Here is a 288,358-nt window from a genome sequence, read left to right as displayed (position 1 = left end):
AAATTTCAGCCTACTTCGATTATACCAAGTTGTTTCATATCCCGACATTCTTTTATTTTTAAGTGAGTATTTTAAAAAATTAACCCCACTGAAAATAAAAACAGTAAATCGGTCATGAAGTAACCTGAAAATGAACTTCACTTAAGCTGCATGCATGTGATAATTAGAATTATTTGAATTATTGTACGAACTAGGAATCCCCGAAATTACGCAAACCGAGTCAGATAGAACTAGGTGAGCACAAACGAACGTATTGTATTCGAAATTCAAGATCAGGTACACATCAAGTACAAAAAAAATCGTTAGTTCATACAAACACCACAATCCATCCTAACAAATAAATGATGGCTGAATAATTTCTGATTTTATCATACCTGGGAAGAAGCCGTAGTGTCATCACAAAATCTGAGTTTTTGTCGTAGAACAGAGCTGAGTTGCACTGAAAGTCAGAAGCCCTGAATTCAAGAATACTCATATGACGAATTTAGTGACACATTCCTCACAGTTGTATTGAAAGATCTCCTTGCCAATTTCAAATATAAGTGATGATTTTGGATTTTCGTTTGATAAAACAATCCAGAACAACATCAAGTCTATATCAAAATCAGCTTATGAGTTTATGCGCAGGATGGCCTTCAGATTTAGCAAACCCGAATGCCATCATCAAGTAATAGTTGTCCATGCTATTGTCTTGTTTAATACTCTGATGGACAACTCTTGGTTATGTGTATGCTACTTATATTGACATCTGTAAGTAGAACGTGCCACTAATCGGAAGTGGAATACCTGTCAGCAGGAGATTTCAGTGTAGAGAACAGGAAGAAAATCTGAGGACAGTCGAAATGACAACAGAATGAGAGGAATAATGGAATATGCAAATGACAATGCAAAGAAGATGTGCAAATGATACAATTAATGTTTGACCTTCATATTTTACTAGGCCACTGTGTGATTTTGCGTTAAACAATAAACTGGTTTTCCCCACTTGAGTTTTACTTCACTACATTAGCGCTTAGAAAACTACCGCATAATCATACACCGATGCCGAGACGAAAACAGACGAATTATTATGAAGAATTCAAATTTAATGTTAGCAAGCACGAGTATTAGCTACTCGTTCGAATAACAAGTGTATTCTGAAGACAGTTTGAGGAAAATTTTATGTAACAATGAGAATGACGATGTGTCGTCAATTGTAATTGATATGTTCGCATCGTCTTACATTTCAACCGTTAATAAGCCGATAGTAGAAAACAAGGTTCAATTTGATACGCTTGATCCAGAGAGGTTCTAAATTGAGTTGTTGACATTTTTGGTGATAATTCATGTTGTCCGAATACCCTAAAACAGCTTTAGTGAATCTTCTTTGAACACCTTCAATTTTGATCAGATCTGTAATTACTGTAAAGTAAAATACCATATTCAAGAATGAGTAAGATACATTTTTTGTACAGTAATAACAATCTCGATTCGGTATTATTGAAGTTTATTATTATGAATCCAATGAGCTTTCTAGTTTTGGATACTTGAGACACAATATGCATGGAAAAGTTCAAACCGTTGCTATTTCTTAAACTCAAGTTGCGAACAGTGTTGAGATGTTTCAGTGTATGTTTGTGTATAACCAGATTTAGGTTAAGGCAGCGGCAAATGTGAATGAATCCAGTTTTATCAACATTAAGTGGCAGATTCTACAACACAGTTCATTCGTACAACTTGTTTATTTCTTCATGGATTATCGCTGAGACATAGCTTTCTTTAGTGAGAGAAGAGAATGAATAAACCACTTTTTGGTCATCGGCATAAAGGAAAGGTTTCCCGTATTGAAAGAGGGAACACGACTCATCGACGAAAAGGGGGAAAAGTAATGGGTCAATCAATTCCTTTTATGACCCCACTGGTTACATTCACAGGCTTAGAGTAGCAAGATCCAAAGCGGACGATTGGGCTGCGTTCTTCCAGAAAAGATTTGACCCAAGAGAAAAGGGGGTTCCGTATGCCGAGTGAAGAGAGTTGTTGAAGAAGTTTGTGGGAGATACTGTCAAAAGCCCTACTAAAATCGAGTTATAGAATTATCACTGACTGACCAACATCTCTTCTCTGGGGAATTTGATTAAAAAATTCCAGGTGTGATATGAAGCATGTATGGAATGGGCTAGCCGAAAGTAAAAAAGATAACTATTTGTGGATGATTTTTTCCATGGTTCTTGATGGCACATATGTCAAATTAATTGGCCTATAGTTAGCAATATCACTACGTGATCCAGTTTTGAAACTAGGGGTGATGAGAGATGTTTTCCTTACAGACGGATAGGTTCCATAGTCCGTAGATAGGTTGAAAAGTTCTGAGAAAATATTATGACTATTTTTCCCGTTAGCCTTTGCACAGTTACTGTAATTGAGTGTTGCACTGACAGGAATTCGAACTGTATTATCCGATTCCCTATCGGCACAACTGCTTAATATTAGATATAAATCCGCATTTTTAGGTGGGTGGATACCACCCACATTAGGGTCATTTTCTTCTACGTTCTGAGGTTTAAGAGATTCAGGGGAGTTTATCAGCTGTGAGAAATTTGAAAACTCACTAGTGTCTACAGATGAGTTGAATTTGGACAGGATCGGTGAGTAAATACCAGGATGACTTCTTGTGATATTTACGAGTATTTGAACTATAGTATAAACTAGTAATCTCAGAAACAACACTATGTGATCAAGAAGTATTAAATGAACACGAACGAATCTATTGTATTTGGAATTCGAAATCAAGCAGTCATCAATACAAAGGCACTATTAGTTCTTATAAACACTACATCCGCCACAGATTAGATTGAAATCTAAGTGTCTGTTATCGATCGTAAGTCTTCTTAAGTTCATCCCATGTCTGTCAGACAGTGCATTGGATAAAGACTCCGCATTATCTAGAAGGTACTCTTTAGTATTAGAATTAACAACCGAAATCGGAACATACTCACCTGGGTCCTGGAATCGTATATAGTCACCATGTCGGTTGTGTAGTAAAACCACTGATATCTAGAATTTGAATCATAGACTTTCCAACACCATCTTTCCCTCACAAATTAATGTGAGGTCTTTACGTCGCAGTGTTATAACAAATTCGACGCTCCCAATCTGCATCATTTTCTTATATCTGACGATCCGATCATTATATGTGAGTACTTGCGGATAAACACTGACACGTAATTTGAGGCATTCCATCATGTGTTTTTTACTTGCATAAAAATATGACACATATCCCTTCTGGTTTTCGCATTGAAATACACAGATGAATATGCATTGATATGTGCAATTGACACATGTGATTCATCTAGGCTTGATTCACCTGCGAAACAATCAAATGGAAAACTGTGATGTTTAAATAAATCAATGACTTCTTCGTATTGATGACTGTTGTAATTTTGAATTCCAAATACAATACATTCGTTCGGGCTTATCTAATACTTCTTGATTACATTGCGTTATTCCTGGGATTACTAGTTTATACTACAATTCAAATACTTCTGATTATCATATTGGCGTCGCGATTGAGCCTGTGATCGAACGGTTGGATATAAATTCAGGTTTTAATGCTTTTGAGGAGTACATGGAGAGGTTCAAAATCTGGGCTATGACCAAAGAAGGTGATGAAGATTTTAATATTGTGGCCCATTTTCTTACATTCATCGGAAAAGAAGCATACAGCCTTATAAAGACTTTGGCACTTCCAGACAAACCGATTTCACTCCCCTATGAAACTCAAGCAACTACTGTTGGATCATGTAAAGTATACAAATTCTGAGTGCGGTAAAAGAGAAAAATCCGATAAAATGACTCTCCAGAACTTCAGGAATTCCACTACTTTATTAAGTCGTCGCAGTTCGATGCGTAATCAAAGTTATTCAGATAATACTTCATTGAGCTGTGAAACAGTCCATGATGATGAGCACGAGTTTAGTAAATGCTTGTTCTGCGGCAAGTTTCACCCATGTAATTCATGTATATTTCGTAATTCTAAATGCTTTAAATGTGGTATAACTGGACACATTCAGTCAGTTTGTAATACCATGGTTCATTTCGCTGAAACTAATGCTAGGATGGATGCTTCTAATGATCAGTTATCTTTATCTAGAAGTGGTATAACGTCACATAACAGTTCAGAGTTGAATGAAACCCAGAATCATTGTGCGACAAAAATTTTTAGTCAACAAACTTATCAAATTTCTCATGTCATTGTACCAGATATGGTTTGTCGTAATAATTCACATACTTCTGATGGAATTTCTTACAACTCTGAGAATAGAATGCTGAATGAGTCAAATCATGATCAAAAACCAAATTCAGTTTTGGTAGATGCTGAATTCCCTGATGATCCATTATTCTCTAATGAAACTCTTAATCAATTTGAGGAAAATATTTCAGAAGAATCGAATTCTGATATCATGTCAAGTGTCAGTGGTCCTCACAATCAATTTATCTCTAAAGATATTCCTAATGAATGTGAAAAATATGTTCGGAATGAGTCGAATTGTAGTCATATTTCTGATGTTATTGTATCAGATATTGGATACTCTCACGAACAATGTATGTTGAATAGAATCCCTAGTCAGGGGTATAATGAATCAGAGGGGATAGCAAAATTTACCGAAATAATCAGAGAACCAGCTTGCCCAGAAGTGAAGTTTGCACAGACAGAGAATCCAAATCAAGTCCAAGATTATCCTAATGAATATGAGGCAGATGCATGTTTTCCATTCGATTGTTTCGCAGGTAAATCAAGCCTAGTTGAATCACATGTGTTAATTACATATATCAATGCATATCCATCTGTGTATTCTAATATGAATAACAAAAAGAATATGTATCATGATTTTTATTCAAGTCAAAGTCACATGATGGAATACCATGAATTATATATCAGTGTTTATTCCCAAATACTCACATACAGTAGTCGATGCGTGAGATTTGAGAAGATACTGCAAATTGGGAATGTCATATTGGCTAAAACATTGCTACGTAAGGACCCAACATTATTTCGTGGGGGAGGATATTGTTGGAAAGTATATGATGCAAATTCTAAATATCAATGGTTTCACTACACAACCGACATGCTGATTGTATACAATTCCAGAACCCAGGTGAGTCTGTTCCAATTTCGGTTGTTAATTCTAATACTAATGAGTGCATTCTAGATAATACAGAGTCTACATCCAATACACCGTCGGACAGATGTAAGATGAACTTAAGAAGAAGACGAGCAATCGATTACAGACACTTACACTCCAATTCGAGCTGTGGCGGATGTGATGTTTAAATAAATCAATGACTTCTTCGTATTGATGACTGTTGTAATTTTGAATTCCAAATACAATACATTCGTTCGGGCTCATCTAATACTTTTTGATTACATTGCGTTATTCCTGGGATTACTAGTTTATACTACAATTCAAATACTTCTGATTATCATAAAAACATGCATCTGCCTCATACTCATTAGGATAATATTGGACATGATTTTGATTTTCTGCCTGTGCAAAGTTCATATCTGGGTTCCCTAATCGCTTCGGGGAAACTTGCTATTCCCTCTGATTCACCATACTATTGGCTAGGTGTTCTACTCGGCACACACTCGTTTGGAGAATATCCAACATCTGATACAATAACATCAGAAATGTGACTAGAATTCAACACATTCAGAATATATTTGTCACATTCATTAGGAATATCTCTAGAGATAAATCCATTGTGACGACGAATAGCATTTGATAGGACATCAGAATTTGATTTTCCTGAAGTATTTCTCTGAGATTTATTAAGAATTTTATTAGAGAATAATGGAACGTTAGAAAACTGGCATCGGGTTTTTGATGATGATGTGACTCATTCAACAATGATGATGCCACAGGTATTGTAGTTCGACAACATTTTACGAGCAACATCTATAACTGAATCGTCCCCACCCAGTGAAATCAAAATTCAGAAGCGGGAAAGCTTGAAGATATATTTGATAGATTATCAATATATCGAGAAGTGACTGATCTAAACTCGCTAGTGACCTCAGGAGAAGCTGAGCATGGCGTTCCCACTCGTGATCTGGTGCAGGTGCATGACTGAGCGCCTTCAGCTAGGTGAATCTATTAAATCCAATGTCGAACACTTACAGAGCTATTGATTTTGGAGATTTATTTACCACTACAACATATTATTCTCATAGTCGTAAGATATTTCATCAAAAATATGTGAATCATTTTGATAAACCATATCTGGTACAATAATACGAGAAATCTGATAACAAGTCGGTTGATCGGAAACTTTTGTCTCACCATGATTTTGGGTTTCACTCAACTCTGGACTGTTATGTGACGTTATGCCGCTTCTCGAAGCTTTGGATAAAGATAGGTGATCATTAGAAACATCCAACTTAGTAGAATCACAAACACAAATTTTAGCATTAGTTTCAGCGAAATGAACCATGGTGTTACGAATTGACTGAATGTGTCCAGTTTTACAACAATTAAAGCATTTAGAATTGCGAAATGCTCACGAATTACATGGGTGAAACTTGCCATAGAACAAGTTATAATAATAATAATAATTTGTCCTCAAATAACAGTTTGTTACATGAGGCATGCCAGTTTACAAGCAAAATCAAATTGGTACAAAAATTACAATTCCCACCCTAGTAAAATACTCAGCTGGGTGATATTTTATATGAGTGTAGATGGTTTTAGTAAGGAACGTATTGTCAATAGAACAATGGGCGCGTCTTATGAAGGTGACGTTGCGACATGCAACTGATGATCGAGAATAGATCCATGCGAAGTTGGGGGCTTCTAGAAACTTCAGTCTTATATCCCTCTGGAGTATCTGAGGCTTTAATAATGGTGCAGGACGAAGTCACTCGTTCCATATCTGTTTTCGGTGGTGCATCTTAAGGGGGCTGAAAAAGGGTGTTAGAAAAAGAAAGGACAAGAAGCAGAGCACACAATATTCATGGAGGAATAGTTAAGGTATAACCGCTTAGTCTATTTCTCTGTTATTAAGGTACTTATTAAGCAAGGGCATTCTAATATGTTGAAGAAAATAAGTGTAAACAAGGTATGAAAGGATAAGGAACTATATAAATGAAGGTGGTTTGAAAAGAAGCTGAAAACATTATTCTGATACACAAATGGCTGTCGCCCCTCTTTGTCGAAGCTATTTGAACCCTATTTTGCTCTTAGGTTTTATAGGGTATTGAGCAGGCTTCTTTTCTTGGCGAATAGTCTAATTTGCTTGTAATGAATTACTCGGTATGAAGTGAAACCAATTCAGAGTTTTAAACACGATTTAGAAAGATATTTTGCATAAATAAATCAGCATCAATACCGTTTGTTTGTGGCATCCCACTTGACATAACGAGCTGTAATTTAACAAGTTCTGCCCTACAGACACGGGTGGATTGAAGTTATCCCCCACCATCATGTTTGCTGGTCAATAACGCCATCCTCCCTCCTTTTGTGATGTTAGACTCTCTTATGTTTGTGGTCAGTATGAATATCGTTTCAATCAAAGCACACAGTTGGAACACACTGTCTCTACTAGTTCCATGTCACAAGCAAATCAGATGGCTAAAGCACTTTTATTATGAGTTAGACATCCATTTATATATTATATATAATACTGCTATGAAGATAACTAATGGTATAGGCTGTAAGAGACAGGTCAGATTATATGTAGTTAAGAAATGGTAAGAACTAACAGGAAATCAAAGGATATGAAATAGTAGATGGTTGTTGAATTTTCAGGGTCAGAAACGTAAGACATTTAGCAACTCACAATAATTTGGGACATTTTAAGTTTCTTTTGATCGGCCTTAGTTGATCAGCATCCGTATGATTAGTGAGTTATCTGTCTACTTGTAATAGAAAAAAAAAGATATGACACTTAGGAAGAATAATGTATCTTTAACCATTAGAGAGATTCAGAATCTGGAAGTGAGGGTTAAGAGCAGAAGGCCATGGTTAGTAATCAACAAATAGTGGGAGGGGATAAAGCATGTGTTCTGTAATTTCGTTATATCCATACTGATAACAATGGGGTTCGTTATATTCTCGTTCTGTCTAGATATTAAACGGTTCATAATAAAGTGCCTCATTGGTGGGCAGGAGTTCAAAGAATAGTTGATGAAGCTCTTTCGAGTCTACTAACAAGGTTATTAGCCTGCTAAATTTGGTAGAAGTGTCACAGTTACAGATAGGTATTGGCAACCTGTTCCACAATAAACTATACCGCACTGTAACAAACTTACAACGCATTTGCTTTTGGTGTTTTACGGTAAATAGTGTATATGCGTTGTTTCTCAGTCTATAGGCTGGGTCACGGATCATAGTTGGGCAGGATGTTAGGAATAAGAGTCTTTTTATTGCTTTGTAGAGAAATATCATATTGTTCCTTAGCCTACGGTGCCATAAAGATTTTAAAGAGAGGCGCTTACATCTACCTGTGTATTCGAGAGTGGAGTCGCTTCCTAGTAGTTGGCGTGTGAATTATCCGCCAAACTTGTGCCCATCTTCGTGAACTTTTTAACAGCTCAATGAATCGTTATCTGAATAACCTTAATTACATATTGGACTGCGACGACGCAATAAAGTAGTGGAATTCCTGATGTTCTGGCGAGTCATTTCATTGAACGTTTCTCCTTTACTGCATTCGAAATTCGTATACTGTACATGGTCCAGCAGTAGTTGCTTGAGAGTTGCATAAGGGAGTGAAGTCGGCTTGTCTGAAAATGCCGAAGTCTTTATTAAGCTGTATGCTGTAAGCTGTATGAACGAAAGGAAATGAGACACAATATTATCACCCTCAATATCTTCCTTGGTCATAGCCCAGATTTCGAACCTTTCCGTGTAATCTCCAAAAGCATCAACATCTGAACGTAAGTTCAACCGTTCCATAACGGGCTCCATCGTGACGCCAATTTGATGTTTAAGAGTATTTGGACTATAGTATAAACTAGTAATCTCAGAAACAACACGATGTGATCAAGAAGTATTAAATGAACACGGACGAATCTATTGTATTTGGAATTCAAAATCAAGCAGTCATCAATACAAAGGCACTATTGGTTCTTATACACACTGCACTTCTTTCTAATCTTGTGCACAAAAATGATATGTGTGTCATAGTTCTGGCTTTAGGCAGATTAGACTTGACATTTTTAAGGGCATATGTGTCTGGTATACTAAACACAATTGTATTGCTAGATCGTTTTATTCTTTCAAACACCTCTGAAGCAACATGATATCGAAAATTATTAGTGTCATTTATCTAATCTGGAGTCTCTGAAATGTTGGGATTGATGAGTTACTTAAGGGGATGGAGAATATTTTTTTCAACTTGCAACTTTTTTATATCATCCATATGGTTACAGTGGTCGTTGTCATCATTGTTTATCAATAGAGTCTTCCATATGTCTGGAATGGCGTTAACTGGCGTAAGCTTGTCTGCTAATGGATTAACTGGACTCGTAAAAAACGGCCGGAAGTCGTATCGGTAGTGGTTTAAGATCGTGTGGTTTTCCTGCGTTTGTCTGGACACCTGAAAACAGAAGCTTTGAATTCTTTTGGAGGCATAATTGAGAAGTGAAAAGTTGCAGATTGATTGAACAAAGTGTTATAGATAGAAACGGGTGCAAAAATCAAGGATGAGGTCTCAAGATAGTTTACAGATAAGAACCATTGTTTGAAACAAGTGTGAATGAATCGTGATAATTAGTGATGACATATACGTGAGAAGAAAGTGTCAGGAAGATCGTAGTAGAGATGTAGTATGTACTTCAGTACATGTTTGGGGGCAAAATAAAACAAAATTATGCACATTGGGTAAATTTTCACATGTAGATTACACGGAATGATAGCCTTATGTAACCTAAAACTGTCGGTAATCAGTATCAAATAGTCCAAGTTATTACAGCATGTAGTACATATGTAAACCGAAAGCCTGCATTAGTTAAAATTGCGCGGTGCAAATATAAAAAGTTTTGAATGTTATTGCTATCCAGAATAATTATGATGCTTTATGACCAAGGTGTGTGAAACAGCTCTTCATTTAAAAATACTGGTCAAAAGTTATGAGAGACTCACTGAGTTTAAATGGTAATTTCAGAAATTAAATGAGTTACGGCACCAAAATAGTTGAGAAGATAGGGTATAAAATACTGTGTGTAGTGAGTACAGTCCCTCCGAATACATGATTGTATATTTTTAATGTTGGATAAAAGTCTAAGAAGATCATGTCAATACATTACGTACATGAGTTATAGCATCCAAACAGGATTTAAAGAATAGTATGCAAATCCGGAATGCAATTCCTTGTCAAATATGATTATATGTTGTTTAAAAGTGATAGAATGTGGTTCTGCTGGACAGTCAAAACGAATATGTAGTTGTATGATCTGAATTGTTATATGAATATGAACATACATACTGGAACGCTAGATTCGATTCCTATGCTCTTTTATTAGCCACAGGCTAGATCTACACAGCAACTCGGACAGAAGAAAAAGGGTGCGAATTACGTCAGAAACACGTTGCTCCAAAGATTCGTTTATGAGCAGAGAATCTAGGGTTTTTATACCATTTTGGCTGACCTTGAGTTTCCGGTAAATTCTGAAACCCTTCTTAACATGGCAGCAGTATAGGTAATCATGCAATCAGAAACTGGACATGCGACTTTTCACTTTCTGTATATTTCTGGCAAAAGTTCTGGTGAATGCTGACTGGACAAGATGTTTCTCAAAGATTTCGGGTAATTTTTTTCTTTTTTCGAGGAGTTTCCTGGATCTCCCCAACACATACCATGAATATGTCAATCTGAAATCTTATCATACAGTATAAAATTTACAGTTCATATGTGAGCAATTCAGAATGGATTTGTATTTCGTAATTGCAGGAGAAAATAATCCGTCCCGCTCTGCGAGAATCCTGGTAACGTCCAATCCATAGAGGACATATATTCAGTACATCTCTGGAAAACTTGATCCTCGTGTGTTAACCACAAAGACTGTTGCGGTCTACGTTAACTCAATAACAGCTTATTGACTCCATCAATAGTCAAGGCAGTACATGACCTCACATAAAGGGATGTTTAAAATTCGTTAGGAAAATAATTCATTTGCTATAATCCCCGAAATAGAGGTTAGACCACTGTTTGATGGATATCAATTTGCAACATTCTGGTTAGGGTCTGTTAATCAAGAGCAATAGATACGGCTGAGCTGATATACTGCGGTTTGCACAAGACATAACTAGTAACATGGATTCACAGAATTCCGTTACATATAATGGAGGATTGTGAAATTATATGTTCAGGGTTAAATGTTGATATTTGAGAACCTATGGTGTCCAGTATAAATATGTTAAATCCATGCGACTGCATGCTTACTTCCGTACATAATATTATACTGGACAACTGTCAAAAACATTATTATAACTTTATTTGTTAATTCCAGTGGAGTTCAACTGGAGGCGACTCTAAATGTCAAAGTCAACCTAGCCAAATTAAAAATAGATGTGATTATGATATTAGTCAAATACCACCTTTATCTCATCCATTTATATCCACTCCGAGATATTATACTTTGTTTGTTTATTACTACCGTAAGTGCCAGTCAATTTGAGTATTTACATGTACATTCAAGAACACTAATGTTCTAGTTCTTACTCAAGTCATTTATTCACAGTCATCCTGTATATAAATAACAAAAATAGTAACTTTGTTTCAGAAATAGCCCTCTCTTCTTTGGAGTGGCTATTACCATGTAGCTTGCATAACCGTCCTGCGCGAAATTGAATAAACAATACTGAGGAAACTATGTAATATGAACACATAATTGCAGTTTAATCATGTTATCTTGCCAAAGCTTGTATTGACAAACACTATATATGTCAGCACTGACAGTGCCTCAGTGCCTATTTTTAAGATTTTAACAAACATCATGATAGCACGTTAAAATCCACTGAAACAACTTGAGCCAGCTTTTATGCCTTGTGGGTTTGAGAAATGTGTCGCATTTGGATTACGGTCAGACATATTTGGATTGGATACGTTAGCCCTGAAGTCTCCACATTGCTGACCTACATTCGTCAAGAGTAGACCGAACAGACCAGTTTGACAGGACATTTGTGTATATATTCAGATTGTGTTCGCGTGTAAAGGGAGCCAGTAGGACTCAAAGAACCAAATAGGATTTTTCTATCAGTTAACTGAAGAAAAAAGCCACATGACACACTTATGAAACAAGAATTACAAACCATGATCTAACGGTTTCAAAGTGACGATATTTTCTGTTACCTGATTCTTCCGGACAGCAGCTTGCTGGTGGTTGTTACATATAACAATAACCCACCTTTAAATATAGTTATTTTTTGTGAGGCTGGAGCACCATGTTCGGATTCAAAAACCATTTTAGGGTGGACCCGACTCAAATGAGTTAATATTCATTCTGTAGGTTTTTATCACATTGCTGTATCTCGTAGAGCATTATTATTTTATCAACTTTTTGAATTTACCGCAGTACTGTGCGTTAAAAGTACTTAAAAGAATAATACTCGACGTAAATAAAAGTTACTATACATCAAACAACTTAATAATAAGCCTTTGCAAAATCGCCTGAATATTATTGGATATACTGTTTCCAACACAGGATCATTGTTTTATATCGATACTGTTGACTACTTTCGAAGTTTGGTCGGAATAAACCTCATTCACCTAGCAGCCAAAACGTTGTGGCTGTTGGCCCGAATCGTTGAACTACAGAGCACGTAGTGATGCGATGGGGAGTATTATCTTCTTTATTAGTACAATAAAATCCACAAACGTTGTTTATTCAAAAATTCCACCACTCACTTTGGTGTACTGTATCGTTATATTTGGACAGTTAATAATACAGTTGTTTTAACGGTTATTCCTAATCGTGCTCACTTTCTTGACGACTGTGAAGGCCTACTACTTCCAGAGTTCAAATGGCCCTCCTTCAACCACGAGAAGACGTAACGGTTGTTCCTTACAAAGGTTTTTAATGACACTAGAATCTTGTGTGAAATACTTAGCAGTTCGGATCTAAAATGATTTCCTTCAACGACTTTTACCTGTGGAGTTCTTTCTTGGAGAAACCATATTGACGTTTAGTTTCGTGCTATAGTCACCAAGGGTATTATTATAAGTTTAGTGTCTACAACGGCTGCGGGTAAAATTGAGCCTTGATTATTCCCAAAAATGTATGGTAGTGATATGTAGTATACTTTTTAAGACTTTCGGTTATTTGACAATAAAGGCACTTCAACAGGTGAAATATCAATTACGTTCCACTTCAGTTTAAATATGATGACAAGGGGACTACTCGTCTATGAATATTATTGTAGCGACTTTACGAATCAGGGAAAAGTTGATAAAAATAGACAGTCTGGAATATTTGTAGGCTCTAGTTCTCAGTCAAAAAGTGGTCCGTAAAACCTGTTGTATTTAATCGGTGACCTTGATGTTTCTGGTCATCCAACATGATCTCATGATTTTTTATGTCCAAACGATTTGGAAAGACACTCCATAATACAGTACACATGAAACTGTACGCTTTATATTCGTGATATCTCAAACTCTGTTTCAAGAATCAGCGTCAACATATCTACATGAATACACTTAACTGGAGGCAACGATGATGTGTAGACGAACTGAGATTTAGTTATTTTTATAACAACTTTCGCGCAACTTTTGAGTGATGCTGTTGGCGCTGAAGACAAACTAGGCGTTTCCTATGGAACAGAGTGTCTTTAAAGATGCGAAATTCTTCATCATTTCCTGTAATCACAAAGAGGTATGTGTTTGCCTTGCTTTCTACCTGCTTTTGCGTCTTTTTGGCCCCATTTTGTTGCCGTATAATGACTGATGAAATTTGCTTTCTGATGTCTTCGACTGAACTTTTTAAAGCTGTTGTATTTGGATAAGCATAGTATTACGCCATACTTTGGGTTAATTGCTTGTTAAAACACATTTTTTGATGTCTTAGTATTTCATGGTTTTACAGCAGCTTTTGAAAGTTGGGTTGTATACGCAGGTCTCATTGGCGGTGAATGTAAACTAAAAGACTTCCTCTTTACTGGTCCTCTTGTTTAGTAGTGACAGATTTCTAAATTTTTCAGACAGAGATCATGTAACAAAGGAGATAGGGCTTGACTAGTGACTGTCTGAGGTTGCACCAGAAGCACACACACACACACTTTAGAACCAACCACCTTTTTACCAATATGCTACAGACTCGTAAAGTGCTTCAAAATTTGTTTTTGTAGGAGAATCTATGTAGGATTTTGTTTATTCTCCATCACTAGGTGTGTCGTTAAAGGTCACTCAAATCTAAAGGCTAAGTTATTTCAGTTGTACCAGTCTGAGATAAGGCGAAATACTGATTTCGTTCGGAGCTACTGGTGACCCATTTTAATTCAAATTTTTCAAGAGTAACTCAATTATGGAGTAACAAAACTTACAATCTAAAGAGAGGTGATTGGCGATTCCATCCGCAATCGTGCTAATTCACATTTTGACGTAGCCTTTGTTTTATATAAATGACTGACTACAGTTGATTTCTACGCACTGTTAACTCGTGTTTGCAGTCAGAGATTACTGTTGCTTCACGTGTCACATCGTTGCCTTGGGAAACACAATTATTTTATTAACTACTATCATGTCTGTTTGTTCACTCATTTATAAGCAGGCGTAGTCATTCGTGCTGGGGGTGGGTGAGTTTGGGTCAGTCAGTCAGTCACAACGTAAAACTTCGTACGTACGTACATCAGTTCGAGTTGCCATACCACATTAGCACAGAGATGCAGTTGTCGATTAAAATCCCATAATGGTAGAAGTAGTAGGAGTATAATCAGAAATCCAAAAGATTAGGGTTTGAAGAAATTATTGAAGGAGTATAGTACAGTGAAATAAATTTGGAAAGAGAAAAAGATAAAGACATGAGGAATTCAGAAGATTAGAATTTGGTAGAACACAAAGAGTGGATGCACCTTCGCCATTGCAAGCGATTTTGAGCCATGTCATTCAAGGTCTCTAACCATAGGTTGCTGTCATCTCGCGAATCCCAACCAGGTAGTCTACACCTACCAACATGGCCCAGTCCACTTGTCAGTGACTTCATAGATTTGTGCCACGTTTTGGTCTGGCCACCCCTAGCTTTCTTCCAACCTACTCCTACACCATGAAACATTGCACGTCGGGGCAGTCGGTGGTCGGGCATACGTAACACATGTCCCAGCCATCTCAACTGATGAAGTTTCACTACTTCATTAATCGATTTGCCATCCCTACCTAGTACTCGTTTCCTAACAACTGCATTACTTACTCGGTGGTCCCAGAATATACGAGCAATGCTTCGAAGACACCTATGATCGAACACTAGTAGCCTACGAATATCCTCTACTCTTATTGGCCATGTTCCACTGCCATAAAGTAGGACGGAGCGAACTGCTGCACAGTAAACACGTCCTTTGGTTGCTAGACGGATATCTCGCCTACGCCATAAATGACGCAAGTTGGCGAAAGCTAGACGAGCCTTCTGTATCCGTGCTGAGATTTCGTCACATACCAGACCACAAGGGCTGATGAGACTCCCAAGATAAGTGAAGTGGTCTACACGCTCAACTACTTCACTCCCTATCATTAGTTCAGGTGTCGCTGCAACCCAATCCTGAAGTAACATTTTGCACTTCGAGGGAGAGAATCGCATTCCGAACATGCCTGCATAGTTGCTTATAGTGGTCAGAAGACTCTGCATGTTGTCAGCGTCTTCACCGAGTAAAACTATGTCGTCGGCGTATTCTAAGTCAACAAGTGAGCCTCCCGGTAAAAGTTCAACTCCTGGAGGTTTAGCTGATGAAAGTGCTATCTCTAAAAGTATGTCAATGACAAAGTTAAACAAGAATGGGGAGAGTGGACAGCCCTGACGAACGCCACTTGAGGTAATCAGTTCTGATGACAGTTCGCCATAGGCTCTAACTCGACCAGTTGTGTTCGAGTAGAGAGCCTTTATGAGGTTAATGTACTTCTTTGGTACTCCTTTCAGTGACAAACACTGCCATAGAACCTCACGATCAACTGAGTCAAATGCCGCCTTAAGGTCAAGAAATACTACTATTGTGGGACGTCTGAATGTATGTCTATGTTCTAGGACCTGACGTAGGGTGAATATCTGGTCTATACAACCACGTCCAGGTCGAAAACCAGCCTGGTTTTCTCTAGTCTGCTCTTCACGAGCTTTGGTTAGGCGACCTAGTATTATTGAAGCTAATATTTTAGACACTATATTAGTCAAACTGATCCCTCTGTGATTGTCACAGGAGGACTTTTGTCCTTTCTTATAGACTGGCACAATCAGTGATTGGGACCAGTCAGATGGAATTACGTCCAGTTCCCAGATTCTACCTAAGACCTCAGTCAATCTCACTGCTAGTACTGGACCACCATCCTTAAAAATCTCAGGGGTCAACCTGTCAGGGCCTGCTGCTCTCCCTCGCTTCAGATTTCCTATAGCTTTTTCAACCTCGCAGAGGGTTGGAGGACTTACATCAATTTGCCATTCAGGACGACTGGGGATCGTGGGTAATTGAAGTGTGGCTGAAGGCCAGTTGAACTGATCCCTAAAGTGTTCTGCCCATCGATCCAATCTCCTGGATTGAGAATGAATAATATGCCCATCTTTATCTGAGATGGTTTCACTGATATTCGGGTTCCTAATACCGGTTTCTTTAACGAGTCTGAATAGCTGCCTACTGTTACCTATTGCCGCTGCCTTTTCCATCTCTCTTGCTTTCGCTACCCACCACTGTTCACGATCATTACGTAGGCTTCTTATAAGCCTGCGCTTAAGTTGACTCCGCTCTTCGTTATGTTCAGAGCCAGGTGGGATGAGTTTACGAGCATCTATCAGTGCGGTAGATGCTGCCGAGATCCATTGTTTCTCCCTAACGTTATGGTTTACCTTACTAGCGGATATCACTGCTGTTTCCACAGCTTTTCGGATGTCATTCCACGCTGCTTCGGGGTGGACACAACTTACATGGCTGCCTAACTGTTTTTCTAGTTGTTCCTGAAATATATTCTTAGCTTGCCGATCATTAAGTAGAACCCTTAGAGGCTTCCCTGCAGTGTCTTTCCTACGACCAGTAAGACGCAGACAGATACGTGCTCGCACTAGAGCATGATCTGAATCTAAACATGTGCCCCAGAATGAGCGACAGTCTTCTATCGAGCTCCTCCATCGGTGGCTGATAGCGATGTGATCTAATTGGGTCCAACGTTGGGACGAATTCGGGGGTCGCCATGTCAAAAGATGTTTTTCCTTATGCTTAAAGTTAGTATTTGCAAGAAATAGGCGGTTATCTGAGCACAGCTGCAACAGACGGTCGCCATTATCTGTTCTTTTCGCCACGACATCATAAGATCCACCCAGGTGTCTTTCCCTTTCACTTAGTTTACCTACTTGAGCATTAAAGTCACCTGCTACTATTACTACATCAGAACGCCTAGCTTTTCGGAGAAGGTCAGAAAGTTTCCTGTAGAACTCATCTTTTATATCGTCTGAGCTGCAGTCAGTGGGAGAGTAGGCAGAGACGACGAAGAGGCAACGACGAGTTTCCCTATCTTTCCGGGTCCTTACGGAACCGTTTAGTCGGACAGCGCATAGACGACTGTCTACTGGGATCCAGTCTAAAAGAGCTAGTTCTTCTCTACGACTTAATGCTATACCTACTCCAGCGAGGCCACGGGAAGCAGCATCAGGGCTTCCAGATATACGAAGCGTGTATCGAGATGAATCTTTATTTTGATTAGGTGCGGTCAAATGAATGACACTACTCGGATCTTGTATGCGCGTTTCGGAGACGCAGCATACATCGATGGTGTAAGATTCTAGAGTCCTAGCTAAGGAAGCCTGTTGTCCTATTTGGCACAATGTTCGGACATTAAAAGTTCCTACATGTAGTTTAGAGCGTGGTTTCAGGAGACCAGGAATAACGTTCTGTGTACTCGAATCGTTTGCCCTAGCGGTGCGAGGTGATAAAAGGACGTGGGAAGGGTTAGTCGTGGAGATAAGAGAGTTATTAGGAGGTGTAGAAAGGATTTGAAAGTGACCAACTTGGTCTCGTGTGCAGTTACGGGTATGAGGGCTAGTATCACTTCCCGGCTGCCCACACCGTGGAAGGGGGGTGAGTTTGGGTGGTAGATATTCTATTCACCTCAATTGATAGAATCCCACAGTTTCATCAACCTGTTTACTACTTTCATGTAATGCACGACGTCTAACATATTCGATCAAATACTTGCAACTTACTCATGCTTCTTATTATACGTAAATTTTCACAAGTAACGTAATGATAAATGCTGTGCAGAATTTATGAATTTCTATCATGCTCTAAGGCTAGTGCATACATTTTGAATCCTAATGGATACAAAAGTTGCAATAGAAGGATTCACTCAATCTAGTCTCTAAGTTAGAAGTAATACGAATGTATCTAAGAACTAGCTAACTGTTTAGAACATCTTGAGGAAACAAAAAAACCGAATGACAGGTTAACGATTCGTTTAGATTATCCTCAACCTTTAGTTGTAAAATATCGTATGTTCAGTGTCTATATAAACACCATTATCTCCCTGACAGCTGCGTCTTAATCTCCACAACATATAGTTATTATACAAGCCTACGGGATCCTAACTTTTGTTTAAAGCAACATATCCTGTAGATCTTGTTGAAAACCTGTACTAGTTTTAGCCTTTGGAGGCTTGTTTACGGACTTAAACGTGCTCTTTGACAGTTTCTGGAATTTAGATGTACTTAAAAATGTAACTACACTGATATAAAGATGGTGTCTTAACCAAGAGGTCTTACGGGGATCTCATTGAAAGGCATACCAAACGGTATATCGAACCACTGATGACTTCAGTACAAAGAATTATATCTGTTAGGATTTCCGAATTTCCTCATACTACTTATATTTGTTTCACTTTCTGCGTTGGTTATGCTTATCTTTCTGAAGAATGCCACAAAAATTGTCACATCTAAGAATAACTATTCATGCAAATTTAGGGATCATTCTTAACTTCAATGGTGAGATGCGAATTCCCCCCTGAATTCTAAAAAAATCCGAAAAACATTTGAGATGTACTTCAAATTAATTGTATCTAAAGTGTTAAGCCAGAGCCTATTAATAGTGACAGTCAAACTGTAAACAGTTAACTAATTGAGTGCGTTGATTATTTCGTACATTGCCTTAATGATCACTAAATACATAGTATATGTTCTGAAAATTTGTCATTCTGAGTGTTTGGCCTGAGAAATTTGTATTTAAGACTTAGCTTCCTTCATATACTCGGGGACATCACCAATAACCAATGAAATAACCATTTTTCAGCGAAACGGGTATTTTAAATACTAGACCTGAACCATGAATACCATAAACAGTCATCGTAATTGCTCAAGTTTCACCCAGGTACAGAAAATATCGATGTGAAAGGGTTTACTAAGGGTTTTATTAAAAATATATGAAAAATAACTTATCCTGTCTTCATAGTTACTCATTTGCTTGTTTCTGTCTGTTCTTTATTCACTCCGAATTTAGGTAGTAGATCTTCTCAAGTCTTTGGGTGCTGTGAGCCATCCCTTCCTATCAGAAAGTGTACGTTTTGCTATCAGTGATGACCCATCTCTTGCGGAGGTTGGAGAGGCGGAAGAATTGTATGCTGTCCCAGTTGTTACTGTAATGCATTATTTCCCTTTCCGCTAACTTGATTTAGAGCCATTGGGTAAAACTCTCTGTTGAAGCACAAAAATTCTTGCCGTAAGCTTTTATAGTTTTTCTATTTCAAAAATCTTACAGATTTCGTCCTTTTCATCCTGACTTTAAACATATATTCGCAGGGACAGTAATTACATGCAGTGGAGTATGTAAAAATTTTTGTTTTGATGCCATTTATACTTTTAATAATTTTAGTTGAGTGTCGCCGATCAGCTTTCAATATGGGCTCATGTTACCATACATGGAGGTCAAATGTGTCATTACTTGGATAAGTCTGTTACGCATGTGGTTGTTGCCAAGGCGGCGGGAGTAAGTATATCATGTGTATTCCTGCCTTTTTACCTATTTTTTAATATGGCTAAGTGCGGAAGTTTAATGTCCGAGTTTTGTTTAAGATCCTTGAATGGAAATATTGTTGAGTGTTTACTATTTCCCGATATTAGAGGCTATAATTTGTCTGCATTTTTAAACATTGTGAGTTTGCATGCTAGGCGGAGTATAGCTGTTTTGACGTATAAACGGTGTTAGTACGTCGGTACAAGAAAGTAGCTTTAACACATAAAGTCTAAGTTTTTACCCATTAGTTTATGCTATCTTCATGATTTCAGGGAGGTTATTTACACTACCCAGCGACTTTTTTGTATGGTCTTTTTTTAGTACATTCTTAGTAAATATCCTTTGTATCTCATTTTTTTCCGAAATGTTTATACAGCTCTTTTTATCACTAGTAATTTTCATATCTTCTGGTATTTATATAGAATTTCTACAAATATTGTACTAATAAATTGGCGAATGACAATGATGCTTGTGATGAGAATAATTCGAAACCATTTATAGTCACACCTGATTGGATTGTTGATTGTTTATCACAGAATAATTTATTACCATGTACATCATATCATCCTGATTTGTTGGTTTGTACAACATCATTATCATCCCCGTCCAAACAAACGTGTTTAAAGAAGCCACAACAACAACTAAATGAACCTAAAGAACTAGACTTATGTCATGCTAATAGTTCTATAAATGACTCCATAAAAGAAGAAAATAATTTAATTAACAATTCTGCATTAACTAATGACTCAATAATACATGGTAATAACAACAATATTGTCGTCGAAGTAATTGGTACCACTACTTTGACTTCTAATGCAAATATCACTGCCACTACAAACAGTAATATAGTGAATCGTACAAATACATCACAACTACCGCCACCAATACCACCCCCACAACAACAGCAGTCACAAATTCATACAAGTAAACAATACTTGGTACAAACTAATCAACTTACGCATCATACATTACAGTCCACGCACCAGTTATCGACAGTATTATCGGGCGGAACAAATGTACAAGCAGCCACTGGAATAAGCGTTCAGCAAATTGTAAGTCACAAACTTTTTTCACAGTTATTTCTGTACAAGGTAAGGGTATGTAAAGGGGAAAACGGTTTTATTTTGATAATTTATTAAGTTGAAGTATACATTTGAAATAAAGAAAAGGCTTATGGTAGCTTACTGCGGTCATTCAGGGATTATGAAAAACTAGATTGTTGAGCAATGAAGTTCTACCGGTCAAAATCTAAGCCTTTATGTCTATTTATAGCTATCACATAATTTCCATAGATACTAGAGATAAAAATTGGAAAGGTGTGTTTCGAAAAAGTCCAAGACATTCTGGCGCTAACCTCTCGTCTATTAAAGATAATTTGATGCTACATCACCGGTCCACACTGTTATCTAGTTTAAGAATAGATAACCTCTGGATCACTGGTTATTTCCAGGGTTTCATAAACTTAAAAACAGTTATCTCCTAGCAAATCTTAGCATGAATTAAGAAGTATCGTTTAGCACTTATCGACTCACACCACCTATGTCATACTGGCGAGTTACCTTATTGTCTATGAAAGGACAAAAATAGTGCACAATAATTCTCTGTATAGTATTATAAGGTTATGAAACATGGTCGTTAGATTTGGTAAATGTAGAAAAAACACCGTCATTCAATCACGGCGTTTTTTGAAGCATTCATCTTATGTGAGATTATCGAATGAACAATGCTGAAAGTAAATAAAGATAAGAGTTTTTTAATGGCATGAGTACGATTTGTATTAGGACTGAATAACACTAGACAGGAAACAAATAGCTTTTGATGGAGGTACATTTCTAATTAAATCACTATTTTATTTAACGAGTTGGTGTTCATAATTCAATTAATAAACTCATTTGTGTACCATAGAGAGTTCCAAAGGTTTTTACTTTCCAGTTCAGGTATTTTCACAAAAAATATTGCAATGAATTTAAGCAAGAAGTTAATTATATAAAGTATTATTCATCTCTATAGTAGCGTATAACTTTTTTTACATCTAAATGTACCTTGAAGAAGTCACAGAAAGTTAAAGTATTAGTGGACTGAAAGTTTGACGTCCTGGTGATACGTACTATAGGACTGATCCCCTAAATGCCCTGGTACGGCCGAGAGTGGGGAGAGTCCGCTCTCCTTCTCGAAATGCTTTCATATGGCCGCGCGTATATAGCCTCTGCCAGGGAAGTCCTACTCACTGCCTTCACGTGGCGGGGGTGTTGTTTACGAAATTGAGAGGAAGAAAAGCGAATGCTCGGCGCTTTAACCGGGTTGGTGGACACGGAAAGTTCACCTAGGGGAGTCGGATAACCCTGATTCCAAACCAATGGTGCACATGGGCTCCAGTATCCTGAAGGAACGAATGGCGTATGAATAAATCGTTGGTTGGTCACCGGCTCCCATGGGACTGCATCTCCTCACGATGCTCCACTGCCTTGTGGATCAGACCGTTAGGTCAAAGGCTCGGGGTGTGGCCCCCTAAGAAAACCACCTCTTTCAGTTTGGGCACCTGAGCAGTATCACAGCCCTCACACAAATCTCAAATGATTTGTGCGGCGCATATGTATCTGGTACCCGTTTGTACCAATATTTATGTGTTCAAATAAATAAATAATAAATAAGTGGACTGAAAAAAGTCTTGAAGATTAACTCCAGTAATTGATCTATCTCTAATTCTCTGCAATATACCAGACACAGTTCACGAAACTGCCCACAGTTATTAAATTTGATTATTTATTGCTTTATTGCCAGTGTAGCAGATTAACTTACGTTATCACAGTCTTCATTATGTAGTCACATCATTTCGATACAGTGAAGAAACTTCGAATAACTTGTCTCAGTCAATTATCAGTGTACAAAACAATTCAAATGTCCATTATCGGTTGTACTTCAAATTAACAAATAAACGAAATAGAAGCAGAAGAGTGAAAATAATAACCATGATAGGCAAAATTAAACAGATTTATTAGAATTTTATGTTTCATAAGAATAGTTCATTTCTTAAAGATAGTTTACATATGAACTGAATCTTTGCTAGAAATAACTTTTAAAAACTAGGGAGTGTGAAAAGGGAAAATGTAACCAAGGAATGAATTGTATAGAACACATTTCAATGTAGAACTGTCGTTTTTCATTTAGGCTACTCGTAAGTAGAAAATTTGATGGATCTTCAAAGTTTCAGTGAATAAATCCATCTTGTTAAAATCTTGTTTGCTAGTTTATTGGCTAGTTGTTGTGTTCACGTTAATATTGGTTGATCATATAATGCTGTCAATCGATTGGAGTTAGACATATAAAAAATCGGGTTCCTGCTTAGCAGTCGCCGTGGGTTCTGAAAGTGCTGAGTTTGACCATGATGAGGTCGTGGATGCTCACTGCTGAGTAGCCCCATAGTAGGACAGAATAACTGTCCAGTGCTTCCTGGTTTTCAGTGGTTGCTTAACTAAAGTCAGTCCAGTGATTTCCATAACCTTATGCTTGATCACATTTGAGCATAACACATCACTGTTTAATCAATTATCACATAAATAATTACTAGTACTCTCATTGATTTTTGTAGAATTTTACAATTTCACATGAGTTATTTAGTTAGTCGTCGGTATCTAAAGTCTTTTATTTAGTAAACATTACTGAAATTTTTTGAACTGATAGCTTATATTATTTGGTATCATGTATAAATCAAGATATGACCATAAGTGTTGTCCATAGTCAAGTGGAATATTAATCAAGTCAATTATGAAAACTCGTTCAGGGGTAAAAAAATAAAGACAACAAGAATACTTATAATTAACTGCATGAAAAATATAATTGTACAAATGAGCACCGAAACAAACATATACCGCACATATAAGAATATGTGATTGTAAAGAGATAGAGGAAGGAGACAGAGAGGGAGAGTGTAATCAAAATAAGTAATGAAAAAAACCGAACAAGGATAGTTTGTAGTAGGAAAGACAGTTTAGTTAGAAATACAAGCAAGAAAACTACAATCGGGTTACCATTTGTTCCTATTTTGTTCCATATCTGATAACGTCTCAAGCCCTTGAGTTCTACCATCTCTATGACTCCAAGCAGGAAATCGTGATAAACTGACAGATTCCAGTCGCATACAACTTTCGTACCGAATCATGTCACAAAAATTACTACCTCTTCACTTTTTTTCATCCTATTCCTGCTGTTTATTTAACTGCAGCAGTAATGCCAGTGGTTAAAACAAGTAAAATTTAGCTTTTAGATATCAATTTTAAACTCGATTTTACATAACGCTTCGGTTTGAGTATCAATATTATATCCCTAGTTCTTACTTTCAAAAAATGTAACACGAAGGTGACTGAAAATCTTTATTATGGAGTTGTATTAAGTAAAGGTAAATTAATATCCAATAATATTTACCGATTACATTCGCTTATATGATGATTTCTAGATTCATGCCTCGAAAATTACTAATTACATGTAGTGTTAAAACTTATAATCATGTAAAATTATTTGTTTTTCAGAGTTATTAATTTTATGAATTACTTCCCCATGTTATCTTGTTTTTTTTCGATAAGTTATTCTTCGAATTATAATTGTTTTTAGTATGGTCCTTCAATAATATAAGTAGTATTAATGTTAATTAAAACACCAATGTCCTTTCATATCTGTATCAAATTTCTCCCCTATGTTTATTGTTTAACTAATTAGCGTTGAATTCGTAAGACAGCAAGGCTAAATGGTTTACATCAATCTGAAAGTACTGACCTTTCAGCTGATTTTATTCTTACTCAATACACGATTTTACCCACTTTTGGTGTATTATCGGTTAGTATTGTTCTTTTAATTTTGTTGATACTTGTTGCTAGAGCTTGTTTAGTGGATTCAGATAACTAGTCGTTGAAGAAAAATTAAGATATGTCGAGCATTTCACGTACAGGCAAAGTAGAGCTGTGTTTGAGACATAGGGGAAACATTCATTAAACATGTACTTATAATTTATTTGTCCATGTTTTGTTCTATGGCGTCTATACAACATTAGCACGTGTTTTCCGTTGATTTATTTATAGTTGTCAAGTTAACTGCTTTTCACACTCTATCAGTACACTGCAATTGAAATATACTATATTCTATCAGGCGGGGGTAGGTAAATGACTGTTTTAGCCGTGTAAATGATGTATACACCTCGAAATATTTCATCAGTACTGTTCTAATTGTTTTTCTGCAATACATTCTTCTCTTGTTTTTGTAGAATATGAAAAATGTTGATCAAAAGTCACAATTTGGTAGTGGTTTATCACCTATACCTCCGAATAAACCTGGTCGTGGTGGACATTCACGTGGTGGTAGTGGCAGCGGTTCAGGTCGTGGTTCGTCTAAAAAAGCCTCTCAAGATCAGTTTCGAAGTGGTAGTCAGCAACAACAACAACAACGGCGTTTTTCATTGTCACCACCTGTACCAAATCGTTATCCAGTTGCTCCAAATGTGGGGGCTGTTAGCGGAGGGGGTGGCATTAGTTCTCATCGATTCGCACTGAATCGCCCACAGAGTGCTGTTGCACAGGTTAGTTAAAAGCATACTTTTTTATCTAAGGTGTTTGAATCTTGTTTTTAGAGATTTATTTAAACTAATTATAATATATGATTTCTTGTCATCTTTAAGACAGATTAAACCTGACAAAATCACCCTTAGATTTGTTTACGACTATACACTTAGGTGATGATAAAAAATTAATTCAAGAAAAATTCGTTTTTCTTCTCGAATTATTGTGTCTGTACCCAATGTTAAGATAGTGGAAAAAACTTATAGCTCAGGTGGATTTGGGTGGAGTTTCATTCTCTTTCATCAAAGTTCAGATACTTGTCCTGATGATGTTGTTCAAAAAAAAACAACAAAATCTCCGCAATTCAACCTTACAGGTCAGAGAACGAAACTCCACCAAAATGCCCAATATTTTTTGTTGCCACTGATACTGCTACTGTGGTGTGTGTTACTGATGTCAATAGATATAACTAGTATGCATCATAAATCAAAAATGGAATACCTGGCAGCAGAAGGTTGGGAAAATCGAGGAAAAGTGAACGAGAACAGTGAATGATCGCTATGGAAATGAAGGGACAGTGAAGTCTGAGACGATCGGTTGACAATTTGCAAAAAGAAAAACAGTTAGGTTCGAGACAGTTGGTTGAAACTTTGCAAATTAAGTATTTATTGTATAGTTCTCAGATTTTACTAAGATGTTCTGTAATTTTGTACTTCAATACATTCGATTGTCCCCACTTGTGTTCTTGTTCACTACACTACTATTACTTCTGCTCTGTCAGATGATTTTAAAACATTGCTTTGTGTTGATACAGTGTGGCAACTTGGACTAACACATGTATGTACTGGATTCTACTTAATGCCTGATGATAGCTTGGATATTATAAGTAATATGCTTAAAATTTGTCTCAATATACCCAGCTGTATTCATTTCCTCATATCTCTTTCCAAACTTTCCGTAATATTTCATATTCTTTACTTCGTTTAATTATGTCGAACAAAATTTCTTCATAATACAACAAATATATTTGTAAATAAAATCCTGCTTAGTTTTTTAAAATCACCTTATTTACTTTTGAAACGCTTAGGGTACGTGAACTCAATAACCTTGAAGATCGTTGTTTTCTGTTATAGTATGCTTTTAGCGATTTCACACTGATGTTAATTTGGAATGAAAATTGCCCGTTGGAATAAGAAATACTTGTTATGAGAAACAGATTAGTGCCTATTTAATTTATAAGATTTTAATCTGAAAACTACTATTCACTTCCAATTGATTTTTATCTTTATAGTTTTGCTAAGTACTAGATATATGTATATAATACGTAAATATTTCATTTCAGCGTTATCCATCCACTTCATCAATTTATACTGATCCTGCAGTTCAACAAGGACTAATGCAACAAACTGGAGGGTCTGGTAAGTAAATAACTGTCCGCATTTATATTATACAGTACATGGTCGTATTAACTGTGCTGACTAATTTAATTTTACTCACCCAATAGACAATGTAGCCCATGTACTGTACTTCATACAAATATTTTTGTACTTGTTGAATTTCTACTATGTCTATTGCACTGATGGATTCTCGTAAACCCATCCCATCAGGCTCTGAACACGACTTTAACATTGAGACCTCCCATCAGGATGGTGAGGTCCTTTCTTGGGCACTTCTCTATGATTGATTGCAGCCTCGAGTAGAACTGATCTTTATCGTCGTCGTTGCTATCATTGGTGGGTGCATAACATTGGATAACATTCATTGTGATTCCCTCCGTCTTTGTTTTGAATGATGCTTTGATAATTCTGGATCTATAAGATTCCCATCCTACAAGTGCATTTCGTGCTTCTCTGGACAGCATTAGAGAAACTCCTTGAGTGTGTGGAGCATCTTCCTCTTCGTAACCGGAGTTAAGCAGCATCTCTCCTGTATCAAGACTTTGCTATCCAGCTTGTGTCTAATAGGTTTCGCTGATTCCAAGTACTGCCAATTTGTATCTCCTCATTTCCATTGCTATTTGACTGGTCATTCAGGCCTCCCACATTGTCCGGACGTTCCATGCACCTATAAAAATTGTTGCTCTGGTTGTTAGAATCGGCATTGGCCTCGTGACTCCACCATAAGGCGTCATATTTCTTCCTTAAACTCAGAGGGTAGAGTTTTAATGGTTTAACTTGTTTAATCTAGTTGGTGTTTTTTAGCAATATTTTTTTCTATGGAATGGGGTTGCCGACCCCATGCCCAACCCTCCTCCTTTACTCGTGCGTAGGACTGGTAGTAACTCTTGAAGAGCTACAGGCGGAGTTTTGATTTCAATAAGGTTGTGATAATAAACATGAACTAAATATGAAGTGATGATGAAAGAAAGCATTCACTAATTGAATCCAGTTTGAAGTCCCGACCTTTGAACAATACTCTAGTTTGTGTTTACAGAGAGGGAGAGAGAGACAAACAGTGTTTATCTTTTTTGATACAAATTTATGAAATAAGAATTGAAAATTTTAAAAAAGTCAACATTATAACTACAGCTTCATGAATTAAGGTTGTAATATTGTTTCATTTATATTATTCAGTTGCCTATCTTGTTATTCCAGTATTTAAAATGTACACAATACTCAAAATCTATACATAGAACAGAACATATAGAAAGATTAATTATTCGACAAACTAGATTGTAAAGTTAAAGTATAAACTAAATGGTCTCTTTATATATTTTTCTCTCCTATTCAAAAATAGTCGAAAATCTTGTATTTAGCTTCTATTCTAATAATTTATTATTAATTTACACTTATCTACACCTATCCATGTATAAACATATATATATATATATATATGTATATTGTATTTAGATGCTCATGGAAATCCTATTTCATTAGGAACTAATTATTCCACTTCCAGTGTATCAACAAATCATACTAATGTAATTTTGACTAATAGTCTATTGCCGACCACAACTTCTACAACAACACTTGGTGGACATTCAGTAATTGGTAGTAATAGTGGGGGTGGTGGTAGTAATACTATCACATTGACAACATCATTAACTGCAACTACAGGTGTTAATGCCATAAATAATATTACTGGGAATAGTGGAGGAGGATGTAGCAACAGCGGCGGTGGTGCTAGTAGTGTTAGTACTACTACTACCACCAGTACCACGACTACTGGACATCATGGAAAGACAAGTAAATCAAAGTCTAGCAAGCACATGCAGGAGCAAAATTTGAATGAAGAAGAAAAAGATGCTATTGTTATGCAAAATGTGAAAAATATTCTCAGCTTACAGCATACATGGAATCGGGTAAGTGTTGTTAACAGATATATGAAATGGAAGATAAAAGCAACAAAAACAACAGGTAACAATAATTACAAGTGATTCCGTTAATAACCTTTCCATTATCATATAGTTGCTTTTATCCTCCATTCTTTTTACATTATGGACTGTTTGATTGATTATATTCATTCTGTCTTATGGAATCTTTGAGACTATTTTAGTGTTTTAGTGGACTCTTTTTCGTATAATGATGACGATGATGCTTCTTCCTGTATCGTTTTCCTCCAAAATGAACTATTCACTATTATGAATTGTATAAGAGTAACTTCACTATCATTCAACTGATGTGCGTTTAATATAGCGTAGATATCGAAGGAAATAACAATTTGATCTAGCCTAATTATCTTCCTTTTCATAGCCCTTCATTATTACTGGCATTAGTGATCAAAGAAAATTGACACTTAAAAAAGGTTGTATATTGGGGATTATTTTATATGAGAGTCATAGGTAGGTATATTTTATGAACGCAAAGTGAATGCTGATCGCCTTTTTTAGGAGAAAAGAACCTAAGAGTAGCATGCTTCCGTTTTGACATGGTTTTTGTCGTATTGTTCTCCTTTATTGTAATCACAACTGGATATTTCTTAGCTTTAAATTGTTGAAATGATGTTTGGTGTTTCTTAGATAAATCTAACACATAACGTGTTGTATGAAGTTCTATTATTTTGTTCAACTTCGTAGGAATCATCTCATGGTCGAGGCTCTTCTTCAGCATCATCTTCTGAAGCCCATTCATCCAATAGTAATACAGGACATAATCAAAATGGACCAAATTCATTTTCTGGACCTCAAGGAGGAAATCCATCTAATTTAAGCAATCTTATTAATTCTAGCTATGGTAGTTCATCCAATTTGACCAATTCACAAATTTCTGGAAGTCATCGAAAACCGAAATCACCAAAATCACCTTGTCGTGCTGTTGGAAGTAATCTCGGTCATAAAGTTTCACCAAAATCACCAAAAAATGCTAAAGTTACCGGAGTCACTAAAACTTTAGCATCATCTCATCAACAGCATATTCAACAACAACAACAGCCATCTATTGTGATGGCCGGTTGTGCTGGTTCCGCACTTCCCTCAGTTTTACTAACTGGCAGTTTACAACAAATGCAATATCGACCGGCTAATAGTAATTCACTACAACCTACACCCTCTCAACTTCAGCGATCTACAAGTATGCAACATTATTTAACTACCACAGCTACAATTGCATCACACCAACCACAGTCGTCAGTACAAGGTGGAACATCAGCTTATATTGTACAAAGACATCCATGTGGTCAACTTGTAGCTAGTGTACCACAACAAACAACACATGGACAATTGCACACACAGTCATTTCCTGTTCAAAGTAGTTAATAGTTTTTCAGATGAATTTTATTTTTATGTGTACAAATATTTTTGTTCATATGGGTATTTATGGAGATTGTAGTATTTTAACAGTTGAATTCACAAGTCGATCTAAGCTACACCATCATTGAAAACCTAGAAGCATTGGACGGCTTTTTGTTTCTAGTATAGGACTCCTTAATAGCGCCCATTTATTGGAGTTCAAATCGTGTCGGGCGTGAGACAGCTATCCACCTCAGACAGTGGATGAAGGGTTGCTCAAGATCATGGATCGATTTAAGTTAGACATTAACACCATTTGATGCCAGCTCAGTGGTCTAGAGTCTAAGCATTCGTGCGCGAGACCAAAGGTCCTGGGTTCTAGTCCCATGTTCAGATTGTGGATGCACAGTGTTGAGGAGTCCCATACCAGGACGAAAGGCTGTCTAGTGCTTCCAAGTTTTGAATGATCGTCCACCTTCGGTCGACTCGTAAATTTAACTGTTAAAATATTTTTGATTAATGATAATGATGTTATTTCGTTAGAATAATCTATTGTCGCTATAATTATTTCGTATATATAAATGATAGATGGTTCAAGGTAGTCGGCAGGAAACCTTGTGTCTAGATTTTGTGTTAGTCGCCACTTTTCAACACGGTGTATCTGTAATCTTAAGCAAACTGTTGTGTTCATGAGATTCAAACTCATATCTCACTTTCACAGTATCAGATGTTACTATTATGATCTATTTAAGACACGAGTGACCTCTTATAGAACTGAGATATTTACTATTATAAATTCAAGTTATATAATTATTGCGCTGATTAAAGATAGCTTTCATCTGTTTTTTATTTTATTTAAACACATAAATATTGGTACAAGGAAGCACCAGATACATATGCGCCGCACAAATCTCATTTGATTTGTGTGAGGGCTGTGATACTGCTCAGGTGCCCAAACCAAAGCAGGTGGTTTTCTTAGGGGGCCACACCCGGAGCCTTTGACCTAACGGTCTGATCCACAAGGCAGTGGAGCATCGTGAGGAGATGCAGTCCCATGGGAGCCGGTGATCAACGATTGATTCGTACGCCATTTGTTCCTTCAGGATACTGGAGCCCATGTGCACCATTAGTTTGGAATCAGGGTTTTCCAACTCCCCTAGGTGGACTCGCCTTGTCCACCAACCCGGTTAAAGCGCCGAGCATTCGCTTTTCTTCCTCTCAATTTCGTAAACAACAGTAATGCCACTGTGAGAAGGCATTGAGTAGGACTTCCCTGGCAGAGGCTATATACGCGTGGCCGAAAAAATGTAAGTCGGAATTTTATTCACTAATCATTAAATGTTTGGATCTGCGTACAGCATCCTTATGTAATGGACCTTGAATATACTTAATGGAAAGCGAGTTTGACACTAACGTTGTGATTCCACCCATATATATATATATATAACTTTTGTTTACCATAGATCCTTATCAACGTGCTGGTAGTATATTGAATGCTGTTAATAATTCAACTTTAGCTCAACAACAACAAACCCAACCTCAGGTAAATGTTCAACATTTTCAACATACCGTACCAGTTCAACAGCCAACTTTATTAGTTCGTACTACTCGTCAACCATATCAACAAGTGAGTCCTTATGAATTATCTATTGAATATGTGTACGTTTATTTTATAGACATATAATGATTTGGCATCATATTGAAGCGGTGATTTATTGAATAAGGCGTTCGACTCTCATCCACTAAGTCCCATATTCAAATTCACTCCATGTACTTCAGTTTGCATAGCCGGATAGTATCATTAACATTCACTGAATTCAATTCATCCATTTGTATTGATTGTTTGAATCTTTCTGTTGATGCAATGAACTGCAATTGATCAATTCCTCTTGACATATGTGACCCGACCGTTGCTGCTACCTTGATGTGGTGGTCGGGCTTGCCTATTGTGATGAAGCGATCGAGCTATGCTGGCTGGAACAATCGTTCTTCAGGGTACTACCATGCCAGACAGGTCGGTTGAAGAGCGGTAAGACTAAAAGCAGCAATCCCAAGGTCCGAAGACGAAGTCGTACTGCTGACTGTACAGAGGTGTGACGGCAGTAAGGTGTTTCCTTCAGACAACCAGCATGACAGCGATGCTGCCTTCCCACAAGGAGGGGTGGTTAGAAAAGGTCGACCCTAAAAATACACACCTCGCCTTATCCCACGGATTTCCGTCTCCGGCGGTAAGGTCCTTTGAAGAACGGAGCTAACACGTCAAAAATCCCCCACAAAAAGGCCGTGCGTGACAGGCCTCAAGCAGTTGTCCGTTGGGCACTGCAGTCACGCTCCCAGTTCGTTAAGACCAACACTAATCCAACTTCTTTTTCAGGTCCCTCAAGAAATACCCTTCCACGGTGTGGGCAGCCGAGAAGTGATATTAGCTCTCATACCCGTAACAGCACATGAGACCAAGTTGGTCACTTTCAAATCCTTCCTACTCCTAATAACTCTCTTATCTCCACGACTAACCCTTCCCACGTCCTTTTATCATCCCGCACCGCTAGGGCAAACGATTCAAGTACACGGAACGTTATTCCTGGTCTCCTGAAACCATGCTCTAAACTACATATAGGGACTTTTAATGTCCGAACATTGTGCCAAATAGGACAACAGGCTTCCTTAGCTAGGACTCTAGAATCTTACACCATCGATGTGTGCTGCGTCTCCGAAACGCGCATACAAGATCCAAGTAGTGTCATTCATTTGACCTCACTATGTCATAATAAAGAACCATCTCGATACACGCTTCGTGTATCTGGAAGCCCTGATGCTGCTTCCCGTGGCCTCGCCGGAGTAGGTATAGCATTAAGTCCTAGGACAGAACTAGCTCTTTTAGACTGGATCCCAGTAGACAGTCGTCTATGCTCTGTCCGACTAAACGGATCAGTAAGGACTCGAAAAGATAGGGAAACTCGTCGATGCCTCTTCGTCGTCTCTGCCTACTCTCCCACTGACTGCAGCTCAGACGATATAAAAGATGAGTTTTACAGGAAACTTTCTGACCTTCTCCGAAAAGCTAGGCGTTCTGATGTAGTAATAGTGGCTGGTGACTTTAACGCTCAAGTAGGTAAACTAAGTGAAAGGGAAAGACACCTTGGAGGATCTTATGTTGTCGTGGCTAAAAGGACAGATAATGGCGTCCGTCTGTTGCAGCTGTGCTCAGATAACCGCCTATTTCTTGCAGATACTAACTTTAAGCATAAGGAAAAACATCTTTTGACATGGCGACCCCCGAATTCGTCCCAACGTTGGACCCAATTAGATCAAATCGTTATCAGTCACCGATGGAGGGGCTCGATAGAAGACTGTCGCTCATTCTGGAGCACATGTTTAGACCCAGATCATGCTCTAGTGCGAGCACGTATCTGTCTGCGTCTTACTGGACGTAGGAAAGACACTGCAGGAAGCCTCTAAGGGTTCTACTTAATGATAGGCAAGCTAAGAATATATTTCAGGAACAACTAGAAAAACAGTTAGACAGACATGTAAGTTGTGCCCACCCCGAAGCAGCGTGGAATGACATCCGAAAAGCTGTGGAAACAGCAGTGATATCCGCTAGTAAGGTAAGCCATAAGGTTAGGGAGAAACAATGGATCTCGGCAGCATCTACCACACTGATAGATGCTCGAAAACTCATCCCACCTGGCTCCGAACATAACGAAGAGCGGAGTCAGCTTAAGCGAAGGCTAATAAGAAGCCTACGCAATGATCGTGAACAGTGGTGGGTAGCGAAAGCAAGAGAGATGGAAAAGGCAGCGGCAATAGGTAACAGCAGACAGCTATTCAGACTTATTAAAGAAACCGGCATTAGGAACCCAACTATTAGCGAAACTATCTCAGACAAAGATGGGCATATCATTCATTCTCAATCCAGGAGATTGGATCGATGGGCAGAACACTTTAGGGATCAGTTCAACTGGCCTTCAGCCACACTTCAGTTACCCACGATCCCCAGTCGTCCTGAATGGCAAATTGAGGTAAGTCCTCCAACTCTCTACGAGGTTGATAAAGCTATAGGAAATCTAAAGCGAGGGAGAGCAGCAGGCCCTGACAGGTTTACTCCTGAGATTTTTAAGGATGGTGGTCCAGTACTAGCAGTGAGATTGACTGAGGTCTTAGGTAGAATCTGGGAACTGGACGTAATTCCATCTGACTGGTCCCAATCACTGATTGTGCCAGTCTATAAGAAAGGACAAAAGTCCTCCTGTGACAATCACAGAGGGATCAGTTTGACTAATATAGTGTCTAAAATATTAGCTTCAATAATACTAGGTCGCCTAACCAAAGCTCGCGAAGAGCAGACTAGAGAAAACCAGGCTGGTTTTCGACCTGGACGTGGTTGCATAGACCAGATATTCACTCTACGTCAGGTCCTAGAACATAGACATACATTCAGACGTCCCACAATAGTAGTATTTCTTGACCTTAAGGCGGCATTTGACTCCGTTGATCGTGAGGTTCTATGGCAGTGTTTGTCAGTGAAAGGAGTACCAAAGAAGTACATTAACCTCATAAAGGCTCTCTACTCGAACACAACTGGTCGAGTTAGAGCCTATGGCGAACTGTCATCAGAATTGGTTACCTCAAGTGGTGTTCGTCAGGGCTGTCCACTCTCCCCATTCTTGTTTAACTTTGTCGTTGACATGCTTTTAGAGATATCGCTTTCATCATCTCAATCTCCTGGAGTTGAACTTTTACCGGGAGGCTCACTTGTTGACTTAGAATACGCCGACGACATAGTTTTACTTGGTGAGGACGCCGGCAACATGCAGAGTCTTCTGACCACTATAAGCAACAATGCAGGCATGTTCGGGATGCGATTCTCTCCCTCGAAGTGCAAAATGTTACTTCAGGATTGGGTTGCATCGACACTTGAACTAATGATAGGGAGTGAAGTAGTTGAGCGTGTTGACAGCTTCACTTATCTTGGGAGTCTCATCAACCCTTGTGGTCTGGCGTGTGACAAAATCTCAGCACGGATACAGAAGGCTCGTCTAGCTTTCGCCAACTTGCGTCATTTATGGCGTAGGCGAGATGTCCCCCTAGCAACAAAAGGACGGGTTTACTGCGCAGCAGTTCGTTCCGTTCTACTTTATGTCTCTGAAACATGGCCAGTAAGAGTAGATGATATTCGTAGGCTACTAGTATTCGATCATAGGTGTCTTCGAAGCATTACTCGTATATCCTGGGACCACCGGGTAAGCAATGCAGTTGTTAGGAAACGGGTACTAGGTAAGGATGGCAAATCGATTGATGAAGTAGTGAAACTTCATCAGTTGAGATGGCTGGGACATGTGTTACGTATGCCCAACCACCGACTGCCCCGACGTGCAATGTTTCATGGTGTAGGAGTAGGTTGGAAGAAAGCTAGGGGCGGCTAGACCAAAACATGACACAAATCCATGAAGTCACTGACAAGTGGACTGAGCCATGTTGGTAGGTGTAGACTACCTGGTTGGGATTCGCGAGATGATAGCAACCGATGGTTAGAGACCTTGAATGACATGGCTCAAAATCGTTTGCAATGGCGAAGGTGCATCCACTCTTTGTGTTCTGCCTAATTCTAATCTTCTGAATTCTTCATATCCGTATCCTTTTTCTCTTTCCAAATTTATTTCATTGGATTATACTCCTTCAATAACATCTTCAAACCCTTATCTTTCACATAATACTTATACTCTTACTACTTCTACCAATATGGGATTCGAATCGACAACTGCATTTCTGTGCTAATGTGGTATGGCAACTCGAACTGATGTACGTACGTACGAAGTTCTACGTTGTAACTGACTAACTGACTGACTGACATATGTGTATCCTTTGCGAAACGCCTCGATATGGCCATTAAGTCACAAGCATTTTACGAAGTTTGCAAGGTTGGTTAGCAGTGAAATCTAGGACAATCGTTTTGCCTTTATTTAGGACTCGTAAGCTGGATGTACCTACATCTCTGAGTGTTTAAACCTGGACTTGAACCAAGTACCCTTCGCTACAAATGCTAAGTGGATAACGTGTTAGGCGTTTGAAGCAAAGGTACTGGACTCTAGTCCCGGTGTAAATATCAACACTGCGGTGCAGTTAAATCTAAGTGACAATCTTGAATAGGAAATCTCGCGCGTGCTGTATTCCTTTACTGCTTAAAATGCTTGTGACTTGATGACAATATTGAGGCAATCTGCACCGGATCTACATATGCCTAAAGAGACTGATAAATTCAATTCATGTTAGAAATGATTTCGAAACTGATGAAAAGTATTTTTATTCAATCACCTGTTTTAATTGTTGAAAATTTCACTTTCTTTTTTTTATTTTGATAGAACGATAACATGGAATCACAATCAGATGTGACTATAATCAGTTCAGAAGGTTGTGGAGATATTTTACTATCTAGTAACCATGTTAATCCACAACATCCACTATCATCTAGTCATCATCAAATTCCAACAAGTCATACCATTCAATCATCAAATCATTTATTTCAATCAAATCATCAACCTGGGCATAATTCAACAAGTATTGAACAAACACCTCATAATAAACAAAGCGTTAATTCACAGTCGTCGTTGTCATCTTCATCATCACCATCAATCACTCAGCAATTATTATTGCAATCTACGGGGGGAAGTAACGTGGGTGTTGGTAATCCTGCTGGTCAACTTATACAAATCAAGTCGACACCGTATAGTTCATCGCCGGTACAACAAGCTTTATTGTCGGAAAGTAACCAACATCATCCTCCTCATCATCATTACCAACAACAACAACAACATCATTTGGCTACCTTAGCGCCTACTACTGTGAATAGTAATTCACAGTTAACACCTACTATGATCATTGATAATCGTACATTACATCATAATCAATCACAACACCAAGTTATTCAACCAAATTGTAGTTTAGCAACAACTTCGTCAACACACCAACAACAACCACACCACCAACAGCAAGCGGTACAACTTCATTTCGCCTTACAATCACCTACTAACAATGTCAGTAATAATAATAATACCTTGGGAAATAGTGGTAGTGTCATTAATGCTAATCAAGTAAAATCACCATCTACATCGAATATTCTGTCTCAACAACATTCAACTATCCTAAGTGGTGGTGGTAAAATGACACAATTACAGCAACAGATACAAACACCCCAATCGCCTACACGTCATTCTGTGAATAACCAATTGAATCGGCATTATGTACAACCACCACATCAATTCTCTGCTGCATTGACGCCTCATCCTACTCATTATCAACAGCAACAGCAGCAACAACAACAGAAAGTTCAACTTTCACCCGCTACCGCTGCTGCTGTTCCTGTTGGTGGTGGCGGCGTTGGTACTCCACCACAGTATCAAACAATCCATGGTTGTTTTACACCACAACCGCAACAACAACATCCACAACAGATCATATTTCAATCACCGACTGGACAGCAAATTATCGCTGCACCACAACATCAGTCAATGTCGAATACAGTAAGCTATATTATCATTTCTTCTACATAAAAATGAATGACTCAATAGTAATGTATATTTTCTTTTTATCTAACTAACTTGAGCGCATAATCCAAAAGTTATATAGCTTTAAAATGAGAGTTTATTTACTAGGAATAAATGTAACTGTAAATCTCAGTGCTTTCTGATTACTTAATGGTTGATATTATACTTGTAGGTCACAGGTCGGAACTAATGTATGCTTATCATTACGGTTCATTTACATAGGTATTATGGTTATTACCTCTATAAACAATGTTGTGATATTCCGTCTATCGGTAGTGCGGATGTGGGTTAGTAGTAAAAACAGTAAGTTACAGGTTCTACACCAGCTATAATTATTTCCGTATCAGTAGCCAAAAGGTGTCACTGGGCTTCGAATAAGATAAGTGTCACTTAAATGCCGAATACGTTAAACATTTACTTCGTAAATCAGCTTACTGTAGACCGATCATTACTTCCACCTAAAATTTCTTTTAAAGTTTGGAAGAAGTTTCACCAACTCAACTCCAAGTGGAGGAATGCTTCTTCGTTCTGTCCTACCATGTTCTAACAATACGAATAATACTCTTGGAAATGGTTTCCATCAAAATCAATCTTCATTAGTCACATTTACTACTAATCAACGTGCTGTCTCACAAATAACTAATCGAGCTCCAGCTAACAAAGTTCTTTTTCAAACTAATCCAACAGCTCAGGTTAATACTAGCAATAATAATAACAATGCTGTGCATTCTTCACAACAACAAGGGGTGCATCAACACCACCATCAGCAACAACAACAGCAACCCATTCACACGCCTCAACAAATTCATCCAAGTATGTTTTGTATTTTTTAATTTGTTCGGTATTATGAAATTTCTAAAATGACAGAATGTTTAAATTAGATAATGAATTTCCATAGTTTTCAAATTGATAAATCTTCTAACTTAACGCTTGAATCGGTTTCCGAAGATCTAATAACCCCAGGCTAACACTACACGATAACCTGGACACGAGAGAAAAGATGCGTAATATGGAAAGAACGCTTTACTCCAAGGTTATTTTATGTACAGAAAATTGAGGATTTCTATAGTATTTCGGATGGCCTTGGACTCCTGGAAAGTTCTGGAACCGTACTAAACATAGTAGCAGGATAGGTAATTATCCAATCAGAAATGTGACAGGTGACTATTCCCTTTCTAGATATTTCTCAGAAACTTCTATTCAGCACAGATTGAATAAGATGTTTTCCAGCATTTTTAGGGCCCTATTGGGCTCTTTTCGAGGAATTTTCTGAGTCTCCCTAACTCAAATTACGAACTGCTCTTAGCCGAACCATCATTGAAAGCCAGGTAGCATCAGGCAGCTGTCCCCCTCAATTATAATCTGAATCTGTCATAATGATGTTTTGAGTTGGTCTCTTTCAATTGATAGAAATTTATTTTTTTGTTTATTTCAAAAGAAGGTAACAATATCTGTTTAGGTGTTGGATGATTTTGGTTGATTGCATTTTCAACTACTTGTGTAGCATTAAATGAGAATAAACGATATACAATGTGTTTATCTTATTAAATATGGAGATCAGCAATGTAAAAGATTTTCATAAGACTTTTCACATCTGATAGTTACTATTCATAGGTCAGTTTAGAAATGTTCACTGATTAGCGTAAAATGGTTTCATTATCTATTCCATAATGGATTTATTATTCCAGACTTAATCCATTTATTTTACTGAACTGTTAATTATTATCCTTTTGATCAATATTTGTATATCTTTTTACTTATTTACTTTTAGATGGGATTATTTCAAGTCAACAGTTAAAAACAAATCATCAAATAGTACATGGACAGTCAGTAGGTCGAGGGAATGCTCAAATGGTTATGGGTGATTCGTCTTCTGTCAATGTGATCAATGCTCAAAATCATCCTCACCAAACTGGCACAGTTCATTCTCCATATCATCATGTAGCAGGACAACATTTAGTACATAATAATAATGTTGATCATTCGTTTAGTCCACGTCCTACACATCATTCTCAAGTTGCGCAAATACCATCAAACAATCATTCTTCATCTACCGTTAATGTTGTCAACGGTCAACCACCTCGACATACATCTCAGATACCTGTTACTACAATTGTACAATCTGTAAATCGACAAATTTCTTGTAATTCAACATCAGTAAATGTTTCACATTCAACACCTACAATTATAACACCTGTAATATCATTAACTCCAACGTATTATGGTCATGACGGTAATCCTTTACCGTCTAAACCGGAAGAATGTTTAATTGGTTGTGTTCTACTAATTTTAGGCTATCGAAATGTACCTGAATCACAAAAAATTGTTTGGCGACGTGTTATGCGTTCACATGGTGCGGAAGTAGTAATGGCTTATGATCCTACTAAAGTTACACATGTGGTTATCGATTGTCAACTAGAAGAACCTGATGTGATTAAACAAGTGTGTTGAACCATTAATTGTAAATGTTAACTATTTTTTGATTCCTATCATTAGCTTACGAAGCAGACTCTTTTAGTAGGTAAATATAGCAAATTGATTGATAAAATTGTACGTTTGTCCAACCACCGCCTACCTCGACATGCATTGTTGGTTGGAGTAAAGATAAGCTGAAAGTTGTGGCCAACCAAAGCAGGAAATAGTATCAGTCTATGAAATTATTTACTACTTATCTGATCGATTTTATTAAGTGCAAATTACCTGTTGAGAATCCTTGGAATAACTGTGTTCGGTGGTTAGAGACTTCAGTTGGCACGGGTGAGAATTTGTCAGGGTGACACCGATACGGTCCATCTTTATATTCCTCTAGATCTCTGGTTCGTGTATTCTTACAGACATATCTTTACATTCTTTCTTCTCAAGGTATATTCGCAGTATTTATTCTTTCTGGTTATTATTCTAAGTACGATCTTTTTGACTTATTTGCTATTGAATTTCCACTGAATTAAATGAAATTTATTATTACTGGGTAGATAGGTTTTCCAGAAAATAGTTGTATCACATGAGGGCCCACTGGCTAGTAATACTGTTAATGTAAACTGATTTCTTCAATAAAATTCATACTACTTCTATGGTTATTTCCATCACCATCATTTTGTTTTCTGTATGTGCTTTTTTATTTTAAGGCTTTACTAGATCAAAAACGTTTGGTTACAATTTATTGGGTTAATGACATACTTGCAAAAGGTAGAATGATCGCACCATTTGAAATTTTACACTTACCATCACCATTTTCCAAAGATATCACTTTTTCATTTATTCGTACACAGGTGAGTGTGACATTTTTGTATGAGGAGAAGGGAAGGGAACAGGTTTATTTTAAAAAATAACTCGTATTTTCTTCGTATATATTTTAATAATTGTGTGTTGTATTTACAATCTATATACTGTAATAATCAGTGTATATTTTGAGAAGTAATAATTAAGAGGTTGTGTAAAGGTAATGAAATCAATAAGTGATTGGGTAATCTCTCAAAATAATCAACAAATAAAGATCACCAATCTTACTTCGTCTTGCAGAGATGATCGTTATCAAACGTTTCCAACCTGATCTATGTACGTAGAAAGAGAGTTTGATTGGCCTTTTCCTCCCATAGCGACTGGACATTTGTCTAATAAACTTTGTTAATTTTAATCTTTTTTTCTACCCTGTCCCCATCCTTTTTACTACTTTTATTATTCTTTCGCCTTCTGATATTCATCTCATATATAATCTGACTGATGTCCAAATATTTGTTTATTTTATCATATTTAGAATATATATCCTTGAATGTTTGTTGATTTTAATGTTTAAACATATTTTCAGATCTATTTACATGGCTGCCTAGTCAAATGTTTGAATCAATCTCTTTTCCTGTCGTATATTTGCTTAAAGTGAATGATTCTGAATACTAACTCTATGTACATACCTCTGTGCTGTAATAAAAAACCCAAGGGATTTTTACAATGGCTAAGTATTGACATGTTTTCCTCTTTGTTCATCCATTCTAACAGTAAGAGATGAATTAGGTTGGAATACATAATTGATATATGGAGAAATAGTTAAAAGAGCTGAATTGATAGAAAACTCGTGATTGTAGATGGATAAAAAATATTCACTATCGTGGAATATTTTTGAAGATTTTTCTCTGGACAATCAAAATCTGAATTCAGGTCTATAGAAAAAGAAAGAAATTTATGACATTGTTGCACAATTGGTGCTGAGAATTCCGTACTTCAGCCAAATCCATGATGTTGAATAAAGCTACTATTATCATCTTAACTACTATTATTATTGTCAGTAGTTCACTTACTGATGAGTAAATTTTACCCCCACCACTATTACCAATGGTAGTGATATAAACTTGATGTATATATATGTATATGATACTGAACTGTGATTTTCGGGATTTATGATATGAAAATTTCGTGTTGTTAGATTGTTAAGTAGAACGTCGATCAAACCGATAATGTACACTGAAACAATAATGTGGTGGTCAACTGAATAACTCCTCGTGGTATCAGATTATTAATGTTGGCCTCTTGTAAAAATAAACTCGTGACAAAAAGAGCAAGACTGATTAGCAAAAAAACCACTTTTCTTTAGCAGTACAATAACAGAATTTTGTGCAAAATAATGAATATAAGCGTTCCACGTTTGTTCACACGTAGGTCCCATTCGCTAACAGGGTTAACTACTAACTGAGAAAATCTCAGTTACTCTGCTACTCTAAAGAAACTTTCTTACTTGTTTTCCCAATTAGATAATTATTTATAAGTTATTTGATATTGGGACGATTGAATCTACTTATAAGCATACTTGGTATACTGTTCAGTATTCACATTCCACTTCTCTTGTTTTGACTTTTTTTAACGTTTTTATGATAGTATTCTTTTATTGCATGTTAGATACTTTTTCAATCATTCAGCTGTCAATTTGTTTATATTATTATTATCACTATTATTATTATTCTAACACGTATGCATCTACTAATTACAATTACATAAATAATTTTTATAAATGTTAGATTATATCACTAACTGGTTTCGAAGGTAAAGATCGTCAAAAAATTGAAATGATCATACGTCAAATCGGTGCTACTTTTACTGATTACCTTGAACCGACCAATACATTGTTAGTTTGTAAACAGTAAGTTATTCCTCTTCTTCTGTTCATCTCATTTATTGTTTCGTGTATTATTATTGTTGTCATTGTCTATAATATGAAGCTGTGAATCTTTATCAATCGATTTTGACTAAATTAGAAGCAGGCTAGAAGAATGCTAGGTGTGACTAGACCGAAACATGGAATTAGTGCATGAAATTGTTGACTATGCAAACTACCTTTTCGAAGTCGTCAAGATAACTTCTTTCATTGATTGGATACGTTGGGTGATATGACTTAGAATTGTTTAGAGTTGCGCAGATGCATTCGGTCTTCATCTTCATTCCCATATGCCTACATACATAACCTTTTCATCTTGTTTTGTTGAGTCATATTCTCAGAATTTAGCCCTTTTTCATTATTACTAGTGATACATTAACTCACTTTCATTGTTTTTTGACATTGTTAATTTGATTTTGTTCTATCAACGATGTGCTGAAAGTTTAACCAATGCACATTTGTGTCAATCTCTTTGTTGTTGAGACACTTTACTTTAAACTGCTGGGTTACACATTCAACTTCTACGTCGTTTAAATAACTCGTTAGTTTCTCACTGGTCGTCACAACGAAAAAATTTCAAAAGCTGAATATGTAAATTTGTCAACTGGACAAATAAACTACATTAATTTATTATTTCATTTATTTATTCAAACACGTGAACATTGATACAAGGAGGCACCAAATATATATGCACCTTCGTCATTCGATTTTTGTGAGGGATGGAATATTTCTCGGACGCCCAAACTAAAGTAGGTGGTTTTCTTATGGGGCCACTTTTCGAGCCTTTAACCAAGGGTTCTAATCTACAAGGCAGTGGAGCAATGTTAGGAGATGCAGTCCCATAGTATCCGGTGATCAACGATTGGTTCATGCGCTATTTTTTCCTGGAGCCCATATGCATCATTAGTTTGTAATTAGTGTTTTCCAACTCCCCTAAGTGGACCCTCCGTATCCACCAACCCGTTTAAAGCGCTAGATATTCACTTTTCGTCCTTTCGATTTCGTAAACAACAGTAATGTTGCGATAAGGCAGTGAGTAGGACCTCCCTGTCAGTAGCTGTATACGTGTAACCATGTGAGCGCATTTCGAGTGGGAGAGCTGACTCTCCCCACCCTCGGCTATACCGGGGCATTTTGGTACAACTATTTCATGTAAAACATCGTAGATTAGATGCATATTTTTAGCTAAATAATTCATAGTGATAAATATTTTTTGTCATAATAATTAAATTAATAAATTGTTCTTAAACTGACAGGGAAAATACAAATATATAGCATGTAAAGATCTCTAACATTTTGTAGTTAATAAAAATATGAATGTGATGTATGGATTTGTAGTTACTTGTGAAAGGCAATTGTTTTCGAGATAAAATGATAACTTGATAACTACACAACCACAGTTCTCTTATCAAAAATAACATGCTCATTGTTCAAAACTAACAACAATCAGTTCATGCATTTCCAAATAATAATTCAATATTTGGTTATTATCATATTAAAAGTCTAATATACTCTAATTGTTGTCGTTCTTTTATGAAATACAGACTCGTGCATTTGACTTTTCGACACATGTTATTCATGAGTGTTAGTGATATTACTAGGTTGTCTAAATCACTGTGGTCAGAACAGGAATAGAACCCTGTAACCATTAGACGGCATCTCTACTTCGGACACATTTTATACAGAGAGTGGATAGGTTGTGGTTAGCAGTAAAGTCCAGAATGCACGTTTTTTCAGTTTGGACTCGTCAACTGAGTGTACCTGCTCACATCTCAGTGTTGATGTTAATATTGGGATTCAAACGACATACCTTTCGCTACAACATTTGTCGATTTTTAATTAACATTCCTAATAGACCATGCATTTTGTTTCAGTTAATGAAAATGACGCTACATTATTTCTTTTCAAGTTTGTTTGTTATATCATTTATATGTTGAATAGTAGAAAAGAAAGGCGTTAGTTACTCAATTTATGCCTTAGTGCTATTATGAATAATAATTATCACAAAATTTGTTCAGCATTAGTCACTGCCATACTTTATTAATTGCTTTAAAGCTCAGTGACGACGTTTGCGACTGTGAAGCTAAATAGCGCGGGTTCACATCCTACAGGAAACATCAGTTTTCTGAATATCTTAGGTAAATCTTGGTGTGGAATATCAATTAACATAAAGGATTTAAACAAGATTTCCTACAGACTGCCTTTAACTACTTAACATTACTCATAACATCACACATCAAGCCTGTCTCTGGTAAATTTCTTGTATGATATATGATCAATTTATAATCGAATTTCTGGTTCAGCTACCAATTCGATGGGCTATAATTCGTTTTATTTTCTTTATTTAATCTCGTGTTTGTTTTTATCATTTCAAGTTTATTGTAATAAATTTTAGACCATCGGGTAAAAAGTATGAAATGGCTCAATTATGGGATATACCATGTATCAATGTACGTTGGTTACAAGATCTTTATTTTGGTGATTTAACAACACTATCTTTACCAATACTTCATAAATATTTATGCTTTGAAACATCAGATGTAACAATTTCACTGGAACGATGTACTCCACGTGTACAAGATTTAATGGGTAAGTTTTGTTCTCATTCTTTGTCTTCCTATCTTTTTTCCTTCATTCTATTTATCTTTATTAAAATCATAATTTGAGAATAATAGTTGATGTGGCCAAATAAACTAATACAAGGGGCTTGAACCAATAGTTATGTTTATCCTGAACTGTAGGTATGTCAAAAAGAAACAGCTTGCGCATTGTTAAGAATTATCTGGAAATACAACTATTGTGGTGTACATTTTTAAATCCACGTAAAAATTGCAATGAACGAGATAGTTGTTTGATTTTTACATTAACTAGAACCGCAAAGGAATGAAACGTCTTATAGGGCTGATTATATTGAGATCATGTAATAGTAATAATAGACAGAAATAGACAAATTTCTGCCTTATTATCAGACGATTAATGATCAGTCTGATGAAATATTATTAAACTAATTCCCATTAATCGATATCATGTTATGATTAATTTAGCATTAACGATTATGAGAGAAGTTTAACATGTTCTGTAGTGTCTCAGTCCCTTCCTCCCACACGGTAATTATATTTAGAATCGGTCTGTAGACAAATATATGATGCGTCATTGATTGACCACTGAGTGATGATGACCAGTGTTTTGTTTGCCCAGTCCTTTTTAGTGTTATTCAAATTCAGTCGATTAAATTGCATTGTGGAAATTAGTCTCAACATCACTTGGATCATGTTGTTATGCTAGGTGGTTGGAGGTAGTCGACAGGATCCGATCAGCACTAAGAATTAGACCAACATGTTACTAGTTACTACTCGAGGAGCATCACTTCCTTCACGAATACGGCTACGTCTTGGTAGCAAGCTCAAACTTAGCACAAACAGCAGTTATAATATTAATTTAATATGGAATACTTAGATGTTTTGATACCAAATATATTACATCGAGAAGTTTAATTCTAAATTGGTTGAGTGATTTTTTTGTGTTCTGACATATTTAGCTGTTAAAAATTAACCAAGTCAGTAGATCCCTCTGGGTGTAACCTTTTTTTTTATTCCCTATTGTGAATCATAAAAAAAATCTACTTGGAAGGAGAGGATTCAACATCAGTTGTTATCATAATCATCTTTGACATTTATGTATTGTATAAAATGTTTTCCTGTGAATTTCATCATCTCATTTCTTTCTGATGGGTGAACCCACTGTCTGATTTAATTTTGTTTTGCTTAATGTTGACCAGTGTACAATATCATTTCAATTCTATCCTCAGATGTTGAATAATGAATGCATACTCAGAGTAAGAAACCAGTTAATTGAACGTTAGGTTTTCTGTATTTGTGATCATTACGTAACAAGTTCATGAACTCGTACAGGCTATATATATCCATAAATTCATTATAAATTACCTTGATTCAATTTAGTTAATTTACTTACCATAATATAATAAACAATATTTGTGTTATCTATCATTCGTTGATTTTATATTCATTCCATTATGCTCCTTGACATTTTATTCAAATTAATCTGCAACACAACATTATCACACTGATGTAATACTGTTTTATTATTTCACTATTATTCGTATTATTAAACTTATTCACTGTTAAATAACCTGTAAATTAGAAAACAATAATAAATATTTTGTTTCTTTTTTGTTTTTCAGTTGGATGGCAAAATCCAATTCGATTAACTCAAGAAATATGGATAGTAAGTTTATTCATTGGTGCTAAGGGCTAATAATAATAATAATAATAATAACAATAATAATCTCGTTAATAAATTAAGTGTTGACTAATTGGAATTACAGACTACTGAAGGTTTTATTCATTGAATTGTATACTATAGCTTAATTCATCTATTTTTCTTGGAAAAACAAAGTTTAAACAACTTTAAAATTCCAAATAAACTAGTATCTACCACTGATTGATCTAACCACACCTGTTACTCATCATGGAGGAGCATAGGCCGCCTACCAGCATTCTGCATCCAAACCTGTCCTGGGCAATCCTTTCCAGTTGTTATTCATCCTTTTCATATCTGCTTCTATTTCCCGGTGTAATGTGTTCTTTGGCCTTACACTTCCCTTCAGGATTTCAAGTTAGCGCTTGCTTCGTGATGCAGTTTGGTGATTTCTTCAATGTATGTTCTATCCACTTCCAATATCTCCTGATTTTCTCTTCAGTTGGAAGCTGGTTTGTTCTCTCCCACAGTAGGCTGTTGCTGATGGTGTCCGGCTAGTGAATGTTGAGTATTTTGCGTAGACAACTGTTTATAAATACTTGTGCCTTGTTGATGATGGTTGCAGTAGTTCTCCCATTATTTTTATGATTTGATTCGTATTCCGTCCATTATTATTTATGATATAACTTACTTACATCTATTACCCCTCATAGAGGATAAGCCGCCGGTCAGCAACCTCTGACCTGCTCTGTTGTGTTGTCTCATTTTTAGTTGTTCCTAAGTCCTTCTCTTTTTTATGTCTACCTCGAATGTTATGATTTAAACACTACAAATATTTCTTGTATCATATATATATATATATATATATATATATATATATATCATTATTATATACACTGTTTGTGTTTACTACTACCAATATTATTATAACTATGTCAAATAATCTGAAGTCTAAATACTAACCAACCAATACTATCAATAATGACTTCATTTCCAGAATAAGTTAATCTCATAATGAAACTGTACTAACTAGTTTCATGTCTTTAATACATTTCAAGTTGCTAAATGTTAATTTTTCCAAATGTCTACTACTCATAATCTAGTTTTATATAAATCCTCTCCTAAGTACTATTCATTTTATGTTATTCCTTCTAATATGCGTTATTAAATATGTTACATTTCCTGTAGCATCTATAATTAAAATTTTAAACTTTAACTCACAATTCTATCAATCTACAATTCATATCCTGCTTCGGTTTGGGCACCCGGGCAGTATCACAGCCCTCACACAAATCAAATGAGATTTGTGTGACGCATATGTATCTGGTGCCCCTTTGTACCAATATTTATGTGTTTGAATAAGTAAATAAATAAAACAATTCATATTGTTTGTTTTTTGTCCACAGATAATTGTTAAAAATTACCATGTTTAATTATGAATAATTAATTTTAACAATCCTACGTTTTTTTCTCTTTGTCTCACTTCTGTTAACTACTAGCGTTCTACTAAATTATCTCATGATTTCGCTAATGAAGAACGTGAACGTAAACGTAAACTTGAATTAGAAACTAACATGAATTATAATGATAATAGTAATAATCATTGTAAAGTTAAAAAATCCAGGTGAGTAAATCACTTTAAATATATCAAATTAATATGTTTTAATATTCAAATAAGAAACTTTGCAATATAAGTCAGTTGTTGATTTCTACTATGCCTTTATAATGAAGTTTTTAGCTATTTAGTCATGAATAACATACAAAACGGCATATATGTGCATCGGTTCAAGTCGTCGCTTTATGTCAACACAAGAAAATGAAGCTATCAAGCTGAATACTAAAATATTAGAAAGAATAGATGTTTCAGTCATCAAATTTAAACAATATGATTTGAGAGCAACGAATGAACAGAAAATATTAAATGATTTAAAAACCCACAATCTAATAGAAGACAAACAGTGAATGCATCTGTACTGCTCTGTTAATTGACCTTATTTAACTACTGATCTCGGTTATCGCGCTGATTCCGAATACATAATCTGCATTTACTAACACAACCTAGTCCAGTAGTCAATGACTTCATGTACTCATGTTGTATCCCAGTTTCGTCATCATATTCCTACTCCAGCCAACATTACATGTCCTAGCACATGTAGCTGATAAAAATTCATGGCCTCATCAGGCGATTTTCCATCTTTGTTTGTTTCACGATACATGAGGAATGCTCCTCAACTTCAAGAAGCCACTTTTCACAGTCATAAGTTTAAATTGACCTAATTATTGTATAGTATACTCGCTCTTTGATTAACAATTCAATATCTTGCCTACGCTCTATTGTAAGGGTTATTTACGTACAAAAGTTGTATGCCAGTTCTCAATATTTATTTCTAAAAAAAATCATTTGTGAAATAACTTAATCACATTATGACCAGAGTTCTCTAATCAGTTGGTAATTAAAGAAAACAACCCAGTTCACTTTCGAACTTGAACTAACAACCGTTCAGTGTCCACCGAAGGAACTAAGAAACTCTGTTGCTTATAGAGTATCATTCTCATCCTATTCACCGAAGGATTATTATTATTATTATCAATGGCTTTATTCAATATTATAATCTGGTACAATATAGAATTCTCAGCACGAGTTATTTCAACGAGCTTTTTACCAAAAAAAACAGAAAAGGAATAAAAAAAGGTTTAAGAAAAACTGAGTTTATACAAATTATCAAATTTGAAACATGCTTAAGAAGACAGGTTATTTACTAGGTCAAAGATAACAGGTCTCAGATTTTGATGCGAAATTTACTCATCCATTTGGCTTTGTAGGGTTTTGGCATTATAGCTGATGTCAGTTCGTGATGAAAATTCTAAATCTAATTCCTATCTTTAACCATCAACTGTAAATCTTAATTATAATTCCTCACACTGGTTTATAACCCTCATTTGGTCCTAGTTATTAGGTGGAAACTCTCAAGTTCAGTTTAACCTCTCTCGAACGTTGTCCATAAATTATAGTTTCACCAAATTTTTACACCTCACCTCATTTGTGTTGTGCGAATGAGAAGTGTGATTTCTAGGATCTACGCATATTCATTCATGGCAGTTGACTGGCCAAGTAACTAAGAGATTTACTTGTAGGAAAGAAGTGGATTGGACTGTCTGTGTGCCTGATAAATAATTTTCAGTAATGATAGTAATATTTTTTCATCAAAATTCATTCTCTTTTCATTCTTTAAAAAATTTTTCTCATAGATGTTTATTAACTTCATTAACCGATGAAGAGATAAAAATTGCAATGTCATGTCGACCAAGATATGAAATTCTCTTGTTAGAAGCCGAACAAAAACGTGAATTACAAGCGACTATGAAAGCAATTGCTGCATCAGCTGCGGCGGCGGCCGCCAAAGATCCTCAGAGTACTCCGGAAAGCGAGACAAATCTCCATATTTCAGCTGCTGCCGCTATTGTTGCGGCAACGACTATCACTGTTTCGCCTGTAACTGCGAATACTACTATTACTACTACCACTACTGCCGATAGCAATAATAATAGCGATATTGCTGATTGCATTAATTCAACCCCAAATATCTCAGTTAGCACAGTCAATGATGATAAAGATAATGTTGACACAATGTCTAGAACTAATTCAGCAATCCTTCATCTTTCCAATAATAATCATAATATTGTTGTTGTTAAAGATCAACCTAATCATCAGTCATGTTCTGTTGATTGCGTTGAAATATCTAGTCTTCTTGTTTGTGAAGAAAATAATTCTCTTATAATAAAAATGGAATGTGACAATCACGTGTCTTCGATTGTGAATGAATCTAACGATAATAATAATATTATTAGCAACGACAATAATAATACAGATTCTGTCACACAACAACAACAAACTACTGAGGAGTCTAACTATTTGAAGCATGAAGAATGCAAGAAAATTAAAGAAGAATCCGAAGTGATGCCACAAAATACTACCCTAACGGACCAGTCGGATTCTGACTATTCTCGATTACTGGACGAAAATAAGTCATTGGAATCGGATCCCCCCAAGGCAGAGAAAATTGTCCGCTGCAGTGAATCTTCAATAGTCACTTCTGAAAGTGTTTCAACGAGTGAAAACATTCCTTCATCTTCTAATCATGATAATAATGTTAGTGGTGTGGCTGCTAATGATGATGGCCCAATTGTCAGTATTGATAGTGACGTTAAAAATGACAACAATATGAAACTCGATTGCAATGTTGTTACGTACAAAATGAATACAAATAAAAACTCGATTCGAATGGTAAGTGTAAGTCCATTTCTTTCACTAGAGTTTACGTTCGCAATACTGACTCCCTTTCCAACGTTAGATATTTAGTTGAAGTGTGGATGTGCTGGAAAAATGTAAAAAATGAACACATCGATTTAGTTTTTGTGCAGAACATTTAGTGATTGAAGTGATTGGGTTTTTTTTTAAAAAAAAATCGGATTTTATGTTTCAATCTCATTCCATTCCCTGCTGTTTAAGTAGTCAGATAGCATCACGACCTCCTTTGGCTCAATGTTAAGTACAGGACCATTTATTCTGTAACTGAGTTCCATTGTCTTGTGAGTAGTAGATGAAGGTTTTCTGACCGAAATAGATTCTTTTTACGATTCAAGGCATATCCCCTCCTAATGAATTCTGTTTTTAAAGTTCTATGTTCCTTTTTATCAGATTTATGCGAACAGCTCAACTTATGAATGTCTATTTGTAACCGTTTGTGCAAAATATACATATTGTTTTAAATTAGACCTTAATCAGTTTCCTATCTAAAAATACTCTTGTTTAAAAATCTCTAGGGGAATATTTAGCACTAAAACGATGGTTTAAACTCTAAACCCATTATTTCGTCCCAAATTCTATCATTGTTCCAAGCAGGGGGAGTAATTCACAATGTTTTTGGATGAGGTTTAACATATAAAGCATTGAACCCCAATTTAGTGGTTACGCATTAGCTGAGGGAAATAAAGGTCCTGAATCCCAATCTCTGGCGTGTTTCCAAGTGCGCACTATTCGAGTCTCATACTAGGACAATACACTTATCCAGTATTCCTTAATAATTGTCTATGGTTCATTCAATTGGTATAAACACTGGCACACAGAATTTCCCGCCTTTTTCTTCTTTTTCTTAAAGTTTCTCTTTACATTTTATGTTATTTTTTAGACATCTGAATCAGATGATATTTGTGATCGTGACGAAATCGAGAGTACTGAGAAGACAAGTAATAATGAAGCTTATAAGGATATCGATAACAGTGGTAATAATGATAGCGACATTTCCGATAAGGTTCCACAAGTAGATGATATTGCAATAGTATCATCATCAACGTCTATTTCTAAGGGTTGTTTATTCGACGAGACTAAAGTTTCTCAGACTTCTGTAGTTAAAGTGAATGCCAATACTATGGAGTCATGTATTTCAGAGAATAGTTCAGTGATAGTTCAAAAAGATACAGATATTGTGATGACTGATGAATTGAATATTGTCTCTTCAGATAATGTTACTACCACTACTACTGATTCAATGATTGTAAAAGATTTACATGACAATATTATTCAGTCTAACAATATAAACAACACAACAGAAAGTTTAACAATTGAAACAACAATATTTACTGGTGATAATGTTTCTTCAGTCATTCAACCAAGTCATTTATGTGATGATGATGCGGTTCGTAAACGCTTAGCCACTAGTCCTATAGATGATATGATGATGGATAGTAAACGACGTGCAATGGAAACAAATTCAGTTGACCCCAGTTCGAAAATAACTAATATCATTGATTACTGCCCAGTCACGTCTTTCTCTTCACAACATACACCTCCCTCTTCTTTATCTTCGTCTTCTCCTTCTACGTGTCAGTATGAAAGTAAAACAACTGAAAAAGTATCTAATTTTGTGTTAAATAGTCATATCAAACTTGATGCTGAAAATTCAGTAATAATGCCTATAATTAAAATTGATGAAAAATTAAATGGAATAGAAGAGGATATTTCTGAATCTTCAAGTCATATGGATGACGATACTATTGATAATATTGTTGTAGAAGAAGTTGTACAAAATATAAATGATAATAACAATGATATTACTGATACTGTTTGTAGTAAAGGTACAATTTCAAAAAATCAATCAACCAATCATCATCATGACACAACGGTACTACCTCCACCTATTTGTACAGAGATCAGAATTACATTCACTGCTATTGATTTAGAATCACGGTTAAGTTTAACTGAATTATGTTTACAATTACCTGATTGTAAAATTGTTGATTCAGCTGAAGAAGCTACTCATTTAGTAGCTAATCGATTAATTCGTACACCAAAAACGTATATGGCTGTTGCATTGGGCTGTTATGTTGTGACACCAAAATGGATACAAGCTTCTGTTATGTGTGGTTATTGGATAGGTAAGTTCCTATTATTTTATTTCTTTTGAATTATATTACTATTCAATAATTAAATTATTAATATGAATTTATTAAAAGTTAATCAGTTAAATATTTCCTCAGATCTCATTGGAGAGCGTTCATAGTTATCCTATTAAACTAATTGTTTTAAATACAACTGTATTGTTACTTATCAAATTACTTAATTTTGTGTGTGAAGTATTAGTTAGTAGTAAAAAACATTTTTCTACAATCAGTTCTTTCATCATAAAAACGGAATGTTCTATTCAATTCATTTGTTGTTTCCTGAGTTGGGTGTTTTAATCGATTGCTTTAATGAAACTTAGCTACAAATATTCTTTACCATTCAAGTACTTCGTACAACCGTCTTCCATTGTTTCCGTTGGGTAACTGCCTCAGTTCCGACACAGTTGAACTCCACTGGTCACAGCTTTCTCACTAGAACTCCGAGAATCACCACTCGAAGCACATGGTTATTGTCAGTATAGGGTTGTGGGGATTGTTGAGTTTTTAATTAAGATCATGAACCGATCAATGTTAGACTACCATTGAAAACCTGGAAGCACTAGACAGTCATCTTGTCTTAATATGTGTAGAAGGAAGCACCAGATACATATGCACCGCACAAATCTCATTTGATTTGTATAAGGGCTGTCATACTGTCCGGGTGTCCAAACTGAAACAGGTGGTTTCCATTGGGGCCACCCGGAGCCTTTGACCTAAAGAATCTGATCCACAAGGCAGTGGAGCATCGTGAGGAGATGCAGTCCCATGGTAGCCGATGACCAACGATTGATTCATACTCCATTTGTTCCCTCAGGATACTGGAGCCCATATGCACCATTGGTTTGGAATCAGGGTTTTCCAACTCCTCTAGATGGACTTTCCGTGTCCACCGATCCGGTTAAAGCGTCGGGAATTCGCTTTTCGTCCTCTCAATTTCGTAAGCAACACCCTGACCACGAGAAGGCAGTGAGTAGGACTCATCAGAAGTGAGCATCCACGATCTTGCGCGCTAACGCTTTACCTCTAGAACACTAAACCGGCACCCAACGGTATTAATATCTCTGCAACCCTATACTGATAATTATCATGTGCTCACTAGTGACTAGCTTCGAGCGGTGATTCTCGGAGTTCTAGGGGGAAGCCTTGACCAGTGCAGTTCAACCGTGGCGGGAACTTCGTACAAATTTATCTAAGATAGCTGTTGACTGTCGAAATGAAAATTTAATTAATAATAGACTTAAACTTGTAAACTGATTGGTTAAAGGTCGTTTGGTCAAACGCTGTGAACTTTCTTAATGTATTTCGTATATGAATATTATATCTTGTTCACTGTCAACACAGTGATAAAGTGAATTTGATCCTGAAAAAATTTCCTTACTTTAAGTCGATACATGTATATATATTTGCATTAGCACTTCATAACAGTAAATATGATTTGAATTCAGGTTTGCAATTTTTTATTTGTTCACTGGATTGCGTTACCTTTTTATGTCACTCAACCAACTATTATATTTCTTTAAACAATAAATGTTTTTCATTTCTATCTTGGATGCGTGCACAATGGTGATCAACCCAATTGGATCTCAACTTATAAACTAGATACTCGAGTCGTATCCCATTTCGTTATTATCAACTGGGCAATATTGAATAAGTCCCAATACTATCTCACATAATGGAAAAAACGCAAAACAATAGATAATTACAAAGAGAACAATAAATACACAATAGCAGTGACACAACGAAATGAATTAATAACAAAGATTTGTCATATTTATATAACTGCTGCAATTTCATGACTAGTAGTTAAATAAAAAGGGTCAGAGTAATAACCATTCTGAGATTAAATGAGTTTTAAGTGGTGGGCATTAAACTTAAATATTATTGGTTGATTCATTCTTATCAATGTATATCAACAATATCGTTAACATCTGTATAAAAATTTTATCTCAAAATCTGAGCGTAGAAAACTGTACTCTAGAAACGTATTACATTCATTATTGATATTTATTGATCACTGAATAGTAATCAACGTCATGTTTGTTTAGTCCTTTAGTGTTGATCAAGGTACAGTATGGCCCCTAGTTTAAGTGAATCAACATTTCCTGGACTATGTTGAAATGTGGGTTTGTTGGAGACAGTCGAAAGGAAGCTCCGTGATAGTGAGGCGTACCTATGATTTTGACGGAATTAATGTTCTTTGTGGGACTCAAACTTGCGTCAGTGTTTCCCACCGACTTATCCCACCACCTAATACCAGGACTATATGCTTCTATATTCAACTATTCACATATATTTTTCTTGTTTTTTACCTTAAAAATTGTCAACTATTTCTGTCTAAAATGATTTCACTGTTGTTATTCTGTATTTCTACCTCAGATGAAACACCGTGGATTTTATCTGATCCAGACTCGGAAACTCAATTAGGTATTGATTTGAAAAAATCAATAAGTATTGCACGTAAGCGTCAAATGATTGGACCAGAAGCTGGTCTATTTGCTGGTTTAGAATTTTGGTTTTCACCAGGTGCATGTCATCGTGAAATGTGTATTGCATTAATTAAGGCTGGCCATGGTATAATACGTCAAAGGCGGCCAACACAAAAAATGGCGTTATTGGTACAACCGAAACAATTAATTATTTGTCATGAAGATGATAGTCATGTGGCTAATTATTTAATGCGTACTAAAACAGGAAATAAAGGTAAGGTTTTTTTATATTTTGTCATATATATCAGTAGAGCCGAATTTGTTACTAATGGTTTGTGGGTTTGAGTCCCGCTTCATTTATTTCGCTTTAGACAGTTAGATTTTATTATTAACCCGTCATATTGTGACGGATGGTTTTTGATGATAAATATTTTAACGGATACATCAATCACAAATTTGCTTCAGATTTTTTTAAAAATTTCATTGATTGTTATAAACCATAAGCTAAGGAATAAAATTGTTAGTTTTCATTGAACTACCTGACTGATTCGTCATCTCTTAATCGTTTTCTCCCTCTAAATTAACCAGAAACCTAAAAACGTTAGAATGCTAAAACTACAATTGGAAGAAAATTAATAAAGGAATATGTGACAATTAATTATCAACTATATAATTATTTGTCTGGTGCTGACAGTCAGTTGGGATCTACGGGAGAGTTTGAATATATGTTTCATGATAGTCGAAAATCATCATCAACAAGGTGTATCTACGATCCCAGTAAGACATTGTTCCCAAAAGTCCTATCCAGTTTCATTCAGCACCAAAGTCAATGACTATCATTATTAAATAGTGGTGAATTGTACGGATGTGCATCTCGATCAAAATTTCAGGTATATTTTTCTCGAAACATTGCTTATATATGCTGGAACCACTGAACGACTAGTGCTGAGGTTAGACACAGTGCACTAGTCAAAAATAACTAGTTGACAAAATGGTGGGTCGTCATTGATTGTGGTGATTGAGACAAGTGTTACGTATCCACAACCATTGCCTACTTCGACCTGTAATGCTGTCTGGAGTAAAGTGGATTTAACGCTTTTTACCTCTAAAAGAACCCTTCCACGGCGTAGGCAACCGGGAAATGATAACTGCCCTCATACTTCTAACAGCACTCAAGATCACTGTATTCATAATCAATCTCCTTCTTCAATTCCGATTATTCCTCCCACCTCGACTTTCAACACTAAACTTCCTCTTTCGGTTTCCTCCTCAAGTGTCACCATGGCCAACGATTCTAGTGCGCGAAACACTGCCCCAGGTGTATACACTCTTTATCCTCCATTAAACATTGAGATTAAAATTGCTTCATATCTGTCTTTCTTCCTGTACTATATCCTTATATACAAGCTTTCTTTTATATATTACCACCACGAAATCAACTACTTCCATGAATTCGGTGTTCATCTTGTTGTGCTAACGAGGTATGGCAACGTGAATCGATTCATATGTATCCTTGGTCCTATGTTGTAGCTGTCTGACTGACTGGCATCTCCTTACGATGCTCCACTGCCTTGTGGATAAGATCTTTAGGTCAAAGGCTCCAAGTGTGGCCCCCTAAGAAAACCACTTGCTTCGGTTTGGGCACCCGGACAGCATCACAACCCTCATACAAATCAAATGAGATTTGTGTGGCGCATATATATTCAGTGCCCCCTTGTACCAATATTTATGTGTTTGAATAAATAAATAAAATAAAATGTTTTTTACTCATTCCTTACTCTTGAATCTTATTCTCTATGTCGAATCTATCTTGCTTACTATCGCTAATATTCTTAATTCTTCTATTGTTTTGTTATCGTGATAATTTCATCTCATTGAGCTGGTATCGTATGATGTCGCAACTTAAATCGATACATATATATGCTCGATTCTACATCGCTCATGACTGACTGATCCACTTTTCTGATAGATATCAGTCAGTATAAAACTTAGGTTTTATAACTATCTGCTAACTAACTTTAACCATCTTACATCAATCAATCAAATTCAATCATTACCACAGACTAGATAACTTATTATCAATAATTATACTATTCCTTAGTGAACTTCTAACTCTCATAATTTATGCTGTAGCCATGTTCTAGCATCTAGTCATTCACTAATGAATTAATGTAAATTTAACCGTACAATGGATTATTATTATTATTGTTATTATGAGCTGATGGACACGCAATTTGAGATCTTTGAATTTTGGCTTGTTTAGTTGGGATTTTTTCTCCAAAGTTTGATTCTTTAATGATGTTTCTGCTTTCAAAGAATGTGAGTACGTGAGTTTTCTATGTTCTTTCCGTCTTTCTGTATAATAGAAGTACTCATCGTGAATAATACTCATAGCTTAAAGTGTTCAACTTGTCACTAGAAAATAATCATTTATATAAATAAAAACCCATTTTGTAATCATTTTGATTTTATAACAAAATTATGTATATTTTTCGTTGTCAAGCGTAAAGTAAAGAATAGTTTTTCAAGAATTATCAGTTGCGTTGTTTTCCGTTTGAATCTTTCAATCTTGGTCATGTGTTGTAAATTCAATATTTTCACTTCATTATCCGTTTACTGATCTCTATTTTTTTTCTGGTCTATTATCATTTTTTTCTTTTTCATTGATTTTATCTTTGTAACCCCCTAGCTGTTCATCATGAAGAGTTTATTCTGAGTGGAACTTTGCGTCAAGAACTTGATTTTGATGCCTATCAAATTCAATATGTAAATACATTACGCAATAGTTTAAAAGCTGCTGTTGCTGCCGCAGCGGCTGCCACTGTATTATCTAATAATAATAATATCAAAAATGGTAATAATAACAATAGTAATGCATCAGTTACTATTCTACCGCCACCTACATCATTAAGATTTGATAATCACAGTAGTAATAATAATACTATGATAGATACTCAAAATATTTTATCATCATTTGGTGGACTAATTCCTCGTTGTCAAACTGATTCGCTAATAAATAATCAACAAATTCACTTATCTTCATCATCAACTATTCAAAATCCCTCAAGTCAACAATCCAATCATCCATCAACAACATCCCATCAGATAGTCGTTAGTTCATCATCTATGACAAAAAATACATCATCTATGTCTAATGATAAATTTATTCAGCCGACTATTACTACTTGTAGTGATGTCGATAATACCCATATTTCAACTCATTCTTATGTTGGATTATCTTCATATAAACCTTCAACAAACATCCAGTCACTTTCAAATAGTCATCTTCAACTTACATGTTCTTCTGATATTTCATGTCAGTCAATAATTAATAATACAACTTGTTTAGTATCAAAAATCACGAAAGCTGATACTAATCTCAGTTATCTTTTATCACGATCAAATACGTTAGATCAAGTCTCAATTAAAAATAATTTAACATGCAGTTTTGAATGTGATATAACAAATACATTGTCTACATCATTTCCATCCTTGTCATCACCATCATCAGGTAGTATGCTATTATCATCAACTATTTCACCGTCAATATCATCTCATCAAGATTTTAGCGATATTCAATTAGATGGAACAATTGGTGCATCTAATAAGTCAATATCTGATTTAATCATATCAGTTTGCAATGTGAATACATGTTCAACAATAGATTCACTCAATACTAATGATAAAAATAATTCTATTATGCTACCACCGAAACCATCTGTTACTGCATATATTGCTAGTTTTGATAATAAACGACTTATTATTGGAAATAATCGATCTACGAATAATAGTTTATTATTGAATTGTACTAATCCAACAGTTTTTGATACATTTTTATCTAATCAAGAAACGAAACCAAATGTTCTACATCGTTCCGTTACACCATTGACTGCAATGATTGTAGCAGCTGAATCAGTTGTTGGCGATTTAATAAATCCATTATCTATATATGATACAAATAACATTCCTGTTTGTTCTATTCAATCAACATTTATAATATCGAAACCAAGTGGTTTTCTTAGTCAGTTTTCTAATGTAACTGGTACTATTACTAGTAATAGTAATGGTAATAATAATAGTAATAGCAGTAATAATAATAATAGCAGTAGTAGTTCCACAGTCAATTTAAATGCACGAATAGCAGCTGCAGATGCAAATGCTGTGGCCAGCGCGACGGCGGCTGCAGCGAGTGCATTAAACAGTAGTAATCATAGTGCTGGTGTTATTGTTGTCAGTGCTAACAGCGGTTGTGGCAATAATAATATTAATGATAGCAGTGCTGAAATAACCAACAAAACTGGTATAGGGCTAACAGTTTCAACACCTGTAATAATTGTTGGCGTTGGTAGTGATAGTGGTCTTGGTATACCTATCCGATCATCATCATCCTCATCACGAGGCAATATATTGACTGCAAATAATGCATTTCCCTCATCTGAATTAATTGATTCATCAAGAAATTTGTTATTTAACGTTCAACAACAGCCTGTATCCTCTTCCTCTGTCGCTTTCACCACATCATCATCACCAACAAAATTATCATTAACAATCGAATCATTGGATGTAGTAAAAAATCTTATTAAAAACCAAACCGATTTTAAAGTGAACAATTCTCTTGTAGACAATATTACTATCAGTATTGATAATACTGGTAACAATAATGCTAATAGTAATGATAATGATAATAATAATGATAATAATAATAATAATAATAATAATAATAGTACTACAACAGATTCATCACTTATTTTTCAATCATCTATGCCACTGCAACAATCTTCGCATAAACTAATATCTTTCATCATTCCAGTCAATACAACATACGATAACTGTGATAATAATGTTGGTGATGCAGTCAGTCTTCCATATTCCTTTTCATTATCATCGGCATTGTCATCTGATTTTGCATTGATTCATCATAATACAGCAATAACAACAACTCATAATATTGTTCTTGAAAATACATCGAATTATTTTGTTGTCCAACCATTGTCGTCACTGACATCAGCAACTACAACATTGTCATCTTCAATACCTGTATCGTACACATCGAATTTAATCCATTGTTTAGATAAAGAACATTCATCCATCTTCACTGACAGTAATAATAATAATCTGTATTCAGAAATACCTAATTCACACATAGAAAATAATAATGATAGTTCATTTATGACTACTAGTAGTACGGCTGCCAATACTACTACTGTTTGTAACATTACTAGTGATAGTAATACAGTTGTGATGACGACTCCTCTAACAGAATTATATTATCCTAATATTATGAATAAAGATAACATCAATTGTAATAACAATGATACTGTGTGTACAATACAATCAACTACCATTAATATACAGACATCTTCGAATTCTACATTCTCCTTTTGTTCATTGCCATGTTCTATACCATCATCAACGTCTACAACGACAACAACAACGTTATGACGATCCGATTAATTAATCCAATGGTAAACACTTTGCAGTTTGTTTTGTTTCTCTCCGCATTATAAAGTTATGAATGTTCGTAAATTCCTAAATAATGAAATTATTCCAACTTAAATGCCTAATATTTTATATGGTACCTTGCTTATATGGTGTGACGGATTGAACCAATGCACAAATATGCCAGGTTTTACGATGCATGTGACTGACTGTCAGTAATAATATGTGTATGTAAGTAAAGAGTACTAGTTATAATCGGGTTTGATCCTCGCTCCATGTATTTTGATTTGGATAGTTGGGTATTACCTCTAACCCTCAAATTTAAAATGTAACTTGAGTCTGTACCTCATAAATGCGTTAGTTCCAATTCGCTTAGATTGAATTCAACCAGGCTTAATCACAAAACATCAGTTTAAATGTCTTCCTCTTTCAAGTGCTATTCCTGTCGCGTAAAAGCTGTGAGTAGAACCACTTTTAAATTATCAATAAGGGCTAGTGACCATTTTTGAGAAAGGGTAATTTTTCCTCATTCTCGACCGTAAAAGAAAATCATATTAAACTTATCTAAATTTATTGAAATGAAATACTATGTAAACTCGTTCATCCGCTACTTGGATGTGAGCCACACTCTCTGTGAGGGCTAATGATACTGTCCTCTTACCCAAATTGAAGTAGCTGGAGTGGGGTTCAAACATAACTAAGTCGAACCCCTTAATAGAAATTAGCCTGGTAGTCTATCTGCATCACTCATTTCTTCAATGTTTCATCTTCAGAAGACGATTCAGCATTATTTTCGCCCTGTGAAACCACAAAAAGAAAAGCTTTCGAATTTTATTGTAAGTGTTCCAGCGACTCGTATTTCCAAGCTCCTCATACCTACAAAAAGTATTGTTGAAGAAGCTCAAAAAAATGTTTCGTTTTGTCGACTAGATTATAACACTAAAGTCTAAAAGAAAAACCTGCCTTACAAAGTGCTCGACCTCTAGTTTTAAACCGTTCAAGGCATATATCAAAACTTCATCATTAGTCAAATAAACTCCTGTGACCAGGTAAATATGGGGCTTCTTCAGATGACTTTGACTTCCGATGATTGTAAGGTAAGGAACAACTGGAAAGTGTATTTCTATAGTAAACACTTTATCGCTGTTTTAGTGCAGTTTCACATTCAAACTTGAGGGTAACTGCTCTTAGTAATTTTGTTTATGTAATTCAGCTGACTTGGTATAACCTGAATAAATAATCATCATGACTGAACCGTATCACGATGTCAGGATAAGAGCCATAGCTTGTAAACAATTAGTGTTCATACTAATTGATTGGTTTTATGCACTGGAGAGATCGGTCAACTGATAAGATCCTCAATCGATTGGTTGGAGCAACCTATTTTTGACTTATACTCTTCTTCCTCTTGTTATGACTAATGTTGTTGATTAGAAACAAAGACTGAAGATGGTCAAAACAAGATAAATAATTAATTCATTAGTCTTGGTCGTTTGATTCTTCCCATCGATTTCCAACACCGTCATTGACCAGTCTTTTTTGACATATCATATTTAAATTCTGTGAGGATCCCCTCGATATTACTATTAAGTCACAAGTATTTAGGCAGAAATGGATAATGGTTAGTCGTGGAATCCAGAGCACGCCTTTCATTCTAATCGGAATTTGTCAGCTGAATGTACCTGAATCCCAGAGTTGTTGTTCACTCCGGAATTAAAATTCACCAAATTACACAAGTCAGTGGCTATCTGGACTCATAATATAAGTGGATTAGGTGTTGGCATCTGAATCGAAAGTGACTGGATTCGAATTCCAGGGTGAACATCAACTTTATGATGCAGATGCATGAAGCTGACAATTCTCATATAGGATGAAACGCATGTTGTAGATTTCATTACTAACCATCATCCTTCTCTGTTTAAGATAAATAAATAGTTCCACAGATTTTGTTACTGTTTAACTGAAGAATATATATGTCATTGTTTTCTATTCCTAGGTTATATCATTTTCTATTATCTTTTGATGGTATTAGCTGTGTCGTCTCAATGGCTTCTTCTTAGATGCTTTGCTCATTGCAATTCATCACGATTATGTATATCATACTGCTTTTACTATTATTATTATTATTGATTTTTGTGTGACATCTACAAAATATCGATTCAAACATTAGTATTTTTTGGAAGCGAAAGCTCAAATCTGTTATTTGTTTGATTTCTTTTGTTCTTGCCGAACGTTCTTACTCTATATCAGCCCTAGTTATTCTTTTTTGTTTGCTAATCCTCCGTTTTTTTGTCAATTGTTGTATTTCTTACTGGGATTATTTCTACTACCATCAATTCTTTCCTTTTTTAAAATTGCATAGTTCATGGTCACCCTTATGGTCTACTTGTAATTGTACACACACACACACGTGTGAAATGCACCTACCATAACATTTATTTCATCTATATATCACCTTTAGGGTTGTCTTTTTAAAAAAATCCTTGTTATATACACAGGGTTTCGCAATGGTACTTATGTAATTCTTGCCAACATTTGCTTCTTTTGGTTGTTACCATTTAATGGGGGATACCTTTGCAACATACTCAATCACGTGAAACTTGTATTCGGTAGTAACTTAATACCTTCACCTATTTATTGGTTTGTATTTCTGTACATACATATATGCCAGACATGTTGGATAATATATACAGTGACGACGTTTATATATATATATATATATATATATATATATATATATATTCACAATGTCTTGTAACCCATATTGTTATGTTTTGTTTATTCGTTTCTTTCATTTGTTTGTTTGTTTACTATTGACTTATATATATTTTGTACATTTTCCAAGTGTTATCCTACGCGTTACTCTTCCTTATTAATCTCTTACTGCTTTCCATTGTTATTATTATTATCATATGTATATCTTTAATTTCTTTTCTCGAAAGTGTAGTTGGACATATTCGACATAAATTTATAATAGATAATACATATATATGTATAATTATACATTTTTTGTCTTATAAAATATACTACTAATTGTAAGCCCTAATTGAGTATTACTTCAAACATTTACATACGTATACACTGATCATCAACAAACCACGCTTCACTTTCCAGTTAAATTAAGGTAATTTAAATATGAGTATTTTTGGCCATTATAATAATGAACTTATTGACAGTTTAATGGGACGGAGACGTTGTTTGGAAATTACATTGTTAACCTCATCTTTTTGTCTTTTCAGTTGACTTCAAACAAATTAATAATGAACTAAGATTTTCCTGAAAGTAAACTGAGTTTTTTTAACAAATTTAAATACTCTAAGAAAATGGTGTCTGCTAAAAGAAAATGAACTGATAAACCTCAGATTAAAACACTTAACTTTCTCTATGAAAAAAAATACGGTATAAAGATATCATGACTTGATGAAATTATTAACAAGAAATCTAAACCAGTCAACTTAATAAATCGTTGAATACTTTTTTTGTGGGAATTATCTGAGCATTCCAATTACTGTTGTTGTCTTCCTGTTATTTTGGACCATGATGAGGATACTTCATTGGTCTAATTCTAAACTGTGATTTCTAAAGCGTACTGTTGATTATAGCTATGTATGAAATGTATATCGTCAAAAAAGTGAAACAACTTGTTTACCAGCTACTTGGGTATGTCTCACCTTAAATGTGAAGTTTATTTATTTATTTATTTAAACATATAAATATTGGTACAAAAAGCACCAGATAAATATGCGCCTCACAAATCTTATTTGATTTATGTGAGGGCTGTGATACTGCCCAGGTGCCCAGACTGAAGCAGGTGGTTTTCTTAGGGGGCAACACCCCGAGCCTTTGACCTAAAGGTCTGATCCACAAGGCAGTGGAGCATCGTGAGGAGATGCAGTCCCATGGTAACCGGTGACCAACGATTGATTCAAACGCCATTCGTTCCATCAGGATGTTGGAGCCCATGTGCACCATTGGTTTGGAATCAGGGTTTCCCAACTCCCCTAGCTGGACCCTCCATGTCCACCAACCCGGTTAAAGTGCCGGACATTCGCTTTTCGTCCTCTCACTTTCGTAAACAACACCCCCGCCACGAGAAGGCAGTGAGTAGGACTTCCCTGTCAGAGGCTATATATTCGCGTGGCCGTGTGAGAGCATTTCGAGAGGGAGAGCAGATTCTCCCCACTCTCGGCCGTACCAGGGCATTTGGGGGCTTAAATGTGAAGGGTAAGGATACTATCCGGTTGCTTAAACCCAAGTGGATGGAGCGGGATCCGAACCTGGTGCCTAAAGGCTGAACTCCCTAGCTATTAAGTCATCACATCAAATGTAGAGCCATGTTAGATGAACAAGACATTCATGATCTGAATTATATAAGGTGGTTCTAAGTTGATGGGCAAAAATTAGCAAAGTAATTAATTTTTTCAACTTAGGATTCAATTTTATTAATCTCTTGGGTCATAAACCAGAACTGTTCAGTGATAACTTTGGTTATGATTGGTGCAAAGTATTTTTAGGTCAAAAAATCAGTGAAACGGTCCCGTAACCACAAACTCAGCGAGTTGACTTTCAAACTGTTTACATAAACGTAAAGGATACTATAAATTCTCCAAAACCTCGGTTTCACATTCTTCTAGGAAGATCTAAAATTGTCTACGTTTTTTCCATAATAAGTTTTAGCTTCAACATTCATGCTAACCATTGATGACTTCATTTTCATAATTGCTGCAATAACTTGAGCTATCCTCTGATTTGTCACTATCTCTTTTAGTTTGTTACTTCACTTTGTTCTCAAATCCATCTTTGTTATTATATAAACAAGTTAGTCGTATTGCAATTTTTGTTTTTCTTGGGAATCATTACGATTTTGAAGCAATTGGATTTAAAGTACTGTTATAATATAGCGCAAGTCATTATTAGACTCGACACTTCACATTTACAGTACGATTTGTCATCAACGGGGAGATTTGAGGAATATCAAACTACTTTTAAAATAACTAACTTTACCAAATTGGACGTTAATAAAAGCTCATCTACCGACTGATACAACTTAATTTCTGTAATCTTGATGTCGAATAATTAAGGTTCATACCTCATATATTGTACAGGTTTTATTCCTAAAGGATTGAATCTATACTCGAAATTTAATATTGATTTCTTTCAAATACGTCTTATTTATAGAACAAATATATTATTAATTTGATCGTTTGCCCATAGTTGAATTTTTTAAATCAAGAAATATTTAATTTTTGTAGTTATTTGTCCTATAGAATATACTTGGATAACTCGAATAGTATCGCTAAACATATTTAAGCAAAGCGTAAAATCCATTTAATTTGAATGGTCTATTATTTTGAAAGACAATACTATATTTTTCTACAGAAATCATAAAAATATGATTGTAATGTACTTGGAAAATTGACTTAATTCTTCTAACTAATTACTTTTAAGTATCGAACTGAATGATCCAATATCTGGGAGAGCATTAGATGTTCATGAATCTATTCCGTCAAAATAAATAGTATCTAACAAAGAATACATTACCTCCTGAGAACACGATTTAGAAAATATTGTTTAAAAGAAATCATTGCGAGTGAAGAAACTGAATGGTAACAATGATAATGACTGTCACATAACCTTAGATTAAAAGAGAAGATGGATTTTTGTAAAAACGTTTTTAAAACTAGAGATTATGTACCATTTGAATATGAACGTCTGCTTAAAAATTATGTACAACATTTTGGGAATATAGAACTGGTTACAAAATAGATTGTATTAAAAATAATTATTCAGTCTAAAGAACCATTAGGAAAAGAGGCTACAGTTAATTAAAGTTCATAGCCATCAGACGTAGTGCTGTTTCGGTATGAATGTTAAACCAATTAAATAACTAAAATTCACAACGAAACTTTTCAATATTATTGTTGTTTGATTATCTGACCAACATTAGTGAAGATGTATTTTAGTCAATAAAATTAGATCAGCCAAAGTGATCGTTACCGAGTTTAGCCGTTAGTAGTAACATTATTAATGGTTTCCAAATTATGTATATATATATATATATATATAAGAAGGATTAATCGAATATTGTAGCAAAGATAAAATAGATACGAAATTATTGGAGGTTAAATCAAAGGATCAAAATAATGTAGAAAATAGGTATCGGAAAATAATTACGCAATTGAAGTTCTTCATATGCTAACATATATTCTGAAAATGATTTGTACCCAGGTAGACCTATTGAAAACACGAATAAATATGCTTAAGGATTCAACAGTGTGGTAAAGATAGAGAAGATAATTTACAAAATAAATTAAAAGAAAAAGAAAAGTACAGTTATCCAAGTAAATAAATCATCGAGGTCGAACAGCATTTGTCTGTACACTTAGCTTTGATTTTTCTATCTGTATAACAAAGGTTTTAGAAATACATGTGTGACGTAACTAAGCTGCTTTTGGTAAGTTTTTTTCATCATGTAGAGGGCTTTGAATAATAAATCTATCTTGATCGGATGATCAGCAATCACAATACATTTTATGTTCTCATGCATAATATCCATTCTATGGCCATTTTGCTCAAAGGTGTCCGGGAATATTACCTTGGTTCGTTGAGGAAGAACAGCAGCCGTTGAATTAGAGTGATTCCCACTATACTATTCTCATCATATCGGACCTCCTGTAGGACTTAGATATTCACACTGATCTGTCCTAGTTAGAACAACCTGATGTAACACCTAACTGTTGTTCATTTTTCAGACAATAACGTTTCATAATGATTATCTGCAACCACTTAGCATCTCGAATTAGTGTACGTGACGTTGAGTCAAATAGACCAGTAGCCACTTTGTAACATGATCGGTAGGATCCAATCCACACTATTGATTAGATAAGGATGACACTAATTACTACTAAGTTTTCAGTTAGTGTAAATGTCTCAGTCTTATGGGATTTCAGTAGCTGCACGAATGGACCAGTGGTAACTTTGATGCTGGGTGACCGGGGCTCTAATCCTAGAGAAATATTTAGCTCATTCAAGATTATAAGTATGTCTTTCTGAAGAGCGTTACCTAGCATTAAACTTGGTTCAGCGTTTCCTACTGACTACCTCAAACCAGCGAATATTTACGACATATCCACATTTTGGATTTTCGTGCCATACAAAACTAAATGTACACTGTAGTGATCTATTTATCATTACTTCTAGTTATTGTAATTTGATTGTGAACTCGCCCAGCACTGTTCAAATTTCTTTCATGTTGTTCACCCGTGGTTGTTTTGGCTAAACTATCATACTGATGATCTTGAGTGACTCTGTGAATGACCCGATCGTTATAACTGCATCGGTCTGCAATTGCATCTACCATATCATGCGTAGATGAACTTTATTTGTATTTGCAAAGAGGACCTCGAGATACCTAATAAGTATATTTCATTCGGCAATTCTGCTTATCAAATACTCCTTTAATAAAGTATTAGCTATCCGTCATCACGTCATGAATTCCTTGCAAAAGTTTATGAACAGTTGTCTTTATTCTGATTGACTTGTCAGTATAGTATTATTTTACGGTATTTCTACAAATCTACTTTTTCGTTTGTTCACATCGTTAGTATGTAGCTTTGAAAAGTTACTAGGAATTACAAAATTAACTAAGGAAAGAAAGTATAACATACTTTTATACTGTAAATCGTAATCGTATAAAAAACAATCATGAAACAGTAGTTTTCGATAAATAACTATCCTGATTATAAATCCTAGACAAATTTCCAATGAAATTCATCTGGTTAATGAGGTGGCCTTAATAATTTACTAGAATACATTCGCCTTAAGAATGAACGCCTTGGTAACCAAAGTGCTCTGATAATCTGATTCAACAAACTTTATCGAAACAATCACTCATATGTGCTTCACTGTAATTCTTCACTCATCCTTCTACTGTTATTTATGAATATAGTCAGGGTAACGTACTAACCAATTATAGGTTAGCATACTCATCTAGCGATGCTACATGGATGCTTAAACTAAATTAGTTTGGACATAGTTTGAATCTGTGTCAGGACCTTTGAATCTCGCGTGCGGAGTCGTGGATGCGCACGGGTGAGGAGTCCCATATTAGGACGAATCGACCTCAGTGCTTCCATGTTTTCAGTGACGGTTTAAGATTGATCATTTCATTATCTCAATTAGAACTCAGCAATCTCCACAACCGTATGCTGATAATTGCTGTTTAGTTTCTTTAATTTATTTAAATCTTTGTTATACTATACTAAAGTTTATTCATAACGAATTTTGACCAAATTCATTTACGTAAGTCTTCTCAACTCATTGCATAATTTTGATTTTTAAAAATTACAGGTTGTAAACACCTCGTGAGAAACTAATGAAGTGAAGTCAACTGATACTATTCTGCTCATATCTTTGTTTTCTCTCTTTTCAAAATAACTAAGGGAACATTATGTATTAAACATTAATTTACTTACTTGTTTGATACTCCTCGCTAGTTAACACCTGAGATGCTTTATGAAAGTCATTTTTACGCTTAAACCGTATTTATAATTTCAAAGTGATGTCATCATTCTTGAACTGTCTTAATTATCCCATTTGTTGATATTTGGCTACACAACATCACATTACGTGCTCTTAAATATCAATTCCTTTTCTTCACTCATTGATACTTGTATGAGCTTTCTTGATTTTACCTTTTACGAAAGTAATGGTGTTGTTTAAACACATATCATACCAACTTTGATTTGAATGTTAATGAATAACGAAATATTATAACAGATTAGTAGAAAACTAGTAATTTTTCTCTTGAGCCCGTTGCAGCGATTTTTTTCCGAAAATCCTTGATAAGCTATATGAGATTTCATGATCGACATCAGGGACTGATCTTAGCTAGACTACTATTCAGAACCAGGAAGGACTGGACGGCCGTTTTTTCCTAGTATGGAGCTCCTAAGCAGTGTGTATCCACGACCACACCACAGGAGATTGCATACAGGACCTTCAGGTCTCGCGCGGATACATTCTTTATAACCAATAAGTCGAGATTCAAGGATGTGCATAGCTATCTTCAATCAACTCACGATATTCCACAACTCATTAATTGTTAGGAGTGCACAAATGCCTTACATCCGACAATCCTTGAGTTTAACATTGTCGGGTATCAGAGAGTTATCCCTTGAGTACAGTTGGATAGGGTTGCTCAATATCGTGAATTGATTGAAAATAAGTGTGTATACTACTTCATCCCGACTTATTAGTGTAAAGGTTAAGTGTCCACACGAGGCCTGAAGGTACTGGATTCGATCCCTTGTGATGTGGTCTTGGATGCTTACTGCTAAGGAGCTTCGTGCTAGGACAAGACAGCCGTTCAGTCTTTCGTGGTTCTGAATGGTGGTCTAGCTAAGATCAGTTCGTATTTTAAATTATTAAAATTCAACTATCTCCACTAACTCCAACTGGTAATTAAAATGATATTTTTTTCACAGTAGAAAATTATAGTTCACTATTGCCTTATTCAGTTAGCGATCCTCATACGAAGTGTTTTTTCATCTAGCTCAGATATATTTCTAAAAGAACTTTTAAGAAGAGATACCAATTGTTGAATCGTCCTACTCATCTTGGTTCAGAAATCTTCATTAGTTTATACACGTGAGTTTTCATAGGACAGAAATTGAGGTTTTTAGGTTTTGTGGAAGTTTTCAGTTTCCTTAAATCTGCTGCTTAATATACGTAACATGGAATTATCAGAAGTTCCAGTGGTTGGATGTAACCATAACCCAACCTTTTCAGAATATGTAATGAAACAAAAATATCGAGACTATTCATTCTGGATATACATTACTGTCCAGCTTCATTCGTTAATATCAGCATAGGAAATATACAAACCCTTACTGACAGTTTTACACCCATTGAATAGTTTAGTGGATACTTGGGCTCAGTAATATGGTGAATAACTCGTCCAGGTGTCAGGGGATAGATGTCCAATCAGTCCTCAGTGTAAACTTCAGATGTGGGATATTGGCACATTTAACTAACGGGTCTCAGATAGCACCAAACGTATATTTTAATTTCCTCTACTAGTGTCAATCCAATTTTGTAAAAACATTTTAAATTTGTTTCCTTAACTACGAAAGGCATCCAGATACATTTTGTTTGATCTATTTGTGTTTTATGTTTTCTTTATTTTTGTAAGAAACAAAACAGATTTCTCCTAAGAATTAACGATTTTATCTTAAGTTCTTTTCTTTCTATAGAAATAATGCAGTGTGAGAGTTTCCAAGGAAATAGTATTTCGGAAAATCCCTAAACTTCTTTCAAATTAATTTCTTTTCTTCATTATGAGTAAGAAAAGATACAGGACATAGATTTTCGAAAGCTGATTCAATAGTCTAAATAACTACCTGTGTCAGTTGCAATAATCAATGATCCTGAACTTAATTCCAGGCAGAGTATTGGATGAACACAACCATGAATTACTTTGAAAATATGTATAGCACGTGAGTTAAACATCGATTTATACTAGAATATTCACAAAAAGAAATCAGAAATCATTTGATTCTTAAATTATTCTACTTAAGGAATACACTAAGGAAATGAAATCGAAGAAACTGACTAATCTCAACAATGTTACATATATAATAGCTGTCTTATATATGGAAAAGTGATTTCCTCGGACTAAAAGTAAATGGCTATTGGGATAATATGCACATAAAAAAGATTTACACAAAGGCGAAAATCTATTCCACTTACTAGTCAGTCAAATCGAATGACGCTGTCATTTATGAACACTGAAAGTAAAGAAACAACCAGTTACTAGATATATTGGTCTGATCAAATGATCAAAACTGCTCGTTTTTTTACCAAAAGCAAAACCTTTTTTGCATCAAATATATCATTGATACAATCACCACTACTCATAGTATTCAAAGTAGTAATCGAAATAGAGCAAGTATGATTAGATATAGTAAGGGTAAGGGCATAACTGTAAAAAAAAGAAACTAAATTAGTCAACACTGTTAGTTTGGTAATAATTTAAACAAACGCAGTTCTTTTTAATGTTTGAAACAAACAGTTACCATCGGTGACAATGTTCAATTTATATCATTAATTAAAGTGAATGATCCAGTTCAAAAATATTAAAACAGAAAATAAATGTATACACTAAGTACTATCAGCAATTATAGTAGTAGTATGTAAAGATCATTGAAAAAAACATTCCATGTAAAGAACAATTATTAGTAGTAACAATAATAATAATAACAATATTAGTCGTAGATAACTATGTATATATGAGTAAACCTTTCTCAGTGTTACTTCAATAGTAGGAAAAAGAAACTGCAATAAGAGGAAAGAGGATTTGAATGGGGTTTATTAAAACTATGAGTTTGTTTTAATTTTTCAAATTTATCCCTGACTTATTCAATCTTCAATGAATGAATGGATAATAACAACAATTCTATTGGTATTCACGATAAGCAATAAACTCATCACTTTTATCATTTTCTTCATCAGTCTGGTTTCTGTGACAACCATCATCTTCTTCTTCTTCCTCATTGTTTTCTTGTTCATTTGTTTCTAAAACTGTATGATTTGTAAATGGTATTCTTTTCTTATTCAATATCATATTTTCACATTGAAACGCAGCTTTAGCCACATTTAATACAGTTTGATATTCTAAATTAATTTTAGTCATATAATGTGGAAGGTTACTATCATTATTGCGTATATTTTGAATTTCTTCATTGTATTCATTATATGTTGACAATGGAAATATTGTATTGGTTTGATTGAATTGAGAACGATCTTTGCTTGTTGACATAGCTAAGTCATTATTAGAATGATTGGATAGATTTGATGAGAAAAATAAATTATTTGGGAACCAATTAGGATTTTGATGAAACTGTTCCAATTTCATATATGTTTCTGTTGTGTTCGGTGTTTCTGAGACTACTGAAGACTCAGAAGTTAACGCTGCTGTTGATGAGAATAGTGGAAATCCTGTAGTTATATCAATTGTTGATGTTAATTGTGAAGATGTTGGTAATGATTGTAAATGTTTTTTCATAACAAAATAATTATCATAAAGGTCAGAATTACAAAAATTCCTTAAAGATTGATTTGGCTGATTTTTGATACTATTCAAAAAGGAAACTGATAAATCTACTTGTGGAGTTACATTGTTCAATGAAGAGTTAGAGTTTAAAATTTTTGTCAAGTCATCATGATTATATGAGTAATTATTGTTATTAACACTGTTATTACAATTCATATCAATTACACCAACATTATTTGTAAATTGACTATTAACATCACCATTTTCAGAGTTATTCTGTTCATGAGTATATTGAAAGTGAGATAATGAAGTATTACGATTACTGAATTTCTGTTCCATATGTATTGATAAAACGCTAGATTCATTTGTCGAATCACAATCTATGTGAAATTGATGCATTCTAGATAATGGTAACAGTGACGGCAAAACTGATCTAGCCTGATCAGCTGGATAGCTTTAATCTGTAACAGTGTTCTCATTGAAATGATGAGGCAATAACTTTGAATCCGAGTAGCTAGATAATGATGAGAACTGACTTGGATATTTAGTAGATCTCTCTTCATTCAAATTAGTTAAAGAACTAGATATTTTATCTGAATTAATCAATGGATTTGAAAATGCTGGCTCCATTGAATAAGAAATGGTGTTTCTACCATTATTTGTAATACCGGCGGCAGTAACGGTAGTTGTAGTGTTGTTACTATATGTTTGAGAAAATATATTTGCCCATTCATATGTATTCATTTCGGGAAAACGTGTACGATTTTGAATTTGATGATAAACATCATCTACCTGATTGACAATATTATATAATGACGAATTTGTTATCGATGTAGCATGGTTGCATAATTCCGTTGACTGTTGCAATAATGGTATAGAATAAGTTTGTAAATGATGATGTAATGCACTAGCTTCTTCCAAATTTTTATCTTGAACTTGTCTTTTTAACTTATACCGGCGATTTTGAAACCAGATTTTCACCTGTGTAATAATAATGATAATGAAAAAAAATTTGTTAGAATGTAAGATTAGTAGAGATATATTATTATAAATTTGATAAAAACAACAAATAGTCGCAGCAAGTACAAATTAAAAATGTTAACCCAAAGGTCTAAAGGTTAAGCGCTCACTGTGATTTCGATCCCTGATTAGTCTATAGATGCATACTGTTGAGAATTCCAACACTAGTATGAAAGAGATACCTACTATTTCCTGTTTTTTTCCATTTATTCTTTAATTAAAGCTAATCCATTATGTAAATTATAATATCTAACAATCTACATAAATCTCGTACACATGTAAACAATCCCATTTGTTATAAATATATAATATATTTGTAATATCCCAATGAGTAGGAAAATTAGATTTTCTGGCTTTTCGTGACTCAGTGTAAGCCACTTCTTCAGAAGAAGTGCTCAATTTATTCAAAATTATCAAATCAAAACTTGATAATGATACCTGCAATCTAATTTGTTATTCAACCAAGAGCTCTATACTAACAGTATCCTTTATCAATATGGAAGTAGATAGTAGATTTTAGTTGTTGTTTTTTTTAGATTAAAGAAGGCAAACAAAGTTTGAATCATTAGAATCAATTTCAAGTTAATCAAACTTCATAAACATAAAATCTAGGCTCATTTTTCCCTGTTGACTGCAATACAATATATGGTCATAAGAAGATTATATACAATACAATTTCATCCTAATCAAGTGGATTTTTTTAATTATTAAAAAACTTTTCACTTATCACTTAACTCTAAATTTCTTGGGTAGATGTTTCTCATTCATTACAATTCATTAACCTACTAAGTTTTATAACAGTATTTAGTTAACTTCGTAATTGTATGAAACTTCAAAATAAATATAAATTAAGCTAAGATGGATAGTGGCTAGCAGTAGAAACCAGGACGCGTGTTTCATCCTATTTCGGGCTAGTCAGCTGGATGTAGTTGCATTTCAGAGTTGATGTTCACTCTGGGACTCAAACCCAGTACCTTTCGCTTCAAACGTCAACGCGTTATCCACTCAGCTACTAAGTCCTGATATCCACTTGCTTGTGTAATGGGACGAAACGCTCGTCAAACTGAATTCCACTGCTAACCATTATCCATCTTTGCTTACCATGCTTTTGAATTAAGACTATATCGAAGCAATACGCACAGTATGCACATATGCCAATTAGAGACTGACCAGTTGCAGTGCTAAACATCAATGGGAAGATTCAAACAAACAATACTAAGTGAATTTAAACACAAGTTATATACCATAAAATGGTTTGTAAGTTTTTTTAAAAAAACTAATAAGGAACAAACTAATCTCTATGGTATACGTCTGTATATTTTTGCTCATAAAATTTCCCACCTTTTTCTATTATTTATAATTTGCGCAATTCCAATATTCATTTAAACAAACATTACTGAATCCAAATGTTTGTTTATCTATTTGATCTTTATTATTGAAAAACAGATTATTGTTGTTTTGATTTATATCCACAATAAATATACAATATCAGATAATGGAAACAGACATGATTATAGAAAATATATTTCTCGGTATCGTAGATACATAATACTAAAATAAAGATGGAATGGTACATGGTCTGTATTGCCATAAAACATATGCTGTCTAATGCGTTTTTTCTTTGTTGTTGTTGTTGTGAAATAATTAACAATGTTCTTATATTTCTACTAATTTTAGTGAAACACCCACTGGAAATGAGAAGATACTAGTTGGGGTGTAATTTCTATGGTATGAAATTACTCAACAGTATCCATTCACGAGTAAACCAAAAATCGAATAAGTAACATTCTAGTTTTGTATCCATTGAAGGAATAAGGGAAGCTAACATTTATGTTCATTGCATTTTATCTCTAATGTCCCTTGCCTTAATGGATTTAAATCATAATTTAAAGAGTTATCATGGTGTTTATAAAATATAGAAATGCATCCCATTTCATTTCAATCAGTTGAAAGAATTGAATTTCCAACTTCTTTAATCTGAGCATGTATAACATAGTATATGCCGTTGGACTGTTTGACATGTAACTGACTGACTACACATTCTTCTTAACATTGAGTATTCAATAACTAGTTATATATATCTTAAATAATTAGAGCTTAATACTATAATGGACTGTAATTACAGTTGATCTTACATGGCTCAAAATAATAGCTAGATTTTATTTATCACGTTTACTAATACACATGAATAAAAGACAACTTTGGTTTCCAATAGAATTGGATCTTGTTATTTCATGGTCAATATTTAAAAAGATGGTTTATTTTAAATATCAAAACGATTAATAAGTACCATTAAATTTTGGAGAATGAATGTCAGCTAATGTATTTTCTATGTTAACATCATAAAAAGAAACATGAAATCACAGGTAAAAGTTGACATTTATAAATTTTGGAGTTTCCATTGCTAAGTAAAATTATAATATTCAGATTTTATGCTTTATTAAATAGATTCGATTTTGCGAAAATTTCGAGTAATCGATGGTTTGAGATAGTCGCTAAGAAACCCGGTACCTAGATTTTGTACTGATTATTACTAGTTTGTAGGGAGAGGTTGTAATCTTGATTGGACTATTACTATTGTGCTATTCGCTCAGTGACTGACCTCCTATAGTGCTATGATGTGACCATCAGTCTTAGTGACTCAGTATTGGAAAGGTTATACTTCTATGTATGTTAGAATTGAAACGGCACTAACAAATATACAAACATACACAATGAATGTAGATTTCACATTACTTAATGGCAATGTTATTCACCACGAAATAATATTAATTCTAGTATTTTTGACAACTAGAATGAATTGAAAGGCTGGGAATCTAACATTATCTGAGTGACTATAAGTTAGTATACTTCTCATGATTTAATTGCCCCCAAATGCCCTGGTACGACCAATAGTAGGGAGAGTCCGCTCTCCCTCTCCAAATGCTCTCACATGGCCACTCTTATATAGCCTCTGTCAGAGAAGTCCTACTCACTGCCTTCTCACAGTGGCATTACTGTTGTTTACGAAATTGAGAGGATGAAAAGCGAATGTCCGGCACTTTAACCGGGTTGGTGGACACGGAAAGTTCACCTAGGGGAGTTGGAAAACCCTGATTCCAAACCAATGGTGCACATGGGCTCCAACATCCTGAGGGAACAAATGGTGCATGAATCAATCGTTGGTCACCGGCTACCATGAGACTGCATCTCCTTACGATGCTCCACTGCCTTGTGGATCAGACCTTAAGGTCAAAGGCTCGGGGTGTTGCCCCCTAAGAAAACCACCTGCTTTGGTTTGGACACCTGTGCAGTATCACAGCTCTCACACAAATCAAATGAGATTTGTGCGGCCCATATGTATTTGGTGCCCCCTTGTACCAATATTTATATGTTTAAATAAATATATAAATCATGATTTAATTGTTTTACTCTTTTTTAGCTAATTACTTTGATCAAATATCTAAAGTTTACTGATAATCTAATTTTCAAATAATCATTTCTTTTTATTTAATTCTAGAATGAGGTCACCGATTGTTTCAAAAAAGACACTGAGACCACTTATACATTTTTTTTGTAATTGATAATACTGAAGTAACTTTAATGCATAAAATTACATCCATAATTTACATAACATTTCACGTCTGAATAAAGAATTCAATCAATGTTATTTCACATATATATGAAGCTAATCTCTGATTTGTAAACAACAAAATCCAGACATGTTTCAGATAGATAAATAAATATACGTATATAATTTGATCATAAAAATAAACAAATGTTTTGATTACCCTAGAATGTATTATCATTATAAATGAAGATTATTTACTATCAATTGAACATTAATCGTTGATGTGTATAAAAGACAATTGTTATGAAACATTAGATTATTTCTGTATTTGTATATAGATGTATATATATATATGTGTATAGGGAGGATGAAAAAGTAAAAGGGAAAGAAGAGAAAGAGAGGGAGAAGGAGGAGGAGGAGGAAGAAAAGGATAGAATGAGTAAACAAAGTTTATCACAAGTGAATTTACTAATGTGTTAATTTAACCGTATAAATTTTACTTTAGGAAAGTTAGAAAAATGAAAAGAATTTATCAAGCGTAATAAATAGTGAAACAAGATTGAAGTCTATAACTAAAACAAAAAATGTAGTTTATCATACAAAAATTAAGAGATAACAATGTTGATGGTTCTTCATTTCGGAGTACGTATAGGGTGGAGGAGTAAGGAACAACTGTGTTAGATAAATATACATTTTGTATTTATTATCTAATGTTGGTAGTTTACCAAATGAATTAATCATCTTTTATTGATAGGTCTTTATTGGTTTGTGTAAATCATTCAGTGTAATTGTAGTACATTGATTAATATAGTGAATTCTTAAGAACAATATTCAATCTCCATATCACGAGATCACAGTTTGGAATATTATTTCTTCGACTTTAGGTTAGTCTAATTGGTAAGATTATATAATTTTCAATATGGGGTTGAGGAAACTGTTGAGTCTTATTACAATTACAAAAAAAGGATCCAAATTAGACAACTAGTGAAAACTTGGAAGCACGGGATGACCATATATTCTTTAAATTTTATGCTACGGAAGTATGAATCAAGAGAAGAGTCTATGAGTTTGTTTTTGTTTACTTTGTTAAGTTAAAGCTAATAAGTAGTAAATTTTAAAACCTTTCATAATGTGTAATATTTTTTCAGACCAAGAATCATCTTCAAAAGAAAATTAGACCTTGGGAGTTGTTACTTCATATGTTGAGTTTTCATTTACATAGACTAATTGATTAAAGGAAAGATGAATCATCATAATCTGAGAAGCTTTAATCATAACTGAGACCTGTTCTATAAAATGTAGTTATAGTTTCTAAACACAAACTTACATAAAATTACTGTCTTAATATTTGAAAACTTCCTAGTTGAACGAACTACAAATTATAAATTATAATTCCTGTTTGAGTTAAAGTCTTGTTATAACGTGATTGCCCAATTTAATAATAAAACTATTATATGACTTCGAGAGGTAAATCCTGGAGCTCTAGTGAGAAGCAGTAACCAGTGGAATTCAAACCACGTCTGTTGTGAGATAGGAACACACTGAAGATAATTGGTGAATGGTTGCTGAACTTCGTGTATTGATTGGAGTAACACATTAACACCATCGGATGCCGGCTCAGTGGTCTATCGGTTAAGTGCTCTGGCTCGAGACTGGTAGGTTCTGGGTTCGGATCTCGCGAGGCGAGATCGTGGATGCGCACTGCTAAGGAGTCCCACAATAGGACGAAACGGCCGTCCAGTGCTTCCAGGTTTTCCACGGTGGTCTAGCTTCAATTTACTCACGCTTTCAACTATAAAAATACTAAATCTCCACAAAACCCCTTCTATTATATGTTAGTAACATAAGTTTAAACTTGTATTAATTCAATTTAGTTCTTTTGTTCCTTTGAAAAAGTGATTTACACTAATCCAAAAAAAACATCAGACATTCAATTTTCTCCTCATTAGGATATTAGAATTATCTACTACTATTTCATTATGAACAATCTACTAGATGCTCATTTTATTAGAAACTGAATGAGAACAAAGAAAAATTCAAGGAATAGAATTTTTTTCAACGACTCCATTTACTTAAGCTGCACAATCATATTAGAAGGTATTAAGTCAAACCTCGGTAATCATACCTACAAATATCCAACTTAGCTTGTTATACTGTATTTTTTAAAATGATTAATTAGTTGCTTTAACGTGTAAGAAATGAATAGTTTAGTGATCAATCTGGGTTTTTTATTTTAATCAGTGAAAATGAATATGGTTAGTTGCTACCTTATAATCCACACTAACAGTTGCAGTTAAAATTGCAGTATAACGTAATGTTTTGCATAATCTCATCTAATAGGCGTGAAGACGTATCATAGAAAAATTGGCTAACATCGGAGATAAAGTTTATCAACTTGATATACAGTAATTGAATGGTATCGTGTATATTTCATATGACATTATGTGGTATAAGAATGTCGAATCACTTTACAGTTGAAAGTGATTTAGTATAGTAGAATAGTAGTATGGTATAGTAGTATAGTAGAATTTCGTTACTATTTATTTAACTAATGTTTCTTATTGTGACTAGGATGGGAAAATTTTAACTTATTTTATCACTTTGTTTTAAGATTAAATTACTAGTACTAATTCGATATTCAGTAGACCTCCGCAAATGATACTACTTAGTTATCAAATAAGTAGTGTGTTTCTATGGCAAAAAGAAAATGAATACCATGATCATGGAAAAAATTTAACATGACAATTCAGATAAGATCATTAGGCATGTGATATAGTTTCCGTAGTTAATACTCACTTTCCACATCACAGGAGAACGATTTCATATGTGTAGAAATTCTTTTTATGTAATACAATTCAATAAACAAACTAGGATCTAGATGATCAACTATGATGATAACTTTCAGTAAGTATAACTGAGCTCGAACCTAATACCTGAAGGCTGGATTTTAAATGTTAAGTTTACGAATTTACTTAAAATATTGGTTTAACATGATTAAAAGACCAATCAATCTGTTATAGTAATGCAAATGATATTACAACTAAAAATCGCTTTAAAATGTGGATGACAGAATCTCCGGAAATTTAGTTGAAAATCCTTTGGTGCTCATGACTGTCCAGCCTGTACTGAACCATGTATCGGTATCATTGTGTCATAATATCTACATCTATCTATCATTACAGAACAATGGTAATATCATTCTACAGTTTAGATAAATTTTACTGACGTACACTTCAAAAAAGAAAAACTGATAATTTATAAAGAATAGATGTTAACACTAAGGCAGATACTGCATATTTGAAGAAGTATTTAATTACATTGTTACAAATTGACTAATAAATTTCAGCTAGCCCCACAGAGTGGACAACATGATATTTGTTAACATTCAGTGTTAAAAATTCTGTGAGTATTTCATTAGTTGCTAAAAGTTTAGCTCAGTTATTATATGATGGTGATCGAAGTTAGTTCAAATTCCAAAAGGAATGACAATTTCTCAAGCAATAAAAACTATAAACTACTTGAAAATACAACTTCACCTCATTGCACAAGCAAGTGGCTATCAGGACTCAGTAGCTAAGTGAACAACGCGATGGCATTTGAAGCGAACGGTTATGGGTTCGAGTCCTAGAGTGAACATAAACTCTGAGATGCAGCTAAATCCAGCTGACGAGTCCCAAATAGGGCGAAACGCGCGTCCTGGACTCCACTGATAGCCACTAATCATACTGAAAAACACATCTTATTAGTTTAGAGCTTCTTCATCAACGTAGTTTTCACCTCAGAGAGAACTGTAGGTCGTGGCTGTCAAGTTTCTAAGGAATAAGGTACTAATCAACCTGTAACTCAGAACTTGGTAAATTGAATTTATTCGACTTGATATGTAAAGCAGATTTCATATAACGTAATCAAAGCCGAAGAAACTATTTCGCCTAAAAAACTAAGATATCTAGATCGCTGTTAGATTTTGGGATAACGAAGTTGAACCAACTACCTCTTGAATGTCGTTGATCAGTTTAGTAGCCAAATGTAAAGTGTAGATACATATTTTGAAACAAACGAGAACAAAACAACTAAAGGTTATAGATGTACACTGCAGAGGGTTATTTACCAGAATGAAGTTACTCAATACTCTCCTATTTCAAATGTGTACCACAATTGATATCAATTCATAACAAAAATCTTTCATAAAAATACAGTGATTTGTCAACAAGTTTGATCTATTTAGCAGATAGGAAACTCTTGGTAAAAATGTATCAACTAAGCTTAATTATGAATCCCGTTTTCTAATGTCCAATTTACCATGTAAATCTTTATAATAGACAATTTAAATTAAAAAGTTGTTATTGATAGATATTCCCGGTTTATAATACAATTACCATTGATCAAATCATAGTTATTTATCAAAATCTTTTGACGTGTAGTTGGTTATAATAGCTGATAATCCAGATGGTTAACAAGAACAAATAACATTCAGTGATGATTTAATGATGATCATTAGTTAATAGTCTTTGTGAAGACTGCTGAACTGTATAGCGTATTTCATAAACTGAACTTACTTAGTCAACTAACCACATTCGGGAATCACCGGACTGTCATTTAATCCTGGAATGGGATTTTATAACAGTGACGATATATAGCTCTATAGAAGCCAATCGCTTCCTGATTTTTATTAATTATTTGACTAAAGTTAGTTTATGATGCACACTATGTAATAGTTGTTTATTTTTAGGCGATATCATGGAAATGTTATATAATTTGAGTAGGATTTTCCATATGAACTGAAGTAACTTGAAAGAGGATTCAACTACCATATTTTAATCGTCGAAAGTGTCATCACTGATGCGAAAAAGGTTTTGAGATAGTAATACAATAACTCATGTATAATATTAATTAAAAATCGCACCGCATTGCAAATTAATCAAACTAAGACTCTGATTATTAGAACCATATTCAAGGATAGAATAGTGTCATGCTAGTCAAGTGGCCTTGACGATGATGGACATAATCGTACTTATATATTATCAGAAGTGTATCTTATTCAGTGTTTCGTTTCTATTCTTTTTTTTAACAGTGATTTCTTTTCTTCCTACAAAAAACTTTGAAGGCACACACTTCTGAGTCGTTTGATCAGGTTAGTTACTATCAGTTCTAATAATGAACAACACATGAAAACAGAGAAATAATAAATTCATATGATGGAAATAAAAAAATTATTTGAGAATACACTAATTGTACTTTGTGCATGGAATAATGAAGACAACAACTACACTGACAACAATAATAACTACTACTATAAAATGAATGTTTATTTATTCAGTCTAAAGTTAACTAGACTACTGATACTACCATTAGAAGGTATATACATTAGTCTGTCTATCTGTATGTATGTTGGTGCCCAATTATATGTTACTATTGTTTTTCAATGATTCTTTTGATCAATATTAATCAATAATCATTAGTATGGTTGGAGTTTAGATAATGATCATATATCAGGTAATAAATAAATAAATGATGATATATTCATAGTTGCATTCATGAGCCGATTAGAGCTAGACCACCATGGAAAATCTGAAAGCATTGGATGACCGTTTCGTCCTAGTTAGTTTTGCACGTATAGTATTTATAAAATTTAACTGATGAGAAACTCTCAATTAATTTATGTGCAATAGTTTGAGTTTTCTATATTTATAAACATATAACTTCATATCTGTTTAATAAGTTAGTGGCTATCTAAACTCAATAGCTAAAAGAATAATACATTAATGTTTATAGAGCAAAGTACTATATATAAGTCTCAGTGTTAACATTAACACTTGTGTTCAAATGTGTCGACCTGTTGAGTTTCAAACACTTTAGAATCAAAGGGAAAAATTGACCATTTTAAATTACATGATCAATCTTTGCAAAAATGGTATAGATTGTTAAAGGATAAGTTTTCATGCTGTTAAAAGTGACAATAATAATGATGCAAGGATGAATAACTGATTGAATTTGAGGTCTGTAACAGTAGATTGCAACTCAACAGTCTAAATGTGAGTAGCTTATTAGAAGCTATTAATGTTTGCTCTGTAACGGTTTGATGGATGTGTAAAGTTAACGAGTCATTTGATAGGACAAAAAAGCTTTTTAATTTTGTTTGACTTCTTCATGGTTTTGTTAAGGAAGATAATTTATCATTCAAAAAGTTTTCAGAACAAACACGATGTATGTTAATGCATTATTTTATACCATTACGTCTTCTGGCACTATTCAGTAGGAAATCTTTGATTTAAGTTTAGTGCAAGTTGGGATTCCCAGTAAGTCTGTGTTCAAGAAACTTTTGTTTCTTGACTAATTCAAACTCAGGCCACCTAGTTTCATTGTATGCGACTTAACTAATGAGCTATTCGGACAGTTTAATTCCCCGTCCACTTTGTATATAAATAAAGATCAGAGTAAGGATAGAAAAGTCAAATTTTGTACATGTTAATCAAATGATAATTTCATCGAGTGATTGGAATTTATAGTCAAAAACCCATTATCTTCTGTTGTGCTTTGATTTCTGTTAAATTTAAGTCTCGTTTTAGAAACTGGTGTGTTAACTCCATTAAATCTGACTAATGGCCTTATAGAGTAAATTTAATTCATTGGATGGATTCATTATACTCACTTATAAAGTACAATCTATCGATTAATTTTAAGTAATATAACTGCTGAGGAGTCCCACAATAGGACGAAACGGCCGTCCAGTGCTTTCAGGTTTTCCATGGTGGTATAACTTCAATTGACTCATGATTTCAACTATATATAAAAAATTACTAAAAATCTCCACAAAAGACCCCCTAATATAACAAAAATCAAGCGAATAATCATGAATGCATTTAGCGATTAGTGTTTAAATTATTCAACTGAAGAGGAAAAAAAATGAACATTCAAATAAAAATATTTATCCAGGAGACCGGTCTCAATCAGAATAGCTCTACATTAATGACTTAAACTATGAAACTACATCACTTTGAAACGAATCCATTAGGGAACATTATTTCCTTTAATCCAGCTAATATCCTTCTTCAGCAAATGTCAACTAGCACAAGACCTAATAGTAGGGTTTCTCACCGATTTCCTTCAACAATTTAACACAATCCAGTGGTATATTTGCATAGTAGTATTCTAATTGACTTTAGTCTCCAAAAAAATTTGTATGCAATCATTCATATGAATATAAAATAACCTTTTTTTTTCAAAGTGAACCATATAAAGTAATGTATTTTAGAAATTTTAACATTCAGTTTGATCAAAGTATGCATGACGGATTTTCATTAGTAAAAAAGGAACTACAGAATAACCACCACAACAACAAAAAGATAGTTGTAGACGTAAATGTTCACATTATGAAACTGATTTTGTGTTTTTTTATTTCTAGCATAGTTTACACTTATTTCTATTTCAAATAGCTTTAGAATAAATCATGATTGAATATCAGTGAAACAATTAGGGTTTTCTAGAAATTTTAATAGTTGAAATCATGAATCAATTGAAGCTGGATCACCATGGAAAACCTGGAAGCACTGGACGGCCGTTTCGTCCTATTGTGGGACTCCTCAGCAGTGCGCATCCACGATCTCACCACGCGAGATTCCAACCCACGATCTATCAGTTTCGCGCGCGTGCGCTTAACCACTAGACCACTGAGCTGGCCGGCATCCAACGGTGTTAATGTCTAACTTCAACCGATCCACGAAATTGAGCGACACATCCACATCTTCAGTGAGCTGATATTTCCCAGCAGACCTGATTGAACTTCACTGGTTATTGCTTCTCACTAGGACTCCAGGAAATACCTCATAGAGCCAGTCACTATTGAGCATATGTTGATTATTATCAGAAGGGGCTTTGTGGATATTATGGTAATTTAAATAGTTGAGATCATGAATCAATTGAAATATCCAATGTAGTGCAACCTGATATACTGGATGAAAGATTTAGATAATATGAAATCGAGGTATTGAAATGAACAGTTTAATGTTAGTCACACTATAATTCATAACATTCACTCTTTATATACAATATACTCAGTGAACATTAAAAATTCTACAGACATAATCAACTTAGTTTATTTATTTATTTATTTAAGCACATAAATATTGATACAAAGAGACACCAGATACATATGCGCCACACGAAAAAATATCATTTCATTCAATTGTGTGAAGGCTATGATACTGCCCGGGTACCCAGACCGAAGCAGGTGGTTTTCCTAGGGGGCCACCCGGAGCCTTTGACCTAAAGGTCTGATCCATAAGGCAGTGGAGCATCGTGAGGAGATGCAGTCCCATGGTAACCGGTGACCGACGATTGATTCATACGCCATTTGTTCCCTCAGGATACTGGAGCCCATGTGCACCATTGGTTTGGAATCAGGGTTTTCCAACTCCCCTAGGTGGAATTTCCGTATCCATCAACCCGGTTAAAGTGCCGGATATTCACTTTTCGTCCTCTCAATTTCGTAAACAACAGTGATGCCACGAGAAGGCAGTGAGTAGGACTTCCGTGGTAGAGGCTGTATAAGAGTGGTCATGTGAGAGCATTTCGAGAGGGGGAGCGGACTCTCCCCACTCTTGGCCGTACCAGGGCATTTGGGGGCAATCAACTTAGTGACAACTTGAAGCACCAAATCAACATTTATTGTTTTCTTATCTTGATTAAAACTGTTGTATTATGTTTATTATAAAATTTAAAGATACAGGGGTTAGATATTATTTTCTATTTAGATATATTCATAGAATACACATCAATGAATCTATAATGATATAAGCTACTATATATAAAGCATTTTGTAGAAAAATGATAAATTGTATACCATTTTAATTTAGTCAATAAATTATCTGCATGAAAACTTCATTGGCACTCATTAAAAAAAAAGAAAAAAAGAATGTTTGGATAGAAGACAAATAATAATTTGTATAAGAACTTCCTTCTAAATTAAAGCGAATAGTTCCACAGTATTTGGGCACCGAGTTGATGTAAGACATTAAAATAGGAAGAATATGCTTGTAAAATCTCAGCGAATGAATTTTAAGATAAATCCAACGTTTCGCCTGGTAATCTGGTCCAAGCTTTTTCCAAGGAAATATAATAAAAATAATTTGATTTTACTAAATGACAAGTTTTCAGTCTTATTAACATGACAAACATTTTATGTATAAAATTAGTTATTACGTCATTGGAACAAGTTTCTTCCTTTTTTAATAGAATAGTAGAATCCTTTCAATGCAGCTGTTGTTAAATCTTTATGACATGATCAACTTGTATTGTACTACTTTACATTATTTTATTCCATAAAAGCACACTTCAACTACGTGTGTGTGTGTGTGTAAGTATGTATGTTTTTATCACATTAATAATAGTGAAAATTGCACAATTGGGGATAGAGAAGTATTGGGTATAATTCGGTTTTACCATTTTATGTCTTTTAATTAATAATAAATGGATGAATTAATAGACCGAAAACAATTTTCTATCATAATTTCAAATAATGAACTGGGTCAAGAAATGAGATCAACAAGAAGAATTGAATAGACATGAAAATAAGTAGGCCTGATTATACAAGCATAGACTGAATGATATAAAAACGGTAATTATAAACCTGTGTCTAGGGTCATTCATTCATATATATCTATATATATGCACACACACACACAACACACAGCATGATCAATCATACTACTTACATTAAGTTTCATTTTTGTTAAGTTAGGTTTGATTATTAGGTCAAGTGTTAAGGGAAAGAAAATATTAAATGTCTTTTTATTTTTCAATGAAAAACTGATCACATACAAAACAACTGTTATTATCATTAATATTATTGTCATTATGCAATTTGAAATATGTAGATCATAAAGTATTCTAATGGGTCTTGACTGATAAATGTCAATAGAGGAATAAATTTATAATCCTTATCTAATATTTACTATATTCAGAAACTGCTTTATTAAGACAATGTTAAACGCAAAAAAAGTTATGATGGTTGATCAACTTCAAGTTGACTTTCATTAATGATTGACATTGACTGGAAAATGATTAAACATCAACTGTTTTGTCCCGACCTAGGACTCTTCAGTTGTGCTTCGCCTGCTAGACTATACGATATTGAACTTGATTTCGATCAAGCCCAAGTTTTAAGATACCTTTGGAAAGTAAATTGAAATTCAGCGGTTCAAATATATAACTTGAGACACTTCAGAACAAAGCACAATGAATGTCTACTACCATATGTGTCATCTATTTCACTTCCATTATGACAAAACTTTACTGTCTAGATGCAATCACAACACAACAAGCAATCTACGTTAGCAGTTAATGTGTGTTGCATTCTAGTCTGTGTGAGAGACGATTAAGAAATACACCACATTGAAATATAAAAATATTCGTATAAATATTGATTGGTCACAGCAATGATCAGTGTCATGTGTGTCCAGTCCTTCTTAGTACTGATCGAACTCTATCGATCGTGTTACAATGTGGCCAATAGTCTAGGTGGCTTGACATCATTTGCATTGTGTTGAGATGTGAGGTGGTGTTTGGAGGTAGTCTACAGAAATCTCAGATTTAAGCTTCATGTTGCTCGGCACTCATCAGCGAGGTGGGCACGTAATCTTGAGGGTACTGATTCTCCCTGGCAGATTCGACCCCGATTAACTCCAACCACCACCTTACATTCATATAACAAGTTCTTTGATACTACAAAACATATATAGATAGGTTTAACAATTAACCATTAAATGTAAAATACTTCTTATGGGTTACATTGAAAAGAAAAACATGACAGATTTATACTTAGTCCATGAGTGATTTAAAGGATACACAGTCATAACTAATTTAACTCGTCTTTACTTCTATAATCCATTATTTGCATGAAAAGAGCATTCGTTTATAATGATCCATGTAGGGCCCGGAATAAACGCTCATCGACTCAAATTGTCATGCTACATACTACATCGTGTGATACCTTATTGTAATGGTGTATAATTTCCCAGGACATATTAAATACATCAGGAGGTTCAAACCTGGAGACTGATATTAAATTATTCAACTCTCAACTGACCATTTCCATCCCACTCCCCATTGGAGATTTAATTATGTCAAAAAGTTATCAATAGTTCATCCTAAATAAAATGCTTCGGGGATATCTGTGATCTAAATGAGAATATGTTTTATTTTCATTTTTACATAAGAAAACAAGACTATTCATTTAGATAAGAAAATGGTTGTTCGAAAAAAGTTCAGTTTGTGGTGAAAACTAAGAAAGATACTACTTAAATGAGTTCTGGGTTCTATTATTAAATGAATGAAAATATGAAGAATAAGTAGAAAATACTAAAAATAAATAAATAAAAGAAATCTTACTTGTTGTGCTGACATTTTCAAATTATTCGCCATTTGTTCACGTTCTTGAGAGGATAAATAACGTTGTTGTTTAAATCGACGTTCTAATTCATAAATTTGTGTTTGTGAAAATAAAATACGCGGTTTACGTCGATTACGTTGACGTATTAAAATAAAATCGGATTTTTTATTTCTTACAATTTGTAATTCTTTTTTATCCAACTCATTATTATTATTATTATTCTGATTATGGAAATAGTAATTACTGTAAGAATGATTTTGTTGATCGGAATTTGAATGCCTTGTGTTAAACTCATTTGTTTTTGACCCTAAATTTTGGTAATTATTGACACATTGAACATGGGGTTGATGATTTATTAATGAAGATTGTCTATAAACTACTTGATCATCATATACAGAATTTATTGTGGTTAATACTGTTATGAAGAAAAAAAGAAAGAAAATGGAAGAGGGGGGTAATTACAATCTAACTAAAAAGTTATATCAACTGAACAATAGATCCTATTAGAAACTGTAAACTATTCTAGAAATCTCTCATACTCTCCAATAAAATGAGTTATTCATTTCATTGTGTTGAAAATAGAACTGATAAGACATAACAACCTTCCATATCTTGAATCCCAGGTCTGTCTAACAAAATTTATTGTAATTTTTTGTTCCGGCATTTTATATTATTTATCTAGTTACAAGTTTAAATGAATAACTTATTAAACTACATATCTGTCCATTAAAGAGATATTAATCTTTATTTTCAGTGAAGTTCTATGAAATGAAAGTTGTATACTGACGTGTTGCAAAATAAGACAAGATTATTCAATGGCTATTAAATGCAGATATTATTAGTATGATAATTATTATTAATGATTCCATCTATCGTACTTAGATAGTTAAATTATCCATACATAAATATCTTAAAATACATGTCAATTTCGGTATTTCATTCACTGTTTTACTTCTGATGGAGTATTGTTCTCTAAGCTGGATGGTTTGGTCGTGGAGCTTTCATCGTCCATTTGAACGACTTTGGGTTTGTGTTGATGATGTCGTTCAGAAGGACGATAAGAGCTCCACGACCAAACCATTCAGCTCAGAGAATAAAACCTCATCAAAATCATTCACCTGAGCTACAAATCGTCTCCATCATCTCACTATTTTACTTCATTAATTAAAATAGGCCTATTTCAGGTTTCTTCTTCTTTTAGTCTGCTTCTTCAGACTAATAAGAAACCTTTAAAATGGAAAGAATAATTCATTTTGTTTAACAAATGTGTGAAATTATCAGTTAATTTGACGGTATATATATATATATATTGTAATATTTAACAGAATCTTCCTCTTTCATAGCCAACATTTAAATGAACTCTAGAAAATTGACTTATAAACATGTTTTTGTGAGTATCTATGACATTTTTTTGTTTGTTTTTTCTTTTAAACCAAGGGAATTGAAGAAATAGTGTATAAATTGAAGTTACCATTGTTAAGGGTGCTAAATCTTCACTGTTTCTTTATATTACCATTTGTATTGTTTCATTCTGTTTGAAGTTAATTTAATGAGTTTCAATGTATTTCATTATAATAATTAATTCATTGTTGTCTTGAACTTAAATGATAACTATTGAGGGTGTTGTTTGTGGAAATTTTTTAGTGATTTTTTTAATACATAGTTGAAATCATGAGTCAATTGAAGCTAGACCACCAGGGAAAACCTGGAAGCACTGGACGGCCGTTTCGTCCTATTGTGGGACTCATCAGCAGTGCGCATCCACGATTGAATTGATAAATTCTGTAAATAATAATCACTGAAATTAATCAGCATATAATTGGATTGAAGTGGATTTTACAGTAAGATTCTTTGGTTTTTTCTAATAAATCTTTCCTAACAAGATTTGTCTTTTAAAGTAGTTACGACTAGAAATGAAGAGAGCTATTGTATACAGTGTAGAGATTATCATTAGATTGATTACTGTTATCATATATTTTTCAATACCATATATCATGTGTATTCGTACGCATTGTAAATGTCTCGATTTCTTCATCGATTCAAATTCACCGAAATACACAAAACCATTCGTTTTATACTGTGACGTTACTTACCGAAATGTCTCTATTGTATTGAGAATAGATATCGATTGACTATCTATAATTTTATATTTCCCAGCTTAAACAATCATAATTTTCAATCATTGCGATATGCCAAATATCGATGTAAACTATACTTAACATTTGAAAATGTATTCAGTTGTAATGCTATCGGGAGTCAGCAGCTAAATGGGCAACGCGATGGCGTCCGAAGTGAACGGTACTGGGTTTAAGTCTCAGAGTGAACATCAATTCCGAGATGCAGCTACATCCAGTTGACGAGTTCTAAACGGGACGAACCGCGCGTCCTGGATTCCACTGCTAGCCATCTTTGCTTGTTAAATGAAATGTTTTTTTATTATCAATAATATTATACATGTTAGAATATCTTTTCCATTGAATATTTAACTCAAATGAATTTTCCAATGTTCATAAAAACAACAAAGTAGAATACTAGGTGTTAATGGCTACTAATTAAACAATAATCATTAATCGCCGTTAAGATTTCATATTACACTGCATAAAATTCGTGGCACTAAATTCAAGAAAGCTTTTCACTTTATTAACAATATTATTGAGTATAAATCTTTGACTAATTCAATTCATAAATATGAGAAGAATCATACATTACTTCATTTAATAAGTTACGATGGATAGCTATTGAATTAAGACAGTTTGGTGCAATCTCTTGATTTCGACATTGTGCTAGCCACTATAGTTATGAGGCTGAGTTAACTTCACTGAAGTAGAATTAAGGAAAAAGTCAAATGGTTCAATGTTTATGTTATCTAATTATGATATGAAATGATATGGATCTCTGAGGAACAATAGTTTCTTGAAGATTACAAATACACCTTACCCCTGGTTGATAAGAGTATCAACCAGAAGGTGATATAGCGTTGCGGTTTTCTTCTGACTGGATTCAACTATATAACGATGTTAATAACTAATATTTAATAGTATACAGAAAAATATTGCTGATGACTTGAAGACAATTACTTAGATTACTATACTAATGTTATTTAAACAAAATTAGCTTCGGTGATATTAGCTCTTATAGCCCAGTAACGGGAGATCAATTACTTAAGCTGATAATGTTAATTCAAAAGCCATAGAAATTAGTTTATTTATCCATTCAGTGAACTCACTTCTAATAATTATAATGTTTTAAATTACAGAAAGATTAAGCATCAAATACTTACCATCATTGGATTGTTTAATTTTTGGATACTCATTCATAGTAGTGGTATTTTGTAACATTTTATATGAAGTAAAACTTCTGTTCCTTTCATCATTTTGTTGAACAAGTTTATTTGAACAATAATCCATTGAACATGGCAAATTATACAATGGATATCTATTACTATTAGTATTAGTATTATTATGAATATTGTTTGAGAATTCACATTTATGAAAAAGTGTTTCATTAATATTACTATTAGAAGATCTATAATCAATGTGTGATGATGATAAAGAAGATGATAATGAAGTGGAATTCAACACTGATTTATCTAATGATGATAAAGCAATAATAGAGGAAGTATCTTCAATTACTGACTGATTCAATTGAAGATCAGAATGATGTTGATGATTTTGATCTAAACTAATTAGTGTTGCGGAAGGTACTATTGGAGTTAAACAATTTCGATTGTCTTTAGAAACATCTACGTTATCAGTTGTTGTTGTATTGGTAATGATGTTTTTATTCAAGTGTTCATGTTCAACAACTTCAATGGATTTGTGTTCAATGTCTAGATGATCATTTAGAAAAGCATTAGTTGATTGATTGATCTGATAATTACTGTTGCCATTAATTATAGAGTTACTATGAGGATTATGATAATAATCATCAGTATATTTAAACAAATTAGATTCACGTGGAATAGTTAACATGTTATCTGATTTTATGAATGAGTTAGGTTTTATTCTTTAATCTTAATCAATCTGAATTATTGTTATTTAAATTCGTTAGATATTAAACTCAGTTTATGAAAAATACCACTTGTTTGTTTTTGATTAGTACATCTTTATGATAATTAACAAAGGTGTATCACCTTGATTCGTACTTTATCCCCTTGGGTGTATTTATAGATGTACATGGTTGTCTGTCAATATATAAGCATCAATATTGTTGAGTTTGTGTTTGTATATACCATATCAAGCTGAAGTAGTGTGTTAATTTATCAATACAACTGATAAGTAAACAAAATGTTCAAATATAGATATATAGTGAATTGTTTGTTTTCTGTAAGAAGAACCGTATAATTTATTTTGATATTCTTACCTTTGTCTATCATCCTGCCTGCCTTCTTTCCTTCCCTATTTTCTTTCCCCTTAGATTTTTCTCTCTTATAGGAATTCTGTAAAGAAATCATAAATGAGTCGATTAACCAATGAATAAAAGTTTTCAGTTTGGTCTTTCTCTAAAACTCTAATTCAGAAAATATTAGGGTTACAAAAATAGAAAACGCACTTGTTTAAAGTAGTGGATGATGATTAGAAGAATAAGGAAAGTTGATAGAACTTTTATCAAAAAGAAAAATAACAAAAATTAACTTCATATGTGATTGGTTCATTTCTAAGAGGAAAGAATAACCATTAAATGGGAAATGTAAGTATTTGATAATAATTTTTATAATTGGATAACATTTATCAGAGATTTTTTGGAAAATTAGTACCCATAAGGTAGTGGTTCCGACGGAATTGTAGACTTCTCAGTAATGTGTAACCACTACCTTGCACGAAATAGAATCCAAATCCTTCGAGTTCATGAGGGGCAAGAAACTAAACCCTCATTGAAATAATATTGAAAGGTTGCGCAGGATCATAGATCGATTGAAGTCAGACATTAACACCATTGGATGCCGACTCAGTGGTTTAGAGGTTAAGTACTCGTGAGCGGTGCTGAAGGTCCTGGATTCGAGCTTCGTATGTTGGATCGCAGATGCGCACTACTGCGGAGTCCCATACTGGGACTATACGGCCGTCTAGTGTCTCCAAGTTTTTCATGGTGGTATAGCTTAGATCGACTCATGAATTCAACGGTTAAAATTACTATAATCTCCAAAAATTCCCATTTTGTTTGAACCTTCAGTTAATTTGGGAAGTATTGCAATCCTAATATGATATTAATAGCATATAGCTTCAAGACTAATTTCCTGAAATTGTTCAGAAGAAACTACGAACTCAACGTTGGAGAAAATTTGTTACCCATCACTGGTATTGATTTAGGGTTGCAGTTTTTTTAAATTTCATGGAGTTACAATTGATGATGTCTAGGTTTGATCAGTTGGTGAATGAACACTATCATACTGGACTTGAGATCTTACGTCCCTTGGTGTGATTCTTTCCCTAGTCGTCAATAAATAGGCAGAAGTTCCAAATTTGAGTTAAATAGAAACACAGTCATCTTAAGTTACCTACAGTTTCTCAGTTCATATAAGTTTTTAGTGAGAGTTACTTTCGAAATATATAAGAACAAAGTGTAAAATTAAATTCTGAAAATGATTGTTTACAATAATAGGAATAATAAACGCAGCATAGATCATAATTATATGGCTGAAGCCAGTCAGTAGGAAACCGTAGACCTAAGTTTCGGGCTAGACGGTACTTATCAATAAGGTGTACCAGATACCTTATGGAAACTGTTACTCCCTGTGAAGTCCAAACTAGCGTCTCCCGGATCCACATTCTGAGATGTTGTCATTAAGCTGCTTGGGCCAAAACTGACCTCTTATAGGAATGAGATATTTATGTTGATTGATTACGAATTGATGACCAAAATCTTGTCTGTCTAATCCTTAGCACTGGTCGTATTCTATCGATGAATGTACAATATATCCAATAGTCGAAGTTGTTGAAAATCATGCCTACTAGGTTTCAGTGTTAGCTGAATAGACTCAGCCAGCATTTGATCAAATGTATGTAACATCAGGTACCACTCTGTGATCAATAAACATGAAGTTACAATTATTTGACCAGATAAGTTGCGTTAATTAATTCATTAAAAATGCCTCTTCACCGAGAACTTACGTAACCTGAAAGACTATGGAATGACCACTGATTATTAGATATAAAATGCGTTTCTTTACCCCAATCGTAGAAAAATGTTGAGATTCGACTTTTATATCCTAACAAAAATTTTAGTCATTTAGTCCCAAAGAAAAAAATTAAATTTGTTGGATACTAGCAATAAATCAAGCATTTTTTGATTTACACTGTTGAATGTTAAGGAAATCTATGATCATTTATGGTAATCAGTCAGTCATAATCAATGTAAAACTGGATAGAAATGCATGTAAGTTCAATTGACCACATCATGCCAGATCAAAGTGATGAAATGAATAAAGTGAAAAACAAAAATAATCACCAACAATCTTTTCATCTGATAATGCAAAAACTACTAAAAATAGCGAATATAATTTTTTGAAAAGTGACGAATTGGTTAAATGAACAATATAAAATAAACTTAAAATTTAGAACAAAATCAGCTGAGCCCATAGAATCAATTTCAAGTCATGTCATCCAAAATGTTTTCAATCATAGACTACGATAATTAAGCAGACTTAAACTGCTATGTACTCACTTCCTTACACAGTTCAAACCATCAATATTAACTTATTAAACTGATACTGCAAATTAATTTGTCGATTCCCAAGATGCTTCAAACAAATTTGATTCTATTCATGTTGATCAGGCTTCTCGAGTTATATGGTAATGGCCAATGCAATGGACGATGATCTTCCTTACATAGGACAAAAATAATCAGGAAAGCTTTTATTATAGATCAATTCAAAAAGTATGATTGATAAAGTTACTTAAGTTAAAGCACATTGACACTTCAACCATCAACGAGATTTTAAACATCTAAGCAGTATCAGAAGGGGTTTTGTGGAGATTTAAGTAAATTTATATGGTTGAATTCATGAGTCAGTTGAAGCTAGACCACCATGAATAACCTGGAACCACTGGACGGCCGTTTCGTCCTATTATGGAACTCCTCATTAACACCGTTGGATGCCGGCTCAGTGGTCTACTGGCTAAGCGCTCGCGAGACTGATAGGTCGTGGGCACGAATCTCATGAGGCGGGATCGTGGATGCTCACTGCTGAGGAGTCCCATAAAAGAACGAAATGGCTGTCCAGTGCTTTCAAGTTATTCATGGTGGTCTAGCTTCAATTGACTCATGGTCTCAACTATATAAAACTACTAAAATCTCCGCCAAACCCCTTCTGATTATAATCAAAATATGCTCACTAGCGACGGACTCCATGAGGTATTTCCTGGAGTTCTAGTGAGAAACAGTAACCAGTGGGGTTCAACCAGGTCTGTTGGGAGATATTAACTCACTGAAGACAATTGGTGAACGGTTGCTCGATTTCGTGTATCGGTTGGAGTTAGACATTAACACCGTCGGATGCTGGCTCGGTGGTTTAGTGGTTAAGCGCTTGCGCGTGAGACTTATGGGTCCTGTGTTTGAATCTCGCGAGGCGGGATCTAAGCAGTATAACAATAAATTTCTGAATAATAAATGTTAATGGATTTTACCATGCACGTAGATTTGAATATGCCATATTCTGCCTTAACAAAACAAAAGACCTTATAGTGTGCACAAAATAGTCAGTTGAGTATATATGGGGGACAAAGACTACTAACCAATATTTTTCATTTAGTAGTGTATTAATTTGAAAGTGAAATATACCATTAAATTTTTTAAAAAAAACTAATAACAATTCTTCTTTTGACTTATATTTACTTACTTACTCCTGTTACTCCTCGTGGAATAGCATAGGCTGCCCATTAGTTTGATATATTTATAAACCTTGAAATCAAGTCACTTGATATGATTCTATTTCATTTTCAACCTAAATGACAAATATCAAATGAACACCTATTTAAAAATGAAGTATTAAAATATTACTAATTTACGTTACTGCATGTGACGTTTTCGTAGCAGGTTTTCTTTCTAATGGACGTTTTGAAACAATCCAACGATAATTTTCATTAACAATAAAAAAAAGACAACAGTCAGTTAAACAACTACTGGAGTACTAGACCATGTTAGTAAATAACATTAATCAACTGAGCATTAGAGATTAATTTTAATGTTTTTCTATATATGAAATTAATAAATCTAGAGTAAAATAGTTAAGTCTAACTCACTGAGATAATATAATCTTACTTGTAGTAAGATTTAAAGTTCTCAATTCTCAGTCTCATAATTAATTATTGATTGTACACTTTGTTATGAACTTCAACAGTACAATGAATCATCAGTACAATACTATAGATTTGATCAATAACTCTTCGACTGATTTCTATTTCTGATAATAAACCACCAGTCATGATATTATACTTCTGCTATATACCGTGGAGAATTATAAATGGTAACTCTGAGGACTGTTTATGGACCAATGTGATATGTATATTTCCTATTGTATAATTGTTAAGTAAGTAAACTATTCATATTCGTATTCCTCTCATCATAAGCTTTATTTTGACCTATGAACTATTATTATACGATTTACCGTTCTTGAGTTATCCCCAGTCCATTAATTACTGTTCCCCCTATTCACAGCCACATTTGGCCAAATGTTGTACAAATGTTATTTTCTATTTTATGGTACGATGTGGTCTGTTTGTTTGGTATATAAACCCAGTATGTTTGAAAATAATGATTCATATTGCATTGTCTGTTATTGGTGTTCTGGACTTAACTGGCTGGGTTAGGCAGATAGCATGACCGAGTAGTACTCAAGACTGCTAATACGCTTTTGTGTACCATTGGGTGATTAATAAATTCACTCCTCTCCGATTGTTGGGGATCACACGTCATATATCAAACAGAGCACGCACGCACTCAATCGATATAACAACTTCTGTAATAAGACAACTGGGCGAGACTACAATTTATAGACGACCTTCGAACGAATTTTAAGTTACCTTGAGAAATGTTAGCCAATCAGTAAACAGTCAGCATAGAGTAAAAATATATTATACAAAACCAAATAATTGAAGTGAATACACTTTTTTTATATAGTCCCAAAACTTGTCAATGTTACAAAAAGGTTCAAAGGTTCCAAAATCGTAATGCATAAGGTAGAGGAACTCATCCATATGGCTTCATAATAGTCGGTCTCTGGAGCCATGATAAGGTCACAAAAACCCTCTCAACCTCAACCACATAGCTTCATTATTGTTTACGAGTACTCCGGTTGTGTAAGTTTATCATTTTTATTATAGATATGTCCTTACAATACTCATACTACTACACAGCCGAAGCTTCAGAAACATTTGCGACTATTGCAGCTAATTTTACTGGTGCTTTTATTATACAGTTTGTGGAAATTATTATAATATGCCTTAGTCTCAATCTGGATTGAGCGATAAAGGTTCTTATTCTAGCAAACGTCTTCCTTCAACGTATATTACATCGAAGTACAACATCACGGTAGTCTGCACAAGGTCTACAAGTCATTTAATTACCGCAATTACAAATACAGGAACTTCTTAGTAGTCTTATTTGTTGTAGCCGCTTAAGTGTCAAGTCTTCTCTAAAATCCTCTGTGAACCGATCGTACACGAGCATCAGGTACTGATATTGGCTCCGTGACCTTGAAATCCCCAAAACGCCTCTCATTGGCTCGTCCATAAATTATAGTCTCGCCGACAACTGTTATATTCAACATTGAATATCTTCATATATTTAACATTATATGAAATTATTATTATTATATTTTTTAAATGGATGATTAAGTTTCTTTTTCACCTATCATCTAGTATATTCTTATAATATTTAATGCATAATTTCAATATGAAATGCATACCCCATCTATCTATAGTAATGGTAATAATAATAATGATTAATCAAATGATAGTTAGTTTAGAGTTGTGCGAAAAAATTTTATTGTTCTAAAGAAGGAAAAAAACTCAATCAAACCTTTTACACAAATGAAAATGATACCAGTAATAATACTACTGATAATAATAATAGTAATAATAGTAATAATGGTAATAATAGTAATAGTAATAATAATAGTAATACTTTAATAATACATCAATAACCATAGTAGTAAATTTTTCAGTTAGCAACTTTCTTAGAAACTAACTACATTTCTAGAAAAGAAATTTTGATTGATAAAGAAACAAAAATCACGAACATTAAACACATAAAAATGAATCTTTTTTTTAAAAATAATTTTTATGAGAGATTGATGCTTCAACCGTGTTTTTTTTTCATGGTTTGTTTTGTTGATTTTTATCGTTTTCGTTGTTTGTTTGCTTGTTTGTTTTTTTATGTAAGTGGTTATAAAAAAAAAAAGAAAGTTGCTTTGCTGCATTTTCATTCTTTCCCCTTTTTTTGTATTTTATATTATTATTAACTTTTTAGGCGTAAAGTAATAATCATAATAATGGTGTATGTGTGTATTGGGTTATTTTTAAATTCATTGATGAGTGTATCAACTCATAATTGGACATTGAATATGAATAAAAAGGGGTGGATTTTCCCCCTTTTAATGTTCAGCGTAGATGACAAGAATAGGAATCTGTGAAATGGAATAAATTTCTTAGCTATTTTATTTGTATTGTATCCCGAAGAGAATTGTGAATGGTAACTTTTGAGGACTATTTATGGACCAATATAATATGTATATTTCCTATTGTATAATTGTTAACTAACTAAACTACTCATATTCGTGTTCCTCTTATCATAACGCTTTTATGTATATTTCTCTGATCAATAAATTCGCGGCTCTCTGATTGGCGGTCTTATAACGTCATATATAATAACTGGGCACGAACGAACGCACTCAATCGATATAAGAATTGGGCACTGACATGTTACAACAACTTGGTTAGTTTTTTTCTTGTTCTAATCTTTCAATGGTTCTGTTAGAGTTCTCTTATCAACAAGTCACTGCTAATAGAATATTTTTCACCTTTTTTTTATTTACACTTGATAATATTTCAATAGTCTTGTTCATATTTGTAAGGTGTTTTTTTATATCTTTTGGTTATTGGCATTAACTACTGTATTTAATCAGTTTCTATTAGAATACATGCATTCTAATCAGAATGTCTTTCTATTATAATTTAGTCGTAAGCCTTAATAAAAAGATGGATTGTGGTTAGGTTCAATTACTTTCACTTTATGCCTGTTACTCCCAATTGAGCATAGGCCGCCGACCAGCATTCTCCAACCCACCCTGTCCTGGGCCTTTCTTTCTAGTTCTATCCAACTTTTGTTCGTTCTTCTCATGTCTGTCTTTATTTCTCGGCATAATGTGTTCTTTGGTCTTCCTCTTCTCCTTTGGCCTTCAGGATTTCATGTGAGGGCTTGTCTTGTGATGCAGTTGGGTGATTTCCCCAACATTTGCCCTATCCACTTCCAGCGCCTCTTCCTAATTTCTTCCTCTGCTGGAATCTGGTTTTTTGTCTCCCACAGTAAATTTTTGCTGATAGTATCTGGCCATTGGATCCGAAGTATCTTGCGTAGACAACTGTTAATAAACACTTGTATCTTCTGGGTGATGGCTTATTGTGGTTAAGTGGTCGAATAAAAAATGTATATTTCATCTCATCTAGGAATTATCAGTTGGATACACATGCATTTCACCGTTAGTATTCACAATCAACCTACAGAAGAAGAATCCAAGTTAGAGAGAAACTTGTATCCTGGATTACGGTACCAGACACAATCCAACCTTACGAATAAGTTTAGTATACAGTTTGAAGTTATTCGTCAATGACTCATGACGGAAGAGCACTAAACGGTTGTCATATCTTAGTTTAATGAATTATCAATAAAATGGTTTCAAAACACCTATAGTGAAGCCTATAATCAAATTGAACAAGATAATGATTATCTATACTTCATGGTTAAAATTTGATCAAGAAATACAGATCTAGGAGTTCCTTATCAGTTATATAGGGCTAAGAGATTACGATTTTCTGTTGTCTATACTCTGACAATTAAGAATTTTCACTACGTTAACTTGAAATCCAAACAGGAAGTTGACTTTCACTCGCGTTTTTTTCTTGTCTTTACGAATAAACAATTCTGGTTTATTTTTATTTACTTTTAAATTCTTCTATTTTTTTAAAATCCCCCCCACATTTTTATGCGTTTAAAAAAATATTTAAGAGAGAATAGGTATAATCTATATATTTATATATACGTGTATTAATATTGGTTGCTTTTAATAAGGAATTATACTCACTGTAAACAGGTTAAACTCTTGTATGGAATAGTTGTTTTCCTGTCCTTTCTTATACGATGGTGATAAACTTATCAGTCATCTGTAATAACATAACTGTATACATACTATAGATGTTTATAAACTGACCACAACTTATGTATATATATATATGTATGCTTTTATAAATGACTTCATTTTATGAAAATATTCCATTGAAATTAAACTCAACACATGGGGAAGTTTATCCTCTGTGTTTTAGTTTATTTCCGTTTGAATTTATTCATCAATGTTTATTTGTACGTGTATACATTAAACTAACATGATTGATGTATGGAAATATTTGATTTACTAATAAGCAAGTGATTGAGATAGTTTGTGATAACAAAAACAACAGTATAAGTATTACTGGTATTATTATTATCATTATTAGTAGTAGTGGTAGTAATAGTAATCGTAGTAGTAGTAGTAGTAGTAGTAGTAGTAGTAGTAGTAGTGGTAGTAGTAGTAGTAATAGTAATAGCAATAGTCATCGTAGCAGTAGTAGTAGTATTAGTATTAGTATTAGTAGTAGTAGTAGTAGTAGTAGTAGTGATAACAATTTAGTCACTTAAAGACCTCCCTTGTGAAAATGCCAGATTAATTGTAACAATAACTAAAAAAATACACAATATTATACCAACTAAGTTAAATATTTATAAACTACATTTATCTGTTATTTATTTATTCCAATAAATTACTACAAAATAGTAGATTCGTTCAGTTATTTCTATGGTTGATTGACAGTAATGGTGTATAGTTCTTGGTATAGTTGCACAAACTTGTTTGAATTGTCAGGATAATAATCACATCAACAACAAAGAAAAGAATAACGAAGCATAATGAATAGGATTAGATTAGATGTAACTATATTTTCAGTCTTCAACATGTCATTGAATGTTTCCAGCTATCAATATTGTCAGTTATACAAGAACTTGTTCCATACAATGAGAATATGTTCTTCATTCTTCTTATGAAGCTGAACTTGATATTCTTCTGCTAATCATCTTTCATCATATGAAACTTTATTAGAATTATGCCAGTTCATGTCTGAAATTTATAGTTGTCGTAATTTTTGATTTGACTGTTATATTCTAAAACTATGTTTAACACTGTATTCATTTGAAATGTAGTCGGAATTCATTTTTTTGCATTAGTTGTCATTCTGTTTATTAATCTTGAGTAACTATTCCAATGTTTTTCCTCCATTTATATTGTATGGATGTAGGTTTTATAATCGATAACTAAAATTTTTGGCAGATTATGACGAATGGACTTAGTGTAAAAGATGAGGACTTTACTTTAATTAGCAAAAATAATATGTCATTTAAAAAACTTAATAATCAGGTAGTTTTAGTGCCAACAATTAATGGATAGAACAACAAACATATTTGAATAAACTTTTTTAACTACTTATTAGTAGCTAACTACAAAACACTAAAATATACGTATGGATGAGCTGGTGGTTTGAAGTTAAGCTGGACGCTTTGCTGCTGTTGTATCCTTTGAGCTAGGCACTTACAGCCCCTGCTAAATGTGCATAGATTTCAACCTCGCATGCAGAAGACTAACAATTTAGGAAGAGATTTTTCATAGTTCTTCGACAATACAGTTTCTGGAATAATATGATACTTCATGAATTGACAGCCACAAAGTATTGTTCTGAGGATTTAGTTCACCGAAAGAAACCATACTAATGATAAATATGCCTCGCCTCTGATTGCGATCATATAGATCTGACATGATGGTATGTATTTGTGTACATTAAGATATTCGAAGATTAGTACATCCTCTAGCAGTATCTAAAAAGTATTGTAAGATCCAAACCTAAATTCCAATAGGTCTGGATGTGGCTGAATAACTGACAAGTAAAAGTGAAGAGACTCGCAAACCCCTGTAGAACCCTGCAGAACAAAGCGATTGGGGTAAAAACGGTTCTAAACAAATATTACTACTCAGTTATTCAACCGACAATTGATACCAAAATATTCAATCGAAAACACCAAAAGGTGAGTGTTATTCTATCCCTTCTGGATAGATCAAGTAAGATTCTGTTTGAGTGGCTGTTTTATAACACAAAGTGTTTCAATTTCTGGGAAAGTGCTCCAAAATACAACCAAAAATGCACGATCCCAGTCAAAACCAAACCGCACAATCAAAGAGCGAGCAGTCAATATGGCAGCCGCCAGAATAATATCAATTAAAACAAATTATATACAGTTCAGTAAGAAACATAGAAGCTCAATGAAAACGATAGGAAAAACGAGGAAATCAAACGTTACAGTCTCAATTGGCATCAAAAAGGTTAACAATATGTACAAATAAAGGAACCATAAAGAAGAAATTGCAAATGTATACATGGAGGGATTTTCACCTTCAAAATGGATTTTACAAGTATCCAGTGACCGTTTGTTCAAGATAAATTAAATAAACAGTGACGGCTAGACATAATTCGTTCTTTTCGCGATATATATCAATATTTCACTTGATCTATTTCTTTGTTGACAAGTAGGGTTATATAGAACATTTGTAACCACCTGAATTGGGTGGTTAAAGGTTGGATGAAAACAGATTACTGACTGCTACAAATATTACCGATTTCCACGTAAGATCTGATAGATTAGGTAGTCATAGAATGGGAAATCTAAAATGTTGGGATAGGTCTATTAATCTAGTAATAATCTGGACAAATGAAGTTAATATCGATCAAGACCATAATCATTCAATATGTTTAAAGTTGGAATCTCGTGCTTCAGCTGATCTGGTCCACTGCCTGAATAAAAACAACTACGACAACTAGTATAGCCTTTCTGAAGTATAGGACGAGGAATAACTACTAGAATTAAACGATCATACTCTCCAAAGTGCTTAAGACGTTCAGTTTATTTTTACATGTATTCTAATCTCAAACGAACCATTTTAGCTCAGTTTACCAATACTAATGTAGTGATCAAGAACACGAGTGGGGACAATCGAATGTATTTTAGCACAACATTATAGAATATCTCATTAAAATATGAGAACCATAAGGTGAATAGTTAATTTGCAAAATAGCAATCAATTGTCTCAATTTGTCTGCTTCTTCTGCAAATATCCGTCCATAGTCTCTGATTATAATTGTTCATGCATTTTCGTACCAATTGCGTGCCGTTTCCGTTCTCTCCTTATCGATCTTCTAGTGAAATACGTTCAATGCCCGACCATCATTACATACTACTACTTATAACCCACAACACAGTAACACCAGGTTTGGAAAGTACAAAAGCAGGTTACTTGTAGATAAACTTATGCAGAAAACACCAGATGATTCTGCCCAAGTACTTAAAAGTTTCCATATCTTTCAGAGCTTCTCCATCAAGCAAGATTTTGTCGGTGCTGTCTTTGTGACATTTCAAGATTTCGCTATTCCCCTTGTGTTTGTTGAGGTCTATCACTGCAGAGACTGCTACTATGTAGCAAACACATATGGTGTAAATTCACTTTTTATTCAACATCTAATATTTGTTCAGCCATTGTTAACCAGTTCATTGATAACTGGGACAACAGACCATATAAGTACACGGAATGTTAGGGAAGTTACTTTACCGGCGAGAGCGAATGTCATGGATTCGATTATCAGTTTGCAGGGTCATGAATATGCACTGCTGAGTCCCATCTTAGGGTGGAACACCGTCTAGTGCTTTAAGGTTTTATATTATCTAGCAGAGATCAGTTAGTGATCGCAATGAAATTCAAAAACCTCCACAACGCCAAGTTGGCAATGTGGAGGACCTAAAGTATGATTCCAACAGCTTGGAAAAATTAAAATGATCACATTGTTCTATATACACTTTGCTTTTGTACAAGATCGTTAGCCTATGAGTGTTTTATAAAGTCTTCAGTAGTGGTTGGTGGGTTTTGTTACAATCAGTTAGATTTAAATTCTTTTCTGTAAAATTCCTAAGTACTGAATTTGTTTTTATTGCTGCATAACCATAATCTTATGATGAAAAACGACATTGTATTTCAATAAAACACAATTCGAATTTATGTCTGAAGTTTTTCGATCGTTTCTGTTCATAAATGAATTAGTTGGTCTCTACTGTTTAATGAACTTCCTATTTAAATGCTATTTTATTGTGTAGATATGCGAGTTACGTACATAAATCAGAAAATGAGCATTTGAATAATGTGGAATTGTTGCAATTTCCTAAGGTAAAGGCATGGTACAAGTACTATGTGACTAGGATCAGGAATGAGACTATTAATGCAAAACTATATACAGTGCTTAATGCGTAGTAGAAACATCATAGTATATCACTCAGAAGGTTTAAAATAGTAACAAAAATTTATTATCTACCAACATGTGGTAAAGTTGGTTATGTTAACCGTTTCAAGTGCTCAGTATTTTCCATATTGGATTGCTTGTAATAAGAGAGTAGATAATGCCCACAAATTTTAATCCTAAGTTTCCATTCACGGAACCGAACTTATTTTGTTGATATCATAGTTTTTGGAGACTCATTGATACACACACTTAAAGAGCAGTTTGGTAATATCGCTCGTGTCATTTAGTGCTAGAAACTTTAACCGTAATCTCCAAAGGCTAATTATTATCTCTAACCTTAATCAAGAACAGTGTGAGGATTTTCAAAATTCTATTTAGACCTTAACAGAGGTTCGAGGAAACTGAATATCTATAACCACGTGGATGAATTCATATGTCTCCGTTTTTCAATTAACAAGAGCGAAAACCTGTAAAGGACTGAAGTCGATCCAATATTTATGTGGAATCTGTTTACTACTTAAAGTATTATTATTTTTATTTCCACAAACTACCCATCTATAAAAGATATTTCTTGGTTGTCTAAAAACTGGCTGAAAACATATATTTAAGCTCATACTATATCCTTTCTATTACTTCTCTAATCTGTGTTTTCTTTGTCTGTGACAATGGTCTAATACTTTGGTCAGAATGATACGTTATTAACAGACTCCTCTACCTAACTGCCAACATTTGGTAACTACATTCTTTTCTCAATGAGAGTAACCTTCAATAGGATGTTGGTTCGATTATTTTGACACAACGGTTCTGGAAATCTTGTGGATGACATGAAATTTTTATGGAAATTTATTGTAGTAGGTTCGGAAATCGGCAACGATGTTTATAAATACTTTGTAAAATACCCAATATTTAGTATTTGAATATAATTTGTGGATGCAATGTACTTTTATGGCCACATGTTGTCCTCCATACCATTGAAATATTTCCTCTTCCAGCGAAAAATTATCACACATGACGTGTCACAAGAACTATACTAGTTCTTCTGGTAGTTAGAGTTAGAAGAGTCAATACTGCCATAAAAGGTAAAAAGTGAAGTAGAATATGCGGTAACAGTATCGCTAGCCAGCCACCCAATACTATGTTTGTTTGATTCAAACACCCCTTGATTTGTCTGGCTATCAGGTGTCTACTCATTTTTCTTTTGAACAAACTCGTGGTCGAAAATTAAAGAAAAAATAAAAGAACGGTCTAACGAAACATATTTTTTTATCTTGAGGGAGTTGACCATTTTCATGTTTGTTAACATGTTGGAGTATTTGCAGTGGATATTATGTCGCAGATGTTCACCTTGATATCATTTCATGTTTTCGCAAAGTTGTACTGGTGCTTATTGGTGTAAAATCTGAAAAACGAGCTGGCTTGGCAACTACCGTTTTGATGTGAAGCGATAAATAAGAGAATAGTGACGAGCAACGGAATATATTTCGGGGAACATTGTTTCATCCAATCCAAGGTCTAAAAATACTAACATTTAGTTTCATCTCCGGTTTATTCCATAAGTCATAGGCTTTCGTTTGATGTACCCTGCTGTACTCTGCCTTATTTTGCGGTACGTTTGAAGTTTGCGTTACGAACACACGGTATTTATTAAAAAGTGCTTTTATATCGTTAAACCCTAGTTTATAAATCAATAATAACATCCAATTAACCCTTGAAGAAAAATGATTCGACTGAAACAAAAACGTGCTCGAAAAAGTCCTATTTCTTCAGATATTAACAACTCTGGTCTTACCTATACCCCATGCTCTGCAACTCCTGTTGCACCAGATAATAGTGGGAGTGGACTTATTCCACACATGTTGCTGGATGACTCTATGTCCAACTTAATAATGAGTTCTAACTCACGAACAGATGGTATTGATCTTATTAAGAGCGAGTTGGCCGCTGTCTATAAGCAATTGAGTGATATGCGTTCTAAAGTGGAGTCACTTGCGGGCTCTTTATTAAAGCATGATGATCTTAAACTAGAACTAAAGACACTGTCACCCCTTCGACTGCTGTTGTCAAAGGATATGGTTACTTCTGAACTCGAAGACAGGATCAAAGTAGAATCAGTTATTGACTTGATAGCTAGTGAAGTCACCAAACGAATAATCTCTCGAAATAATGTGATTATATATAATATACCGGACAAAGTTGCCATTAAAACTGTAAGAAACTCGATACTAAAGGCAGCTAACCTCCAGGACAGTCCATGCCAATGTATCCGACTTAACAAAAAGCATCAAAAATACTCGTGCCCTATCCTGTTTAGATTCGATTCCCATTTATTAGCGGAACGTTTGAAAGAATCTGAACAGCTAGTCTTAGCGCATATGAAGTTTAAAAACGCTCGTATAGTCTCAGACAAAACCACCAATCAAAGACTAACGCAAAAGCGTACCATGAACGAAAATAATATTGTTGAGGTCACAACAAATGTGATCGCGCCAGCAGCTGAACCCACTGGTGCAGCTAATCTATCTCATGTTAGTCAGTGTACTGATATACAAATGCAGTGTGCTAGTTTGCCTCTCATACCCCTAGTGGCCCTAGATAACCAGGTGATGTGAACCGCAAAACAAGAAGCCTTAACAAATTACGGAAGCTATTTTTGGAGACGTTAATTCATTTAATTCAAAGCTTGTAAAACTGTAACATTTACTTTTGCCCCTAGCCTATTCTACAGATCATAAGCTTTCGTTTGATGTATAATTCATTGCCATAGCATTTTCTGCTGTAAAGCTATTGTCATTTAGACGTAATCTTTTGTACCCTATTTTCTACCATAATCCCCCAGTTTTGGACATAATTGTATTTTTCTAATTATTGCACGTTGTGGTCAGCTTAGTCATCTATTTATTCATGTAACTTTTCACCCTAATCTGAATTGGGAATTCGAGTGCTAGATCGGGGTTGGAATAAAGTGATTAGCGTTCCAGCTGTCTTTGTCTTCTCTCTCTCGCGTGCTTGCCAGCCAATCAGGGATAGAATAGTTTTCGTCTCTCTATCCCCACTTCGAACTCACGCATATTAGCCTCAAAGGTTAAGCTAGTCAGCCTACCGGGTCAAGGTCTTAGTCTACATTACACAGGTCATACTCGGCACAAAGTGGGTAGAAAGATTCAAGGACGTAACACCAGGACATATCTGATGGAGACTCTAATGTCATTCTTTCCAGTGTAATATCGGAAGCCCACAATCAAACACCTGATTCTATTGTGAAGGCTCATAAAAACACTGCTAAACCTAAAAAGAATATACCAATTAAGAAGAAAGTAAATAAAAAACCTGGTTCTAGACCGAATACCGAAAATATTTCAACGGCCTTACCAAACAAAAGTATAATTTCTGAAACCATGCTTAACCCTTATCATCGTAAGGGCGGTTATAAGGACACATTTCGTTCAAACGTTACACGAGACGGTCACTACAATCATCATGTAAGCAGGCCTACTATTAGACAGACGGCAATGAACCAACGTGCCCCATGGTTTCCCCCAAATGTTATAAATAATAAACCTGCAAGATGTAACTCTTGTCATCACTCTTGCAGTGGGGAAGATGGTATACTAGGTTATGCACCATCAACGCAACCCCAACATACAGGCACCTGTCTTAATTGTCCACCAAAACAAGTACAACCTTACCAAAATAAGGATTTTTTTTCGGCCTCCAGAGATCCCTTGTTCCACTAGCACTACAATTCGCTCATGCTATAGCCCATACGATCCGGCAAACACATTAAACCATAGTCCAGGCATAGCTAGAACTCATACCATCGATAAGGATGCTCTCGGTTTTTTTACACTACACACTCCCTTTTTAAACTTATTACTTATTAACGCACGTTCACTTCTGAACAAAATTTCAGCCTTGAGAACCTTAGCCTTCCTAGCCATGCCTTCTTTTATACTTATCACTGAGACATGGTGTTATCCAGCAGTGGCCGGTTCCGAATTAAATATCCAAAACTATCGACTCTATCGCTGTGACAGAGAAACTAAGCGAGGAGGCGGTTGTCTTATATTTGCTTCGGATACCGTAACAACTAACAAAGTTGAAGATAGTATCTTGAATAGTTTACCAGAATCGATCTGGATATCAATCAATACCCTAAATCATAGTCTACTCCTAGGTTGTATATACAGAGCTCCTGATAGTACTAATAATTTGAATGATCTTATTATCAATGCATTTATACACGCATCTACTTTAAACTTCAGTGTTAAGATTATCACTGGCGGTTTCAACTATCCTGGGATTAACTGGAGTACCGGTAGTTGTCAGTCAAGCAATGATGAATTTTTATCAATCCTTAATCTGTACTGCTGGTCACAGTGGGTTCGTACCCCAACAAGGGGTGATAATACGCTTGATCTAATATTTAGTAGAGATATCATTCCCCTATCTGTACAAATATACAACGAGTTTGAAAGCAGTGATCATAGGATAGTAGCTTGTGCTCTCCCCATCTATCCCTCCTACAACCGACCAATTCAAAGAACCTGCAATTATAGAGACTATAAGCATGCAGACTGGGACCTCTTGCGCTCACTGATCAAACTGTCAGACTGGAATGAATTCTTCTCATGTAATAGTCTGACAGATGCCATCAACATATTCTATTTGATTGTTAACTCTTGTCTAGACTCCTGTGCACCAATTAAGACTTACAGGATTAGTAAACATCACGAATTATATATACCAGCTAAATATCGTAATAAACTAAGACGCCTAAAGAAACGTTATTTTAAATCTAACGACTTCACGGCAGTCACACAAATAACAATAATTTTTAACCAAATAAGAGAGAAACATAGGTTAAAAGCCATCAATGAAGAGCTATTAGTACTAAGTACTAGCTCAAAAGTGCAAAACCTAATCCACATTTACAATAAACGTGCTAAATCAACTCAAAAGGCTGATATACCATGCATCCTGCATAATAATAGTTTTATATATGACCCAAAAACTATAGCAGACCTTTTCAGTGGTAATTTTGCAAATGGCGAAGAATCCATAAATGGCTCTGTTTCTAGAGTTATATGCATGACTGGTAACTCAATTAAATCTATCTCTTTCACATGTCTGAAAATGAGTAAGGTTATAAATAAGCTCAAGGTTTCGAAAGGTCACGGTGCAGACGGGATTTCATCATTTCTCTACAAATATGGTGGTCCAGATATTCCACTTCTTCTCCTTAAGCTGTTTACTCTCTCTATGGAATCCGGCTCTTATCCTGACCGTTGGAAGACCGCGTACATCATACCACGTTACAAATCCGGAGATAAGACAGACATGAACAACTATCGGCCAATAAATATTACTCCAGTTGTCTCTAGGATTATGGAAAAAATTATTAGTGACGAACTATCCAACTATTTATTGACTGAACAATTTATTGATGATTCGCAACATGGATTTCTTAAAAATCGATCCTGTATGACATGCCATTTTGACTTCTTTAATTTAGTCTATTCGCTTCGTAGCCAAGGATATCTAGTATTAGTGCTATACCTGGACATTTCTAAGGCCTTCGACATGGTCAACCACCAACTTCTCATAGGTAAACTCGCATCTCATGGGGTCGAAAACCCGTTACTAGCCTGGTTTGATTCCTTCCTCAGCAATCGACATCAAATAGTTAAAATCAACTCTTCATTGTCGAATGAAGTCCCTGTTAGAAGTGGGGTAATTCAGGGTAGTGTCTTAGGTCCTTTGCTCTTTTTAGTTTTCATTAATGATATTTGTGAGTGTTTTAGTGTGGGTAAGTCCCTTTTGTTTGCAGACGATCTTAAGGTGGTGTACTCATTTTCTCCACATGAGCTGAGCAATATTCAAAATTGTATCAGCTCGGAGCTTAACAATGTAGCACAGTGGTGCTCGAAATGGCAACTGGAGCTTAATACAGCTAAATGTGGTTGGTTATGCTTCGGTGATACATCACTCAACCTCGATCTTACCATAAGTGGTGAAATGTTATCTAGGTTACACACAGTAGTAGATCTAGGACTTAGGTACTCCGACGACTTGTCGTTTACTGAACAGATAATGAAACAAACGTCCAAGTTTCAACGCCTTATAGGTTACATAACTCGAAACCTTCATAACAGCGAGTCTCGTATTCTAATGCACAAAGTCTGTGTTCAACCACTCCTCGAATACTGAGCGTTTATTCTTAGTAACGCGCGCATAAAGGATAAATTAAGACTGGAATCAGTACAGAGACGATTTACACTTCGTACACTTGGAACTGATAGTGTCTTGACGTATAATTCGAGGTGTAGTAAACTAGGGCTTGACCCTTTATGGAAGAGGAGACTCAAACTTAACCTCATCTTCTTTTTCAAAATACTTAACAAACTCTCCTTCACATCCAGCCAGGCGATTCAATATGCTAAAGCCTCACATTACGACATTCGTAACTCCTTGTCTTTAGCGAAACAAACATATTCTAGATCTTCTCTCTATATGAATTACTTTACCTGTAAGTTTTCTAGGCTCTGGAATAATCTACCTCAAACTATCCGTATGTTAAACTCTCTCCCATTGTTTGTTCGCTCAATTAATGCCTTTTGCTCCTCTGAAAATGCATTAAATGCTCTAGCGCCTGCAAGTGTATCTTACTCCACAAGTGAGATTATCGGAACTTCAAGTGTTTAACCTCTTACTTGCTATCATTGTTTTGTTGTTCCGTGCTCTTTGCTTTTATCTTACTTTCTCTAGTTGTAAATAATTATCAATAACTCGCTCTGGCACTGGAAATAACCTTACGGAACAACGTTGATTAATCATCAGGCTATCCGCTTAAGAAAAAATTAAAAGTTCCCTGGTGTTGCATTGGCCTGCCGTGATACATGTCATAAATAAACTACTTAACAATTACTGAACCAGCAAACATAAAACTTTCTTATATTTCATGTTTGCTCTCTACATTAAATGTTGATTTTTATATGAATCTGATCAAGCCTGTAAACTGGTGTGAATTCTGTAAATATTATTTTCAGAATATATTATTATTATTATTCTGAAATTATTGTAATTCAAACGTAATCCTTTAAACTTCACTGTTCTACCCTGATTCCTAATTTGGATATAGTTCTATTTTTGAATTCCTTGTTTGTTTTAGTCATTCTGATTGCCGAATTATTTTCGTCTTTTTAATTATTCTGAATCAGAGATAAACCGACTAGTATTCCGGTCAACCAGTCTTTTATCCTCTCGCTCATCAAGAAAATAGTTTTCCTCTTTCGCCTCCTAAGGCTTTTTAGTCACAAATCGGACCCATGCATTACTAGCTTCAAGGCTGAACTAGGTAGCTTATTGTACAAGGTCCTTAGACTAGATCACGACAAACTCTTTCCTGTACGTTAGTGGACGGATAGACCAAGGATGTAGCAAGCCTACATGTATCACCCATGTTAGCTAACGATTTTTCGCTAATCTTAACGACCTACCGCCCTTCAGGTTCAGTAGAACTGTACGTCTCGTAGCTCTCATATGGTTGTTAATTTGAAGGAATGACTAGATAACTTAGGTAATATATATGATAACGCAAATAGGATAAATATTAAAAATGATTGGGGTTCTGAATAAGGACGGCACAAAATTAAGAGATGAAAATTACTTCTGCCTACTTATAATATAATCCGATGATTTTTTTCAGCCCATAGTGACATCTCCAAAGTTTCAACAAATATCCACATGCCACAGAAGTTTCAATTTTAAATACTGCTTAGTAGACAACAAAGGCTCTTTTTTAAAGGGACGAGTTGAATTTTCCCTGCAACTTGAAGAGGAATATCAAATATTTGTTGTTCCAGCTTGGCTATGTTCATGAAGAAGCTTCAGTAGTTTTTAATCAGCAAAATGCGAATCACTAGTGTGAAAGGAATACATGGATGGTAGGGAACTGTTGGAGTTGGGCGTGAAAAATGTGATCTCTGTCGATTACATAGCTCTAAGCTGGTGACTAACCTGAAGTAACTTTACGTGGTACTCATGTGTTCTACGACTACTTTGATTACTGTATATAATAAACACGCTACTATTGAAGGAATGTGTGGGTAAGAATAAGTAAAATGAGATCAGAGTGAAATCACTACGGCGTGAAATAATCGATAATGTGCAACTGATCGGACACGTTAGACAGTCATGACCTTGGCGATGATTGACAAACTGTACAATGTCAAGTGTGATCTGCCGTGTTAGGTAGAGAAGGTCCAGCCTAATGATTAATTTGGTTAAAATCACGTAACATTCCACTGGCCCTACAAAATTAGAATGAAAGCTTAAATAATTACCCGAAATCAATAGCTCCTACACTTGTAGTCCTCAAAACGACAGCCGACACACACCTCGATGCTTCGTCAACGTCGGAAAATAAACTTAAGAGCGTAGGATTTCCAGAACATTTAAACGACTACTGCACGTAGGACACAAACTTTATCTCGAATTCCCTTTGCATTATTTATTATTTAAAAAAATTTTTTCATATGCTCATTTTTACATGTTTATTCCAAAAAACAAAAAAACAATTTTTTTACTTATGGGCGTATATATTTTTTTAGGGGGGGAGTGATCTGTAGCTGTAAATAATTCCCCAAAATCAATAGCTTTTTAGGTGTTCGACATTGGATGCTGACCACATTAGTTTTAGTGGACTTGTTTTACTGAAGGCGTTCGGTTGTGCATCTGTACCAGATCACGTTACAGCTCGCCGTGGGAAACATCTCCTACGTTCACTAGCCAGATTAGAGCAACCGCTTCTCGATATATTGATAACGCATCAAATATATCTTTTCAACCTCTTCGCATCTGACTTCTGATTCTAACTAAATGGGGGACGATTCGGATATGGAAGGTGTTACTGGTTAGTAGTTGTCAAACTACAATACTGGTGGTATCTTCAAAACGAACTATCCTTCAAGCACACATCATTAATAATCTGAGATCTGTGGAGAGGCGAATTTTCTCCATAGTACCTGGTTTTGGTTTGGGACACATATGCGATTGATTCGACACTAGGCTGAACGCCTAAACTATCAAATTCCCCTTGAAGCCCTGGCTTATAATGTTTCGTTTCATTTGCCATACTACATTTGCAATCAAAAATTTTATTTTGAGACTTTAGACACTGACAACCAGTTCTGAATTACAGAGATGCTCGTGCAAATGCAACGTAGAGTGCATTTTACATGAACAGAAACTTCAACTTCTTATGTCACACTGACAGTGTTTGAATATTTCAGTATTGCCACTATTTTATGGTACTCCTTTTGAGCGGACTATTCAACCCTCTTTTTATCATTCATGTATTTTGGAGGTTATTTTGCAATTACGTCGCTGAATTATGTTATACTTATTTTTCTTTCCCTCTGGACATCTGTGTTTAGCAACTTCTTTGACATTCCAGTTGTAGAAAACGTTAAATATTCTGAGAATCACTCAGAATTATTTGATGAGTCGACTGGTTTTTCTTATGATCCTATGAGTCCTTTGGTTAAATGCTCTTATCTTCCTCGTCATTCCATTTGGTGTGAACCTCCCTTAGGTGGGTACCTTGTTAACTGTAATATCTGTTAGATTTAAGAAGTAATAAGTCCCAATATGATGAATTGAAATACGGATGCTTAAAATGGGGCGGAAAAGCAGCAGATTCAGTTGTGCTCACATCAATTGTGTGTCATGCTTTGGACAATATTGAGTGCTATGGGAATCGTACTTTCTTGTTACCTGATTATCCCTGTCTTCATTACAAAGGACATTACTTTGTAACAACATTCATATACAGCTTATTACTAGGATTTCTTGGTGTTGATCGACTATGTCTGGGTCATACAGGTACAGGCCTCGGTAAACTCCTAACATTGGGTGGGGCCGGTATTTGGTGGATAGTGGATATCGTTCTTCTCATTCGTGGTGATTTGGGTCCAGCTGATGGAAGTTCCTGGATGCCATTTTACTAGACTTATGTAAAATTGCTCATTAAAAAACTTAATTCCTACTGTCTTGCTTTGTTTTTAAGGTATTGGCTGGTCTAAAAATCACATACAGTATTAATTTGAATGTCGGGAAGTAATTTTCGTCTGCTTGATGATGACACTCAGTTCATGGACAAGTATCCTAATGGGCTTTCTTTGGTTGATTTGCTGCCATTTTACGACTCCATATCTAAGAATGAACCGCTTAAATTAGAATGGGTTTGTCCAGGGAAAATCGATCCTAACGTTCAGAGGGAAAGTGAGTTTGATTCAAAGTTAGGAAATAATTTGTTCTATGGTACTTACCCCTAAATAAATTTTTTCAGTAATTTGTGTAGCTTATCGTTCACTGCCTTTACGGGAGTTGGAACTTCTGGACACAATATACTCCATTCAAATTAAAATGTGCCTGGCCATCTTTTTGTTGATAAGGAACTTGTTGCGTACGAATATCTTTTCCAATTAAGATGTTCTCGCCAACGTCTTCACAAGTGTTTGAGGAATAACTCTGAATTTCTAGTCAACTGTTTTGGATGTAAATGATCCTAGATGACTATGAGCTAAACCAGTCCATCACACAGATTACTGCTCTCTATTCCTCTTATCTTTTATATACTGGTTTACTCTATTCTTTTTTGCTAGTGACCTATGTCTTTATCTTAGAAAGATGTCCTACCTTTGATCGTTTATGAGTTCCTAATGTCAAGACGTTTGGGTAGTTGTAATGAACTCAGTCGTGATAATTAGTTGTTTAGTACCTTTGCCTCAATTACTTGTGGATGCTTCCTTTAAAAGCCGAGTCCTCCATGCTTCTTGATTTTATAAAATAGTGAGATGACGGATAATAATCGGATCCAAAGTATCTGACATGTTGATTGTGGCTGAGTCAGTCAGTTGCAACGTAGGACCAGGCACATAGGTCCATCAGTCCAAGCTGCCATACTTCATAAGCATGACAATATGAACATCAAATTCATCGAAGCAGTTACTTCAGTGGTAGTAAAAAAAGATTTCATATAAGGATACGATACAGGAAGAAAGAATTAGTTCGTAGAAAGAAAGGTATAAACTGATTTTGATCTCACGGTTTGAGGAAAGACATAGAGTGTATACACCTACGCCATTGTGATCGATTCTGAGTCAGGTCACCCAGAGTCCCCAACCAAGTAGTTTGCATTTACCAACATTGCTCAGACCAGAAGTTAGTGACTCTATGGACTGGTACCATGTTTTGGTTTGGTCGCCTCAAACTCTCTTCCATCTGTCTCCAACATTAGTCAGCATTGCGTGCCGTGGTAATCGGTGATTGGGCATGTGTAATACATGGCTCAATCATCTCAGTCGATGTAGATTCACAACATCAACTGACTTACCATCATTCCCTAATACCCTGCGTCTCACGTCACTACTACTTATCCGATGATCACAGTAGATGCAGGCAATATTTCCGAAACATCTATGATCAAATACTAGTAACTCACGAGTATCTTCCACCCTTAATGGTCACGTCTCGCAGCCGTAAAGTAAAACAAAACAAACTGCTGCGCAATATACTTGTTCCCTAATTTATAGACGGATATCTCGCCTTCGCCATAGGTGACGTAAGTTGGCGAAAGCTAAACAAGTTTTTTGCTGATCACCAGTCTCTAGCTTAACGTAGCTATTGATTCATAAGTTTGAAAACAGGATACCCACTTAAGGACTGTCATTTCTCCACACTGAATTCTCAGGCCACTTTTTGTAAGGATAGGTTGTGTATCCTTGAAATAGCAAACTTTAGAATGAGTTTATGAGGTAGAACTGGAGCAATAGAACTAATGTTCTGCTTTATTCCACTATATGATATGCAATGCTTAAAACAGTTCTACATCCGTACATACATATCTACTGTTTAGAATTTTGGGCGAAAAATTATGTGGCATGATATCTAGGTAACACTGGGTTCTTCGAGTGAAGCACTTAAAGGCCGAGATGTAAATATTAAGATCTCGTTTGTACTTTGCGAGCAAGTAAGAAGTCAAGGTGTTTATTTGGCTTAAATCTCGGCCGGATTTTTGTATTTCCACTAAAGAAAGAGGTTAATTTGGTCATTTATCCTAGAAATACTATTTAAATAATGCTTAGGTCGAAATTTCTATACTGCTTGCATTAGATGTCATTCCCCATACTAAAATAATAAGTGTTTGAATCATACGATAAAACTTGGATGAATTTTCCGTATAGCAGCCAGAACTTTCGTTACGTTGTGTACTTAATTGAGCAGTTTACTCTTCCATAACTAATAGTAAACCAAACCCTTCTTGATCGAGATGAACCCCCTAAAGATAGGATAAACTAATCAACAAAATGTACTGTTTCGTTTTACAACTGTTCGTTATGTAACACCATCATATTTTATCATATTAGGACTGTTAACCAACAGGAAGTGTTTTCGTGGACTAGCCTGATGTCTTTGATCACGCTCGCCATGACCATATATAACATTCGTAACTCATTTCTCAGCCAAGCTGGTGAAGATACCTTGCTCATAGTTACTCACTAGGTTGTCCCACCAAATACGATCAATGTTTCGAAGATATCTTCAGTCGAATACTCATCTGCCCATATCCAATACCGTAGCCCATGTTCCTCACCCATAAGTTAATATGCGGAGTTTTTGCAGAAGTTGGCAAAAACTCCGGCGTCTTTGTATCTGTTGAGATTGAGGGGAGTGAAGTACACAGTGCACTCAATTATATTACTCTTTTTGGTTAAACCACAAAGGGAAACACCAGCATATTCTGCAACAACGTAATCTGCATTAGATGTTAGATAGTCTTTGAAATTAAAGATGCGTGAATTGTATTCGGTTTTATATCTTCATGGTAATGGTCACTTATAATGGACCCATGAAACAAGCAATACAAGTGTACTATCATAAAACAATCGAATAGTGTGGTTGGGATGCATTACTATCTACCACTGAGTAGTATGTGAGCTGATTCGAAACAACATATCCTTGTTTATAAGTGATATTTGTTATTCGTTAGTTAAAACAACCTGAATCGTTCTAGTCTTTTTTTTTGTATTAATCTCTATTTTTATCACAATTCGTGTCCAGCCTGATTATTATTCTTTACTACTAGGTTCTACATTACATATCTTCCGGTTCACACAGTTGGTTGCACTGTTTTTTCTCGATAGCTTTTAATTTGAGCCGTAGCTTGTTTAACCATTTTTTCTTCATATGGTACAAACTGATATGTAACAGGGTAAGGATAAAGCTTGATAGTTAGGCGCTACTTTTGGAGGGTCGATGACCCATAGTTATCATATCCTAAAATCGTTTATTTGTTAAATGACTCATAACCGTGTTTATTCTTGTGTTCAGTATTTTGTATATGAGCATTTTATTTAGTTGAAAAAAGACCTATTTTGCTGAGCAATTAACTATGTTGTCTGATATCAGTCCAATTGGGGAATCACATCAATAATTTGTTCTCGTGAGTAGTAATCACACGATCACCTCGGATGATTGCATACCACCTATTGACTAGCATTGGATTCATTCACTTAGTGCAAACGCCCGTTCAGAAAAACCTTATAATGCGAACTGATAAAACCATTGATACTTCTTGTTAGCTACAATTACGATCCATTTGTAAGTCGTCACTATTCTATTTTACTCTCCTCAATTCTTTTGTGGTTAACTGTAGATATTCAATATTCCTTTTTCTTCATTTTCTTAAAAAAATTTTATAGCAACCAAAATTCGTACTGAAACAAATGATAATCCTGTCCCAAAGGTTTCTGAATCCTTGACTAGTATTGTAAAGTTAAAAGAGTTCGACTTCGATGAGTCTCCGAATCAACCATCTATTCCTTCAGTTCCACTTGGTGCTGCTGCTCAAAATGCAAACTTACCACTTAGACGTCTAGCAGGCACTTCCAGACATCCACCTCGCCAACCCCGTGTAGCTAGTATGGATAAAATATTAAATGACTTTTTCAAAACACGCAAAGAACCTTCTTCCCCTGCAGTTGTGACTGAAATACCCACTTCATCTATTACTGCACATTGTATTCCATCGTCTGGAATTTCTCAGGCAACTAATATTTCCAATGACACAAACAAAAGCAATAATAATAATAACTCCGAACAAGATAAACGAGAAGCCCTTGCTGTTGAACTAGCTAAAGCTTCAGTGTCACCACAAGTTTATAATCATCCAGATAATATACCTTCAGACTTCACGCCACACGACAATTCTAATGTACGAATTACCTCAAGTGATCAGGTTTCTGCTCCTGTTGTAAACATTTGTGATGAAAGAATAATGGAATGTCATAAATTAGAAGGTACTGATCTTTATGTCAATAACGCTAATTCTTCCGATTACTCTGCTATAAATGTTTCAGACATCTCAGTCACTTCTGTTAGTGTAAATAATATGTTCCAAAGTGAGAATGAGACGCCACATTAAGGCTACTTAATAGTTGTGGTGTAAATTTTCAGTTAATAGAATATATTCCCAAACTCTGCTAACTAAATAATCGCATTTTTGTGAAATATTTATCCAACGGAAATACAAATGCGTAACTGTACATAAAAATTTTGTACACTGGGTACGTTTTATGTAATTTTTTTCCTGTTATCTAAATAAATAATTGACAGGTATTCACATTTGTTCGTTATTGTTATCATTCGGCACCACGAGAAAACCCGAGATCGTTTGAAATACTTCTACAGTCTAATAAGTTTAAACCGACACATCAAAATTGATTTCATCAACAGTAGGGATTTAAGTAGTTAAGTCCCGTATGGGTATGAGGCCGTGGTTAGGATACCGAAAGCTTAGCTAACATCTCCGAAATTGCATAATCTGAGGCATGCATATGCCCTTAGAAACAAGCATGAAGCTTCCTAGATTTCATACTTTACTATGTGGAAGTGAGTATTGGGAAGCAGTGTGATAAGACTCATTTTGAAAACATAATACATAAGTCGACTGACTTAGTGTTAGGTAGAAAAGGTAATCAGCAGGTAAGTTCGTGACCTAGCAACAAATGAGGGTACTACAGCATATTTGAACGACGTTAACTACAACAAAACTGGAGAGAACTCTCAAAAAAGTTGTCAAAATGTATTGTCGTTTCGTAACTGTGAACTAGTCATCTGCAAAGAATAAAGTCTAAGACTTCTTTTGGTAACTCTCCTTAGTCTTCTCAAGACAGTATTAAATAATTCTACTTAATAATGACTATCAATAAATTTTCAACATCCTAATATGCTGTTTTGTCAGTGTTTTTTCCGACACTTTCTTTCTGAACAACATCACTGATACAAATCGTCCTCATGAGTTGCAAATCTCGAAGTACTACTGTGGTGTGGGTTACTTATATCCACATAAGTAGTATATCGTGATCGTCAGGCATAGAATGTGTTTTGGCAGAAAATCGATAAGGAAAGAACAGGAACAAAGCGCAATCGGTATGGAAATGCATGAACAATGAAATCAGAGAAGATGGACTGATAATTGCAGAAGGGACAGTCAAGGTTGAGACAATTGGTTGTTATTATGTAGATTAACTGTTTACTGTATGGTTGTCAGATTTTAGTGAGATAGTCTGTAATTTGTGCTTAAGTATATCCGATTGTCCCCACCCGTGTTCTTGTTCACTATACTACACTATATCTTAGTCCCAATAGAAATGTAACGGGTAAGCCCGATACAATGTGCAATTGACTTGGTGTTTCTATGATAATTCGACCCTGTTCATCGTGAGGTTCTATGGCAGTGTTTGTCACTGAAAGGAGTACCAAAGAAGTATATTAACACAAGTATATTAACCTTATAAAGGCTCTCTACTCGAACACAACTGGTTGAGTTACGGCCTACGGCGAACTATCATCAGAATTGATTACCTCAAGTGGTGTTCGTCAGGGCTGTCCACTCTCTCCTTTCTTGTTTAACTTTGTCATCGACATGCTTTTGGAGATAACACTCATCATCTAAATCTCCAGGAGCTGGACTTTTACCGGGAGGCTCACCTGTTGACTTAGAATACGCCGATGACATAGTTTTATTTGGTGAAGACGCTGACAAAATGAAAAGTCTACTGACCACTATAAGCAACAATGTAGGCATGTTCGGGATGCAATTCTCTTCCTCGAAGTGCAAAATGTTACTTCAGGATTGGGTTGCATCGACACCTGAACTAATGATAGGGAGTGAAGTAGTTGAGCGTGTCGATCGCTTCACTTATCTTGGGAGTCTCATCAACCCTTGTGGTCTGGTTTGTGATGGAATCTTGGCACGGATACAGAAGGCTCGTCTAGCTTTCGCCAACTTGCGCCATTTATGGCGTAGGCGAGATATCCGTCTACCAACCAAAGGACAGGTTTACTGCGCAGCAGTTCGTTCCGTTCTACTTTATGTCTCTGAAACATGGCCAGTAAGAGTAGATGATATTCGTAGGCTACTAGTATTCGATCATAGGTGTCTTCGAAGCATTACTCGTATATCCTGGGACCACTCAGTAAGTAATACAATTGTTAGGGAACGGGTACTAGGTAAGGATGACAAACCGATTGATGAAGTAGTGAAACTTCATCAGTTGAGATGGCTGGGACATGTGTTACGTATGCCCAACCACCGACTGCCACGACGTGCAATGTTTTATGGTGTAAGAGTAGGCTGGAAGAAAGCTAGAGGCGGCCAGATCAAAACGTGGCACAAATCCATGAAGTCACTGACAAGTGGACTGAGCCATGTTAGTAGGTGTAGACTACCTGGCTGAGATCCGCAAGATTATAACAACCGATGGTTAGAGACCTTGAATGACGTGGCTCAAAATCGTTTGCAATGGCGAAGGTGCATCCAGTCTTGTGTTCTACCAAATTCTAATTCTCTGAATTCCTCATGTCCCTATCCATTTTCTCTTTTCAAATTTATTTCACTGTATTATACTCCTTCAATAACATCTTCGAACCCTAATCTTTCATATAATGCTTATACTCTTACTATCTCTACCACTATGGGATTTGAATCGACAACTTTATCTCTGTGCTAATGTGGTATGGCAACTCGAACTGATGTACGTACGTACGAAGTCCAACGTTGTGACTGACTGACTTTGTTGAAAAGTCAGATGTAAATAGATTAAATTGTTCAACATTATTCTGCATAAACGCGTATTGAACATTGACAATATTAAAAATCAAAGGTAATAAGCAGCCGATATAAATCTCAACCCACCTGAACAACGACTGTTTTGCGATGTACATGAGTATATCGGATGAATAGACGATATATATATATATATATAGGCGTGAATTTATAGATTTTAGTCATAATAGAGAAAGTTAGCTACTATTGTATGGTGTAATTACCGCTATGACGTATAAATCCACATTTATTCATGCTGACATACCTCGACAATCATAATATTAGTCATGATAAAAATCACTCACCATATAATGACAAGCAAACACAATCATATTGACAACAATCTATCAGTGTTCTCTTAGATGAATCAAGCATAAAAGTATAGTAAAACAAATTATTATTATTAATTTTTGATCATGATAGAAGAAATGAATAAAACAATCTTAAAAACAATAATAAGAACCAATAAAAATACCGTTTTGTCTTTATAAAACTGTTTTTTCTTTCATGTAATAAACTAGGTAAACGTTTACTTACAGCATTTTAATAATTTAATCTTTGAAATTGATCTAAGTGGAATTCCATTTGAGAGTTAAATTTGTTGCATGTCTTTATCATTGGGCATTGAACTATTCCACTGACAATATGTCTGCTGCCATCTATAATTAAAACAGTTTTCAATATTCAACAAGCATAATTCATTTAAACGAATGCAATTAGAAGCCCCCACTGCATGATTTACCACTTTTTATCAGTTTAATGAAGATTGAAAATAGAAATATATGGAATGTTATTTTTATCTAAACTTATTTAAACAAAATTCCAATGCCAATTTTCTTTTTCAAATTGAATTTTCGTTTCAAATGTTACTATTATTATCACCATTTAAAAAGGTTGAATGTTTTGTTGTGCACGCTTACGATGTAAGCTTTTCGTAGATTTCTTTTGATGACGATCGTTTTGACGATTCATCATTACATCTGCTGGTTTTGTTAATGACGGTAGAAATGGTTTTAATCCGATTGAATAAGCTTGTGTAACTTTTCTTAAATTTAAATCATGTAATTGTTGTTGAAGATCATGTGAGGTTTTTGAACCAATCGATTTAGTTTGAAGATTATTGGTGGACGCTTCCAAGGTTGTAGCTGAGCTATTGTTGTGCCCTGTGGCACTTCTTATTGGACGAGTTATTTTTAATTCGCTATTGAATCTATTTCGTTTAATAGAAAAGTTTTGAAAAAAGAAACATTCATTCACTGAATGATTAGTAAACAGAAACAGAAATATAAGCCGAACAAAATTTACTCACAATATTGTGAAGAATATTCACAAAGGGATATGTTGTGGTAGAACGAATGTCGAAGAAAGTGTAACTTTTGGGATTAATTTACGGCTAGTTACTATTCATATCTTTATTGTGTAATTAGTAGATAACTGCATTACTGTATTTCTATATTCTCCTTATTCTAAGCTTCCAATGAACTCACTAAGTATTGTTGTACGTTCTATTATTCCTTAATTATTGCTAACTGATCAGTCGCCTTACCGTTCCGTTCTTTTACTTTTGGCGTAGCCACGCCGATATTGTAATTTTACATTTATATTGATGTGCGTTCAAGAAACTGATCGATATAAGTGTACGAGTTAGATCACATAAGGTACATACATTACTGCTTCATGTGTTCGATTACCGGACTAATGACAGGGCCAGGAGAAGAGCATACATTCTGGACTAATAGTAGCTAGGACTACTCATGGATTCAGACTCAACCTTTTAACCTTGCCATTTGAAGTGCATAGCTGGGTCGAAGCTTTAGACGCTAGAAGATAATGAAAACAGCATACGCAGAGTATAGAAATATTACATGGCTTATTGGTGAATCGCTTCTTTAAATATCGATCGATTTTTCGTTCAGAACAGGACAGTATGTGATAAAGTCTGTGAATTGCAGAAACTCCAAGGATGCCAGAGAATTCCTAGAGGCATGACACTCAGTCAATTAGCAGTTCACAAATATACACTTAATCTATAAATCATACGGAATAGGTCAATCAGTCTCCAGATCAGAGGTCAATCGGCAGACAGTCAAAATCAACGCAAAAAAAGCAAAACGATGTAAGACAGAATCACAAACGAGGCTGTATGAACAAACTGATAAAACAAATGTAGAATAACTGGAAAAACCACTTCTATATGAAAACAGTGCTCGAAATGTTGTCCCGAATGATAATGAAATCAAACTACCTAGCTCAGCGATCACAACGCAACCAAAAAACAGTTCTGTATGTCACTTAATATCTTCAAATACTGATTTATAGTATCATATGTTTATCGAACATTGAAGTAGGCCCCCCGACCCTACTTGAAGTTCAAAAGGCTATAGGTAATCTGAAACGAGGAAGAGCAGCTGGTCCTGATGGATTGGCCCCAGAGGTCTTTAAATATGGTGGTCCAATTTTAGCGATTAGGTTGACTAATATTCTGGCTAAAATCTGGGAGACGGATGTAATCCCATCCGACTGGTCACAATCACTGATTGTCCCAATATATAAAAAGGGGTCAAAATCATCCTGCGATAACCATAGAGGGATTAGTCTGACTAACATAGCATCTAAAATACTAGCCTCAATAATTATCGGGCGCCTAACTAAGACTCGTGAACTGCAAACACGAGAAAATCAGGCTGGCTTCAGACCTGGTCGTGGCTGTATCGACCACATATTCACCATTCGTCAAGTTTTAGAGCACAGATACGCTTATCGGCGTCCGACAATGATAGTTTTTCTTGACTTGAAAGCAGCATTTGACTCTGTAGACCGAGAGGTTCTGTGGCAGTGTCTGTCATTGAAAGGTGTACCTGAGAAGTACATAAACCTTGTAAAGGCTCTTTACTCGAACACTATTAGTCGAGTGAGAGCTTATGGCGAACTGTCATATGATTTTACAACCTCAAGTGGTGTACGTCAAGGCTGTCCACTATCCCCGTTTTTGTTTAACTTCATTATAGACCTGTTGATGGAAATGACACTCTCTTCGACTGAATCTACAGGAATTGATCTCCTACCAGGGGGACCACTAAGCGACTTAGAATACGTAGATGACATAGTCCTGTTTGGTGAAGACGCTGGCAAAATGCAGAGTCTTCTGTTGGAACTCAGTAATAATGCCAGGATGTTTGGGATGCGTTTCTCCCCATCCAAATGTAAATTGTTACTCCAGGACTGGCCTGCGTCAACACCCGAACTAAGGATAGGGAGTGAAGTAGTCGAACGCGTCGACAACTTCACTTATCTTGGAAGTCTGATCAGCCCTAATGGGTTGGTGTCTGATGAAATCTCAGCACGGATTCAAAAAGCTCGTTTGGCTTTTGCCAACTTACGTCACCTATGGCGTAGACGAGATATCCGTCTATCAATTAAGGGACGAGTATACTGCGCAGCAGTTCGCTCTGTTCTACTTTACGGCTGTGAAACATGGCCATTAAGAGTAGAAGATACTCGTAGGTTACTAGTATTTGACCACAGATGCCTTAGAAATATTGCTCGCATCTGCTGGGATCACCGGGTAAGTAATAGTGAGGTTAGACGCAGGGTATTAGGTAACGATGGTAAATCAGTTGATGAGGTGATGAATCTTCATCGACTGAGATGGTTGGGCCATGTGTTACGTATGCCTGAACACCGATTACCACGACGCGCTATGATGACTAGTATTGGGGACGGTTGGAAGAGAGTTAGGGGCGGCCAAACCAAAACATGGCATCAGTGTTTGAAGTCACTAACTTCTAGCCTGAGCCATGTTGGCAGATGCAGACTACCTGGTTGGGGTCCGCGTGACTATCGTAACCAATGGTTGGAGACTCTAGGTGACATGGCTCAGAATCGATCACAATGGCGTAGGTGTATACACTCTTTATCTTTCCTTAAACCTTGAGACTAAAATTGCTTCATATCTCTCTTCCTTCCTGTACTATATCCTTATATACAACCTATAGTTTATATACTACTACCAACACTAAATTAACTACTATGAATCCGGTGTTCATCTTGTTGTGCTAACGAGGTATGGCAACTTGGACCGATGCATATATGTGCCTGGTCCTACGTTGTAGCTGACTGACTGATGTTTATCGATGCATAAGCTTTTTATCTCCCTAAATACTGTAGATTGATAGTCGCTGATCTCATGAGTTAATCATCATACATGTAGTACAAACAACAATGTCATGTAAACATTAACAGTTTCTAAGTACATATAATACACGCTTTAGCAATTTCATTTGATTTCAACCAAAGAACCCATACGGTCAAATTAAAATATCATTTAAATGATACTGATGATTAAATATTCCATAAGCTATTCATATTTTTTCTCCTCAAAAACGGTTTACAGAGAATGGTTAACCCTAGTTCAAATATATTTGAAGAACTCTCTAAAGTTAATGGTTTTTGGGAAACTTTTTGATAATAGTTATAAACTAGTAAAAATAATTTCTGCAAGTGTTTGTATCCTTCTGTTGTTAGTGCTGAAACTGGCCAGTTTGTTGGCATATGTCCACACAGTGCAGATTGTCCCGATACTGCCATTTAGTTACAAGTTTTAATTAGAGTTGGATAGTGACTAGTATCGTTTCGTTCTATCTAACACGGAAGTACTGGCATAGTAGTGTGAACATTAGCTTATCAACTGGTCGGATATCTTTTTTCCGTTCACAAATTTTATTTAGTTAACTTGGTACCTGTTACTCAAAGTTTTTTCTTACCACAAATGGCCTAATTATATAGGCCACCAAATGCCCTGGTACGGCCGAGAGTGGGGAGAGTCAGCCCTCCCTCTCGAAATGCTCTCATATGGCTACGCGTATATAGCCACTGCCAGGGAAGTCCTACTCACTGCCTACTCATGGCGGGGGTGTTATATACGAAATTGAGAGGACAAAAAGCGAATATCTGCCGCCTTAACTGGGTTGGTGAACACGGATAGTTCGCCTAGGGGAGTTGGGAAACCTTGATTCCAAACCAATGGTGCACATGGGCTCCAGTATCCTGAGGGAACAAATGGCGTATGAATCAATCATTAGTCACCGGCTACCATGGGACTGCATCTCCTTACGATGCTCCACTGCCTTGTGGATCAGACCTTAAGGTCAAAGGCTCGGGGTGTGGCCCCCTAAGAAAACCACCTGCTTCGGTTTGGGCACCCGGGCAGTATCACAGCCCTCACACAAATCAAATAAGATTTGTGTGGCGCATATGTATCTGGTGTCTCTTTGTACCAATATTTATGTGTTCAAATAAATAAATCTTCACTGCATATGATTTTCAATATGTAGTGGCGTTGTGATCTTGTAACAGGGTTTTCGAATCATAATAATCGAAGGTAATTTGGTTTAGTTTTCTTACCAGATATAGGGATTAAGAAAAGCCGCGTAGAATAACAGATCATAAGATTTTTCGGTAGTTGTGGTGGTCGTTTGCGTTATTGATTAACGCAAATGTCATTGGTCTGACTGGAATAAATTGAACTACTCATCGGTGAACTCTATACTCTAGTGATCCTATATAGTGAGCATATGAATTGTTACATTCACAATAGTAATAATGTGACTATCCATTCAGATATACTTCAAAATTCCTTAAAAGAATTCTAGGTAATTCATATAAATGATAAGTAGTATGAAAAAAAAAACAGATGCAATTATTGATCTTAATGAGTTGTGAATTAATTTTAAAAAGTCTCACTGTGCTAGATACACAAATAAAAACAAATATTCATACTTATTTAGAGACACATGAAAATAAATCTCTTGATTTGAAAGATTTATCAGTAGTTAGTTGTCTTTTTAGGAAAAAGACTTGAAGAAGTTGAAACAATAGTTCATCAGTTTATTTTAAGAATTTCGATCTGTTTGAACAAAAGACACACTTTGTAGAGAGAAAAGAAAGCCCTTTCATTACTACACTCAATATGTCATTAAACTTGTCATCTTCTCAATTGACATGTTATTTTTCTCTGAATTTTTTTCGTAACCCCCTTCTTTACAAACGATTCAACTTATTGAAAGAAATATTCGATCAGAAACAAGAGACCAGATAGATTGAAATGTTTTATTACTCTCAATGTATCTATCTATATATATGTATATGGGTTTTGGAGTATGTTAGTTAATAAGGTTTAAGTTGAATAGTATAAACAATTAAAATAGAAAAATTTTTACGTTTATAGAGAACTACATTCTTTTCTAGAAACTATAATCATTAATATCAATTAATCTAAGAGTTAATAAGATTTAAAATAAGGATGAAAGAAAAAAAGAAGAGATATTTGGATAGTTTACTTTAGTTAAGATTTTGATGATGGTTAGTCACAATCATTAAGAAGATATACTTTCACACAGGTTGTAAAGTTTGTCAGTTAAAAGAATCAAGTGCGATAACAAACTCTCACACATAATGAATATTATATCCGTTAAATGAAATAGTGTTTATCTGGACTGAGTAACTAAGTGAAGAATGTGTAGGTATTTGAAGTGATAGATATAAGAGTATTGGGTACACACGTGAGAGAGAGTCCTCAGTACGAATAAAACACGTTCTCTGAATTTCACAAATGACCACAATCTGTAAATTTTAGATAGTTGAAGGTACTCAGTAAGAAATCCTGTTAAGGTCTAGATTTCATGCTATTTGGCACTCATCAGTAAGATTTACCTGAAACTTTGAGGGAACTGATGCTCTTTTTAGGATTCAATTTCACGTTAGTCAGCTTCACATGTTGATACGCTACCATTGAAGTACTCTGGTACCGACTGACCTTCTGCAGTATTGAAATATTTATGATGAATTAGTCATTAAGTAGTGACCGATGTCATGCTTGTCTAGTCCTTTAGTGCTGATTGACTTCTATCGAACAAGTTTCAATACGGCTACTTACCTAGGTGACTTGACACCACGTGTACTATGTCCCGATGCTAAGTGATCGTATATGGTCAGCAGAAAACCATTAAGTACAATAATAAGGAAAAAGTGTTACGCAACTAAAATGGAATTCTCGAAATCTATTATATATACGCCATGACATCAGAGTAAAAGTCATCTGACTAATTATAAAATAAACCTTATTTATGAGGTTCAAAAAGGTGTTGGTCATATAAATCCATTTTCTATCAAAATATGCAACGCTGACTGATGTGGGTCAGAAATCTACTAATTTATTGATAAAGTAATTAGTACCACCTGATCAAACTTCTGATATAATTAAAAACCGGTTAACTGCAACGATAAAAAGAACGTTCTATGCAGCAAAGCTGAGACTAACGTTCACTGGTAAAAACTTGTCTTCTGTATCTGTAAAGGATTAGCCTCCTCAGCTGGCCGCCTCTATGTGTATCTACCAGTTCACCTGCTCTTGTGGAGCAAGTTACATAGGTCGCAGCCAGCGCTTGCTTTTAACTTGAACATAAGAACACGTCTCAGTGTGGTTCTATGAAGGTGAGAGGAAAGCGGTTGGGAGGTCCATTTTAAATATCTAATCACTCCCCTGATCCACAGACTGGTTTTAAGGTCGTTTATGCAATTCTTCCAAACCCACCTAGATTTCTTTGTGCCCAACTCCTTAAAACAGCAGAAGCTCTTGCTATCCATGAGTTGGAGCCAGAACTGTGTGTACAAAAGAAATAAATATTGTCCTTATCGTAATCTTGCCTTTAAACTATTATTATTAATACTATTATATTTCGTATTTGAAAATATCCCCCTTTCTCTTCAATTATTCCTCATACCATCGCTGTACAAATGAACCGCTCATTAATGTAATGATGTTTGATATGATCGACGGAGCATACAATTCCAATAATATATATATATATATATATATGTATATATATATATATATATATATATATATATATATATATCATGGCAAGCTTAACGAATACGCCACAACCAACAATCTTAGAAAGTTCTTAATTTTACAAAGAAATCAAACCATAAATTTTACCTTTACGGTAAACAGTGAAATGCTAATGGTATGTAGCATTTTAATTCTCCAAACCACCATCTAATAAACTGAATTATGAAATAATTGATCCTATCTGTTACGTAATATGATATTTTAGTAGGTTTATCTGATAAGTCATATGATATTTTTTGTTTAGAAGAAAATACTGTCATATTATTCACATACAATCATCATTTTTATATTTAAGTGTTCAACAAATGATTTTGTTTTTGATACACGTGTTAAAAGAGAACATTATAGAATAATCTAGTTTTTTTTAATCATCAATTTATTACTGAATAATACTTTTCATTTTACGCTAATCGTCATGGTGATTAGTTTTGTTTTTTGTAAAACAGTTGAGTTGAAGAACAGTAATGAGCTTGTTGTTATGTAAAAAAATGTTTTGTTAATTTGTAAAGTGATTGAACCATGGGGGTTCTAATCTCTTTTAATTGTTTATGAATAAGCTTACATTGTGTTTGAGGTATTCTGTCAATTTGTATAACAGTGAAAGATATGAAATATTAATTTTTAACTTAGTGGTTTGAAAGTTAAGCTATTTTCACAAGGCTTGAAAGTCTTGTTTTAACATGTACTTTGGAGATCATAGCACCGCACTACTGAGGAATGTTGGGAGAGAGTGAAACAACCAACTCGTGTTCCTTAGTTTTTTAGTGGCTTGGAGCATCTGATATCACTTGTAAGTGAGAATCACCTGGCAGTTGTTTTATTAAACTTTTTTAATAACTACAAACTAAGTGTTTCGTAACAAATATATCTCATATCCTAGAAAGGAAAACTCGATTAAATGAATGATGAGCGGTATTATTATTGTAGTTCAGTGAATATTGGTAAAAAAAGATGAAGAATAACTGGCAATATCATGAATAAAACAAACATGTCAAGTTTTAAACACCATTCTCATAGCCTCAATTCTAGATTATATGCATGAAAAGTTTTTCCTTTACCTGGTATCAATGTGGTTATCGACTGACTGATATATTTTGACCTTATTTCTTAAAAATAGTATCTTATATCTATTGATCGTTGGAATTTATGTCGAAATATTGTTCTGCTATAATTATTTTAGAACGGAATATTCACCAACATACTTACAGATCAAACTAACCTTGAAAAGACCTTCACAAAGAAAGTGCTAAACTGAATAGCAACAAGGATTTTATTCAGTAGGAGACAAATATATAGAAATGATGAGATATTCAAGATTCAAAAAAATATTAAACATGAAAGATTTTATTATAATTAATTCCAAAGTGCACCAAACAGCCCTCAGTTATTGTCTCATAACATTTTGAGTGTTGAGGCACGGGAGACCATAATCGTTTTACATAGACCATCAGTTAGTAAATTCATAGACTGATCTGCTTACTTAATACAAGTACCACTACTACTCGTTTATAAACTGTTTACGTCATACAGGAATGAAACGATTATGAAGCGAAAACCCAAAGTATTATACAACGGAACTATACATACATATTGAAGCAAAACAGTAATAAAAGACTTACGTTTCTTCATTTTTTAATGAACCACGTGTAGGTGAATGCTTTGTATTGTTTGTATTTATTTTATATTGTTCATTACTCAGTGAAGCTTGAATAAGTGGTTTTCTAAGACTTAATGCAGGTAATCGAAATGGTAATAAGTGTGTATTGATTAATTCATCATTTGATTCGATTATTTCCTCTTCTTGTTTTTCAAAAACATGTTCATTATCATACGAATGAAGAATACTTCGTTTTGTCAATAAATTATTTCCTGGTATACTCAGCGTTGTTGATGATTTATTTGGAACTGAATGAGAAGTGGTTGGTATAAGTTTATTGACTGATAATGTTCCAGTTGTAGGTGCAATCGGGTTCTTATTTACAGTGACTGTGTCTGTTATGAACTGAGAATTTTTCATAGATAGAAAGATTAGAATTCATGGTATTTAATGAATATTATCCCAGTTTGGACTTAATAATACTAGTAATAAGATGGAATTCAAAAAAAACACCCAGTATGATGGAAAGATTGAGTTATTTTTATTTCAGCCAGTTAGTCAGTTTTATAAACAACGTAGAATTAGGCTCATATGTGCATCAATTCAAGTTGTCACATCATTTAAAAATACAAAGATGAAGTATCAGGACAAATAATAGAGTAGTAGAAGTGTTAAAAAATATTAGTGGTAATAGAGAAGATTAATTACAGACAATATCATTCCTAAAAGTATGAATTTGTGGGGTAAAAAGTATGAGGATCCTAAAACTTAAAGTCAAGAGGAAAAGAATAAGTGAAGGCATCTACGTTACTATGATCGATTTCGAACCGTGCTACTCAACATCTCCAACTACTGATGATAATTGTGCGGACTTAAGCCTGGTGGTCTACATCTACCAACCTCTGCGATGAAAGCTAATTAGGTACATGTTAAACTTACTCTGTTGTAGAGTGCTTTGTAGATAGCCACTTAGAAGGAGGAGTAAATAATCCAGATATTGGTAGATGCAAGTTGATAAGCTTGCTGATTTCGATACTTGGTATTAGAATCCTGTGACTAATTTTTAAGTTACTTACCTAATCATTTTACTCCAGGAAGAGTATTTTCAAAACTATAATTGAATGGCGAAAATTCCGTAGAGTTCAGACAAGTTTAGAGTGGGACAGGTGTCATCAATTTTCGATGATTGAGCTATATCTTGCATCAAATGACGTTAAAAACGAGAACCATTATTTTCTAACTCAGTGATCTGAAGTTAATGCGTTCATCGTAAGATTTGAAGGTCCTAGGTTCGATTCCTGATGGTGACGTAGGGTACTGTTGTTGTGAACTCCAGTGTAGAATGACACAATTGTTTAGGTTTACCTAGTTATCAATCATTATTCAGATGAAGTCATTATTGTATGTAAACCATCTTCAAGATACTTTGTATTACAAATATGGCTAATTAACGTATAGACGAGTAATATATCTTCAAATGAAAAGTAAAACATTTATTTTATACATATCAATAAAACATATTTTTAATCGGTATTAATACTACTTCTAACGGTCTTATTTCCTTCTTAGTATTATTGTTATCCATTAATGATGATATTTAGTAGGGTGAGTTATAGGACTTTATTTTTATGTTGGTTTGTTCTCTGAGCTGGATGGTTTGGTTGACCAAACCAACATCAAAATCACCCACCTGAGCTACAAATCTTCTCCACCATCTCATAGGACTTTATTGCTATATTAATTTAAACATTTCGTTAAAGCAGAATCCCTTGTTTAAAATGTTGAGAGTTTGAAATCGGTAGCTATACACTTGAAAGAATAAGCAGACAAAATATATCATATATACGGCATGTAAGTACAAAGTGTAAAAAGACTGTTATTGGATGTCATATACACTAGTTCTGTCTAAGCACATTTGATTTGTCTGATGGACATGACTTGTGTGATAAATCAAAAGGGTTTTAAAGCATTATGTACATATCTTTGTTATCACACAGATTTTAAATAGGCTTCATAAACTAGGTTTTATTTACTTGAAAGTTTATTAGAAATGACAGCTGAAATAAACTAAAGTCAGTACTGTGTATTTATTAGATGGTGAATAATTTCATGCTTGCAGTGAAACATACATGTTTCTAACCAATTTTAATGAAACATGAGCTGTTGATTATATTTAAAAGCATCACTATAAAAATCAGGTAATCAAAAACTTGCAATGCGTATACCTCTATTCGGTCACAGTATCATAAGTTGTACAATAAATAACTTCACAGTTCTCGGCCATTAAACATCTATCACTAAAATTATTAGATGTATTTTCGTTGGACAATTGAGGATATGTAACTGAACTTTAAAATTCAATACACTGAGTTACCTAAACTCATGAAAGTTGAATTTCTTAATAATAATTTACAGTGCTTTATAAAATACTATTAACAATGTAATAGAATAACAACAATAACTTACATCGGTATTTTTGCTCGAGACATCTTGACATCCTTTTAAGAATTCACTATTATCATGGTGAGTTTGACTTTTGTTTAAACTCTGGAACATTTCATCATTCTTTGAAATATTCTTCTGCTCTGAATACGTCGACAATCGTCCATTTTTACACGCAAATCTTGGAAGTCTAATTTAAAATATGAAAAGGTGAAAAAAACCACTAGTTTAACGGGCTATTATTAATGAAAGAACAATTCTAAGTCAGTTACATTTCAAAGTGAATGAGTAAAATATGTACAAGTGAAAAAATAATTGTGACTAGATGGTTGGATTAATATCTACTCATTTTAGACAAATTAGTAGTTGATTAGTTAAATCACTAAATGTATATTTTCCCTATAAATCGTAATAGGATTGCATAAGGAGTCAGTCGAAGTTGAAATTTAAATAATGAGATTAGGTTTTTCAAAGTAAAAATAGGTTACTTCACCTCATATAATTTCAGTCGAAAATCTCAAAAATTACTACAATAATGTGCTAATGTAGGTGGCCCTATAGGGTAAAACCTACTTTAGTACTTTAAAACGACCACTTTGGAAATCATAAGATAAATCAAACTAGAAGAGAACATTCGTCAAATAATAAGTTGCACTTTTTAAAAACCATTGCCTCAATCTGATGAAAGCTGAAAAAACATTCTAAGGATTATCTGTTTACATTCACAAATCAAAGCTGGATTGAAAGTGAGTAGGGTTACAATGAACTGGACTCGATCGAAATGAAAGCTACGAGTGAGCGAATACAGACAAACTTGAGTATGCCACATTTTCAATTGGAATTCGGTGTTTTAGTGGACATATGTGCATCCTGTGCAGATTACCTCGATATAGCCATTATAACAAGTTTGTATGGAATAGGTGGCATGTATCTAGAAATGGAAGCTGGGACGCGCCTCTCGTCCTACTTGAAACTCATCAGCTGAATGTACTTGGGTACCAAAGTTGATGTCCACATATTTTTTACCTTCTCTATGTGTGCGCGCTTATAGCGCTAAACTTTGTTGTCCTTTTCTCCTCTCTCCATTAGGTAATGATCACGATTTCGACAATTGTCGCACGATGAACAACATCAATAAATAGAGATCAGTTCCTGGAAACATTTTGATCGCGTGATGGTTAAAGAGCGATTTTGTATAAAATTATCAAACCTACATGCATTTGTAAGTATCCAGATGAGACAGTCTACATACGGGTATGTCTCGGTTAATAAATGCTAAAACTAAATACAAATAAAAACACTCCGCGTCTCCTACTTTGTCTATAGCTTAGAGTCCTCAGTCTTGACGTAGTTATACTCTTATCAGTCCATTTATTCACAAGATTATCTTTATCACCATTAATATTTCCCCATCTGTGTATGACTAGTTACCTATTTTTACGATGTAATGTAACCTAGTTTATCGTGTACATAAGCTGTTCAGTGTTTAAGATACATTCTAGATAGCTGGGTTGGGTAGTTAAAATATAATGACAGGATCTTAGCTGGAGATTTCTTTTTTGACTCAAGGTTGAGGGTAGAGACGTTCTTGGGGATAGAAGGACTGACAGAAGTATAACTACATCAACTCAAGGTTAAGTGTCCGTCAGAACGTAACATTGATCAATACTACGGACTCTAGGCCATAGGCGAAGTAGAAGACGCAGGGAAAAGGTATTATAATGGAGTTTTCTGATTGTTCAATTCAGGAAGTAATATCACTCAACTCAGACGTCAGTAACCGATATGACAAAAAATGAAAAGAATAGATAAGATCATTCACCAAGTGGGAAAATAGTAGTTATCGCTTACCGTAAAGAAACATTAAAAAAATATAAGTGGTTTTAAATTAATGCGATACAAAAGTTTATTTTTAAACTAATGATACAATGAAATCCATCCATCGTCAAGAAGGTACAAGTATTTATAAACAGTTGTTTACGCAAAAGGCTTAACATTCACCGACCGGATACTATCAGACAGTTTTATGGGAGAGGACAAACCAGCTTTCAGCTGAAGAGGTAATTAGGAAAAGGCGTTGGAAGTGGATAGGACATACATTACAGAAATCACCAAACTGCATCACGAGGCAAGCCCTAACTTGGAATCCGGAGGGGAAGCGGAAAAGAGAAAGGCCAAAGAACACATTATGTCGGGAAATAGAAGCAGATATGAAAAGAATGAATGTTAACTGGAAAGAACTGGAAAACACTTCCCAGGATAGGGTTGGATGGAGAATGGTGGTGGGCAGCCTATGCTCCTCCACGAGGGATAACAGGCGTAAGTGAGTACAATGAAATCGGTACTATGGTAAGTAGATAAGATATCAAAAGAGGGACCAGACTATGTTTTTGAAATGAAGTGTTGAAGCGTTGTTCTTTGCATTTGACTAGAATCTTATTTATTAGTCAAAACGACGTGTTAGATACCTGATGTATTTTTCTGTACTCCAGTAAGTGTTAACAAAACAAATATCCAATGCTGACTTCGAATCCTATCTGGAAATGGATTAGCCGACTTGTCATCATTAACACTTATAACTAAACGTACATCATAAATCATTGTTTTACTTGGTAAATTAGAAAGCTAGGCTTTTTGTAATTTATTATTAATATAATCTTTCAGTGGGTTGTATTTGAAACCAAATCCTATCCATGATGTTTCGAACTTCCACCCACGATTATTACAGTTTAAAGGAAACAACAAACTCCGAGTAAATGTACAGAGTGCAAACAGCTTTCCATAATAAACTTTTAATGGTCATTGAATGTGTTAATATTGAAGTTAGGAAAATATATTTAATTTACCTACTTTTTATGTCTTGTTAAGTCTCCTGAAGCTTTATCAAGTTTGTCATCCAACTTATAAGCAACAAATACCACTCAGTATAATAATCCATTCTCAAAAGTCCCTCTGTAACCGATCATTCGAAAGGTCAAATAAACGTAGAGTATACAGGTTATACAACTCAAACGGAACTGTAAGCTGATTAAATCCAAAGTCTTTTGATATTTATTCTGAAAAACTTAAATAGTCTGTTCCATTCCTGATTACACCTTTAAAGGATGAGGTGATAACTTACAAATAGACGACATGGATTCAACTAGCAAAGAGGCAGATAGAGTAGATAGGTGGAGCAAATATCAGTAAGGTTACAGGTTGGAAAAAAAGAAAGGTAATCTTCACAATTACTCTACCTTCGCATACTAAAATAATCTTTGCAAAAGATTAAAACTACTATCCCAATACCAAAAAACAGGGATAAATAAATAAACTTCACATACCCCAGAAAACAATACAAAGCAATCAATGATACCACCTATTCTACATAAACTTGTGTCATAATGGCTGTATCAAGGTGATCCGCAAAGAATGCACGTATGCCAATTAAAAGTGATTAAATATCAGTTAAAAATTTCAACCATAAGGTAATCTGAATAATAGTCAAGTAGGTCTGTGATGTTTTATAAGGGGTTTTGAAATGCTAAAAACAGGTGAGCGGATGTCTTAATACAAAATATAGGGGATTAGCACTACTATGATTTCAAGGCGTTTAGTAAAAGACAAACGTTTGATGAAAATGCTTACCCTTTGACAGGATTCTGGGGTACTTGCAATTCCTCTAATTGTTGCATCAAACGTGCATTCTTCTTCCTTTCGTTTTCAAGATCTTCCCGCAAAATCGATATTTCCTGTTTTAGGGAGTTCTCTTCTTTGGTTTTATCTAGTTATTGCATCATACAATTAAGATTAGCCTAACTTTGTGGTAAATAATCATCAGAATAGCCAGCAGAACACGTACACATTACCAGACGATATTGCAAGTCTGAAAAAATAGAAGTATACGAAATATCCACAACCTTTATTAATTCTTTTCAAGGACTCAATCTCTTGATGCAAACCTTTCAACATGGACTCATGCTGCTTTTGTAGGAAAGTTATGCTCTTGTCTAGTAGGACTTTACGACTGTCGTCATCTAGTTTAGGAGGGCTGATAACAGGTGCTTCTCTTTTACTGGAAGGGAACATAATAGTCTCAACTTTCTTATCTCCAAGTGCATCAGTTTTGGTAGGAAAATTATTAAGAACAATCATAGTCAAGAATTCAGTCTACGGAAACGAAAGTGCGATTAAGTATTTCATATGCATTGTATCCTTGTTCCCAGTTGAGGTTCCTAGATTTAAAACCTATGGACGAATTCGTCCTCTTAATTAGTGAGCCAAAGCTCATAGTCGATCGAATCTACTATCCTTGAAGAATATAAACAAAAACAGTAACATAAGGCCTAAGATTCTTTAGTGATCGCGGTGAGAGCTTAATACCCTGTAATTAGTAGGCTCACAAACGGTATAGTCTATGTATGAAGAAGTTATTTATTTTTGTTTGATATCAGTTTTCATAGATAAAGTTAGTACATTGTAGCTGTAAATAATTCCCCAAAATCAATAGCTCTGTAAGTGTCCGACATTGGATGCTGACCACATTAGTTTTAGTGGACTCGTTTAGCTGAAGGCGTTCGGTCATGCATCCGTACCAGATCACTTTACAGAACGGCATGGGAAGCATCTCCTACGATCATTAGCCAGATTAGATCAGTCACTTTTCGATATATTGATAACCAATCAAATATATCTTCGAACCTCCTCGCTTCTGACTTTTGATTTTAACTGGGTGGGCGCGATTCGATTGTAGGTGTTACTGGTGAAGAGCTGCCAAACTACAATACTGGTGGTATCTTCAACATCGACCGACCTTAAAGAATAGTCTTTGTTGTTCAGACGAATGTAATGGGGGTTGTGGATCACTTAGAATGTGTCTACCCCTGAAAATTGTCTTTCCGTTGAGGTCTTGTTTCTTTCTAAACGCATTCGCCATTGCAGTTGATGTAACTTGATCGGATAGCACAGAGCTGCTGGCAGCGGGATGAAAAACGTTGAATCACACCTTAAACATATTGACTAGCGGTTTTTGAGCACTTGCAAGGATATTTGATGTAAAAAGTCCTGGAAGTGACGAACAATTACGACATGTTAGTAGCCAAACGGTTATTCAAAATACGGAGAGCAAATATTAGGTCGATTCATTGAACTACAGTTGTAAAGGCAAATAAATCCCCAAAATCAGTAGCTCTGTAAGTGTTCGACATTGGATGCTGACCACATTGGTTTTAATGTACTCACCTAGATGAATGTGCTTGGTCATGCATCTGCACCAGATCACGAGTGGAAAAGCCGTGCTCAACTTCTCCTGCGATCGCTAGCCAGAATAGATCAGTCACTTCTCGATATATTGATAACCAATCAAATATATCTTCGAACCTCCCCGCTTTTGACTTTTGATTTCACTGGCTGGGCACGACTCATTTGTAGAAGGTGGAGGAGTTTATCATCATATTCCTAATACTTCTTCGTTGAAGCTTCAAAGATCACAGTGGTGTTATCGCGGTACACGAAATTCTCTAATAGCTCCAGTGTAGGATCGGCCATCAAAACGCATCGCACTTATGTGATAAGCGTTGACAGTAGCATCCATGCTGAGCCTTTAGAGTGGTTCAAGGGATCATGAAAAATGGTCTATATGAGGTTAAGCTCCCATAATGTTTACCGAATATAACTTACTACGATTTATCGCTTCACTAAAATATGTGACATGAGCAATCAGCGTCAACTGATTCAAAATAGGTTTTAAAAGTAATAATAAAAGTTAAGAGAAAAAACTGTATGCCTTAACACCTAGAAAGTTTAATAGGATACATTGGAGTGCACCAACCTTTTCATGTCACCTACTAACTAAAAGGTTATATAGAAAGTTAGATTTCTTAGGGGTATTTTGGCACAGATTGTCGTTGATAAAAAATCAAAATAGACAACGCGACTTGAAAATCGTGAGCTAAATGCGTTACGGCTATCCACTTCCTAATGGCAGCTAATTTTACAGGGGAGAAAATGCGGGGAACAAATTGAAAGTATTGACACATTAAGATCTGAGTAAAGCTATGGCATACTGAACAATGTAATATTAGCACTATCAACACTTTTGATACTAAAGAATTCTAAAATATCATTTGTAAACCGTTCGTAGTCGATTCTGTTTTCTGACCAACCACGATTTTGTAGAATTATGATCTAGTTCGGTATCAGTACATTTATCTTCGATGTTATAATAATAGAACTAATCTCAAAATTGCAGATTTGTAGTGGTGTCACTACCTAATCCACAAGGTTTTACATAAAAGACACATAATTGTCTATACTGACTCACCCTACATGATAATCGGCGATTTGATATCTAGCCTATCTGAAAAACACGAATGGCTTAGGGAAAAAAAATATGTAATGTGAAAATTATGAATTACATAGAATGATGCCGCCGTCCACGCGAGGCCATTGAAAATCGACCAAACGCTTCCGCGTTCAGCATTTGACATATACTCAATGATATATATCCAGTAGAAACTTTTTCAGTAATCCTATTCTACGTCCAAAAACTGAGGTTGTGATAGAATACTATTAAATTAGAAGACATAAATAGAAAACATTGGGCGATAAAGCATCAGCAGAAATAAAATGAAAGGAAAAAACCTCAAAAAACTAAACAAGTAAAAAAGGGAAGAAGGGGAGATATCTAATAATAATAGGAACGAAAAGCAAAGATTACTAAACAGCAACAAAATAGAACAAAACCAATAAAAGAAAAATACAGTTTATAAGGACAGATAAAGGATATGGTTGCTATTTTACTCAACACTCTACTCTCTATATGCACTCTCTGTTCTTCCTCATTCCAACATTGACTTTCCTCCTTCATTGGAACCTACTCCAACTTGATAAATATCACAACTCATTGTTCTTTATTACTGCCTTCTCTCCACTGGAGCCCCTAATCGCAGTTCACTCTTGCAACATGAGCTAGTATCAATTTAATCTAATGATTTATCATACCTCCATCTGTTCCACTAATAAATGTTAAGCATTGGTTCTCGTTCATATCCAAATGCCTTGCTGCTCCTCGGTTTCTTTTTCTTTTTTTTCTCTTCAGAATCTTGCTCTGAGGGTGAAGCTATGTAACTTCGGACATCTGGAACAAGCACGACGAACGCGCTTTCCCAAGGTCATAGCTCGAACCAGGCGCTCCACAAGCCTACTTTATAACAACAATAAACTTAAAAAGCTGCATTACATTGTAGTGGATGTCGAGTCGTGGACGGACTATGATCACCACTACTATTCGATTACGCGTACAAATATGACTTGGTTCCCTTGATAGCCCGTAAACCAGAAGGCTTTACTAGTCCAGATCAAGTATATTTATTGGCGATCTCGTGGTATCGAAATAATACCGAGACGTGCCAAAGAGTACAAGCGAACAAGCAGTGCGTGAGCAAGCTCGAACCAAACCAGGCGGTATATGGAACAAGAAGTGAAACGGATACAGTTAAACAAATACAGTAAAACAATCTCTGGTACAATTGGTTACAATAATAATAATTGTTTCTATTATTCCAATCGTGTTCTTATCGAGACTGGCCGGTCACTACAGGAGCCCCCCGCTAGAAAGGATTTACACTTTCGATACGTAGCGGTTTCATTCGTGGGACTGATCGCGAAACGTGCAATTGTAGGACGAAAACGTTGGCAGAACAGGGAGTGATCGTTGATCCTCGAGTTGCCACCAAAAGTCTTTGACGTAGAACGGTACCAGAAGGAACGTGCTGTATTGATTGCTTGGATTAGCATGCTACACCAGAGTGGTTTGTATCCAGAATCTGAAGGTTGCGTTCGTAGAGGTCCGGACCAGAAACGCTGCAGACGTAGGACGAAACCAGATTGAGCCAAGGAACCAGATGCGACCAGGATAACCATGTTCGGGACCAAATGTATATCATACGTATTTGGAGCCAGAGAGATCGACTGAGTGCGTTGACTAGAGCGTGGGTGATCAGGCCAGCTTTCGCGAAAGTTGACTGAAGTCGACGATACCGTAACAGCGATGGTCGGAGGCGTAGGCTCGGGGTAAACAAAAAAAATGATAGAAAAAGAGAAAAGTGTAGCTTTCTTGTAGTATAGGGGCAGATTCCTATACTGTATCCGTAGTTGGTTATGAGGTTAGTCGAGAAAGCGTACGGGTAAGCGTACTCGGCGACCAGAACGTGAGACGGTAGTCTCGTTCGAACCTCGTGAGCCTGCAATCTCATCCGCAGTCAAGGGCGGTGTGGTCTGCAGGTCTGGACGTGAGACGGAAGTCTCGTCCGTAGACGGGGCAGATGACACGTGCTGTTGACTGGGACGTGAGAATGAGGTCTTAGGTGCATCTAGCGTGGGATCCGAAGTAGATGTAGAAATCCCGCTAGAAGCTCTGATGGGTCTAACATTGGGTCTCGGCTTATCAGGTATAGCACTGTCATCGACGTGTGCTGGCTTGAGACGATCAATGCTGACTGTTTCGATGCGGCCACGTCGATCAACCTTGAAGGTCTTTTCGTGACGGGAAATCACGTGAAAAGGTCCTTCGTAAGGCTGTTGTAGAGGTTTGCGTACCGAATCTACTCGTATGAAAACATGTGAACAGGTAGATAACTCTCGAGGGAGAGCGACCTGTCGATGTTGTATACGAGTTGACACCGGAGTCAGTGTTCGCATGAATGCAGACAGTCGTTGGACGTAGTCTGATTCGCCGAACTTAGTGCTGCTCCGTGGTGTGAAAAATTCCCCAGGCAGACGCAATGTCGTGCCGTAAACAAGTTCAGCGGCGGAACATTGAATATCTGCCTTTAGACTCGTTCTGATTCCCAGGAGGACGAGCGGAAGGGTTTCGTACCAATTGTTGTTTTCGTGTGCTCGAAGAGCACTTTTAAGTTGGCGATGAAACCGTTCAACTAAACCGTTTGATGCTGGATGGTAGGCGGTAGTGCGTATGCGTTCCGTACCAAGCAGCCGTGTTAGTGAGGAGAATAATGCGGACTCAAATTGTTGTCCTCGGTCAGTCGTGACAGTCGAGGGACAACCGTACATAGCTATCCATCGTTCTACGAAGCGGTGAGCAACTGTCTCCGCCGTAATAGACGTGATGGGAATAGCTTCGGGCCATCTTGTGAAACGATCAATGCATGTGATCATACCCGTGCGATGGTGGTAATGGTCCTACAATGTCTATGTGAACGTGATCGAAGCGAGCATCAGGCGTAGCGAAAGTGCCAATAGGGGCAGCTACGTGCCTGTGCACTTTTGATCGTTGACATTGTAAACATTGTTTTACCCACATACGGACATCTTTATTCATTGACGGCCAGACGTATCGTGCAGCTATGAGGCGTAGGGTGGCTGCGATACCAGGATGAGATAGACCATGAAGGGCATCAAAGACGAGACGGCGACAAGCGGAGGGTACGATGGGTCGAGGGAGGCCCGTGGAAGTATCGCATAGGATAGTACCAGAGCTAGTAGCTAGGGGTACTTCCCGGCATTGAAGGGACGTAGACTGTTGTGCTTCCGTGCATGAAGTATCGTTTGCTTGGGCGGCGGCTATAGCAGGTAGGTCAAGCATTGGCAAAGTAACTGCATTAAGTTGGATACGTGATAAAGCATCAGCAACACAGTTCGACTCGCCTTTGACGTGACGAAGGTCTGTCGTGAACTGGGAGATATAGTCCAAATGTCTGCACTCTCGTGGTGAGTAGCGGTCAGACTTGGTATGCAGAGCATACGTTAAGGGCTTATGGTCGGTGAATAAGATGAACTTACGACCTTCTACAGCGTGCCGGAAATGTTTGATGGCGCAGTAGGCTGCTAGCAGTTCGCGACCAAAAGCGCTATATCTCGTCTCCGTGGGAGTGAGGCGTCGTGAGAAAAATTCGAGGGGCTGCCAACTACCGGAGATATTCTGTTGCATAACGGCTCCTATGGCGAAATCCGATGCATCAACCGCTATACTAAGCGTGGCTGATGGGTCAGGATGCACGAGAAGTGTGGCTTGAGCTAGGGCCGTTTTGATATCTGAAAATGCAGTACGTGCGGCGTCGTTCCATTCCAGTTTGCGTGGATTACCGCGAAGTAAATCGGTTAACGGTCGTAACTGTTCTGCCGCGTGCGAAATGAAGCGTCGGTAGAAGTTGACCAAACCGAGAAATGCCTTCAGTTCCTTGAGTGTGGACGGTACAGTGTACTCCTTTATAGTACGTACTTTATCCTCACAAGGTAGAATACCCTCATGCTTAATAACATGACCTAAGAATTTCATTTCCTTCTTCCCGAGTTCACACTTATCGGGGTTGACTATTATTCCATTATCCGAAAGGCGCTGGAATAGTAGCGTCAGGTGTTGATAATGTTCATCTACGTTTGATGATGCGATTAGCAGGTCATCAATATAGACGTGAACAAAATCTAGGTCTCGTACAATGCTATCGATAAACCTTTGGAAAGTTTGAGCAGCATTCCGTAATCCAAATGGCATTCGTAGGAACTCAAATAAACCGAAAGGAGTCGTGATGGCAGTTTTCTCTATATCTTCAAGAGCGACTGGGATCTGATGATATGCTCGTATCAGATCGATCTTGGAAAAAATTGTCGTGCCCTTGAGTGATGCCGTGATGTCATGTATGTGGGGGATGGGATAGCTATCGAAACGTGTAGCTGTGTTTAACGCTCGGTAGTCTCCGCATGGTCTCCAACTAACCCCATCCTTTTTTCGAACCATGTGGAGAGGTGAGGCCCAAGGACTGTGAGAAGGACGAATAATACCAGTAGCTAGTAAATTGTCAAACTCACGTTTAGCGAAAGCTAATTTGTCCGGTGCCAGTCGGCGAGGTCTTGCCGTGACTGGTGGTCCGCGGGTGACTATGTGGTGTACCACACGATTGGTCACCGATGGAGTCTCCTCGAGAGGTTTAGTTAATTTGGGGAATTTCTGAAATAAAACGTGGAATAAATCGTCACGCGAATGAAATACACCTGTGATTCGGTACGCGTTTGTGTGGGCTTTAGAGCCCATAAAGTTGCTGTTCGACGAAGTATCAATTAGCTGCAGCCTACGTGAATCGACTAGCAATTCATAGTGCTGTAGGAAATCGATACCGAGTATAGCTGTGGGAACATAGGCAATGATGAACGTCCACAGATACTGTCGTCGGTTGCTCAGGTTGACCGTAAGTTGTCGTGTACCATAGGTGGGAATGACTGAGCCATTCGCAGCGCGTAGTCGAAGCATAGTGGCTTGAGACTTACTGTTACCGATAGGTACGACAGAAACTTGGGCACCCGTATCCACAAGGTACCTAGCGTTGGTGCGATAATCGTGCACGTAAAATAAACGGCCAACCTGAGGTGAAGTGCCGGCGAGTACGGCCGCATTTACTCGCCGGCTGAGAAGTTTCCCGCCTTGTATGAGCAGGGAGCTCGACAATGACGGGCACCGGCTCCGAAAGCACGGTGGAACCAGCACCAACCTGGACTCGCTTCCGAAACCGCCTTCTGGCGTGGCTTGGAAGATGCCCGCTTGGGGCGAGTCGTTACGGCTTTTCGAGATTGTGACCTGGGTCGGGGGACGTAGGGGGCTGGCACATTTGCGCGGTCTCGGAAACTGAGACGAGTATGGATACATCTGTCCCTATCCCCATGAGCCGGAGGTCGTCTAGCATCGAGATCAACGTTAGAACGGGAAAAACTAGCAACTAAATGGTCGCCTTTGGTGTTAACTCGTGCCAGAATCTTATCTGCTATGAGGGCCACCTTGTTGAGCGGGGTGTCCTCGAGCAGAGCCGTAAGGGTTGGCTGGATACTGACTGGTAAGGCTTCGAACCACAACTCTTTGACTATCTCAGAGTCAGCTGTCATGTTTCCTGCAAGGGATTGCAGGCGCGTGAGGTGGTGGCTCGGCTTAGCATCACCCATAGGGTGACGTGCTAAAAGTGTCCTCAATCTTTCCTCTCTTGATGGGAGGAAATGTCGAAGGATGGCATCCTTAAGACGGTCATAAACGTTTGGAACGTTGGGATTGAGGACAACCTCACGGACAGCGGTTAGGTGATCCCCGGGCAATGATTCCAAAGCGTAGGCGTACTTCTGCCTTTGATTGGTTATGCGGCGGATCTCAAATTGAGATTCCAGTGCCGCGAACCAGACTTCTGGATCATGGGGGATGAAAGGAACCGGTCGGAAACTGATAACCTGTATCTCGGAGTCTATCATATTTATGTTATTCTTATCGTTATCTACCATATTAAGTTGCCAAAATATTATATATTGAAAAAAATCAATACGAATATATGCAACAGATGTGGATAGATAAATAGACTCACCGGATTGATCTGGTTTGGAGAATTGGCCAAGTTTGACTTGTGCTCGATGGATTGGGTTACCAGCTGTATTGCGTGTTCCAACAACGGCTCACCAGTTGTAGTGGATGTCGAGTCGTGGACGGACTATGATCACCACTACTATTCGATTACGCGTACAAATATGACTTGGTTCCCTTGATAGCCCGTAAACCAGAAGGCTTTACTAGTCCAGATCAAGTATATTTATTGGCGATCTCGTGGTATCGAAATAATACCGAGACGTGCCAAAGAGTACAAGCGAACAAGCAGTGCGTGAGCAAGCTCGAACCAAACCAGGCGGTATATGGAACAAGAAGTGAAACGGATACAGTTAAACAAATACAGTAAAACAATCTCTGGTACAATTGGTTACAATAATAATAATTGTTTCTATTATTCCAATCGTGTTCTTATCGAGACTGGCCGGTCACTACAACATAAATACTTAGCAAGACCGAAACCCTATTACACTTTTTGTCGAGATTCGATCTGGTATGTAACGTGGACGCTATGCCCCTTTGAAACTATTCTTATGAAAACACATTATATCTGCACGAATGAAATGCTACCAACTTTTATAGATTATAATTACTAAACAACCTTGCCTGGGATGCATACTGTGAACAAGTAAATGTTGTAAATTGTAGATCATGCCTGTAGAAATGGCGTGTACCTGCTATTGCGAAAATATATTATTATTATTATTATTATATGAAAACTCATATTAATGCAGCAAGCTATTGTAAATTATCTCCACTCCAACGTCTGAGATACCCACACCACTTCAGTCTCCCACTCCGTCTGACACACTCTCATTGAAAACAGAACACAAACAGTATGCATCCTCACTACTCAATGTTCCCCCTCACCACCACCATCGACTCTCAGTCGACAGACAGCCACTCGTCCAAATACAACGACAGCCCTCATCAACTACCAATACTCACTGTCCGTCGCCATCGTCTCACTTGCTCAAGTGACACTGATTCATTGGTAACCGATCGAGTGGGTGCACAGTAACTGTATTCTATCGATCGCTGAATACACTGCTCCACATGAAAACAGCATACCCTCAACTGCACACAGATACATGTCACCAGACACTAGCTCAGTGACCAGACTCGATGCAATCAGTAACTCGACCATGTTAACTAACTCGTTATAGGTGTGTTCACAGCGATTTCCCCATCACCACTGTAGACTCGAACAACAATATCGCCTTGTTCGTCTGCATCTCATCAAACATGTATGAGTGTCAACGACCAGACTGATATACACAAGCGAGTTTGTAAATATGAATTGTACGTGATGGTGCGGACCAACAAAATCTTCGTGCGAATTCATGTGGTAGTGATGGCGATGTCTGTGAGATGCAGATTGTGGAGAGGGATGAGGAATTGTTGGAGGTCTGAAGCGAATAGCAACGTGAAGTCACTAGACATGCTGAACAACAGTTGTTCCATTCATCCTCCGTCATGAGAATGTGCTCGGTTGAGTCGTCGAACAGAGTCAACAGGAACATACATTTCATCCACATTCAGACTGAACATGACAACACCAGACCAGACTGACCAAAGACCGATGATCGCGTCAATCATACAATCACCTTCGTCTCCGTCTCACTCCACATCCATATCTGCCTCTCATTTCTGTATTCCGTTTCTTCGCTTTCTCTCTCTCCCTCATTCAAGTTCGACAGATCGATCAGCATGTTGCTCGATTGCACGCTGTGCATCTGCATCACCTTGTTCCTGTACATTGCACACTCCACATACTGTCTGTCCCGATATGGAGACATGTGATGTCCGACTGACCAGAACTCTCATGTTTCGATCAATGACGTGTAGATTGGGACTTCTCCAGATTTTCACCCCACTCTCCAACTGAGCATTAGTCACTGGTGTGAATATCACGAACGAAAGGTGTGGTGTGAATTGACAGGTCATCCATAATGTAGTGAGGTGGCAACTAGCCACAACGACTGGGAAACAGTGATTGTGTGAGGAGATATTTTGATGTTGTTGTTTTCGCTGGTGCTGGTGCTGGTGCTGGTGCTGCTAACATCACTACTACCACTACTACTGCTGTTGATGATGACGCTTTGTTGTTGTTTTGATGATGGTGATGTTTGTGTTCTTGTTGTTGGTGGTGTTGGTGTTGTTGTTTGTGTTGGTGGTGATGATGTTGTGATCGATGTCGCTGTCAATGTCGGTGATGTGATTGGATGGAATCGATCACGAGTGTATAAATGAGTGTGCGTGTGTGTGTGTGTGTTAGTGTCAGTGTTTTTGCATGTGCGCGAGCGGCTGTGTGATGAGCGAGTGTTGTTGTTGTTGTTGTTGTTGTTGTTGTAGTGATTATCGTGTGAGTTGATTGTGAGGAGTTGAGTGTGTAGATCGACGGAAATCGTGTCAGGATGGCCGAGTGGTTAAGGCGTTGGACTTGAAATCCAATGGGGTTTCCCCGCGCAGGTTCGAACCCTGCTCCTGACGTAGCGGGCTATTGTCCGACTCTCCACTCCAACGTCTGAGATACCCACACCACTTCAGTCTCCCACTCCGTCTGACACACTCTCATTGAAAACAGAACACAAACAGTATGCATCCTCACTACTCAATGTTCCCCCTCACCACCACCATCGACTCTCAGTCGACAGACAGCCACTCGTCCAAATACAACGACAGCCCTCATCAACTACCAATACTCACTGTCCGTCGCCATCGTCTCACTTGCTCAAGTGACACTGATTCATTGGTAACCGATCGAGTGGGTGCACAGTAACTGTATTCTATCGATCGCTGAATACACTGCTCCACATGAAAACAGCATACCCTCAACTGCACACAGATACATGTCACCAGACACTAGCTCAGTGACCAGACTCGATGCAATCAGTAACTCGACCATGTTAACTAACTCGTTATAGGTGTGTTCACAGCGATTTCCCCATCACCACTGTAGACTCGAACAACAATATCGCCTTGTTCGTCTGCATCTCATCAAACATGTATGAGTGTCAACGACCAGACTGATATACACAAGCGAGTTTGTAAATATGAATTGTACGTGATGGTGCGGACCAACAAAATCTTCGTGCGAATTCATGTGGTAGTGATGGCGATGTCTGTGAGATGCAGATTGTGGAGAGGGATGAGGAATTGTTGGAGGTCTGAAGCGAATAGCAACGTGAAGTCACTAGACATGCTGAACAACAGTTGTTCCATTCATCCTCCGTCATGAGAATGTGTTCGGTTGAGTCGTCGAACAGAGTCAACAGGAACATACATTTCATCCACATTCAGACTGAACATGACAACACCAGACCAGACTGACCAAAGACCGATGATCGCGTCAATCATACAATCACCTTCGTCTCCGTCTCACTCCACATCCATATCTGCCTCTCATTTCTGTATTCCGTTTCTTCGCTTTCTCTCTCTCCCTCATTCAAGTTCGACAGATCGATCAGCATGTTGCTCGATTGCACGCTGTGCATCTGCATCACCTTGTTCCTGTACATTGCACACTCCACATACTGTCTGTCCCGATATGGAGACATGTGATGTCCGACTGACCAGAACTCTCATGTTTCGATCAATGACGTGTAGATTGGGACTTCTCCAGATTTTCACCCCACTCTCCAACTGAGCATTAGTCACTGGTGTGAATATCACGAACGAAAGGTGTGGTGTGAATTGACAGGTCATCCATAATGTAGTGAGGTGGCAACTAGCCACAACGACTGGGAAACAGTGATTGTGTGAGGAGATATTTTGATGTTGTTGTTTTCGCTGGTGCTGGTGCTGGTGCTGCTGCTGCTAACATCACTACTACCACTACTACTGCTGTTGATGATGACGCTTTGTTGTTGTTTTGATGATGGTGATGTTTGTGTTCTTGTTGTTGGTGGTGTTGGTGTTGTTGTTTGTGTTGGTGGTGATGATGTTGTGATCGATGTCGCTGTCAATGTCGGTGATGTGATTGGATGGAATCGATCACGAGTGTATAAATGAGTGTGCGTGTGTGTGTGTGTGTGTTAGTGTCAGTGTTTTTGCATGTGCGCGAGCGGCTGTGTGATGAGCGAGTGTTGTTGTTGTTGTTGTTGTTGTTGTTGTTGTAGTGATTATCGTGTGAGTTGATTGTGAGGAGTTGAGTGTGTAGATCGACGGAAATCGTGTCAGGATGGCCGAGTGGTTAAGGCGTTGGACTTGAAATCCAATGGGGTTTCCCCGCGCAGGTTCGAACCCTGCTCCTGACGTAGCGGGCTATTGTCCGACTCTCCACTCCAACGTCTGAGATACCCACACCACTTCAGTCTCCCACTCCGTCTGACACACTCTCATTGAAAACAGAACACAAACAGTATGCATCCTCACTACTCAATGTTCCCCCTCACCACCACCATCGACTCTCAGTCGACAGACAGCCACTCGTCCAAATACAACGACAGCCCTCATCAACTACCAATACTCACTGTCCGTCGCCATCGTCTCACTTGCTCAAGTGACACTGATTCATTGGTAACCGATCGAGTGGGTGCACAGTAACTGTATTCTATCGATCGCTGAATACACTGCTCCACATGAAAACAGCATACCCTCAACTGCACACAGATACATGTCACCAGACACTAGCTCAGTGACCAGACTCGATGCAATCAGTAACTCGACCATGTTAACTAACTCGTTATAGGTGTGTTCACAGCGATTTCCCCATCACCACTGTAGACTCGAACAACAATATCGCCTTGTTCGTCTGCATCTCATCAAACATGTATGAGTGTCAACGACCAGACTGATATACACAAGCGAGTTTGTAAATATGAATTGTACGTGATGGTGCGGACCAACAAAATCTTCGTGCGAATTCATGTGGTAGTGATGGCGATGTCTGTGAGATGCAGATTGTGGAGAGGGATGAGGAATTGTTGGAGGTCTGAAGCGAATAGCAACGTGAAGTCACTAGACATGCTGAACAACAGTTGTTCCATTCATCCTCCGTCATGAGAATGTGTTCGGTTGAGTCGTCGAACAGAGTCAACAGGAACATACATTTCATCCACATTCAGACTGAACATGACAACACCAGACCAGACTGACCAAAGACCGATGATCGCGTCAATCATACAATCACCTTCGTCTCCGTCTCACTCCACATCCATATCTGCCTCTCATTTCTGTATTCCGTTTCTTCGCTTTCTCTCTCTCCCTCATTCAAGTTCGACAGATCGATCAGCATGTTGCTCGATTGCACGCTGTGCATCTGCATCACCTTGTTCCTGTACATTGCACACTCCACATACTGTCTGTCCCGATATGGAGACATGTGATGTCCGACTGACCAGAACTCTCATGTTTCGATCAATGACGTGTAGATTGGGACTTCTCCAGATTTTCACCCCACTCTCCAACTGAGCATTAGTCACTGGTGTGAATATCACGAACGAAAGGTGTGGTGTGAATTGACAGGTCATCCATAATGTAGTGAGGTGGCAACTAGCCACAACGACTGGGAAACAGTGATTGTGTGAGGAGATATTTTGATGTTGTTGTTTTCGCTGGTGCTGGTGCTGGTGCTGGTGCTGCTAACATCACTACTACCACTACTACTGCTGTTGATGATGACGCTTTGTTGTTGTTTTGATGATGGTGATGTTTGTGTTCTTGTTGTTGGTGGTGTTGGTGTTGTTGTTTGTGTTGGTGGTGATGATGTTGTGATCGATGTCGCTGTCAATGTCGGTGATGTGATTGGATGGAATCGATCACGAGTGTATAAATGAGTGTGCGTGTGTGTGTGTGTGTTAGTGTCAGTGTTTTTGCATGTGCGCGAGCGGCTGTGTGATGAGCGAGTGTTGTTGTTGTTGTTGTTGTTGTTGTTGTAGTGATTATCGTGTGAGTTGATTGTGAGGAGTTGAGTGTGTAGATCGACGGAAATCGTGTCAGGATGGCCGAGTGGTTAAGGCGTTGGACTTGAAATCCAATGGGGTTTCCCCGCGCAGGTTCGAACCCTGCTCCTGACGTAGCGGGCTTTTGTCCGACTCTCCACTCCAACGTCTGAGATACCCACACCACTTCAGTCTCCCACTCCGTCTGACACACTCTCATTGAAAACAGAACACAAACAGTATGCATCCTCACTACTCAATGTTCCCCCTCACCACCACCATCGACTCTCAGTCGACAGACAGCCACTCGTCCAAATACAACGACAGCCCTCATCAACTACCAATACTCACTGTCCGTCGCCATCGTCTCACTTGCTCAAGTGACACTGATTCATTGGTAACCGATCGAGTGGGTGCACAGTAACTGTATTCTATCGATCGCTGAATACACTGCTCCACATGAAAACAGCATACCCTCAACTGCACACAGATACATGTCACCAGACACTAGCTCAGTGACCAGACTCGATGCAATCAGTAACTCGACCATGTTAACTAACTCGTTATAGGTGTGTTCACAGCGATTTCCCCATCACCACTGTAGACTCGAACAACAATATCGCCTTGTTCGTCTGCATCTCATCAAACATGTATGAGTGTCAACGACCAGACTGATATACACAAGCGAGTTTGTAAATATGAATTGTACGTGATGGTGCGGACCAACAAAATCTTCGTGCGAATTCATGTGGTAGTGATGGCGATGTCTGTGAGATGCAGATTGTGGAGAGGGATGAGGAATTGTTGGAGGTCTGAAGCGAATAGCAACGTGAAGTCACTAGACATGCTGAACAACAGTTGTTCCATTCATCCTCCGTCATGAGAATGTGTTCGGTTGAGTCGTCGAACAGAGTCAACAGGAACATACATTTCATCCACATTCAGACTGAACATGACAACACCAGACCAGACTGACCAAAGACCGATGATCGCGTCAATCATACAATCACCTTCGTCTCCGTCTCACTCCACATCCATATCTGCCTCTCATTTCTGTATTCCGTTTCTTCGCTTTCTCTCTCTCCCTCATTCAAGTTCGACAGATCGATCAGCATGTTGCTCGATTGCACGCTGTGCATCTGCATCACCTTGTTCCTGTACATTGCACACTCCACATACTGTCTGTCCCGATATGGAGACATGTGATGTCCGACTGACCAGAACTCTCATGTTTCGATCAATGACGTGTAGATTGGGACTTCTCCAGATTTTCACCCCACTCTCCAACTGAGCATTAGTCACTGGTGTGAATATCACGAACGAAAGGTGTGGTGTGAATTGACAGGTCATCCATAATGTAGTGAGGTGGCAACTAGCCACAACGACTGGGAAACAGTGATTGTGTGAGGAGATATTTTGATGTTGTTGTTTTCGCTGGTGCTGGTGCTGGTGCTGGTGCTGCTAACATCACTACTACCACTACTACTGCTGTTGATGATGACGCTTTGTTGTTGTTTTGATGATGGTGATGTTTGTGTTCTTGTTGTTGGTGGTGTTGGTGTTGTTGTTTGTGTTGGTGGTGATGATGTTGTGATCGATGTCGCTGTCAATGTCGGTGATGTGATTGGATGGAATCGATCACGAGTGTATAAATGAGTGTGCGTGTGTGTGTGTGTGTGTGTTAGTGTCAGTGTTTTTGCATGTGCGCGAGCGGCTGTGTGATGAGCGAGTGTTGTTGTTGTTGTTGTTGTTGTTGTTGTAGTGATTATCGTGTGAGTTGATTGTGAGGAGTTGAGTGTGTAGATCGACGGAAATCGTGTCAGGATGGCCGAGTGGTTAAGGCGTTGGACTTGAAATCCAATGGGGTTTCCCCGCGCAGGTTCGAACCCTGCTCCTGACGTAGCGGGCTATTGTCCGACTCTCCACTCCAACGTCTGAGATACCCACACCACTTCAGTCTCCCACTCCGTCTGACACACTCTCATTGAAAACAGAACACAAACAGTATGCATCCTCACTACTCAATGTTCCCCCTCACCACCACCATCGACTCTCAGTCGACAGACAGCCACTCGTCCAAATACAACGACAGCCCTCATCAACTACCAATACTCACTGTCCGTCGCCATCGTCTCACTTGCTCAAGTGACACTGATTCATTGGTAACCGATCGAGTGGGTGCACAGTAACTGTATTCTATCGATCGCTGAATACACTGCTCCACATGAAAACAGCATACCCTCAACTGCACACAGATACATGTCACCAGACACTAGCTCAGTGACCAGACTCGATGCAATCAGTAACTCGACCATGTTAACTAACTCGTTATAGGTGTGTTCACAGCGATTTCCCCATCACCACTGTAGACTCGAACAACAATATCGCCTTATTCGTCTGCATCTCATCAAACATGTATGAGTGTCAACGACCAGACTGATATACACAAGCGAGTTTGTAAATATGAATTGTACGTGATGGTGCGGACCAACAAAATCTTCGTGCGAATTCATGTGGTAGTGATGGCGATGTCTGTGAGATGCAGATTGTGGAGAGGGATGAGGAATTGTTGGAGGTCTGAAGCGAATAGCAACGTGAAGTCACTAGACATGCTGAACAACAGTTGTTCCATTCATCCTCCGTCATGAGAATGTGTTCGGTTGAGTCGTCGAACAGAGTCAACAGGAACATACATTTCATCCACATTCAGACTGAACATGACAACACCAGACCAGACTGACCAAAGACCGATGATCGCGTCAATCATACAATCACCTTCGTCTCCGTCTCACTCCACATCCATATCTGCCTCTCATTTCTGTATTCCGTTTCTTCGCTTTCTCTCTCTCCCTCATTCAAGTTCGACAGATCGATCAGCATGTTGCTCGATTGCACACTGTGCATCTGCATCACCTTGTTCCTGTACATTGCACACTCCACATACTGTCTGTCCCGATATGGAGACATGTGATGTCCGACTGACCAGAACTCTCATGTTTCGATCAATGACGTGTAGATTGGGACTTCTCCAGATTTTCACCCCACTCTCCAACTGAGCATTAGTCACTGGTGTGAATATCACGAACGAAAGGTGTGGTGTGAATTGACAGGTCATCCATAATGTAGTGAGGTGGCAACTAGCCACAACGACTGGGAAACAGTGATTGTGTGAGGAGATATTTTGATGTTGTTGTTTTCGCTGGTGCTGGTGCTGGTGCTGGTGCTGCTAACATCACTACTACCACTACTACTGCTGTTGATGATGACGCTTTGTTGTTGTTTTGATGATGGTGATGTTTGTGTTCTTGTTGTTGGTGGTGTTGGTGTTGTTGTTTGTGTTGGTGGTGATGATGTTGTGATCGATGTCGCTGTCAATGTCGGTGATGTGATTGGATGGAATCGATCACGAGTGTATAAATGAGTGTGCGTGTGTGTGTGTGTGTTAGTGTCAGTGTTTTTGCATGTGCGCGAGCGGCTGTGTGATGAGCGAGTGTTGTTGTTGTTGTTGTTGTTGTTGTTGTAGTGATTATCGTGTGAGTTGATTGTGAGGAGTTGAGTGTGTAGATCGACGGAAATCGTGTCAGGATGGCCGAAAGGTTAAGGCGTTGGACTTGAAATCCAATGGGGTTTCCCCGCGCAGGTTCGAACCCTGCTCCTGACGTAGCGGGCTTTTGTCCGACTCTCCACTCCAACGTCTGAGATACCCACACCACTTCAGTCTCCCACTCCGTCTGACACACTCTCATTGAAAACAGAACACAAACAGTATGCATCCTCACTACTCAATGTTCCCCCTCACCACCACCATCGACTCTCAGTCGACAGACAGCCACTCGTCCAAATACAACGACAGCCCTCATCAACTACCAATACTCACTGTCCGTCGCCATCGTCTCACTTGCTCAAGTGACACTGATTCATTGGTAACCGATCGAGTGGGTGCACAGTAACTGTATTCTATCGATCGCTGAATACACTGCTCCACATGAAAACAGCATACCCTCAACTGCACACAGATACATGTCACCAGACACTAGCTCAGTGACCAGACTCGATGCAATCAGTAACTCGACCATGTTAACTAACTCGTTATAGGTGTGTTCACAGCGATTTCCCCATCACCACTGTAGACTCGAACAACAATATCGCCTTGTTCGTCTGCATCTCATCAAACATGTATGAGTGTCAACGACCAGACTGATATACACAAGCGAGTTTGTAAATATGAATTGTACGTGATGGTGCGGACCAACAAAATCTTCGTGCGAATTCATGTGGTAGTGATGGCGATGTCTGTGAGATGCAGATTGTGGAGAGGGATGAGGAATTGTTGGAGGTCTGAAGCGAATAGCAACGTGAAGTCACTAGACATGCTGAACAACAGTTGTTCCATTCATCCTCCGTCATGAGAATGTGTTCGGTTGAGTCGTCGAACAGAGTCAACAGGAACATACATTTCATCCACATTCAGACTGAACATGACAACACCAGACCAAACTGACCAAAGACCGATGATCGCGTCAATCATACAATCACCTTCGTCTCCGTCTCACTCCACATCCATATCTGCCTCTCATTTCTGTATTCCGTTTCTTCGCTTTCTCTCTCTCCCTCATTCAAGTTCGACAGATCGATCAGCATGTTGCTCGATTGCACGCTGTGCATCTGCATCACCTTGTTCCTGTACATTGCACACTCCACATACTGTCTGTCCCGATATGGAGACATGTGATGTCCGACTGACCAGAACTCTCATGTTTCGATCAATGACGTGTAGATTGGGACTTCTCCAGATTTTCACCCCACTCTCCAACTGAGCATTAGTCACTGGTGTGAATATCACGAACGAAAGGTGTGGTGTGAATTGACAGGTCATCCATAATGTAGTGAGGTGGCAACTAGCCACAACGACTGGGAAACAGTGATTGTGTGAGGAGATATTTTGATGTTGTTGTTTTCGCTGGTGCTGGTGCTGGTGCTGCTGCTGCTGCTAACATCACTACTACCACTACTACTGCTGTTGATGATGACGCTTTGTTGTTGTTTTGATGATGGTGATGTTTGTGTTCTTGTTGTTGGTGGTGTTGGTGTTGTTGTTTGTGTTGGTGGTGATGATGTTGTGATCGATGTCGCTGTCAATGTCGGTGATGTGATTGGATGGAATCGATCACGAGTGTATAAATGAGTGTGCGTGTGTGTGTGTGTGTGTTAGTGTCAGTGTTTTTGCATGTGCGCGAGCGGCTGTGTGATGAGCGAGTGTTTGTTGTTGTTGTTGTAGTGATTATCGTGTGAGTTGATTGTGAGGAGTTGAGTGTGTAGATCGACGGAAATCGTGTCAGGATGGCCGAGTGGTTAAGGCGTTGGACTTGAAATCCAATGGGGTTTCCCCGCGCAGGTTCGAACCCTGCTCCTGACGTAGCGGGCTTTTGTCCGACTCTCCACTCCAACGTCTGAGATACCCACACCACTTCAGTCTCCCACTCCGTCTGACACACTCTCATTGAAAACAGAACACAAACAGTATGCATCCTCACTACTCAATGTTCCCCCTCACCACCACCATCGACTCTCAGTCGACAGACAGCCACTCGTCCAAATACAACGACAGCCCTCATCAACTACCAATACTCACTGTCCGTCGCCATCGTCTCACTTGCTCAAGTGACACTGATTCATTGGTAACCGATCGAGTGGGTGCACAGTAACTGTATTCTATCGATCGCTGAATACACTGCTCCACATGAAAACAGCATACCCTCAACTGCACACAGATACATGTCACCAGACACTAGCTCAGTGACCAGACTCGATGCAATCAGTAACTCGACCATGTTAACTAACTCGTTATAGGTGTGTTCACAGCGATTTCCCCATCACCACTGTAGACTCGAACAACAATATCGCCTTATTCGTCTGCATCTCATCAAACATGTATGAGTGTCAACGACCAGACTGATATACACAAGCGAGTTTGTAAATATGAATTGTACGTGATGGTGCGGACCAACAAAATCTTCGTGCGAATTCATGTGGTAGTGATGGCGATGTCTGTGAGATGCAGATTGTGGAGAGGGATGAGGAATTGTTGGAGGTCTGAAGCGAATAGCAACGTGAAGTCACTAGACATGCTGAACAACAGTTGTTCCATTCATCCTCCGTCATGAGAATGTGTTCGGTTGAGTCGTCGAACAGAGTCAACAGGAACATACATTTCATCCACATTCAGACTGAACATGACAACACCAGACCAGACTGACCAAAGACCGATGATCGCGTCAATCATACAATCACCTTCGTCTCCGTCTCACTCCACATCCATATCTGCCTCTCATTTCTGTATTCCGTTTCTTCGCTTTCTCTCTCTCCCTCATTCAAGTTCGACAGATCGATCAGCATGTTGCTCGATTGCACGCTGTGCATCTGCATCACCTTGTTCCTGTACATTGCACACTCCACATACTGTCTGGTGGAATATGGAGACATGTGATGTCCGACTGACCAGAACTCTCATGTTTCGATCAATGACGTGTAGATTGGGACTTCTCCAGATTTTCACCCCACTCTCCAACTGAGCATTAGTCACTGGTGTGAATATCACGAACGAAAGGTGTGGTGTGAATTGACAGGTCATCCATAATGTAGTGAGGTGGCAACTAGCCACAACGACTGGGAAACAGTGATTGTGTGAGGAGATATTTTGATGTTGTTGTTTTCGCTGGTGCTGGTGCTGGTGCTGCTGCTGCTGCTAACATCACTACTACCACTACTACTGCTGTTGATGATGACGCTTTGTTGTTGTTTTGATGATGGTGATGTTTGTGTTCTTGTTGTTGGTGGTGTTGGTGTTGTTGTTTGTGTTGGTGGTGATGATGTTGTGATCGATGTCGCTGTCAATGTCGGTGATGTGATTGGATGGAATCGATCACGAGTGTATAAATGAGTGTGCGTGTGTGTGTGTGTGTTAGTGTCAGTGTTTTTGCATGTGCGCGAGCGGCTGTGTGATGAGCGAGTGTTGTTGTTGTTGTTGTTGTTGTTGTTGTAGTGATTATCGTGTGAGTTGATTGTGAGGAGTTGAGTGTGTAGATCGACGGAAATCGTGTCAGGATGGCCGAGTGGTTAAGGCGTTGGACTTGAAATCCAATGGGGTTTCCCCGCGCAGGTTCGAACCCTGCTCCTGACGTAGCGGGCTTCTGTCCGACTCTCCACTCCAACGTCTGAGATACCCACACCACTTCAGTCTCCCACTCCGTCTGACACACTCTCATTGAAAACAGAACACAAACAGTATGCATCCTCACTACTCAATGTTCCCCCTCACCACCACCATCGACTCTCAGTCGACAGACAGCCACTCGTCCAAATACAACGACAGCCCTCATCAACTACCAATACTCACTGTCCGTCGCCATCGTCTCACTTGCTCAAGTGACACTGATTCATTGGTAACCGATCGAGTGGGTGCACAGTAACTGTATTCTATCGATCGCTGAATACACTGCTCCACATGAAAACAGCATACCCTCAACTGCACACAGATACATGTCACCAGACACTAGCTCAGTGACCAGACTCGATGCAATCAGTAACTCGACCATGTTAACTAACTCGTTATAGGTGTGTTCACAGCGATTTCCCCATCACCACTGTAGACTCGAACAACAATATCGCCTTATTCGTCTGCATCTCATCAAACATGTATGAGTGTCAACGACCAGACTGATATACACAAGCGAGTTTGTAAATATGAATTGTACGTGATGGTGCGGACCAACAAAATCTTCGTGTGAATTCATGTGGTAGTGATGGCGATGTCTGTGAGATGCAGATTGTGGAGAGGGATGAGGAATTGTTGGAGGTCTGAAGCGAATAGCAACGTGAAGTCACTAGACATGCTGAACAACAGTTGTTCCATTCATCCTCCGTCATGAGAATGTGTTCGGTTGAGTCGTCGAACAGAGTCAACAGGAACATACATTTCATCCACATTCAGACTGAACATGACAACACCAGACCAAACTGACCAAAGACCGATGATCGCGTCAATCATACAATCACCTTCGTCTCCGTCTCACTCCACATCCATATCTGCCTCTCATTTCTGTATTCCGTTTCTTCGCTTTCTCTCTCTCCCTCATTCAAGTTCGACAGATCGATCAGCATGTTGCTCGATTGCACGCTGTGCATCTGCATCACCTTGTTCCTGTACATTGCACACTCCACATACTGTCTGTCCCGATATGGAGACATGTGATGTCCGACTGACCAGAACTCTCATGTTTCGATCAATGACGTGTAGATTGGGACTTCTCCAGATTTTCACCCCACTCTCCAACTGAGCATTAGTCACTGGTGTGAATATCACGAACGAAAGGTGTGGTGTGAATTGACAGGTCATCCATAATGTAGTGAGGTGGCAACTAGCCACAACGACTGGGAAACAGTGATTGTGTGAGGAGATATTTTGATGTTGTTGTTTTCGCTGGTGCTGGTGCTGGTGCTGCTGCTGCTAACATCACTACTACCACTACTACTGCTGTTGATGATGACGCTTTGTTGTTGTTTTGATGATGGTGATGTTTGTGTTCTTGTTGTTGGTGGTGTTGGTGTTGTTGTTTGTGTTGGTGGTGATGATGTTGTGATCGATGTCGCTGTCAATGTCGGTGATGTGATTGGATGGAATCGATCACGAGTGTATAAATGAGTGTGCGTGTGTGTGTGTGTGTGTTAGTGTCAGTGTTTTTGCATGTGCGCGAGCGGCTGTGTGATGAGCGAGTGTTGTTGTTGTTGTTGTTGTTGTAGTGATTATCGTGTGAGTTGATTGTGAGGAGTTGAGTGTGTAGATCGACGGAAATCGTGTCAGGATGGCCGAGTGGTTGAGGCGTTGGACTTGAAATCCAATGGGGTTTCCCCACGCAGGTTCGAACCCTGCTCCTGACGTAGCGGGCTTCTGTCCGACTCTCCACTCCAACGTCTGAGATACCCACACCACTTCAGTCTCCCACTCCGTCTGACACACTCTCATTGAAAACAGAACACAAACAGTATGCATCCTCACTACTCAATGTTCCCCCTCACCACCACCATCGACTCTCAGTCGACAGACAGCCACTCGTCCAAATACAACGACAGCCCTCATCAACTACCAATACTCACTGTCCGTCGCCATCGTCTCACTTGCTCAAGTGACACTGATTCATTGGTAACCGATCGAGTGGGTGCACAGTAACTGTATTCTATCGATCGCTGAATACACTGCTCCACATGAAAACAGCATACCCTCAACTGCACACAGATACATGTCACCAGACACTAGCTCAGTGACCAGACTCGATGCAATCAGTAACTCGACCATGTTAACTAACTCGTTATAGGTGTGTTCACAGCGATTTCCCCATCACCACTGTAGACTCGAACAACAATATCGCCTTGTTCGTCTGCATCTCATCAAACATGTATGAGTGTCAACGACCAGACTGATATACACAAGCGAGTTTGTAAATATGAATTGTACGTGATGGTGCGGACCAACAAAATCTTCGTGCGAATTCATGTGGCAGTGATGGCGATGTCTGTGAGATGCAGATTGTGGAGAGGGATGAGGAATTGTTGGAGGTCTGAAGCGAATAGCAACGTGAAGTCACTAGACATGCTGAACAACAGTTGTTCCATTCATCCTCCGTCATGAGAATGTGTTCGGTTGAGTCGTCGAACAGAGTCAACAGGAACATACATTTCATCCACATTCAGACTGAACATGACAACACCAGACCAGACTGACCAAAGACCGATGATCGCGTCAATCATACAATCACCTTCGTCTCCGTCTCACTCCACATCCATATCTGCCTCTCATTTCTGTATTCCGTTTCTTCGCTTTCTCTCTCTCCCTCATTCAAGTTCGACAGATCGATCAGCATGTTGCTCGATTGCACGCTGTGCATCTGCATCACCTTGTTCCTGTACATTGCACACTCCACATACTGTCTGTCCCGATATGGAGACATGTGATGTCCGACTGACCAGAACTCTCATGTTTCGATCAATGACGTGTAGATTGGGACTTCTCCAGATTTTCACCCCACTCTCCAACTGAGCATTAGTCACTGGTGTGAATATCACGAACGAAAGGTGTGGTGTGAATTGACAGGTCATCCATAATGTAGTGAGGTGGCAACTAGCCACAACGACTGGGAAACAGTGATTGTGTGAGGAGATATTTTGATGTTGTTGTTTTCGCTGGTGCTGGTGCTGCTGCTGCTGCTAACATCACTACTACCACTACTACTGCTGTTGATGATGACGCTTTGTTGTTGTTTTGATGATGGTGATGTTTGTGTTCTTGTTGTTGGTGGTGTTGGTGTTGTTGTTTGTGTTGGTGGTGATGATGTTGTGATCGATGTCGCTGTCAATGTCGGTGATGTGATTGGATGGAATCGATCACGAGTGTATAAATGTGTGTGTGTTAATGTCAGTGTTTTTGCATGTGCCTGAATGTATATGTGGTGTGTGAATTTTTGTCTCTTTGTCCTTAACACTTCATTTTACCCGCATGATCACTATCGTCTCTAGGTCGAAATACATCCACTCGCCTATATACGATAGCGGTCACTAACCTCCTATTCAGATTGTGTTTATTTTTCCTTTATTTAGTGTTTTTTGTGGCTCCACTTTGTTGTGAGTTTATTAAAGCCAACTTTGTTCAGTTGTGTGTTTTCTTACTCATTCTATTTTTATCCGTTATATCTATTTCGATATTCTCTTGTTACATATATCTAACAAATGTTGTTGAACAATTTTCCTTTTTTTTATTTCATTTTATTTTAACCGTAATACTCAATGTGAGCCAATTTACACCACTAATGTTTCAGTATTTTATTACATTGTACAATTATCAACAGTATAACATCATTTAGAAATTTACTATATTAAAGCAGTCGTTATTTTAAGTTAATCCGAAAAATATTTGCTAATAAAACAGAAGACGATATAGACGAAATACGAATAAATCTAAACCAGAATATTCTGAATAATATTTGAAGTTTACCGGTTTAAAGTCCTTCAAACGGCGGAGGCAGTAGCCATCAGGATGGAGAAACCCGAGGTATGCATACAGAAGAAATATCTCCAACCCCTGCTCCTCCCTTGGCCAGTCACAAGGCCAATCAATCAATAGTAATCTTAGCTATTAGATGGCCTAATTTGACTATGTACTTACGACCTTTGGTAATCAAATGTAATTGTCTCTCTTATCTTTATTCACAAATCTTTGTATTTTATTATTATTGGTTAAACATCATTATTAATCTCGCCTATACACGATTCATTCACTTCGCATTGATCCCTCCTTATTACGTCTCACTAATTTTTCACACAATTTAGTCTTCCACTTGATCGGATTGTAATTGTATTATCATATCGCTCTCACCCTATCTGACCCATATTTATTCTGATCACAGATCTTAAATTTTCACTTAACATATTTACAGATTCAAGCTAACATTCTATATGAGTCATATCAACATTAACAATTTTATTCCATTTGGTTTGATAATCCTAAATTTGCATGCTTTAAACGATGTACTTTGCCTTGGACCTGGCCATTTTTCGGATTATTAATTTGGATATATAATTGAAGAACGTGAAGAGAATTTATCGAAAAGAATATTCTTCGTTCAAATATTAGTCTTTTAATATGACGGAAATCGTTAAACGATATTCTGAATAATTGAAGAAATTATATATTTGTCAAATTGTTACTTGAAACTTAATCGTGGTAAAATATATTTTCTTGCAAACATCAATAAGGGAGCAGCAGTTGGTGTTACATTAATGTCACCTGCACTACCGGCTACATCTACGTGAGTGTAAGGAATTCGCACTTTGGCATCAAGACCATGCTATGATAAAAAAAGAGGAAAAACATTTGATTCACATATACAAAATGAAAACATTCAGTAAAGTAAATATAGTATATAAGAATGAAATATCACATTATACGAATATTTTATGAGTCCTAATTATGGTTTTATGATTGAAGATAATAATAGGTGTTTAACCGAACTTAGTCTCTATTGGCAAAATGTGATCAGATTCTGCGACATGTTATCTGAAAGTGAGGTGGATCAAATCGTCTTGATCGATGTTAATAGTTAATATTAAGTCGGCTACAACATAGGACCAGGCACATATATGTTCTCTCATCGAACTCGAGATAGAAGAAAGGATGTGTATCGCTGGACCAATAGGATTAAAGACTATCTTGACCTCGGCTCTAGGTTAATCATACTTGTCAAAGCGTTCATCGATCAAAGCCTAGGACGAAAGGCTGTAGACGAAGTAGCATACACGGGGTAGAGAAATATAACTGGGATTCTGATTTGCAAATCTTTTCTGCATAAAGATCAATATGTCGTCGTAGCACAACCAATTTCTGTAACGACTACAAAGGAATACTCTGTAATACCATGGAATACCGATACCTTGGTTCGATCTTTTTGAACCTATTCATATTTCAGCCAGTTCAGTACGTCAAACTGGAAAGTAAGTGAACACTCATAGCAGATGCACAAAAATTCGGGAGCTAGTCAACTAACCTACTTTTCTTATACTACTTGACCTCAATATCGTTCGTTCAAATCATCTATTATTGACGAACAATATCTTGACAACACTTATAATTATCTTATACAGAAACAACTGCATCAGTTAGGAATAAACAGGAAAATACAAGTTTATTGTTCTAATTCTTAGATAAATTCCACTTTTTGAAGAAACCCAAATTATTACAGTCTATTGAATATGAAACTAGTGAAAACAGTCCTTATTCATGTGGTATGGTAAATTGAGACGACGTGCATGTATCAGGCACCAAATTGCATATAACCGACTGGCTGAATCTTTCATAACAATTTCAAATTTGACTGGTAACTATCAACTTATGAAGATGAAAAGACAATAATCAATTACCGACCTCTTTTGGAAGGGTTACGACATAGAAAATATTTCTAATCATGACAATCAGTTGTAAATCTCAATGAAAGCAACGAACGAATAAAAACCAATTCTGATAAAAAAAATAGTCTTATTATGGAATAAAAACATTTATATCATACTTTTCAACGCTTACCTTATCTAAACCACTAGCAACAACCAAAAAAGCAGCTGGCATTTGATGACCTCGTGGTGTGGCGCTGCTCGCTAAATTATTACATTGTAATAAGTCTTCATATTCACTTTTAGCCTTGTTCATAGCATAATCTTCTTTACGAATAGTAGAAATCTGATGTGTGTTTTTTTCATAAAAAATGGAAGCAATATTATATATACATACAGAAACAAATTGTTAGAATTTATTGGAGTAATGATAATGATTATTGTCCAAATAGCTAAGTATTACATCACAAACTGATGGGAGTCGAAAAGTCGAACTATTAAATTTAAAATAGGCGACATAAAGATGTTATGAACGTCATGACATCTAAACATGTGGGATTTGATTATAAACAGTACTTAACTACAACAAAACAGTTATTGGTAGCTTTCTAGTGCTCACTGATTCTACTCTGGCTGATACTAATTTGTAATGAAAGTGATCTTAAAAATGTATTTCTTACATGTTTAGGTAAAAGAATACTTTACTGACAAACCAATCAGATTTACGATGATGGTTATTTGTTTTTCGAACCCAATTTAAAACAAAATTAGGGATACCTTATATCCCTTTTAAAGGCTGAGCAGGAAGTAAAAAACCTTCAAAAATACTGAATCACTAAAATGTTGAAAATTGATAAACATGGGAATACTAAAGAATGGGATTCATTTAATATTACTATCTATACCAAGCTGATTATGCCTATAAACTGGTATGAATTATGTTATTATTTTCAGAAAAAAAATATGACTTGTGAGGTCTTGAAGGAAACTTAAAAGTCATTGATATATAAAATCAAATAACTAAGTGCATAATTACTCATTCGTATGCTTGAAGGGCATTTGCCGCTAAATAATAATTACTCTTAACACTTAACCCCACTACACACCCTGACCCATGAACGAAATTACAAATTCTAACCCAAACATATTTTAGGCTGTTAAGTTTCATATATATATATTACCTACAATATGACGGGCTGAAAATTGGTTTTCACAAGGTCATTTTGAAAGTCCCCGAGAGTCATCAGTAAAGCATACTTTCACTGTAGTATGATTGAAGAAACTAGAGATTTCGATCACGTTTAGCACAAAGTACAAATTATTTGTGTATGTATATATAATTCCGCTGAATTAAATGACGCAAAAGAAGTGAGATTAGATTGTAATCTTAAGTGATAGAAAACATATTTAGTGAATTTCATTCCCGCTTTCATATCCTTATTTATCGATGTGATGACGAGTAATAAACTCAATGGTCCCTGATTTTGTCATGTACAAATAAACTTTGACAAATTGGCCACCATATGAAATTACTTAGAGTAAAAGTAAGATATCTGTGAGGTTAAGTTTTCTTAGTTGGATAGTTCAACCATAGAACTTTCATTGTCTTTTTCGACAAAATAAGCAACGAAAACCTTAGGAATAAGGAAGTTAGTGGAATCTCTCTTCAAATGACTGACAGCTTGTTCTGCCAACAATAATTTTAACTTCTGTGTTGTCAACAGTAGTCTTGTTATTGTTTGCACACTTACATTGTCTTCCCCTTTGATCTGAACCCTGATCTTATAGTTGTTTACGAATTTAGTCCTTTTGCGATATGTATACTGACTGTTTCCAAATATTCTGATGTTAGATATGTCCAAAATTTCAAAGATTTCCCATCCCAGTTTGCATCCATCCATGCATTGATATAAACGAAGATATGTCGTGATGCTTTACTCTAAGTCGATGTTCATCCAACAGTAGCAGCAGTTTATTTTGTAGATTCTGTTTATCCCTATATTTATTATTTCATCTTTCAGTTTGTGTTGATTTAAGTAGTTCTAGTGATCTATGTGCTGAGCCTATTTCAAATGAACCCAATAATATGGCTGTAATTTCTTACGCGCCCTTCACGTTTAGTACGACAATCTCTCTGTTGGTTTCCACATTTAGTTTTATCTGCCAGTGAGTTCAATAAAGGCTTTATGATGACACCGAGTGGGTGGTCATCTTGAAGAAAAACATCCACAAAATATTTCATACCTTATTTCTTCCTATGGTTAATATGGACATGTCGTCTGTGGTTGATCACATCATTTATCCCCTTACATAATTGAAGTTAAATGACTATGAAAGTCCTTTGTAAATCTTTCTAACCCATTTACTACATAAAGATTTGTGTGGTGGATAGCGATAAAAGCACAATGTCCAAACGTATGTAGGTGGAGCAGATTTTAAATCTTCGACTTAATGTAGGTATCATTACCAAGTTTTGATTTGATAATTTCGAATAATTGAAATCATGGGTCAATTGAAGCTAGACCACCATCGAAAACCTGGAAGCACTGGACGACCGTTTCGTCCTATTATGGGACTCCTCAGCAAATAAATTGAGCATTGGGTAGATTGTTATAAATAAATAATATATTTGTAATTTCCCAATGAATAGAAAAATTAGATTGATCGCATAATATTCGTGTTGTTATGTTGTACCATTTAGATTTGGATTATTTTAACTTGGTTATTCACCCTCTGAAGAAGTGACTTACACTAAGTCACGAAACGTCAGAAAATCTCATTTTTCTACTCATTGGGATATTACAAATATATTATTTATTTGCTTCAATTAAATGGTTACAAATCGTGCACCGTTGATACCAAACCACCGTATTCTTCATAGGCATATTTTACCGTTGAAATAAGTTACTTTACATTTTAGAGCCTATAACCTACATTTTTCTCACCCTTTAAGTCAGTTTATGATATGAATCACTAGACAGAAAAAGATGAAATAAAATGAATTCAATGCAAACCATAATAATTGTTATTCACATACTTCTCATAATCTATGAAGAATTAAATTATTTTAACAGAAAACTTACCTCCGCAATATCAGAGATTAGATCACCAGAATTTTGTAATTCGTATGATACCTTTTTAACTCGTGCTGGACCATTATCCATCACAGCCTGCCAAATTAAAGGAAAACAATAAATTGAATTATCTAAATTGTATAAAACGGTGTAAATAATAGAAGAAAACTATACAATTGCTTTATAAAAATTGCCTTAGCTATTCGGCCATTCTCATCTGAAAAATTATTACACAGTCCGTTTTCTACCTGCTTTTTAGGCTTGTGACGAAAAAAATGAGACTGATAAACTTTTGAATAGTCAGCGATTTAGTGAACATATTCCGTGTTTCGGGTTGGGGATATCTTGTCTTCTTTCGAACTATTCTCATCTCAATATTGTTGTATTCTGTAGATAACGTCCGGTTGTTGAAGGCAATAGTGAACTAATTCATAGGTTAGGTTTCTTATTTGTTGAAACTCATTACCAAACTGTACTCGATTCCTAGACGAAAGTAAAATGTCCTAACAAACCTTGAACTTCCATTTATCAAAGACATCGCCAGAACAATTACAATTCATCTACCTGAATAAATAGTGAAGAAAGCTGCAGATACATCTTCATGATAAATATTAACAAATAAACACCTGGGTAGCAAACTGAATAAAAATCCATTTTGTCAGTTGGAAACCAAATATTTTCCCCTTTTAAGAAAATGTGTGTTAAATATATACCCTTTCAATTGAATATTGATTGTTTAACACAGAAAAGCATTTACTATAACAGACACAACCCAGAATAAATGTAGATACTAAGAATGACAGTTAATTAGTTCAAAAAGTTTTAAATTTACCGTGAAATGTTTATAGGCTCGAATAGCATGTCCAGTTAACGTGGCTATGGTAAATATAAATGGATTTTTAGTTGTAAGTGCCTGTAGAAAACAAAGTGAAATATAGAAAATAAAAAGAGAATTATTGCTCAGATGAAGCTATTTTTGGAGAAGTAGCCTGCTTAGTAGGACTTAAATAAATTGAGATATAAATCACAAATACCTACATGAGTTCTAATTATCTACTATTTGACTCTCCATACTACAACATTTAAATAAAGTGTAAACAGTTTTCTAAGACTTGGAGCTTTTTTAAACCGAATGAAATTTGAGTACCTAGGCCATCACTTCAGAAAATCATAAGTACTTCATAGGAATGAAGTAAACATTCACGTATTGGGACTAGAATTCGCCTTTACCTACTTATATATAAAAAAGTAATCCACTTATACTCTACACAATCACTAACATAATAGATTAGTTTTACCAACATCTTTGATAATAGTTACAAACACAGGATAGTTTCTTATTTTTTAACGAAATTCTGTTAGAACGTATTTTGATCGCTCTTCAATCGAGCACCCGAGGATACTTTGTCGTTTATAAACTTATGTCCTATGCTTTGAGCATTGACATGCCTTAACTTCTACTGGTCCATAACCCATGTCTTTCTTCCATTCCCGTATTAAATCTGCAGTAAGGGAACGCGCAGACATGAAAGCTTCTATCTGCATTCGGTCAACCAGTCATCATAACTCAAACACTCATGTATTTATATATATGAATCATCAGACATCATCGTACCGTAAATACGAAACCACAGTTTACGAACAACTAAGATTGATAAATAACAGACCATAGCAACTTTCCTACAATTAATTAACTTATTTAACAGGCAGTGTTATTGTAACAGTAACAGTTTGTCTATTTCTTTGTATTATTATGATCACTATTCTGTCGGTATAAACGTGTATGTTTGATCACATGTGACAGCACAGGCATACATCTCTCTCTAGCTTAAACGTTAATAGCTTAAATATCTCTCGATTAATCATTCTTTCCTATGTATATACATGTGTTTGAATCCTGTTAATAACCTTTGCCTTGCCTTCAATTTGACTATAAATCCGTCTCTGTATTTGCTGGCCCACACACATAAGCCCCTCTGCTCCAATTCACCCAATGTGCTTGTAACTTTGTTATCTGTGCTGTCAAATAATAAACTGTAGTCGCCGCATCTTATTGCCTTCTGAACTCTTACACCGTTGACATTTATATGCTAACGGTTATCAAGGTGATTGATAAACGAAACATAAGGAATTATCTCAAACCCAAGCCACTACAAGACCAAGAGGGGAATAATAAATTAGCAGTAATTAAAAAATAGTAAAACGAATAACAATAGTTAATGAATCCAGCAGAAACTTATCATACAATAAATATAGAAATACAATCACCCAGTTATTTAACAACTATACAATAAAAAATATAAATAATCAAGTTACAACGTCCCTATTATTCACTCAAACATGACAGTATGAGATGATTCCGCGTGTCTTGATTCATACAGGCAAGACACCAGAATCAAATTTCTATTACGCTAACGTTGAAGTGGTAACAAAGGTAGGAAATACGAAAAGGAAAACTTCATCATGACATTTTTGAATATTTTAACCAACATAATAATGATAATAATTGTAAAGATAAGCAACTTTCACAAAATCAATGAAACATTTCAAATCATACAATGAAAGATTTTACAGGCTAAAACTTAACATTAACCAAGATAACTCATCGAACGGGAATATTCACAATACTACTAGTAAGCAGAGATGAATAGTGGCTAGCAGTGGAATCCGGGACGCGCGTTTCGTCCTATTTGGGACTCGTCAGCTGGATGTACCTGCATCTCAGAGTTGATGTTCACTCTGGGACTCGAACCCAGTACCCTTGCTTCAAACTAACTACTAGTAAGTTTTTATGTGTAACAGATATTTGAACACTGACTAAAAGAAAAAATATATAACTACTAACCTTTTCTTTTGCTTCACATAATAAGTCAGCCATAACCATTCTACCTTCAGCATCTGTATTACCAATACGTACACGTTGTCCAGAGCGTGCAATAATGATTTCATCAGCAACATATGATTCAGATCCAATACTATTTCGCACGAATGCCAAACCTGCTGAAACACTTATGCCGTCTGGTTGTAGTAATCCAATAGTTTTCATTAAACCAGCTATTGCTGCAGCACCACACTTATCTCGATGCATTCCAGCCATAATTCCACCGGCTTTAACATCAGCTCCACCAGTATCAAAAGTGATACCTTTACCGACAAGAAACAATGATGTATCGATCTCTTTGGAATTCGACGGTTTATAATCAACATGAACAACTCTCCCATCATGACGAGGTACAACTGAAAGAAAAAATGTTTATTTACTCCTTATTTTTTAAAATTATCCTCATTTAAATGACATACAAGATAGTTATACTCATGGAATTTATTTTTGAAAGAAACTGAATATGAATGTTATTTTAAACAACTAATTTACTAATAATATAAAAAGTCGCCAAGTCTACATACTGAGCTCGCACAAACAGTTTTGATAGAAATTTTCTATTGTATGTGTCTCATTTGGATAATTGTGGTGTGGTGTGGTCTTACTAAGGAGTACAACTGTTAGTGTGATTACGAGATTTTATTCAGTATCCATTTCCAGTATTAAAATTCTTACTAGTGACGATAATCTCGAATTCCATTTCTTCCCATTCAACCTTTAACATTACCTCTGCCCTTTTCTAACTGGCTGTCACTACTTTAAGTCAGCTGATTTTCTGAATGCTTGAAGATATAATATATTGAGTTGTATAATTTCCAGTTGATTCTGTTTGAACAGCAAGTTTTTCCTATATTTTATTTTCTTGTTGTGTTAGCAGGTAATTGTGTGAAGTATTGTGTTCCAGCTGTCGGCAACAGAACCATTCATATTAGTATAGTTCAATCGTTCCTTAACTTGCAAGTACCATTAGCCAACCGGAAACCCTCAGTACAAACTGTTGACAATCATAAATAACAGAAAAGTAGATAAGTTACAAATATAGCAGTGTAACGAATGACTTTAAGGTGAAAGAAAAAAGGAAAACTTTTCAAAATAACTGTAAGCAACTCATTGTGTGGATATGCATGTGTATTTGAGGGGAAGAGGATTCTTCTCATATGTTTCTTACATCGAAATAACTATTTGTTATCCTTTAAATATAAGATTAATATTCTCGATAATTTTGTTTCCGTATATTCATTTCACTTCTTGGCTACATAGGAGATTGATGTTAATTCGATTATAATTTTAGCTTTCATAATATTATCTTGCTGTTATATAGTATTTCAATGACTGTCTCAATTTCATTTTACTCAATCACTTTTCTTTGGCGGCTGTCATATTTGCTTTGGGTTTGGTTGGTCGCTGCTCGAAATAGCTTATTGTTTTACTGTAGAATAAAGTCCTCAAGTAGCTGGAGGTGTCTTTTCTTTTTTGGCTAGTCTATATTCCTTGAACGTTAATCAAAAGACGTTTTTAGTTTGTACAAATTATGGACCGTGTGCATTTCAGCGACCAAAGCGCTTGACCACTAGCTGGCAGAATTACATACCTTGCTGGGCAGTGGCACATTTTTTCTTTGCTAAGTAACCATTTTTGTGGTCATTAACAATTTATCTGCTCGATATATTCTGGATTCGACTGTACAAATTTTGCAGGATAACTCAGGGGTTGAATAGCCTAGTGACACCTTTCATTTATTTAGAATAGTACTGTATCTTACCCAACGATAGCGTTTCGACTCTACCTGTGGCGAAGGATGAATAACTAATGTAGGTATCATTACCAAGGTTTGACTTGACAATTTCGAATAAATTGAGCATTGGGTAGATTGTTATAAATATATTAACACATATTATAAATATATAAATTTAGAACAACTAATGTATTATTGGGAGCTATTTAGAATCTGAAACTAACAGTTTGGGTGTTGCAGTACCCACTGATACTTCTGAAGCAATCGGGGCCAGAACAAGATATAAATTTGTAATATTCAAGCAAGTTTGAAATTCATCATCTGAATGTAAACGCTGGATGTTATTCATAAAAATAATAATGAATAAATAATACCACAGAGTGCGAGGAAAATTCGATAATCTGAATATTAACATACATTATATAAGAATAATATTTATTAAAATTGGATAAAATTATTATTGTCAATAATAATGACAAAATAAAAGCTTGTACCGTTTGCCGCAATATACTACTATGATACAATAATACTATTTGGACACAGGATTATACAATCACTAGACTGGACAGTCAGTCAATACAACATATGTGGATAGAGATCATTTTATAACAGGCACAAGTAGCAACTAAAAGTATAGGACCAGTTTATAACCCAAACAGTTATCTACTTAACACAGCATCAGCACTTCGTACAAATACAGTGAACCCTGAGTAGAAACCAATCTTTTACATATAACATACATCTATATAATAGTTCACTTATGGAGAAGCTTAATTGTCTTCGTTTAGTGGCCAACCAGAGCTCACTAGCATACAATATATCCATTTTATTGAAAGCAAGTTATACCAAGTTTTAGAAATAACGTTGAATAGGAAAATCCAAACAAACAGACGAAACTCACCTGATGCTGCTCTATTTACTGCTGCCATTAATGGATATTTCTTAGCATCAACCTTATCGACAGTGACTGTAACACCTTTAAGACCATTTAAAGCATTTTGTAGGTATTCAGCAATTTTTGGGGCTGCCATTCGTTCAGGATCCGAACCACCAATATCTCGTGCTAATGTTCGTCCTTCTTCAATAGCATTAGCAATATTTAGTAAGGAGTTATCAGCTTCCATCACCCCAAATCGAATAGCTTTAGGAAATTTATTGGGAAGCATTTCACGAACTTCAAGGGGCTAAATCAAATAATTCAAAGAATATGAGCCTATTATTATTTAGAAAATGACTGTCTAATTTCATGAGGGGGATAGATGAAAATCCAATTTTGAAATTTCAAATACTTATTTTTATACACACCAGTATAAGTAATATATGAGGGTAAATATTCATTATTTAATGACACATTTAGTGAACAATAGGATAAGTATACATTCAATGGACACATAAAATGAATGATAACTGACAATGAACTAAAATAGATTAGTCTATTTATCGTATTTCGTATTCCGACCATCCTATTATGTTGTTTTTATAATCCGATTAGTTGAAAATACACGCTTTCATACATTTTTCATAAAGATAAATGTGTGACTATTCATCTGGAAATCGGTAACAGCTTTTACTTCAGTGGATTGTTAGAGGTTTCAATTCAACAATTATTCTCATTATTATGAACTAAAGTTGGAGAACCACTGGAGACCGCTGTATGGTTCATTAATTCATCAGTCATAACCACTATAGAACCTCGAGTGTATAGGAATCTGTTCAAATTTTCACATGATATCATCACAGACGAAATTATCAAAATAAACCCCACAGTAGTAGAAGTGGAAACATTACCAGTGGTAGTAGAAAATATTAGACACCTACAATATAATCCGAGAAATGAAGACGTTCTTATTTTTTAGAAAATGTTCAGCAAATCTAGTAGGAACCCTTCACAGCATAAACGTGTGGGGTTGGAACTTAGCATATACACTTCTTTCAGACCTTTCTAAACACTAGACTTCTAACTTCCATATTTTCATATTGTTTTCTCTAGTTTCCTACTTTTTTAAAAATTGCAATGAACTAATCAGTTAGTTAATGGGTGCACATTATACATTAAATTATTTTGTATACAAGATAAAAATTTAAAAGGCTTACTGTATACAATACATGATATGCTCCCAATATAGCATTTAGTAATAAACAATTACGTTCACACCACTGAAAATCTTTCGGTGCTGATATGAATGATCCACAACATAATAGCGGTGATTTACAGCCTATTTTTAACAATCTATTAAATATGAGAGCAAAGAACACAGAACAGTGAGCAGATCTGAAAAATGAAACTTAACATTACTGAATTTGAGAAGGATACATTAAAACGAAGCTACTGTTAACATGTATATTCAATACTTTACCTCTAGTTAATCATAGGAAAGACATATCGATCTACCATAAATAGAGAAAATATATCTAAGTTATCATATTAAGTGTATGAATTGTAGTAAAAATTATAACGCAAAAGGAACAAACAGAATCTGAACAGATCAGAAGGGAATTTACGAAAATAAACTTATAGCTACAATAATTAATTACATTATGTAATACTAAAGAATGAACTGTGTGGATAATCATTTCAAATAGTTTATAAAGAAGAGATATTGAAGAGGGTGACGGTCCATCTACTACATGACCGCTATCGATCAAATATGACAGAACAGATCTGTGCATTGTTTTGATGATATTTTTGACTAACCACGAAGGCTAGTGTTCATTAACTCGTTCGCTCAGTTGTTTGGTTGTGTACCCAATATAACTTTCTGTACAGGAACAGCTAAATTCGTAGGCACACATGAATATAGCAAAACCAGGAAACTTAGAAATAGGTTGTTTAAAGCAATTTATCGTATACCTACTAGTTTTCCTTATGGGGTTCCATCACGTCTCGTACATATAACAGAAGCTATGAGGATTCGAGTTAAGAATCCAAATCTTTGTAGTCATAAAAATATTATTATTTCCCATACTATGTGTTCTGATGTTTTTCTCTCCACCCTCTTTTTTTTCAAATATATGGTTAACTGTCCAGTTATCCGGACACGTATTATCATAATTTTTAATGAATGTTATTTCAGTTTCTTTACTTTTCAAATCATTGATCTATTCCCTACCATGAAACACTGATTCGATCCTTTATTATTTTTATCACAACTACTACATCTGTCATCACACTATCGATTTGTACTTTTCACTTATGTTTATTTATGTAACCTATTCCACTATTATCACTGACTCATAAACCATCTTGATTGATATAACAATTTCATACGTGTATTTAAATATTACTACATATTAAAGTAAAGCATGATGAAGATTTAATTGAAAACAATGTTGTTCGCTTATATATGTTGTTCTAATTCACAATATGGGGATTTTTAAATTTATCCAAGAGACTAACCATTTTAAGAATTCAAGGTAGAAGTACAGTACGGGAGACAAGTCAATCAAAATAGGGAATGAGATTTAGGTTTTTGAAAAAAATTCGAAATATCGTACAATGGACAGAAGAAATGTCACTGTGCGGTGCTCAGAACGCTTGAAATCAAAACGAAAAACTACCTTTGTCATCATAGAGTAAAGTGTCAGGTTAAATATATCAGATGCCCAATTATTGATACGAAAATTTTATGTAAAAGGAAAATCAATACTATTGTGGCTTGTGCTACTGATATCGACAGATATAAGTAGTATGTACCGTCAATCGAAAGTGGTTCGAGCCTACGACCTATTGGTTGAAATTACAATCCAATATAGTCTTAAAAGTGTAATCATCATTTATACTTGAATTAGACAAAAGATCAATATGTGTACCCACAAGAATATAAAGTTAATGTAAACCTTGCTTTAACATGCCATTCACAGCAGCATCGTACACATTACGAATGTCCGCTTCATCTGTATTTAACCGACCAGTTGGACTGAATATCTAAAATATTTAAAAAATTCCTTATGGCATATTTTTTTAAAAATGACTTACAAATCTAAAAATCCTATAATGTTGAAATGATCGAGGCTTAAAATGATATTGAGACTGTTGCTTTTTATTAGGCAATAAGCAAGTATATATTTAATAATATATGCATACTATCTGAAGTGTGAACATAACGCATAACTGGTAGTCTATTTAGCGTTAAGAAACTAAGTACCGATCCAGTTCACATTGATACTAATATTTAGATTAAGTGGATTGTAAAGTTCTGTGATACTACTGATTACCTAAGTTGTAAATATTTGATAACTATTCATGCACTAATTTTCTAACACATCCACAATACCACCATAAGTTTTATTGGTCAGATTTCGAGAGTTACGTAGATTAAATAGACTCAACTGAATAAACGTTTACTATGAGAAATAAAGCGATTAACCAGTCAAATAAAATTCCGGCTCATTGATTACAGGACTCAAATGAGAACTAGAGAATCAGCATCTCAAATGTTTCCATACATAAATAGATCAGTCAGTCAGCTGTAACGTAGGACCAGGCACATATATGTATCGGTCTAAGTTGCCACACCTCATTAGCACAAGATAAACACCAAATCCAGAGAAGTAGTTACTTCAACGTTTGTATTATGTAAAAGAAAGATTATGTATAAGAATATAATACAGGAAGGAAGCATTAGTTTGCAGAAAAAAAAGTATAAAGTAACTCTAATCTCACGGTTTAAGGGAAGACAAAGAGTGTATACACCTACGCCATTGTGGTCGATTCTGAGCCATATCACACAGAGTCTCCAATCATTGGTTATGATAATCACGCGGGCACCAACCAAGTAGTCGGCATCTACCAACATGACTCAGACTAGAAGTTAGTGACTTCAAGAACTGATGCAAAGTTTTTGGTTCGGCCACCCCTAACTCTCCTCCAACCATCCCCAACACTATTCAGCATTGAGCGTCGTGGTATTCGGTGTTCAGGTATACGTAACACATGGCCCAAACATCTCAGTCGATGTAGATTCATAACCTCATCAACTGACTTACCATCATTCCCAAATACCCTGTATTTAACCTCACTATTACCTAGCCGGTGATCCCAGTAGAGACGAGCAATATTTCTAAGACATCTGGGGTCAAATACTAGTAGCTTACAGAAAGTAACCATGAAACGGCCAGCTAAACAACTTCTATAGCTGAGTTCCACTAAGCAGAAAGAAGAATCTTATTCACTTAATGTTACCGAATAAGTAAGATCTGTAGTACCGAATGCATTGATGAAGATATTGTTTCTCAGAAAAACATTGGCTGAAAATGGCTATCAAAGCCGCTTCATAGAGAACAAATATAAATGTACCTGATTTACATATTTTAGGATTTTAAATGAAAAAAAACGATACAAACAGAAATCAGTGAAAAATAACTTACTAATCTTTTTGATGGATGTTCTGGGAATGGAATCACACTGACTTCATCTGAAAATTTAGGATTAACCTTGGAAGTAAACGTTAAAAAAATTATTATGGTAGGATATTCATTAATTCATTAGATCAAACTTTATGTATATTTACAGTGCATTCTGCTAAAATAAATCATTTAAAACTTGATACCATAGTATACCTTTCAAGTTTTACTGAATACATTCTGAATACTCTCTAAAACTTTAATCGGGAATTAGCTACCTAGGTAGCAGCTGCAAACTAGTAAAGATATGAATTGAAATAAGTCTATGTGAATTAATCACATTCACAATTAATCGGCTCACAATGTACAACTTGTAAATCTTCGTTTACTAAGTTACAAGTCTGATAGGTTATGAAGACCGATAACCACTTAAAAGGATAGAAATTTAATTAATATATAATGTGAACAAATGTATACATATAAAGTCAAATTACTTGCATCAATCAATTAAGTACGATGGATTTATTGAACATGAAAACCTAAGGTAGTTTTGAAACATACTACAGGATTCTTAGAATCTAGGTATTTGGAAATAATAAATTTCGTATACATCAATATCATTAACAAGTAATTACATCGACGAATGAATAACGTAATATAATATGTCCAGGATTTTTAAAAAAAAGGGGGCTGAAGGTCTTTATACAACTAAAACCTATATTTATCCGTACCACTTGGTAGAAATCTAGCAATTTTATGGACATAAAATATAAATGTAAATATTGAATAATTATTTTGATACCTTAGTATTTATTCTGTAGACAAATATAAAATATTAAGTGGTTCTTAGACAGGAATACTAACCAGATTTTCAATACTACACTTGACCCTTATACATAACATTGAAAAAATTGGGCAACACCTTAAAATATTAGGAAATTGTCAAGAAATCATATGTTTTTGTTTTGTACTTAACTAAAAAAACCCAGTAATTTATAGATACTAAATCCCGTAACTATTGTGATAAGACCATGTTTAATTTGATCGACTGCGCAAACAAATACTACTCACTTCAGAGAACTCCTTCAAGGGCTTATAAGCCAGCTGTAAATCTCTTGGTAAATGTTCTATATCATCATTCAGTAGCAAAACTGCATCATATGATGGATCTGTCAAACAAGAGACCGGGAACACGGGAGTGACAACGCTGGTAGACATTATTCTAGATGATGAATTTTCACAACCATATGGATTTATATGACAAGCTAATATATTCGACCAGTCACATGCATATAAAATCGACCAATTACATGATGATTAAAGCAGTCGACCAATCATAACACAACTTTAAATACATGGACTGGTCTGTTAGAAACTAGGGCAAATAACAGGAAATTCCATTGAGTCATTTAGGGTAGGATTTGTGATTTGGTCGATAGTTTGTTGTAAATTTATTCTTATCCAATGTGTTAACTTCTAATTCGACCACAAAATTAAGGGGAGAATTTGTGGAATTCTTTTACACAAACCAAAGCTGCTTTCAAATAGGCTAAACAGTTAAAAACTTCTAATTACCTACGGTACATCTGATAGGATAGTTACAGTAAATTACTTGTCAAATTGTACCACTGAAAACACATGGATTGTTTAACAATGTAAGAAACATAAAAACGCTTTGTATTGAAACATAATATGAACTAGTAAATTTAGTCCTTCAGTAATCTCTCCAAATTAATCATTCAAAATAATCCTTAAGTTTAAGGCAAATACCAAGTTTGAATTTAAGATCCTCAGTAAATTAAACTTGTTGATGTTAACTTGAATAAATCTATACGTCTATTGAAACTGTGAGATTAATCATTAGAATTAATATAAATAATACTGGATGACAGTGGTATGACTTCTACCCGGCTACTTATCACGTGATTTAGTCGCCAATCTGGATACGACTTATATAATCATAGAACTGTTGCAAACCAATGACATTCGACCGGTATAAGCAGCCTAGCGTACTCATTAGTCCTTTGTTCTCCTAGCTTCTCCTGTTGAGTCCAGAACTCTAATATTAGCTCCCACTATATGAATCATATATTACAAACCTACTTGGTCTATATACAAGCAAAATTAGACTACATTACACCATAAAATAGAAAGTAACATTTGTACAAGATCAAGCCAAAAATGTGGTTGTGATTGTGAGAAACTGTGATTAATAGATTGAGAACAACTTGAGAGTAACAAATCTTTAAAACAGTAACCAATAGGTCAAATAAAAACTTATAATAATAAGAATATAAATAAGTATAGTTTAATTTCTTAGTAGTTATATAATAAGAATATTATGTATAATATTAGTCCATAAATAGTTCTCAGAAGTTACCCATAATTTTAATCTTCACCTCGGATATAACATTACAGAAAGATGATTTTATTTCCCAATCAAAATCAATGTTGGGGTCGGAGAATAAGTAATATGTGAGTTTATCGGGACTAAGGCTGCTGAACGTGAAAAAAGCGGGCTGAAAATACAAATACAAAAGTGATGGCTAGTTTAAATAGTTCACCTTTTTATTTCAGCGTCACCAATATTAGTTATAACTCTCAGCTATTCTGAAAAATCTCTGAATTAATATTTAAATGGCTACATTACGTTTAAATAGTAGGCGAATGAATAGCAATTTTCTGTTTACTGTTTGAATGTCACCTTTTCTAACTTTTCGGAGCAGTATATTTGTTTCTAAACCTTCTAGGATATAAATTTTCCGATGAGAGTATTTTCCATGACGTTCAGTTCCTTTTCAGCAGTCTGAGTAGAGAATATGGCTGTTATTCCATGACTGTTTCTACCAAGTTTCTTTTGTACTACAGCGATAAAAAGCTTAGGAGATGGATATTTCCTTCTGTATGTATTTTCCTCGTTTAAATACAATATTATTGATCCTTCAACTTTTTTAGTTAAGAGAACAGCTTGAAATGTCATACTACCCTTAAGTTCTTCTTCCTTTGTGGACTTAATGGCCGGATGTACTGTACTAAATTATCAATGAACTTTTAGTTATTCAGTAATATAATTGCAAAGGATGGATATGTCAATCACACATAACAAAATAAAAACTTTTGGATAAACTGTTTGAGTGGACCATTTTCTATAGGTTAAGCAGAAAAACACCAACGAATACAAGACCTAGTGGTGGACTCATTGCCATTCCATCCGTTTGTCTTACAAATTTCATCATAAAACATGAAATCCGCACATTCCCAGTGGGTTTTAGTAATAACATTTATATAAAGCTAATTGAAATTACATTTTTCATTTTATTTTCTGAAATTTACTATGAAAGGCGTGTTGCATATTTACTGAACGAAATCCCCTCTTAAATAATACTGTTGGGTAGACCCAGAGTATTACTCGAAAAGTTCCAAAGGGGTCTTAAAAGCAGTGAGAAATATTTTGTCCAATCAGCATTGAATAGAAGTCTCTCTGATACATCTACAAAGTGAAGAGTAACGTATTACATTCCTGATTGGATGATTACCTATCCTGTTACAATGTTTAGTATGGTTCTAGAACCTTCCAGGAGCCCACGTCCATCTGAAATTCTGCAAATACCCTCTATTTTCTGTAAGTAAACTGACCTTAGAGTAAAGCGTTCTTTTCACATTACACGTTTCTTTTTCTCGTGTTCAAGTTGTTGTGTAGATTTATCCTAGTGCTATTCTAAGAGCTGAGGAAACTTATTCAAGCGTTTAGTCAGATTTATTAATACAAAGATTATTGTAGTGAACAAAAATCTCGCTGAGCTGAAACTTGATCTCATGTTTTTATCCATTTTCAATTGCAGTTGATAATATGATTTCAGAAAAGAACAAGAAGAAAAATGTAAAAACGAATAACATGTCACGAAATGAAATTGTAACAACCAAATAGGCTAAACTGGTAGGTGAATAAGATACCTTTCAACTGATAACAAAAACAGATGGATAAAAATCAACCAGGAGGTTGAAAATGTTTCATTTATCATAAGGTCATAACCACTATTAATCAAGACATTGGTGTACCCGCAAATGAATGCTCAGATAGAAGTTTTCGGAAATTCATCTCGTCGCTGAACATTTTATTAGCTGGATGAAACATCTATATCCTAATTTCATCGGAGCTCAAGGTTTTTCAAAGGAAGATCAGTTCGTAAGGTGGTAGTTGTAGGTAGTCAACAGGAAACCTTGAGGTTAGGTTTCATAGTATTTGGGACTTGTCAGTAATTTGTACCTGTAATCTTGACGGAACTAATGTTCTCTGGCGGAAGATAAGTTCATATCCAACAATTGTCAGTTAACTCAATAATTTAATGAAAAATATTTATTTTTATATCAATAGTGGTAAGCTTGATTCATCCATGAAAACGCAACGTATGTCAATCGACTTTTTGAGGTTAAACAAAATGGGTAAATGTGAAGGTTAAAAATAATATTAAGGTTTACAGTTTTGCAGTGGGGCATATTATGGTCTGTTTCATCACTCATTGTTTACCTATCAAACTAGCTGATATAAAAATGTTACCAATGATGTAATAAGGTCAAATTAAAATAAGGTCATCAGTGGGGAGTGAAGAAAATATTTTAACATTGGCTATTATATACGATACACAAAGTTCGACTCACTATAACACCAGGTGAAGTGTGACATCTGGTAAGTGTTAGCATATATAGGTATGCTTGTGTGTGGATGTTATGGTTTGAAATAACTAAAGTCATACCATATGCTAACTGCCAAACTGAACCTAAAATTGATTTCTATATCATATTTAGTAAATGTCCCAGTTAGATATGAATTCTTCCGAATTGAAGTAAATGTCAACATGTGTTATCTGGTTTATTCCTCTTTTTTCCATTATTATCACTCGATAAATTAACTTATCTTCCTGTTGTAGCTGGGCTGTCTTGAGATCTGAATTTTAATCCCCGGTTAACTATTTATTATTTTCACAGTTGAAATCATGAATCAATTGAAGCTAGACCACCATCGAAAACCTGGAAGCGTTGGACGGCCGTTTCGTCCTATTATGGGACTCCTCAGCAGTGCGCTTCAATTGACTCATGATTTCAACTGTGAAAATACTAAATTCTCTACAAAACCCCCTCTGATCTAACTATTTATTACCTAACTCAGCTACGGGATTTCTGTACTGGAACAAAACAAATATCTAAGCCCCTCTAGTTTTCGATGATTAGTCTAACTCAAGTTTTAACAACCATAAATAATATATTAAGTAATTTGATTAATCAGAAAGGAGTAAACCATATAACTCAGTTAATTATTTACATTTGTTGACTATACCTATTTACTCTAATGATATTGTCAGTTACATACATACATAAAGTTATAGATTAAGTACTGTCTAGCACTTTCCGGTCCTACATATATAAATATATTGATTAGTGTGAGTAAAATACTTAAGACAATGTATTCAAATATAATTTGTTTTAATTCTATGCAGAGTAAATATATATTTGCAGTCTTCGCCTTCTTTCTTGAAAAGAGCTATATCAGTCTTTGTTTGTTTACAAAAGCTTTTCATAATCTAAAATCAAATGAATTGGGACTTAAAGCTTAGTATTATGAGCTGATTATTGATTTAGTTATTTTAATAATTGAAATTATAATAGTTTCAATATATATATATTACTTCTGACATGACTGTCTTGTAGAATCGACTTGAGTAATTAAGTCATTTTCGTGAATAGGATTTGGAATAAACTCATATTAATCTTCATCGACTGGTATTGACTGGAAAATTATTGAGTCACGAAGCGCTAAATATTTTTACTACACATGTTTTATATAGATTGTTGAACTTTATGGTTGACATCACGGACTAACCTGAGTTCAATCACAACAAAAAAACAAGGAGCACCGGAAAAATATTTCGCACTACTAAGGGACTCCTGAGCAGTCGTCATCCACGACCCCACTAGGAGCCGAATGCAGGATTTTTAGGTTCCTTAGTGAGCCCTTAATCTATAGACTCCTGAGTCGATATCCAATGATGTACAATATAACCTTAATCGTTTTGCGATACTGAGGAATACTTTGTTCGTCCTAGTTTAGTACACATTACCACGTAATCAAAAGATGGAATCCTATATTTATTAGACTTCGCACCAAGAACAGTCCATTTAAATCAATTAATTAATATTGAGAAAGATGTACAATGTCGCTAATAGTAACTAAAAGACATTTTACATTGTAAGCAGTGGGAAATCAAGAATCTCAATTACTTGATTTTAACGTTCCCGAAGAAGCAAAAAGAAAAACTGGAAAGAAATGATTACAAGTAGACCAGAAGCATCAGACTGATATAAATTGTAATTTAAACAATGAAACTGTGGGCATCATTGTTATGAATTAACCTTTTGTGATTTGATTAATGATTTTTCAATTGTTAAAAAGGAATGCTGATTGATAGATGATACCTACCATGCTATAACATAGTAAATACTATTAAAAGATAGCCTTTGAACTATTAGACACTTGGATTATTGTACGTCGATATCGTTTTAGTTGTGAACTTTTGTAGTATCAGTTTATATGTTAAGCCCATATACTTTATTCTAGCTACTGGCCAAGCCAATTCACCTGTACATTGAGTCATCTTTTGATCTTGTTAATCATTTGCTTATTAACCTTGAGTACTTTTTATATGAGCGTATATGTGTGCACACTTCGTATCTTATTCATCATATGTCTGTCACTCATTTTCGTCCGACTATAAATGTTGATTAACGCTTGTTTAAATCGAGTTGGCTTCCCAGCCATCTCCAATACGCATTATCTTTCGCTTCGCTCTCGAATTGGCTTACCAGCCATCTCCACTGCATGTCATTTCCGCCTAGTTCGCTTCCTTCGCTTATTCGCTTATTCACTCGCTCGTCATTATTCGCTCAGGTGTTGTTAACTTTCTGACCTGAGTTATTCGACAATAAACTGTAGTTGCTGCTATCCTTTGTCTTCTGATTTTACGCGCCGTTAAGATTAGAATTATATCGATTATCGAAACGAACGATTAACGAATCGCGGCACAACACTTTCATTTGCTGCATATACTATTATTCTGTGTTCTACCTTCCTCAAGTTATTATTAATTAATTATAGAATTATTACTAAGTTCTCTCTCAACCATGGCTCAGTTATGGCCACAAATGAACAATTGAAGGACATCATAACTATAGATCGCATACTTATCTATAGAACTGATATCTAATTATCAGGTTTAATTGTTGCATCTTCACATCATTCATCATTATTAAGTCAGTATCGATGTTGATATAGAATAAATATTCAAAGATGAAAGATACTAATGTATTGAAAACGACATATATTTAACATAGTTATTGTTATAAACTGTAGGTTACTTGTTATAACTCTAGAGTTTCTTGTTATAACAGTCCTTTCACTTTTTACACGTATGTGGGACGTTAATTTACCTTAGACGAATATCTACACTAGATTCCCTCCCAGTGTCTATTCTACAGGACTTCAACACAACTCAGATCAAGAACACGAGATTAGCCTGACTACAACGTCAATATATTTCCACACCAAAATCCGACACAATCCAACAACAAGAACAGTCGATCAATAACATTCAGGATAAGGGAATATATAACACGTATAACACCTGTCACACTATCTACATGTCTGATTCATCAAGACAACCAATCATTGTCATTCTCGCCCACAGTTATATAGAAAGATCAGTAACTGTATACTGTAATTTTCCTGACGATACTAGATCTTCAAAAATATAACTTTCAGAAGAAATCAATTCTAACATTCAGTCACTAATTTGAAATAAACTTCGTTCATTGATTCACAAGGGATTTTCATGTGTATTAATTTATTCAGTATGAAGTTAGTTTAATTTACCCACTGCAATTTTATATTCAAGTGAAGATTGTTTAGTTTAGTAGATTTTTAATATTCATTCAATTTAATCATCATATAATCGAATTAACTTAAAAGTAATTTAATCCTCCTAGTGTTTTAAACATTGAATATTCCTTTAACAACTTCCCTTCTATCTTATTCAATTGTGTTGAGCATTTTGTTGTTGAGGTTTTAGCCGTTCGATCTATTCAGTTAGCATAGATGCTGTTCTGTACTAAAAGAATCAACAGATCGTTAGTAATTGCGAAATATCGAACCGAACTCGATCTGCCACAATTCAGACAATGAAGATCAATTTTGTCTTTTTGAATGTGCAAGCGTTATTTAATGTATGAACATTAATCGTTTTCCTATTTCAAGCAACCCATATTAATATAGATGGAAATATGGATAGATACTAGAATAACTTTCCTGGTTGGTGGTTTGTGACTCATAAGGGGTAACAGGCTTAAGCAGGTAAGTAAAATGCTAGGAACCATTGAAGATAAGATATTAAAATCTAATGCTTGAAAAATTCTCATAATACAATTAATATGCAACCTGTCCATCTATTAGATTCATTACACTGAAGTTGAAAATTGAACGTGTCAACACAAGGTACAGTTTATTTGAACCGGAATAAATCTAACTTAAAACGCAATTTAGAATGACATCGGTTTATTTTATAAAACCTCTCACTTTTATTAAAATAGAAATGGAGAGTGTTCCAACATCATGGAATGAGTCGATAGTTATACACATCTTTAAAAATAGTTCACGTTGTTCCTGTAACAACTATCGGGGGATAAGTCTACTTCCGATTGCGCCCAAATTATTGACTTCCGTCATACTTTGAAGATTACTTAGAATCTGCGAAAGATTGACTAGCGAGAAGCAGGCTGGTTTTCGTTCTTGTCGAGGATGTATTGATCATATCTTCACCATCAGCCAAAGGTTAGAACAGCATCATGCTTATTACAGGTCAACAATTGTAGTGTTTCTTGATAACAGGGCTGCCTTCGATTCGTTGGATGTGTGCCTGAGAAGTTTATTAACATCTTAAAGGCCCTGTATACAAACACCTCAGGCAGAGTGAGGGCATACAACCACATTTCTCCATTGTTCCATTCAAGCAGTGGGGTTAGGCAGGGTTGCCCAATCTCACCATTCCTCTTCAACTTTGCCATCGATGATGTTATGGAAACAGCTCTGATGGATGTAAGTAATGGCGGTGTGGATCTGCTGCCTGGAGAAAGACTTCTCGACCTTGAGTATGCGGATGATACTGTCTTAATGTGCGATAATGCCCAAGGCATTCAATCCGCACTTAATCAGTTGGCAATCAGTGTCCGCAGGTACGGCATGTGCTTTGCACCTTCAAAGTGCAAAGTACTCCTACAAGAATGGCAGGATTCTCATCCTGTACTCACTCTAGATGGTGAGCAGATTGAAGTAGTTGAGAAGTTCGTGTATCTAGATAGCTACATAAGTGCTGGTGGTGGCGTGAGTGATGACATCGATGCATGTATAGTGAAAGCCAGAGCGGCTTATGCTAATCTGGGCCATCTTTGGCGCCTTCGTGATGTCAGCCTGGTTGTAAAAGGTCGGATCTACAATGGGTCGGTGAGAGCAGTTTTGCTCTATGCTTGTGAAACCTGGCCTCTCCGAGTTGAGGATGTTAGACGACTCTCTGTGTTTGATCATCGTTGTCTCCGAAGGATTGCTGACATCCAGTGGCAACACCATGTTAGTAATGCAGAGGTTCTGCATCGCATGTTCGAGCTCAGTGATGATAATCCAATTGGTGTTACCATCTTGAAACATCGACTTCGGTGGCTTGGACATGTTTTACGAATATCGTCCCAGAGAATTCCACGTCGTGCATTATTTGCCGACTCTGGAACTGGTTGGGAAAGGCGGAGAGGTGGTCAGTGTATGGCATGGTGGCGTGGTATGAAATTTGTACAGAACTGTGATTTGCTGGTCCTTCAGGACTCCCTGGTTGGGGTCCTAAAGGTAGTCCAACACAGTGGCTAGAGACATTATCAGATATGGTTCAGAATAGAAGCCAGAGGTGATCCTACTAGAACTTCCTTTTATTTTCTTTATTAAACTGAGGGTAACTCTTTTTAACTGAAATTCTTTCTGACTGTATCTTTGTTAACGGAACTTCTTCTTCCATTAATATCGTTATTATTATCATTATTGCACTCACACGCCAATTTTAATTCATTTTTGCATTCTACTCCCGTTACGTTTTCTATCTCTTCATAATCTCATTTTTACTGTGTGGCGGATATAAATTTTGGCACCCTTATGTACCAATGTTTAGGTGTGAAAATAAATAGTAACAACCTGACGGTATGAATAAGTTCAACATGAAATGATTTCGTTAACCGATGTCATGTTTTGGTCTCACTGGCTTTATTATTATTATTTAAACACATAAACATTGGAACAAGGAGACACCAAATAGATATGCGCCACATAAATCATTCAATCTGTGTGAGGGCTGGGATACTGCCTGGGTGATTATAGCCCTAAATGTCAGTGTGAACGATGACTCGGTAACTCTAAAGCGTTTTCAAACAAACTCATACAATTAAGATCATCAGTTTTGTCGTTCTACTTACTATCTCAATTTAAGCTCGGCGCTATTAACTCTGAAGTTTTATTCTATACGAGGATTACTTTGAATGCATTTCTGATCTAACATCTCCAAAATCTGTTTCATAGACAAAAAGCAATACAGAGAAGACTGGGTGTCAAATAAACTTAACTAGGTAGATGGACATCTCTCATGAGTGGTCTTTAGTGTAAAATAGAAAATATCAAGTTACCTTTCTGTATTTGTGCCAGTAATCAGACTACTAGTGCTAATACGACTTTCCGAATAAATGAAGCGATCAACAAACTCAACTGCTTCACTCTGTATAATTAAACGAAACATATTAACGTAGATCTGTCCTAAAGCAATTTTTAAAAATTCCAGAAAGACAAAATGAACAATTAACTACATTCAGAAGCATGAACAGATATCATAAAACTTCATTTTATTTTTAAAAATAGAGGCAAGCAAATAGCTCAATTAACCAAACAAAAAATCTGATCAATCTTCAATATTATACGATTATACGAAACAATAAAAATCCTGATCGTCAGTAATGATTAAAAAAAGTGAATTATATAACTGGATTTGTTGAAGAAAAAGAAGAGGTCTACAAATAACTTAACACAAACAGATGACAAAAGTCTAACAAAAAGTACGTCAGTGATAGATAATTGCTTGTAATAATAATAATATACACGTTGAATTACAAAAAAAATAAGTAATTGATAGACTCCTTTGAGTACAAGAGAGAAAAACTATAGTCATGAAGCTTTTTGTAAAAAAAAGATACATGAATATGAAGAAGGCGATCAATGTTGATTGGTAGGCGGATAATTTATTCAATCAACGATGATGAGAGATAGAAGGGAGAGAAAGTGCGAAAAATAGTCTTAAACGTCTGTATACCAGAATAATATAATGATTGTTAATTGATTATTCAGTCTATTATGAATATAAACAGAGAAATAATTTCGATACACATTAAAAGTGAATAAATAGAGTGTTTGTGGTTTTAAGATGGAATCGGTTTCTAATTTCAACGCTTACATCATTATTGATTCTAAACAAATTCATCAGGCCCTATTTCTCAACAAGATGCCGAAGAAAAACAATAGAAAATGACAATGTAAGGGTTTCGAATAAGTTGGCAGAAAGAAAGAAGTTTAATGCTATCGAGAATTGAACCATAATATTATTTCATTTTGATCATAATAAGGGAATTAATATGCAGTGTGTTGAGTAAACAATTGTCGGTGAACATTGGAATATTAATTTACAGAGTTTAATTACTGACAGACTACCACCAAAATAACACAATGGTTAATAATTGAGAGATGGTAATAGAAATAACAAACAAGAAACCAATTGTTGAATCAATAGAACAACAGAGAAAAAAAGGTAAACAGAACAAAGGAGACAAATATTGTACTAATAACACACGTTATAAACAAGGCACTATAATGAAATGAAAAGGTTGATACGAAAGCATAAAAGTTATGTGTGTATGTATGTAGGTAGGTATGTATGGGTATGTGTGTGTAGGTTTGAGTAAATAGAGAGAAAAAAGGATGTTGGCAGTGAGGCGCTTTATATCACATTATATTTATAAATATCATTGTTCAATTGAGTAATCACATTCGATGAACAAAACTAGGGAATAATCATTAAGAATGAAAATAACTGAGTGTATTTTATTATAAATTTTGTGTACACAATGATGATGAAATCAAAATAAACAAATGAGTCAAGAGAAATCAAAGGATGAAGAATCATCAACACCTTGAGTTTGGCGTCCTGGAGACGGTGTCACTGGTGTAGTCGCTATACTACTAGATGTTTTAGTCTGAAAGCAAACCCGAGAAGATAAATTAATTAATAACGACAATGATAACAAAGGAATAGTTATGTAATTCAATGAGTTCTGGAATGAAAAAAATAAAAGTTGAATCGCTGAATTTTACTTTAAAAAATAAAACGTAAAACATTTTCTAAGTTTTACATTATCAACTGATTAGGGTTAAATTACCATAGAAAACAAGGGAGTACTAAGGAGGTATTTTGTTGTGGTATGAAACTCCTAGACAGTGAATATCTACGACCTCACAAGAGATTGAATTCAGAACCATCAATTCTTGTAGCAAGCGCTTAACCTTAATACCACTGGTTTAGTAGGAAATAACTTCTTTTGGGGTCATTAATTCACAATGTTAAGGAGTCACGCAGTAAGACGATACAACTGTTCAGCGTTATTTCTGATCTTTAATTTTTGTCTGATCAAAGTCAGTTTGTGTTAAGAAAATTTAAATGTGACTATTTTCATGACACCCGACAATAACAATGAAGCATACTCATTATAAGGCTGCTATAAAATACCGTTTTAAGGTTATTCCTCATAAGAGTCAATAGTATTCATAACACTTGTATTTACTGTGAACTAGTTCAACGTTATACATTCATAAATGATGATAAAACGAGATCATCCTAAATGAAAGATTACCTAAACAAACATACTTATTATGTAGGTATCATTACCAAGGTTTGACTTAATAATTTCGAAAAAAATTGAGCATTGGGTAGATTGTTATAAATAAATTAATATATTTGTAATATCCCAATTAGTAGAAAAAATAAATTCCCTGACGTTTTGTGAATCAGTGTAAGCCACTTCTTCAGAGAATAAATATACAAATCAAAATTAATCCAAGTTTAAAACTTGGATTCTTTGAAGAAGCGGCTTACACTGAGTCACGAAACGTCAGGAAATCTAATTTTTCTACTCATTGGGATATTACAAATACATTAATTTATTTATGCTTATTATGGTGGATAATGTTGGACAAAATTCTAGATAGCAAAGCTACATAAACACATACTTGTTTGTGGTTTTAAACCGGTTGTTAGCCCATTTTTCTCCTTCAAGCTCAAATCATCACCCCCAACCCACCATTATTACTCATGATAACCTTCTCTATCGTCAATAATCTGCATACAAATGATATATAATCATCATTATTATCTTCTTGAGTGATGTGACATTAACAATATCATCATTTTTCCAAATGACCTCAATATAACTAAACATACAACCTAATCCTTATTGCTCAACCCTTACTTTACTAGCCATACTGACTTTTCCTCAAAAAATCATATTCCCTAGCATTAGGTGACCTTCAGTGATGTGAGAGATTTAACTGATATTAGACATTGACACGTTACTTGCTCTTATTATGCTGGAGAGTTGACTTTATGATTTGTGATTAAGATTGTGTGAAGTTTGATTCTTATCACAGCATGATGTCGGTATAATGAAAATCCCTATTTATACATTTAGTTCAAAGGAGATTAGAGCGAAAAAATAGATCGGCTGAAAATTCAATGAAAACCAAAAACTAGACGGTTAGTTCATTCTTGAATGGGACTTTTAAGTTATGAGTAACCATGACTCTGTCAGGAATGGTCAGATCTATGTCTCGAGGTGAGAATGATGCCATTGAGACAGAGTTTGACAGCCTACAATTCTCTAACTTTAGTGAATTTATATATATATATATATATATATATATATATATTCAGCTGATTTAATTAGATATCATATCAAAAGCAAACATGGAAGATGCTTATTAAATGAGTAAAATGTAGGATAGTTGACGGATTTTATTTTCTTTGCTTTAGGACTGAGTTTACAGTAATGAAAAATTCAATTCAGTAATTCTGAACATTTTTCTATAATGCTAGGATATAAGCGAAATTCATTGAATGAAAGCGTTTGTATGTGTATGGAAATTCTATACTAGTTGGGAAGTTAGCTATTCTGAAATTATGAATCAATCAGTTGGCAAATGATTACTAAAATTATACTTTCATAAGCTATATAGTGTATAAATTAAATAAACAAACAGATAAGAGACTATTCGCAAACACATAAAACACTTCATATTATAACTTACTTTCCGCTCAGGTAACGGAGGAGCTGTTTCATTACTATTAAGTGTAATTCCACCTATACTATTACTTATAGGATTGATTTGTTTCAATTGATGGTGATGAGGAGTGATTGAATTCTCTGTCCGTGTAATCGACGATGATCGAATCGGTGTAGGTGGCAGTGGAGGCAATGGACGTGATCTATTTCTTATTGTATTGGGATTAGATTCAAATCTTGAAGTTACAATTGGACTATGTATTTGCTTTTTGCTGTTATCTGCGTTATAATCAACGCTATTACTATTGTTTTGATGATGTTGAGTAGTGTGAGAATCATCATTCGGCGTTGTAATGATTTTCCCGCGTGAACTACCAGGATTATCATGATCACTAACTGTACTAATGGAACTAGTGACAGGGGTAATACTATTGTTGGTAGTGTTTAATGTTGTTGGTCGACCACTAGAAACATTTATCATTTGAATTGGTTTTGTTAATGCTGGACGATCCGGTAATGCTGGGGGCTCTGAAGATAATATATTGAAAGAAGAGTTGGATCCTGTAATGATAGACGATAAAAATGAAGATGAAGATGAATTTAACGATAAAACTCTCCTTTTACGATTAATAAATTGGAATGGTATATAAGAGGTATGAAAAAGTAGGTTACATATGATTCTAAAGAAGAACAGCTCGGTTGTAACATTCTCTGATTATGATATTGGGTGGCAAGGTAACAAACTAGGCAGGGGCATTAATGTCCTCAGGATTAAAGATATATCTAACTTGAAAGCGCAAACTACCACGAAGCCTAGGTAAAAATAGGATTTCCTGCCAATCGTTACTAATTAACTGACACTAAACAAGATGTTTCGTAATATTCAATCTATTAGATCAATGACAACATTGTAACATGATCGACGGGATCTTAGCAGGATCACTTACTTCAGTTTGAGGGGTCAGGTACATAAACGTAGATGTAGCAACCAAGTTACATTGCAAAGTCAGATTGCATTAATCAAGGCTTTGAGGAAGCAATATTTTATTTGAAGGCATAGGAGTTCCTGAAGACTCCCTACTCTGAATTTAACATCCAGTTGAGAAGACAAAAATAAACAATAGATAATAAGGATGTTCAATGTTTCAATTTAAACTCTAACACAAACCTATTGGTGAAGAAAACGCTTCTAGTCAATAATGATTCAAGAACCATACACCTTTATGATACTCTGCCAATAAACCCAAATAAAATATAAGTAACAGTGCCAAGAGGTCTAAAACCATTCGAAAATAAAGGCATGTACAACCTCACATAAATAACCTGTGATTATAGTATCAGAACTAAGTCCGTAAGTAAATCTTCAGTCAAATTAAGACAATATGATTGTATTCGGAGTTCATGATCCGTTAATTAATCTAAATTTAACAGTAGCCAATTAGGAAATCAGGATTACAGGTGAAACAATCAATCTTACGGTTTACAATAAGAGTTGAACAAGGTTGTCTGATGACACTTATTCTCATTCTTGACTAGTTAGTTAATAGCGAATCACTAAACAAGGTGCATTTTACCTCATATGATATCGAACTCCACCGTAGTGTGCATAAATAACAGCACTTTCAATATATTTTACCTACTGGTCATATTACAAATATGTAGCCATCTGATCAGTCCTTCGGACTATAGAATGGTTTGTGGAATATCTGTGAGTGAAATAAGTAAATAGGTTTGGTCTCGTGGGTAGTTATCATCCGACCAAAACATCATTCTCCTTTATTATTATTATTATTATTATTATTATTATTATTATTATTATTATGGAATAAACATTTTGACAGTCAAAACAACGAGACAAAACACAGACAAAAACTGTTAACCAAAATTAACTTACTATTTATCGGTGATGAATACGTTATCGATTCCAGAGGGGTACGTCCACTCCCAACCTAGTAAACAAAGGAAATAGAATAAAACTGTTCTTTTTTTAAATTAAAGATAGACCGTAAATACGAGTACAGTCAGTTTTATTAGATTTTCGACATTTGCAATAGCAATAGTCATCAAGATACAGTACGGATTAAATTCAGGGAATCATATTCCTTGTAGATGTCAGTATACTCTACCATAATTCCTTACCAGGTAAAAGTAAGTCTTGAAAACATAACAGGTATGACCTTTTGTTCTTTTGTAACTTGAATATGATCAAAAGAGTGGGAATCATAAGAAAAAAATATAAACATAAACGGGAAGGAATTCAACCTAAGTTAGAAGTAACGGACAATCGATTCCAGAATACACAGATCCTCATAAAGCTGTTTCAACGATGCCCCAACAGATAAGTGTGTTGCTAGAATATTTACGGATGAAAATAACTAGCTGTAAAAGACTGTCACAAAATCATTTCATAGTAAAATTGAAGATGGACTACATCATAGGTTGGATTTAACGCCAAAACTATGTGAAAAAGAAATCAGGAAACACTAAGAAGGTGTTTCTTCACAATATCAGGTTCCTTATCAATACACGCACCCAAGTTACCGACTTATTAGTCAAATTTAATGAGGCCCAAGGGTCCTAAGTTCGATTACTGACGATTTTAGAATCATATACTAGTACCTAACAACCATCTTATCTAAGTTAAAGTCAATCAATGATATAAAAATTCTTTAAATTGAACAGTCTCTACAAATCTATCATTTGAAATTTAATATACTGTTTATAAATTACGTCTCAGGTAAGAAGAATTCATTACAACAACATGTCATGGTACTTTTTTTCTCACTGAAAAATGCTTTACATAATTAAACATATATTATTGAATGAATTGGCTATAATTATTACTATTTTTTTAGTGGACTACAAGTGTTTTTTTTTCAAATTTACACATAAAATATAACAACTCCTTAGAACTAGCACATAGAATTACTGTGGTCAAAGGTTCAATACTTGTTAGAATTAACCATTGTACAGCCGAATCACCCCATACGATTATATATATACACTTGAATTCATCACATTCAGCAATCCTAACACGCAAACACAATGATAAGGACGTGATGGTACTGTAAATAAAACGAGTAGTCAAGTGAACTGAACAATAAACATATGAAGTACTACTTTGAAGTGAATGATGTCAATTACTAAGATTGAAAAAAAACTCCAAATGAAATCATCAATAAACAAAACAAAATAAACAATTTCATATAAGTTCTGTTGAATAGAAAAGGTATTGTAAAAACAAATGATAAATTAGAATAGTATCATGTTTATAAAGTGTGATAATTTTCGTATTATTAACAAATTACATTATCATCACCTAATTATATTGACGTTTAAGGAATCCCACGATTCAGAGAATGTAACAAACAATAAATAATGAATTTTCGAAAATTGATGTGTTACTATACTAGGTAGAATGAATGATTTCAGAACCATCTCTGTATACCTTAATATATTTAGTATGTGGCTAGTAGAGGAATTCAAGAAGCCTGTTGCGTCCTACCTGTGATTCACCTGTGGTCCACCTTCCGTCTCTGTTTACAGAGTAGATTTTTCGATTTTTCTATTGACTGTAAACGACTTTAGCGAATTGAATAACAACAGTAAAATTCAAAGTTGAAATCATGAGTCAATTGAAGCTAGACCACCATCGAAAACCTGGGAGCACTGGACGGCCGTTTCGTCCTATTATGGGACTCCTCAGCAGTGCGCATCCACGAACCCACTCTCGCGAGATTCGAACCCAGGACCTACCAGTCTCAAGCCGAAGCCCTTAACCGATAGACCACTGAGCTGGCATCCAACAGTGTTGATGTCTAACTTCAACTGATCCACGAAGTAAAATTATTGACAAACACAGAGTATTAAACAGCTGTTTAGTACTAATATAAAACCATTTAACAATCTATACCTACAACCCATCCACATACACACTTTACCGAATATAGCAGACTTTAAAGAGTTGTGGTAACGATTATATCATTTAGTCATTGGATTCGGGACTAATGACTTCAACCGAATCCATTTACATAAAATTGAACAAATCAAAGATTCAAATAAACACGTTCATAATTAAAATCTGACTTCGTATACGTTGTTCAGTTTAAATACATTAGTTTATGATGTATATTTTTACAGATTAAAAACGATCTAAGTAAAACGAACTTTCAAAGAGTAGTATGATTATATGGAGAATGTTACAGTGAAAATAATGATACTAATACATAGATTAAAGTTACCGTTTGGAAAGATCTTTGCAACGAACGAATCGACGACCCATGATCAGATCCAGAATGATCAGGTTTCGAGAAAATTCTTGGGACAGTTGATTGAGCGATTGTTGCAACACCAGTATTCACAATGCTAAATACACGATTTACATAAAGATATAACTCGCATTACTATTAAATTAAACTAATATTTAATATAACCCTCAAACTGTGAATATATGAGTCAGTCAGACAGTCGCAACATAGAACCTGTACGTATTTACAACGATCCTAGTTGCCATACCTCATTAGCACTAAGAGACCAAATTGTCAGGTCTAATCCCAGAGTAGTATAAGTATCAGTAGTAATTAAAAATACTAGATATCGAAGATAAGACTCGAAAAGAAAATATAAATTAGTGAGACAAAAAGATTATGGAGAATTCTGAAGTTCAACCTTCTGAGTCCATACTGAGATTTTGTTAGACACTAGATCATCAGGACTGATGAGACTCCTAAGATAAGTAAAGAGGCTGGCGCGTCCAAATACTTCACTTCCTACCATTAATCCTGGTGCTGACGCAAGCTAATCCTCTAGAAACGTTTTACATTTAGAGGGAGATAATCGTATCTCAGACATGCTTGTATTTTTGTCAGTCAAAAGACTGGATTTTCTTCAGCGTCTTCACCAAACAGAACTATATCATCTGCGTATTCCAAGTCAACAAATGAATCTTCTGGTAAAACACCAACACCTCAGAAGTTAAAGGATGAAAATGTTATCTCTTGCCTACACTAAGAGTTTCATGCAATATATCACCTATATAGTAAAGCTATTGATCATCGAAATAATCAGAAATCTAAACATAGCTTGGAGAAAGCGAATCGAATGGTATAGAAAGTAAAGTGGAGCGATTGGTAAATGAGTAGTGAAGTACCCGTTTTTCAAACTATTGGGTCGTAGATTTAAACCTTAAACTACATTAATTTTTATTTGAACTGTTGAGTAGTAAGTAGTATTACTAGGACTCGAATACAATACGTAATTTTAAAGTTAAACATGTAGACTTGTACTTGGTACATGATTTTAGAGATCAATTGTCGAAAATAAGGCAAGGAAAGATAGCAAAACATTTTTCGTAGATTCTGTAGCAGATTGACTTGTATGTATGTACTGATGAGCAAGCAATTATCATCAGTAAATAGTAAAAATTATCAGGGTCTGATATAGATTATGGCTGGCTATTTTATTAACCGTAAACGTCATAGTATGGTGAAGCAGACGAATAAAACATATGGAAGGGCAGAAGTTCAACGAATCTACGAATATATAGTTCAATTTCCTAGAATTGAACAAGTCTCGACAGTTTACTAAGATTAAACTTGACCGATATAGTAATTAAGAGAATATATAATAATTAATAATGAATAACTAGAACATAAGAATGTTTACTGGTACTATAAGCTTTGATATTTTTTTAACTTAAAGGCGGTATATAATTCCAAGCATCAGGAAGTTGTGTCCTATAGTCTGAAAAAAATAGTAACCCTAAGAAATATATCATGCTATGCTATTAACGGGTCCCAATACTCAAACTAAAAGTCTCTGGAGTTTTAGTGAAGAGACATTACATGTGAAGATAATAGCAAGTAGTGTTGATAATGATATCTATTGCAAGAAAGTCTAGTCAATTTCAGTATTAATATACTCATGGAATTATATATATTCACCTGTTGATTAATTTAGCTAAAGGGTTGTCCTATCGACTTGGAGCGTGTAAACGATATGGTTTAAGAATATACATGTTTTTTGATAAGAATAAAGAAGTAAGCAAGTTAAGATTTAACAAGAATATATATCTATTGAACTCATTACAGTTCATCACTTCATAACCTCCTTGCTCCGCACAAGAATTCGTAAGTGACTATAGGATGGTTTAGTAGACAATATTTGTTGAAGATTAAAATATGTGGACAATCTCAAATGATTAGGATTCAAGGAATCATTAGTGACACCGATAAAATCGATAAACCAAAGAATCCTATTTGATAAATACTGTAACATAATGTAGAGTCTTTTGATTACATTGGGTAACAATGAGAGAATGTTTGGAAAGAGTTTCGCTCCATCTAAATGCAAAACATTGTTTCGAACTGGTTTATATCATCATCTAAACTGATAATAATGAGTAAAGTAGTTGAACATATAGACCACTTTACTTATACTGGAAGTCATATCAGCACTGTTGAATTGGTGTCTAATTAAACTAACTTCAATCGCCTGTGGTGTAGATGACGTCTATCTGCCAACCAAGTGGCGAGTAAATTGAATGGTAAGTTCATTGTGTATTGTTCTATGGATGTGAAACATAGTCTCTGAAAGTAGGAGATATGTGTAGGTTGTACGTGTTTAATCATCAGTAATTTCAAAGAATTACTTGGGCATCGTGGAACGAGCAAGTAAGCAATGCTATGGTTATTCGTACAATATTTGAAAAAGATAGGAACTGTTTAGTGAATTCGTGAATCTCAATCAACCGAAGTGATTGATATATGTGTTATGTACGCCCGCCCACCGCCTAACTCTCAAGGGCGGTGTAGTAGTAGGTTGAAAAAAAGTTAGGAGTGAGCAAGCCAAAACGTAGAACCAATCCACGGAGTAATTAACTGTTGGTCTGAGCCATGTTGGTAGGTACATACTACCTGGTTAGGGTTCGCACCATAATAAAGATCAATGGTTGAAGACATTGAGTGACATGGCCTTAGAATCGGTCAAAGTGGTTCAGATGCATTCACTCTTTGTCTTCCTCCAGATATTGAATTTTATTATTCCATCAAACATAGCTTCTCATTCAGTACTTTCGAACACTAATCTCAATGTTTAATCTTTTTCATTACCATTACTAAAACGATTATTTTATTGTTTATCTTGTCAATTTCATCTCCTCATACAGATGTGGTGTAGGAGCCTAGGTTAAAGAATATTTAACTCAGGTCAAAATTGATTACAGATGACTAATCGATTGTGTCACGGACTTACTAAACTTCAACTAAATCCCTTCACTAAATTAATTTCTAGGAATAAGAAGTTTAATAAATAAAATGAAACATACAACTTACTTTTGTGATGAACGTGAATTACGACGAAGTGGTGATAATAAATTAGTATTAACACTACTAGTAGAATTAATAATATTATTTTGACGATCTGTAGATATTGGACCATAACGAAGGTGATCTGCATTTAAATGATCAACAGAAAAGCCAAACTTTCTACTCATATCACGAACCAGTACTTCATAGTAACCGATCATTTCATGCAAAAGATAATTACCACTACCCATAGTTCCTCCAACAGTTGAACTGCTTACATTACCAACCATATCAACATTATGCATAGCAGCTGAACGATGAGATGCCGGAGGCGGTGGTGGTGGATCATTTACATACCAAAATTTCAAAAACGTTAACTGTAATTCCAATAATTCCAAAACACTGTCAGCCAATTGAGAGAAACACTTTTCTTGTCGTGGATCATCGGATAGTTCAACGTCTTTCTAAAAAAGATATTAAAAATAATAAGTATGAAAATAGAAATGCTGATGATGACGAGATGGAAGTGGTAAAAAGTTGCAAAATCTATTTCATCCTCTAATAAGTGATATGCATTTTCTGTTTGTCGGTTTGTGTGTGTGAGTGTGTAAAAAAGATCGGAAAAGTCTCGGAAATAGATTCATTGATTTTAAAAAAAGCACACAGATGATGATGCCAGTCTTATTTGCTCTACATCCCAACAACAGTTGAATGATCAATAGAAACAAACTGTACTGGATAAGAAGAAGTCAGTTATCCATATATCGTTTATTATATTACAACGAGAGTCAGTTAACTATATAAGAATGTCACAATATGGTCTACCTATATAAATAATTGGCAAAACTAATAAAGATTAAATAAACGTAATTATCACATTAATACTGGTGATTTGTGAAGTAATTTCCCGATTACTTAATACAGTACATTTTTTGAAAAAGTATTAGAATGTAATCTTAGATGTTCGCTTAACGGGGATACGAAATATTGTCAAAGTAGAAACTTTATTACACCATAAGTGGCTTAGAAAGAGCTCAAATAAATTTGTAATTTATAGTAAAGTATTTATCTACTGAAATATTCCTTATAAATAGATGTATCGTAACTCTCTATGAGATTACAGAATGGTAAAAGTCAGACATTATCACCATCAATGGAGGACAAATCACAAATATCATTGTAAAAATTCCGTCATTTATTCTTACGAATAGTAAGGATTTCTTAATAATTATCGGTTTCAATTACTTGTCAACCAAATAATTCATCAGTCAGCTTGTCAGTTTATATGCGAAATAGAATCTGACACGTGTTTCGACCAAACCAAAACATGGCATCAGTTGATGAAGTCAGTAACAATTGGAATTAGCTATGTTGATAAGTGTAGACTACCTGGCTGGGTTCCGCATTATTATCGTAACCAATGGTTAGAAACTTTGAATGATATGGCTCAAAATCGTTTGTAATAGCGCAGGTGCATCTGTTCTTTGTCTTCCCCTAAATTCTGAAATTCTAAATTCCTCATAACTGTTTTTTTGTTTTTATTTCATTATTTTGTATTTTCTTTTCGAGTCGCATCTTCGATGCTAAATCTTTCCTATTACCAATTATACTGTTACGGCCTCGACTATTTTGGGAGTTGATCTGAAAACTTCATCTCACAGTGCTTACGGGGTATGGCAACGTGAATCTATGAACATACGTGCAGGCTCTACGTTGCAACTGGGTGACTAGTTAAGGTTGCCACACACTAACATTAGCTGAGTCAGATAAAATCCCAGAACAGTAGAAGCAGTAGAAAAAATTAGTAATAGAGTGACTGACTATATATAGCATATAAAGAAATACAACTACTTAATAACTGTTCATGAAACTTTTAAAAGAGCATCACATCAAATTGGAACACTGGTTACAGAATATAAACTGATTTGACAGTGGAAAAGATACAAATTATTACTCTCAAGAACAATAATGAATATAAAAAACTTTCTAGTCTCTTACTTAACTCGCAAATAGTATGACTGATTTGAAGTATTAAATGATAAGCAGGAAAAAACAAACAAAAATGATAGTTTAGAACATCGAGGAAAAAAACCAGGTAAAAATTTTAATTTTATCAAACTGAATAAAAATAGTCAGTCAATAATATGGAACGTAGGACTTGGCATAAGCATATATCGGTTCAAGTTCCCATGTAACATTGACACAGAGAGATACAATTATCGAAGTAACTCTTAAAAAGTTATCAAGTGATAATAGTGATGCATATACAGAAAATTGCTGAATGTGGAAAAATTTATAAGAGATAAAAAGCGTAAAAATTACTGTAGAATTGAAGAGAAAAGTGGGTATAAGCTAATAAAATGTGAAGGACTAAAAAAGATGAAAAATGAATACATTCAGTGGCATTATGATGAATTTTAAGAATCCTATACAATCAACTTGGTCTACATTTTCCCACATTACTGTATAGTTCAAACCATCCAGTTAGTTACGGTCTTCACACATCAATTATATATATATATATATATATATATATATATATATATATAGCGATGTAAGTAGTATGTAACATCAACTAGAAGTGGAGTGTCTGGAAGCATGAGATTGAGATCGGATTGAAGAGAATAAAAATGTGAACAGGGAGTAATTGTAATCAGAACAGGAAGGAAGGAATGAGGAAGTTTGTAAGAGATAATTGATGGAAGATGTGCAAATAGTGTATTTAATATATGGTTTTCATACTTAACGAAGACATTCTGTAACTTCCCAATAAATAATAAATCGGACTTCCCCACAATAGTGTTCGTCCACTACAATATGACCTTTTTGTTTCATAAACTGCATACACAGAACATTACATCAGTCGACAAGATCCTTAATTTTTGAACTGAATCACTACTCTATGAGTTTCAAATCACTTGTTAGAAATCCTCAGCATGAGACGGTTATAATTGATGGTTGCAGAAGAACTTCATGATTCGTGACTATTCATTAAAAAGTAATACTAACGGGTTACTCAGAGCGAAGCAAGTGAAGTAGGGTGATTGGAGATTGAACGCTTTAACCACTAACCCAACGTTGCACACAGATGAACTTTAAATGTTATGACTTGAAATTTGGCGTGCCGATATGAATGTATTCATTTAACGTTTTAACATTATTTTTTTTATCTCGATTTATAGAATAGGTTGATTGTGACTGTCAATAAAATCGACGATGCCTATTTTGGCCAATTCGAAACTGATTAACTGAATGTGCTTATACCTTAGTGTCGATATCGATAGATACGTTACAACAAAATGGTTATATCGAATCAATTCACTGAACAAAGACTGATAAAATTTCAATCTTGAGCATCAAACCCTTATCAATAACAATATATCTGTTCTAGAATGTCTAGTCTTTTACTATCACTGATACCTTATTACTGTAAAACAAGACAATGGGCAGTAGGAATGCATGTATATTGCGAGAAGTTACAAAGTAGTTACATAATACATACACGTAGCCTTGAATCGTGCATTTGCATTTTTCGGTGTGTTCTGCCATCTGAACTGTCTTCTCGTCTGGTCTCCAAGCCTTATGACAACGATGTGCTTTTAATGCATTAAAACTCTTCATTCCGTCTGACAAGCTTTGCAACGTTGCGCTATACACAAATTGCTGGCATTCTTGTGAGTAGCGTTCACTACACTACCGCTACTAATCCTAGTATTATTTTGATTTATTTGCTCTTCATAATTTTTATTTCTATTTAATATTATGACGTGAAGTGTAGTAGCTATTTGAAGAGGATTAATATGTAAATATGCTAGATCTTATTTTGTTTGTAACTGATTGACGGGTGACTTTTAGTTGTTCTCATCCCATAATAGATTCATACTACTCGATATAAACAGAAGAAAGAATATTGGAACGAACAATTATTTTCAATAAACTTCATTATCCAACTCTACAGTTATAATTATTGTTCTTAAAATGGTGAAAATAAGCCATATACAAGTGGATAATTCAATAAGATAATGTTATCTGTTAAAGCAATGAAATTTTACGTCTGTTGAGGTTTAATTATGTCCAGTAAACGGAAAAATTCAAATCACATAAACTTCAAACATATACAGTCTAATCGCTAAATATGCATTATCAAACGACCAGATTCTAAGTAAGTAAATATATTTTCTTCAAATAAAACACACATAATCTAAAAGAACTTACCACTAATTTCGGCACACCGCCACTAACAGGTGACTGAATAGATGAGACAAGTTTACCAATATATTGAGATAGATTAGCCTCTTGTGATTTGGCTGAGATTAAGTCAGCATGTAACGCTTGTATGATCCCTTGAATTTGTTTATTAGCCCACTCTGTTTGACTTAACATACGCTAAATGTCAATTATTCCAAGAAGTATGCAAAAAAGGAGAGTAGGAGAATACAAAAATTAAATGATACTGATTTGATATAAATTTTATAGGATTTAAAGAAAACAATGTGTAAAACGTGCTCCCACAAGGTAGCGATTGAAGGTAGTCGATAAGAAACCCTGGATCTAGGTTTTGTACTATTTGATACTTGTTGGCGAAATGTACTTGTAATCTTGAGAGAACTTATGGGTTTATAACCGTTGTGAAAAATATAGGAATCTACAGAAAGTATGGTTACTATGAGATAAGGTCATAGGTTCGACCCAGGACATAATCATACATACTCACAATAGAGTCCCTAAATAATAAGGATAAACAACTATTCCGTGTTATACAGTTAACAATCTTTCTACAATTGCTTTCATATCTCATGATATAAACTTTTTTTACGGGCAAGAGAACTAATTAACTTACAATTTCCACTCTATCTACTGGCATAATGGGAATGATATTTGGCATTGGCTCTGCAATACAATAACGAGTTTCTTCTGTATTAGTGACAAGACGACCATCTTTTTTCTGGAATTAAGAAAAATTAAAATCGAAACAATATAAATAAATGAGTTAAACTGAGATTTTTTAATAAGTAAATCAACTTTTCCAATACCAGTCAGTCGCTGAATCAAATCCAACGTAGAATTATGTATAGTTTAAGTTGGTAAACCCTTTATGCATAGCGAGATGCAATTATTGGGAAAAATCTCAGAAAAGTACAATTAGTAACAGTATTAATGGTAATACAAAAGATTGGGCATTCAGGATATAATTCGAGAAGAAAATATAAATTAGTGAAATAATGAAAACATCATGAGGAACTTAGAAACTTAGGATCTAAGAGAAGACAAAGAGTGAATACAACTGCGCCATTCCGAAGAATTTCGAGTAATGCAACCTCAAGTTTTAAACTATTAGCTACGATATTCACGCAGACCACAGCTAGGTAATGAACACCTACCTATATGACTCAGCTCAATAGTTCTTGTTGTCATGATCTAAGGTCATTTATTAACTTGCAAGTCTATACATTCCTTACAACCTAATCCCATGTGAGTTATTTATCGCGTGTAGTGGTAGTCGATGAAGGAGGATACGTAATACATGTCCAGATCATCTGAGTCGATAAACATTCACTAATAATAATAGGAATAATAGGAATCGAAGAAGGAGATTGGTTATGAATACAGTGATCTTGAATGCTGTTACAGGTATGAGGGCGGTTATCACTTCCCGGTTGCCTACACCGTGGGAGGGTTCTTCTAGAGGTACCTGAAAAGGAAATTGAATTAGAAGTGGTCTTAGTGACCTGAGAGCGTGACCGCAGTGCCCAAGGGACAACTGCTTGAGGTCGGTCACACACGACCGTTTTGTGAGTAGTTTTCGTGTTAGCTTCATACTTGTTGAGAACTTACCACCGGATATCCGTGGGATAAGGCGAGGTGTGCATTTTTAGGGTCGACATTTTCTAACCCCACCTCTCCTTGTGTGAAGACAGCATCACTGTTATGCTGGTTGTCTGAAGGAAACATCTTACTGCCGTCACACCTCTGTACAGTCAGCAGCATGACTTTGCCTTCGGAGATTGGGTTTACTGCTTTTAGTCTTACCGCTCTTCAACCGACCTGTCTGGCATGATATGACCTTGAGGAACGATTGTTCCAGTCAGTATAGCTGGATTGTTTCATCATGATAGGCAAGCTCAACCACCACGTCAGGGTAGCAGCAGCAACGGTCTGGTCCGCTTAGAACTACTGTGTCACTAAATTGTTCAACAGGGATTAAGTAAAGATCTCAACGTGAAAATCGAGGCTGGAATGAAAGGTACATCCACCCAATAAATTGTGAATAGAACGCACATTCCAAACCTCACAGCTAGTCACAATGAAATCATTGTCTAGTATTTTCTGACTATCAGTGATTCTCCAAAAAAAATTAATTGTTTTTAATGAAAACTACTTTCAATAGTAAAGATAAATACCAAACTTCATTTTTCTGCATGAATCGTTGTTTATATCATGATTAAATCTAATGAAGTGATTTATCGTAAGTCATTACTTGTTATTGCGTAAAACATAGTTAACAGGTAAATTTACTGAGGAAACTATTAAAAATAAACAATACCGAACAGATTTATAGTTCCAGTTTCTAAAACTTTTAGTACTGCATATTCATGACCCCGTCAGGGATTAAACAAAAGACTTTCTTTCAGGTCACTTAGTACATGCCAAGTTCAATGATTTGTGTCATAAAAAAGTCATCATCCAATGAGACCGATATGATATCTACGAGATATGCGTGTACCTAATGAAATAGTCGAAACGACTGCACCAAAAACCTTCCTAAGTGCTATTATGAATATATCTTATAAGTCTGTATGTAGTATTTACGTAAAAATAGACCCTAGTTGATTTGTCATTAAAAATCAGGAAGTCCTGGACAATTGATACCAATGGTAGTGCGTGCTCGTCATAGTACATAAGAAATTGATTAAGGTTAAAATCGTACTATTGAACTTCGACCCAGTAGTTTGCAATGAGACCTGAACATCCTGGATCAGATCCCTGGTAAAGTCATACATGCGCAATATTGAGCTCTATGCTAGCAGAAAACAGATATTTATTACACCCTGGATTCCATAGATAATCCAATTGACATCAATTTGTGAAAAATATCAAGTACAAATCAAGCCAAGCTGGAGATAATGTCGTTTAAAAGAATAATGAAAAATTCACGATTGAACCGTCTAACTCAGAGAACGAGACCCGACCAAACTCATTCACCTGAGCTACAAATCTCCCCCACCATCTATCCATAAAAACCCTTTAACTAAATTCGCTGTAAATTAAAAGTGTTCTAGTTAAAAATAAACTGGGTGAGTAAGCAAAAGTTACCTTAGGTTAAAAAAACACTGTATCATTAAAACTAACCTCAGTAGGTTGCAACGGTCTATGCCTCAAAAAGTACTTCACACGATTTTTGGAATAGTAACTAAATGTGAAAAAAATCAAAACCCACAATAAGGAAAACAAAATAATAATTTCCACATTGAAAAGGCTTGTGAAAGCAAGAACCGAGAAGCCTAGTGGTCGGAGCGTGCTAATGAGATGGAAGCAGCAGCTGCATCTGGTAACTGCCGGAAGCTCTTCCAACTCATCCGAGCCACTGGCAGCAAGAAGTCTGGTGTGAGTGAAACAGTCTACGAGGATGACAGGATGCCAATCACTAACATCTCTCGACGTCTTGGACGATGGGCAGAATTTTTCGAAGGGCAGTTCAACTGGCCCGCTGCTCCGGCAACATCAACCAGTTTGTCATGCCCCCCATGGCCGGTGACGACTGATCCACCAAACGAGGCGGAAGTCCGCAAGGAACTCCAACTCTTGAAACGCTACAAATCACCGGGCCCAGATGACTTACCTCCGGCTCTTTTTAAAGATGGTGGTGACTTTCTGGCTAAGGAACTGACTGTGTTGTTTGCAAAGGTTTGGGAGCTAGAAAGTGTTCCAACATCATGGAATGAGTCGATAGTCGTCCCTATCTTTAAAAAGGGTTCACGTTGTTCCTGTAATAACTATCGGGGGATAAGTCTACTCCCGATTGTGTCCAAACTATTGGCTTCTATCATTCTTCGTAAGTTGTTTAAAACCCGAGAACGATTGACTCGCGAGGAGCAGGCTGGTTTTCATTCTGGTCGAGGATGCATTGATCACATCTTCACCCTCCGCCAAATGTTAGAACACTGTCATACTTATCGCAGGCCAACAATCGTAGTGTTTCTTGATATCAGGGCTGCCTTCGATTCGTTGGACAGGACTGTTCTCTGGGATTGTCTATTGAAGAAGGGTGTGCCTGAGAAGTTCATTAACATCTTAAAGGCCCTGTATACGAACACCTCAGGCAGAGTGAGGGCATACAACCACATTTCTCCATTGTTCCATTCAAGCAGTGGGGTTAGGCAGGGTTGCCCAATCTCACCATTCCTCTTCAACTTTGCCATCGATGATGTTATGGAAACAGCTCTGATGGATGTAAGTAATGGCAGTGTGGATCTGCTGCCTGGAGAAAGACTTCTCGACCTTGAGTATGCGGATGATATTGTCTTACTGTGCGATAATGCCCAAGGCATTCAATCCGCACTTAATCAGTTGGCAATCAGTGTCCGCAGGTACGGCATGTGCTTTGCACCTTCAAAGTGCAAAGTACTCCTACAAGAATGGCAGGATTCTCATCCTGTACTCACTCTAGATGGTGAGCAGATTGAAGTAGTTGAGAAGTTCGTGTATCTAGATAGCTACATAAGTGCTGGTGGTGGCGTGAGTGATGACATCGATGCATGTATAGTGAAAGCCAGAGCGGCTTATGCCAATCTGCGCCATCTTTGGCGCCTTCGTGATGTCAGCCTGGTTGTAAAAGGTCGGATCTACAATGGGTCGGTGAGAGCAGTTTTGCTCTATGCTTGTGAAACCTGGCCTCTCCGAGTTGAGGATGTTAGACGTCTCTCTGTGTTCGATCACCGTTGTCTCCGAAGGATTGCTGACATCCAGTGGCAACACCATGTTAGTAATGCAGAGGTTCGGCATCGTGTGTTCGTATGTAGAGACAATAATTCAATTGGCGTCACCATCTTGAAACACCGACTTCGGTGGCTTGGACATGTTTTACGAATATCGTCCCAGAGAATTCCACGTCGTGCATTATTTGCCGACTCTGGGACTGGTTGGAAAAAGCGGAGAGGAGGTCAGTGTATGGCATGGTGTCGTGGCATGAAAGAAAGCTGCAAAGGTCTAGCTTCTGTTGGTCCTTCACAACTCCCTGGCTGGGGTCCGAGAGATGGTGCAACACAGTGGCTAGAGACGTTATCAGATATGGCTCAGAATAGAAGCCAGTGGCGTGCCTGCTGTAACCTTCTTTTACTTTCTTCATAAAGAGTGGCTATCACTTTCTTAACTGAGAGAGTTCTTCTGGTTGTACATTTCAGTTCCCTCCATAATTACTCTTCTCTTTTTTTTCCTTTTATTATATATACACATCTTCTTCCTTCTCCTCCCATTCTCATTATTTTGTGTGGCGCATATGTGTCCGGTGCCCTTTGTACCAATATATATGCGATTAAATAAATAATAAAATTGCAATAGCTAGTGTTTATCTGAACTCAGTAGCTAAATGGATAACGCGATGGTGTTTGAAGTTATCAGCGCTGCGTTTGAGCCCCGAAGTGAACATAAACTCTAGGATGAAGGAGGAAACCTTGGATTAATGTTTCATGATAGATGGCATTATCAGTAAAACGTACCTACAATCCTGAGAGAACTCATGCTTTCTGTGCGATCCGGTCAATATAGAAGGGTTTAACAAACAATACATTGGGCACAACACTGTGATCGATCACCTCCATATATTTCAGTCACGTCGGGGACGAAGTGTGTCCTAAATACCTCATCGGTAACATCTTACACCATGAAAGTGTGATACCAGATTCAAATCCACCAAGAAGCATCAGTTATCTCAAGACCACAAGTACATCTTGCCGGTGAGTGTCAATCAGCACAAAACCTAGATTCAGAGTTTATAATCGACTACTCCCAACTATTTAAAACCAATACTAAGTGTCAGAGTCTGAGCGCCAAGTAAATAAGCATAAATTTAACCAGGTTAAAATATTTACTTCTTAATTTTAGTGTCAACAATACGTGAGTTCAAATGCTCCGGTACTTCAGGTTCTGGTTCTAAATTCCCACTAGCAAATATACAAAATGTATTCAATGTTGACTGATTTGTAGTTGTCAATGGTTGATTTAATATTTTTGCATCAGGAAATTGTTCAGTTAGCATGTTTAATACATCACCTAAATCTGATGTTGTACGATAGATTAATTTACGATTTGTTATCATCATTAATGCGGATGTTGTTGGTTCATAGAATTCAATTAAATAATAACGAAATGGTAAACGTGAATGTTCATTTGTAACAATAGTTCTATACAAGATAGCTTGTTCTTTCTTCAAAGAAATAAAATAGAACAGAAAGAAAATAAAAAGGGATGAGTTTGAAAAATATTCGGGCAAATGACAGAAGGATAAAGAAACTTCTATAATTCTACATGCTTATGACTAATTAGTAAGACCAATAAATAATAGGATGATTCGTGCCGAGGCACAACTTTTGAGACCACCATACAAAGAACTATTATTTATATTTTTAATTGTATCATTAGTAGATGGTTAAGCTGTTGTGTTGTTAATCTTTGATTTCTAAGATTTCGTTTGATCCATAGATCATTGTCAGATCTATTATTAACTAATGATTTCTCTATTACCCCAACTTTACATCGCTTATGGACAAGTTATGTACACATTGTAACGGCCCAATTGTGTTGTTGTGTGGTCAGACATTTTAGGCGTATTATTGCATGACTTTTAAGTCACAATCGAATCAAGTATAACAGAAAACTGATCTGCTTTCAGTCTTCATCTTCCAACTGAACACTGAGTTGGAAAGAGCTCGAGCGTCAATCAGAATTAATGTTTTGGTTGTTATTCATTGGACAGAGTGTCACTCGGTATTTACAAGGTCACTGGTCCTACTGGTAAAATAGGTCAACTGGTAGATAATCCGACAAGAGAGGGAGAATACAACCGCATTCCTATCACTACGCCCTGGTCTCACTAGTCCCAATGCCTACCAAGTAACGTGTTTGTTTTTTGTCCTGATATAACAGTAGCATAAAACGATAAATGAAAAGGATTTTTCTTTGCTGACATACTTGGTGGCAGGACCATTTCCGTGGAGAGGTGGTGGTTTAATAGTTAGACCAATTGACTTGTAATTAATTGTTCATCACAGGTTTGAACCTCATCCAACTTACTCCTTTGTTTTGGCTAGCTGAATAGCACCGAGAGTGATTACACGAAGATCATAGATTAAAACTTGTCCGTGGTGTATGAGTTAGAGATCATTCAGAAACAACACAGAGAGGTCCATTTAGGACTAGTATCATTCGTAATCGGCGTGACTATTTTAAAAATTTTACTGATAGTTCAGTTTCATGTGAATAATACCTAAAGTCGTATCTAATGTATATAATTTACCTGAAATTACCACTGAGAAAATTTATGATAGCTGCTACGCTACTACTAAACACATATTCAGGTACACAATAAACATGATAGTGACGTGAAATAATTGGTGTGTGTACCCTCCTCTGTGTTTGAGTTTTTTATCTTAATCAACTCTGAAGTCATTCTAATACATGTTCCACCATCCTCAATAGGCTTAATTTTGTCTTTGACATATAATTCCTACTCAAAATCCAAATACACGAAATTCAGCAAAGGGATCTCTTTTCAACGTATTTATTATCAAGCTGTACAATAATATATACATATGGAAGTTTTTAAAACTATAAGTTTCACGAGGGCATGTGGACAAGGAATAAACGTGATGATGAATAGAAAGATTACTTTACTAGTTTACGCTCTTGTAGAAACACGTTGGGGTATGTTCTCGTATTAAAACCTGTTCCCACAAACACATTTAAACTGATAGACGTAAAAAGATATGATTAAAACTAGTTTCGTAACTGTAATTCCATTTAGAACAACATAAAATGATTCATAAAACTTGTTAATGACAAAGACAAATTATATTGCTTTAGATGTGAAAAAAAATAAAGCTTACCAATATTTCACTTAGACGTTCATAATTTGGCATAATATCACGATATAAATGTATTAATTTATTCGATATATCTATTGCATGCTCCCAATCAGTACCTTGTTTTAAATATTCAAAACTATCGAGCAATAAACGCTCACGTAATTCTCGTGATGAACTTTTTCCATATTGTACATAATGGGGTGATACATCATCTACATCAACACTGGTTTCATCCCACTATTATAATTTGTTTTAAATAAAAAAACAGAGAAAAAGAAGTTAATCACCGAGATATGGGCATTAGTGGTAAGGATTATCGAAACCTTAGAAGTAATGAAGTAAGCGGAGAAAACTGGTTTATAGATTACATGGAAACTATCAAGTAATGTTGAATCAGCTAATACACAGGGAAAATGATCATTGAAGGCCGAGAACATATATTTTTGTGTACACGCATATGTATATAATTAGATTATGAGCACAGGTATCAACAAACAACTGGTCATATAGATTGGAAAAACTAACAAAGCAATGTTCAGGTTAGTTGTAGAGTACTAGGAAGTGATGATAAATCAGCTGATGTGACGACCGTGAAGCTCCACCGACTGAAATGATTGGCATGTCCAACCAACGGTAATCTGAACAAACAATGCTGCCTGGTATTGAAGTACATTTGAAAGAACTTAATGGCAGTCTAATAAAGATATGGTATCAGTTTACCAAGTTATTGACTCTTTAACTGAATCGTGTCAGGAGGTCTAGGGCTTCGATATTCCTGATATTCAGTAGGAAATAAATTTCTAAAGGTGAACAGAAATCCCGTACGTTTGTTGTCCATAATTCTCAGTTTGAACTGTTCAATATCATCGTAACAATTCATTCGGTTTCATTAAATCCAATTCGTTATATTCATACATCTTAATATAACTGCTCCTAGTTTCATATAATACCGATATATATACCCGTCAAAAAATGATACAGTGTGAATAGACGAATATGCGTGTATAAAATTCCGAATCTTGTGAATTGACAAGCATCCTTCCTATCATAAGTTACCATTGTGTCGGATCTAAATTATTCACAAGATGACAAGTCTTGATTTTTCTGGTTAACAAGTGATTGATGTAATAGCAATCGTTTTATGACTTTATGTCCGGCTTTTTATTACGTGAATTATCCACCGATCGTATTACAACTTGTCTAATCTTAACACTGTGCCAAATCAATGAAGTCCGACCAGTAGAGCAGTCTAACGTCCTTATTGGTCCCTTGTTCGCCTAGCCCATTCAATTGAATCCAGAACACTAATTACAGCTTCAATTATGCGAACCATGCACTTCAAACATGCTTGGTTTATACACCAGACAGACAGACCGCATCACACCATAAAATAGAAAATAATATTTGTACAAGATCGAGCCAAATGTGGCTATGAGCGTGGTAGACGTTAATCAATAAACTGAGTATAACTTAGGAACAGTAATTCGTATAATAATAATTCATAAGTCAGAATGAAGCTTATAATAAGATGAATATAGATATACACAATTTAATTACTCAATAGTTTAAGAATATATATAAAATAATAGTCCATTAATAGGTCCTGGGAGTTACCCGTACTTATGTTTTCACCAGGACATAACAAATCGATCTGAAACAATCTCCTAGTTACAGAGTACAAATTTGTGTACATAGCTTCGAGTAAACTATAAGTTTCGCGTCTACTGAAACTACTCAGTTTCCGAAACCGATATAGGTAAAGCGATGATCAAACCTCATAATAATTCAAAGTAAAAGATACTTGATCATCCATATGATTGATATATATATATAACATACCTAATCTCAAAAACAATATACATATAATAACTCTTTTCTCAATAGAAATCGATGAGATATCAGGAGAAATGATAATTTATATGAATGAAATATAAAGTAAATTTTTACCGAATAATTTTCACTAATCAGTTCCAAAGTATAACCCCTTTCTGTTTTGTTAGAATATGCTGCATGCAATCGATCCAGTCGATATAAATAGCGTAAAATCATATCTTTACGATTGATAGATTCGTAGAATTTCTACAAATTGAACAAAATAATTTACATGTATAAACAAGAGGATATTGATAGAAAATCATTTAATTAACTTGTACACAGATTAAACTGACAATTAAAGCGAAAAAAAATTGTGAATGGTCATAAATCCCAGTTCAGAGAGCAACGAACAATATTAATGAATAGTAACAAACCTGAACCAGAAAGAAGTTATAAAGATATTGCAAAAATACATGGAGTAAACATATCTTAATGAACGTTAGTAACCCAGCAACAATTCAGATAAGTTTTACCAGCTAGTGTAAAATCGACATCCCTAATTCCCTATCGATTAGTCAAATTAATATGGCAACAAGCTATTAAAAACTAGGAAAAATTGGAATGACAAATATGGTGTTATTGAGGATTTGACTTTTCAAAATTTAGATTTTATACAAACAGACACGTTACTACTTGTGAGTAGTAATCCGTAAAAAGGAAGTAGTGTTGACGAAAACAAAAGCCAAAACAAAAAAGACGAGATTACTTACTCTTAGATTGCAAAATGCCAACATTTCATTCATTTGTGATGGATGATTAATAAATTTACCATAATGAAGTAGGCAATCGATTTGTTTACTAAAATCATTAATCACTCGTTGTTGTTTATGATCGAAATCTTCCGTTCCATGAGAACGACGAGGTGGTAGTAATGGATTGCGTTTTTTAGAAAATTCATCTTGTAAAAGATTACGAATATCTGCAGAAAAATCTGTACCAGCCCACTGGACAACACGATCAATTTCACTAACAAAAACATTCTCCACAGTAGGTGCATGAATAGTCAATGCATTCAATATACAATCAACACAATTTTCGCGTATCCCTATAAAATCCCACAACATTACAACGTAAAATAAAAATAAAATGAGTAACTTTTTATGGTGAAATAAAGTTCTAAAAATTACAAACACAGTAGAATAATACACCTATGTCCACTTCGTTATATGATTGCGTTGTAATCAAAGTTGTAAGAACGCACTATTTATTGGTAAGGACCAATAGTATGATCAAAACATTGACAGTGTAACTCAATAATGTTCGATGTAAATGCAGGTTACCAGGTATCAATTTTAAACCAGTTAGTGATTATTTTAAAGAGGTTGAATTTTCAGGTATCTGATACTGAGGAGGAGGCATAGGGACTGAATAAAAATGAAATACTTCGGCATTTACTTGACACCAGGCATACCATTGACAGTTTACAAGCCTTTAAAATTATTAGCAGACAAAAAAACGCAGTCTTTTCGGTTCGCCGAAGCAATAGTAATAAAAAATCTCAGAGCTGATTTATGTTTCCAAAATGAGATAGTGATAAACGTATTACTACCTTGGTAAATTATTTTTGTCATTATCATTATTTTACTACTGTTTATTTTGTTTAGTGGTCTTCCTTTGATTATTTTATGTACACCAAAACCACCCTTTCATTCATACGGTTTTATTTACCTAATTCTCTTATCTAAACTCTTCAAATTCTGTTCGATTATTACGTAACCCATCATCTCAATTTTTAATCCCAGTAATCTTATGTAAACCCTTCATAACCTCCGAAATTATCACACAATTCATCATATCTGTCTCCGGACCTCATTTAATTATTGCACCCCCCTATGTTTTTGAATTCCAACTCCAAATTACCTCTACCCTGTTCTCATTTACTTACGCCCGTTACCACTTGTGGAGGAGCGCACGTCACCCACCAGCATTCTCTGTCCAACCCTATCTTGGGCAGACCAGAAAACATATGGGACCGGGGATTGAAAGTAGATATCAAAAGAATGAATAGCATTTAGTAACAATTGGGAAGAAGAGCCTAGGACAGAGTAGGTTGGAGATTCCTGGCTAGAGGCCTATGCTCCAGGAGGGGTGACAGGCGTAAGCAGGTGATTATACAGACATATGTTCAAAGCGTTCAACTATTATCTCGTGATTTAAAGAGTGTAAAGAATTGGTGTTGACGTTGTTTTCTAAAACAGTACCGTAGTTTTCAAAAAGTCACACTTTTGTTTGTAACTTGGCCGTTAGGTTAGAACCCTATAGGAATGGCATAGATCACATGTCCTGAAACTGGTTGCCGTAGACCAGATATATTTCTTTTACCTAGCGTTCATTAGATTGTAAGTTTTATCATTACATCACACTTCAAATAGCTCAGTCGAAACGATAATACACAATTCAGCATTACTGATTACTTTTTGCAAATATCAACTCAAATGGCCTGTCAAAATTTACTTAAACCATGATAATCATTGATGAGTAATTGATCGCAACAATTATAACTTACACTAGAACACTCAAAGAAGTCACTTCGAAACCATTAGCATAAGTCAACAGTAAATATACACGATTATGGTTTGGTCTAGAGGTTTGTCAAGAGTGAAATAATTTGTGAACAACTAATATCCAGCTAATATTTTAGTACGAATGAGTTGTATTTCAACTGACAGATATAGCACTTCAAGCTAACGGAAATAGTGATAAGACGATTCACATCCAAGACTAAGAAAAAATAAGTAACTTCAAGGAGGAAGTAAGGGAGATCTTCATTAGTACATGACAATTATTATCTAGCAACAAGATCCCAAACTTAAACTATTTCATATTCACTACAAGTATTATACTTTATACTGAAAGATTTGAATAAACACGGTATGTGTGAACTTGTGTAGAGGGAGGATACGATTGATTATTTCCTCTTATAGAACACATATGATTATATATAATTCGATTATACAGAATATAAAAAGAAAAGAGGAGAACTTACGTGGAAGTGGCAGCGTAGCCATATTGATGACATTTGGTAGAAATATGTGAATATAATTCACTTTTGATCGATCATCTACATTGAACGAAAAATGGATACAAAAGAAAGTATATAAAAAGCAATACCGATGATGATAATTGTAGGCATCAATGATATCATCTTACTCTATAAATGTATTTTCTAATAGGTAATAAAAAATTATTGTTTCCGCATGTCATCGCTGTTATTTATGTATGGAATATGTTTCTTCCGAGATCTTATTGATTTTACTTGGCATTAAAGAACCACTGCAACTCCCACAACACAAAATAAAAATACGAAAGACTGGTTTAGTGAAGATTTATTGATTCTCAAAAAACATATCCAAACAAGTCCCAAGATCACATCCTCATTGGGCCAGAAAACAATCATTTATATACTAATTTTTAAACACAATAATATCACTAGTGTTTCTCAGTCTGTTTATGATATACTATGATCTCGTTGCTATTTCCATCATCTCGAAGAGATATAAATTATTAGGTTACAATTCATCGATTTTAAGGTAACATAAACACGGTGGGACTGGAAGGTTGAGGGTTGTAAGTAAGCACAATTCATAGAAATCCCGAACTACGGTAGAACAATTTCCTACTGCACCGTCACCATATTTTAAAAATGTTTCGTCAAAATAAGGTCGACTGTGATCAATAAAGCTGTGCAGAGTCATCATAGAATGTAACAGACGTAGCCAAAGACGATTGGTTCCCTTCTAATAAATACAGTCATCTTCGTGTGGGTCAAGGAACCAAATCATGTACTTCATTTACATATTGAGTCTTTTAGTTCGTCATTTTAAGATAGGACCAACTGGTTAATTCATAATTATAAATCTATTCTGCAAAATGGTCATTTTATAATGTTTTCAGGAGCACTAGACACCAGCCAAGCTCGTTACAGCCTATACAGTACAACTCAGTACTATGAGCCCAGCCACACAACTGCCAAGAACTCTGAGCAAACCTTTTTGGGCTGAAGTCAAATATTATTTCCCCACTTGTCATCAATCTGTCTTAAAAATTAATATTAATTCGAAACTAATATACACGGATTTCTCATATACGAAGGGATTTTTAGAAGCTTGGGACTCAGGTCAATCAACAAAAATATCGAATATATCAATCAATCAGAAAGATCATGAATAACTATAAAATCAAGAATCAGACCAAATGGAGACCAACAAAATAAATATGAAGACAACGATAGGTTAAAGGTTAACGGTAATCAAAGAAGATCAGGATCATCAGGACAAGCTATCAATCATATATGAGGAAATTTAAATACCTCACTTCTACCTGAAGCTTGTTGGGTTAAGATATTCTAATGACTATCTTCAACCACCGAACTCCTTGTAATTCAATGGCAACTTGGGTCAAAGTACACTTGTGCCAGGCCCTACACTGATTAAGACTGACTGTATAGACACAATTAGCCAAAAACAATGTTATTTACAGACGACTAACTGGTGAGATCACCAATCAAACGGTTACTATTGCATTAACAGTGAGTAAATCACGTTGATAATGAAAAATTAGTAACATTCAAATATCTACGGAGAATTGAAAAGGAAGCAATATTTAAATATGATCCAAATAGTTGATTTCACTTTTTGAGTATGTTGATTTAATTTTGGAGAGAATAATCGAAACTTGACAAAAATATACACAACAATGAAATAAGAAACAAATTTATATTACACTTTACATTTTGTATAAAACCAATATATCATGAAGTTTATTTCATTTACCGATAGAATGCCATAACGATAATAGTAAATCACAAGCTCTTTGTCTCATATCAATTGACTGATTAGTTAAACTTTGATCGATACGAATTCTAGTCACCGGTGGCACAACTTCTACGCATAAATGAGCTTGTTCCACTGCGAATCCAGTTAAACATTGTGCAATTAATTCAATTAAATCGCTAGTTAAACAAGGTTCTGTGTGGCACACTGCTGGTGTATTTGCTGTTATTAATGATGACTGGGCAGAAATCAACAGAAACTGTTTGGAGAATTTAAAATAAAAATAACACTTATTGTAAAACACAGATAGAAGAATTCGGTTAACATTCTGATTGTATGCAGACATTAATTATCTATGATAAGATGTAACCGCATTATAAATCAATATACTAGGCATTGGTTTTTTGATTCATCCTGACATCTTTTTGTTATAACCTGGATTGGATAGTTTTATTTGTATTGCAGGACCGATGAGCAAAAAAATCACTTAAGCACTTTTACAATGTAATATTAAATTGTTCAAAAAGCTACACAGAACGGTATATTTGCCAGACATTAATTTGTCGTAGTTACAAGTCGTGTTTTAATATCCCATAGGTCAGTAAAATATCAGATTTTCGAGATAGCCACCACACTTTTTGTCAGTAAAGATTCGTTACTATTAGTGCATTAATCTGTTTGGTCATATCAACCTCAAAACAAACATTATTGTCCATAACTTTGAAAAGATATTGTCGAAAGTGCACACTAATTCTTCATCAAAATAATTCATAATTCAAATTGTTCTTATGTGATGAATTCCTAACATTGTAGCGGGACTGGACAACTAAGAACATGTTTGTCGGCTACTAATCATGAGGTACACTCTAATGTCAGAAACAATAACATGAAGTATTAACCTGTAAACTAGTGGTTGAAAAGTTGAATGCTTTATCCATATCTCCTGCTTAAATTCATTGCAATATCAAACAGACAAGTGACATATTTGAATTTTAAGTAGTTACTTCTATACAGAGATATACAAGAATAAAAGCCGATTTGTTTAAGCAAGCTGGATTGAAGTAAGATGGCGTGAAACTTGTAAAAAGAAACACACCACCACTCACTGAAAAAGCAAACAAAAAGGAAGAAAAATCACTTTGAACAATTTAAAAATCTGTCACTTATGTTCATTAGTAAATGACCACTGTTTGGTTCAGCCACGATCGCTACCCGTAATAAACATTGGTCTTGTATTTTATTCATACAGTCATGTGGATTATGAGTTTGAACAGTAAAGGTATTTGTGACTACTCATCTAGAATTTTATTGTTTTGATTAGAGGGTTGTGGACATAAGTACTTGCATGATCTATCGATTGTCTAAAGAAAGAACAGAATGACAGAGTTGATAAACTTTTTGTTACCAGTGTCTGACAGAAAGTAACACCATAGGTTCCAGAAGAAAGACATTGGGAACTTTGGTAACACAATAATTAAGCTAATAAGCTGCTCGAAATGTTAGTGAAAATTGCATATACACTCAAAAATGACAGTTTTCCGACGTTTTGTAGATTTCAAAGAGAATGAGGCATAGTTTAAATTGTTGAATGTTTTTTTTTTTAAATTGCCACAGCTAAACATGGTTTTAACATAGAAATAATTAGATCTACAAAATGACAACAGTCTCAGTGAATATTTCAAGCAAGTAATATTGAGAAAATTGGTAGGGTAAGAGTCAAATGATTAAAAAAAAACTTTTGCACATACATCATTTGCTTATAGGATTAATTGATTTGAGTAAATAAGCGCTATCATATATGAACTTGATCATTTAGTTGAAATCATGACTTCAATCAACAGACATATATCCACAGTCAACATTATATAGAGTCCGAAAAGCGAAATACAATTCTTGATTATAATGTATAAGTGGAACACTGCGCATAGTTGCACACAATTCATTAATAAATTGACATTGATAACGCTGAATCATTTTATCGGTGTAACTGATAATTATAATATTAAATGTCAGTATATAACGTCTTATGTAATATGGCCTACATGATATACTTTTATCAAGGTTTATTATGTAACCCCTTTTTGATTTAAAGGAAACAAGTTATCTTATTATTATTGTTGTTTTACAGAGACAGATTACACAGAATGATTGTCATACTATGGATGATGCATAACAATCAGTGGAGTCAGTTAAAAACAACAAAAGTCGCAGGCAATTCAAACTTATTCACGAAACATCAAAGAAAAAACTCACTTTATTATCTAAGTTAGGATTGATAAAATATGGTTCTATAACAAGTTCGATCAGTACTTCAATAACGTCTAGCTCAGCATTCGATATCAATGTTAACATTTCAATCCATGATTGAGAGAATAACTCTACATTATTATTACTATTGTTATCATTATTATTATTATGAGTCAGTGATGAATTCCTATGTGATATTTTCTTTTTGTCAGAATGCTCTGATTGTCTTTCATCATGATAATCATCATCCCACGAATAACGACCAACGGTCCATAATTTATCAGATCTTGACTGGAACATCGGTGCTGGATAACCAGGATATAAATGCATCAATGAGAATAGAGTGAATAATTCATGTAGAAAATCATAGATATTTACTAATTGTAAATTATGACAATAATTACATTGGCAACATTCTTCACTGGTATAGTAAACAGATTGGAAAAATTTTACCCAACTACATTTTGTAAGCATTCGTAATGAAGAGAATAGTACAGTAGATAGACATCCCTTAAGAAAAAAAATCATCATCAAAAGAAAGAACGTATTATTTACGGATAAAAGAATTGTATTAATAAAAAGTTCATCAGATACAGATCTGCACACTTAGAGCCATACTGAAACTTTGAGAGCTAGCGATACTACCAAGTAGCTGAAGCGGAATTAGATGAAGTACGTTTCGAATAAGTAATAAAGTTGATGGAAGTTGAACGCCATAATCATTGAGTCATCGCTCCAACCAGTAAAGTATACAATATCATTTAGCTTCATTATTATAGTACCAGAACTAGTGGTGGTAGTAGTAGTGGTACTAACAGTAACATTTTATTCCGATTCTGTTGCACTCTTAACAGGTAAGCAGTCCAAACAAGTAACTAAGGACAAACTAGTAGACTCGGTTTCGATTCAAACTTTTACAAGTTGATAACTCATAGTGAAATAAGCAAATAGGGGATTCAAACCCATTGCCTAGTAGTAGCAGTCATTATTTATGACGTAAAACGAATTTCAACGCTATATAATATTAGATTAGCATGTATGTAATTAGTAATTGAGTAAATTTGGTCTTCACTGTGTGTGTGTAAGGACGAAACAAATAAGTGAAGTTGGCGAACTTCACAAGTTATGTTTTCGCTTAACAATACGTCAAACTTTTCATCTGCATTTGATGAACATTTCGTTTATGCGATTTTTAAATTCCCCTAATTTCAAGCTTCCATTTGATTTAATAACTGTTATTGTATCCTGTTCCTTTCTTCAAATTATTGTAAGTTGATTATGAACATGTTATTCAGACTTTGTACTATAATGTCCTACTTAGGCACATAGTGTAATTCCTTAATTATAGTGCTTTACGTTCCTATAATTCAAACATATGATCATGTGAATTCTTCAGTCAATAAAGACAAGTTACATCAACTATCATGTCGTCATGTCAGGTCATTTAGTAGGAGTACTGGTATTCTTGGTTTGAACATAGCAGACCCAAGATCATATCAGTATGAAACATGGTGCAAGGATTCCAATAATAAATATAAAAGAAATATATTGTGAAGACAATTTTCATCACGGACCGAACATTCCCTATTTGGACAGATAATGAGTGGGAATTACCATATCGATACCGAAACCATAGGAAAATTGTTAAGTCTCCAGTCATATATTATTCTATTCACTCTATTTGCCGCAAATCAAAGCAAGGATTAAAGGGGAAAACAAAATACATTCCAAATAACTGGGACAATAAAAAGTCCAGTAGTAAAAGGACAAACGTTTCTGGAATTCCACCTGATTGTTTGAAAATGGACCAAGAAGCATATTCTGATTTGGCCTTGAATTCAATTCAGAATTCTGTTCTTCAAACAGAAAAATATGTCCACTCTTTCTTACTTTCCAATGTTTTCCTATACTGATTGATATCTCTAATCTACAATGAACACTTTCTAAATTCACCTCTACAGTCTACTGAATTACATAAACGGCAACCAGATTCATTTGATAAGACCTTCAAGTTTATAGATAAAAGACCGCGGAAGTTATCGTAAAAACTACAGGTGATTCCTGACGCGACTAACACATTAATCACACTTGTACAAGCAGAAATCAATATAATAATCAATATTATTCCATCACATTAGATAAATAGTATTTAAAATGAATGATAAATGCACATTTATACAAATTACCATAATTGGTTGTAACCGGTGATAGGAAGGATGTATAAGGCGTTTTCTAGGTGAAACCTTACTAGATGATGATAATGTTTTGTTATTGCCACTGACACCGCTACAACCGTGCCCATCGTTACTACTACCACCAGTAGTTGAAAGAGAATCAGATCTACTAGCATCACCACAACATAAAGCAGAATTACGTTGATGTATAAATAATAGGATACGTGACAACTGTTGCATAGTCCAACGAAGAAAATTACATTTTATTAACAAATGAAATATTTCATCCGATTGATCGTCATAATATGAACAATCCTGATTAGAATTGTCAAATATAAATGATAATTGCCTTGTTGGTGTTTTTATAGAGGCGATGGCTTTGGATCCATCTTCAGTATTGTCAATGTTATCATCGGTCTGATTAGTTTCAGGATTACTATCAACAGAATTATCACCAATGCACTGAGTGGTTGATGATGAAGAACTCGTTGTTGTCGTAATCGATGCAGTTGCTTTTGTAAAACTGTCCATAAATGACAGCAATACATCACACCAAACATCCATTATAGCTGTATTCTCGTTAATCTTAGAACTGAGAACCTAGTAGTATACATTGAGAGTAATTATAATAAATGACAGTGCGCATACATATACACATGTATAGAGACAATTTACAGGGATAGATTTACACAAATCTAAACCAATTTAAGTGTTTAATAAAACACTAAATTAAGCTGGAATTTCCAAGATGAATAATACTCATTTAAGTAGTCAGTATACTGAAATAGTGTAACGTTTTAGATCCGATAAAATTTCGGAGTTTAACTTTTCATTTCAAATAACAGCTTGTATCCGAAATAATGATGACTGAATAATACGCGGAATGTCTTAAAGGCATCTTAGGTGGATGGAACAGGTTTATCATATAACTAAGTGATTCATTCAATTTCTAAAATTCCTCACTCAACGGTTCTATTATATTTGCAAATGTCCAGAAGATTATTTTATATTATCTGCACGTCTCAAAAAATATGCGAACGAAACACTTTATTGTAGCATATTTTACTTGTAACAAATATTCACGTACCATATATCACAGAAGTAACAAACAAACTTTATTACCTATTGAGGAAATTTAGTCCGTCTCCAAGATGTGTTATAATTTCTCTTATTACGATCCAGCTATTCCTATTGCTTAGTATTCCTGGACACCAATTCATTCAACAAGTCCCCAAATCAGAACACAGTTGAACAGGAACGAAATTATATTCCAAATCACAAGGGTAGATGGAAGTAGGAAGCACAATAAGAGATACGTTAGTATATTTATAGTTTTTACATGAGAAGATTCTGGAGTCTTTTACAAGTATGAACTAGTGCTGATTGGATAAGAAATAGCCAACCAGTGTGCACCAACACAATCGTGCACAAAACGTGCTTTAATCCAATCTATGTTCCACTAACAAGATGTATCATCATTTCGTATGCTAAAAAGCTGACTAGCTTCAAGATGAATTCCCGAAAGCCATAATGAGCAGCTATGACCTGGTCTTGTTCAAACATGTTTTAACGATGAAACAATCACTACACAAAGCAGTTAAAAATTGTTGAGAACTATGAACTAATAAATTTCGACTACTCAACGGTCTAATTGCTCTGAACTCACCACGAAACATGAAGTTCATTTGCTCAAAACAAAGTGTGCATTACTGATAAGTTACATAAACCAAAACAAAACAACTGTGTAGTATATTTAAATTATTAGTGTTTCACTAAATGTCAGGCCTTAATGAAGGCTGTCTACATAATTGATAAATTTCTAACTGAAGTCGAGTACGTTGAATGAAAAACACAAATAAGCTGAATGATATGACTTGAAATAAGACCCCTAATGCATATCACAATTGTGTGTTCTGTTGAGTGAGTAGGTGAACCTCGGAAACCTGCTATCAGTGTGTCGACATATTCGGGAGTAGATAACTTCGGAAAGCCCAACACTCAGTCAGCCAGACGCTTTCGTCCATATGATGAATTGAAAAAAGACTTCCAGAAAATAAACGTGAATATTAAGACAGATCCTGAAATTATAAATGAAATAATGACTGAAATAAAACAGGATAATTCCTCAGACGAACAATTAGTGATACTTTTGGAAGATCTGTCCTATAACCTGCACCAGATTGACAATGCAAGGATTTTCTCCAAAAATAGTTTAGAAACACTCTTACAGCTTTTACACCATCCCACTTACCAAGTTAAAAGAGCTTTTTTGAAAGCCATTGATGCTGCTACTCAGAGAAATTCTGAAGTCAAAGTAGTCGCACTTCAAAATGGTGTGGTTGACCAACTACATTCCTTTTTGAGGGCATGCATAAATGAACAAGATTCATCGGATAATATTCGTGTTGTTCCGTTGTACTATTTAGACTTGGATTAATTTCGACTTGGTTATTCATTCTCTTAAGAAGTGGCTTACACTGAGCACGAAACGTCAGAAAATCTAATTTTTCTACTCATTGGGATATTACAAATATATTATTTATTTATAACAATCTACCCAATACTCAATTTATTCAAAATTACCAAGTCAAACTTTGGTAATGATACCTAAAACGATTCATTGGAATTCACTGCATTACTATCAGGAGGAGTGTCAACGTCAAGTGAGTTGCTGAGTGACTTTCCATACGCCTAAAATAGTTCGTATGGGTTCGAATCCTGACACTTTCGACATATCTTTACAGAGAGCGGCTTGATGCTCAAAAAGATTTTGAAGAAGACCCCATAAAAACAAAAATGGATGTATGGAATATGTATGCTAATATCCCTTTCGAAGAAAGCTCTCTAATGTATGGATTTTGCGAAACGCTATATATTTCTTTACTTCAAGATGTTCAAAGATGCATCGGATATAACGATTTGAGTACACCAATAAATCATGATATGCATGAAAAGGTTATAACGGCGTTCTTAAAGTTTTTCAACTAATGTAGTAGAGAATCATCCAATTTCTCGAACAGACAACATATTCTAAGCTTATTGGACTCGATCATGGACGAGTACAAACTGCGCTCGAAAAGTGAGACTGATCACATTAATTCTTATTTCACTGATATGCTACTTAAAGCTCAAAAGTTCAGGAATATGTTGGAGCCTTATGAGTTGCCGAGAACTGACCTGTAATTCCCTAACGTGCTTATGTAACACAACAGCTGCATACGATTCACAAACATTATGGGCGGCCTGCTTCAACATCTAGGCTACCAGTTCCTGCCATCTATTTCAACAACTTATCTCATTTTGTTTGATTTAGTACATCATTATGGCTATTAATTGAATAACCTATTCAGGTGCGTCTATGAAAAGTGTACAACCTTTCGCTGTACAAGTTACAAAAGGCCAAATTAGAGATATCGTGGTTGCGAGAAGAATGTATATTATTTAGATGTCGATTGACTAGACTGTTAACTTCTAACTGGAGATCACACAATATTTGTCGTCAGGATCGATCAAGTAAGAAACGGAAACTTATTGAAACACATTGTGCTGAGAATTCTATATTGTGCCTAAAATATAATCTGGAATAAAGCTAATAATAATAATATTAATAATAATAATATTCAATAATTATACCGTATATGAATAGGAAAATGAGTAACAGAGTTGAATACACCACACTTATTGACCATTGAACACATGATGGATAACCTCAATCCGAATTTGTACATGCCTTAATTGTTTGAGATAACAACATATCAGTTGAGTAAGTCATTTTATACATTAGGAAATGGCAACATTATCTAAAGCACCAAATAAAATGTACTAAAGACCACACGTTCGCACACACACACGTACATGCAATGGATAAAAGTATTTTATTGTTCTAGGAAAACAAAGAATTACCTTATCCAATTTCGCTGTAAAAACATGCGTTAAGCTAGTTTGAATTATTGGTACTAATAGACGACGGCATTTTGGATCAGTAAATAAAGTTGAATGAATAGTTTCAGTTAGAATTTTTTGACTTGGCAATTCACAACTTTCTAATGTACGTGTTAATAATTGTACAATGAATTGGGATAATTTTAATTTTGGATAAACTTTTGTTAAATTTTTAATAATTTCTGGCACGTGTTTAAATATAATAAGCTGATATTTTAAAAAAAAGATTAAAAAAATAAATATAGACAATGAAGAATAAGTTAATCAAAAGTAGACACATAGTTTAAGGCATTAAATTGTCGATGATTACGTCACAACCTGATAACTAGCCGCTAAATAATTTAACGTACTTCAAATAGATGATTGAAAGTAGTCAGGAGGAAACCGTGGACCTAGTGCTTCATCAAAGTGTCTCATTAATATTGATTGAATTCAACTGTTTCGGAAGGTCAATGGTGATATCTCAGTCTGTAAAGTTAAATAGCGAAGGTTCAATTTCCACAGGGAGTATCAGTTCCTTCAAGCTTGTAGACACACCTTAAGGACAAGTGTCTGTTGTATCCCGACGAGAATTAGGAATTGTAACTTTTGAGAACTATTTATAGACCAATACGATGCAAATAATTTTTTTGCATAATTGTTAAGTAGCTAAACTCTGCATATTCATGTTCATCTTATTAAAAGCTTTATTTTGATCCATAGACTATTATTATACGATTTACCGTTCTTGAGTTTTGCCCAGTCTATTAATTACAGTCTCCCACATCCACAGCCACTTTTGGAAAGATCTTGTACAAGTGTTATTTTCTATTTTGTGGTGCAATGTGGTCTGTTTGGTTTGCCTATAAACCCAGCATGTTTGAAATACATGATTCATATCGCAGAGGCTGGGATTGGTGTTTCTGGATTTAACAGGCAGGACTAGGCAGGAAGAAGAACCGATTAAGACTCTAGACTGCTCTTACGGGTTTTATGCGTCATTGGCCCTGTCGATAAGTCACTGTTCTCGAATTGGCGGTATTACTAGGTCATATATTGGTAGGGGCACAATGCCACAAGATATAACAGTGTCAACCAACATGAAGCATATCTTCAGAGTTTCTTCCCAACTATCTCAAAAGCAATTTAACATCAAAACATATTTCATGTCATGTTGAATTACTCAAATTAGTGCCCATACTGAAACTTTAAAGGAATTTGATTAGCACTAAAGACATTTGTCACACTATTTAGTTATCAATTAATGCAATGTTGTGAATTTAGGGCTCACTTTTTATCACATGATTTATTCACCAACCGAATACGACTTATCCAATCTAGTACTGTGCCAAACCGATGAAACTTAAGAAAAAAATTATGAGAAATTTAGAAACTTATAATCTAGCGGAAGGCAAAGCGTGAATCCACCTGCCCTAGTGAGAACAGTTTTGAGAAATGTCACCCAAAGTCTCGAATCTATATAAGGATGAGACTGGTATAGATCTACTTTGATCACTAAATCCTCCTTTAATTATTATCATGAATTCCTTATTGTTTATCAAACGATCATTAGGATTAAACCTTTACAACATTGTGTTCCAAGATTATTTTGCTACGACGAAACTCATCTACAACCATTTCAGCATTATCTGAGCCCAAATATATCTCGCGTAAAAAAACTGGACTAATATGCACTCAATTTATATATATATATATATATATATATATATATATATATATATATATATATATATATAATGTTTTCTTCATCATAAACTATCATTTGACCTAATGGCTACTGTTAAACGATTTACTATTCTTAATTTATTTCCAATCTATTAGTTACAGTCTTCCATACTCAGTCACTTTTGGCTTGATCTTGTATGAATATTATTTTTCATTTTATGGTGCGATGCGGTCTGATCTGCCTGTATAATAGACCACATATGTCTGAAATATAGGATTCATATAGCGGAGGCTGATATTTGTGTTCTGGACTGAACAAGTTGGGATAGACGAGAATCTACTATACAGAGGCTCAGAGTTAACTCAAGGTTGCTAGTGCTGCTTTAACGCATCAATGGTTTAGCACAGGGAAAATGTCATAGGAGTCGGTATTCTTGATGGCAATTTTGTCACATGTTATTTAACTGGCCATAGGACATAACAAAGTATAGTGAAGAAGAAATCCAATGATTGTGATATACAACTATTCAAAATGGATAGAATTTAAGAAATACACATTAAAAGTGATTACAGAACAAAATCATCAAAATATTAGTAACAATAGTATCTGTACTTTTTAAAGAAATCTCGTCTAAATTAGAGCGAATAGTTTCACAGTATTTGAGAAACTATTCTCATGTAACTCTTTCCTTAAGTACATCTCTTCATATGCTCTGCTTTAAGTCGTATTATTCTAATAACAGGTAAAGAATACACCTCAGCTTCTCAAACTAAAGTAGATAGAATTGGAAAAAAGCGCAATAACCAATAAGAAAAAGTATACGTATTTGTGTATATAAACTACTGAGTAGTAGCTGATTTCATGTTTGTCACGTCCTTTCTTATCCTGATCGTAGTCTGTCGACTGAATTCAAATGTGACGACTAATTTAAGTAAAACGACTTGATCGGCAAAACTTTTTCAGAAGTGACGGCTAGACAACCATGATATTAGTCACCAATCAGTGTAAATGACTTAGTCTTACAGATATGTAAGAATGCACATGCGTCTGGATAAAGAGTCCCAGTCAAACAATTGACAAGTCATTTAGAGCCCAGACAATAACTATGCTGTCTTAACACAACTATCCATATTACACAAACCTCGTGTCATGCTCGGATGGAAAAAGTTTTAAACTTGTTTTTAGGAGCTAACCTAATCATTTAACTTTCACGAGTTAACATAATGCATAAAAAACAACTGAACTACTTATAAGTAGTAAACAAAATATATGTTCATTTTACCCCATGGGATATAAGACAGGATCACCTTGTATCCTTGTAGTGTACGCAGCTGTTTCATTCCACATAATTAAACTATAAAATTTATATGATTGTTTAACACACTGCAAATTTAAAACAATTGAAAAGCATGAAAAGCATGCAGAACCAACTATAAACCCTAGGAAATATTTCGTTTATTTTCGATAGAAATTTACTCACGCGTAGTAGAACATCTTCAGTACGACAAGTCACATCAATTACTCCAGACAAGAAAGATTCGACCTGGTGTATAAATAATGATTCAGCTTCTTTTTGATATTTATCGTTCAACTGCATAGCATCTAAATGCTAAGAGAAGCAGGAGAGAGAGAAAAAAAATAGTAACATTTCTGACTGAAGTGTTACGGTTTTTCAAAAAATTTGGAATTTTATCTTCATGTGTTAGTAAATAGAAAAGCTAACAAAATCTGGATCTGAGAGCTTTCCAGTCACTGATTGTTATCACCTAATATGAAATATAAGTTTGGTGATGATAATAAGTTGAAACTAACGGGTAGATTAACAACTGAGTCAATGTGATTGTCAGAACCGAACGCCAATAAATACAAGCTATTCTGCAAATGGTTTCACTAGAGTGCTAGATCAAGTAAACTGATCATAGTTCATACGACGTCTTGTGTAAGTGAAACTCACTAGTGACTAGTTATTGTTTTCAGAAAAACTGATAGACAATCTGACAGATGTCTGATTGCCGTTTATATTTTCTTACCTTCTTTAAATGTTATGTTACCTAATATACGTACTAGTCAGGCGGACATGTCACTGATCTACGTTCAGTTAACGTGTGGCAGATTATTCGTTCGTTAGTTATCTTGTATAGTGCGAATCGATCGTATACACAACAAAATCGTTTATCCTTGGCAAACAAGTGTTCTATAAGTGTTTCAGGAGAAACCTACGATTACTTCATGATACAGAATATCATAGTCTAAATGCTAATTCTAATGATCCTTACTAAGTAGTATGCTTATAATGCTGGGCCAATGGAATTTCCAAAAGTGTATTTTTCAGTATGAATTTTTCTTTCTAATACATCTTCAGTTGACTAATTCTATATTAATGACCACATGTACTCATGTATTTTCAAGAGGTATTTCTAACTTATCGTGAATCTAATTGCTGCAAAATTCAAACATAATAAAAATAGCGGTTGGTGTATTTTTCTCCGTAGTTGTTCATTAGAGAAACGAGACGCCATTTCATGCACTGAATATACATATTGGGCGCTAAGAAGAGATGTCATCGGAATAAAACAAGTTGTTAATTAGTTAGGGATCAGTACGAATGGTTGTTATGTGGTTGGAGGAAGTAAACAGTAAGCTCTGGATCAAGGTATTATAATATCCAATACTGATCACCAGGGCGTACGTACCTGAAATCTTGAAACAACCGATGCTACCTGACGGACTCGATCCTGTATCACTCAGCTTCACACTCAGAGATGTTACCTCTGAAGCTACTCGCGCCTCAATTGATCTGCGTTAGGACTGAGATCCATTTACAATAGACTGATTACTGAGCAGTGACCAATGTCGTGTATGTCAAGTCCTTTTCAGTGCTTATTGGTCTAAGCGACTTGACATTGTGTGCGCTATGTTGAGCTGTTAGGTGATGATGTCGAGTCACTTAGGCTAGCGAGCAAACTGCAACTTGATAGATAAAATTCAATCAGCAATCGAAATGAATTGACTGATATACATCACACTGATCACTACTCACTCGGTGATCGATTAATTGTAAATATTTTTTTCAAGTGTTTACACGCTAAATACCCTGTAAAAGAAAGCCTCTTGGAAAATTGCACGATTTTTGTTGAAACATATTTGCTGCAATCAAATATCCCCATTTGAATGAATGTTCAAAATGGCAAAGTTCAAAAATCATTTCGCTCAATCTAGATACATAACATGATATTTTTGCATTAAAAAGCTAATTTATTTGCTGTATAGGGAAAAACGTTTTGCAATGGCAATTTTTTTTAAATAGAAAGCCTACAAAAATCCTCGTATGCTACAGACTTTGTACAACATAAATCCGCAAACACAGTGTAATATTTCTAAATTAAACACTTCACTATCTGTTAAATTATTGATGATAAGTGATTAGTTCACAGATCATTTGTTGTTATGATAATTAATATCGGACTAATTATATTACAGTATTGGCAGAGATAATTACCCTTAAACAAATGAATGTAAAGTAATTAATCATTGTTTTCATACATTTTAACAGAACAAAGAGTAGACGGAACCTATCTGAACAATGTGATGTATTTATACCAAACATTTCGAACAATCCGGTTATACGTATTTTTCAAGACATTTTATAAGAATCTAAGGTCGAGGTTATCCGAACAATGTATATAAACAATTAGCTTTGAAGAAAATTTAAGATCTACATATTTGGTAGACTGATTTTATGATAGTATTGTCTTGAATAATCAAAGAGTAATAATGATGGATTAATTAATAAACTGTTCAAAATTTCAGTGACATCCATAATCAGCCAAATTCGGGAGTTGTACAGTAACTATCAATGAGAGATGCTCTTTAAAATAAACTGAGTACAGTTGAATCGATAAACAAATGTGGTTTAATGGCCTATAGGCATTGTGATTTTCGAGAAACGCACAACTCTATGGTTTGGTTCTATATGAGATCATTAGTAAGTACTGCTACGTAGTCCTACTAAGGTAGAACAATGAAAAAACTACATAGTCAACATTCACTTTTAAAAGATTTTCAAGATAATACCAGTTTCTTAGGGAGAATTATTTAGAAATCAACATGTTATTGAAGAGTAGGATTACAATAACAATATTTCCTAGTTTGATATAATAAAATGGCTAAAGAACATACAAAAAAATACAGCTTAAAGAACGCCAAAATATCAATTAATTATCTATCAAATCTGTACAGTATTGAAGTGAAATAAACAATTATTTACCCTTGAACGAACAATAATTAAAAATGCCCAATGTATTGTTGAAAAGATAAGTTGTATAGCCTTTGAATCAAAAAAGTGTCCAGTTGTAGGTGTCATGCCAATATTCCTATTATTAACACTAGTATTGAACTGATGTTCCACTTTGTATCGATCAGAAGTACTACCAACACCACTGGATGCGTATGCTGATGACGATGAATGAGGAAGAGTAGAATTAGGCGAATGATGATGATTTTGATATAATGCTGGATAGACAATTTCACATACCATAGCATTTAATAATTGTAAATAAGGTATATATATTTTATAATATATAAATCCAGGCCCATTTAAATAACTGTATATTATTTGTTGTCGAACTGAATCAATCGTTAAATCCTTATAACAACGAGCCAGTCCCATTAGAAGACTGTAACCTAAGTTTAAATTGATAATATGTTGATGTGTTTCATCCGTGGTAGTCATAAGAAGTTGCAACATATTGTCAATTAATGAGCGAGTGAACTACAATAAATGAAAAAGAGAGAAAAACAAAAATGATAATAACCAAATTTATAAGCCAAAAAATGTAACAGTAACCTATTAAGCAAATAAAGTCAACCAATCAATCACAGAGGAGGACAAGTAAACAACTAATTCACCAACAAATGAAATCTTATCTTAAAAATTCCTTCTTCTCAAATGACAATGAAGTTCCAACAGATACATCACAAGTGATTAAACAATTTTTCGGTAAAAAGTGAATTAGTGATTGGATGAGTAGAATCTTCTAGAATATACTTTTTATCGACTTCAAGATAAAACGCTTCAATAATAAATAGCCTTGTGATCTCGTCAGAAGTGTAATAAAATATTCAACGACGCAGTGATGTTACATAGATACCTGACTATGAGATATCACGTTTCTTATTTTGTATATCAGTGAGTTATGTCTTTGCTGAATAAATTAGTGGCAATCTGTTTTATACTTTCAAATTTGTTTAGTTGGGGACTTGGTGACTATTAGAAACCAAATGAAACAAATCGCTGCTGACATTATTCTCTGTGATAATTATCTGTTTGATTTAGTGTTGTTATAGTCAAGAGGTGACATAGTGATCAAAGTAGTTGCGAAACAAAATTCTATACTCTGAAATATGGACTAGAATCTGATAGGAAAAGATACTTCGACAAGAAAACGTCTTTTGACATTAAACCTGTGTGCACAACTCAAAGCCTGATGATCCCTAAAACTCGAACTCTTCCTGGTGGTCAACGTCAAAATGCCATACACACAGATGTTCAATGAAAAGCAGCGCTTTTCTCATGGTAAAACCACGATTACCAGAAGTGAAAACACATTCTTCAATGTTTATCCATCTTCCAAATTATTTACAGTTCAGATTTTAGCAAAACGTATTGTATATTTGATTTATTAGTCATTGTTTTTATTGAATCATCCAATCGAATCACGAAAAAACACTCTATTTTCAATAAACCGGTTCCAGGTCCGTTCGGTCGGTCAGATAACTACAGTGGAACTGTAAAATATTTAATCTTAGGTACTATTGATGTATAGCATTATGAGATAAATTTAATCTCACTGTAAACAACCTACACAAATATTATAAACAGAGATGGATAGTGGCTAGCAGTGGAATCCAGGACGGACGTTTCGTCTTATTTGGGACTCGTCAGCTGGATGTACTTGCATTCTAGAGTTGATGTTCACTCAGGAACTAGAAAAGCTATCCATTTCTGCTTATAATACTTGTGATTTGAGACAATATCGGGGAAATTCGGACAGAATGGACATATACCAATAAGGGGCTGATCAACTACAGTCCTAAACATAAGTGAGAAGGTTCAAACAACCAATACAAAACGAATCTACACAAATAGAGATCTGATATAATGGTTTTGTTCCATTCTATTAATAAACATTAGTTATTACGAACATTGTATGACATTAATTTTTCCGACTAAAATCATTGCCCGTTAAAAAACAAATTATTTTATAGTTGAAATCATGAGTCGATTGAAGCTAGATCACCATGGAAAACCTGGAAGCACTGGACGGCCGTTTCGCCCTATCATGCGACTCCTCAGCAGTGCGCTTCCACGATTCCGACTAGCGAGGTTCGAACCCAGGACCTACCAGTCTCGCACCAGAGCACTTGACCGATAGACCACTGAACCGGCATCCAACGGTGTTAATGTCTAACTTCAACCAATCCACGAAGCCGATACGCACTGCTGAGGAGTCTTTTTTGAGTGAGCAGTTACTTTCCCACACCGTTGTCAGTTTAGCTGCTGAGTAGGTCGCTTTCAACGCAGAATTAAGTCTGTGATTAATTATTCCAGCGATTTCATCTCCTTTGAAACGTAGGTATATGAAGCATGTTTTCTTTTCCACTCGATCATACTTTACTTGACGGTTGGTGTTTGCGTATTTATGGATGAATTTCACCAGGTATACGTTTTCACGTAGGCACTTGGTGATTAAAGCCATTTCTTCTTCCAGACACTCATTTGAGCAAATTTTGCGTGCGCGGCCAAAAAGGGTTCGTACAATACCCTTGCTGGTGAATTGAAACAGAGGCATTCTCCCTTGGATTCTAATTTCAAGCATTAAGAAAACTCATGAAAGACGAAACAATATCGCTACTTTGTCCTGACAAGGGTTCCGGTGTAGTCATTCCTAATAGAGATGAATACATCAGCAAAGTTATGTCCATTTTAAATGATCCCACTAGATTTATAATCGTCAACACCCAGAAAGACTTAACAGATGCAACTGAGAAGCGTCTCTTAAAAAAGTTGAGAGAACTGTTGAAGAAAAATCTAATAGGTAATCATACATATAACGAACTCAAACCAAAAGGATCACAATTACCATACTTATACGGCCTACCCAAAATACACAAAACCGACATCCCGATAAGACCAATAATATCTATGACCCAATCACCTTTTCATAAACTCGCCCGCTAGCTGACAAGGTGCTTGGAACCAATCCGCAAGAAACTAGCACCCTATAGTCTGAAAGATAGTTTTGAATTTGTACAAAAACTTGATAATAGAAATGCTTCTGATAAATTCATGGTCTCATTTGACGTCTCATCGCTTTTCACAAATATACCCTTGGATGAAACGGCAGAGATCATAGGTGAATATTCTGAACTTTTACCTTTACCAATTCATGAATTTAAACAGCTCCTGTTTCTGTGTACAAAGAACATACAATTCAAATCCAACAATGTGTTCTACCGTCAAATTGATGGAGTAGCCATGGGTAGCTCTTTGGGTCCAATTCTGGCCGACATATTTATGGGAAACCTCGAACAGAAGAAGCTTAGGCATGCCATCGATAATACCACACTCTACTGTAGATACATGGATGATACTTTTCTTGTTTGCAACAATCACAAGCACTCCATCAATCTACTAAGTTTGTTTAATAAAGCACACAAGGATATAAAATTTACCGTGGAACATTAAGTCGAAGTTAAATTCCATTTCCTAGATATTGGAATTAGACGAAAATCAGTGGGTACATTACAAAGATACGTTTATCACAAAAACACTTGGAGTGGACTATAACTCAATTACTACAGTTTCTGTCCATTGAGTTACAAAAAGGGTATTGTACGAACCCTTTTTGGCCGCGCACGCAAAATCTGCTCAAATGAGTGTCTGGAAGAAGAAATGGCTTTAATCACCAAGTGCCTACGTGAAAACGTATACCTGGTGAAATTCATCCATAAATACGCAAACACCAACCGTCAAGTAAAGTATGATCGAGTGGAAAAGAAAACATGCTTCATATACCTACGTTTCAATGGACAACAGTGTGGGAAAGTAACTGCTCACTCAAACAAGCTAAAATCGACAAGTCCTTTTTTCTCAGTAGCTCCAACTGCATTTACCAATTTATATGTACTTGGCAAAGCACATTCATTGGAAGAACCGAGAGAACAGTACATATTCGCATTTCTGAGCATGTTCCTAAGATACTGAGGCTGCGAGGGACCAGGGCTCTCATCAGTGCAACAGCTCGGCATTTACTCGACACTTGGTACACCATTGACATTTCTCATGCTTTCAAAATCATTAGCAAACAAAAAAGTACAACTGCTCTCCGGTTTTCTGAAGCGATCGCGATTAAAAAACTCAAACCGGATCTATGTATTCAAAAAGAGACAGCGATTAACTTATTACTACCCTGGTAATCCATTTTTTTACTTTTTTTGTTTTATTTTTTTGATATTACTTTTATTTTGGTTAATATTTAGTCTTTATTATATTCCTCTTCCATTACCCGATTCTTCAACCGACCTTTCTCATACACATTGCCGCTCACTTGTCTCTCTTAAATTATATGAACTCTCCAAATTCTATTCAATTATTACGCAACCCACTCTATTTATTTTTAATTCCATGACTCCTTCATTACCGTTAAAATTATTACACATTTTATCTTATCTGTCTTTGAACTCCACTCAACTATTGCGCCACCCATCCCTTATTGCTAACTTCATTCTAATACCTAATAACCTCTGACCTTTCCTTGCATATATATATATATATATATAGTTATCATTGATTACCTTTTGTTATCCTAATCCTTTACATCCAATCATGTCGATTGTTCCACACTATTTATTACCCCAATGCTAAAACTCTAATACATATTTACTTGTAAGCAGCTGATGAGAAACCACGAAATATGATGAATTCATATTATTCTGCATCAATATTTGTTCTGTCACTATGTTTTTCATGTTATGTAGTTAAAGGAGATTGGCAGGAAGCATTACATCAAGGATTTACATTATCTGATGTTCAAGATCACGTATACGCCGTGTCATGAGTACAAACTAGTCTCTAAGTTCCCTGTTGAAACTGTAAGAACGCTTGAATCAATATTCCTAAAAACTTCAGAGACGTTGAACAAAACAATTCGTTAGCATTTCCCAATACATTTCAATGAATTTCGAACGTTCACAGTAGTTATCTTATTCTATAATCCAGATGGTTAAACCTATAAATCATTTCTAATTTTTTGTCTTATTCCTGGGTAATTTCTAGAATTTCAAGTCGTTTATGACCACATACAACAATAAAAGTTAAAATCAATTTCCTTACTATAAGTAGTGAGATTTAATCGCATATTGTTGCAAATCTCTTCTTTAGGTAATTACTTTTTCTTTATTCGCATACACAACAATGAAAAATATGTGTTTCTAGCTAACATGCTTAAAAAAAGTACTTGACAAGAAGAGGAAGAAGAAACACTCCTAATCATTTTCTTAAAAATTAAAAAGACCTACTTTTTTTAATTCAGTATCTTTTCGTGACAAATAAATACCTTGATGTAAACACATTATAATATCGTCTTGATAATTGCGCCATAGTATAACTTTGGTTAAATTTTCTAATTTATAGAAAATATGAGCACAAAAGAAAGGAAAATATATTATAATGTGAAACTTCGAACTTAATAATTTCCATAACACCATACAACAAATATTAGCAAACGTTTACTAATGACTAACTTCAAGAAGTAACCTTCTAAGTTCTAATCAGAAGCCAAGATTAGTGAAGCTCAACCATGTTGAGTGTGAGAAAAATATCACCGATAGCAATGAAAAATAGTTGAGTTACGTAGCAACTTGTCTAAAATTATAAATGTAGACCACCAAATACCAACTAAGTGTTTTGAACAATAGGTAATCTCTGTGAGAACTCGATTCCCTGGGTTCGAGTTCCCTGACAGGGTCTTGGATGTGTAATGATTACGTATCCTGACTACAAGACATAAAGCTTGTTCACTGCTCTCTGATTTTCAATATTTCTTTAACCGAAATCAGTCCCTTATGATGAACCGCAAACATTGTTTGTATTGTTAAGTACTTGTCAATTATTGGGGGGATCAGTAACTTTAGTTCAAATTCATTCTTAATCAGGTTACTTCATTTATTGCGATTTTTATTGTCTATCCAGTTATTTTTGTGGTTATATCTTAAATTTAACCCTTAGGTTTGACCACCATAGATGTGATAAAATCGTTTGCAAGCTGTCTAGGTTTTCGGTCAAGTATAGACATTGTTTCTTAATACTAATCACTTTAAGTCAAAAATATCGGGATTCATTATCGAAAAGAATGAAACTATGGTAAGCTATGATGTTGTATATTTACACTGCAGTATTCCTACTGGTAGATGCCAAGAGTTTATTAATGATTTACTAGAGAATGATCACACTTTATTTGTCAGATGTCCTTTAAACATCAGCCTAATCACGAAATCCCTAAAACTATGCTTGAATTCAACTTTATTTACCATATTTACCCTATATTATGCAAACAAACAGAGTAGCAATGGGATCCCCTTGTGTCCCCGATTGTAGCTAACCTGTTCATGTCATATGTAGGATCAAATACTCTCTTTAAAAGACAACCAAGATTATGACATTGGAAGAAGATAAGTAAAGAAAACAGAAGTATATAAATAACATCTGATAATTTTCCAATGAATATTATTCACAATGAACTATAGCAATTCATTATTAAGTAATAGTTCGAATAGAATATCATGGATTGGAAACTTAGTTTTACCATACCATCATGGTACAACATAAGAACTCCAAAGAATCTTAAAACAACACAGAATTAAAGCATATAACAAAATAACTAACATCTTTCTAAATGATTCGATTCGTATAAAGGATAAGATCCCCTTTACGTAAAAATAGAACTGTGTCTACATATAAGGGTGTGTCAATTGTGATGCCTTTTTTGTTGCGGAGTTACCTTGTGAAATCCAGACTGGAACCAAAGAACATCGAGGTTGAACAAAAAGACCACCTAATAATTTTTTAGAACTTGAAAAACTTCAAATCAGATCAGCAACAGTAGTGCGTACCATCTTCAATTAGCATCTAGCCGATGTTAAAAAATATTGAAATAATAAAAAAGGCTATCCCAACTACAAAGAAAGGAAAGTAGCTAAATCTTACCATATATTTCTAATTCATACTGCCCTCAATGTGAGAGAAGGAATTACTATTCATCCAACTTGGAGCATCTATAGGAGCCACCATGTCGAATTCAATTCACATCTCACACTATTATAATAGACAAATTCAACTCTATCTTTCCACATTACAAATGTCACATTTGTCACATCCATTAAAATGCACAGATACACAGGCATGTCTCATATAAAGCACCTCGACCGGAGTGACATGATATTGACTTGTTCAGCCCTGTTTTTGATTTATTGTATTAAATATTTTTGCTTTGTTCCTATGTACTATTTAAACCTGGGTTAATTTAATCTCACAGTTGGAATCATAAATCGACCTGTGTTAGACAACCAATGAGAACCTCGAAGCACTGTACGGCTGTTTCATTCTAGTATGGGATTCCTCAGCAATACCCATCCGTGACCTCCAACATGGTAATCGAACGCAAAAACTTTAGCCTCGGATGCGTACGCTTAACCTCTATATCAATAAGTCAAGATCCAACGGTTTTAATATCCATCCTCAATCAATTCATATTCTTGATCAACCAATCATCCATTGTCTGCGGTGGATAACTATCTCACACCCTACAAGGATTGAACTCCACTGGTCACGGCCGTCCAGTGATTCTAGGCTTTCAATAGTGATCTGGCTAAAATTACCTCGCGATTTCAACTGTGGAAATACTACAATCTTCACAAATCCCTCGTCAATTTAATTTGCTTATTTATTTATTCTGTGAAGAAGTGGTTTACACAGAGTCACGAAATGTTCGGAAATTTAATTTTCTACTGATTGAGATATTGCAAATATATCATGTTTTTGTTAGTAGTCACTTTTGCTGTACATTACATTCTAATTACAACCAGTAATCTCTCACTTCTACGATAATCAAATCAACAAATTAATCACTTACCATCAGTAGTATGATAACTACTACAAACAAGTGTTTGTATGTGTAGTGTATCCATGCGATTACGTGACGATGATGATGATGATGATGTTGAAAAGTTAGGCAACGATAAAATATTATTCAATCCACTTGAATTTGAATTTATTGTATTAAGTCCAATAGAACTGGAACCAGAACCGGAACCACTACTTAAACCATAAGCAATCGGTCCATCATCTTCACAATAAGATGGTTGACATAAATAACGACATGAATTCACTTGATTCATATCCATCTGTAAATGTACAGAAAAAGGCGTTACAAAAAAGGATCAATTAGTATCATAATGAAAGAATACTTTTGGTTATTTTCCCGTCCACTTAATGAATGAGTGATGTATATTAATGTATAATTTTCACTTCAAGTCAAAACTTTCAATATAGTTGAGTTTCTTCTTCATCAAGTATATGGAACTGCGATATACTGAATATGTTCACATCAGACAGTTGAGGATAATTTAAATGGCTTGAAACCAAATCTTGAATACAAATTACATCCTGATATGCAGCATTCACTCACTAGCTGAACATAGAAAATTACTTCAACTATTGCATAAAACAAACATTTGACGAAAATTGTAAACCTTAGATAACCTTAGCTGAAAATGAGTAGTCAGACAGTGAAATATTGGTTAATTATTTTAATGGTAATTAACTTGTACATTTAATTTATCTATTAATCTACACGAATTTCTATCATAAAACGTTTAACATGATTGCATTTTACAGTGTTTATAGTTGACTGCATAAGAAAAGTAATATGCAAGGAACAATAATTCCAACTAGTATAACTCGATTGAGTTATCACGATACATAACCGCAACCATTAAGTGAAGACATCAGCTATGACCTGGATGGTTTACGACAACTAAACTGAACGTGGAATGTGCAACTTATCAGCAATGCCCATCCACGAGCTCACCATGGATAGAAATCAGGACTTTCAGGGCACATAGCGAACGTTTAACCTTAACAACACTGAATTACCAAGCATCTAATGGTTTTTCAGTCTACGTACAATCAATTCGCAACATTGTGCAATCATCTGATGTCATTAGTGGATAATTGATTCACATCTGACTACTAAGGAGTCCCATAGTAGAATGAAACAGTTATTCATTGATTTCGGCTTTCTAACTGTGATCTGATTAAGATTAGCCAGCTATGTAAACTATGAAATTCGGCAATCTCTGCAAAGCACCTATTCAAATCATAGTCTGTCGATATTTTTAGTAAATTTAGGTAAATCGTGCGAACATACTGAGTCAGTTAGAAGTGCAGCACGACCAGAAGTTCCGTCCAGAGGAAGAGAGAGAGAGAAACAATGTTAGTTTAGGGAAGTTATCGTTCGCAACCACTTCTATCATCTAATTGTTCGGATAAACAGATTTCCAACCGTTATGAACTCTGAAAATACGGTCATAATGTCGAACAACAAATGACCAATCATTTTCAAACCATCACTGTGACAAAAGCGTAATTAAGTCTTTTGTCAATAATGCACTATTACCAATAATTTGCATATTATTATCATCATATCTGTCTATTACATGATAAAGCCTTAGCTAAATAGACACACTATCCACTAATGTATAGTAATTTTATTATGAAAAACAAATCATGACAAATGATTAGTAGAATTAGTGAAAATAGTCAATCAAGATGAATATCAAACGAATTGAAGGCAAGATAATAACCAATGCATAAAAAACAAGAGACAAATTAAGCAAGTGTTTTCTTTATGCCCATATAAAATTTAAAACACCAATCAAGTTCTATATTCACGAAATATAAATAATCATAAGGGATTTCTATTTTCCTTATACGTCTACTTAACTCCGCCTGTAGCTCTTCCAGAGTTACTGCCGGTCCCAAGCCCACACAAAGGAGGGGGGTTGGGCATGGGGTTAGAGACCTCATCCCGTAGAAGAGTAACCCGCTAAAAAAAGCTAACCAAAAAAATAATTCAAACCATTTAAACTCTGCCATGGGAGTTGAAGGAATAATTATGACGCCTCATGATAAAAGCCGAGATCCTTCGGAAGTCACGAGGCCGATGCCCCTTCTAACAACTAGAGAAAAACTCTTTATAGGTAAATGAAACGTCCGGACAATATGGAAGACCGGAAAGACCAGTCAAATAGCAACAAAAATGAGAAGATACAAATTGGCAGTACTTGGAATCAGCGAAACCCATTAAACACAAGCTGGACATCAAAAGCTAGATACGGGAGAGATGCTGCTGTACTCCGGTCACGAAGAGGAAAATGCTCCACACACTCAAGGAGTTGCTCTAATGCTGTTCAGAGAAGCACGAAACGCACTTGTAGAATGGGAATCTCACGGATTCAGAATTATCAAAGCATCATTCAAAACAAAGAAGAGGGGATCACAATGAATGTTATCCAATGTTATGCACCCACCAATGATATCAACGACGACGACAAAGATCTGTTCTATTCGATGCTTCAATCAATCATAGAGAAGCGCCCAAGAAAGGACTTCACTATCCTGATGGGAGATCTAAATGCTAAAGTTGGAGTGGACAACTCAGGATATGAAGATATAATTGGACGCCATGGACTGACTGGGATAAAGGAACGAGAATGGCGATAGATTTGCAAATCTATGTGCATTCAACAAATTGGTTAAAGGCGGCACAATATTTCCAAACAAACGCATACACAAAGCTACATGGATCTCGCCGGACCAAACCACAGAGAACCAGAATGATCATATTTGTATCAACAAAAAATTCAGAAGGATAACAGAAAATATGAGAACCAGGAGAGGAGCTGATATAGCTTCAGATCACCACCTGGTTGTGGACAAGATGAGACTGAAGCTGAAGAAACACTGGACAACTGGACAAACAGCACTACAAAGGTTCAATACAGCCTTCCTTCAAGATACTGACAAGCTCAAAGAATTCAAGATAACTCTCAACAACAGGTTCCAAGCTCTACAGGATCTACTGAAAGAACAAGAAACTACGATGGAGGACAATTGGAAAAGGACCAAAGAAGCACTAACTTCAAAGTGTCAGGAGGTTCTGGGCCTAAGAAGCATCATCATAAGGAATGGATCTCTATGGGAACCCTGGACAAGACTCAAGAAAGGAAGAACAAGAAGACAGCAACTAGCAACAGTCGAACACGAGCAGAGAAAGTCAAGGCACAAGCAGAGTACGCAGAAGCAAACAAGGAAATGAAGAAGAGCATTAAAGCCGACAAGCAGAAATAAATGGGAGAACTAGCAAAGACGGCGGAAATAGCTGCAAGGGAAGGGAATATGAAACAACTATATGATACAAAGAAGAAACTGGCAGGGAGATATAGCAAACCGGAGGGACCAGTCAAGGACAAAGAAGGAAAGACAATCACTGAGATTTAAGAACAGAGGAAAAGATGGGCAGAATACTTCGAGGAACTGCTGAATAGACCAGCCCCATTGAATCCACCGGACATAGAAGCAGCACACACTGACCTTCCTATATCTGTCACTCCACCAACGATCGAAGAAGTCAAGATGGCCATCAGACAAATCAAGAGTGGGAAAGCGGCAGGACCTGACAATAAACCAGCTGAAGCACTGAAGTCAGACATTGAAGTAACTGCAAGTACACTTCACATTCTATTCAGGAAGATTCGTGAGGAAGAATAAGTGCCACAGACAGACTGGAAAGAAGGATACTTCATCAAGATACCAAAGAAAGGAGATCTGAGCAAATATGAGAATTACAGAAGCATCATACTGTTGTCAGTACCAGGAAAAGTTTTCAATAGAGTGTTGCTGAACCGGATGAAAGACTCAATAGACGCCCAACTACGAGATCAACAAGCTGGATCATCGTGAAACTATCAGTTGAGTGGAACTCGTCACTATACAACAACTTCATTGACTATGATAAAACATTTGGCAGTGTGGATAGGAGAGCATTATGGAAACGTCTTAGACACTATGGAGTTCCTGAGAAGGTTGTCAACATTATCCAGAACTCATGGGACGAACTACAGTGCAAAGTGGTGCATGGAAGACAGCTGACAGATGCATTTCCAGTAAGAACCGGAGTCACAAAAGGCTGTCTACTCTTCCTCTTTCTTCTACTGATTGACTGGCTTATGAAGACCTCGACATTTAAGGGTAAGCACGGAATACAATGGACATCTCAGAATCAATTAAACGATTTGGACTTTGCAGATAACCTATCCCTCCTATCCCATACACACGAACAAATACAGACGAAGACAACTAATGTAGCAGCAGCCTCTGCAGCATTTGGCCTCAACATAAACAAAGGAAAAAGCAAGATCGTCAAATACAACACAGAGAATACCAACCCAGTCACACTTGATGGAGAAACTCTGGAAGATGTAGAAACATTCACGTACCTGGACAGCATCATTGATGAACAAGAAGGATCTGATGCAGATGTAAAGACGGGGATTGGCAAAACAAGGACAGCATTCCGACAATTGGAAAACATATGGGATTCAAAACAACTGTCAACTTATTTCAAAGTGAGAATCTTCAATACCAACATCAAGACAGCCCTACTGTAAGGAGCTGAAACTTCGAGAACTACTGCATCCATCGTCAAGAAGGTACAAGTATTTATAAACAGTTGTCTATGCAAAATACTCAACATTCACTGACCGGACAGCGTTTTATGGGAGAGGACAAACCAGCTTTCAGCTGAAGAGGAAATTAGGCAAAGACGTTGGAAGTGGATCGGACATACATTACGGAAATCACCAAACTGCACCATGAGGCAATCCCTAACTTGGAATGGTGAAGAGGAAAAGAGGAAGGCCAAAGAACGCATCACGCCGGGAAATAGAAGCAGATATGAAAAGGATGAATAACAACTGCAAAGAACTGGAAAGGACTGCCCAGGACAGGGTTGGATGGAGAATACTGGTGTGCGGCCTATGCTCATCCACAAGGGGTAACAGGCGTAAGTAAGTAAGTTATGCGTCTACTTTCATAAATGATGAGAATAGTTAATTCATCAAAACCGATCACATCATTGTGAACACAACTTGTCACGAAAGACATTTCTAGCTGGTTACAGGTAGTTGTCAACATCTATCCCGTTAATGAGAATAAGTTTATATCAAAATGAAGAAAAAAACCTAAAAGTAAAAAGAGTTGCTTATACACACCTTATGTATATACAGATGATAATCTCCGTCAGGCAAGAGAACTGGCACAGATGTATTCGGCTGGAGTCGCAAATATGCAACTCCTAGAATTTTACCTTCAGAATCTACAATGAAATATACACAAACGAGGTGTCGTTATTAAAAATTTTGCGAAATTTATTAAAACATAAAAGGTAACCAGTTAAAAATTGGTTATCGAATACAACTAACTCTGAATTCATGACTTTCGATATACTGTTGATTAATGAGGACTAATTAGAATGAAAGAGCGATTCCTAGTTGTGATAAGTAGTATAGTTTTAACATTGAGACATGTAACGATATCATATTATAATTGATTCATAGCCTTTTCGGTGCAAGATAAGTAGAGAGTTCCTGAGAATTACGGATGGAGTAGATTGGTTATGATATCAGAAAGTTGAAAATATCTTCATTTAACCTTTCTGAAAGAGGATATTTAGTTTCATTACACTAGCTACTGTTTGGGGAACAACTCAATTTCGATTGATACATACAAGGAAAAGATGCTGGAAGTGGATAAGATATACAGTTCGGAAATTATCAAACTCCATCACGAGGCAGGCGCTAAATTGGAATCCTGAAGGTAATTGGAAAAGTGAAAGACCAAAGAACGCACTGTGTCGGGAATTGTGGGCAAACATCAAAAGAATGAATAACAATTGGAGACAACGGGAAAAGGCTGCACAGGATAGAGCTGGATGGAGAATGATGATGGGTGGCCTACACTATTTCATGAGAAGTAAAAGGAGGAAGTAAGTAAGATAAGTTAATATGATGATTTGAATTATTCGCTGAAACACAATACTACTTCTATTTTTTCTATATTAACTTTGTAGAATAATTATTTGTAAGAGCGGTCCTATGGTTGACTTAACTCAATCATATCAACATGCCAATCGTTTAGTAAACAATTGGGAGAAAATTACTAATTAAAATAAAAAAACTGAACGCCAGTCCGAATATTTTAAACAGGATTTTATAACTGATTCAATATCGGGATAAATGTTATGACTACGTAGATCAGTGTGATTATAAGGATGAAGTTAGATCGACATTAAATAATACATTTGCTACCTTGGACTCCAATAACTTACTTATGTCATAATGAACAGCGGGAATCTCAGTACATAAAATCTAATTCGTGATTGTGAAGAATTATTAAATACTAGAAATATAATACTTGCGATATACAATTTTGATCTAAGATGAAAATTATAATGGAGAAGAAATTGAATGACTTATGCCGATTGATTGTCCAATGACTGAATTCGTTAGTCGCTAATATTATTCAGCAGCATTAAACCTAAATATTGACGGATAAATTTCCTGACCCATTTACCAACAGGTTAAACTATCAATTTCTAATTTAAACTCTTTTTATCAAATCATAGAAATTACATTCGATGAAAATCATTATCATGCTTACATTAGATTGTAAATTCTATAGATGGAAAAAAAGTACACACATTCGGCTTACGTCATTTGATAAACACTGTTACAACTGTTACCACTATTATTATTATCATTATTATTGAATCGTAAACAAATTAAGGTGACTGAACATCTAGTAACATATGCATATAAACAAATATTTAATAAAAGTTTAAATGATCAACATTAAATTTTATTGATCATTTGTCCATATGTGAACAGATGAAATTGGGACGACAAATAAGAATTTGACAAAATGTAATTTAAACGAATTCATCATTGTCATTACTTTGAAGGAGTTAAAAAAGAAAGAAGTGGTACAGTAAAACATGGTTCTTGACCATTTTATGCTATCCATATGTTGCTAGTAGTTTTTAATAAAAAAATATCTTTGAAATATTACTCGTGTATGGTGAAGTCGATAAGTAAGTAATTATGAGGGATTAGGCTTAGGTTACTGGGTATAGATAATGATTCGATGAGACTGTGAAATTTCACCTACTTTGATGATCTGGACATGTGTTACACAAGTTCAACAATTATCTAAATGTATAATATTTGATAGAACAGGAGTAGATTCGCCTCGACTACTACACGACAGATGGTATCAATTGATAAAGTAATTGTTGGAAAGGTAGTTGCGTCGGAACAGAATAAACCTTGTTTTTTTCGATAGTGTAATAAGACGAAGATTATCAGAACTATGTGATATATTAGTGAAATACATTTCGAACAATTAGATCACACATATACTTGTTATGAACATTTATTTATAAAAATAAAAGGTCAACTAGACTGGAAATGGGGGGTAAGAGGAGTTAAGGATAATAATAATAATAAAAATAATGTGAGAACAATTTGAAACCTAATCACTCTGGCTAATAAGCTAATATTACCAGGGTAGGTTCAAGACGAGGACTGTTTTTGAATACAAAGAGGGGGTTTGAATTTTCGTATGGCTGAGGCTTCAATAAACCTTAGTATACGCTCTTTTACACTCTTATACAACACCACAAAAGCCGAGTTTAGATCAATCTTTTGGCCTATTTCGACCATATGTTTGGCAATAGAGGATGATGGGTGTTTATCCTCTAGTCTTATCGGGTCATTTGATTCTGTTCGTTTCTGCAACCATTTTGGTACATGTTCACACCATTAAAATAATCATCATTTATAGCTGGAACCATTAGGGGAAATAGCTAAAAACTGGTCATAGTGATAGATGTAGAAATTCTTTATGTTCTTCTGAAACAGGATTGATTTTGTTATCATATTACGAATATTATTCACTTCTTTAAATAGTATTGTCTATTTCTGCGGTCTCCCATTATCATTAGTATTAGTAATTCAACTTGGTAAGTTAAAACCCACCAGATGGCAGTACCTGTTCCTTCAACATTACATGTACCCCTTAGCGACGAGCATTAACTAGCACGAAACCTAAGTCCAGATTTTCCTATCGACTACCTCAAACTGCCTAACATATTACTTTCACTAGCATTATCTTGCTTTTTAACTTAATTTTTTCCCTCTTTATAGTGATTTGCAAAATGATAACTTTAGTGAATGAACACTTTTCCAAAGGTTATATTTTATTCATGACTGATCGACTGGCTCAACATGAATCACATATTACACATTCATCACACAAATATCAATCTGCAAGAATCACCTGACTTCTCTCTCTCTAGTCATTGAAATTAATCATGCCAATGAGATAAACTAGCAAGTAAACACTCCTAACATACGATACAAATCTAAAAGTCGATATTTATATAAACTAAATATGGTGGTCCAATTTTAGCGATTAGGTTGACTAATATTCTGGCTAAAATCTGGGAGACGGATGTAATCCCATCCGACTGGTCACAATCACTTATTGTCCCAATATATAAAAAGGGGTCAAAATCATCCTGCGATAACCATAGAGGGATTAGTCTGACTAACATAGTATCTAAAATACTAGCCTCAATAATTATCAGGCGCCTAACTAAGACTCGTGAACTGCAAACACGAGAAAATCAGGCTGGCTTCAGACCTGGTCGTGGCTGTATCGACCACATACTCACCATTCGTCAAGTTTTAGAGCACAGACACGCTTATCGGCGTCCGACAATGATAGTTTTTCTTGACTTGAAAGCAGCATTTGACTCTGTAGACCGAGAGGTTCTGTGGCAGTGTCTGTCATTGAAAGGTGTACCTGAGAAGTACATAAACCTTGTGAAGGCTCTTTACTCGAACACTATCAGTCGAGTGAGAGCTTATGGCGAACTGTCATATGATTTTACAACCTCAAGTGGTGTCCGTCAAGGTTGTCCACTATCCCCTTTTGTGTTTAACTTCATTATAGACCTGTTGCTGGAAATGACACTCTCGTCGACTGAATTTACAGGAATTGATCTCCTACCAGGGGGACCACTAAGCGACTTAGAATACGTAGATGACATAGTCCTGTTTGGTGAAGACGCTGGCAAAATGCAGAGTCTTCTGTTGGAACTCAGTAATAATGCCAGGATGTTTGGGATGCGTTTCTCCCCATCCAAATGTAAATTGTTACTCCAGGACTGGCCTGCGTCAACACCCGAACTAAGGATAGGGAGTGAAGTAGTCGAACGCGTCGACAACTTCACTTATCTTGGAAGTCTGATCAGCCCTAATGGGTTGGTGTCTGATGAAATCTCAGCACGGATTCAAAAAGCTCGTTTGGCTTTTGCCAACTTACGTCACCTATGGTGATGACGAGATATCCGTCTATCAATTAAGGGACGAGTATACTGCGCATCAGTTCGTTCTGTCCTACTTTACGGCTGTGAAACATGGCCATTAAGAGTAGAAGATACTCGTAGGTTACTAGTATTTGACCACAGATGCCTTAGAAATATTGCTCGCATCTGCTGGGATCACCGGGTAAGTAATAGTGAGGTTAGACGCAGGGTATTAAGGAACGATGGTAAATCAGTTGATGAGGTGATGAATCTTCATCGACTGAGATGGTTGGGCCATGTGTTACGTATGCCTGAACACCGATTACCACGACGCGCTATGATGACTAGTATTGGGGATGGTTGGAAGAGAGTTAGGGGCGGCCAAACCAAAACATGGCATCAGTGCTTGAAGTCACTAACTTCTAGTCTGAGCCATGTTGGCAGATGCAGACTACCTGGTTGGGGTCCGCGTGACTATCGTAACCAATGGTTGGAGACTCTAGGTGACATGGCTCAGAATCGATCACAATGGCGTAGGTGTATACACTCTTTATCTTTCCTTAAACCTTGAGACTAAAATTGCTTCATATCTCTCTTCCTTCCTGTACTATATCCTTATATACAACCTATAGTTTATATACTACTACCAACACTAAATTAACTACTATGAATCCGGTGTTCATCTTGTTGTGCTAACGAGGTATGGCAACTTGGACCGATGCATATATGTGCCTGGTCCTACGTTGTAGCTGACTGACTGATTTATATAAACTGGAGTTACAAATATTTTCAGTTGGCTTTTTCGACACCTCTCATTTTCCACATGTTGATTCAACATCACATAATATCACCATACGCTGCAGAGATAGTTTCATATAAACAGTTTATTTCAACGTTGTCAGATGATATATGCACATCCTGCAAAGCTTCATGATTAAACATAACACTGTTTGGTGCCTTAATCCCCTATAAACAATGATCCGAAAGTACAATTTAGCAAATCAAACAAAACATTGTGATTTGGCTGATTTTTAACTCAACAGCTCATTGGAAACCAGAAAGTACAAAAGAGCTGTTTCGCCCTAATACGAGACTCATCAGTAATACACACCCACAACACCCAGGTCCCGAAGAAAGCGCCTAACATTTAGACCACTGGGCCAGCACCCGGTGGTTTACCTTGTCTAACTTTAATCAAGTTGAGATATTGTTCAAATACCGTTAATGAGTAACTGCCACACAACTTACATGACTGAACTATAATGGTCACAGTTTCTAACTAGAACTTCAGCAGTTACACCTCAAAGTTAGCCACCAGTAAGCATATATATTATTATTGCAGAGGGTTTGTGGAGAATAATCCAACTACCAACAGGTTGTGTGAAATACTCAATGTTTAGGCATAATAATAATAGTAATGATTGCTATTATTACCATTATTATTATTATTCGTTATTTATTATTCATCATTTTAATCTACTTACCTCCTGGTCCAGTTGATCGATGACGACATAAAAGTCTCAAATGTACACCAGCTAACATCCCAGGATAAGTTGGATTTGCACTGAATAACTGTTGTTGATGCTGTGAACCATGGTTAGATCGTTCAGCATTATTATTATTATTATTATTATTATTATCTCCACCAAGATTATTATTCACACCATCGATTGTTGTTGTTATACAAGAGGATTCAATTGGTGAGTATGGTAAATTGATTATAAATAGCTCACTCCAATATGGCTGATTTTTGTGATAGTATACAACTGATTTGTGAACAGGTGATAAACGTTCAGGTGAGTTATTCAGATTTAACTAAACAATAGAAAAGTGAAATATGAAATGTTTCTTTTTATCTAAATCACATTACAAAAAACAATATATGAAAAGAATGTGCAGGTTATATTTGTCATAGATTGATCTCATCACATGGAGCACCAGTAAAGGATTAAAGAGCTTTAGACAGTTATTTAGTCCTGGTACGAAACTCCTCAGTAGTGTGCACCCACGACCCCATCGAAGGTTTAACGCTGGACACTTAGGTCGCACGGTGAACAACAACCGTTCTATTCCCATTATATCTGGGCTCCACCAATCAAAACTTTTAGGCAGAACTTGAGGAACATGTTGAAGTGGTTCACTAAGGAACCAACTAAACCTCTTCGCCTAAAAACAATAATAATAATCCCTTAAAACTCATATATCTGGAGGCCTGTTCGCAAATTTCTGGGATTTTTTTCAACAGTCAAAATACTATGATACCATTATTCAAGTATTATTTTATAAAGTACTCAAATCCTTTTATCAACAGTTGACAACTTTTCACAATATTTACTTATGAAAAAAATATTCAAACAGAAATACAACAGTGATGTATATATATTTCGTTTTGTCTATTGTTTTATGAAGTGAGTGATGCTTTACAATGAAATTCATGTAACACATAAATCGTGGAAGTAAAGTGTCATAGTGTGGTGTGGTTTACTTATATCCATATAAGTAGTATATGGTGTGGGTCAGACATAGAATGTATTTTGGCAGAAGACCGATGAGGAAAGAACTGAAATGAGGCGCAATCGTTTGGAAAATGCATGAGCAACGGAATTGGAGAAGAAACAGTGAAGATTGAAACAATTGATTGTTAATTTGCAAATTAACTGTTCATTGTTTGGTTATCAGAATTTACTGAGATAGTCTGTAATGTTTGCTTAAATACATTCGATTGTCCCCAACTAGTGTTCTGTTCACTACAATAGTAGCAGCACTGATAGCAAAATGTTTGCACATATACGTAGAACAAGAGGTTTATCCATTCAGTCACGCCTTTCCTTTCGTGTTCAAGTTGTCGTGTAAAGTTAACCTGGGGTTATTAGAAGAGCTTAGGAAACCGATTCAAGCGTTCAGTCAGAAGATTAATCAGTATGGACGGTCATTTGTTACCGGCTATCATCAGAAGAACCAACTTTCCTTTCTTTACATTGTTAAGTCGTTATTTTATGGATTAGACCTCGGAACAAAACAATAGGAGTGTGTTTAATGTCCTAAGACAACTAAATGCTTTGGTTTAGTATACAAGGTAGTGCCACAGTCCTTTGATAACTCAGAGTATTATAATTTGCATCACAAAAATCTCATGATACATGTGAAACAAAAATAACTTTACAGAAGTAAATAAACAAAAAAATAACATTAAGTGGATACTACCTACTATTTCCTTACAGATATCTATTGAGATTGAATTTAACAATATTAGAATTCGTATAGAATTCTGTCTCATAGAACGGAAGAGAATAACCAAAATTTCTGATTAATTCCACAGATTTATAAAATTTAACGTATAAAATATAGCACTAATTAGTTGACCAGCTATTATTGAATCTCTTTTCATGTTGAATTTATATTGTATTCTTGTAGATAATTAAGTTTTGTTTTATTAAGTGAAACTATACATTAAGTCAATGAGTGACCACCAAAATGTCAAACCTTTCTAAATATCATTTCATTTACAAACTTTCAATGAATTAAACAGAAGTAAAATATATTCAGTTATAATACATTGAATTCATACTATCACTAATTAAGGAACATTCTAGGAACCATCTTATTGAACCAGTCATTCAGCGAGCTAGATGTAACGCTGCCAAGTTGCTACACCATATCAGTACAGTGAAACTAAATTATCAAGACAAATACTAGAGTAGTAGAGGTAGTAACAGTATCAGTAACATAAACATGAGTCAGAGAGAGTGAATTCGTTTAATAAAATGTATAACATCATTTTAGAAACTTATGTAGTCACTTAACATCTCTAATCGCTAGTTAATATGACCGCACCAACCCTAACCAGGTAGTAGTCCAAATCTATCTATACAGTTCAGCAGTTAATGACTTTATAGGCTGATGTTACATCTTGCTTTAGCCACCTTATCATCATTTCAAAGTAGGAATTTTCAAGTGATCATAATACATAATAATAATAATAATAATTTATAATCAACTTATATGACTAGATTGTAACAATTTTTTTTATTAGGATTACCAAAAACTAAACTTCTACTACAAGACGTGAGTTCGTTACAGAGCGAGATAGCAGTAATAAATCTAATGACAATTTCTACACCGTACACAATAGCTCTCTTCATTTCTAGTCCCAACTACTTCAAAAGACAAGTCTTGCTAAGAAAGATGTATTGGAAAAAACCAAAGAACATTATCTTGACATTCACTATAATTCAATTATATATCGATTAATTCTGGTGATTATTTTTTAGAGTTTATCAATTCAGTAATTATCACTTAGATTCAAAGCATCAGTGAATGGAAATACAAAAAAAGTTAGTGAACAGAATTTATTTTAAAACAATATGTGAATTTTAAAGTAGATTTCTTGTTAAATTTTGTATTTGAGGACTTATTATCCTAGGAAAAGCCGTAATTGAGGATTTATCAACTTCACAAAATTGAAGTGAATGCCTGTCTCCTCACATTCATGAACTATCATAACAGAACTAATTGAAACCATGATATAATCTGTGACAAAAACACCTTAGAAAATTAATGAACTCCCAAATTTCATTGAATGAATCCAAGACAAGAAGAGAATGTGTCATGATGTATAATATTTTCAAATGAGATCCTTTTAAACGATAGAAAATTCGTCATATTGATAGTGTACTATTACATGTGTTAACCTAGAATTTACTTTAGCAAGGGGATATTTAATTCAGTCATTTGCATTTTTATTAGTCCAATGAGATGGTGAAGACGAATTTGTTAAAAATCAAATTAAATTCAGTAAAATTAAACGTAAACGAAAGCTCTTGGAAATAATAACGAGTCGATTGACACTCTGATGTTGCGATAAAAAAGAAATATCCGTCTACGTATAGTGATCACCAACTCAACAAATATTAATTGAACCATTTGTATACACGGTAGAGATGAGATTTTTTACCTCAGGTTTTGTGTATATTCAGATTCTTCAAGCTGGATGGTTTAGAAGTGAAGTTTTATCGTTAGTCTGGTCGATAATGCTTAGAACAACAACGAAAACTTTGTAATTAAAACATCCATCCAAAAAACACAACACCACTAGAATCTATCGTGCTCCCTCTCTTTCTATATAAATACACATTTTATAACACTCCATATATTATTGCTCAGTGTAAGACTATAACATTTTCATATAAACAGCGGACAAGGTAGAACAACACGGCAACAGTGGGTCAGTAGTTAAGGCGTTCGACACCAACCCCTAAGCTGAGTGTTCAAACTCTGCTCCAACTACTTTGGTTTCGCCAACCGAGTAGTAATAGATATCATCAGGTCCCCATATACACGTATAAACTGTAATTCAAAGCTGAGTATACAAATCTGTAACTAGCTGACGAACTAATAATAATAAATAACAATAAGCAACATTATTGAATATCATACTTACCAAATTCCCATTACTATCTACGACGTTTACTTCCACTTCAACATTATGCTCTCTAGTTTTATTACCTTTAGAGAAATTTCCAGAAATTAAAGTAACATAAAGTTCACGTCGTGGTTGAGTTACACCATTATTATTAATAACTGTAGGGTCATTAAAATAAGGTGATGCATAACGACGTACATATAATGCATCACGATTGAATGGCTGGATATAATAAATTCCGATTGTTTTCAGCATATTATTTATTAATAAATCATTGGATTTATTTTTGTTTTTTAAAGGGAAAAAAATTAAAATGATCAAAAAACACATTGTTACATTCAATGAGAACATACACATAATTAATGTATGAATCGAAAAAGAAGCAAAAAAGTTTCCTTTACTGTTTGAGTTTTGAAATCTCAAAGATGTGTTACTTAGTTGTACGTTCAATTTTAAAATAAAAAATCAGACCAAAATGGATAGCATTCAGAATAAATATGCAGACGACAAGACAACGGTCAACAACAACAATAACCAATAAAAATCAACGTCGACAGAACAAGCCGTGGAAAAATTTGAATAGCTCACTTCTACCTGAAGTTTGTGCTGATGACACTGTCCAGAAGGATAACGAAAGCCTCACAATTAAACCACTCAGCTCAGACAGCAAATCACCAAAATATGATTGGGTCATCTATCGAAACATAACATCAGGCAAAATATAGTCATTACATGTTGGTCTTAGTCGACTAGGAGATGGATAAAAATGAGACCTCGTTATAAGTACAGACACAAGGTTAGCTGAGTGATTTGACAGAACTAATTTAATCCAACTCATATATCAAATAAATGGTTATGTACACTTCTGTGATGTATACTGTTTGTTTGAGGGCTAGAAATACTCTACTCAGCACTTCTTAAATCGAAGTAGAGATAGATGAGCTTCGAATCTACAGCATATTGGTTGAAATTCGACTTTTACTAGAACTACTCAATAACTGGTATGATTTTTAAAAGTTGTTTTTATCGTCCTTAAGTGATTTTCAGAGATGTTAATTCGTTAAATAAACAACATGGAGAATACATTGCATTAATCATGTACAGATACACATGTATTGCTTAGAGTCATTTCTATTTTGTAGATGTAAGTTAAACATATAACCATATCCAAAAGCGTAATGAACCAAATGATCTCGAAACGATTGGGTTTTCACAAATTGATTTTTCTCACCCAGAATAAAATGAAGATGTAAGTATTGAGTAATACTAAGCAATTCCTACAATAATTAGATTATCAAGCCTAGTTGAAAACTATACACAAATAATGGTTTATGAAGTTAGTTAGGTCGCATCATTAACCTTCACACAACATGTATAGCTCAAAGCCTAATACATAAACCAGTACTCGGTAGGTTAATTTATACACATATATATTTATATACATTAATTCATTAAATACATGAATTAGCCAATGATCATTACAAGTGAACTGATCAATTTACATGAAAATATAAACAAAACACAACTGATGTCAAAAATTAAAGAAAAAACTTATTCATAGGTAAAAACTTTGAATTACTAAGGGAAACAATAATTATCAAACAGTGGGGGTAAGTGGAATAAATATTAATTCTATTAATGTCACACACCTTTATTGTTTGCTGAGTTGTTTTTAATTTTACAATCATTGATTAGTAATCAGCTGATGTCATGATAAAAACAAGGTATTTTTATACCTTAGTAAAGTAAATTTTAGAAGTCATCTACTTGGTTATCTAAAAACTTTAACGTGAAATAATGGATTAATAGTTGATTGTAGGTTGACAGATCAATCTCTACTTAATTCAGTTTGTACATTAAGATAGTACGTGTTATTATGACTTTCAAAGATAACTGAATAATTCAAAGCCGAGTGTACACGAACTTGCATTTGATTACTTAGTTTCATTAATTTCAAACACTTCAGCTTACTATTAAATCAATTCTTCGTATTCCCAATTGATTTAAAACTTAACCCACCAAGTCTTACAGATCTTTTATTTTACTAGAAATCAGTGAACAATAATGGTCAATTTTATCTCAATTTATAATCTAGTGTCTTGAATTCCAATCAAGAGAAAAATTAGAAAGTGTGGTAGACATACCAACTTAATAGTCTTAGGGTATGGTGTTTATCATTTGATTCGAATGCCCGAAATTTGATCACTAATGGGGTAGTGAATACGTACTTCTAACTTGTCTTATATCAGACCAAAACAGCTACCTACAACTTTATAACTCATAGTGGTTTACTAAACTTGGTCTATAGTGTCAACCTTCAAAATATCAAATATAAACTGAAACATGGAGGATAATTTGAAACCACGTTGAATTTTAACGTAAGAAGAACAAATAGATGGGTCGACTACTTACATGTACGTTAGTTCCGTAAGTCTTCCTACATGGATTCCCAGATAGCCCTCATATAATAAAGCTTCATTGGTGGTGATAACATAATTCACAAATGACATTATGGCATATAGAAGATACATCGGCTTCCCAATAAACCGATCTGATTTCAAGTAGCTATCTTCCCAAGTTATCTTGCCACTGTGTTGCAAGCTATGAGATGCTGCATTTCTGTTAATATGAAAAAAATATCCCACCCATAAATAAACTCCATTATTATACTAGTTACTGAGCTTTTCTTTGACCTAACGTTAATCGGGGTTTACAAGTGTTCCCAGGCATGTGCCACTTGTCAAAAAGTTAAAATTCACCGACATAACAATGGCCCATTCAGCTCATTTAGTAATTGTAATACCATGCTTGACCATATTATCAGGCAGTTATCACCACCTGATGGTTTTAGTCACATTTTCACTTGCATAGATAAATTCACACACTGGCCAGTAGCTGTCTCGCTAAAATGCAGTTTAGCATCAGTAGTCAACATCGACAAAGGTGTAGTGCTTGAAAGCTCTCTGTTACGAAAACTTAATAAGCTGATTGGAATCAAAGGAATTCATAAAACAACTTACCACTCTATATCTAACGAAATAGTGGAACGTTTGGATCGACAGCTTCAAGTCACACTCACTACTGTTCTAACCGTCAAAATCTCATCAGTCACCCTGGGAATCAGATCAACAAAAGAGAAAGATATTGGATGCTGAACCCCAGAATTAGGTTACGGAGCTACTGATCGGTTACTGAGAGAATTATTTTCCTCATGTAAACGCATTCCGAATGATGTAACTAAGTACAGCTTATTAAAAAGTATGTAAATGAATTGAATATGTCGCTTTCGCAACGACAACAGTAAAACATACACGTCCGACCACGAATACCTGATTGTACGCATGTTCTCATCAAAAGGTATGACCGTTGCTGCTACCTTGACGTGGTGGTCGGGCTTGCCTATTGTGATGAAGCAATCGAGCTATGCTGGCTGGAACAATCGTTCCTCGAGGTCCTACGATGCCAGACAGGTCGGTTGAAGAGCGGTAAGACTAAAAGCAGCAATCCCAAGGTCCGAACGAGAAGTCGTACTGCTGACTGTACAGAGGTGTGACGTCAGTAAGGTGTTTCCTTCAGACAACCAGCATGATAGCGATGCTGCCTTCCCACAAGGAGGGGTGGGGTTAGAAAAGGTCGACCCTAAAAATACACACCTCGCCTTATCCCACGGATTTCCGTCTCCGGCGGTAAGGTCCTTTGAAGAACGGAGCTAACACGTCCAAAATCACCCACAAAAAGGCCGTGCGTGACCGACCTCAAGCAGTTGTCCCTTGGGCACTGCGGTCACGCTCCCAGGTCGTTAAGACCAACACTAATCCAACTTCTTTTTCAGGTCCCTCAAGAAATACCCTTCCACGGTGTGGGCAGCCGGGAAGTGATATTAGCCCTCATACCCGTAACTGCACACGAGACCAAGTTGGTCACTTTCAAATCCCTCCTACACTTCCTAATAACTCTCTTATCTCCACGACTAACCCTTCCCACGTCCTTTTATCATCTCGCACCGCTAGGGCAAACGATTCAAGTACACGGAATGTTATTCCTGGTCTCCTGAAACCACGCTCTAAATTACATATAGGAACTTTTAATGTCCGAACATTGTGCCAAATAGGACAACAGGCTTCCTTAGCTAGGATTCTAGAATCTTACACCATCGATGTGTGCTGCGTCTCCGAAACGCGCATACAAGATCCGAGTAGCGTCATTCATTTGACCTCACCTAATCAAAATAAAGAACCATCTCGATACATGCTTCGTGTATCTGGAAGCCCTGATGCTGCTTCCCGTAGCCTCGCTGGAGTAGGTATAGCATTAAGTCGTAGGGCAGAACTAGCTCTTTTAGACTGGATCCCAGTAGACAGTCGTCTATGCGCTGTCCGACTAAACGGATCAGTAAGGACTCGGAAAGATAGGGAAACCCGTCGTTGCCTCTTCGTCGTCTCTGCCTACTGTCCCACTGACTGCAGCTCAGATGATATAAAAGATGAGTTTTACAGGAAACTTTCTGACCTTCTCCGAAAAGCTAGGCGTTCTGATGTAGTAATAGTGGCTGGTGACTTTAATGCTCAAGTAGGTAAACTAAGTGAAGGGGAAAGACACCTTACTTACTTACTTACTTACTTACGCCTGTTACTCCCAATAGAGCATAGGCCGCCGACCAGCTTTCTCCAACCCACTCTGTCCTCCGCCTTCTTTTCTAGTTCTATCCAGTTCTTGTTTATTCTTCTCATGTCTGTCTCGATTTCTCGGCTTAATGTGTTCTTTGGTCTTCCTCTTCTCCTTTGACCTTCAGGATTCCATGTGAGGGCTTGTCTTGTGACGCAATTAGGTGATTTCCTCAAGGTGTGCCCAATCCACTTCCAGCGCTTCTTCTTGATTTCTTCCTCTGCTGGAATCCGGTTTGTTGTCTCCCACAGTAACTTGTTGCTGATAGTGTCTGGCCATCTGATCCGAAGTATCTTGCGTAGACAGCTGTTAATAAACACTTGTATCTTCTGGATAATGGCTTTCGTAGTTCTCCACGTCTCCGCCCCAAACAGTAGAACTGTCTTCACATTTGTATTGAAAATTCTAACCTTGGTGTTGGTTGACAATTGTTTTGAGCACCAGATGTTTTTCAGTTGTAGGTATGCTGCTCTTGCTTTGCCGATCCGCGCCCTCACATCTGCATCTGATCCACCGTGTTCATCACGGTGGATCACGGTGGGAAAGACACCTGGGTGGATCTTATGGTGTCGTGGCTAAAAGGACAGATAATGGCGACCGTCTGTTGCAGCTGTGCTCAGATAACCGCCTATTTCTTGCAAATACTAACTTTAAGCATAAGGAAAAACATCTTTTGACATGGCGAACCCCGAATTCGTCCCAACGTTGGACCCAATTAGATCACATCGCTATCAGCCACCGATGGAGGGGCTCGATAGAAGACTGTCGATCATTCTGGAGCACATGTTTAGACTCAGATCATGCTCTAGTGCGAGCACGTATCTGTCTGCGTCTTACTGGACGTAGGAAAGACACTGCAGGGAAGCCTCTAAGGGTTCTACTTAATGATAGGCAAGCTAAGAATATATTTCAGGAACAACTGGAAAAACAGTTAGACAGGCATGTAAGTTGTGCCCACCCCGAGGCAGCGTGGAATGACATCCGAAAAGCTGTGGAAACAGCAGTGATATCCGCTAGTAAGGTAAGCCATAAGGTTAGGGAGAAACAATGGATCTCAACAGCATCTACCGCACTGATAGATGCTCGAAAATTCATCCCATCTGGCTCTGAACATAACGAAGAGCGGAGTCAGCTTAAGCGAAGGCTAATAAGAAGCCTACGCAATGATCGTGAACAGTGGTGGGTAGCGAAAGCAAGAGAGATGGAAAAGGCAGCGGCAATAAGTAACAGCAGACAGCTATTCAGACTTATTAAAGAAACCGGCATTAGGAACCCAACTATTAGCGAAACTATCTCAGACAAAGATGGGCATATCATTCATTCTCAATTCAGGAGATTGGATCGATGGGCAGAACACTTTAGGGATCAGTTCAACTGGCCTTCAGCCACACTTCAGTTACCCACGATCCCCAGTCGTCCAGAATGGCAAATTGAGGTAAGTCCTCCAACTCTCTACGAGGTTGATAAAGCTATAGGAAATCTAAAGCGAGGGAGAGCAACAGGCCCTGACAGGTTTACCCCTGAGATTTTTAAGGATGGTGGTCCAGTACTAGCAGCGAGATTGACTGAGGTCTTAGGTAGAATCTGGGAACTGGACGTAATTCCATCTGACTGGTCCCAATCACTGATTGTGCCAGTCTATAAGAAAGGACAAAAGTCCTCCTGTGACAATCACAGAGGAATCAGTTGGACTAATATAGTGTCTAAAATATTAGCTTCAATAATACTTGGACGCCTAACCAAAGCTCGCGAAGAGCAGACTAGAGAAAACCAGGCTGGTTTCCGACCTGGACGTGGTTGCATAGACCAGATATTCACTCTACGTCAGGTCCTAGAACATAGACATACATTCAGACGTCCCACAATAGTAGTATTTCTTGACCTTAAGGCGGCATTTGACTCCGTTGATCGTGAGGTTCTATGGCAGTGTTTGTCACTGAAAGGAGTACCAAAGAAGTACATTAACCTCATAAAGGCTCTCTACTCGAACACAACTGGTCGAGTTAGAGCCTATGGCGAACTGTCATCAGAATTGGTTACCTCAAGTGGTGTTCGTCAGGGCTGTCCACTCTCTCCATTCCTGTTTAACTTTGTCGTCGACATGCTTTTGGAGATATCACTTTCATCATCTCAATCTCCAGGAGTTGGACTTTTACCAGGAGGCTCACTTATTGGCTTAGAATACGCCGACGACATAGTTTTATTCGGTGAAGACGCTGACAAAATGCAGAGTCTTCCGACCACTATAAGCAACAATGCAGGCATGTTTGGGATGCGATTCTCTCCCTCGAAGTGCAAAATGTTACTTCAGGATTGGGTTGCATCGACACCTGAACTAATGATAGGGAGTGAAGTAGTTGAGCGTGTAGACTAATTCACTTATCTTGGGAGTCTCATTAGCCCTTGTGGTCTGGTGTGTGACGAAATCTCAGCACGAATACATAAGGCTCGTCTAGCTTTCGCCAACTTGCGCCATTTATGGCGTAGGCGAGATGTCCCCCTAGCAACAAAAGGACGGGTTTACTGTGCAGCAGTCCGTTCCGTCCTACTTTATGGCAGTGAAACATGGCCCATAAGAGTAGAGGATATTCGTAGGCTACTAGTTTTCGATCATAGATGTCTTCGAAGGATTGCTCGTATATCCTGGGACCACCGGGTAAGTAATGCAGATGTTAGGAAACGGGTACTAGGTAAGGATGGTAAATCGATTGATGAAGTAGTGAAACTTCATCAGTTGAGATGGCTGGGACATGTGTTACGTATGCCCAACCACCGACTGCCACGACGTGCAATGTTTCATGGTGTAGGAGTAGGTTGGAAGAAAGTGACCAATATAACCAGCTTATGATGGTCTACATACAGGTCCAAGTAGAGGTGAAAAAGTGATTTTCATCGACAAACTGGGTACGATGGATCGTGTGAATGTCGGTAGTAAAACCCGCATTTACCAGTGATTTATATATAAACAGAGCAAACAACTCCACTACACCACAACTTGCATCGTCTTTAATGACAACCCTAAAGCTTCAAACAGGAACTAAATCAGACAGACGAGTTCACTAACCAGAATATTTGGTGGAAGAAGTCATCATTTAATATCTCCTGAGATGTTTGTGTTGGCATAACCATGCTTGATTCTATCGAAATAATCAGTATATTACTTTTAACTTAATCCACTGACATTGATATACATGCATTTTTTCATTTCACTTACTTTGATACTCATGGATCTTTGAAAACACTTTATTGTTTCTTCTTACACATTTTTTGCACACTCCTCATTTTCTGATTGTCATGTTTTCTATACAAATTCATATTTCGCTATTTTTCAATAATCGTTCCTTATATATATATATATATATATATATATATATATATATACAGGGGAATCCTGTAGCATCACACAAAAGGACTGTCAACTTTTTGAGAATATTATGCGTGTCGTTGTTACTGATCAATGTAAACCGCTTTTCGTTTGTCCGTATTATACGTAGTCTCATTTTGTATACCCTCAAGCATTTAATTGAATACTTGAATATTGTACAATATGTTACTTTGTAATATTGATCGAGTTGTGTACACACTCTTCCCTTGATTTCAATTTTACACTGTGTGAGTCTGTTTCCTCTATTAATCTATGTTAGCTATTTGAAATACAATATCACTTAAAACTTTGTAACTGACCCCTGATTTAACACACTCTGTTGAAAGGTAGTTGAGCAGTGTCTGAAACACTAAGAACTGTAAAGTAACTTGGAAGATAACAAATCGGAGGCACATCGATTGGCCGAGTAGTAGCCAATATGCTTCCAAGCCTACTTTTTTAACTCTCAATTCAATATTAATCAATACTTTTCAATTAATTACTGAATTAGAAAATAATGTGGAATTTCAACTATTTTATTTATTTATTTTGAACACATAAACATTGGTACAAGGGGGCACCAAATAGATATGCGCCACACAACAACAATGAGGCCAGTAGTAGTTGTCATTGATTTGTGTGAGGGCTGTGATACTTCCCGGGTGCCCAAACCGAAGCAGATAGGAATCTCAACTACAGAGAATAGACTCAATTGACAATTAAAATGTATCACAACTGTGATATTCTTCATAAGTTATGCTAAAATACTAATCACCTAAATAAATTCTCATCACCATAGTATATTTATTATAATTAGTTGATAGTAACGTATGTTACGAGACGTACGAAATAAAATGATTCGAGACTCATTTTATTTTAAAGAATGGAAGTTTGTCTGCATTTATAGCCACCATGTTTTAACAGTAACTATTCGGTATTCATCACTATTGAATTGAGCATGTAAATAAGGAAAAAGAAAGGGCAGTGATCAACTTACATGACCTTCTAAGGAATTTAATACTGTGATCTCATGAATCTCCAACTTTGGAACTTCTGATGAATCCAATGAAATACTTGGAATGCTTAAAATTGTTGTTAGATCCATATCAGGATAACCTGAATTTTGATTGTTACTCCAAGATAAAACTTGTGTATCATTGATTGCACGTAATAACGCTTCTGATAAAAACTGTTCACCAGTTCTAAAATAGTTTATTTAAAATTAGTTTGAAATAAAAAAAAGGTGATTATTAAGGTATTTATTAACTGTCATGTGTCATTGGTATTCATTAAATTATCAATATGACTGAGGTTATGTTACATGAAGATCAGGAAATGTGAAAGAGATTGGTGCAATTCTGTAGTTGCTTATAGACCTTCTATGCCAAATGCATATATTTAGTGATTTTCTAACTGGTTGATAAATGTGAAGAAATATGAACATATGAAATCCTCGAGCGACAAAGCGACAATCTTGTCAATCGGAAAAGTCACCATACAAATGCACAGTTCAGGACGAAAAGTTAGTTAACAATGGTTCGAAAAATACAATAAATATTTCGCTGCCTAAGTTAGATAGTTAGTTAAATAGTTACTGTCACGCTCCCATTGTCTAGTGTATTACTTTAACTAGTCCCAAATTAGAACAAGGATAGAAGAAGAGGATAGTACATATTTCAAATAGACAGAACAACAGAAGTAATAAAAACACAATTATTTACAGAAAATCTAGAGGGGATACTTGTGGTATATTATCGAGTCATTCGTTGGCACTATTTGTTTGAACAACATGGATCGACCAGAGTATTATGATTTCGACTTGTACTCAGCATACAGTATTTAAGGTTCTATTCTGCTAACAGTTACCTACATAATAATGAAAATACTATAATGTATTGAAAATTATCGGCAAATCACTCGAATGAATAATGACCTATCTAACCCTAACTAGTCAGTCAGTCAGCTACAACGTAGGACCAGGCACACATATGCATCGGTCCAAGTTACCATACCTCATTAGCACAACAAGATGAACACCGAATTCATGGAAGTAGTTAATTTAGTGGTGGTAATATATAAAAGAAAGGTTGTATATAAGGATATAGTACAGGAAGAAAGACAGATATCAAGCAATTTTAATCTCGAAGTTTAAGGGAAGATAAAGAGTGTATACACCTGCGCCATTGTGATCGATTCTGAGCAATGTCACAATCCTAACTAGTAACCTCTTTCGATCGGAACATACCAGAACGGCAGTGTGAAAGCTCAGAAACAAATCGGATCATCATCAGGAATATTGGATAATGATCTTGCTAATGAGTCGATCAATTGAAATTAGGAAACGTGAATCACCAGAGTCTTTCAACTCTGCTGAGTGAATAAAATCATGTTCACCACTAAACTTGAAAGCTTTAGGTTTCATTGTGAATGGAGTCATGAGGATACACGCACTGCTAAATTGTTCAAATTTCTATAACCCGACAGCTGTCCTATACTCCGAGGTTTTCAGTATGGTTCCTCCCATAACGAAGCCACTTTCCATATGCAAAAACAATTAAGTATTGAATACCAAAGTTTCATGAGTGAAATTATCTTAGAAAATCAAGTAAGATATCAATCTTCTAAAGAATAGTGAAATTCTTTAAGTGATCATGTTTCATTTAATCCAATAAACATCTATGATATTTCACATAGTATGACACTTAAAAAATCTTTAAAACATTTAAGTATTACTAAACAACTGTCATGCTGCATTCCTGGAATTTTAAATAGTAGGTCTACATGGTTTTGGCAGTAAAAACTTGCAAGTTAGAACATATAACAATATGAATGTGTATGACTACTTAAGCTTTCTTCTTTACTAACAAATCAGCCAGTCATAGTCAACATAGAGCCAGGCACAAATATATGTTGACCCACTTTATCATGAAACATCACATTAACGCGACAGGACTAATAACAAGGAAATAAAAATAATCCAGTAGCAATGAAAATGAGAAAGATCAAGCATTGATGGTGTGGCTCGAAAGGACTATACAAACGTATGCATGGACCAATAATGAAGCTCAAGACCTGAACTAAAATAAATCGTGAATGGATCGGAGCCATTGTGAATCATATCACCTAACGTATTTAACCATTGATCACAGTTGTCGAGAGAATTCCGACCGGGTGGTTTGCACCTGCCAATATGGTTTGAACCAACAGTCACTGACTCCATAGATTAATGCCATATTTTCGCCTAGCTGCTCCTAGCTTTCTTCCAACTTCCACATCAGTAAACATTGCCAGTAGATGTAGACTGTAGTTAAGGATACATAACACATACTGACAAATCATTTGTTCAAAAAAAACATGTACATATAAACAAACAGGCATAAAAAGGAACAATTTATATGTTACATTTACGTACAATTTGAAATTCACAATACGTTTATGATCCAATATAGAATTGTCATCTTTTATTGTTTTGCCAGATCCCCAATCAAATAACTGAGAGGAACGATTAAAATATGGTAAAATTGAAGATGTTATATCCAGGCAAGCAACGCCAACTGGACGTTTCAACATTGAATTCGGTTGTTGTGACTTATTTTCATTAACACTTAATGATATTGACTTTCCACCTGATTTCGTACGTTTTAAATGCATCGGTCCAATACGAGTCAATGTGACGAGTAGTAGTATACGTTTTTCTTTGTATTTGAATGGGTCGAGATTCTGTGAAATGAAAATTATAAAAAGTGTGATTACATATAAGTTGCATAGAAAAATATAGAATAACTAAATAAGCAATCAAACGCCAATTTACAATGTTTCAATTCACAGTAGTTGTTTTCTCAGGATTAGTGAGCCGAAGCAGATAAAAAAAGAACTATAATATCCCACGAAATGATAAATAACTGAGAACACAGATCATCGAGCCACATCTCAGCCAATTCACTTAACAAGCCTTGATTAGCTGAATAAACAACGTTACCAATTAGCTGTTCATCGGACAGTCTACTACATTTTAGTTAAATGCAGAATTAAAGGCTTCTTCTTCGAGAATAAAAGTAGCTTGAAATATATCTATGTATAACAGACATTAATATCGACTTAAACAGTACCGGAACTTAAAATATGATTCAACCCAGCCACTAAATATGCGTTGTCATAGATGTGCGCTGTGTATAAGACTCATGATACTAACCAGTATGGCGAAATCTTGTAGACAAAACACCTCAAACTGTAATTCAATCACTAAGATTTATTTCAACAGCTGATAGTTGTAAACCCCTTACAAACTGTTACGAAACTACGCTTGTTAATTTATATAAACTGAAAGTAAGACAGATGTGAATTCACAGCTTATAACCTGACAAGTACGCGTATTGGTCTAATTTGTCATACTTTACAATAGACTAAGAGTAATTTAACAAGATACGATAAAAAACACTAGATATTAGAGAATATTATATGAGAATCCACAGAATAAAGAGAATATAATAACTTTAGAACTCAAGATTTATAAGTAGAAAACGGACCCATGCAATTGCGCCACTATGACCGACTATAAACAACGTTGATCAAAGTGTATAACTGTTGGTTATGATAACTAAAGGGAAGACTGCTTAGCATTATATACGTTCTCTGATACAGATTTTGGCAATTTACTTCATTAGAAACTTTAAAAGTTCAAGATTTACAAGAGTTCAGTCACAATAATGAAAGAAAATTGTAGAAAATTTTACAAATAACACATTTACATATTTAACTTACAGTAAAAACAACTTCATAATTATCTTTAGTATTACCATCCAGTATAACATCTTCGGTTAAACGCATAAGCAATGATGTAGGCTGTAATTCAGTAGCGGAAAGACTTTTTGTACTAACAACATGACTTTCAAATGAATCTTGAATACAATTGTATGAAGTGAAATTCGCGCAGTCGGAACTCGCATTGACAGCAAAATTCATATCCACATTTGGAATTAAATTAGCTGGTGAACTGACTACATTCTGAGAACTTTGTAAGACTTGACTCACTAAGTACATTGTCAGAAGTGCTTTAGGTAAATTTTTAAAACGAACACGCAGATTGAAAGGATGATACGCAGGGCATTGAGCAGAAAGCTAAATAAGTAGGAATATATATGTATATATATATATATATATATATATATTATATGAGTGTTAAAAGAATCGGCTTTCAAATAAAATTTTGCAAAACGAGAAATGACTTTTTGACTAAGTAGTCTTAAGGAAACAAAAGAGCGTAACACAATAAAAGAGGGAAGTTATGAAATCCAATACTTAATTTTGATGCAATATTCCCAAATACAATATGTGTGAAAGACAATCAATCTTATAATCCGAACATAGATTTCAGGTGATTTCGGTTCAGTTAGTTGCCTCTGTATTTAAATTGTATTAATTTGTTAGGAGCGAACCTTTTCCGCTCACTTTCAGTGTGTCTTCACCCGTATTTATGATCCAGTATCGAGTAAGTCATTTGGATTTCGATCCGTTTCTTTTCGTATTTATTAATCCTCTGTGATTGTGGTTTTAGTAACAATTGACCAGTTTGGTAAAACTTGATAATTAATAATCATTTAATAATTGACATATAATTTGAATAAACGTGGATATAATTTGACCTATATAATTGGCCCTAAATGCCATGGTACTGCCAAGAGTGGGGAGAGTCAGCTCGCCCTCTCGAAATGCTCTCACATGGCCACGCGTATATAGCCTCTGCCAAGGAAGTCCTACTCACTACCTTTTCGCGGCATTACTGTTGTTTACGAAATGGACAGGACGAAAAGCAAATATCCGGTGCATTAACCGGGTTGGTGGATATGGCGAATCCACCTGGAGGAGTTGGACAACCCTAATTCCAAACCAATGGTGCACATGGGCTCCACTACCCTGAGGGAACAAATGGCGTATGAACCCATTGTTGGCCACCGTCTACCATGAGATTGCATCTCCCTACGTTGCTCCACTGCCTTATAGATTAAACCCTTAGGTCAAATGCTCGGTATGTGGCCCTCTATGTAGCCCTCATACAAATCGAATGACTTATGTGGCGCATATCTTTTACATAGCTTTTACACAAACTAAACAGGGAAGAAGAGGAATGGGAACAATCTCATTCATAGTGTTGAAGTTAGAGGTGCAAATCATTATCATGATGAATAAACGTGTCATAAGGATAGATACGACTTTTTGACTGAGTAGAATTGAGCAAGGAATATAGCACAACATAATAAGAAAGAGAAACAAAAAGCTTTAATAGTTGATTTATACGATTTATACGGTATTAGTGGTTGCAAACCGAAGTTTGAACAGTGCAGATTCGTTCTAAATATAAGAAATTCTGTCAGCACATTTTTACCTGGACTACAGGCCGTTTTATTGTTTTTCAAGTATTCCTACTGCTTTTTTTTTACTGTTTACCTTATGGGTTCTTCGTGATCAATTATTCATGACTAGCTACAAAAAAGAATTAATACTGCTGAACTAAACCACAAAACTCCAGTATATTGGACCCATTCTCTCCAAATTTTAAACCCGACAGTAAATTATTAGGTTGTGACATAAATACTAACTTTTGGGTTCTTACTGTGAGAACACTACTGAAGCCCCTCGTAGGACGTGCAACAAATAATACCTAGTATAGAGATACCAAATAAAGTATAGATTTCATTACACTCGAAAAATAAAAAGCCGGATGTTCTATCTACACATAATAAGAGTTGTAATAGTTCTTTCAAAAGCGCAAAACTAACTTCTGAATCTTCAAGTTCTTTTATGAGCTTTTTGTGCTTCCAGTGTAAGTCTATGGGAGATATGGAGTACGGATTGATATATTCAAAATTCTCATCCCGAATGATGAATGGCAAAAATAGTTTACTACACTATATTAAAAAGACAATACGAATTTACCTTTGCACCATCGACATATGAGTATGAAGCTTCCTTAGACTAGCAATAATGTCGAACTGCAAAACTAATTATTCACTTAATAAAACTACCTTTGTAATTCTTCCCGAAAGGGAGTACTTCAAACTAACAACATCACGGAGAGCCATACAGTGTTTACTCATTCTGCCATATTTTCCTGACTGAAGCAAATATAGAGTATCACTGACTTACCACAAACATGGATATTAGTTTTTCTACCATCATCTGTAACTCAGCACTGACCCCATCAGATAGATCTTCTCGTTTAAATGCAACACATGCCTTAGGAAACACACCAAACTTCGAACAAACGTCCATTTTAAATCCATAAAACCAATCTTGGTACAAAATATAATTACTGTGTGAACTTTACCCTCACACTGTCGTAAAATAAATACGTCATCACCAATTGAAATATCAAGTTTATCGCGGGTATCACTCCGGAACGGATTAACAACTAAAAACAGGGTGAATTTTCAAATTTATTATCCTACCCACAGCCCATTTTATATTCTCTTCATATGGAATCCACCTCATCATAAATTACGTCACATAAAGTCCTACCAACCAAAGTACTCGTAACAGGCGCCTATTAGCCTAGGTCAGCTACATGAAGGTCACAAATGATTTTCATGTCAGTCCTCACTTGTAAGGATAGGAATCCCAGTGACTTGCAATCCCGATCGCAATCCTTGCAATTGGAAAAAATGTGAAGATCCAACCTCAACTTTAATGCATTGTCATAAGTTGCTGATATCACCTGTTCCGATACAGAATTTTAATAATTCACTACTCATTGAGAGCTACGGAACTCCAGACGTGAACAAATTTTACCTCAGTCCTTGAAATATCTTATAATGTCTTCCAAATTATTAGCTCTAGGTCAGAGTGAAAGATAAGTTGTTGTCACCTCTTACATGCAGTGTGACAATTGCAAAGGTTGGTTCCACGAAGCATGCACAGATCTTACAGTAACTGTCCAAAACAGACTTAGGAATTCGGATCGTGAGTGGGCATATGGCATGTACAACATGAATGCTGAGGTTTCGCTGAGCAAAATCATTATTCTCTTGATAGGTTTGCGGAAAAAGTTGTCCTTGAAGATACGACTAGTTTTCTAGTTTGACAACTAGCAACCAGTAACACCTTCTATATTCGAGGCTTTCCCCAACCAATCGAAATCAGAAGTCAGACGAGAAGAGGTAGGAAAGATACATTTGATACGTTATCGATATATCGAGAAGCGTCTACTCTGATCTGGCTAGCGAACGTAGGAGCTGTGTCCGACGCTGTATCGTAACGTGATCTGGTACGGATGCATGACCGAAAACCTTCAGTTAAACAAGTCCATTTAAAACAACGTGGTCAGCATCCAATGTCGGACACTTAGAAAGCTATTTATTTTGGGGAATTATTTATAGCTACATCCTAAAACTGGCAAACCAACAAAGACGCACAGTGAAGGCAAGAAGAGCGACCTCGACAACACTGGTGTCGACGGAGCACGTAACGGCTCTAGTAAGGGCATGTTGATGCTCAACGCTATCATAACATCAACGATACTAGACTCCCTCAGCGAACTCGGGTCTCCCAGCACGAGACCCCTGAATGTAACGGTGGTCCCACAAAACTCTGTAGGTGAATGGGCCCTTGTCAACAAAGTCCAAAAAGACTGGGTGTCACTGTCCAGGAAGCAGAAGATCCCGAATATTTTAGTGAAGCTAACTGGTGATTTGGCCGAACAGTCTACCCCTAAGAATGTCCAACAGGTCAGAAAAGAGCACAGGAAACTGAGACGCGTTTCAACTGCCAAACAATAAAGTCCTCAATCTAAAAGCACCCGAAAACCTGAGGAAACGATCACGATTCAGGATGATTCTCTCATAATCATCAACTTTAAAAACAGCCCTGACCTTCCCCTAGGTTGCAGGACAAAAATGACAGGACGCTCTTTAAAGAGTTAAACAAGAAGCTCGAACTTCCTAAAATAGAGCTTTTGACGGTCACATTGCTCACTCGGGGAAAGGACTCCTAGCATCGAAATCACTCAAGACTACTTCGTGTAACGTTCTCTAACGCTACCGACGTAGAGGATATCTTAATGGCGAGTCATTTACTGAAATCATATGGAGATTTAAGGATATTGCCTGATATACCGTATTCTGAGCCCAATCTCATCATCATCATTCTTAAGGGATCTCACGAGTTTTCCGCCGAAGAAATATCATTGTGCAACTTGTACCAAAGGAGTTTCACAAAGGAGTTGACCATTTGAGTTGACTATCCCTACACAAGACAATCTACGACAAGTGGCCTGGGAAGTTCATCCTCTACTTTATGTGGATGTTCATTGGGATTTCTTACTGCACATGCTCTTATGTTCTACAAAGCAATCTGTTCCGCTAACGGTTCCCAAAATCTAGCAGCAACCTACAGTTATGAAAAACCGCACTCCTCTTTTGCTAAACCACAAAAGGCACTGCTGGGTGGAATACAATCTTGGTTGTAACAACGGTGCATACAGGTGATACAAACAAATAAGGAACATATGCACAAAGGCAATAAGAGAAGATAGACTCCAGTATCAGATAAAGCTCATCAATAAATTTGTCTCGAATCCGAAAGGCTTATTCCGCTATGCAGTCTCTCTTCGACGAGCCAAAACCAGAGTTTCCCAACTGCTAGGTCCTAATAGCGTGACCAGCAACGACGATGACGCCGCTAACCTTCTGGCTGGACAATACTCTCGGACATCTCAACCGACCCACACTAACCATATTGATGAAAGCTTCATCTGCAACTGCACAGGACTTTCAGAAGTGAACCTGAGTGCTGACATGATGTACCGTAAACTGCAGCACCTAAAAAATGGCTACTTCTCCTGGTCCGGATGTAGTTCACTCTGCTATACTGAGGAAACCAACCCCACTCTCATCAACACGACTTAGTGTGTTGTCCTCACATTTGCTAAGCCGAAGCACGTCACCATGAATTTGAAGACTGGTTCATATCACACCAATTTTCAGAGGAGGTCGTCACAGCGAACCTTCAAGCTACCTATTGGCAGCGCTTCTCTTCGAACCCTCAAAAATTATAGAGTTCCTGATATGCAGTGGTATGCACGACTATTTTTCCTTAGTAAACCTCTTTTCAGTCCAATAGCACAGTTCCAGAAAACACCACTCTTGTATAACCTGCTGACTGCAGTGGTCAGATAGACAACCATCCTTGATCGCAAGGGGAAGGTTGACGCCATATACTTCGACTTGTCAAAAACTTTTGATAGGGTCAAGCCTACATGTCTTATCAATAAGCTCAAACGATTAGGTATCGAACCACCTTTAATTGATTGGCTCACTTCATATCGAAAAAATTGACATTTTAAAGTCTGGGTTAACTCCACTTTCTCTCAGTCTATGGAATATCCTGGTGAGGTCCCCCAGGGTTCAGCATTAGGAGCTCTTCTTTTCCTGATTTATAAAGACGATCTAACACAACAGGTATCGCCAGACATCACTTTTTGCTGATGATAAGAAACCTTGGATAGAGGTATATATAATCACGAGGATAAACTGGTACTTCGGGTGGGTCTGACCCGATTTCAAAGTTGGGTAGATGACAACAGACTTACCTTGAAAACTTCAAAGGGTAAAGTATTCCGTCAGAGACATATTGCAGAATACAGAAACAACTTGGCCAGCTACTCTCTAGAAGTATCCCTAGTTGTAAAAGACTTGGGAGTGCTGGTACCCTACGATTTGAAGTCTTATGCTAGCTTTGAAAAAAATGCCTCTCGAGCAAACCTTGCACTGGCAACATTGAAGCGCATTTTTATCCAGTTTGACGGAAGAACCTTTCGTGCCTTAAGGTAACCCTCGTGCTATTGATAGAAGAAACCAGAGAAGTAGTGAATAGGTCTTTATTTCGATCTTCGCGCAGTCACAGTGGAGCGTGGGATTATCTGTTCAGACAAACAAAGGCTCTCAACATTCAATATAAGATAATAGGGAATATAACGCTTACAAAAAGTAAGGAAGTGAATGAATACTTGAACAATACTGTTTTAACATATGCTTGGTTGTTTGGGGTCAACTCTTTACCAACCAACCTGAGCTGTTACATTAGCTTCCCCCTAGAATCGACTTCCGTAGGAACGTCGGTTCGATTAACCTATCTATCGAAAACACCTTAGTTCTATTTCTCATCCCAAGGCGAAATTATCAACTCGCTCACTATTTGACTTACAATCAGTTACGACTAACGCTTTCAATGATAGTCCATGGATGTCTCTTCATTTACCAGCTTGTCATCTTTTGTAGCATGTGATCTTTTCTACAACTATCGCTGACGGTTTGCTGCGTGCTTTCAAGAGAAAGTGTGAGAATGTGGAATAAGAATATCTGAGGAAGTGCCGCGAGCGGGCTACCCAACACCATGTTGGTGAGGTACGATTTTTCCATGCTCAGACCGGCTATCAGGTGTTTACTCACCTGCCTCTTGAGTCGCCCTCAAGTAAAAAGTAAAGAAGAGTCTACTTCAAAGGTAATGGTGAAAATCAAGCAAACCTGAAGAACTGCTCCACTGCCTGCATAAAATAATAAGATACAAAATGGAAATACATAAATGCAATTGATAATTGTTCCGTTCATGTAAGTGCTTGGCCTCCAGAACGGATTGGTATTCTGGAAGGAAATAAACATAGTGTAGATATCTTGTGTACGAAGAACCATGAAAACAGCAACAAAAAAAACTCTTTTGTAATGCGTATATGTAAAAGGGTGAACTTGCTAGAAGTTGGACTCTTTAACAAAATCGATCAAGTGCATGACCTTGAGCCGGTGATGACCGCTTTTTACAACTAGGTGCGTAACCAAGGGTGCATCAGAGTAATCCACAAAACGGAAACGAATATACGGTTAAGAAGCAAAAAATTGTGTTGAGTATGCGGATCAAGTACAGTTGTGTCAAATACTCTTTTTACGTTATTATTAAACCGAGAAAAAAAGTATATATATAAGCTATTGACATAACATGTCTTTTTTATAACGCTAGTGTTAAGTTCCAGGGTTTTGTATGGGCCACTAATAATAATTGGTTTAACGTTAACATAGCCACGATAGTCATATCGTCAGTTCAATGTTATGATTACTTAACAGTTCTTTTATACGTTGTGTTTAAAATTAGGTATGTGGAATCAACGCGGCTAAGATAGTAACCTTACAGTAACGTACTGTACCATATCTTCACGGTTATTGATTCTTAAATGTCAGAAATTTAAAAAAAAATGATGAGAACTTTAATAAGTACTTGACCATAGTAATTGTATCAAGCTACTAAACATATCTTCGACCGAAAACTTTTAGAATTAGTTCATATGGTATATATGTATAGCCAGTATAGTTAATTAACCAGAAAAAGAAATTATAAAACTCGCCTGGGTTGCTTTTTGAATTCGTTGTATTTGCCAGTGTAAGTTGTACGAGTTTGAATAAAATCCTCAGCCATCGTTTCGGAATACCTAGCTTATGTGTCCAGTATTTAAAAAAAAATATTTAACATAACACTTATATATCAAAGGTAAAAGTTCTGGGGAGTTGTATGTGAGGCGGAATGAAGAAAAAAAAAATTATTTTTAAGTAGATGCAGGGTCTGATTAGCTACGTGGTTAGATTTATCCTGCAGTCGAAACTGTCAACATCCTTGACTGACTAATCGGATGTGCCCAGCGAACCGTTTTAGTCATTTGTAAAGATTTATCATCTTTATATTTTGATTCCGTAATGGATTTGTCAGTTAAACGATCTAACAACACGTATGGTGGTTCATGATCTAGATAAGCCGGCTTTAGCCTATCAATACTTACTGTGTCGATGTTTCCATGTTTTTCTATCACGAAATATTTAGATTTTCTTGAGACGACTTTGAAAGGACCTTCAAATGGAGGACTGAGTGGTGCTTTTATTTTGTCACATCTTATCCATACGTGCGTGCAATTGCTTAGGTCTTTAGGTATATATACGGCGCGCGATTGTTCACGAGTATTAATCGGCTTAAGTTTAGACATGTGGTCCCGTAGTTGATCTACATAATTTTCTAAATTAAGTTTTTGACTGTTAGTATTAGGGTTAATAAATTCACCTGGTAGTCTCAGAGTTGTTCCGAAAACCAGTTCCGCAGCTGAACACTGTGCGTCAGTTTTGACAGATGTTCGTATTCCCAACATAACTAACGGTAGGAATTCTGTCCACTGATTGGGGTTTGAGTGAGATATAAGAGCGGTTTTTAGCTGACGGTGAAAACGTTCTACCATCCCATTAGCCTGAGGATGATATGCAGTGCAGCGTATCCTATTGGAGCCTAGAAGTTTAGCCAAGTTATTAAATAGTTCGGATTCGAATTGCGCTCCTCTATCCGTCGTTATTGTTATGGGTGTACCAAAAATGGTTACCCAGTTCTGCATGAAAACTTTGGCTACTGTTTCCGCTGTGATGTCCGCTATCGGGATGGCTATAGGGAATCTGGTAAATCGATCTATGCATGTAAAAAGATAATTAAAACCGTTTGAACGTGGTAAAGGACCTACCAAGTCGATATGCACATGGGCAAAACGTGCATCTGGTTGCGAGAAAACACCTATGGGTGAATTTGTGTGACGGTTTATCTTTGATTGTTGACATGCTGAACACTCTCTAACCCATTTGTGTACATTCTTCTGTAAATTCGGCCATATATATCTGGCATTGATTAGTTTTGTTGAAGCTTTTGCGCCAGGATGAGACAAAGAATGAAAGTTATTATACATCAACTTTCTCATACTTTTGCGAACGAAAGGTCGCGGCATTGCCTTGGTCGTGTCACAGTAGATTAGAATACCATCGACAGGTGATGGGAACTGTTTTAAATTAAGACTTGAATTGTTTGTTTTAAGCAGGTTTTGTAATTCTAGATCCTGCTCTTGTTCGTTTCTCAACGTCTCGAAGTTTACTGTAGACTGCTGTAGCACGTTTATTTCTAGCCTAGATAAAGCATCTGCCGCCTGATTGTCCTGACCTTTGGCATGTCGGATATCGCTTGTGAACTGTGATATATAGTCAAGGTGTCGGACTTCTCGAGGTGAGTATTTATCAGCTCTCGCTTTTAGTGCATTCGTTAGTGGTTTGTGATCCGTAAAGACTATAAATACCCTGCCTTCTAACATGTGTCGGAAGTGTTTAATGGTTAGGTAGATTGCAAGAAGTTCTCGCCCGAAGGTAGAATACCTTGTCTCTGCTGGAGCGAGTCTTTTTGAGAAGAAAGCAATTGGTTTCCAGGCGTTTTTAACCAGTTGGTTAAGGGTACCGCCTACTGCTTTATCAGAAGCATCCACCATCAAAGCAAGTGGGGAAAGAGAATTCGGATACATCAACGTAGTTGCTTGAGCTAGTTTATCTTTAAGCTGTTTGATAGCTTCGACAGCGTCAGAAGACAGTTTGAATTCTTTTGATTTTCCTTTTAGTGAATCTGTCAAAGGTTGCATTAATTGTGCACAACCTGGTATGAATCTGCGATAAAAGTTAATTAGACCTAGAAAACTTCTCAGTTGTGTTAGAGAACTAGGTATGGGGTATTGTTTAATGGTGTCTACTTCTTTTTTGATCGGTTTAATCCCTTCTGGGCTTATTGTGTGACCGAGAAATTCCAAAGTTTGAACACCGAAAACACACTTACTTTGATGTATGTTTATTCCATGTTCATCCAGTCTTTTTAACACTGTTTTTACATGCTGTTCGTGTGATTGCAAATCGGGGCTGGCAATTAACAAGTCGTCTATATACCCCTGCGCAAATGGCATATCTCGAAGTAGATTGTCTATGAATCTTTGAAATGTCTGTGCCGCATTTCTCAGGCCGAATGGCATGCGTACAAACTCGAATAAGCCAAAGGGTGTTGTAATAGCTGTCTTGGGGATATCTTCATCAGCCACTGGAATATTGTGATATGCCCTGACTAAGTCAATTTTAGTGAATATGTTCATACCCTGTAAACCGTTTGTGAAATCTTGGATATGCGGTATTGGGTACCTATCTGGTACGGTTTGACGGTTGAGGGCTCTGTAATCCCCGCACGGTCGCCAGTCACCTTCATTTTTCTTTGGGACCATATGCAAAGGGGATGCCCATTGACTATCAGAGGGACGGATAATACCCAGTTGTAGCATATAATCAAACTCGGCCCTAGCGATTTTGAGCTTTTCTGGTGCTAGTCTCCTGGGTTTTGCAAAAACCGGTGCACCTTCGGTTTTGATAGTGTGACTTACTTTTAGTTTGTCTTTAGAATGCTGTGGGTTTGGTTTAGTTAAGTTTGGAAATTCCGCGAGTATATCTTGGAATTTCGCTGTTGTTACTGGAGGAGTTTGAATCAAGTTAAGAGAGCTGATGTGACTTTCCTTGCCTTTTGTGTAATACGAAGTTTCTTTTAGTGTTAATCGCCGTTTCTTGGTGTCAACTAGAAATTCGTATCTCTCTAGAAAGTCCATCCCCAGTATTGCCAGATCTAAGTCGGCTACCGTGAAAACCCAAGGGAATTTCCTCCTGAACCCCAAATCTAGGGTTAAGTTTTTCTGCCCAAATGTCGCAATTTTAGTTTTATTTGCAGCTTGAAGTGTAATTGATGATGTTTCTCGACTAATCTCAGTTTTATTTTGAGGGATGATGCTAAGAGCAGCGCCAGTATACACCAAGAAATTCAAGCCAGAGTTTCTGTCTCTAACATAAAACAAGCGACTGTTTAGGCGCCCCTCCTCAGTCGTCGCGACCTGGGGAGGGGTTACTCGTTTCCCGCTGTCTTAGAATTATTCTTAGGCCAGGCGCATGGTTGCATGCACTTGGTTGAGTTGACACCAAACTTCCAGTGGTACCAACAAAACTGCCCAGGTTGTCTGGACATTTGTGACCTGTTTTGTGACTTATTATTATTATTATTATTTAAACACATATATATTGGTACAAAAGGGCACCAGGTACATATGCGCCACACAAAATAATGAAAGTAGGAAGAGAAGGGATGAAAAGATAAGGCGGACTAAAATGTACAACCAGAAGACTCTTTCAAATAGGAAAGTAAGAACCATACTTTATGTAGAAAGTAAAAGAAGGTTGCAGCAGGATCGCCACTGGTTTCTATTCTGAGCCATATCTGATAACGTCTCTAGCCACTGTGTTGCACCATCTCTCGGACCCCAACCAAGGAGTCGTGAAGGACCAACAGAAGCTAGCCCTTTGCAGCTCTCTTTCATGCCACGACACCATGTCATACACTGACCTCCTCTCCGCTTTTTCCAACCAGTCCCAGGGTCGGCAAATAATGCACGACGTGGAAGTCTCTGGGACGACATTCGTAAAACATGTCCAAGCCACCGAAGTCGGTGTTTCAAGATGGTGACACCAATTGAATTATCGTCTCTGTGCCCGAACACACGATGCCGAACCTCTGCATTACTAACATGGTGTTGCCACTGAATGTCAGCAATCCTTCGGAGACAACGATGATCGAACACAGAGAGACGTCTAACATCCTCAACTCGGAGAGGCCAGGTTTCACAAGCATAGAGCAAAACTGCTCTCACCAACGCGTTGTAAATCCGACTTTTTACAGCCAGACTAACATCACGAAGGCGCCAAAGATGGCCCAGATTGGCATAAGCCGATCTGGCTTTCCTTATACGTGCATCAATCTCATCACTCACGCCACCACCAGCACTTATATAGCTACCTAGATACACGAACTTCTCAACTACTTCGATCTGCTCACCATCCAGGGTGAGTACAGGATGAGAATCCTGCCAGTCTTGTAGAAGTACTTTGCACTTGGAGGGTGCAAAGCACATGCCGTACCTGCGGACACTGATTGCCAACTGATTAAGTGCTGATTGCATGCCTTGGGCATTATCGCACAGTAAGACAATATCATCCGCATACTCAAGGTCGAGAAGTCGTTCTCCAGGCAACATATCCACACCGCCATTACTTACATCCATCAGAGCTGTTTCCAAGATGTCGTCGATGGCAAAGTTGAAGAGGAATGGTGAGATCGGGCAACCCTGCCTAACCCCACTGCTCGAATGGAACAAGGGAGAAAGGTGGTTGTATGCCCTCACTCTGCCTGAGGTGTTCGTGTACAGGGCCTTTAAGATGTTAATGAACTTCTCAGGCACACCCTTCTTCAATAGACAATCCCAGAGAACAGTCCTGTCCAGCGAATCGAAGGCAGCCCTGATATCAAGAAACACTACGATTGTTGGCCTGCGATAAGTATGACGGTGTTCTAACATTTGGCGGAGGGTGAAGATGTGATCAATGCATCCTCGACCAGAACGAAAACCAGCCTGCTCCTCGCGAGTCAATCGTTCTCGGGTTTTAAACAACCTACGAAGAATGATAGAAGCCAATAGTTTGGACGCAATCGGAAGTAGACTTATCCCCCGATAGTTATTGCAGGAACAACGCGAACCCTTTTTAAAGATAGGGACGACTATTGACTCATTCCATGATGTTGGAACACTTTCTTCCTCCCAAACCTTTGCAAACAACACAGTCAATTCCTTAGTCAGAAAGTCGCCACCATCTTTAAAAAGAGCCGGAGGTAAGTCATCTGGGCCAGGTGATTTGTAGCGCTTCAAGAGTTGGAGTTCCTTGCGGACTTCCGCCTCGTTTGGTGGATCAGTCGTCACCGGCCATGGGGGGCAGGACAAGCTGGTTGATGTTGCCGGAGCAGCAGGCCAGTTGAACTGCCCTTCGAAAAATTCCGCCCATCGTCCAAGACGTCGGGAGATGTTAGTGATTGGCATCCCATCATCCTCGTAGATTGTTTCACTCACACCAGACTTCTTGCTGCCAGTGGCTCGGATGAGTTGGAAGAGCTTCCGGCAGTTACCAGATGCAGCTGCTGCTTCCATCTCATTAGCACGCTCCGACCACCAGGCTTCCCGGTCCTTACGCAAGCTTTGCCCAATTTCATTACGTAACAGCCTTCGTTTGTGGTCATACTCACGGTCACCCGGAGTAGACCGACGGGCTTCCATCAGTTGTAAGGAGCCAGAAGAAACCCAGTGCTTGTAAGCGGGACGTTTCGCGAAGCCGCAAGCGGCTTTACTCGCCATTTTCATGGCGTCGTGAAGATGCAACCAATGCTCATCTATACTTTTCGGTGGGGTGGTAGCTAGACTAGAGGCTAGCTCCGCTCGATACTTACTTGCAACAGAAGTTGCAGCCAGTTTACTAATATCAATCCGTTGGTGGTGGTCAATCCTTCGGCCACTGAAAAGTAAGGTGAGATTGGCGCAGACCAGGGCATGATCAGACCCCAGATAGGTACTCCAAAAGGAGCGGCAGTCTTGTACACAACCACGCCAGCGGTAGCTGATCGCGATGTGATCAATCTGAGTCCAGGCTTGGGATGCAGAGGGAGGACGCCAGGTGGCACACCGGCGATGACTGTGCCGGAAGTTAGTGGTGGCCAGAAACAGGTTGTGGTCTGTGCACAGTTGCAGCAAACGGTCCCCGTTATCTGTCCTGCGACCAACAAGTCCCCATCGGCCACCTAGACGACTCTCTTCTGTGCCTAGACGCCCGACCTGTGCATTCAAGTCTCCGGCTAGTACTACAATATCTGTCGAACGCGCTTTCTGGAGAAGAACAGTTAACTGATGGTAAAACTCATCCTTGATTGCATCCGGGCTGCAATCTGTCGGGGCATAGGCGGAGATGACGAAAAGACACCGTTTCTCACGCCGGTTTCTTCTCAATTTGATGGAACTTTCTAATCTAACAGCACATAACCGACTGTTAATGGGGAACCAATCGATTAGTGCTGCCTCAGCCCTAGCGCTTAGTGCGACACCAACGCCAGCAAGACCAGACGAAGATGCCACAGGGTCCCCGGATAAGCGCACGTGGAACAAGCTTTTCGAGACAGATGGAGAGCGGATTTGTAGTACTTCACTAGAGTCTTGAATACGGGTCTCGGATAGACAGCAAACATCAACATTAAGACCTTCCAAAGACATAGCCAGCCCTATCTGTTGTCTGATCTGCATTAGTGTGCGAACGTTGAAGGAAGCCAGCTTGAACGGCGTACGCGGTTTCAGAAAGACTGCCTCAGTATTCATTATCGGTGGAAGCATTCACTTTCAACCAGACAGTGACTGGAGATCGTTTAGATAGGACAGATTTTCCACCAAGAGCGAGCTGATGCATAAGTTGAAGAGTAAGGATACACAAATTGGGGGTAAAAGGGGGTGAATTAGCGATATGGTAAGTAATAATAATAATAATAATAGTAATAATAATAATAATGATAATAATAACGTAAATTGTCTTGCTTATAATATGAGCAGGAATAGAATCGTCAATAGAGTTCGTCATTTCATTCATTTGTGTGTGGGCTGTGATACTGCCCGGGTGCCCAAACCGAAGCAGGTGGTTTTCTTAGGGGGCCACACCCGGAGCCTTTGACCTAAAGGTCTGATCCACAAGGCAGTGGAGCATCGTGAGGAGATGCAGTCCCATGGTAGTCGTTGACCAATGACAGGTTCTTCCGCCATTCGTTCCATCAGGAAACTGGAGCCCATGTGCACCATTGGTTTGGAATCAGGGTTTTCCAACTCCCCTAGGTGGACCCTCCGTGTTTTGTGACTTGGATCGTGGTCGTTGTGGTGACCTGCTCCTGTTTCTATGACCCATTTGCATTCTGGTGACAGCCTCAGTGAGACTCTTAACACTCGCAATGAGTCCTTCTATAACGGGGTCTTTTGCTGATTCTACTTTTTGTGTGTGATTTATTGTGCCTGGTCCAGTTGGAGGACCTCTCTCCATTATTCTATCGGCTATACGCGCTAAATGAGATAATGAGGTTTCAGGATCTTGTGCATCCAAACAGTGTTGGACGTAGCATGGGAGAGCTTGTATCCATCCTTGTTTTAGGACTGCTTCACCCACTGTGTTATCACCCATTAACACTTGGAGGTGACGCAAAAACTGTGACGGCGACCGATCACCTAGTGTTTCACCTTGAAAAAGTCTTTGGATTCTTTGACTATCTGATAATGATAAACGGTTCATTATCTCTCGTCTTAAGATGGTGTATGGTTGTGGTGATGGTGGATCTAAAATCAAGTCACGGACTTCTTTGGCGACTGAAGGAGGAAGGATAGAACACAAGTCTCTATAGCGAATCCCTTCAGATTTGATATTGTGTCTCGTGAAATAATGCTCTAGTTGAGCAAACCACAACTCAGGATCACTACGATCAAATTCTGGAAGTCGGGATTTCGTAGTCATAACAGTGTCTATCTCCACTGGTGACAAATCCTCCAGATTATGGGTTTCTATTGAGTCTGACATGAGGTATGTGACAAATATAGCGATAAAGTTAGCACGAAAAATGATTACTATAACACGAATAACTTAAGATAATACGGAATAAACTGGTTATATACTCAACTTAGTTTACGGATAATCAGGTCTACTTTTACGATTAAGTAAAAAAAGTTAATAACAGAAATGAGGTTAAATTTGTGTTCAAAAAGGGCTCACCACTTTCGTGCCTTAAGGTAACCCTCGTGCTATTGATAGAAGAAACCAGAGAAGTAGTGAATAGGTCTTTATTTCGATCTTCGCGCAGTCACAGTGGAGCGTGGGATTATCTGTTCAGACAAACAAAGGCTCTCAACATTCAATATAAGATAATAGGGAATATAACGCTTACAAAAAGTAAGGAAGTGAATGAATACTTGAACAATACTGTTTTAACATATGCTTGGTTGTTTGGGGTCAACTCTTTACCAACCAACCTGAGCTGTTACAAACTTTCCATGTAATCTTCAACAGTTTTACTCGTCCCCAGTTAGAGTACGGAAACATAGTATTCCCTCACTCACTCCAAAAGAATAAAAGCACTTAAGAACGTATCCAACGGAGAGCGACAAAATCAGTTCAGGGACTCAAATTCAAGCCTTAGGAAGAGCGCCTCAAATTACTGAATATTTACTCATTGGAGCACAGGCGTCTTAGAATTGTCCTAATGGCTTACAGCATCCTCAGTACTCCTGGACATCCCCTTAAACATCTACTTAAGCTTAGTCCCAACACAAAACTTAGGTGCAACACCTCGAAACTGGAGGCACAATATCGCACAACGGACTGTAGCCACACCTTCTACTCATTAAAAATAGTCAAATGCTAGAATTCACTGCTGACTGAGCTATTATCAACTACTTTTCAAGAATCCTTTAGAAGAAAACTCGAGATATTCTTAAGGACTTAGGATAGTATCTTACTATGATTTACCTTTTTTTTCTTTTTCCTTTTTTATCGATAATATACCTAGGTCCCTGGCTGGATGTATTGGCGATCCACTGCTATTAGATGCAAAAGCTCTTTAAGCGAAAGCTTCTTCTATTTCGTCCAAAACCATTTGAACCATTTAATACCCCGCTCATTGTTCAGTATGCTGGAAGCCAACATGAAATAATCCTGTGGCCTGTGGTAAGATGACGGAAATTGTTTGAATCCTCCCAGTTTGTCTTCATACTGTAAGATCATCAACGTTGATGATCTATGTCGAAATGATTAGAGGCCTAGTCGAGTTAGACGGGGACGGTGTAACGAATAAGCTAACTTCGAAGTTACACCTCGCAACCAGCACCTTACGTGGATTGCTCCATCGACGTATTAAGGGATCATGGGTGCTCTGAAGACTGTACAACACAAAGGACGTTATTACAAGAATACATTAGTTAAGGTAGATACAAGCGAAAGTACAACCACTGCCGCGTGGGCCAGTCCATAGAGTATAATTAATTGATGCGCGTTGACTGTCTTTGACCTTGACAAGGATCGACGATCTGTTCGATATTCAGTGACCCAACTGCCGAGTGGTTTGGCTGGGGTTCAGTGACATTTCACTGACCCTACAATACTATAGGACATCGACACCTTTCACAATTTCGGTTCCTCGCCGCTGGACTCGTCCTAGCATATCAGATTCATACTCGAAACTAGGGCTCTGCTTGAATCCCATACTCCTTATGGGGTCTCTCAAAAGTTGGACAAAATAATCCGAATAATTCTTTGTTCAGGTAATGGAATGACTCACTAATGATCCGTTAGTTTTCAGTAATAAGGATAATACGTCAGCTGTTATGTATTAATCTAGGTATCTTATATCCCCGCAAAGATCTAGCTTCTTCACACTAGTGTTCACAGGCGGAGCTGGTGACACCTGCCTAGGTACAACGTTCTATTCATTGACCATTTAGTGGGAAAAACGGAGTCTTCTACTTATTTGATCTCAGATTTGTAACCTTAAATATACCACAAATATTTGGAGTTTGACAACGCCTTTACATGTAGTACCTTTATAATAGAAGTAAACCGACCCAATCAAATCAGAAGTCATAAATGGAGAGGTTCGAATATATATATGGAAGGCTATCGATGTATCGGTTCGCGTTTATTCTAAGATGGCTTACAGTTGAATGAGATGCGCAACACTGCATGCCCACTCGTGATCTGGCGCGGATGCGTGACCAAGTGCCTTCAGCCAGGTGAGTTCAGTAGAACTAATGAGGTCAGCATCATATATCGAAGACTTACAGAGCTGGTGACTTTGGGGATTTATTTACCGCCACATTGGAAATGTATTTGATCAACATGTCACTTGTGTGTACTTAAATTACTGATATCTATAATTGGAACAGTAGATTTTCCAACACTATCTTACTCCACAAAACAATGTTGAATCTTCACATTCTCAAAATACAAACAATGTCTTAATTTATAACATATTTCCCACATTGACTATAGGATCCATTAGAAGTGACTTCATGGTGAAAATAAGCACCATTTGATGTGAGGTCATCCGAACTGAAATTACGTTTGAGTTCACTTAGGACTCGTGCTTCAAACCGATCAAATTTTCCATCAGAAACAAATATATTATAAGAACAAATAACATTTGATATGACATCACCAGGATTCGGTACTTTTGGAATATTTTCGTCAAATTTATTAGGAATGTCATTGGAGAATTATGGATCATAAGAAAAATCAGTATCTATCAAAATCGCATCAGATTTTCGGTCATAATTTGATTCATTCGAAATATTGTTAGAACAACAAATGTAAGCGAAAAATTGTTCTCAATTAGATCGTCATCAGGCTTAACTCTAGTATACATGAATATTTATACTAAAATGTTAAACCAATCAAGGCAAATTGAGTTAATAATCACAATGAAATAGAATACGTCAAGGCACATAATACTTAGAAGTACAAGTTGACGGTGGGAAGACAGGTGCACTGATAGTAGTAAGAATATAAAATTACGATAACAAAAGTCTCATCAATGGTTAAACA

At 36.0% G+C, this 288,358-nt stretch overlaps 12 protein-coding genes and 4 non-coding genes across 18 annotated transcripts; 7 read left to right on the top strand and 9 right to left on the bottom strand.

The window, feature by feature from the left end:
- Positions 1 to 13,359: 13,359 nt before the first annotated feature.
- Smp_197520 (hypothetical protein) lies at positions 13,360 to 13,488 on the top strand (the record flags this gene model as incomplete). Its single annotated transcript, XM_018799552.1, has 1 exon — positions 13,360 to 13,488. The coding sequence occupies one exon, from the start codon at positions 13,360 to 13,362 to the stop codon at positions 13,486 to 13,488; it is 129 nt and encodes a 42-aa protein (XP_018651330.1).
- Positions 13,489 to 19,135: 5,647 nt separating this feature from the next.
- Smp_138400 (hypothetical protein) lies at positions 19,136 to 62,535 on the top strand (the record flags this gene model as incomplete). The annotated part of the gene is made up of 25 exons (XM_018799551.1): positions 19,136 to 19,138; positions 19,650 to 19,787; positions 20,022 to 20,135; positions 20,585 to 21,214; positions 25,417 to 25,728; positions 27,051 to 27,126; positions 28,558 to 29,009; positions 29,724 to 30,393; positions 31,838 to 32,001; positions 36,737 to 37,043; positions 37,206 to 37,894; positions 38,395 to 38,731; positions 39,690 to 40,222; positions 41,044 to 41,187; positions 42,925 to 43,046; positions 45,457 to 45,650; positions 47,263 to 47,306; positions 48,779 to 48,903; positions 50,529 to 51,564; positions 52,469 to 53,714; positions 56,097 to 56,420; positions 58,836 to 58,969; positions 59,252 to 60,167; positions 60,267 to 60,748; positions 62,359 to 62,535. 25 exons carry the CDS (start codon positions 19,136 to 19,138, stop codon positions 62,533 to 62,535), a joined length of 9,369 nt encoding a protein of 3,122 aa, XP_018651329.1.
- Positions 62,536 to 73,040: 10,505 nt separating this feature from the next.
- On the bottom strand, positions 73,041 to 81,012 carry Smp_138390 (putative nk-2 homeobox protein; the record flags this gene model as incomplete). The annotated part of the gene is made up of 3 exons (XM_018799550.1): positions 73,041 to 73,836; positions 74,137 to 74,618; positions 81,004 to 81,012. The coding sequence occupies 3 exons, from the start codon at positions 81,010 to 81,012 to the stop codon at positions 73,041 to 73,043; spliced, it is 1,287 nt and encodes a 428-aa protein (XP_018651328.1).
- Positions 75,604 to 75,675, bottom strand: Smp_tRNA_00961_Pseudo_TTG.1.1. Its single transcript has one exon. It is a non-coding gene (tRNA).
- A 7,192-nt stretch (positions 81,013 to 88,204) lies between the features above and the next one.
- On the bottom strand, positions 88,205 to 93,000 carry Smp_030050 (putative nk-2 homeobox protein; the record flags this gene model as incomplete). Its single annotated transcript, XM_018799549.1, has 3 exons — positions 88,205 to 88,255; positions 89,593 to 90,008; positions 92,874 to 93,000. The coding sequence occupies 3 exons, from the start codon at positions 92,998 to 93,000 to the stop codon at positions 88,205 to 88,207; spliced, it is 594 nt and encodes a 197-aa protein (XP_018651327.1).
- A 22,524-nt stretch (positions 93,001 to 115,524) lies between these two features.
- Smp_030030 (beta-amyloid binding protein-related) lies at positions 115,525 to 116,180 on the top strand (the record flags this gene model as incomplete). The annotated part of the gene is made up of 2 exons (XM_018799548.1): positions 115,525 to 115,765; positions 115,798 to 116,180. 2 exons carry the CDS (start codon positions 115,525 to 115,527, stop codon positions 116,178 to 116,180), a joined length of 624 nt encoding a protein of 207 aa, XP_018651326.1.
- A 99-nt stretch (positions 116,181 to 116,279) lies between these two features.
- Positions 116,280 to 120,658, top strand: Smp_030020 (hypothetical protein; the record flags this gene model as incomplete). The annotated part of the gene is made up of 2 exons (XM_018799547.1): positions 116,280 to 116,454; positions 119,937 to 120,658. 2 exons carry the CDS (start codon positions 116,280 to 116,282, stop codon positions 120,656 to 120,658), a joined length of 897 nt encoding a protein of 298 aa, XP_018651325.1.
- A 3,458-nt stretch (positions 120,659 to 124,116) lies between these two features.
- On the bottom strand, positions 124,117 to 139,571 carry Smp_030010.1 (hypothetical protein; the record flags this gene model as incomplete). 3 transcript variants are annotated; one of them, XM_018799544.1, is made up of 6 exons in its annotated part: positions 124,229 to 124,553; positions 132,875 to 133,257; positions 135,319 to 135,484; positions 138,922 to 139,057; positions 139,094 to 139,159; positions 139,194 to 139,428. In XM_018799544.1, the coding sequence occupies 6 exons, from the start codon at positions 139,426 to 139,428 to the stop codon at positions 124,229 to 124,231; spliced, it is 1,311 nt and encodes a 436-aa protein (XP_018651323.1). The 3 variants fall into 3 exon arrangements, with proteins under 3 accessions (XP_018651324.1, XP_018651323.1, XP_018651322.1); XM_018799546.1 differs by having other exon boundaries at positions 124,117 to 124,553; positions 139,094 to 139,571; XM_018799545.1 differs by lacking the exon at positions 124,229 to 124,553 and having other exon boundaries at positions 132,829 to 133,257; positions 139,194 to 139,571.
- A 6,762-nt stretch (positions 139,572 to 146,333) lies between these two features.
- Smp_189050 (hypothetical protein) lies at positions 146,334 to 147,549 on the bottom strand (the record flags this gene model as incomplete). Its single annotated transcript, XM_018799543.1, has 1 exon — positions 146,334 to 147,549. One exon carries the CDS (start codon positions 147,547 to 147,549, stop codon positions 146,683 to 146,685), a length of 867 nt encoding a protein of 288 aa, XP_018651321.1. The 3' UTR covers positions 146,334 to 146,682.
- Positions 147,550 to 150,057: 2,508 nt separating this feature from the next.
- On the top strand, positions 150,058 to 150,138 carry Smp_tRNA_02261_Ser_TGA.1.1. Its single transcript has one exon. It is a non-coding gene (tRNA).
- A 3,447-nt stretch (positions 150,139 to 153,585) lies between these two features.
- Smp_189120 (hypothetical protein) lies at positions 153,586 to 153,778 on the bottom strand (the record flags this gene model as incomplete). The annotated part of the gene is given in 2 exon segments (XM_018799541.1): positions 153,586 to 153,615; positions 153,617 to 153,778. Coding segments are annotated over 2 exon segments (192 nt in total).
- A 1,571-nt stretch (positions 153,779 to 155,349) lies between these two features.
- On the top strand, positions 155,350 to 155,430 carry Smp_tRNA_01220_Ser_TGA.1.1. Its single transcript has one exon. It is a non-coding gene (tRNA).
- Positions 155,351 to 155,543, bottom strand: Smp_189110 (hypothetical protein; the record flags this gene model as incomplete). Its single annotated transcript, XM_018799540.1, has 2 exons — positions 155,351 to 155,380; positions 155,451 to 155,543. The coding sequence occupies 2 exons, from the start codon at positions 155,541 to 155,543 to the stop codon at positions 155,351 to 155,353; spliced, it is 123 nt and encodes a 40-aa protein (XP_018651319.1).
- A 6,843-nt stretch (positions 155,544 to 162,386) lies between these two features.
- Smp_tRNA_02377_Ser_TGA.1.1 lies at positions 162,387 to 162,467 on the top strand. Its single transcript has one exon. It is a non-coding gene (tRNA).
- A 2,715-nt stretch (positions 162,468 to 165,182) lies between these two features.
- Positions 165,183 to 180,715, bottom strand: Smp_030000 (leucine aminopeptidase (M17 family); the record flags this gene model as incomplete). The annotated part of the gene is made up of 10 exons (XM_018799539.1): positions 165,183 to 165,428; positions 166,658 to 166,810; positions 169,548 to 169,634; positions 170,371 to 170,451; positions 172,384 to 172,775; positions 175,056 to 175,338; positions 176,249 to 176,384; positions 178,027 to 178,079; positions 179,522 to 179,587; positions 180,569 to 180,715. The coding sequence occupies 10 exons, from the start codon at positions 180,713 to 180,715 to the stop codon at positions 165,285 to 165,287; spliced, it is 1,542 nt and encodes a 513-aa protein (XP_018651318.1). The 3' UTR covers positions 165,183 to 165,284.
- An 11,061-nt stretch (positions 180,716 to 191,776) lies between these two features.
- On the bottom strand, positions 191,777 to 234,551 carry Smp_029990 (putative dedicator of cytokinesis protein 1 (DOCK1); the record flags this gene model as incomplete). The annotated part of the gene is made up of 19 exons (XM_018799538.1): positions 191,777 to 191,875; positions 193,980 to 194,515; positions 195,849 to 195,903; positions 198,196 to 198,319; positions 201,286 to 201,722; positions 205,474 to 205,644; positions 206,099 to 206,203; positions 208,609 to 208,969; positions 211,347 to 211,681; positions 213,360 to 213,575; positions 215,286 to 215,417; positions 215,924 to 216,258; positions 218,200 to 218,274; positions 219,986 to 220,244; positions 222,239 to 222,837; positions 224,481 to 225,006; positions 228,310 to 228,555; positions 231,495 to 231,623; positions 234,282 to 234,551. 19 exons carry the CDS (start codon positions 234,549 to 234,551, stop codon positions 191,777 to 191,779), a joined length of 5,010 nt encoding a protein of 1,669 aa, XP_018651317.1.
- Between the last annotated feature and the right edge of the window lie 53,807 nt (positions 234,552 to 288,358).

Source organism: Schistosoma mansoni, chromosome 3, assembly GCF_000237925.1.
Source record: "Schistosoma mansoni strain Puerto Rico chromosome 3, complete genome".
Taxonomy (NCBI): Eukaryota; Metazoa; Platyhelminthes; class Trematoda; order Strigeidida; family Schistosomatidae; genus Schistosoma; species Schistosoma mansoni.
Note: the sequence above shows the minus strand (reverse complement) of the source record. Positions and strands in the feature narration are given on the sequence as shown.